We start from the raw sequence: 287,109 nt of genomic DNA on the forward strand, positions 1-287,109 counted from the left end.
AAGAACAGAAGTGTTATAGGTGGTTCAGATGCAGCAAACCCAAGGGATGTGTCCATGTTCCTTTTACAGGGTAGAGGCAGCTTTTGCTAATAGCCAAACTTGTTTAGTCTTTTTATAATTTTATGGTCATGAATTTTTAAGTGTAACATGCTAACCGGGGCCTGCATAGTCTGAGATGTAGCTGTTTGGAATTGCATGGTCTGACCTTGGGGGGAATTTTCTGGGACATTCACTCCTGGGAAGATTGTGGCACATCTGAGTCCTCCAACCAGCAAACTACCAAAATTTACTTTTAGAAAAACTTTAGAGATGTGATCACAATTACTTATGATTAGTTACTTAAGTGTATTGAGGCAGTATGTGTTTTTGTTGTTTTTCACAGGAATGCAGAGTCCTGTGAAACAATTTATTTCCCTGTCATGTTGTCTCACACTTTCAGTCCCTCTGAACCAGAATGAATGAAATGAACTATAAGTCTAAAGCACCAAACTTCAAGAATGACCATAAAATACAAACGACTGACCTTTTAACAAACAATTTAAATTCTTCAAGCATAAGTATTGTTTTCTCTCTTGTCCAGTTTTGTGTTTGCTGGCATCTGGATGTGAATCAGGGTATAAAAACTTGACAGTTCTGTCTGATGTCTGACCAGTTATGTGTCGTTTGTTTGCTTCAGTGACACTTTTTTAATTATAATTTTTATCTCCGTAGACTTAAAAAGCAACAACGTGTTTCAACAACTTTCTGCACTGACCCAACCCTTGCATCACATCTTGAAATCTACATTTGTGATGCTGCCGCTGCCAAGCGCTAGCTGATAGGATCACTTGTTGCCACTAGGTGTCTCTGTAGCATTTCAGCTGCTCTGGGTGATGTTAAGGGCTGAGAATATTATTTCATAATTATTCATCATCAAGGAGAGTCGTATTATAGCCACGTCTAGTCTGAGGCACATACTTTAGCCTGTTTCAGAGGCATGTGGATGAATCATTTAATGTGAACTCTGTTCAAACTGCGGATACGGAGTTATCCTGTGAAATCATCTCTTCAAAAGCATCAAAAGCAGAAAAGAGAACTGGCTTGAGATTGCAATTTAACTCATGGCTGCGACTGCCTTGGATGTTTCCACGAAGGAGTTTTATTGGGTATCTGCCGGCAGGTAAGACATTTTAGATCAGAGAGAGGTGAGAGGAGAGAGCAGATGGCACACAGGAGGGGGGGGCCTGGCGCCCGACCTGGACACTGTGCTGGAAATCTGAAATTTGAATAACAGTTAACAAGATGAACAAAATGTTTGAAACAATATTATGCAGGTTACCAAAAAGAAAACATGATGATGTTTTGAGTATGTGTATTGATGTTTTTAAGTGCAGCAAACTACTTCTAATATAAACACAACAGACTTTTTTTCCTCTGAATATCTTTTATTGTTCAGTCTACATCAGTCTGTGCTTAGACAAACTGCCTCCAATCTTTTCATAGTTTGTAGGATACATTTATGACCAAAAACACATTTCACACTGCTACAGATTGACAGAACTGCCATATTGAATGTTAAGATATCTATTTACTGTCATGCTGAGTGTTTTTATCAGAAGTAATGACTTACTGATGCTGTTACTGCTGCTAGTGTGGCATCTGGCATTATAATGGCATCTATGAGTCCTGATGGATGGACGGCATTCCATAGCATTGTCCTTCTATGGTAGGAATTTGCACTGTAATTTACAGTTCAATGAAACTGGACCTTACATCCTCAGCCCAGCGTAAAACAAATAGACAAACAATGTAATATGTTAATCCTTTGTCGTAAAAATCATATGCATTGATACTTTCACCAGTCCTTGAGCACAATGTCTTACGCTTATGCTTATTACTTGTGCAGTATTTGAAGATAGTAAAGAGCTATGATCGTATAGAGATCTTAAAGTATCTACAGCTTTGTATATCCTTTTGGTTATGAGGATTAGCATAGTCATCCTGTACCTAATAGTATTTCATGATTACAATGTATATAAAAAACCTCCGCAGAGTGACACTTTTGTACATGTTGTGTGTCTCTTTTTTGTTTTGTACATAGCTGTAATGGTTAGCTTTTATTTTCACATTGTCTTATTCTGTCTCTCACCATAATTTATGGCAACTTCTTTGTAGCTTCACTTTGGCAGTCAAATCCAGTGGTGCAGATGGAGGACCGTGGCCTCCCCTGGTCAAACAACGAGAGTCGTTTCATCCCAAGACCCGCGTTCCTGCCAAGCCCTACGACGGGCCGTCTTGTGCAGCATAGTTCCTTGTAGAGTCTTTGAGTTTGTGGTTAGTGCTTTCGCACTAACCAGTGTTGTGCTAGTTGGTAGAAACCCCCTTATCTTGCTGGTCTGTTTAAAGGCCATTTCACAGTTAAGTCCCAAGCAGCAGTCTTGTTCAGGGGCAGGGTGAGAGATGCCAGAGGCTCTGAAGGGCCAGTAGTGTTGGCACATTCACTCCAGTCACTCCGATGCTAGACCAGTGGTTCCTGAAATTTCCCTCTGCTTACCAGTCCACAGCTTTTCAAGCTCCTTCTACTTCATGCCATATCTGATTATTTTAAGCTGCAACTTAAGCCAGCCTCTCTGTAATCCTCATTATTAGGAAACACTGCACTAGCCAAAGTAGACTTTTCAGCATGTAGCTAATACGGCTATCTCTGCTGTAAAACTGGCTCTTTGAAGTATTTCCTACAGCAATGTCAGAGAAAGTTTTGTCGTAAAAGCTTGTCGGCCATGTAGTACATACATTTATACATCTGATGTTAGCTGTATTAGCTACAGCTGGTAGGCTGATAAGGTGTTTAATAGCTGACTGGGGTAAAGAACTGTATACACTGTTGCCCTTCAGGGCCCCGGGACAGACCTTGACCTTTGACATCAGGGTCATGAGCCATCTCTGGGAGAGGCTTGAACATCCACAGGCTTCGTTCAAAATATGGACGCCGAGACGCAGGTCAATGAGGAAAGATGAAAAAGTATCCCACCACGGTCTACATTTACTTAAAGCAGTTAAGACTTGGAAGGTTTTCATATGAACAGGCAAAGTTGTCATTTTGTTAAACAAATATTCAGTGGAGGATACTTTTTCGATCTTGTAGTCCCTTGTGCTCCCCGCAGCCTTGCTTCTCAGCTTTCTCTCCCTCTCTCCCCTGCCATCTTCTGGCTCTTCGCTTTCCTTCACAGACTGTTTTTGTCTGGCAACTCTGCCTCTGGACTGCGGGGGAAGTAGACTGTGGCTTTGTGCTCCTCGTAGCGGTCGATGTGCTTAAGGTGTACCACCATATGCAGGGCATAGGCTAAGACGAGGAGCAGAATCAAAGATGTCACCAAGCCCATGAGGATGGCTGGTGTCAGGAAAGTAGCGCAGTCACTGGCCGATGCAAACTTGTCTGACTGAACATTGAAGGCCTGGATCTGGAAGAGCAAAGAGAAGCCAGAAAGATGAGATTAGGCTGAACTAAAGAGGACAACTGGCTCTTACTGGGCTTACCAAGCATCGAGAAACTGGGCAGATGGACAGGTTGAGACAGCCTAAGCAGATGGCTGAGCAGACAGAGTGGAAACAGACTGACAGTCTGCCAAACAGGCAGGAAAAGGACAGACTGACTGACCTATGGCCGAACAGGTGTAGCACGAAGGCAAAAAGCTGGCAAACATGCACACGTATAGAGACCAGGACAGACAAATGTGCAGACATTATTAGAAGAGTTACACAACAAAGGCTGTGCCCTTTGTGCGACAGTATACCTGGAAATCAGTGAACGTGATGTGCCAGTTAGCAGATGTGTCAGTGTGGGAGCTGGGCACTAGCAGGGTGTCGTATTTGTGCAGGCTGCTGACGTGCTGGCAATGGTAGGAGGAAGTGGCAGGAGCGTAGACCTCGCTGGCATTGAATGTAGCCTCTTGGGTCCAGTTGTAGTGGATGTGGACGCTGTCTAGTGTGAACCAGTTTTGACCAGCTGCCTCGTAAAAAGTATTGGACATCTGTAGTCTGGTGGAGGCACAGTTCAGTTTGTTAGATGCACAGTCCGCACACGACCACTTACGCTGTAAACTGTACGTTCGAATACAACAATAATGTTGAATGTGATAAATAAAATGTAGGAAGTTAGTCAGTGTGTTTTTACCTTATTACAAGACCTCGCAAATCCTCCACGTCACCAAACTTTAAAGAAAGCCTTCGGCAGAAAAAGAAACGTAAACATTTAACACAGAAACCCAGAGGAACCGTCAGTGCAAGATCAACTTCCTTCTACTGCCTTGTCTGATAACAAGGTTGTGAAATATAATGCATCATGCACAATGTTAAAGCAACTGCGCAGTAAGGGGTCCTCAGTGACTTACGTAGCTTTCTCTTTGGTGCAGATGGAGCCTTTAGTGTCCACAGGTGAGTTTGGGTTAAAGACCCTTTCAGTTAGATCGATGAAGGTGTGGTTCCTGTAGCGGATAGCGAGTCGCTTTGCCTTAAACAGAATGCAAGTCTTCCCGTTGTAAGACACGCTCAGCGGGCCATAAGGCCCCATCAGAGACTGGAGCAGCTTCCTCTTACTGTGAGAAATCCCAGGATGGTGCCAGTTAAAAGGCTGCCAACATATGAAGAAAGTCATTAAGCACAGGAGCAATTTCAAAAATGACAGTAAATCTGCAGAAAAAGCACGAGTAGCTGCACTTTTGCATTCCCAGCTTCATCCTTCTACGCTTTCTATATGTGCTTCTCCCTGTTTCAAAGGCTGGAAGTGGCTGTGACAGTGTGTTCAATAAATAAGTTAATCTAGAAATCAAAAGAATTTCTATTTGTTGAAGCCAATCAAATTAACCTCTTAAGCCCCAACGCCCCCTGATACGGGGGCAAAAGGCAGGAGATCAGTTAGGCTCGGGGCTTATGAGGATAATAAAATATTCTGTAACCTGTGATTACTTTATATAATTATATAACGTGAGCCAAACAATTCGACAGTGTAATCCACTTATTCATTGTAAAATCATCTAAATGAAACAGTATAAAGTTTTGCTTCCCCCCCCCCCCCCCATAAAAGCAGACCCTGGTGGATCCAGCTGCTCAACAAGGAAACAGCTTCAGAGACCATAAATCCAACTTATCCTATTCCTTCATCTGTGCAGCCGTTTCTGTCACCGTTGCTCTTCCACAGCATATGTCAGCGTGACACGTGCATACAATCGCCAACCAGCTCCTGATTTATTTCCACACCAAGCGAGCTTGACTTAGTGCACAAGCTACCGTGCCTCCTTTTTATGCATGCAGTGATATTTGATTTCAAAAGGGCAATTTAAAAATCACCTTTCTGTCAAGCTTGTCATCATGATTATAATTTCACTCGTTTCACTCGGTTCAGTGGACCAACCGCCACTTGAATGCTAAATGAGGAAGGAGCTGTGCGTGGAAAACAGGATCTTTCTGAATTTGCAGACATTTGTGTGGCAGCTGTTCTGCTGGTTGTGAAAATAGTAACTGCCTCTCTGTCTGGCTTTTTAATCTCTGTGCTCAAAGGCTACATGTCACTGGAGGCTGTTTGACTAAAGCCAGCACTAATTTACAATATATATATAAAGACGTAGTCACACTGTGATATTACTCTTAAATAACTGGGTATGTGTGGCAATTTTCCAAAACATTTTAAAACTAGTCGTTACTATAACAGTAATGATATAAAAATCTTTATAAAAGAATCAGTTCACCAGTATTAACTGATACAACTGGATGCAACAGCGTATGCAGCATGTTTATTGCAGAATTTTCAGTGGCAGCAGTCCTGTGTGTGGGTGGCAAAGATGTTTTACCTCTGGTGAATATGAGACTACAATATTCCCACATTCAAGGTCATACAGTATGGCTGAGTGAGCATGCTCTGTTTTGTTTGCGAGCATCCTAGTGTGTGTTTCGGTGTGTATCTGTATGTGCGAGCGAATGGCTGATGGTGGAGAGAGCCAGGCAAGAACAGAGAGACTGTACCTGCAGTATTCTCCTGAGTGGGTTTTCCTCTTCGGGCGTCAAATAAACCTCTTCACTTTCTAAGCCGTACTCACCATCTTGACCTGAAAACACGCACACGTTACCGCATCGTTGAAGATGTTGGTACACAAAAAAGGCTGCTTGCAATACTGCGTTACAGATTGCAACATAATCGTGGAAGTTCGCACGATATTAAACGCACACAGTCACAAAGAGGCTTTGTGTGCACCTCATTGCTCAGGCTCGTATCTATTTCCAGCTGTTTTGCGTCATCACACTGACTCATCGGCAGTTTATTTCACAGTTACGGTGCTAAGTGTTTACAAATACTGTTTATCTGGATCCAGAAACATACGTTTATGTAACGGAAAAGAATGTTTTCATCGATTTTCCACCTTTGTGTCAGAGAGCATAAAAACAGCAGCACGTCTTCCCACTGTGTGCACGGATCGTATGTGCTCCACACTTCATAACGCTGAATGTCTCCAGTGTTGGAAAGAAATGCATTTGTCACGTCTATCCAACACATCAGTGTCAAAGTTACCATGGCAGGTTTGATTGAATCAGGCCTCGTGTCACACCAGATCTGTTACTTACTTGATGTGACTCTTGTTGCTTGTTTGGGGTTCTCTTTGCTGTGGGAAAGACAGAACACACAATCAGGTCCTGCAACTGCAACACAAAGGATCATTTTTAAGACTTTTCTTTCGTTAATAATGCTTCAATCTGTAACAGCTGCAAAAATCCATTTTCTACAAACACAACAAACACACAACAACAACAATAAAAAAGGTCGGTTTACATAAAATTGAGTATTATGCAAAAACATGTGCATTTTAATGTACTGCGTGCAACTAAATGTTCCATGAAATACAACAAAACGAGCTGTTTTATATATCTAACTGATATGTTTTATGTTTTAGCATTTAGACCAAAATGCCACCAAATGCAAGGTTCATGCCACAGCTGCTCTAAAGTAACATTAATGGTAACTAACAAAATCACATTTTAAGTCTCTGTAACAGCTGATTCAGCAGTATGTAAAAGCTTATTAGCTAAAGTGATGTTTTTAATGCTAAAATCTAATTATTACTAATTATAATCTATTATTACTGCTATCAAAGAATTTTGAAATTTACTGTTATACAAATAACAGCTGAAAAAAATAGTGAAACAAACTTTATGCAGTTATTTACTTGCATGGCTGAACAGACAATGTTGTTTTTTAGTTGTTGCATTTTATGCTGAGTAATTCCAAACTTCTCTGAACGGTTTAGTGTGCCGGTTCAAATGTGGGTGTAAAAACACGAGTTCAGCTTGTTTTTGTCTAATGAATAACAAAATCTTTCTGGTTAGACTTCTAAAATAGTCTTTAAACAGGCGAAGTCATTTCCAAACAGGTAATTATGCTTCTGTAGTCTGTTTATACGTGTATATGTGCCATATTTAAAAGACTTCTTTCCATGTGGGAGCACAGAGCACAACGACACATTTACTCATTGTATTGTTGTTTGTCTGGTGTGTGGCTTTTTCTATAAATGTGTCTTTGATTTGGGACTGACCCACACTGTGTACTGGGAACAGATTTTTCCACACCTTTGTCCTTGCCCTGCTGCTCTTGGTCTATTTAAACTCCACACAGCCTGGACTTCTTAAGCTCATCCTGATCCTTTTAACTGTCTAATCAAAGACGTGATACAACAATTGGCTTACGAAGTGGCGCTAGCTACTTCTGTTTATTGCAGCGGTCCAGCTAGAAGCCTGATCGTGACCTGCCCTCATCCATTATTTGGACTGGCTTCCTAAGCTAGAGAGTTATAATGGGCTTATAAAAGTTAAATCCCAAGATCTGTTGGAGTGAGTATTACAATTAACATCTGTCTTTTGGGTCATCACCTGTTACTTTAGTCACTTTCTCAGCTTTGTTTGGCAGCATTTCAAGTCATTTTATGAACTGCAGTACAACAAAAACAATGCATGGAGGGAACTTCTGTCATTATCTTTGTTATTTAGTTGAATATCAACGCTGCAAATTTCTTCTTAAAAGACAGAAAGAGGATGACCTGAATATTTATACAACGTTTAAATGCACAAAAGCCAACTGAAACATCTGCTGTGAAGGACTGCTCACAATTATGTTTCAGACAAAAGTGCAACAACCTCCCTTAAATCCTGTGATAAAAAGGGGACATGAGAATTTATTTTCTTACAGTTTATTTATTATTATTATTTACTTATTTTGGAGTTAAAAAATGCAGATTTATTTCACACAATTTTAATTAGGAGCCCAAGGTGAAGGTGGGATACTGAGCAGGTAAGCAGACAGCTGACAAATGAAAAGGAATCAGACGGTTAGTCTGGGAGGAAGCTGCCAGACATATCAGTGCCAGGAGACTGGAGCAGTTATTTGGCCGTATGGTGCCGTTTCCACCTGGGCAATATGGTGTAGTGAAGTGTCAGATGGATTAGGATTAGTGGTAAGAACAGGCCAGGTCCACTGGGGCCCAAGTTATGAGCGACGAGGCCCAGAACAAGATGAAGAGATTAAGGACTGATGTCAGAGGCTGCAGCGTTTAGAACTGGAGACTGCATCAGACCTGACCTCTGAAATCGTGACTTCTGTACAGAGGTCCAAGCGATTTGAACTTTGGCCATGACGACCAATTCAATTCAAAACATGGCAGGAAAATGTGTGTGAAATAAATATCTCCTTTCATTTTTATATAAAACTATATCAAATCATTATTAGAGATATATGACCTCACTGTTACTTATACAACAGGTTGTGTTTTGTTCCATGAAATAACTTTATAATTTCAGGTATATGGATAAAAAAAATATTAAAAAACAAAACATGAAATTCTGCAATAAGCTTGTGGGATGAAATACGTGGACAGAGACTCGGGCTTTCTGTGCACAGCAACAGCACTGTTGACGTTTCAGCTTTCTTGCTACAATCCTGCAGTTATCAGGTGAGCAGATGCAGGAATAATAATAATAATCATCAGTTCAGCCGCATCGGCATGATGATTTCTGCTGAATTGTAATGAGTACACGCTCTCGTGTCAGTCTCATTTATAACACACGTGTGCCAACTTTTACATCAAGTCCAAGTCGTCCTGTATTCTTATGTATACATTCCAAAGGACTCGCTCCCACGTACTGGCTCCCTAAGCTATTGTATGAAAAACAATAACAGGGTTTATGTATATGGTAAATCCAAATATTTATATTTGCCTCGGTGAATGCTGGGTAAGCATGACTGTATGAAACAGCTGCCAAAAGCACTACATTTGGCAGCAGGCAGCTGCAACTGAAACCTCACTACGTGGTAGACACTTGGCTGCTGCTCACTGACTGCCTGCACTAATATTGGGGACATATATGATATTATAGCTACAAAAAGACTTCAAAAAGCCTTTAATATCTGATATATATTTATCTCTCTGATATTCATTACGAGTTAATGAAAACATTTCAGTTACAGAAACACTCAGATGAACTAAATCAACCACAAGCAAATAAGGACGTCTTCCTGCACATCTTCCCGGGCCTCAGCTGGCTGATAGGTGCCAGAGGAGGCTGCGCAAGTGTGCAAGTGCTAACTAAAGCCCAGCCGACTGTTCCTGTGCCAGTTTCACGATATCAGCAGACCTGGACTTCTGCAGCCCCATCATTGGCTCAGCCGGTCACACGGTGCCTGAGTGCTGAACAAACCCTTTATATAATCAAAGCCAAGCCTGAGCCACTCCTTGGGTCCCTGCAGTCCCCTCACATATAACAAAATAAATAAACCCCCTGCAAATGTTCAAACGTGCTCCCATGCATTATTCGTGTCCACTTTAACAGTATGATGATAGCCTCAATACATAATGATGACAATCTTAAAATTACAGATATTTTCAGCACTTCAATCTATCAAGCCTACACGTGGGATCTCAGTCGGTACATGTTTACTGGACATTCTTGCTCAAGCGTGCAGATAGCTGATTATCTCGGCTCGTCTGGGCTTCTGCTGTGAGCTGCTGAGCAGAGAAAAGGTGTGGTGCCTGAACCCAAACTTGTAAACAAGTCCCATTAGCTTCTGCTAACACAGAGCGCTGCACTGTGATGCTCTGTAAACCACGATCAGTCCACCCAACCCTTTACATTCGACAGCCTTAGTACAATGAGTTTTAAATACTGTGGTTCATTCATCTCACAAACTGAATTTTTTTATTCAAAATGCAACAAAATGATGAGAGGTAACATTTCTTTAACAAATATATATGTATCCACTAATTTTAGATCTCTCAGCCTACAATCACTGTCATTGTGTAGCTCAGCTGTGCATCCAGTGATGTGTTCTAACTGCTCATATTTCCTTGTATTATACCTACATGAAACTTCAAACCCAGATATGGCAGCATTTCACAATGTACAGGAAGAACTTCTATTGCTGGCTAACATTAATGTCAGAGCCATAATATTTTTTTAGGCATGCAAAACATACTCTACTTTCAATTGTTTAAAATTATTTAATCAGACAATAAACGATTATCCCTGGCAAGGCAGGAAAACATGTCTTAATCCCAGACTGTGCAGGTGTTGGCCTATTGATAGATTTATTAGTACAGATTAAGATTTGGGAGTTGGTTGGAGTCTGGCTGCTATTTCTGTGGAGCTCTGGTTGTGCTAGAGTTGTGCAAATCTTCCTACTCCTTTGAGATCAAAGGGTTAAGGGTCAGGGCAGCAGTGCTGAAACGTTATGAGTGCATTCAAACAGGGACTAGAACACACGATTGTTCACTTTTGACCTGATTTTTTTTCATTTTGTAAACACAGTACACATTTTTATGATTTTAAATAGTTAGTGAAATATTCTACAATTAGCTGCTGGTCTTTTTAACCCTTTAATCTTTCTCCAAATAGGATCACTCAACAGTCGTCTACTGGAAATCTAGCACTTTGACCTCTAATCTCTATGTTAAAGTCAGGTCAAGATACATTTCAGCACATGCTGACTACAGAACGTGATGGATACACTTTTTACAGTTACAGCCACATGACTGACAAACAGACTGAAGCAAGCATGCGTGGGACAGTGGGTGCAACTTGGAGCCTTGATGAGCTGTATATCGTATACTTGCTCTCTGTTCTTTGCAAAAAACACCGTTTTATACAAAACAATTTATATTGACAGGTTTTTGTAACTTGAGAATAAATTTACCTTAATATGGAAAAGCATGCAAGACATCTTGTGCTATTCTAGACACCACTGGGAATTATAAACACTCGGAGGCTATTTTTCACTGTACAGTGGGAGTGATAAAATGCAAGTGTGATGTCACAGACTCAAGATACTGTGTTACGGAAATGTTTGAGAAATGTATCGGGACGTTACTAATTTAAAACTGGATTCCATGGATAACTGAACTAACTGAAGTTTGATTAAAACATAAAACATTAAAACATGATCTTCTGATGTTATGTTCACAACGTCAGAGGAGCATGTTGTGAAGGTCTCCAAGACTTCTTAGTCTTGCAGCATAAAAAGGTCCAAATAGAAACAACATTTTAAACACTTCATATGAACTTTAAACTGCAGCTACAGAACCTCCTGCGTTTGCTCTCTCAGTGTGTGATTTCCAAAATTACAACTTCATTTGAATCCTATTAGAAATTTATAGTATATATGCAAATATATATATTTAAATTGCCAAAGGTTTACTGGAAAATTTTGAATATTATTTAAAATGTATTTAATTATAACATGCTTAAAAGTTTAGATATTTAGCTATAGACAGATTATGATTTACACTAAATATGTCTATGGCTAAGAGCTTTATAATGCTGCGAAGCTCTAGGCTATTAAACTTTGCCACTTCCATATTGCATCTGCTACAGTACCAGACATCACTTCACTCACAATGTCTCGTTTCCTGCCTTTTGTCTTGTCATTACTTTCCTGCAAAACCTTCTGTCTCACTGTACCTTTCCTTCTACGGTTCCAGTGTTATGCTCCACTACAAGGCTGCTTTTATGTAACAGCATTTCGGAGTGTGTCAGCGCTGAGACCGAGGCTGCGTCTGGGGACCAGAGCTGTTACGTTGCAGAGTTACATACAAAGTTTGATCCAGGCAATAGGCTCACAAACCCCTGGAGATGTTTGCGCAGCCTTTCTCTGTCAGAGGCTATCTGTCTGGGTTTTACGACTCCAAATTGAGCTGGAATGAAAGAAATCCCGCGAGAATTCTTATATTAGGCTCTAAATCCAAGTTATTTGTGCCCCTGACTTGCAAACATGTGTACAGATAAGATTGTTCGTGCAACAAATGAAAGCATCGCAGTAATAATCTCCCACCCCTCCACAGTGTATTACCACACTCAAAGTGCAATAACAAGGGAAATCATTTGAACTATGATTAAAGAGCACTGAATGAGAAACTGTGGCTCTGAAGCATTTGTGCTATAGAGGATTGTGTGAACCATCGTGCATGGCATAGTTTCAAGAGCCTTACATGGATTTGGCACCGTATTATAGGTCTTTGCTGTGATGTCTCTGTAAGCAGGCAGGAACTGGCGCTAGCAAAAGCCCTGGCTGCTTGCTCGCTGCTGTCCCTGTCACACTGTTGTGAATGCCTGTACATCTGAGCCCTGAATATTTTATCCAGATTTGACCTGCAGGACTGCATGTGCATTATGCAGACATAGCTGGCTAAAATTCTCCTCTCCACTCTTCCTCTCTCTCTCCCCCTCCTCTCTCACTGACTGCATCAGTAAACAGACCCCAACAGACCATCCCTGATGCATCCTCTCCACCCTGTCCCATCCTTGTTTACCTTTCCTTCCTGCTTCCTTGTCTTCTCTTCTTTCTCCTCTCCTTCCTTCCTCTACCTCTCCTGCGGGCCCACTGCCCCAACCTTATATAGCTTCCTCTTGCCAGACCAGCACTACTGTACAGAGACAACAGCCCCATCCGTGATCGATGAGCAGCGTCTGATGCAGTCCCCAACACTGAGGCAAACAAAGCCTCGCACCTCGGCTCTTTCTGGCACACCAACACTGCCCGAACCAATAATTTGAGGCATACCCAAGGTGAAATGTCCAAAAGCGTTGCAAAGGAGAAAGAGAGGGGCGACAAAAACGACCCTAAGAGAACACATCAGCATCTCAGCATCCCTGCATGCATCTCCGTGTACCCCTCCCCCTCCCCTACACCCCTCCTCTGTTCACAGCCTTAGAGATGGATTTACCTCCTGTCCAAGATCTCAGGCACTTCGTCATAGGTAAGTCCTGGCTGTGCTTCTTCGTCGTGGAACGAGAGCCCAGGCCGGCTGAGAGCGGACAGCAAGGCGAGGGAGCAGAGGAGGAATGCGTGTGCAGCCATTGAGACAATAAGAGGAGACTGCCGCTGGTTGCGCTCCGCTTCATAATCTGCTCTTCAAGCAGCGCCCGAGACCCAGCTCCTCTGACTGGCAGGCACCGCGGCCAATCAGCTGCGAGCAGAGTCGATCGGTGTGCGTCACAGTCCCCCACTCCTCGCTGCACCTTCTCTCCTCTCGCCCTACTCCCTTCTCTGTCATCCTCCCTCTGCTGCCTCTCACTTTGCTCACCCTCCCGCATCCATTCCTGCGCTCTCGGTCTTCTTTCCCCTCTTTCATGCTCACATGGCTGCAGGCACGCCACAGAGGCTCAGTTCTTTTTTCATTTCTTCAAAAACATTTCATCATACCTATGCTACCAACAAACAAACAAACAAATAAATAAATAAATAAGCACAGTGGGCACAGACGTACTCACACGTTCGGCCACACACGTTGACACGCGCGCCTGCGCACACGAACACACGCGCAGACTAAACGGCCACACTCGTATCTCTGTGGAAAATCACCTGAGAATGACAAGGTCAGGTTGTGTAGGAGGACAGCAGGATGTGGACATGTCTTTAGGTGGCCGAAGGGAGGGGGGGAGACACAGAGCCAGAGCTGCATGACCTAGATCGCCAGTGCGCTGCCACAGTAGCAGAATTAATTCATTTGATGTGTTGTTGTGAGCACTGAAGAAGGCCCGAGGCTGAGGAAATTGTCCACTGAGGCTGCAAATATGGATGACAGAAGCAGCTGAGCAGCCGTGGGTAAGACGAGAGCGAGGGTCCAGCACTGAAGACCCCCACGGCTGATTCCGTTTCCTCCTCATTATCTAGCCCGCATGCGTGAGACGCCGCGGGATCTCGATACGTCTTCTCAAAGGCCTATCTTTCATTTCCATATCCCATGATGGGATGATTTTCGTTAAGAGTGGTTATATAACTGCATGTGGTGACCTAGTATCGTGGTAGATTTTCACATCGATGCGTGGTAATGATTCATAAGAACGACTGCCAAGCGAAATTGTGGATACCCCGTCGCTTTCTTTCATAAAGCAAACATCACTCTGGTTCTCTAGAATAATAGTAGTGTTCAGTAGCTCACCCTCCTTTGCAGATAAAGTCTGCACACAGATAGATAGATAGATAGATAGATAGATAGATATGTGGCTGTGCATGGTTTTGTGAGTGACGTGTGTGTTTGTGCTAAGGCTAAAATATTGCTGAATGTGTGAGAGGTCAGCTATGAGACAGACTTTTGCCCATACAGTAACAGGAGTTGACCGAAGGCTGCCTCAGCCCTCTACAGTGCGTCAGCCTGCCTCGGTCACTTCAGCAGGCCACTGTGTCAGTCTACTGCAGGGAAAGTGCAAACTAGACTGTCACTGCTGCCATCAGAGCATGACAGCATCACAAAAGACAATCAGGTGTGATGACTTCAGAAGACAGTATTACCCAGTGATGTCTCGTGACATTAGCCTCAATGCCATTCCGCTCTCGAGGATGGTCAATACAGATAGTTTAGCTTGGAAAATGGAGAAATCGCAGCAGCGATTCATTGAAACATTTGCAAAAATAAATGAAAATGCAGTATATAAGGCAAAAATTGAGTTTCTACCATTTAATGAGCTTGGAAGTCAATATTTGTTATGACCATCTTTATTCTTCAGCACAGCCTGATCTCTCCTAGGCAAGCTTTTTTGTAATTTCCTGAAGCAGTCTTCAGTGATAGATCTCCAGGCTTCTTGGAGGACATTCAAAGCTTTTCTTTGGGTGTTGGCTGCCTTTTATTTTCTTCTCTGTCAAGATGATCCCACACTGCTTCATAATGTTGAGATCCAGATTCTGGGGAGCCCAGTCCATGATTGTTAGTGTTCCACTGTGTTTTTCTGCACCGGCAGTGCGTTTGGGATCATTGTCATGGTGAAAATAAAGCCACTATCAGTCCAAATGGTTTTGCATTGTGGATTAAAATCTGATGGTACATTTCTGTGTTCACAGTTCCATCCATTTTGAGAGACCCCCAACACATTTGACTAAAATGCAGCCCAAAACCATGACCGAGCCTCCACTGTGTTATTCAAATGGCTGTAGGCACTCACTGTTGTCTCTGCTGACCTCCTATGAACATACTGACCAGGACTGAACCCAACATTTCAGAACTGGATTCATCAGTCTATATGTCTCATTGGTACTGATTCTGAGTCCAGTTCTTGTGTACTCTGGCATACCTCAGCCTTTTTCTTCAATGTTGCCCATTCTTACTAATTGCTCAGCCGCTCTTTCACTGTTACCTTTTTGATGAGCCTTCAGTGAACAACAGATGGATCAACTGAATAAATCTCTCAGTCCCGTGTCGGGACTTTGTTTTACCACTTCTTTTGTTCTCCACTAGTCTAGTTTCCTTAAATTGTTTAAGGACATACTGCACACCAAGATTCCAGCTGATAGCTCTTTAGAAATGACCTTGATGAAGCAACAATATTATTATGTACACATCCAACTATGTTATCTTTGGCATTTTTCATAGACTCAAATAAAGAAATGCAAACTTTTTAGTTTTGGACAAACTGTTAGTACCAAGTGCCTAAAAGTGCAGTTTAAAATTGGCTAAAATTATAGGAACTGACTGAAGCAAAATATACACAAATGTAAAGCTAAAGACTGTTTCACAGCACAAAAAGCACATAACATACAAAAGAATGATCTAACCACAAAAATATTTAGTACAGTTATGCAGTCGACACAATCCAAAACATTTTCTTTAGCACATGAAAAGCTGAGCTCTTGAGGGGGTTCAGGGTTTTGCTATGTTGCAGTATTACTTACATTACTGAGTCTGCTCAGTCAGACTTTAAGCAGGAATGTTGCTAATAAATTCTGATTGGTTAAAAACACACAAAAGCCTGTTAGGGCATGGTTACTGCATTTGATTACTATCAGCAGAAGTTGTACAGTAAGGAATCATTGACAATATCAGGCTGTTGATTCAGCCCCACAGTCCTCTTCGAGGCTTTGCTGCTGCTGCAGTGGGATTGGCTGTAAGGGGATGTTTTTGTCCAGCCCTGCTCATGATTTTGTGTTTTCGCCCGTTCTTGGTGAGTCACACAGCTTTTTAGATTATGAAACAGATCGAACATACAGAGCTGGGGGTTACTGTCTATTTATAGGTATGATCTCATATCCAACTTTTTAATCCTGCTTTTGATGCTTACATGGAACATTGAGGCCTGCAATACACTGGGTGATGTAACAGGTTAGTGAGGGGTTTTTAAACCACTCCACAGCATGAGTGGATGGTGATATATGACTTATAATCTATCAGCCATGCATGAGCATCTGATGTCTGCAGTCTTTGAGCTGTAGCACCATCAATCAGAGTGGTAAAGGCGGTATTCATTAAGAGGCTTTGAGTGTTCGACGAGGGTAAGTGCTTCACCATAAGCACTGCAGTGTATTGATAGTGTGGCATGCACGCTGCATAAGTGTGTGTGTATACCTGTTATCAAATGTGTGCAGCGATCATAATCATAGACAACATCGAAATGAGGCCTTATTTGATTTCGTTTTTATTGGAATACATATTTGCTCGCTATCACAACACTGTCCATCATATGCTTGCGTTGCCTTTTTTGCTGACTGTGCTCTACACTGACACACGGCGTGCACACATACACACATACACACTTTCATCTTCAAGATAACGTCGGTAAATAAGGCAGCCTCGATTGCAGACGGGCATCAGCGTCCCTCTCGGTGACGTCACTGTACGATCCGCGTGCCGTTTGTCACGAGAGCGCAAGCATCTCGTCTCTCCAGCCAAGTGAGTCTCATCATTTAAACGTCAACAACTTCATGAATAACAAATAAACAGAAACTGTTGCTATGAAATCTAGATGCTGTTTACTGACTTTGCTTTCCAACAATATATATTTCCAACACGTATGCGAAAATGTTTATAAAAACTAGCCTATTTATTAAATATAGAACAGTCTCCAGGTAAGCACATAGTTTGCTGATTAATCCAGCTGAGATTATGCCATATAATGTCCTTAAAAGCTTCCAGTGTGTCAGTGTTACATGTCATACAGGATTTTCTCCCAGATAATATGATATATGGAGGATAATATTATGATATATAACCATGTTTATAAAGCTAAGAAATGAGATCCTATTTATTCTAAGTGTTCTCTCAATGCGGCCTTTATATAACATTCTTTGCTTAAAACATTATTTCAAAATAAACAAAGATTCTTTGATTATGGTCCACAAAGCTGTCTGTTACTTTACCCTTTGAAACCAGCAGGATCAGTCACGTGATACGACGTAACCGAGAAGCCGTCCACCCAGAGCAATGCAAAGATTTGATTGGTTTAAAACGGTGAATGGCGACCGCGAATGATTAACATTCATGTCACAACTCTGCAGTTTCATTCAGTCCTTGCTCCCCTCTTGGCTGGCGCTATGCCCGACTTTGCCACTTGAGGGTGCTCACATAAAATCCAGCAGCATACCTTTAATAGTTCAGTGGCTCATCTCACGAGGCACAATGTATATGCGAGAAATGTGGAGATGTGATGTAAAGGAATGATAATCTGATCTGCAGTGGAGAAGAGTGTTTCACACATCTGCACCACAAGATCCCTTCAGAGGTCTGCACATTACTATCAGTGACTCAGTACTTACACAATAAATTAAATACATTCAAATTCGCTTCAGTAATACATTACCCGTTTGTGTCACAACACAAACGTAGTGTTACAGTATGTCATCTTAAGCTATTTGTAATTGTACAGTTTTCCTAGTCAATTAGCAGCAAGAAATCCTGTCGCCCATGAATGAATCAGACTCTAGTCCCTCACCAGTAAACTATGCTCCCCTCATGAACTCTGCCCTCGCGTAAGGTAAAGAGAGACGAGCACTGGAAATAATACATCACAAATTAACAGAGAAAAAAATACTTGATGCTTTCAGATTATACGTGATCAACAGAAAATGACCTACATGCATGTCCTGATTTGGCAGCCCTCCGACCGTGTTTACATGAAGCACATTGTCCTGCTGGCTTGTCTCATCCCCTTCAAGACACAGAAGCTTCATTTCAGGGAATCAATACAGCAAAGAAACATCCATTTATATTGCCTACGAATACGTCAGGGCTTCTAATCAAAAGCTGACCTAAATCTATCCACAGTGCTGCAGTGTAACCACGACCACTTTAGATATTAAACACCATCTGAAAGTCACACGCTTTAAGTGTCGTCTGCGAGTTTGTTTGTTATTTTTAACCATACTTGACTAATCTAAAAGAAAATAATCAATCACAGGTAATATCAGAAGCACAGGTCTATCCATGTGTTGAGAGTATAGTCAAACTAGACAACGAATACCATGACCAGTCTGTTTATCTGACAGGCGTGGACACGGGCATGATAGTACTTCCTCATTTTGTTATGTGGTTGAATGCAGAGTTCTCTTCTATGTAATTTGATTGTCTATGAACTAAATGTCAGAGAGAGAGAGAGAGAGAGGCACCAGACTGTAAGGTAGGACATGTAAAACAAAACGGTAAACAAATAAAGAAGTCTCTCTATATAAATATAAACTCTAGAATTGTCCCATATCTATCGAGTTGGTCTGCGTTTGATCAATGCACAGAAATATAAAATGGCAGTTCTGAACAAATTTCCTCTAATCCCGGGTCAGCTTCGTCATCCCTGCCTTCTAAGTCTTCCCGTGTGGCAGAAGAGGTCAAACTAACCTTGTGTGGGCATCTAAAAGCAGCTATACCAGTCTATAAAACGCGCATAAAAGAGAGAAGGCACAGAAACACAAACCCACTGCAGAGTGGCGTAGACAGACAGCAGCAGTTTCCTTTGTTTTTGGGAGCAGACTGGACGAAGCCAGAGGTCTGCCTGCAACAGACGAGTCTGTGTGCAGAGGTTTTTATATATGCTGTCTCATTTTCACCGTTTGTTTTGAACCTCCGCGTGGACATGACTGAATCGCCCATCGTTCACCTTCTGGTTCTGCTGAGCACGGCCACAGACGTGTCAGCCACCACAGCCGGCATCACATTTAGCAGATGATGAGCCAAGACGAGGTGACTCAGAAGTGTTCTTCACCCCGTTGACAAAACTGGCTTCTTCATTTGAGCCGTGGTGTAATTACCCCGAACCTACACCGAGCACAAAAAGCTGCTGTACTTAAAAGTCCCACGACAGAACAGATCTATGCTGCTTTTCTCCATTTTGTCTTTCAGATCAAACTGAAAAGGGAAGCTACAGGTTCATATGCACCTAGTCTCATTTCATCTTCTTCTTCTGCTGTGTTATTTGATTGGCTGTCTTTGACTGACCAGGTTCTGTCTTGGCCACGGTCATATTTGCTGGCACTTCTTGCCTCTTTCCCTGTTTGAATGGGTCTCCTGTCTTGCTGGTGCTACGTCGGTGGGCAGGGGTTGTTGCTTTCACAGGAATGGGGGCCCTGCCCAGGGCCAGATGGGGGTCTTCTCCAATGTTGACGGTCAGGTTGGTGTACAGCGGCTCAAGCTCTTTGGAAAGCAGCTCATAGGTCAAAGAGTTAAGGCCGTCAGAGCGCCAATTGAGCCTGGTCCTTTTCAAAAGGTCAAACCTAGAATGACAAAAGCCATATTTAAGATTGTGTGAAGGTTTCACCCAGCATAAAGCTTTTCATCTGGCTCTCTGCAAGGAGGCAAAGATGTATATACTGCAAAGTGATTGCTTTTAATGACAAAGACTTTCCATAAAAGTTAATAAAAGGCTGATGACATGGAGAATGAGATAAGACCTAATTACGTTTTAGATACAATCAGTCTGAAGATACAAGCACACGCCCTGAGGGAAAGTAAGCAGAGGACAAACTGTACAAATCACTGAGTCAACAGACAAAAAGCAACAACTATAACAGTAAAAACTCAACATGGGAACAGCTGGAGACAAGAAAAGTTCATGACGTGATCAGGTCGTTTGAATATCTTCCCCTTTTACTGAGGCAGATATTCCATTAGATCAGATGAAGAAAGAGAAGTCTTTACAAATATTTTACATGCCTGTGAGTGTGCCAGTACGTACCTGCGTGGATTTTGCTCATTGCCTCTGTCTCCTTTATGCTTGATCATCTTGTAATGGCCAATGGCCACTGGAGGGCGCACAATCTTCATGCCAGACAGACGCACTCTGGATCAGCAGCACACAACAGTAAGCCAAAAACAGACTCTTAAACATGTGCTGCATAAAACTGCAAAGCTAATCTCACAAAAACTAACTTTACATAAACATCTAGCCCCCTGCGGGCTACATTTAAAGAAGGAAAAATCAGGATTACGAACAGAAGAGGGTGAAAACAAACTGCCATGTCTTATGGGTGGAAGAATATACTGCGCTTCCCTTTTTCTTTTCCATCTGTTGCTTTTGTACCACTCCAGTTATCTAAATCAACCAAAACAGGGTGTAACTAATGCTGCGAATGTTCTCTGCATGATATAATTTGCAAAGATCATGCACAAAAGGCAGTGTTTCCAAAGGTTGTGAAACATTCTTGGATGTGTTGTCCTAATTAAATTTTATTGTTGCACTCAGTTGTTACAGATTGGCAAATGTTGGAAAAGCCACAGAGTGGAAAGAGGGGAGCACAGTAAAGAAATGAGAAGAGTTTGAAAACTCTTAAGCACACAGCCTAGTCCAAGTCTGCAAGCTAGTGCATGTGAACATACCCATTGTGCCCACTGCAAGACATACAAAGAGCAAAGCCACAGCAATGGGAGGAGACATGAAGATGAAAGATGATGTTAGGACATAAAATATAAGTCAAAGCAAAAGAAAACATGCGGTACTGAAGCTGTAAACATGAGAAAATGATGACTGACGAGAGCAAGAGTGAAAAAGTACAAGAAGAGGCAAACTGAAATGGTTATGCATGGAGTTCTGATCCCAGCACGCACAGTTTACAGTTTACATCATGCAGGGTGTCTGCCTCATTTATCCTCTTTACCTGGCAGCAATGTCATCATCCTCCCCGCCCCAACCCCAGTACTGGTTAGGGAAGCCGTTCATCTTCATGTACTGGTCTGGGGTCACCGCAGATACCCCACCAAAATACTGTGAGTATGGCAACCTGGGAGGGTCACAGCACACACAATCTTGAAAATAATGTCTCAGGGCAATGCAAATGTATGAAAGACCAGCCCCACCCTCGTTTATTCTGTGCTTCTACCTGTATCGGAACTTATCCATGGCCACCGACAGGTGTGTGGGAAACTGTTTGTGGCAGGTGTAGGTGTTGTGGTCGTTTTCAGGCAGCAGGTCAACATCATGCAGGAAGATGCAGCTCCAGTCTTCATCTCTGAGTGCCTCCCGCACCCCAACGTTTAACAGCTTGGCTCGATTAAAAGTGCTGTTTCCCCACTGAAACATCAAATGAGGCAGATTAATGTATTTACACATTAATACGTGAAGACTTAAATAAATGCAGCAGTTTTTAGAAATTCTGAACAACAGGGATATTTGAGGTAGCAGAGCACAGGGGAATTTGTTGACACTGATTAATAGCACATCATTTTAAAGATTTGCTTATTACCTGAAGGAAAAAATGAATCTCCAACTACACCACTATGGTTAAATTCAGCTGTAGCATGGGAATGTAATGTTTAATACACAGAAAGTATGACGTCCCATCTACCACGGAAATATCTGAGGTATGATTTGCTTAGATCGAGAGCTGTAACCTAAAAAACAATTCACCTCTATTGCACTGGTCCAGGCAGATAAAGCTAACAAACACATATCTCACAACCATTTTAAATGAAACCACACTATAATAATAATGACTATAATTTGCAATAAAACTAGTTAGAAGTCCTACAAGAGCTGTAAAAACAGCAACATTCAAATGTGTTCACTGGACACTTTTTTAATTAGGTACACCTCCTTTCTTTGATTCTTCAATGCACAGATTCAACAAGGCGCTAAAAACAACATCTTTGTCTGTACTGAAAGGACAGTATCACACAGTTGCTGTAGAGTTATTGGAATAGCTTCCATTCCAGCACAAAACAAAGGTGCTCTACTGAATTGAGACCTGGTGACTGTGGAGGCCATTTGAGCACACTGAACTCAATATCATGTTCAAGAATCTAGATTGAGATTATTATAGCTTTGTCACATGGTGTGTTATCCTATTCGAATCAGCCATGAGAAAATGGGTACACTGCAATTGCAAAAAGGATGGATATGGATAGGTATGGTCAGCAATAATGACCATGACCAATGGGGCAGGGGCACAGCCAAGGGGGGCGGCAAGGCCTTTTCACCCAAAGAGCTGCTGAACTGCTGATTTCTGCTGTTCTCTGTAAACCCCAGAGATGGTTGTGTGTGACAATCCCGATGGATCAGCGGTCTCTCAGACAAGCCCAGCCATGATGCCACGTTTTAAGTCACTGAAATCACCTTTCTTCCCCATTGTGATGCTTAGCTGGGTTGGTTGTCATGACAACGTCTACATGTCTAAACGCATCGAGCTGCTGCACAGTGATTGGTTCATTAGATGTTTACATTTACAAGCAGTTGAACAAGTGCCCCTAATAAAGTGGTATATATTAGATACAGTCAAACCATAGCCCAATACTCCAATATCACAAGACCAATACTTTGTAGCAGCACATACAACACCATTACTGTTACACCCTTAACATCAGCAGGCAAACGTTTTACTCAGTAGCACCTCTGATCCACTAGAACAACAATCCCACTGCATAATGCTTTGCTTTTGCTCATGGAAGGCAAACATGCAGCTGCTGACAATCACGCTGAACAAGACACAGGAGGAATCACTATAAAACAGCTAGCACACTCACTTATACATAACCTGACCTGCTGCACTATGTAGATGCTGTAGTGTATCTGCTGTCTCTGCAAGAAGGGGTGGAGGTGGTAGAGGAGGGCACGGAGGTGGCTCTGGCGGTTTCGGTACGGCACCACTATTGCTGTGTGGTGGCGTGGTTCACAGTCTGGAGGCCGGTAGCGTCCACCTGGCAACACTAATGGGTTTCTTTGTCTGATCTCCTCCAGAGACAGAGGAGACGAAAGATGGACAGACACGGGTCCAACTGGCCAAAGGAAAGGAGACAGAATGTTTCTGGCTTCGTTTCTATCAGCTCAAGAATACAAAGGAAATAGCAACAGTCATTTTGCGTTTCACTGTGTGCTACACTCACAAACATTTATTTGTCACCCTTCTCTCTCTCACCCAGCAATGGAGAAGGGATCTGGCAGTCTCTTAGTGGTGGGCCAGTGGCAGGGGGTCCAGTGCCAGAGTTGCGAGGCGGGGGAGGCGGTACTCCCAGATGACTGAGGTTGGTGTATACATCATGTGGTCGAGAGTAATCAAACTCGGGCTCTGTGGTGTGCACCAGGACAGACACCAGGCCTCTGAAGCCCCCAAGGGAGAAATAGAGCACAAAGGCAAACTGGAAGCCTATCAGCAAGGCTAACGTGCATGGAGAGTCCAGAGAGCGCCCACAGTACGCCATTATTCTAGGGAAACAGAGTGGAGAGATGGGAGGAGATGAGGGGAAGTATTGCAGTTAAGTGAGGTGGGGGTTGTGGAAGAGGTGGAGAATGAGCAAGGAAAGGCAGAAGGAGAGGGAGGGGAAGAAAGGAGCACTAAATGTGGGCTCAGGTGCACTGGAGGTGGGCTTCCATTTTTAGGAATGGGTGGTAGTAGTGGTGAAGCTCAGTCAGCACTGCCATCACCTTCTGACCACAAAGCGTCAGCTGAAAGAAAAAGAACAGCTGTTACCTTATGGTGACCGTTGTTGTTTGTATCATTATTACATTACAACAGTCTAGATGTCAGGCACCTGTTTTTGTACGGGTCTAATTAAAACCTGTCAGGGACCAGTAAAGCCTCGCTCCACTTCTCTCCTTCTCCTCCTCCTGTCATCATCAGGCTCTCTGCGAGGTAAAGAAAAGAACTGAATGCATAACAATGCAGCACCAGTCCTGTCCCAGCTAAAATAGGCCAGGGAATGACAAGCAGCTACAAACAAATGTCATTCATGTTTGCTTCTTTATTTAGAATGGCTTCGTTTCAGCTGACATTTTTCATGATGCACGTATGGAAGCGAGTCTGATCAAACAAATGAACCCAACATCGCAGCCCCTTTAGTCCAAACAGTTAGATGCGACAGCTATCCAAGCGCGAGTGGCTTAATCACTTAATATGATGCTAAGTTTCCCAGGGAGACGACAGTTCATTCAATTAAAAACAAGAAGAAGAATAGGAAGTGGATGAACGCAAAGGCGCCGTGGTTATGACCGGGGACAACCTGCCATGCAGGTGATTAGCCTATGAGCATCCATCTTTAGGCCCATGCAGTGAGCATGTATTGCAGTATTTACATAACTAAAGGGAAAATATGTCAGTGACATGTATGCAGCAGCATTGCTGTGTACGCGACTTCTCCCGTTACCCGCAAAGGCTCTCGTTTACGTCAAAGATTTCTATTCCCAGGTTCGCGCAAGCTTCCCCGCACCCCGATGCACGAGCCGACTCACCAGCACATCCCTGCGACATGTCAAATCCAGCTCCTGGCTTCCTCTGAGAATCGACGGGCCGCTACGGTCGCTACAGCGGCGCGATGGACTATGCGATGCTGTTTTTCTCCTGCTGATGCCGGTCGATCGTCTTTGCCCTCCTCCTAGTCTCTCGTCCAACGCGAAATGTGTCCGTAGCTGCTCCGAAACCGCTGCAGACGTTTTCACACGCAAGATCATCGCCGCATACCCCTCTAGTGTCAACACAAAACACACAGACAAGTGCGCTCTGCCTCATCGGAACACGGAGGAGAGGCGCACCACGGTGACGCGCACAGCGGCACATTTGAAAATTAAAGGAGAGTGTGATTGTGCCAGCAGTGAAGATCTGACCAGTAAATGCTAATAATGATGACGAGAGGTTGACTGTGCCATCATAAGGAAAATTTAAATGTATCCAGTGACTTTATTTCACAGGTTTTTCCCTTCCACCCAGTACTGACTGATTAGGGCGAATTTCCTGCGTCACCGCCCTCTTTTCTCTGTGTGGGTGAGATCATCAGCTCTGAAAGAGCACTGTTATCAGTATATGTTGTGCATGAAACAGTTCTCACCTAGAATACACAGGAATACCACCTTTGTCTGTAGAATCATTTTCTGTCAGGCTGAACTAAAAGACTTCAACTCTCTTTAGCTTCTTTCTGTACAAAGTTCATGATTCATTCATCAAATGTTTTCCATTTTTTGGTATTTCTTCTTTATTTCTCACAGAGCATCAAACCCAGGGCGATCGGTTGTTCTTGCACTTAATGCAGCAGACTAAAAATGTCTTTATTCACATGCAGCAGTAGGTTGTCAGATTACAGAAGAGAGACAGGACGTAAGACATAATATTAAAGTATTTCCACATAGGTCTACAAATGCAAAACAAAACAAAAGGCTAGCCTCGTAGTAAACCTCCAAGCAGAAAAGGCAAAGCAGAAAAAACTGTGCAAAACGATGCAATGACACTACCACTGATTGTAGCACAGAGTGAACACACTACTTTCATTGTTTCAAAGCAAAGCGGACTGTGTGTTGTCTCCATCTTGGGCACATTCCCACTACTGTACTGCTCCCGTATGAAATACTGTATTAAGGTATTGCTCAGATGGTGTAATATGTAGTAATGGCACAGGGTGGTGGTTCAGTCAAATATGTTCAATAGGCACATTTATTTAGCAGAATTTAAACCTGTCACTTGTTGTTGTTGTTGAGTCCACTTGTTGTTATCTTGAACTGAAGTTTTTATTTTAGTGCAACCTTTTTGTCTGTAGATGGTGGGAAAAGCCCAAATTTTGGTTTATAAATACAGTATAATTTAATCACAGAGTGACAAGCCAAATGGCTTCAGACCAGTGAAACAGGGAGGACTTAATGTATTTACCAAATCAACACACAGAAAGTTATAAAAAGCACCTTTTATATATAAAAATCTATAATGCGCTGCCTTTTCTATTTCTTTTCTCATAATCGTAACCAGAATGTTAATATAAGAAGAACGACCTCAATTACAATAAGAACTATTGTGAAAAAATGGAGCGTTTCACAAGTTTTAAGCACTCGGTTTTCCTCAGAATGAAACATTCTTCTCATTTTTGACTTCATCAAACAGAAAAAACTTTCAGAACCTTGAATTCAAAACAAGCAAAATTCACATGCAGAACTGTAAGCCTTTTGCTTTCCACTCCCTTCAAGTTATGGGATTGTATTTTTCACTTCCTCTCTGCCTGTTTCATCAGTTTATTGCCCACCCTCTTCCTCACTTATCCTCTTTACAAAAACAATAATAATAAAATTAATAATCTCAGATATAAATTCACCTCACTCCATATCTCAAGTTTTATTTCATTATTTAAATTATCCGTTCTTCATCCCTTCATCAATCATCCTCCCTCTTTTCCAGCGTCTGCCTGGTTTTTATTTTTTGTAGTTGCCAAACTGAATGGCGAACCGGTCGCTCACGCAGCGAAATGCCGCTGGCTGCACCTCCCAGTAATTGACAGGGTTAGAGAACAGGCTGATGCCATTATAGAATGTCCTCTTCATCCCAAATCCACGAGGACAGAAGTCATTCACACCCACTTGGCTGATGTTGTTGGAATGGAGATAAACCACCTAAAAAAAGCCGCAGTGGCAAAGGAGGGACAGTAGAAGAGAGCACTGTGAGAATCAATACCAAATGGAAATCAAAATTGGTTGCACACATTAGATTCACCTGCAGGTATTTCATATCTGGAAGGCCTTGGGGAACACGAGTGAGGCGGTTGTTGTCCAGATGCAGCTCTCTCAGCATGGTCAGGTAGGAAAGGCTGCCGTTCTCTATGTTGCGGATATGGTTAAACCCAAGGCCCAACCTGGAAAATGCCAGGCGAAAGGAACATTTTAAACAGGCAGAAAATGGGCCAATGCATGGCACATTGCACTCAAATGTTTCATGTATTGTGAGCCGAAATAACAGGATAATTCCAGATTATTATCACTTTAAGAAAGTTATATTAAGCCAGGTGAGGAATAGGGCCACGTCAGCCTGTCTCTACTACTATAAATGCAGCACGATGCCACAGGAGCAGAGGAAGAAAGTCTTTGTTCTCATCTGTGTAGCAACTTAATGGGCTGAAAAATGAAGCATATGTGGCAAAAAATGAGGTACCTGCTGGGGCTATTCGAGGACGGAAAGTGTCTCAATCCCCACAGACGTTCATGTTAAAATGCCCACGCTAACAGCAATAAAAGCATGTTTGCAATGTGGCATAAAAACATAGTTTAACCCTTCATAACATCTTCATGGTGAACGTCTTTTAGCCCACTTCATTGTGATAGTGGCTGATAGTCAGGGCAGTGCTCTGCTGGCACAAGGAGCTTTAGCCAGTCACTGTCTGCCAGTCCTTACCTCCAATATTTAACCTTTACATGCACGAGTGACCTCACCCTCCACTCGTCCATAGGTGGGTCAAAAATGATGCGTGTTAAGATCGTTGTGTTTATACTTTTGTCATTTTGGTTAAAAATAATCATTTGTGTTACATTTTGTACTAAACTTTGTTCCACACAAGATGATGATTTCATGTTTAAACGTTTAGAAAATTAGAATAGAAAAAAATTACACAACAGAACAACGTTGAGATCAATTTGTTTGTGTGAAAGAGAATATATGCACATGTGTCCAGACAATTCCTCTCTCTTTATTGCCTTGTCCTTCACTGTAGTTGTGACAAACCAGCTGTTTCTGGCTGTAATCATTGCACACAGTGCATTTCCACACCGACTGCTGACTTTATGATCTTTGTTATATGGAATATTGTTGTCTTTGGTTGGCCCTGTCTGCTGTTTTCCTGTGGCCGAGTTTTAGCTTTTGGCACCCTACACCTTTGCTTCATTGATTGGAGTTTGCAGTTGGAGGCAACTTCCAGCCGACTTCTCTTATTGCCACACCAGGAAGACCCATCATGCGTTGGTGATACCATTCTTGAATTCAGGGTGCTTAGCTGTGAAGAAGGTGTCGGCATCAAGGGTGGCAATGTCAAGTTGTACCACAGCAGCATGGGCCACCTCTATGTTTTACACTTGCAGGTGCAGAGTGGGTGCCAACCATCTGGTCCATAGCATCTACATCTGCTTTGGTCTTGTTTTAGAATATGAAAAATTGTGGGGTTTTTTCACTTTTCTGGTACCAGCCACCATTTTGTTGTGATACATTGTGCTCAGGGGTACAACAGTCATTCATCTCTTGCTGACTTAGCTGAGCACTGTAAGGCTGCCATTGAATCCAAACTCAGTGCTGTAAACGCCCCAGGAGTCAGTAGCCTTCATCAGAGGAAGGATGTCTGCTTTGTCCTATTGTAGAGTCCCCACAATCGTGTCTCCAGCAGCAAAAGGCACACAGGGGGGAACGTTATCCGTGGTGATGCTGCATCTTGTCTTTCTGAACGGACTGCACAAAAGCTGGTCAGTGGTTTCCCCCAGATTCTTATGAACTTTGGCACAAGCTAGTCGCCTACAGTGGGGATGAATCGCTGCCTGAAGGCTGAATGAAGGCTGTCTGTTAGTTAAATAATCCTTGAGAGGTTGCACTCTTTGTGGTCCAAAAATATATATCGCTGACAGCCCCAGTTGATAAGAAGGGTCCCATGAAATTCCATAGAAAGAAGATGCAAGTCATTTTGTCAAATGTAGGAAAGGTCAGGTAAAAATTTCAATATATAAAACATGTTTTTTTGAGGAACTGGTCAAATATGAAATAATTACAACTTTCCATTACAAAGATACTACAAGACAACAACCTCACCAGGTCGTTTTGAGCCACTTATAAGGGTTAAAGTCGGTGAACAGGACCTCTCCACTGTATTATCTAAAAATGATAACCGCATCGTCCGAGAAAACAACATTACTGCAAAATGTGGATCACAGAAACCAATGGTTGATCTCACAGTGGCTACGTCTATTTGTTTTGTATTTCTTTTATAAGTAGCCTACAGTTTGAACTCCATACAGACTGCATTTGTGCTCTCTGTGATTACTTTTGGTTTCTAGACATTCTAATGCTTTTCCTTTAACACGAGAGAAATCCTGCAGGGGAGACGTATGCAGAAAAGAGATGGAAGAAACTTGGAACAGCCATTAAAAGACATGATGGCTCTTTCTGACAGAAGATATTTTCATATGTTGTCCAAACATGTGCAGCAAATAAATATTCAAATCATCTGACAAAAGTTGTCCTATAATGTTTTTAAACCTTTCATGGTTTTGCCCGTGATGTCTTCACACCACACATGCTGCACGGTGTGGGTCAGCTCCCTGCTACTTTCAGTGGCCTGTCAATGTAATTTGTATTATTACCCCTAAGGGGCACTGCTGACTGGGAATGTGATCAGGGTGCAAGAACTCAGCTGTGCTCAGAAATGAGTCTGGTGTTTGAGTGTGAAGGAGACCTGTAGAGGTTTTTGTAGCGGCTCAGGTCCTCCAGCTCCACAGCCTGGATCTGATTGTGGTCCAGATGAAGCTCATGGAGACTCTGTGGGAGATCTGAAGTGCAGATAACATAGATGTAAGACTTCACTTCAGCGAGACAACAGATTTGTGTCTTGCTGGACATTCCTTTTTTGTCATGTTGACCATTTGCTTTTTATTTAAATATCTAAAAGGGACAGATGCAGAAATCTGAGCATTCAAATGTTTTTGGGGTCTATCACAATGTGCTACAGGGCACATAAAAACACTGCTGTATATATTTACTAAAGAAAACACTCTACTGTAAATCTACCAAATACTAGAATGTTGAAAGATCTCTAGCATTTTAGCCACAAAGCTAAGTTTTTACCTTTTGGGACTCCGGTTAGTTTGGCCTCTGATATACGCAGAAAGTTCAGTTTCAGTCCCTTAAACGCTCCAGGTTCAAATCCACTGTTCTGGATGGGATTTGCTCCCATTTCTGTAAAAAACAAAAAAACATCATAGCATGAAATAAAATACCTTCCCTTTAATCTTTAAAATCCAATGCCAATGCAACGCAGTAGCAAAGCATCACAGAATGTCCTCTAGGATTCTGACCTATGCAGTTCATGTTATTCAGTCCTGCGAACGCTCCAGCTGGGACCTTCCTGATGCGGTTCTCATGGATCCTTATCTCTACCAGAGAGGCAGGCAGGTTTTTGGGGATAGTGGTCAGCAAATTCTTGGAGAAGTAGAGCTTCTGCATGTGCTTCAAAGGAACAAATGCTCTGGGGTGGACTTTGGAAATAAGATTATTCCTCAGAGACAGGCCCTAAAAAGAAGCAACAACCAAAGAGAGACCAAATTCAACACCCATTTGGTCTATGAGCTACCAGGAAGTCAGAAAATGAAAGGGAAAAAAGAAAAATGAAGCACAAAATGTGAAAATCATTATTTATGCCCTCTGCTCCTACTATAAGCGTGTTTCAGCTAGAAGACTCCCCACCTACACTGGCTGAAAGATGGAGACAGATGTAGTTGATGTAAGCAGAACTCAATAGAGATGGTATTGTGTTATTTCATGTCAGGGGTTTCCTAAACTGCCAGACTTAATATTTCTCTTGGTCAGAGCTCCAGAATGTGGGTCAGCAGTAAGCAAAGCCTTATTGCTGAGAGAGCTCGAATACTCCCATTTGGCTTCAGGCTCCAACTTTAATACAATTAAAGCTCTCATAGCGGAGGACGACAGAAAGCAAGGAAATTAACCTTTAAATCCCAGAGAAATGGGGGTCTTAATTATATTTCTCACTACCGAAGCCAACACAAGCTGAGATGACTGAGTTGCAGATCTTCGAGAAATGCTGAGCCGATTCTTAAGAATGTAACTGAACCAAATGCTGATGCCTTTAATGAAAAAAGGAGTAGATAGCAAGCTGCTTAACAGTCCCACAGGTTAAAAAATACATATAAACTCCTTACATATTTTAGTAACCTGAGAATTAATCATTAGAGTTGTAATCATTTCTACAATTGATTGTTGTGAATTCAGGTTGTGTGAGACAGAGGCGGCTGTTTGGCTGTGGGTCCCATTCAGGCAGTGAAAAATGTTAAGTACAGCCGTTCCTTTATTGTGAAGGGGAGTGGGGAACATGTTGTGCAGTGTTTCTGGCTCTTACATATAGGTTAGTAAGGCCTTTGAAGTCGTTCTCTTTAATCTCAGTGATACGGTTGTTCTGCAGGTCCAGGAACTTGGTGTCTCGAGGGATATTCTTTGGCACCTCGGTGAAACCTGAAGACAAAAGCAGTGAAAACACAGAAGGGCATCAACCTCTGGTAAACGCTCCCATGGGTGACTACAAACCAACACCCTATAAGCCAGTTTGTTTTAAACTGGGAACTTCTAAGACTACTTCAACCAGACACCGACTTTGGAAAATAAATAGACAGTGTGTGGTTTAAAGGCCTAAGAATTAACCCAATCACACTCCCACACTGTAGCAAATGAGTACCTTGGTGCTCCTTGTCTATTATTTTAATGAAAGGTGGACATAGACACGACCATGGAGGTCACACACGCACGTCAGCACGCCGTGTATAGCTACCATTATTGGTTTGTTGCTGACAAGGACAAGCATACACACTGTCGCACACAGAAACATAAATTCCCCTCCCACCAGATGGGGACACCAGATGTTTCCCATCTGGTTTCCAATTTGACAGAAGTCACAAAGGATGTGATTTAAATACTATAAAGTCACACATCAAATAGAAAGGAGACTGGCACAGCCCCGACATCTACAGACGAATAAAAGCTGTGTGTGTGTGTTAATGTGTGAGTGGTGGGTAAGTGTTGAATTGAGAAGAAGTCTTTGCATTTTAACCTGATTGTGACTTGAGTGGTCTGTTACAGTCAAGCACTTTCTCTCCTCACAGTATTGTTTTGAACTTCACTCATGAATCATTCGAGACTTCCCAGAATATTTGTGTTCTGTGAATCAATATTATACAAATATCTGTCAGAAGAAAGAGCTGAATGTTTGATTTTTAACACTATTTCATGATGTGAAAACACTGAATGTTTCATCACTGAAGGGCACAGTCTGTTATCTTTGGTTACCAAGCGATAAATTCAAACGGCCTAGAACAGACTGCGACACGTGAACACCAAAGTGGCGTTAGAAAATACACCTTTGCTATTTTGTTTAGGGAGCTCTGGAAAAATGACTCAGCGCACGGATAAACACAGCTACCAGTGATCATTAACAAGACCACATCAAAGAGCCACGTGGACGAGTGTATCAGATGTGGTAGCTTAATCCAGACAGGCCACGGTGGACGAATCCCAACCAGGGACGACCTCATCTGGACCGAGGACATGATGCAACTGGGCATGCTGGTGAGAGAGTGCCAGCTGTCCCACTGGGAGCGAGTTTGCCACCAACCACATCTGACCCACAGAGCTGTCCATCTAGAGGTAATTTTAGATATATGGCTTTGGTTGTGCTGTGCCACACCCTCCATGACACCACATAAGATCCAAGCCTTAGTCGCTCCCTCTGACATTCGGCTCCGACCGCGTCCTCACAGAGAGATCTAGTGCAGATTTTGCCTTTAGAGAGCAAATATACATTCGTGAAAGCTGTGTGGAAAATATCGAGTTTCTATCCTCAGTATATTCTTTAAATCATAAACCACGCTCTGCATTTATGATTTCTTTTTTTGTTTAAACATGCAATAAAGTTATTACAGCTGCTGTGAGACTCTAAGGGTGCAGGATGTTACCAGGATGATTCATGTGGTAGGAAATATTTACCTTGCAGTCAACGCCTGCAGCTTTTGGCAGGCCTCCTGCCAGTTGGAAACCTTCAAATCTGCATGCCAGGCATCAAAACTAACAAACTTGATGGGAATACCTAGGAAAAAGCTTTCACCGAGACCCTGATTAAATGAATCCTTAAACCCTCTAAACCTCAAACCACCGCTCTTCAACCACATCTGCCACAAATCTCAAAGCCTTTACCGCAAACTGACAAAACTAGCACCCTCTAAAACCCCAGTTCAACTCAACACAAATACTCAACATCATGCTGGGATCCACACTGAGAGGAGACAGACGCCAGCACCAAAATACATCTGTTCTAAATAAGCACTTGACATCTCGGAAATTATACGCTTCCACATTTACCCGCTGCTGAAAGACCAGGGACAGTAAGTATATAGAGGTTGTAAAATGATGATTCGACAAAACCATTATGTCTAAACCAAGGCGTCTTATTAGAGTTATATAGCTAGTATAATGTGAAAAATCTTTACATCCATAATTAAGACATAACTCAGTTTCTTTTAGTCTCTTTTAAAATGTCTGCAGTGACTAAATTGTACTGGATGCTTTTATGGAAACGACTTAACTCACAGACAGACAGTAAAAACATAATGCAAACTTTGGCACAGTTCTGCTTTTATTTTTATCTACTGGAAAAGCAAAAATATATTTTTAAACAAACCGCTAATACTAGCTCAACGTGGTTTATTCCTCATAGTGAATATAACTGCAAATAATCCTCACGAGGTGTTAAAATCATAAAAGAAAAACTCAATATTTAATTTAATTTCCTTCAATAAAGTTTTATTGAATTGAATTGTTAACATCTTGTTAAATGGTTTAATTCTCAAGCTTCCACCTCATTGTCTTTCACATCACCTAGCTAGCTAGCGAGCTAGCGAACTAACAAGGTGCATACAGCACTTAGCTGCTTATTTATGCTGTTTATTTGCCATTTTAGAGAATTTTAAATGTCTTTGGCCATATTTTAGAACTACTAGGAATTGAGACTTTTACTTCTTTACCTTCTAATAACTGCCTATTAATAACATACAGAAGTTGTACATTAATATGTCAAGATAGAAATACATTCTCACCTTTTCAGTACTTAATACTTATAAGGTTTTTTAATCTAAACCAGCAAAAACTAACAATTGTTAGAAGTGTCTAAATAGGCTTTCTAACTCTGAACATGTTTTCTATCTAAAGTGAAGTTCTACTCATATTTCCCCAGCAGTTTGATCTTCATGCTCGTGTGTGACTGTCTCCGAAGTACAAAGACAGTCACACAAGGTCACTCGTTCAAAGCTGGCTGCTTTTCACACACATGCATTTCCACACAAAATATGCAGATCTTTTATTTCCAAGAACTGAAAAAGCTCTTTCCTTAGACCATTTGGTTATCTGCATTTCCATAATAGTTTCCAAGAATAAGACTGCTTAAGTATAAAAAGAAACTCAACAGCTGTTTTTACACATCTTTTTAGCAAGTGACTATATCTCGCACTACTCCTCTTCAGCCCAGTTGGTTACAACAACGCAGAAGATTAAATAAGCGTAATGAGGTGACCAAGATGAAAAATTAAGCAATGTGGAAGTGCCAAAAACTGTGAGCCCATCAGAGCCGAAATAAACATGCTTATGTTTAAACGTTGTTATATTGTTCTTGGTATCTATAGCTACAATTTCCTGCTTGGCAACTATGAAGTGGATGATTTCTGTTTTTTACACCTTCTTATGAAGTCAGCATCCCAACTTCACATCACAGTGAATTACGAATGCATTTTGTTTCACAAAGCTTTAACTGACAAATTTCCAGGTTTGCCCTCTTGTCTGAATATTGTCATGTCTGGCTTCAACAAACCAACATGGCAATCCCCAAAATGACAAGTGTGCAACTTGCAATCTGCAAACCAAAAGTGTGACTCACTGTCACCACTCCATCTATTTTACAGTCTTTTTTTAGAGGCACTTCACCAACAGTGAGCATACGAGAGACTGAGGTAGTATTGTTTGAATAGTAATGTTAGTTGTAGCAAAATTAGTGTCAAATTGTCCAAATTGCTGCAACTACATCAGACAGAAATATTCCCTGGAACTAAATTTAGCTACTGCCTCCAGAAGGGGCCCAGGGTCACTAGTCTGTAGGGAAGTAAAACATGAATTTAACTCTAATTATTCTATTAAAGGGGTTTTGTATTATGTGTGTGTTAAATTTTTTTCAGCTGTTGCATTAAACCTTGAAAATACACATTCTGTAACAGAAGAACAAAATTGGGAAAAATAGAACTTTATCTTTTAGACTGGACCACATCTGAGTGGTCCACATCACGGACCACATCTGAGATCCAAAACTTGATGAATAGTTTCAGAATCTTTTTGTTGTATAAGAAAAACATACACTTCTTATTTACAAAGAGCAGTTGGCCTAATTAGGATGCTTTTAAGCAATAATTCCTAGTCCCAGTAACTTGCCTAGTGTTCATGAAATATGTGGTCATTTGTGCTTTTTTTCATATAGAAAAAGGCATAAATAAGTGTTTTATATTGGTTAATAAAGAACAAATGCAAAGAGCAAGTAGTTAGACGTTAAGTTGACATTAATACTAGATGTTACCAAGCATATGTGCAAAAACATTCACAAGACTCATTTACAAAGTTCCCTTTTTTGCCCACCGTAGGGTGGCTGTGGCTCAGGAGGTAGAGCGGGTCTCCTACATATCAGAAGTTAGCTGTTCGATTCCCTTCAGTGTGCATCTTGAAGTGCCCTTGGGCAAAATACTGAACCCTGAGTTTCCCTCAGTTCCCTGGAATGTGTAGATCAATATTAGACAGAAGTGCCGAGGCATAGATAAAAGTGAGTGTATGAATGCATGTTTTGGGGTAAATGAGGCCAAAAGTGAGCAGAAAGTGTTTCGAGTCAGTCTGAGGATAAAAACGTGTCGTGTAAGTATCAGTTATTTTTTAATTTTCTCTGCCGACCTCTAATTCTCTGACTTTATCACTTTTTTCTTTTATTCTCGGTTACTCCTGACATCTTTTGATATAATCTTTACTCTGTTCTGCTCACACAGTGTCTCCTCCTCTCCCACCCAGTAGCTTCCCTCAAAGTCTGGAACACCAAATCCCTCAAAGACATGCCTTTCCCTGTCAAAATATACCACCATTATCCCAGTGGAGAAATCCCCTCCCTCCCACTCTAAAGAAGGGCTCATAAATGTTATGCAAGGTTTGGACCAGTAAGACAACTATTTTGTTTCCCTTTCTGAACTTCCTGCCACACTCACACACTGTGAAATGAAGACAAAGCTTTACACAAATACATACTGATGCTCTATTTCCTTCCCACACACTCACTAACCGAGATCAGAACACTGGACGACCCTGAGATGGCACTGGCAGCCAAAGGGGCATGTGGGTATTTCGTGAGGGAACAGATCGTCAGCTGAACCCTCTTCAGGATCCCTCATCATTTCCATGGTCATCTCGGCGTCCATGCTGTCCAGGGCAAAATCCCAGAAGCCTTTCTGCTCAAAGGGCAAGGCAGAGGAAGGGGAGGGCAGCTGGACCGCGCATAGCAACAGCAGAAAGGAGCAATGTGGCAACATTTTTAATTGAAGCACCTGAAAAGACACAAAGGAACGAGAGTAGCCTTAGCGTTAATGCAACAAAGTAGAAATTTCATCCAGTGTAGAGACATTTTGTGTGTGTGTGTGTGTGTGTGTGTGTGTGTGTGTGTGTGTGTGTGTGTGTGTGTGTGTGAACAGGAATATGCACATCTAAGTGTTTCTGAAGTAAGCATGCAGGAGAAAGGAAAACTGCATGGGCAGGGCTGGATACCTGTTCTGTCACAGACAGCACATACTCGCTGGTGTATTTCATTTCACTCTAAAATAGCATGAAATGCTCTGCTCATTCATAATTACAGCCCTACTCTTTATTGCACACCTAGAAGGACGAGTGAAACTAAGGCTATGGAGGGCAAATGCACCGAGTCCCCTCCAGCACTTGCCAGCATTTGACTCTGGGAAGAAAAGTGACTTCAACCGCACCATGTCACTGTCTGCCTCGTGCACACCACAGGTCTCATAAGAGTAAGTCTCTTCTAACTAGCCAATCAGATAGCGCGAGGGACATCACCTACAGTAAATTGTGGAAAAGTTTATTCCTGCAAATGAGCATTGCAACAAAGCCACCATTCATTTACAGGAGAAAGTGGGTGTGCAAGGGCAAATGTGTGCATACAGGTTTGCATGGTTTCTCAGGAAACAGACGCCATGATGTCATAGTATGCGCGTGCACACGCACACACACTGCTTACATGTCATCAGACATGTAAGCAGTGTGTGTGCGTGTGCATTTTTGTTTGCCTACTTTACACAGGGTGCACTGACCTAACTAACACTTCAGCACAGTCATTCCTCCCCCTAAAAAGTCATTACTAGAAAAAAAAAGAGCGAGACTGTTAGCAGGTCACTTGAGCCGTGCAGCATACAGAGTCGTAAACATGACCCTAGAGGCTAATCCTATGAAGTGACCTTTTAAGCTCTCATTTTTTCGTGTTAATTCCTCCTCTGATCTCCAGCTCCGTAATCCTGCATAAGACTGAAAAGATGGTTAGTATGCAAATGGGCCTTGATAAACACAAGAGTTTTGTAGCAACATGATCTGTTTTTCACTGGAAACAAGAAGATGAAATGACTCAACTCCCAATATTATCAGAACTAAGGGGAGTACAAGGGGGAGCCGAGGGCGGAGCTAACAGATGGAAGCAAGTGAGCGTGTCTTTAGAGCATTCGAGCCTCTCGTGAGTAAATATTGAGTTGTGAGCTCTTATTTAAGAAAATAATGTATTAATTCTCTGACCACTGCAATTGCAAATGGAATTTTCTCTACTCAAAGAAATAATGGTATTATTTAAGGAAAGAAGAAAGACGTGGATGTGGACCTGGCCAGGAAGCACAAATATCTGGCCCCTGTAGTTTGCTCCCTGCAATAAAAATAGCTGCCAAATTATACCAGAAAAGAAAAAGCACCACTGGCCTTGGCTTGGTCAGAAGAATGCAGCCAAAAGGACACAGCTAGGGCATATAGTCAGCATCACACAATGACACGCAGCACACAAAAGAGCTGGAAGATATACAGAAGACACCACTAGACCTATTTATACACCTACAATTTCTGCAGTTTGTCCCTTTGCAACATTATGGGAGGTATAAGAAGTATACGTTGTAAATCCACAAAAAGTGTCACCCATGATCTAATTTGTGGAGCCTTTTTCTCTCAGTCAGACCAAAGAATTGAAGCGATGTGACAGACGATTTGCAGACAGAGGTGCTGAGCATCAAAGAGAAGAAAAAAAGGGAGACAGGAACAAGTCCGATACGGTTTATTATCACCCAGGAATTACATACAAGGCTACTATAAACACGTCATGAAGATAAGCCTTTACTATGTCCCACAATTAAGGAGTCGGTAATACCCACTTTTATCCAACCCTGGTGTTTGTACATATGAATTTCTTTCCCTCCAGCTGTGAGCTGTGAAACATCCGGGCTGAGACGGAAACAAACCAAAGCCTTCAGCCTTAATTGTTGTTGCCTTGGCTCTTCATCTCGCCTCCCATCCAAAGGGCGAGTGGTTTAATGGATGGATGGCTGGCTATTCCTGTCTCACTTTACTGTCTGCAGTGTGTGTGTGTAGCTGGAGGGAGTGCAGACGACACAAAAAAGGAAAAAGGAAAGAGCAGAACGATAATTATGAGACAGACAGAGAGAAGAAAGAAAAAGTGGGAGTTGTGTGTAAGCAGAAGGTTGTGGGCAACAAGGGAGCCGAAGGATCACAGGAACAAAAGGACTTTCCAAGTCGTAGCATCTCTCCTGCACTACTTGGCAAAAATTAAGTGAACACTCAGTCGATATCTTTGCCTTTTGGACTTTGCATCTATTTTTAGTGCTTTTAACTAAAACACTGAGCCTGAATTGACAGAAACTGCACCTGAATTTGCAGCTGCAACCAGGCTAATGTTTTTCGTTTGGGAAGAAATCCCCTTTAAATCTATGCGTATCCACATGCTTTTGAGAATACAGCGCTGCTACTGATCCCTCGGGCTCGGTGCTGAAACAGCACAAGCACAAACATCCCTCTACCTTCAAAAAAAAGTGAACAGACCAAAGACGGAAAATTAAGGAATTTCCCTGCAAGCTTAAAGATGCCTCACTCTCAGTTTGTCAGTCACGCCCACATACTCACACTTAATATGTCTGTGTAAACAACCACATGTGGTTGAAGCTGTCATAACAGGCAGGCGAAAACAGAAACTTCCAATTCTTCACTGTTGAATTCAAATGTGAAAATTGGACAAGAGGGAGAGGCAAGAGACGTAGATTCTGAGACAGAGCACAGTAAAGTCTGCTTTCGGCTGCTCCTTTATTCACATGGTGGGTATCTCTCCATGTTTCATTTGGCTGTTTTTTATGCCGGATGTTCTTCCTGACGCAACCCCAAAAGGATGTGAGGTTGCATCAGGACGTAGTTCTGGTAAAAAGCATCCATCAAGTCCTGGGTTATTCATCGCGCCTCACATCACTGCACTGTGTTACAGCCAGAGTTCATAAAAATGATAGCATTTGCCTTTTTCAAGCTAAACATACATATGTTTAAACTCAGTGCTCTCTGAGATGCCAGTAATGTCACTCTGTTCTGCAGATGAAAGAGAGGAAACATTCATCTTTTTCCTACTTTGACCCCTACAAGAGATGAGGTCTCACCCTGTGACATCGCTGTACAGTGAACCTGACGTAAAACGCACCTCGTTTTCATCCTCTGGAACAGTTCAGCTCTGCTTTGAGTTGAGTTGGCAGAATTAAGGTGGGGCAGAGAGCTCAGCAAGTGCCAGCTGGCTCTGCAACACCACTGTATTGGCAGCCGCCACGTCAACGCTTGGTGCCGATTAAGATCACACGGTGGCTCCAAGTGATCACAGTGCTGACTGTGCTGAAACGATCTGACATGGCTTAACATGGCGTTGCAGAGAATAAATAGAAATCTGGTCACTGAGTGAGAACGTTTTTTCCCCTTGACTTGGACAGAAGCTGCAGTAAACTCGGACACACGTCACCTGCTTTAATAACCTTGTGTCAGAGTTTATTAACTCACGAATACATGACATATGATCTTGCAAGCAGCGTGGGTAACACTGTACACCTGTTTCACATTTTTACACAAGTGTAAACCTACCACAATGTTTGCAAGTAGGATGTCAAACAAACACAAAGACTCTGACACACTCACACGCGTCCCCAATTCATGCACTCTTCAGACAGGCAGGCTGTTAGGCGGGTCTGGTACAAGCATTCGGGTGGAGTTAACTGCCCCAGCGGCTGTAATTTGGTGACTGCCGTCCCTAAAAAAAGGAACTGTTTGGCAGCTCCTCTGATGCCACCAAGCTTGGATGTGGTGGTGAGCAGCTCAGTGCTGCAGAGATGAGGCTTAACCAAATGCACAGCAGTGAGCAGAGCAAAGCTAAAAAGCAAAAAAAGAGCCTAATCAGTCAGCTGGAGAGGAGCGTAGGACCTGAGGATCCACGCCTGTGGGCAGATGAGCCTCAGAGCATGTGGACTATTCCAAAACTTGGGCCAGTTATAAGTGTGGTATGAAGAGAGACTATAAACAATGGTTGCTTTATGACAACCCAAAATGGAACAATTGGCATATTTTATTGTCAAAACATGGCCAAAAAAAGCACAACTTCTAACTGGAGAAAAGAAATGATAACTACCATCTGCAGAGAGAATGTGTAGCTGCATGGGACTGAGTATGCATTTAGGCAAGTGTATGATAGAAAAAATAAATGTAGGCAGCTTCAGGTTGTCTTGGAGATGACCAAAGGTGCACCATAATAAGTGCCCAGGCAGGCAGGTGGACGGATAGACAGAGAGATAGTGAGAATCACAGGACAGACAGAGCAGCAGGTGTAGAGCGGCAATAGGAAAGCAGCCTGTTTGTTCCTGAATCTGTTTGTTCCTGAAGCTTCAGACCATCATTTTGACGGGCTGAAGTCAGACTAACACAGTTTCCCTGTCTTTAAGGAGACAGTTCAGTGTCTCATACAGGGGAGTTAACCACTGGACATATAATGATCATTACAAGACAGAACTGGGTCACTGAGGGAGGAAAAAGGTTGTTCTTCAAAGAGCTTCATATTTTGTCTGCATAATATTATGTTAAAAAACAAAATACAGCTAAGAGGAGAGCGAGCTATAATAATCTTTTTGCCAAAGAAAGTACCTCCACACACAGTGTGTCGGCCTACCCAGAGCTGAATTTGAGGGTAAAGCAGGTCTGTATACAAGAAGGACTCGAAAGGCTGTTTCACTATAATTATTCTCCCAAAATGAGGATGCATGGATGGACCTAAAAGACCTGCTCTACACGATGTTACATTTAGAGCCTGATGATAGAATAAGAGCCCACTTATTTAGAGAACCAACTAAGTGGAAAGAGGTTTGCTTAATTATCTTCTTACCTTTAGAAGATTAGAGCTTGAATGAGCTTTGGAGATTCATTGCGCCATCTTGTGGGCGCCTGGGGTAAGAGCTAAAACTACAGGTCAACGCTATGGACCACAAGATGCAACAGGTTGAATCTCAAAGCCATCAAATACACATATTCATAATCAGATATTTGCAGGGAAATAAATGAATGATTAAAATGATTTCTATTCATTTCTATCAGTGTACTGTGTTTTCAGCTATAAATATAAACGCTGGCAGCTCCATCAAAACTTAAAAAATATTTGGGAAACTTTTTGTTAAAAAAAAAAGAAAAAAGAAAGAAAAAAGCGGAGGCAACTATCTCATTTGAAGTAATACACATTTATACTAAAGTTGCTTCCGAGTCAGCTGCCAAGTTAAAAAGTACATATATTAAAATAACCCAACTCCCCTACCTTTGGGAAAGAAATAAGATTTTTATTCCAAGTTCCAAAAAGTAGGTTGACGATTGCTTTTCTCCCTCTGTGCGTCAGTTTATCTTGGAGATGATAAAATATCCTATATTTTCATCACATTTAGGGATTATCGCGGTGTTTCCCTATGATCCGCTGACATCCAGCCGCAGCTCCGTGTGCAACTGCGTTCCGCGTCAGGCCACCGTGTGCGCGCCTTCCAGTCCAAGTCGAGGAAATGACTGCGTTCCGAGGGAGTTGAGCCCATAAAGTTAACAAGCCAGGCTCTGAGCTTCGGAGAAGAAGGAGGAGGAAGAGGAGGGAGTAGGTCTACTTCCTTGCTGTATTTCAGCAGCCTGCCAGTAACGGCTGAAAGTAGCAGAGCTGTGATATTACAAGCAATCGTTTCTGCAGTGAAACCGCAGCAGATAACATCCACAACTTTGAATAATTAGGGGTCTTTTTATTTACGGCCAGTTCTGTGGAAAGGTCTTGAGCCAACCCTTATTTCTTTATATTTTGCATCCAAGGAGGCAGTTTCTTGTATTTCTTTCAAGTGGCTTTGAGTAATATTTCTGCAGTTTCTCTACAAGACGTCCTAAGTGCATTTAAGTTCATTGGCGGATTTTTCACAAATTTTTAGTTAAGTTCTTGAAACTGACCATTATCAGAGGAATTGTTTTTGTTTGTTAGGCCACTTAACACCGACCTATAAATTATTTAAGCATATAAATGCACCTAACGTAAAGGATGAACCAGTTCGGTGCCTATAAAGAGCTAACATATCCTTTATCTTCTGACATTTTGTTATTAGCAGCCCGCTGCAGAACACATTTGTTTCATCTGTTTCCATTTCTTTAGTTGAATCTATGTCGATAACACAGACCAACAAGGTGGTTTTCAAAGTGCTATTAGCCAAGAACTTGGCATATCTTAGTGTGGTGCAGTGTGTTCTTAAAAATGATGAAACTACACAAGAACTGGACTGAAAATCTGTGACAATGGAGTGATGAATCCAAATTTGATTTTTTTTTGCTTCAAATCTAATTATAGGGGAGGAAAGAGATACAAAAGTGAATGTCTATAAAACATAGTATGTCACAGGCTGGATTTCAGCCAGCAGTGTTGGGATCTTGTCAAAATTGATGAAATTATGAAAGCAGAAAAGTAGATTGGATCCAAAATGGAAGCGCTTTCTCTGACTACCAACAGCTTCCTTTTTCAGCACGATAGTGATGCTAACACTGTGCCAGCACAGTAAAACCATACCTGGACAGAAACTCTCACACAGCAACACTATCAGCCATGGACTGACATCCCCGAGCCCGCACCTTACTGAAGCAGCGTGGAGTCATCTAGACCTACAATGAAGCAAAACGGAGCAAACATCCAAAGAAGCACCAAATCACAACAAGGGTTGTGTCAAGAATAAAGGCGGTCGTGCCAAAGATAATCTTGTTAGAACTGTACAAACTCTGCTTTTGCCTTATATGCTGTTTTGTCCATTCACATTTCCTCCTGTTTCAAGATGTCTGCGCATCTATCTCCACATTTACCTAGCACGATATAAATGGCTGCTCAAGACTTTGCACAGCGTTATATGTATACAGTTTTCAAGATGGCTATTAGGGCAGGATGGTGGAACAGTGTTGCTTCACAGCAAGAAGGTCCAGAGTTCAAATCCATCATGTGGCTGGGACTTTCTGTGTGGAGATTTCATGTCCTGTTCAGGTACTCTGGTTCCTCCCACACCCCAAAAACATGCAGTTAGTGGGGTTGGGCTAAAACTGTGACTCTAAATAGGCTGTAGGTGTGTTTATGTGCTCCTCAGTGTTAGCCCACAGACTGGAGTGATCCCCGGCTCTCACCCTGTGGTAGCTGTGATAGGCTCCAGCGCTCCTGCAGCCCTGAACTGGATAAGAATAAAATGAGTTGATGGACAGTGCCAATGATGTTATTCTAGAGGCTTGTCGTGACAAAACAGGTCAGGAAATTCCACTTTTGAATTGCTGTGGAAGAAAATTTGCACGTCGCTCTCTAACAGACTCACACACAGACTCACACATTTTCATTATAGTGCAACTGTAAATATACTGTAGCACCACAGGAGAAGAAGCCGGCCCTCTGAGTGGCCCAAACAGTGAGATAGCACCATTTTTAAGGGACACTGGAAGGTAACAATAAGAAAAATCATAGTTGATTTTTAAGACAATACTTATTTACTGACAATAGAAACGTTTGTGTACTGTATATCCTATGCTTTTTCAGATTACATAAATATCTGCTAAAGAAGGGGGAAACTCCCAGGACATTTAATCCTTCTCTGGGAGTACAGCAGCTACAGCTGTGCTTTATGCTTGCAGATGCTTTCCATGTAATTCTTTAAGCACTGGCAGTCAGCAGCTGGTGAAATAAACCCGTCTTTTATTGTGAAACATCCAGTGGCCCATTTCCGTCTGATTAGTGATAGCAGCTAGTCGCACCACAATAGTGGACAAAGTTTATATTTTAGTTCTGGGATTATAAAACATATGCTTTTGGGCCTTTTTCACAGTTTTCTATTAAGTTTCATTTTGGCAGGATGAAGTGTTGTTTCTAACCGATTTGCCAGCACCCGGACCGAGGGAGCAGTGAGTTTGGCGAGCCACACGATCTTGGAACTCTTATGACATTACACAAGGACTGCCACACAGACATTAATCCATGAGCTCTGCTGCTCCAGGCCTGTCAGCACAAAATCACTTTTGCCATCATATAAACTCAAGAAGAAGCTGACACTGCCTGTCTGACGTTTAGTTATCTACTCTTGTCACTAACAGTGTCGTATCCACAGTGGTGGAAAGGCATGCGGGCCGGATCAGTGCCCTGCAGGGGCTTTTGGCAGGGGACAGTGTTTTGATAAAGGACTTTGCAGATGACATTCCTTCTTTCCCTGCTTCCTCTCTTTCTCCCGTTTGTAAATGTGCTCTTTCCCTCTGCTTCACGCATTTTAATTTTCTGTGTGCCTGTGTGTCTCTCTCGCTGTGGTTCGGTTGATTATGGTGTTGGGCTGTAGCTACAGGGCTTGGCATCTAAATTAAACTTTTTCTGCTCTATACAAGTGTTCATCTAACGTGTCTCCAGAGATTAACACACCCACTAGCTCTTAGACAGCTACTGCCATGATCGAGGCTATGCACCATTGGATGATATTTACTCATATGTTGTTTAGTTCTTTTACACTGTGATTTAACTAAATGAAAAACAATTTCCTACTCAGTGATGCTTATACCTGCAGAGAATGCACAGTTTCAAGTTCTAGCAAAAACAGTGTCCTCACTTTTAGACCCTGCATCCATACTCTCTCTTCTTGCCTCGCGTTATCTGTTTCTCTGTTGTCACAGTCCGAGTCAGGAAGAGAATCTTTTAGCAGTTTTTCTCTGTAAGTGTTGGGCCTTTTTATTTTATCAACCAGCACTTCATCCGCCAACGCCCAATCAAAAAACAAACACAGGAAGCTGTCGTCTCAGGGTAGGATGGAGAGCTACATGGGAGACAAAAAGCTCGACCCCCCTCTAGGGCCGGTCAGACTGAGCTCGACGGGATGCAGACAGCTGCTGGCTATGACAGCGCGTCGATTTAACAGTTTAGTCACGTCACATGTGGCGTCATGCATGGAAGTGAAGTGGTGAGCCCGTGACATTTGCTAAAGACTCCATCTGACAGGCTGTGGAGGCATGTTTAAGGATTTCAATTCAAAACTGATGAATCCATCTGTGCAAAGATGGAAAGGTTAAAAAGAGGAAGAGACACAGCTCGCTCATTTTTGTGCAAAGCTTCGGCTTAGCCTGTAAGTACAGGAACTGCACTATAAATGTGAATGTGCAGTTTCTTAGACAGTAATATGCTGTTTACAAAATGACTGTACAATTATGGAGGTTGGAGGCTGCACCACATGCACAGGGCTGAGAGCACAAATCCAGCATGTGCTCACGCGCCCAGGGAGAAAGGATAGAGAAGGATATGTGGGTCTGTCTCATATTCAGAGGGTACGTCTACCGGATTTTATAACCTGCTTCGCTTTGTCATCAGCTCCATCGTTAATAACACAAATACACTCGCTGTGCTGTTAAGTGTCGATCGCTCCCCGCCTCCCTCCCTCGAGTGTGTTTGTACCGTCTGCAGGGGGCCTTCTGTTCTTCATTTAGAGCTGCAGGAACACCGCACTCTGGTGAAACCTTATACCTTAAGCCAGCTTGTCAACACAGCAAGCGCACTCTGCGTAAATTACGACTTCGTGCGCTAAACACAACTCAATGTTTTATCGTTTTAATTATACACATTACTCTGAGTGATATACTGTGAAATGTGTTTTGTCTGAGTATGAGTGGATTAACTAATTAAAGAGACTGCTGCAGCATTTGATTGCTCGCACTTGCATGCGTTCTTTTAAAACGCCCTGAAATGTCACGTTACGCTTTGACGATGGAGATATTAACGTGGGATTAGATGAATGAAAACACTCAGAGTGGCTGCTTTTCCTCTGCTTTGTTCTCTTTAGGAGTGCTTTTGCATGTCACGCTTACAGGATTGCATTATTCTGCGCAAAAGGTGGCACGAGCAAGTGATGTTAAGAGTGGGACAGAAACACAGTTTGTCAGTAAACAACAGAGCTCCAGATGGGAAAAGCACTCTGAACACGATCTGATCCCGGCTTCTGTATCTTCTCCCCGTGTTGTAAACCTCCTTTCTTCTCTCCCTTGTAGCCGAGTCTTATTGAACTCACTGCCATGAATATTCTCATGTTTCACTGATCACCTTAGAGGCTTCCTAAGTACAATGGATGTATTGTATCTTAAAAGCCAGCCTGTCGTTTATACCCGAGCTCCACTCAGCTTTAACATGTTCCTCAGCTTTTCCTCATCTCCTGCTGCTGCCTCATTCTTCTCACGCACACACATACATGTTTGCACTCCAACTATTGAAACACCGTGACTGACGTCATCATCTACATGTTTGGAGACCCCAAACGAGGCCCCGCTTTCACAGTCAGAGTGACCCTGAGCATTTCTGGAGTGGCTAGTGGATGTTTATTTTGGAGGGTTTCTAGTTGTAGGAAACTAGTATGATGTTTATATTTTTCTTCTTAATGGCCCCCTGAGGTTCACACTGTGTTGCCAGAGATCTCACTTTCTCTCAGGGAGCTAAAGTTTGATCATGAAGCGGTCAAACGCCATCTCTGCCCTTCCAAACATCCTGCTTTAGTTCCTCTTCCACTAATTAAATAGTTGAGCTCAGACTACTGTAAGTACCTCAGGCTAGAGACACAGGTTAATCCTTTTCTTTGCTTTAGTTTCCCAAAGTATCAAATCCCTTAATGAAAAGACAAAACTTGTGCTTTATGTGCATTCTGATTGCAATGCATCTGTTACAATATAAAAAGCAACTTTTACAACATTAGTTATTTTAAGCACAATGTCAAGAACATATTTGCTTTATTACATACTGAAATGATCAAAGAGAGGAAAATGGCTTTAGAGATGATATAATGAAAGCTGCAGCTTACTAAGCAACATACATGGTGAAAATGTTTTTTCTGCAAACACTGCATCATTACAGGGTGATGCAAACGTGGGAGAAGAAATGTTCCCGTATGTCTGTCCTATCAGTCAGACCACTGCTGTGGATGTAGAACAAGGCCCTGAGGGTCAGTGAGACAGGAGAAAGCGTTTGGGGGAATCTTCTCGACTTCCAGCAGATTGTTTTCGAGGTGGACTGAAGCCAAGGAGCCCGAATTGCGAGGGTGGCACACGCTCCACTGCCTCACCAGCCTATAATTGAAACATATGCACACTGAAATTTAGGCAGACAATTTTCACTATGAAATAACGCAGAAACCAAACATTCAAATGTTTATTATTTTAAAATTAAAGTCTAAAAGCCGTATATAATGTAAAGATAAGAAACACATTTACATAAGAAATTGAATGTGTTCTTTGTTAAGCTCCTTAGAATCATTTCAATGGAACCAGCAGAGCTAATGGTGTTAAGACAGGATTGGGTAACAAGCAAGCAGTAAGCTCATCCCAGCATTATAGAAATCACATTTGACTTCATGGAAAATCCAATTCTACCTGATCTGGTTGTTGCTCAGTCTCAGCACCTGCAGGTTTTTAAACTGCCGGATGCAGCGAGGAACTTCTCCGAGGCGATTGTGGTCCAATAGGAGCTCGCTCAGCGAGCGGTAAGATCCAACAAAAGAGAACTGTTCTATAGCGTCGTTGCTCAGGTCATTGTGGGACAGACACAGGGACCGCAGGCCGGGCCGCAGGTGACGGAACGTGAAGGCTGGGATGTGACTGATGCTGTTGTGCTGGAGGGTCAGATTACGAAGAGGGCGCGGCAGGTTTAGAGGAACGGAAGTGAACAGGTTGTGAGATAGATCCAAGGCTTCCAAGGACCTGAAGAAATACAGTGCATAGAATAATCTCAGTCATATTTGCAAAGAAACGTCCAATCAGTCTGAAATTGCTCAGAGACAACCTGGAGATCCATATTTCCAGTGATATCACAGCACTTATGGCATCATGCTGAAGATCTCAGTGATCTCCCAACCTTTCTACTAGTGATAATGCTGAGGTTAGCTGCTCAGCAGAAGCATGTGATGATGAAGTGTTTTAGGTTTTGCAGGTTTCCTGATTAAGCATGTCAATAGACCCACATCCACACTGACTCATAAACCTTTCATCTCAGCTTTCATCTCATGTTTTATCATTTCTGGCCTCCTGCATCGCGCTGTTGGGGAGAAAGGGAGGCGGGCCTGTGTGGTGGAATAGCAGGGTGCACCAGCCAATAAAACAGTGGGGCCTGAGGGGTACGATGGCTGTTTGGGGGAGAATTTGAGGCAGAATTGCTGATAGAGAAAATGTTTGGCTTATGGGAAACCTAAAGAATAGCCACAGAGCTGGGACCAGATTTCTGAGGTCTGAGACAAAGACAATAATAATAATTCTGACTTATCAAAGCAGTCCTCGGGGTGCACTGCAGCACTGTGATTCAGTGTTTATTAGAAGGTCTTACACAGCTGTTTTGAGTTTACAGCACAGCTCACAGCAGGAGACAAAACCTCATTTTCGGTTCTTCCTCCATTCACTGACATCACTGAACAAAAGGGCTCAGAAAACATTCAGGTGGCCAGTTAATGACTACAGAGTGATGGGAACTGGGGCCCAATCAGTGAAGGCTTGTGGATGCTGAACACATGTGGGCCAACGTATGTCTGACTGATGCTGTCTGCTTCACAGTTTCTGTTACTATCAGCTTACAATAGAAAGCTTACAGCAACTCTCCTTCTTTTGAACATTACACCTGTTTCAATAAACCACAGCACATATTTCCTCTTTTCCTATTAAATATAAAGAAACCAGGGTTTGCTCAAGACTGTGCACAGAATTCAAGATTATTACCAAGACATGTTTCCATAGATTTGTCCGGGCTGTGCAAAATATTCACATTTTGTGTGTACGGTGAAATGCTCTAGAATAAAATGCACACAATAAACACTATGACCCACTAACAGGTTCGGCTATTAAGGTGCGACTGTAAATATTCAGTAACAGAAGAACCAAAATAAACTCTTTCAGTATTTCATATGATGAAATACTGCATCAGCACATGTAAGGGTACTCGAAGGGTAACAATAACATAAAAGCAGATCTAATCATTATTTGTTAGTTTGTCTTTTCCAAGAGTTACTTTTATTTACTGGCAATAAAAACTTTTTATGGTATATATCCAGTCCCTGTTCACATCATTAGTTTGCAACACAAAAAGATGTTTTTTTGATTTTTTTTAAAAGGAGCATAGTTTATATTTGCCCAGACGTATTTCTGGGTCACACTACAGTGGTGCAACTGAAAGAAAAACACGGGATCTGTGGAGATGGTTGCAAAATGGATGTGGAAGTGCCAAAACCTGCAGTTCCTGTCCGGACCACCTAAGGCTGGCTCCAAAAGTGAATCAGACCTCACCAGTATTATATAACACATTACTCTTACTGGTGTCTTTGATTGGCACGTGTGCCAACACAGCTCACTGTTGACCTCTCTGTTGTCTTTGATCTCCTGCTGCCTGTCATCCTTAATGAAATGACCTGACAAACAATAAAGCCTGATGTGTGACACGGACTCTCCAACATGGTGAATAACAAACGTAGTCTGTGCACCAGTGCACTTCAGGGACACAGCTGGCCCAGCAGTAGGGTCGAGGCTTCAAAATGCAATTTGAAACCAATGAGTGACATCAATCTTTCATGTACAGCCTGTGTATCTAATCTGCATTAGAACGTCCTCCACCTCCATCATCTCTGAGAACAACTTTCAGAAACCTGGGGAAGCACAGCAGCACAGAGCACACAAAGAAACCAGCAGGCGCTAAATGCACGATTTTCTGTGAATTTCTATTAAATTAAATAAATAAAAAAAGAGTGATTTCTGTTCCCACTTGAAACCATAAAACACATCACTATGCTTGTTTCTGTGTACCAGTTTAGACCAGTTGTGTGCAGCTGATTTGTATTCAAAGACTTTGCCAGTAAGCTCAGCAGCAGTCCACCAGTGTTTAAATACCACATGGTATTAATGAGTGGAGAGACACACAGTCCTCTCTTCTCAGAGACCTCCACCCGTTGGCTTGGCACCTACACAAAAACACAACAACACTCTCATACGCACAACATGACATGAACTATGCGCATCCACAGAAAATAAATATGCTGGCAGACACAGATGGGCGTCAAGGAGGTGCAGCGAGGATGCAAATGCATGGATTTGAAATTGCTATTCACCCACCCAAAAAAGAAAAAGATGCACATACTATGATCAAATAGTCATGCACAAGCACACAACACACAAGCTACTCCAGGCAACACACACACACAATTCACACCAAAGCAAATGTTTTTGCTTTTCTTTTTTTCATTAAAAAAAATCAAGTCTGTCTCGGTTTTGTGCAAAGCGTAGTCCAGTCCTGCAGCTGCTCAGGGTGATGGTCTGCTTACAACAGGTACTGCACTTACAGATACACACGGCTCCATTTACGGTGAAACCACAGCGTCGGGATTACACAGAATAGTCGAAGTATTCAAGCCAGGCTCTGTGATTATGCCAAGCAGACTTGAACGCCTGCAGCTGGACTTGAAACTGCACCGATCGATGGATGACGGCACGTTCTGGACTTATTAAAGCTGCGTGTGCACTTTTGTGCGCACTGGATGTATTAACACTGGCTGATATCTGGAAGTATTTGTGAGATCTGTTGAAAACAGTCCCTCCAATCATTTTTTTTAATTCCAACTGGGGTCCTGAGGGGCTGGAGCCTCTGCCAGCTGCCACTGAAAGCACACAGAAGCATATTTGAAATCATTTACCCCATTACTCGAACAAATAACTGGACTTTTTTGCGTTCTATAAATCTAGTATTTTAGTATTTATTTATTGTCATTGTCAAGAACAATGAAATTGCGTTTGGGGCTTCCATACAACCCAAAAAAAAGAAGAAAATAATAAATACCCCTTAAAACCCAAGTGTACATATTTAACCCAGTGTGACTCCAATGCAATAAGACAATCCTTAGCAATAATGTTCGTAGAAATTCAGACAAAGACCTGAGAAACATGACAAAATACAACAATGCAACCCATTCAATATTATTGTACTGTGAGATATGATATCAGATATGATAGTTATCTATTTAAGAAAGAGGGGGGGGGGGGGGGCAGGAGGGGGAAGAGAATAAAGATATGATGCACCAATGCAGACCAGTTCATTGCTATTAAGAAGTTGGATATGGTTATTGTCCGTGAGAGGGGGGCAGAGAGTTCAGGAGCCTCACAGCCTGTGGATACAGGCTGTTGGCCAGTCTGGATGTTCTGGCCTGTATAGACCTGTACCTTCTCCCTGAGGGCAGCAGATGGAAAAGGTGGCGCGCAGGGTGATGTTGGTCCCGCAGGATACTGTGCACCCTCCTCAGACAGCGAGTGGGGAAGATATTACTGATCTCTGGCAGACTTGTTCCAATAATTCTGCCAGCTTCTTTCACCACCCGCTGGAGTGCTTGCTGATCGGCCTTGGTGCAGCTGGGGAACCACACTAGAAATCCATACGTCAGAACGCTGCTGATGGCACAGTTGTAGAAGTTCAACATCAGAGATCTGGGAATGTGTGCGCTCCGCAGTCTCCTCAGGTAGTAGAGGCGCTGTTGGGCCTTCCGTACAACTGAGGTGATATGGTTGCCCCAGGACAGGTCCTCGGTCACAGTTACCCCCAAGAATTTAAAACTGCTCACCCTCTCCACCGCCTCACTGCCAATGAAGAGAGGCAGATGGTTGTTATGACCCCTCTTCCGGAAATCTACAATGATCTCCTTGGTCTTTTTGGTGTTTAAGACCAAGTTATTGTCGTGGCACCATGACTCTAGTTGTTGCACCTCTGTCCTGTAGTTTGTCTCATCGTTGTTGGATATAAGTCCGAGCACTGTAGTGTCATCTGCAAACTTAACAATGAGATTGGACGCGCAGGAGGAAATACAGTCATGGGTGAAGAGAGTGTATAGCAGAGGGCTCAGAACACACCCCTGAGGAATCAGAATCAGAATCAGAATCAGAATGGGTTTATTGCCAGATGTTGAGGTTTACAACATTAGGAAATTGCTGCGGTGCTTCAGTGCAAACAATAAGAATTAAAGTGCTATGTAGAAAGAAAGATATGTGCATGCGATATACATGAGATATATACATGAGAATAAGAATTATGAGTGCTACGTAGAAAGATATATACATGAGTGCAGGTGGTGATCAGTGCCAAACATGAAATGATGCAGTGACACAGCGTAGGGTCATGTGTTAGTGGCGGGGACAGTCATGTGGTTATTGTTCATGTGTCCAACAGCAGAGGGGAAGAAACTGTTCTTGTGGCGAGAGGTTCTGGTGCGAATGGACCGGAGCCTCCTGCCTGAGGGGAGCAGGTCAAACAGACTGTGTCCAGGGTGAGAAGGGTCAGCTGAGATCCGAGCTGCACGCCGCAGTGTCCTGGAGGTGTACAGGTCCTGCAGAGATGGGAGTCTGCAGCCAATCACCTTCTCAGCAGAGCGCACAACACGCTGCAGTCTCTGTTTGTCCCTGATAGTGGCTCCAGCGTACCACACGGTGATGGAGGAGGTGAGGATGGACTCGATGATTGCAGTGTAGAACTGCATCATCGTCCGTGTTGGCAGGTTGAATTTCTTCAGCTGCCTCAGGAAGTACATCCTCTGCTGGGCTTTCTTAATGACGGAGGTGATGGTGGGCTCCCACTTCAGGTCCTGGGTGATGGTGGTACCCAGGAAGCGGAATGAGTCCACAGAGGTGATGGGGGTGTCAGTCAGGATGATGGGGGGGAGTGGGGCTGTGTGCTTCCTGAAGTCCACAATAATCTCCACTGTCTTCTGGGCATTCAGCACCAGGTTGTTGTGGCTGCACCAGGACACCAGACGTTCAACCTCCCTCCTGTAGGCAGACTCGTCCCCGTCAGAGATGAGCGCAATAACGGTGGTGTCATCTGCGAACTTGATTAGCTTGACAGACTGGTGGGTGGAGGTGCAGCAGTTGGTGTACAGGGAGAAGAGCAGAGGAGAAAGAACACAGCCCTGAGGGGAGCCGGTGCTGATGGTCCGGGAGTCCGAGACATTCTTTCCCAGCCTCACGTGCTGCTTCCTGTCCGTCAGGAAGTCAGTGATCCACCGGCAGATGGGATCAGGCACATTCATCTGGGAAAGCTTGCCTCGGAGATGGTCTGGAAGGATGGTGTTGAAGGCAGAGCTGAAGTCCACAAACAGGATCCTGGCGTAGGTTCCTGGGGAGTCCAGATGCTGCAGGATGAAGTGTAGGGCCATGTTGATGGCGTCGTCTACAGACCTGTTGGCTCTATATGCAAACTGCAGGGGGTCCAGGAGGGGGGCCGTGAGGGTCCTGAGATGGGAGAGAACTAGGCGCTCAAATGACTTCATGACCACAGATGTCAGAGCCACGGGTCTGTAGTCATTTAGTCCAGTGATCCTAGGTTTCTTGGGGACAGGGATTATGGTGGAGGACTTGAAGCAGGCGGGCACATGACATGCCTGCAGTGAGGAGTTGAAGATGCCAGAAAACACTGGGGCCAGCTCGTTTGCACAGTGTCTGAGGGTGGCAGGAGACACACCGTCTGGGCCGGGAGCTTTCCGAGCATTCAGACTCTTAAACTGCTTCCTCACACCTGCTTCATGAATATGAAGAGTTGTGGTGGGAGGAGGTGGTGTGAAATCCTCTTTTGTGTGGGGTGAGGGGGCGGGTGTTGCAGGTGAACAGTTTGAAGGTGGTGATGGCTCTATGGAGGGGGGAGAGGTGGGGGAATTAGTGTCCAAAGTGCCTCTATTGTTGGGGTCGTTGGAGGTGTGAAGGCTGCCTGATGGCTCGTCAAAACGGCAGTAGAAGTCGTTGAGGGTGTTGGCTAAGAGCAAGTCATCAGTGGAGTGGGGGGTTTTAGGCTTGTAGTTTGTAATATTCCTAAAACCTTTCCACACAGAGGCCGAGTCATTCTCTGAGATCTGCTGCTGCATCTTCTCAGAGTGCTGATGTTTAGCAATGTCCACTTCTTTAGTGAACCTGTACTTGGCCTCTCTGTAGCAGTCCCTGTCTCCGCTTCTGAACGCCTTTCTCTTTTCCAGCCACAGCTTTTTGAGTTTAGGAGTAAACCAGGGTTTGTCATTGTTATAACTCACCCTGGTGCGTGATGGCACAATGCTGTCCTCACAGAAGTGGATATAGGAGGTGACAGTGTCCGTAAACTCGTCCAAGCTGTTAGAAGCAGCCTTCATTGTGTCCCAGTCTGTAGACTCCAAACACCTGCGAAGCTCCTCCACAGCCTCCACAGGGGCACCGGTGTTGACCACAAGGGTGGAAGAGGTGTTCTTACCCACTCTGACACTCTGTCTACGGTTAGTGAGGAAGTCCACAATCCAGTTGCACAGAGAGGAGTTAAGTCCCAGTTGGTGGAGTTTGGGACGGAGTTTGTATGGCCGGATGGTATTAAAAACCGAGCTGTAGTCTACAAAGAGGAGCCGTGCATAGGTGTTCCTGTGTTCCAAGTGCTTCAGTAATGTGTGCAGCACTGTGGCGATCGCATCCTCGGTTGACCGGTTCTCCCTGTATGCAAACTGGTGCGAGTCCAGGGATGGTGGAGCTCTGATGTGTTTAATGACCAGTCTCTCCAGGCATTTGGCGGGAATGGGGGTGAGTGCCACAGGTCTGAAATCGTTCAGACATGTGACATTTGACTGTTTTGGGATGGGAACGATGGTTGCTGCTTTGAAACAGGATGGTACCAGTGAACAGGACAGCGAGGTGTTATATATAGAGGTGAAGACGTCCGCCAGGTCCGCAGCACAGTCTTTTATCTAAAGTGAGTTTTTACACTTGCTAAATGTTACGTGTTTGCAACCACGCAGGAAACCGTTAAATGTGAACTGAAGATCACTTAAATGAAACCCAGCGGTCTTCACTTGATGTTAGCGTCATATTTTAGCCGCTGTGTGCACGTACAGAGTGTGTGCACGTACAGAGTGTGTGCGCCGTGTTTGTTTCCCAGTTTATATAAGCTCGTTACGAAACCAATTTGCGCCGGGCCAAACAGGAAAAGGGCTTTTGATACAAGTCGTATCAGGCTGAGACACGTCACCATGCGACACACACATCTTTGGTGTGATGATCACTGAACCTGCACCTCCATGCGATCCGTCTAAGCCTGCAGCGACGATAAATATACACAGATCTCCCATGACAGCTTCTCTGTGCAAAATGACACAAATAATAAAAAAAATAATGGAGAAAAATAACATTTGATGTGCCGTAACAGCCATCTGTTTCAGCACAAACCAAATTAAAAAAATACTCGGCTCTTCTGTCAGTTATTATCTAACGGAGTTGGAGTGGCTGTTACTGGGTATTTTTAAGTCGATGATCCTTTTACAAGAGTGTTAAGTCAAACTGCAGAGCACGCAATAAAACAAAGCCATTATTACACAATCCGTCATTTTTCTGTAAATGTTTGACAGCATAAACTACAGTCTGCAACCGGAAAGACTTTATCAATGAAATATGATCATTTGGGCGTAGTGTCGCAAATGAGAAAATGCTCTGGTTTGAGATCAGGCACTGACACAGGCAGGTGTCAGGTGTGTGTGCATGTGTGTGTCTGTTTTAGTTGTGCAGCTGTGTTTTTGAACAGGCTGCTCATTGTGCCTGATAAGAGTCAAATCTAACTGCTTGTGCAACAGCATTAATTGTATGCCAGCGCAGCTTCGTTACATAACAAACAAAGGAAGGCACAGTTGTTGGAGTTGGAAGACGTATTCCGATGCATCGCTTAGCTAAAGGTTACATAACTCTAGCTACATCACCTCGTGAAAAACGAGTAATGCATTCATGTTCTTTTAACTGGAGCAATCATTTGATTTTCATCCTGAAACACACAAAGTAGATCCGATACACATCCTTTTTGTTTATGAGGACAACACCACTTTTGTACACTTCTGGTTTTTTACCAAGTTTTCCCAAAACAGCCTTCTCAGTGATGCTTTAGATTTCTGACTTATTGAATGTAATCCTTAGCCCAGTTTGAGAACCTGAGCTCTATTAAAATGGTTTTGTGCGTCCATCAGTGTCCATGTACCAGGAAATCCCACAACAGGATCGTGCCACCACTGCGTTGGACTGTAGCGATGGTGTTAATCGCTTCTTAGTGCCTGGTTTCAATCATGCACACGACCCCGGGAACTATGAACTGAATTATGAATCTTTGTTTCAGAGGATTTTGCATGTCATGCTCTAATACCTCTTCCACCGTGGCAATGACAGAACCCATTCAGACGTGGTAGCATTCCCACCAAAGAAAAAAAAGTGACAGAGAGACAGAATCACAAAATTGCTGGGCCCAAACCAGTATAGGAGAGGCCACCACAGCAACTTCAAAGCTGATCTGCTGACGCAGCCAGCACATTTGTTTCCCACAGAAAAGAAAGAAAATCTCAAACCTGCTGAAATGTAAGCTTGTTCTCAGAAAGCACTACAGCGCTGTCTCCAGAGAGGCACTGAGCCAAGAACGAATCAGTGGAAACCAGGTATCCAAGCCATTCAGGCGCTTTTTGGCAAACTGTGCAGCCATTTGTGTGGATACCTACATTAATGATTGTCCTTCTAAGAACTTGACCCATCTCTAAATCTTACAAATCTCCCCAAACTGAGTAATCCCTGTTTACTCCTGGACACCGAGACTGCTACAGATATGTTTCCGTATTCTCCCTCAGCTTATGCATTGACATAATCACGTCTTTGTCCTTAACAGGCAATTTTCTCAACATCTCACGCTGGTTTTTACTCTTACATACAACATCAAGTGTCAGAGCTTTTAGATTAAGTCCAGTGAATCCAATATGCAATGAAAGATTGTACTTGTAGAATCTGAAGGATCATTAAAAGAAGGATGTGTCTGAATACTTTAGTATACTGGATATTTCAGTTCTTTTAAAATAAGATTAACCGTTGCTATTATTGTGTAGACTGATGAGGGGGAAGTAATGCATATGGGGGGGGGGTTATCCCAAATGAGTCAGAGACATTTCACAGGCTCTGGAAATGTTCTGTTTTCATTACACGTTATTTAAATACATAATGAGGTAAGTGAGCCCAGTCTGCCTGAGAAAGATCCCAGCTCCCTGTTACCTCGTTCTCCCCACTCATACCTCGATCACCGAGCTAGAAGCAAAGCAACACTGTGACACGAAACAGAAGCACCCTGCGAACTAGACCCAGCCAACTGCAGTTCTTTTCACATTAAGCAATTCACTTTTGATCTTTGTTTTCTCAGCTTTTTCAGGCACTTTCTGTTTCTTAACGTGCCTCAGTAGGACCACATGATGATATGCTATTAAAGGTCTGTAGACAATCAGCTGGAAGGGAGGGTTCTGATCTTGTTAGCGACCTTACTTATTGTCTCCTGCTGTATAAGCGGAGTTTAGGTCAAGCTGAGTTTATTCACTGTCTGGTGTCTATGCAGAAGCCTTAAAATGAAGGCCCAGCTACTAAGCCTGCAGACTCGATGGGAAGTTGATGCTCTCACGACTAATGAGGTCAACGTGTCAGGCATCAGAAACAAGTCTCATGAAGACTCAGGACAGTCTGTTCGAATTTCCTCCAGTGAACTCCATCTTCCTGTCCTGGAGTCTGCTTTGCATCTAGAAGATTACAAGAGTTCATCACTTCCTAAAGTTTTCCCAGACTGCATCTTCTCAAGTTAATGCTTCTGCTTTGTGCCCTATATACAAAATCTCCACAGCTTCACTTTCCTGCAACTCTCTTTTGCATTCTCTATTTCCTCAGTTTTCCCTGAGGCTCCCACTTTGGTTCGCAAGGATCCTAAGGAGCAAAAAAAAAAAGAAAAACCCACTGGAATTCACTATATTTAAACAGCGCACACACAAACACAAATACACACATACAGATGCACACAGTTGCCTCAAGCCCTCGCTCACACGCCTGCTCATCCAAGTACACAAGGTCAGCTGTCAAAATGTGTGTGATATGTGAGCATACATGTGTTTGTCTGTGTGAGGAAGGCTGAGAGAGAAGCAGAAGAAGAAATGAGAAAACTGTCTGGCTTTGTGTAAATCAGTCTAAATGTCTGCTGAGAAAACACGTACTGAAGCTGATGTCCAACACTCCAAATGTGTTGTCATTTTAATTCAGTCATTTTTGAAAGAAGGCATCAGCTTTAAACATCGATGATTTACTTTACTGTGATACTAAATTACTGCCTGTTTAAAAAAATCTCATCGTTTAATGGAAATTTGTTGTTTCATATCTTTTAGTGGCCACAAGAATAAAGTGAAAAGTGTTTTGAACTTGAACAAATGACAGCTGCGTCTTCAGATTCCTAAGCAACACCAGGCTGCCCTCTGGTGGCTGATGAAGGAACTACATAACATTGGGTTGGATGGATGGATGGACATACTTAAGACGCGTCCATGCATGGGTAGCGATGTCTTGCTCATGCAGACGGTTGTGCCTGAGTTCGAGCACTCTCAAATGAATGCAGCCCCTCAGCGCTTCCTCTGTCAGCTCCTCAATTAGATTTTCATTCATTTGCAGCGTCTACAGAATGAGGAAGACAGAGACAGATGCTGAGGTGTGATACAGGAGACAGAAATGTGACAGTTTAAAATGAAAACAATCAGTGAATATGCAAACAGTGTCCGAGAGTGTCTAACTCCAAGCAGTGAGAGAAAGAGGAAAAAATGACTCGAAAATGTGGTACATGTGCACCTGAAGAGAGGGAGGAAGGTTCAGTGGTAGCGACCGGAAGTGATTGTTGCTCAGCTGGAGGTCAAGAAGTCTCTGTAGCGGCCTAAAAGCTGGAGGGGACACACTGGCTTTGTGAAGAGCATTTCCTCCCAGCTCTAGCTTCAGGAGATTCATCAAACCTATTAGGAAATAATACCTATGATGTTACACCTGTTATAATTTTTACACATGACTGTGTTCACACACACACACACACACACACACACACACACACACACACACACACACACACACACACGATGTGTACCTTTGAAGCAGTGCGGTGTGAGTCCACTCAGCTTATTGTTTTTGAGTTTGAGCTCCTCCAGAGATGAAGGCAGCGTCGGGATCACGGTGATGCGGTTGTCATCCAGATCCAGCTTCCTCAGAGAGGTCAGGTTCTGCATGAAATGAAATGCAGCACAAATAAATAGGTGTTGAGCAAAACTGGGATGATAAAATACACTAAATAGATACTTGTCTCCAAGTCCGTAATTTCCCATCCCTGCTTGCCAATTGGGATTTAATCACAGAGCTCACAGAAACACACCAAATGAAAGAATGTCACATTTGTGCATCTCTTCCATTCATGTGATCTGTCCTCTCATATTTTTAGCAAAGCCACTCCGGGTGGCTCTTCAGTGAAAGCTGCTGTGGTTTTGATGGGTGAATAAAAGCAGTGGACAGGACTTCGCAGCATCCCTCCAGCCAGTCCATCAATCCCCTGTCATTACAGGGATGTGAGCAGAAACTGAAGAAGAATATTCCTCTAAAAATAATTTCCTCATATTCCCCACATCATTGGCTGCAGCTTTTTTCCAGCAGGTTCTTTCAGCCAATACCGTGACAGTATAGCAGTGGCAGTGTGTAATGATTGGTCAGAGTGTGGTAGGCTCCATCGGTGTGGCCTGTGGTCAGAGGTTATTCTTAGACGGATTAGTTAATGCATTTTCAGTGCTCTTTTATTACCGTAATGATACAGGACATAGCCTGCTTTTTATTTTAACTAGATGCAAAGTGACCCATAAAATGTGCTTGTAAGTCAGAAAAGTACTGACAGGCGGAGGACTCTCTGTAAGAGTGAAGACGGAGCTACTAAGGATAATGTCAGAGCAGTTCAACACGTCCACGTCAAAGGAAAGTCAAACAGGGTTCAGTTTCAGGCCTCGAGGCGTAAAGTTTTTTGGGTTTTTTGTTGATATGTGTGTTTGTCTCTGCTGGTGCTGTTTAAACACACCAAATAGTTCTTCCCAGAATATTATTTGTGGCTCGAACTGACAGTGAATACAAACTTTCTGTCTCATTACGAAGGTAAACTACAGTCTGGCGGTATATTAAATGTTGTTGTTGTTGTCTGCTGTAAATTATTTTATCACTTCTTTCTTTGGCCAGCAGACAATGAGAGAAGCAACACTGACTTTTCTAACAGAGTTCAGTCACTGTCAGTGACACTTGTTTGTTTTTTCCATTCCCAGTCTGGATAAATAATACTTGATATTTCATGACAGTAAATATTTTCTAGAAAACACCCAACAGACATAAAGTGCAGTTAAAAATATATAGTTAGAAAACTCATTGAGTGCAGGCAGAACTGGAAGTGCAAGTCTCCAACTGCAGTTGTAAGACGAGTGGGAGAAACTCTGCAGTCAAACGGTGTTGGACAGCCTTGGTTTGTGGTGGATTTTCACACTGGTATTACACACATATTACTATATATTACTCACTGGGACACAAACCTCAGTACAAGAGCAGTAGATTTAAGTCAGAGTAACCACCACCCTTTACTGGTTTTACTTTACTTTTTCACTCTTTATATAAATAGATAAATAAAGGGATAAAAATATGTCACTTGTGAGTAATTTTAAAAGATGCAGCGAGAGCAGTGTTACTCACAGAAAGTGGGTTTTGGCTGAACGATTCATCATCCAGTATGTTTCGACTCAGGTCCAGCATGTCCAGGTTCAGGAGGCCTGAGAAAGCTCGTGCTGTGATGATCCTGATGTTGTTCTCTGAACATAAAGTCAGTCACATGACACTTCAATTTTCAATTTGATGATTCACTAGCTGGCAGCATAATAATCCACGTCGTAATGTATTCCAGTGGTAAATCCAGGATAACACTGTTTACAAAAATATGGGCATCGATGGCTCACTAATGATGGCTGGGCTTCCTGAGCTCTTGTGTTTGCTCTTTTTTCTTTTTTTAATCTGTGAAATTTCTGTTGGGTGCTTTCTTTGACTACAGCTGTAGATATACACATACCTGCTAAATCCACCTTCGTGGCTTCAAGGTTTTGGAAGCTTGGCAGGTGAGTAATGCCGATGCCCCTGCAGCTGATCTCTCTCTCAGTGCTCTGACACTTAATAGAATCAGAAAACTTTATTAATGCCCAAGGAAATTATGTAATATGTAACAGGCAACTCTATAAAGTTAGAAACCGTTTCTGTTTGATTGCTGGGCGACTCAGTCGGTTCTTCCTCTGCTTCTTCTTCTTCTTCTTCTTCCTCTGCTTCTTCTTCTTCTTCCTCCTCCTCCTCTTCCTCTTCTTCTTCTTCCTCCTTGGAAGAAAAGAACAACATTTAATTACCCAGCAAATCAGTAAGTAAATAAGACAAGTTAAAAAAGATAACTAATATTACAAACTATAACCTCTTCTTCTTCTTCTTCTTCTTCCTCCTCTTCATCATCATCGTCGTCGTCTTCATCGTCGTCTTCATCGTCATCGTCCTCCTCCTCATCATCCTCCTCCTCTCGTGCTTTCCTGAGATCCATCAGCCTTTTCTTCTCAGCGTGGAGTTCCCTGAGTGCAGCCATAAGAGCGTTGCTGTCCTCCCCTCCTTTTCCAGGCTTTCTCCAGCCGCCAACGGGTCGCCCCAAACCCGCCTACAGAAAGTAGCAGGAGACCATTACTGGAATTAATTACTGGAAACAGAGACAAGTCTCACATAAGGACTGTGTGTTACAGGTGCTGCATGTTTCTTCTTTTTGTTTTGTTTCTGACAGGTGCACCAGTTGCCAGTACACCGTGCTTTTCTGTTTGTGCTCTATCCTTTTGTTATATGTTCACTCCTATTTTCTACTGCCTTCCTTCCCCCCCGCCTGTCAGCTTAGACATTGTCGTACTACACATATACTCTGATAACTGAAACAACACGAATAGAAATGAATAAATAGGCAGATAAAAGAAACACATGAAGAAGAGGAGCCTTTAGGGAATTTTTAGAGCTTATCTTGGAAAAGCAAAATGTGTTCGGCACAACAATTCAGATCATAAAATCTGATTGCAAAAGCTGCCAGACAGGACGGCGACATGACCTAAAAGATGGTGTAATATGATTGTGTGTCTCATCATACTATTCTATATGCGATGGACTCCACTGTGGCTGCATGCTTCCTCTTCCCCCAGGCACTTCTCCTTCTTCTGATCGCCTCCAGGTTTCCAGAGCCATGTTTTTCCTGCTTGATCACTTTCTCAGCATTTGCTTGGAGATGCTCATCCTCACTCTCTTCTTCACCAGGGTAACAGAAAACATAAATCAAACCAAAAATGCAGTCATGAAGGAATACACTGTTCGATTTTTAATCCTCTGTGCGCAAAATAGGTTAAAATTCTCAGTTATTAAGTGTTTATTAACCAAGAGCGTGCAGACAAAAGTGGGCAGACTTTAAAAACTTACCAGCAGTGTGTGCACCCGACACTGTCACCCCTGCGTCGATCCTTGGCGAAGGAACGGGTGCTATTTCTAGTTCGGATATCTCAGCGGAGACTTCCATTAATGCATCCACGTCATGCCAAGAGTCCAAGTTTTGTTCTGAGGAAACTATTCCACTCAGACAGATGAACACAATCCACGTCCATGGCATTTGCATTGCTGTATATTTATACTCAAATCAAGCTTTTTTCAAATGCAGAGAAGCCCAAAGGGTTTAATTTCTAATCCTCAGAGCTGAAGCCAAGAAGAAGCATCAGAGCAGGAAGCGCAGATGGTTAGAAGTCTACTTACAGACAAGCAGACAGTTCTTCAGTAAACCCTGGAGCTTTATGAATGCAGAGTAAACGCTGTGGTTTCCCTTCTGTTCTGAGTCACCTTGAAGCAGTGGTCAAACATATTGCACGCGCTCGCTGCTCAGAGTAAATGTTAAAATGAAGAAAGAGAGAGAAAGCAGGAAGGGACATCCAGCAGGCGGAGAGGTAAAAAAAATAAATTCTCTCAGTGTTAATAAAGAGCCTCGATTGTTGTACCGTGAAATACAGACACACCCTGCTCCTCCTCGTCTCCACTTCATAACTGTCTGCGAACATTACGTGGAACAGCTTTTTTCTCTCTCCTGGAGGAGAGACGCTGACAGGACGGCGGGGGGTGATACTGGAGTGCAGTAAGTTTTGCACACTGGTGATAGATTTTAGTCGTACATTCTGTTGTGATTTGACAAATGTGTTTTTGTAAACCGCTGTCACTTTTGTGCTTTTTCTGGAGGGCATCAGAATGTTAGTATGAGTACAGCAGACCTTGTCCAAGAGCAGACGGTTGGTACACAGTCCCAGTCGGAGGCAACCTTGTTTGGCAAACCTCCGCCAGCATCTATGTCTGAAGTCAAACATGAACTCTGAGTAATAAAAAGTGAGGACGTCTTTACATTCTGCACATCGACGGCAGAGTGTGTACATCCTCACACTCGCCGTCTGCCCCTTACTGAGTGTGGAGCCAAACTGGGATGTTCACTGTGGGGTGAAACCTCTTTATTTGCTCAGCAGACACACACAGTCGTGTTTTCATATCTTCGTGTGGACATCTAATTGACATATTGCTTTCCCTAGCTGCTTACACTTATCCTAACCCTGTCTTCAAACTCATGGGGCATTTTGTCCCCATAAGTGACTGTTGGTCCCCACAAGTAGAGCAACTTTCCAATGTTTGGTCCCCGCATATACACATACACAAACATTACATTCAGTCGACTGTGCTTCAAAACATCTTCTTAAATGAACACTACTACTGTAATATGCAATCAAATCTGCAGATTATGCTTTTTTGGTGTTTTTCCACACCTGAAGAGTAACTGATGAGACAGCAGCAGAATCCAGACATATTCCAAATGGCACTCTGGACAAGTTGACACTAAACACTGAAACAGTCAGGCCCTCATGTGCTCCTCCAAAGTAAATAGCAACGTTTCCAAAGATGATTCATTTTTATATCTCGACAGGAGCACGCTGTCATCTACAGACCACATTCAACCCCTTCCTTGAGTGTGACAACACCCTGAATTTCCACAGCACACTTACATGACTACACTTACATGTTTAAGAAACAGCGCATGTTTTATTATCCTTCCTGCGGATGACCAAGTTAATCTTTGCTTTCTTTTCACTCTGAAGGAATATGTTAAAGTCAGCATGACCGCTTTCAGCTTTGTAACATCTCTGACACCAGTTTGCCAAATGCTAAATGTAATAAACTAAACATCTGCAGTCATGAAGCATCTGAGGTTACAGGCAGTTACTGAAATAACGAAGCTTTTATGCTCACAACTGAACGGCATTTCAAATCAGATGTGTTTATCAAGGCGATCGTGGCTCAAGAGTTGGCAGTTTGTCTTGTAATCGGAAGGTTGCCGGTTCGAGCCCCGGCTCCGACAGTCTCGGTCGTTGTGTCCTCGGGCAAGACACTTCACCTGATGCCTACTGGTGGTGGTCAGAGGGCCCGGTGGCGCCAGTGTCCGGCAGCCTCGCCTCTGTCAGTGCGCCCCAGGGCGGCTGTGGCTACAATGTAGCACCAGTGTATTAATGACTGGATGTGTAAAGCGCTTTACAAATACAGGCCATTTACCATTTCATAATCATTTATTTAAAAAAGTACCTAATGAGTTAGGAACAAAGAACGGCGCATTGTTTAGAGCAGTGGCTCCCAAACTTTTTTCGCTGGGCCCCCCTTTGTTTTATAGAAAAATGTTCGCGCGCACACGCACGCACACACTAACACACCCTCCAACCACACGCGCCCATATTTTGCTCAGTTGCGGTTTATTTCACACCTCAAACATTTAGTAAACAATTAAGCAAATACAAGTAACCTGCAGGTAGTACGAAAATAAACTATGTCCGCACCTACACGGGTGTTTCTGAACACGCAGCTGTTTCGTTCACACGTAAACGGCGTTTCGAATCACCGAGAACGGAGATTTTTTATAACTCATTTTTTGCGTTTATGTGTGGACGTGGAATACAGAGCTCATCACGCAAAGTCAAAGGTATGTGCCTTTTTCCGCGTCACGCTGTGCGCCACGTTATTGTTTACATGAGATGAAGAGCAGACAGTCAGATTAACAGTATTGTGTCTCTATCTGCAGGTTTTACACGCAGTTACTGTCCCTCCATTACAAAGGCAGAGGCGTCACGGTGTCATTATTTTACACGTGGTTGTTTTTCCTGTGTAATAATGTTCAACATTGCTATCGATATTTTTTTTTTAATGCTTCTCTGTGCAAAATGGGTTCAAAAACAAACAGCTGTGGGATCCTGTTTGTCCGTGATGTAAACAGCCCAGCGCTGCTCCCCACGCAGGGAAAAGCAACCCTGCAGGGAGACCTACCTCCGCACCTGTGCAGGTGAAGCCAAAGGGCAGATTTGCTTCACCAGATTTTCTAGTCTTTGGCTTAGAATGAAGTTGGTTTGGAAACATATTCAGCGATGCTTCATCTCCTGCTTTGCGTTTGTGTGGGAGCCCCAGGCTAGCCCCATTCCGCCCCCCCCCGCCCAGGGGGCGGGCCCCACACTTTGGGAAGGTCTTGTTTAGGGGAAATGAAAATGACACATGATATGCCAGATGTGTTCAGTTGGATTTAGGTGAGGCGAGTGTGGAGGCTTAGAGTATGAAGGAACCCAGGACCCACTGCACCAATAGGTTTAAGGATTTCATCTTGATAAGTAAAGGCAGTCAGGGTGCGGTTGCCGAGCCTGTAGGTGTGTGTGTGGAAATGCCTTCCTGGAAAACTACACCACAGAACTGGTCAAGCTTAAAATGATGTTACATGAACTTTGTCTCCTGGATTCTGCTCCATACTCTGTGGTAGAAAACACAGCAAACCTTCTAGCAATACCACATGTTGATGTGGCCTCCTGCAGGGGTCCAGATATCACTTCATGTGAGCCCTTCAGAATCCACTTCTGTAATTTATAGACTAACTTAAGTTTATTTAAAATGAAGCCATTCATATTTTCACCTTCACACTGAATAAATTATCATTTGATCCTTTATAACTTCATTACTACACCAATTCATTTTTCAGGAAGAGTGTGTGTGTGTGTGTGTGTGTGTGTGTGTGTGTGTGTGTGTGTGTGTGTGTGTGTGTGTGTGTGTAAGTAACCAGTGGAAACTTTCATTGTTGACATTTACTTTGCGACTGCTGGTCCACACTTTGGCCTCGGCTTATATAAATAAGCACAGACAAACAGCATTGGGAGAATTATTTTTAATTCACACTACAGCAGTAATAGCATCTCTGTGACCTTAAGCGCTGGAAATGTTGTGCGACACCCGTGTGGTCAGGAGACAGTGGGATGTTTAAAAACGGAATAGCCAAGCACTGAAGGCAGTTACTGAACACAATTACAAAAGTAATCTAGTAAATGATAATATGACGAGCAGTAACAGCGCTACCAGCTGAGAGGGAGGACAATAGGAATGCTTGCCAGGAATGTGTAAGCATTGATGGTCGGTGCCACAGATGTTGAAGCTCATCACTAGGACACATCGCTGTATGATGGGCTTTTCATCTATCAGCATAACACTTTAAGTACAGTATTCAGTGATGCTTTTAACTGTGCACCTTACAAGACTCTGAAAACATGTATAACAGCAAACGGCAGAACCCATCTGGAGGCAAGGATACTAAGAGGTGCACATAGGGGAGTACCATCAGCACTATAGGCTATGACCGCACTGCACTCATCTCCCTTCATCTCTGATATTAATACAGGGTTAGCACAACTCAAGTAGGAACTGAAAGTTAGGTTTTCCATGGTTGTGCCTGGCAGCTGCAAGTTTGTTGTGATTTAAAACAAAAACGAGAAGGGAAAATGAAGTGCAGTTCTTAGTTTGCGAAGGTCTGAGTCACAGCTTCGGCAATATACTTAGCACTGATGCCAAAGATGTCCAGAAGCTCTTGAGGCTTTCCACTGCGGGGAACACCAGCCACTGCCAGACGTGTCACAACAATACCAGGCTCACTTCCCACTGCTGACAGCACCGCTTCACCGAGACCACCTGGACAAAGGAGGACCGTCAAAAGGAATGAATGCATAAAAGTGATGTTGGCATTTCTTTTAAATTACAACACAGCAAATCATGATATGATGCTCCTTTATTCAAGTTGTGTTTTGTTTGTTAAAACCAAACCCATCTAACGTCTAGGAGCCATAATTGTTGCCTCCATAAGAAAATTCCTGCCCTTTCACAAACATGCTTTCTGTATGCACAGACTCAACCTACCCTCCTTGTAGTGGTCCTCCACAGTGATGATCTGTCCCCTTGTTGCTCGGGCACTGGCCAGAATAGTAGCAGCATCCAGGGGCTTGATGGTGAATGGGTCAATCACACGGATGTTCTTTCCTATAAGAATGCATAAGGAAATTTACAGGTTTATAGAGGCTATAGTGGTTCACTGGCCAGTTGAGGAGTCCCTGCATTAAGCCCTGTGTGTCCTCATAACAATACCAGCACGTGTCCACTAGAGGGCAGTGTGGGTTACCTTTAGCAGCCAGCGTATCAGCAGCAGCAAGGGCCTCGTGCAGAGTAACACCAGCTCCAATGACAGTCACCTGGTCATCATCAGACTGGCGAACCACCTGACCACAGAGATAGATGTATAAACATTTTTGGGGTGGGCATTTTGGTATGAAGACTGACTGCATTAGATTTATAATGAAAAGAGATTAAAAAAAGTTACCTTGGCTACACCCACTTCAAACTTCTCATCTGGGGAATAGATGACTGCAGTGGCTGGTCTACTTGTACGAATGAAACATATACCCTGAAAATGGAAAGTGCATTACAATATATTGAGTGCTCTCCAACAGGATGAAGACATCAAGCTACCACAAGGTGGCCACCAACCTTTGTGTTGGATGACAGTTCAACAGCTCTCTCTGTGGACACTGCGTCACTGGGGTAAAACACAGTGCATGTTGGGATGGCGCGGAACATGGCCAAGTCCTCAAGCGCCATCTGGGACGGACCGTCCTCACCTGAAGCCAGAATAAAATGAGTGGATGACAGACACTCACACCTGCACTGCTCACTAGAAATCCAGCAGATGAAAAGCTTACCGATGGAGACGCCGCAGTGAGACCCTACCAGGTTGACATTCGTCTGAGAGATGGCTCCCATACGAATCTGGTCGTAGGCCCTGGAGAAAAATGCTGCAAATGCGCTGGCAAATGCAACAGTGCGGTCACGGCTGGCACAGCCAATAGCCACTCCTACCTGCAGTAGTAAGGAGACATCAGCAACACTGTTTAGTTTAAAATGACAGTGGATGTGGTTAGTAAGGGTCTAAGCGCAAAGTCAGCTGGGCACAAATGAGAAGCAGCAGAGAGGACAGATTATCATGTGTGAATGTACAGTAACAGATTAGACCAAGTTGGAGCAGATTATAGTACTGAAGAGCAAACCAGGTACTAGTCTCTCATAACTGTGACAGGGTTCCAGGATCAATAGGTTGACTAATAGTTAGCATAAATCAGCCTGAGCACTGAAGGATCGTTTACCATATTCTGTTCAGCAATGAAACACTCGATGTAGCGATCAGGGAAGGCTTTCTTGAAGGTCTCTGAGAAAGTAGAGTTTTTGGTGTCTCCGTCGAGTGCCACCACTCTCTGGCTTGCCTGGCCCAGTTTTTTCAGTGCCACACCATATGCCTGCCTTGTTGCCATCTAACAGAAAATACAATGGGTTAAGCAACAAACAGCCTTGATTGCTATGCTTAGCTATATCCACTTTAACACATACATGTGAAAAAGAACCTTTACCAACATGAGCAGCACAATATTCTGCACAGTCACAATAATTCACACACATCAGTTTTGAAATCATGTTCATTTCAGACAGCGTCAGCCCCGCAGTTAGCAAAAGCTGCAAAAAGCAAACTACATCCGATGTTTCACAGGTTCATGTGTGGAAAGTCTGAGATTTACTTCCAGCTGAAGAAAGTTGTACTGCTGTAAAAACTGCTGCACCCTCTTTATATCATAGGAACAAAAACGTGAACGGTTTTCACAATCATTCAAAGACAAAATCATAATGACAGTTAAAATGTGCTTAATCTTCCAGCTCTGACAGGTATGGGGATATAAAACAGTGCAATAGAAAATAACACACTGGGATTCAGTCATGGAAGATTTTAAGCCCTGTACACACCGCCTGTACAAATACTGCATGTGTGCTTCAAAGGTATTTGAAGAGGTTAACATTGCACAATACTGCACATGATGCCATTACTAGATAACTGCAGAGTGGGGGTCATGTTAGCAGTGCTAGTAGCACCCGTCTTCTCGTATTCCAGGTTATTGTGGATATGCACGCTTTAGTTAAGCCATAATAATTTGACGCAGCCCAAATTCACCAGTTTCTTTCGAGGTTAAAATAGTGCCAAACTGTTCTAATTTCACAATTCTGGTTTACAACAGCTCAGTAACTCAGTCCCAAGGATTAAGCAAATTCTACATTAAATTGTGAAAAATTTGTTTAACCTTTTAGTTTCTGGTGTCCACTAACCAGGATGGCAAACTTTAAACTAGTTTTCTAATCAACTACATCCCTAGATAAGAAACATTTGCTAGTGAATACTGATGTCCGTGTCTCCGCTGTATCTACAGGTAAACACTGCAAAGTTTCTCGATATCTTTAACCTAGCAGGAGTCTGCATGTGGCTGAGCAGACAAAAAGCAAAGGAAAGTGGATATTTATATTTAATTTATTATATAAAGACCCTTAAGTGTGGACAAGTGTTCCAGGTGGTGTTTTTGTGCCATATTAGTAATGAAACAAAGCCACCACTCGTGCTAAATAAGATTCATGCTGACAACTGTATCGGTAAACTTTAAACTGCTGACCACTCAGTGTTGAGTGACTTTGGACCCATTACTCCAAAAGATCCAATACTCAAAAACTAAAACTAGACACAAACAAGCAACTCTGAAGGTACCTTGTCTCCCTTCTTGTATTCTGGAGGTGAAGGCAGTGAGATGGGGCTAAGGTCAGCTGGCGCTGTGTCCTCATTGGGCAGATCAGGGCAGAGAGTTTTGTTGGGCACCTGGATCTGTGACTGCAGATCTTTCAGGATTTCATCCACCCGGTCCTTGGGGATCGGCTTTCCATGCCAGTTCTCCAAATCCTCAATACCTACAGTTAAGTGGCAAATAAGTCATGTTTAAAATTCAGAGAACAGTTCTAACTAGATACAAAAAAGTCATTCACACCAACCTTTGAGGCCTCTGCCCTTGAATGTCTTGGCAACAATGCAGGTCGGTTTGCCTTTGACCTGCTGAGCCTGCCAGAAAGCTTTGCACAGCTCCTCCACATCATGTCCATCCACAACATACGTGTTCCACCTACACACATAGAATGTTATTAACATCTGAACATGTCTGTAGACCATCAAAAAGCAGATCGATACAGGGAAAGACAAATAATAAGGTCAAGTTTGGACAGTTTGTTTCTACAGGTTATGAGCTGAGATAAATGCACGTGCTGACCCAAAGGCTTCACAACGTTTGCGGTAGATCTCCATGTCGTGCTTCAGAGGCGCTGGCTCACTCTGACCAAGCCGATTAACATCCAGGATAGCCACCAGGTTGTCCAGCTGGTAGTGGGAACCAAAGGCCATGGCCTCCCAAACTGAGCCCTCTGAGCACTCGCCATCTCCCAGCATGCAGTACACACGATAACTACAACACAGTCAGTTAATAACAGACATGAGAATTTCCATAATATCTACTTTGAGAATTTTTCTGTTGCTGCAGTGCAACAGATTATAACAACAACAACAGTAACAGGATTTCACCACTGAAGAAGCTTCCTAGTTAGAGTAAATAAGACTACTTTTAAGTGGTCTTGAGCAAATGTGAGTATAAAGCATCCACTTTAGCTTAACACCACACACTGACAACTGGGCAAAAATATTTCAGGTAACCCTGTGCAAGTTTTAAAGAAATGTTTGGTAGTCTTATGATTTGACACTGATACATAAACACACTGACCTGGATTTGTCAAAGTATTTGCCGGTATAGGCCATCCCACATGCAGCCCCAAGACCCTGTCCCAGAGATCCAGTAGCTACATCAACAAAAGCCAATTTCTGTGTTTGAAAAGAAGAATTGGAAAGAAGGGAAGTTGTACACGATACAGAGAGTGGCTTGCACACAATTTTCTCTTTTTCTTCCAAAAAAATAAAAATAAAAAATAATAATGAACAGAATGGGTCTCAAGATTCCCGACTCACTGGTGTGGGGTGTCCCTCCAAGTCAGAATCAATCTTACGCAGGTTAACCAGCTCAGACTCTTTCAAAAAACCTGCCTCTGCCCAGGCAGCGTACAGGACAGGTGCAGCATGACCCTGGCAATAAGAAGGAGAGTGTTAACAGATCTCAGGTTTGCTGACCAAATACAGAGCAATTAATCTCAATTAAAGGATATGCACCTACCTTTGAGAGAACAAAGCGGTCGTTACACTGATTGCGAGGATCATCCGCTTTGTAGCGCATGGCGTGGAAAAAGAGCACGGACATGAGCTCAGCTGCACTGCAACATGATGTGGGATGACTGGAGAGAGAGAACAACAGAAAGGCTACTGTGACAGTATAAATGCCGACGGGTTAGAAAGAAAAGAAACTCCACCCAAAGTGCATAAACATGCATGTGTTGCTGCACTTAAAAAAAAAAAAAAAAAGAACAAAAAAAAAACAAAACACAAAAACAAACGCTCAGTTTTAGTTTTACAAGACACAGCAAACATTTAATATGCCAAACGATGATGCTCTTTAGCACAAGTCATATATTGTTAATTGTTATTTATTTTAGACCATCACTGCCTCAGGAAGGCAGCCAGGTTACCACACTTCAGAGGAAAAAAAAATCTTGTGAAACTGTTAGTTGCTACAGTCTCGAGTACTGTAACCATTTAGAAATTCCACATTGCCCAACACATCTCAGCTTCCCTATGCAGGTTAAATCGCATATCAACCATGCTTGGAACAAATTATCCAATCTGAACAAACATCAGCATAAACCTTTTAAAATAACTCAATGCTCCGTTTACCACGTGTTCTTCTGTTGAGAGACAACCTGCTGAGAAATGAAGGACAGTCAGAAAAACCACAAGGAAAAGAAAGAGGCACAAGTGTAACTTTGACTGTTGAGGAACAATGCTCCTCAAGAAGTCCTTTGTTTAAAAGGGATATAATCTTTATAAAGCCCTCATAGTACAGTTAGAATAAGCTCCTGCATTTCCTTGTCAAGAAACAAGAGGAAACAGGTTAGTCAACTGTACATTAAGGCTGCATTTGAGATTATGAAAAAGAAATAAAAATTGCACAATGCACACCAACTGGCTGAGGGATAATTGTAAGAATCAAGCACAAACTAAAGCATCTGGCCAGGTGGCTGACATATACTATAAATAAAGCTGAGGGTTTTTACTGCCTCTTTGATTCCAACATCCACTTTTCTGTCTCAGATGTGATGTTATGAAGCAGGATATGCGACTCTAAGCTTTAGTCTGCGTCACACAAGTCTAAACAAAGTGTTGTGTTGTATGCGAAATGTAGTAGGTGACTTGACTTGATTAGCGCCAACTCACAAACTACGGTTTCAGTTTTGGATATTGTAGCCCTTGTATAGATCCATTTGCTCTCCAAAGTGAATATTAACCGAGCAAAGGGCGCTCACACTAATCCCTATAAAGCTACACCCTCGTCAACTCCTACTTCCCGCTTGGACTCGAATCAACCTATTGGGTTACTTCCCGACAGCGACACGGAAGATATCAGCGATAGCTCAAAAAGAAAATTCTGGCATTCTGGGAACGCCAATATTTATGATGAAGTATTACCACAAACCCCTTCCCAATAGCCATTTCCCAGACTTACCATACTTAACGCAGATATCCTCAAGCTGGCGATTTAACAGACTAGGAGCCAGCAGCAAAACTCAGCCTCAACGCAACTAAGAGATCCATCCTTTCCTATCATGTAATTCCTGTTAGCTAGTAAACGCCTGTTGATGTTAATAACCACTTGACTTGAAGTGTTATACGCATGTATGCTAGGCTAGAGTGCCTAAGAGTCTAGCCACCAGTAAATAAGGCCGTCATTTACTTTGTAGAGAAAAAAACCAAACAAACACTGTTAGCATGTGGTAGCCTTAGCAATAGCTGTGGGCTCGGCTACCCTCAAGTCACAGCGTAACTTATTAAAACGTTTCGCAGAGCAGTCGCACAACATCAGGTAGCAAACCTGCTGCTAGCGGCTTGCCGTGGCTCGGTAACCGCGTGAATTTAATCTGCAGCACGTGCACCCAGGCCCAGAGGTAGTGCACGCCTTCGCCCCAGTAACCTTATAGCACATACTATATATATATGTGTGTGTTTTTAATTGTATACAGGATTTATTTAATATTCCAGCTAATGTTTGCAACTCTGAACAACTTACCCTGAGTTAGAGGCGCATGTTGCCTTGATGGAGTTGATCCTGAGCTTGTTAGCGACGTCCTTCAGTCCTTGCAGAGTCTTTTCATCGGGTTTGTGGTAGCTAGTCATGGTTTACGGACGTATGGTCGCCTGCTTCAGGTAGTAGTCGTGGTTAATTCAGTGCGAAGGCTGCTTCCCCGGTGTCGTCGTGTCAACGCTGGGCCACTGAGCTGCTAGCTGCCCGGTGTTAAGTGCAGGAGAGGAGGGGCAGACGTCGCACAGGACGGGTTTTGTTTCCTCAAACAGCCACGCCCACCAAATCAAACCATTGGAGGGAGAGTGGTGGTTCAAGCCGCCCTCGTCAGTCCCTCTCAGCGTGTTCAAGATACAAATGTTGCTTCATGCCGATCTCGTTTCATTAAAATCAGTAAATTTCCAAAATAACAGTAACAAAAGCGTGGACCCCTATTCTACTACCCTTATGGAAAATACAGGTATCCACAAGTGGAGCTGCACTGCACTGATGTGCGAACAACTACCGCTTTCTTAACTTACTATAATATGAATGTTTTCTTCAAGTGGGACGTTAACGTCCTGGTTATATTTATGCAATGATGATGGTGTGTTTAAATGCCAGTCAAACAAACGCAGGATCTGATTCCGAAATCTGCTGATTAGCCACACAGGCCCATAATGTCACTGTCCCCTTAAAACTGTAGCTGGATGGCTGCCAACAAGGAAGCCGACGGCAGATTTTGCTCTCTCATCCTTACTCAGGGAAACACATGGAGTCTGTCTAACACCACCGTCTATGAACAATACAGGGTACTAAGGCACAAGGTACTAGCCAGAGTCACTTCAGCTTGCATCAGTTGTCATTTTTGCATTTAGACACATCAGAAATAAACATTTTCTAAAACTTTATTGTTAAATAGCTCAGCTGTAACAATGAGTGTATGGAAATGAAAAACACTTTTTGTGCAAAGTCATGGATGATTGAGCTACTCTATCAAACATAGAGTACTTCATACAGAGGTGTATGTGGTCATTCATCAACAGACAACAGGTCTGCCATTTAAAAAGAAAAAATGAAGTCAGTCCAACACTTCCCCATTCTGGCAAAATTACACATCTTATTGTGCATACATTTCCTCTTCTTGAAGTTCCTGAAATTACACAATGTCACTAAATCAAAAGGGTAAAAAATAAAACCAAAAATAAAAAAATATTTTGTTTTTTTGTTACCCTGATTCTTTCCCAGGCTTCAGCTCTCTCCTCAGGGAAGACAGGATTTTTGTCGAGTCTTTCCAGCTGTGGCACTACTATCAGCACATTTATCCGGTATTCGGAATTTTCCGCGACTGGGTTCCCAGAGAGAACCAACACGCGAAGGCTTTGTGACAGAAAGCCGATGTATCGTAGATCAGTCTCATCTATGATTGCATTGCCTCTAAGGGAGAAAGAAGACAAATTATGGGATTAATACCATGTTTTGTTTTTTACTGACTGGATTATTGGAAGCGTTATTATGACTGATCTTTATTGTTACATCACATTGCAGTCATGTGAAAAATAAAGTTATCCATAGGACTTTCTGCAGGGCTGTGAAAAACTAAGTACAACATAACTGTTTCCATTGGAATTAAGAAGGTAAGTAGCAGCCAAGAGCTACTACTCAAATTGCACTTGATTCACTGAGTTGATTAATTTGTGACAAAAAAGAATGATCAAGTACAGCTTAATTGGAAGAGTTGGCAAGAAAAAGTCTGTTCCTTCTAAAAAACAAAACAAAACTTGGCAACACAGCTTAGATTTGCAAAGCTGCATTGAACAAACCGGAAGACTTGTGAAACAATGTCCTTTGGAAAGACATGACAAAAGTGAAAATGTTTGCCTGTAATGCACAGCACTATTTGTGGTGAAAACCAAACATAACTTATTAGGACAAACACCTCGGGTCAACTGTCAATCATGGTGGTGGAGAATGATGATTTGGGCCTGTTTTGTAGCCATAGGACCTGGGCACCTTGCAATCATTGAGTGAAACACAAACTTTTTAGGACAACAGTCCCAAGCACAGCAGCAAATCTACAACAGAATGTCTGGAAAAGAAAATGTTTTGCCACAGTGTTGCAATGTCCCAGTCAAAGTCAAGACTTCAGTCTCAGTGAAATGTTTTGACAGAACCTTAAGAGAGATGTTCATAAACAAATGCCCCCAAACCCCAACGAACTGAAGCAATGTTGTAAAGAACCAAAATTCCTCCACAATGTAAGAGACTGATTAAGTCATACACAATTACTTCAAGTTACATCTAGTTAATTATGGTGTCTACTTAGTCTCTCACAGGACTGAAGTTTTCCATGTGACTGCATGCACCTGGCATTGAGGTACTGAAGACACTTCATGCTGGGACTGAGGCCGTCGAGCGACTCTAGCTGATTGTCTCGAAGGTGAAGTGTGGTGAGGCGCTCTAACTTCTCCAAACCCTCAAGACGTTTGATAGCATTTTGGGCCTAGACAGAAAGCAAGACTAGTCACAAGCAACCAGGTACCTGGTTTATTACATGGGGATTAGTGTAGTGGTGAAGGATTAACTTAATCAATCATGTCTGTGTTAATAACCAAACCAAGACACTTTGTGTACCAGATACAATTGCTGGAGATGTGGAAGGTTGATGCCATCAGTGGTTTCCAAGTGATTTCCCCTCAACTCTAGAGTTACCAGATTTGCAAAACTGCCGTACTGGAAACCATTAAGCCTCTGAATATGGTTACCTGCAAACAAGGTTTGTTGGCATCTTTAGTTAAGTCAAATATTGCTTTTAACAGTGATAACATGTGGAATAGTAAATTCCCATCTTTTTGCAGGAACAACTATTTATATCAAATAACAGTGACAATATCTTTCGCTTTACGTATTTTATTATACTTGCAAGAACTTCTGCGGCTTGGATAAGGGACCCAACTATTAACGGTTTCTTACTTGACTGACTTTGCCGTAGAGATCGCCAGATTAGCTGAATAAATTCATTCCACTTTACCTGACGTAAAACCAATAAACCAACCTGTAAGATTGAGGCTTTCCAAGGCAGGCCCAACTAGGCCATCTACATCAGTTAGCTGATTCATTGCTATACTCAGCCACTGCAGGTAGGTCAGTTGAGCAAACGGTTGCTCTTTGAAGCACATCACAGAATTATTGTCGACCTACAAAAGACGAATTACATTCAATAAACGTAATTAAAGAGATTCTTACTGCCACAAAGATGTCCTTAACTAAATGCATAAGGAATTTCTTCTTGCCTTGAGCCAAAGAAGCTGGGTCAGAGATGACAAAGGAGAAAGATCAGTAAGGTGGTTGTTGGATAAATCCAGAAAACGTATGTGAATATAACTGTTGATTGCAGCTATATCCTCCAGTCCTCTAAGGGTGAAGAAAACTGGTTTGAATCAGAAGAAACTTGTTCAAGTTAACAGAACAGTTTTGCTCTGCGGGCATCTTTCTCTAATTACCTTTTCTGAAGGTTCAGCTTGACAAATGCGTGTGCTAATCCATTTCCTGTTCGGCAAAGCAATGACAGCCCTTCACTTATGATTTCTTGAGTTAAATGTTGAACTTCAACCTGTACAAAAATGAGATATAAATGAAAGGCTAGTGGCTTCAACACAGAAACGACAAACGCACTACAACTTTATTTTATTCAAAACACAAAATGAATGACAGCTTAAATTGCACAATGATAAACCAATGACAGCAAGTTATCATGTAAGGTGAAGGTCAGGCTAGCCACTTTGTTCGGTACACCTGTTCAACTGCTCATTAGGGTAAGTATCTAATCAGCCAATCAAATGGCACCAACTCAATGTATTTAGGCATACATACAGAGTTAAGACAACCCAGTCAGTGGCTGAAACGACCCAGTGAAACTGAAACTGGGCAAAGGATTGGGGAAGAAAACTGACATTGAATGTGGCACAGTTCTTGGTGCCAGGCAGGCTGGTTTGAGTATTTTAGAAACTGCTGATCTACCAGGATTTTCCCACACAAATATTTCTAGGGTTTACAGAGAGTAGTCCAAAAAAGAGAAAATATCCAGTGAGCAAAAATTTCTTGTTGATCTCAGAGGTCAGAGAAGAATGGCCAGACTGCTTTGAGTTGGCAACGGTAACCCAAATAATCCCACATGACAACCAAAATATACAAAAGAGCATTTTTGAATGCATCACATGTTGAACCTTGAAGAGGATGGGCAACAGCAGCAGAAGACCACACTGAGCTCCACTCCTGTCACCTGCGAGTAAGAAACTGAATCTGAATTTAGATTCACAAAATTGGACAACAAAATATTGGAAAATGTTGAGTCTTGATTTCTGCAACAGCATTGAATGACAGGGTCAGAAACTGGTGTAACCAACATGAAAGCATGGATTCAGTCTCTCCTATCAACAGTCATTGCTGACAATGGCTCTTTATGTACTCATCTTCTACTGGGTAGATGGCGTGCAATGTCACAAAGCTCATATAATTTGATAGTGGTCCCTTGAAGATGAATCCAATAAAGCACCTTGGCGTGTATAATCATGGATGTGCAGCTGACAAATTTGCAACTGTGTGATGCTGTCACGTCAATATATCAACCAAAATCTGTGAGGAATGTTTCCGTGTTGAACCTATGCCACATAGAATTAACATTCAAAAGTCTTCTCTTACCCAAGATATATCTGGATAGTAATGGACCAACAAATTACTAGCCACTGATTTGACCGTTTTGCCAAGACAGTTTCCCGGACAAGCCTACCGTCAGAAAAAAATAAAGATCTTCATTGATAAATGTTTTTATTCTAAGACTAGGCTTAATCCATGTTAGTAAAACCGCCAGCAGAGCAGGGCCACTCCCAAGGCTCAAACTGTCACTAATTAGTCAACAACTAGAATTTAAGCATGGAAGAGCTTCAAAACCACTTGTAGGAGCACTTTACAATAAGCGGCCTCTTTTGGAAACTAGTGACCTATTACTAATATGCCCAGAAAATGCCCTGTGGAGGGGGTTGAATGGTGCACACACGAGTAAACAGACAAGCTCCAACTTTATCAAAGACATTACCTTGAGTCTGTTTGGGTAATCAGGGCGAGGCACGTGATTCATACCAAATTAACAGCAGAGATATCCGCTAACATGTACGAGTCAGCTGCAAATATGCTCGGCACATGCCCCCCATTTACTTTCATACCTTCTCATCTTCGGCTTCTTTAAGGTGTTCTTCTCCTCCTTCAACATCCGATAATACTGGGTCTTCGTCAAAGTCAGACATCCCGATTAGTAAACCTTATAATTTGACTAGTTACAGACCAGCTGAAGAGCGGATTAGAGAACTGCAACAGGATTTCCAACCAGCTAACTTGCTTATTTTGTGACTGCTGCCCGACCAAGCTAGCTATCTGTTTACAGGGTTTAGCCTTGTACATTTATGTTAGAACTGCCAACACATGCAGACACTGTGAATGACATACTATGAATGTTACCTCCCAACGTAATATGAAGGAAAGACAGCTAAGTTTATTGGTTATTACAGGTAATCCAAGTGTTTTTTCCCCGATGGCTCTCAGCAAACCGACGACTGGATTTGTTGCTGATCACCATAGAAACCATTCCGCAGTAACCGGAGCACAATTAATTTAAGGAACACAAACGTAGTTTGCAACAGCGATACAGTTTCACCATTTCAGTGTTGCTTGACAAACCCGATGCCAACAGTCACATTACATTCCTCTTTTTGTGCGGATAAACAGCTTTGGAAATTTCAATGCAAAATGTTGCCATATTAGCTACAGTTTACTGACTAGCCCACACAATACACGAGTCAATATTGGTGAAAATGTATTATTTTGAATTCATTTACATGAGCTTGATGAAACACGGTCACATTACTGAACAAATACAGAAATAAAAAATACTTCTCTGAAAAGTTAGCGAATGTGAATCTACACCTGCTATATGATAAACTGAGACACTTTAACCCTATACACTAGTGTTAGCACGATCCTGTCCAATTCATGAGGCCACGAGTTTGTTAGCTTTCACTGTTGTATAAAAATGCTCTTTTTAAAATGTACACAGTTCAAGCCCAGATTAGTCATTCACTGAATGACAAGGCATATAGCATTAATTTAAAAAAAAAATCTATGGTGCATAGACAGTAATATTAAAAATCCCAATTTGCTGACATAAAGACCGCAAATGTTTTCCCGTCCACAAAACTTGTTTATCACACACACAGGCTCTGAAGCAAGTGAGAACTCAAAACTGCATCATTCAGGAAGCAAGCAAAAAGGTGCAATCTGTGCAATATCCTGACATCTACTGCTACAGGATCAGTTCATAAGATTATTACCACTGAGCACTGCCATTGTTGAGGTAACTAATGTCAAATCAAAATAAGTTTTTTAAATATATTTATCTATATGATGTTAATGGTGAAGTGTTGCGTGCTGGGCTTCGTCTTTGTCCTTTGTGGGTCAGGAAGATTAATGGTCACTCCACTTGCATATTGCGCAACAGCAGTCCTCTTTTCACACCTCCCTGTAGCATTCTTGCACCGAGACTAGTGTCTGTGACCCCATCACTACAGGAAGAAAACAAAAAGTGTAAGGGGACACACAAGTACAAATAAGTTGTGTCACATACATCATAGTTAAGTTATACAGTTGCACCAACATCACCGCCACACAAAGCTGTAACTAGAATAAAACTAAAGCAAAAAAGGAACCAGTCCATGGCAGTGTCAATAGCAAGCTGTAACCCTGAATAAGTTGCAAAAAAACATACAGCGTCTAGTTAGTGGCATCACTGCTGCTTCCTTACATGGGGTTAAACTTCCTCTTCTTAAGTTCAGGACCGTCAAGTCCACCTGCTAGTCTCTGCAAAAAGACAAGATAAAATTATTTTAAAAGAAACACGAATTTCAACATTATTCTGCAGATGTGGAGGACTGACCAACCTCTTTGCTTGCAGCTTCCTGCTGGGCTCGTCTCTGCTCCAGGTTTTGCTGAGGGCACAAAGAAGTGAAATTCAAGTCACAGCTGCAACAGGAATGCCAAACTGGTCTTATATGCAACGTTCAGTTTACACACCCTGTAAAACTGAATCTGAATGGACGGCTGTTAACAAGTAGATTAAGGTGACCTTGCTTCACTGGACCGATTAAAATAAATAAGATCTTCATTTATAGGCTCTGCTTTCAGGCTTTAGAAGCCAGAAACCAAATTCAACTTGCTTTAGTGCATAATAAGCACATGTATGCACCTGCATCTGCCCACTTTCAAATTCTCCAATTTCACAATTGTGCCTTTAATCACCAATAACAGCAGCTGGTGGTGTGCCTCAGTACTTGTGCACACGAGTGCAGAATGTATGGTGTTGCTCCTCAACAGAGCACTGATGCTACTTATCATTTGTAGAGTTTTTATGATGAAGTAAAACTTGATTTAAACCACCTTATGTAGTTCAGAAAGCTGCTGGTGCCTGATGAGGGCCTCCTTGCTTGGGAACTGCCTCCTACACAGCAGACAGGCCAGTTTAACCCAGTCTGTCAATCTTCCTTCCTTTTCATCCTTCTCGCCTCCTTCTTCTTCACTGTCAGTTTCTCCACTGTAGGCTGGGACCAGACCCTGCTGCCGAGGAGGCGACTGGGAACAATAAAAAGAAGAAAATAAAGAAAATGTACACCTCTAACACCTACAAAATCTCTCTCTCCCACTTCCTTACTTCTGCACTTTGGCGGATCTGATCCAAAAAAATCGGAGGCCGTTCAGACAGTGCCCCCTGGAAGACAGAAAAACATTGATTCAGTGATCTGTTCATATCTGCGTCTATGATTCAGAGACAGCCACTATCACAACCTCGTGCCCTGAGGGTTCAGACATTTACAGATAAAACACACCTTTTTCTCTAGAACAGCATAGCCTGCATCAGCACTCGCAGACTCTCTGTGATCATCTAGGCGACTGTGTCCAGGTGCCCGAGTATAACCAGGAGGTGCTGCTGAGCCGGTGGCAGGGGATGAAGACACAGAACGCATGTTCTCCTTTTGTCTGTTGAGACTTTTAGCCCAACGCTCCATGTCTTTGGCAATCTATTATAACAAACCTCAAGAAACTCAGTTAAAAATTACTTAACTACATATTTTAAGTGTCAAACTGAATGGGTGGCAAATTATGAAATCTAACTTCAATTAGCCATTAGCAGATATATTTGTTAAACCAGAAATGATAATGTCCAAAAGCTGACTTCTGTGTATCAGCACCTGTTGAGCTGTTTTATTCTTGGGTTTGTCTTTTTTCTCCTTGCTGCCAGAGGTAGCAAACAGTGATTCTGAAGGAGCTGCACCATCACTTGGAGGAGCACCTTCTGTGTTTGACTGACTGGCAGCAGGAATGTACGTATGTTTCTCTCCATCCCAGTACATGTACTGCTGAGTGTGAGAGTTGTAGTAGTACTGCAAAGACAAAGGGAAATGCAAAAACAGATTGAAATACCAAGGGGCATAAGCGAAACACACACACACACAAATGTCCTACGAAACATATAGATTGCTTTGGGCTGTTTACCTGTGAATTAGGGTCATAATAGAGACCTGTAAATGGGTCATAATAGTAGCCAGAGCTTTCGTCATAGTGGTAAGTGGAGACATCTGGCACAGCTGTAGTATGAGACACATGGTATTTGCATCAGGGTCAGATTTTCAATATTTTTTCCTGAATGAAAGGTAAGCTTGCCAGTAGTCAGCAGCAATTATTTGCAATTATTAGCGAAGATGTAAATTCCCCAGAGGGAACACTAAATACATGAAGCCTTACGATACTGCTGGAGCTCATGTTCAGTGCCTGGGATTGCAGGCTGGCTGGGTGCAGCTGGTTGTGGTTTTCCCACTATTTCAACCTGTGAAGTGACAGAGATTTTAAAAACAGGAAAAACACAAGGAACAAATGGAAGAAGGAAAAGGCATCAAGTTCTACCTGTGTCCCCGGTGTGGTGGCAGCTGTGGTGATGAGAGGAGTCTGTGTATGAATGAGCGGCTGCTGCACAACCACTGATGCAGGTTTGGCTGCCTCAGATGAAATGACAGCTGCACATGGGCAAACAAGTGCAAATAAGTGGCTTCAGAGGAAGCTTAATGTAATTGTATGCAACTACATGATATACAGATATGTGTGTGTTATAAACTTATTGGCATGTCATACAAACCTGGGGCTGCTCCTCCTGCGTAGGCTCCATTCAGGGAAGCTACTCCACTTGTCAAAGCAGTAACCCTGTTATCTGCTTGGGGTTTGAAAGTTGTGCCATCTTGCCCTGCATACTCAAGCCCTTCCTGACTGTATGTCACTGCTGCCCCCTGCTGATACACACTTGTATCAACACTCTGGCCTCCACCTGGTCCATTTTGAGAGGTCTGAGAATTTAAAAGAATAAATACAGTGATCATGCAATCTGTATTAAGGATGTGGTATATATGCTGTAATACGTCAAACTTTACCTGAGTGACAGCCCACTGTGCAGCAGCTATAGCGGTGCTGGCCACTGTAGCAGCACTCACTCTGCTACCATCCGTTACAAACACATCCCTAACATAGACAAGAGACAGAGTGAGGGCTCTAATCAAAAAGCTTTTGGAGGGTTGTTACATTGAATAGCTTAATTTCAACCATCATTGCTCTTCTAATACATTCACAAAATGCTTTACAATTTTAATAATCACATGATCAACCTGCATTTCTTTGTAATGTGATCAGTCCATTTACTAGTCTAATTTCACACTCCAGTAAAATGCCTGACTCTTACATAGTACCTTGCTCTAGCACACAAAGCACGTTATACACCATGTCGTCGAAGGCCTCGAGGAAACGGTTGTTGTGATTTGGTGCTATATAAATAAATCAATTTAATTCATTCACCCATTCATGCAAACACCTTTTTCTAAGCTTTCTATCTTTCTAACCTTTACACACATTCACACCTCAACTGATGTATCAGGAGAGCAACTTAAAGTTCAGTATTTAACTAAGGATATTTTGGCATGCAGACTTGAGCAGCCAGGACCAACCCACCTATCTTCCGACTGGTAGCTGACCTGCTCTACCTGCTGAGCTACAGCCACCCACATCCACTGTGCAATTATAATATAGTAAAGCGTGGAGTCCCCGTATGTTCTTTGCAATTAAGTTTGGGTGTGTGAGCATTTACCGTTTGGAGCCTTTGGCAAATTCAACTACAATGACCTTCCCATCAATAGATAGAGGTGGCTGGAGAGCCTGCAAAATCTGGAGCAACTGAGATGCCTCCTGTTAAACACACACAGACCACTGGGTGGGTGAACGCATATTTAAGACAAAGCTCATTAAAAAAATAAAATAAGTAAGCTAAAACTAAAAAGGTTTTGCTTAGTTTACTTCAGATACAAGTCAGTAAAACAAAAACAACCCTGGCTTATGTGTGTATGTGTGTGTGAGCTTGTGTCTCACCACTATGGTAGATAGTTGTAGAAAGGCAAAGCCCCTGTTGAGGTGTGTGTGTTTGTCCTTGATTAGACGAACGTTGGAAGGGGAGAGGGTAGCAAACGGAGCCAAAGCAGACAAAATAGCTTCTACTGATGTATGTGGGCCAAGGTTCCTTAGTATCAAAGCTGTTGAGAGAGTGGATGAGGTATATTTAAGATGCATTATCGTTTAAATAAATAACAAATACTGGCAGCTGTCAGTGCTACCCCTTAGCTCCCAAGTAGATGCACATATGGTATAAATTTGAAACCTCCTACTTGAGTTACTGCATTCACCCTAACCCTCTGACTTTGAGGTTAAGGTCAGTGAAATTCAAACTAGTCGAGAGATTTTTAGTAGATGCAGCTATGGCATGAATTTCAAATCCATCACCTTGTTCGTGACTCATCGCATTTACAAACTTGGGTGTCCACACAACCCACCCAACCACATCTCAGGGTGACAAAAAGACAAAAACAGTCTTTTACAGCTAAAAATGAAACAATTTGTGACCCAAGTACACTGATGCACACAAAGCCTACAAGCTTTAGCTAAGTAAAGTGGCAAAAAAGAAATCATTAAAAACAATTTTTAGACATAAGGTTATCCCCCAAGTCTCTTAAAAGAAAATATTGCTATGATGAGGAACACGAGTATTTCCATTTATATGTTTCACAACAAACCTTCTTGGTCACTGTGGGTGTACCACAGGGTTCTATTTTAGGTCCTAATTATTTGCTTCCACTTGGTGACGTTTTATGACTTCATATCCCCTCTCACTGCTATACTGATGACAAAGATTTCCCAGGAGATCTCCTGACCCCTCTTAAACTGTTTCAGTGATGCCAGTTGTTGGATGGCACAAAATCTTCTACTTTATTGCTCAGTCCTACAAACAACCTTAACCAAACACCATTTACAGTTCCTTGGGTCCTGTATCTTTTGTGTGTGTGTGTGCGTGCGTGCGTGCGTGCGCGCGTAAAGCTTGTTGTCAGAAAATTGGGGCTGCAACTTCAGTCTTTTCTCGTGGGTTTTAAAAAGTCCAGTCTTGCTTCCTATAAATGAGAATTGCTGTACAAGTGGAAATGGAAAGTTACTCTCTCACCTCCAACTGGTTCAGAATACAGCAGTCTGGCTTTTTACTGAGCAGATGGCATCACATCACCCAAAAGCTGGCTTCTCTCCATTGGCTCCCTGCACTTTTTAGAACTGATTTTAAAGTGTATTCATCATGTCAAAGCATGTGGCGGTCTGGCACCAAGCTATATAGCAGAAATTTTAACCACTGAGGAACTAGTTTGCAGCCTGAGAGTCCTTCAGGCAGTTGTAGGTGCTTTTGGCATTAAAACCCTTCACTTTTTGAAGAATTACTTGGGAAGACCAGGGTCAGAATTTGTGACCATCTATGAACCAGCTTTTATCTGATGTCATTTGTGATGACTTTATACAATTATATTTGTTGTGTTTTTAATATGAGGTTTTCAGTTTTTAAGTAAAGTCCACATATTTTCTTTAATGTTTTAAAGTTTTCCCTCCCAGTACTCCACTTTGGTCTGTCAAAGCAATTTGTAAGCCTTAAATTAAAAGACGCTTTATTAACAGAGATGATTATCATCATCACCAATATTAGCATTATTATTTTCATTGTTATTAGAGGAGATGACTTACTGTCATTAGCAACATCTGCCTGTTGTGGAGCTTGGCCCGGTGTGACAGGAGGACCAGAAGAGTGGTAAGGTGCTGGCAAGGGCAACAAACCTTGGGCTCCCTCCTTTTGAAGACCAACAGGCAAGTCCTTCTGTACCTGGGGCAACTTCAGCTCAGCCTCTGGCAAAATACAACATGTTAGTATTACTGTTCAATAAGCAAGACCTCATGTTATAAAGGAGAGAAGAGGTGAAACATTCAGTGAAACCTTACCAGATTTAGGAACGTTGCATTTAAAGCACTTCTCTCTCCTCTTGAAGTTTTGTACACCACACTGTTGAATTGTTATACAACCTTGTTAACAATCTTCATAAATTAGCCAAATGAATGACTGGCTTTATATTATATAACACGCATTCAAATTGTACATCGTGGTAATTCATAGCAAGCACCGGACCTTGTTGCAGAGCCAGTCCTCATTGGCACGCGGTTTGGGGTCGCTGAAGTGCATCGACACTCTCTGCCCTAGAATCGACAGCACTCCCTGAAGGAAAAAGAAAGAGAGGGGGGGATAACAAAGAATGATTATCAGTGATAATTAGGCCACACATGCCATAGAAAGGCCTCATCTCACAAGAGATGAGAGAGAGTGAAAGGGAAAAGAGAGAGGGAGAGGAATAGAGAGAAAGAGTACAACTGAGGCTGAAAGGAAGAGGACACCAGAGAATTGACCTTCAGCTTTAGGAAATTCGGACGGACGGTGAGATGGTATATATGTAGTCTGTGAGTGCCCATTTTTAAAGGACACAATGTGCTTTGTTCAATTGTGTCATCCCTCCCCCCTTAAGGGGAAACCTTTCCAAAGTTGTCCACACAACCCATCCCATTGTCACCACCTTTGTCCCCCAAAGAGACAATAGCTCTGTCCTAAAGATGTAATCATGGCAGATGTGAAAAGCTCAAAAACAAGAAAATGAAGCAATATATTGGTTCTGATTCAACATACAACAGACCATGTGAGACATTATATTCACACTGTCATACTATCCCAAAGGTGGTACTGTGAACTCAGGAAAGAAAGCGAGACAAGTCACTGAATAAAAGAGGAGAATATGATGGACGAATGATGATCAGTTTGACTGGGAGGTCTCGTCTATGAGAACTATCAAGTTGCCCCTTGGTTGTCAGAATTATGCAACATGAATTGGTTTGAATTGTCTAATTGTAATTGTGGAAAGAAAAGAGGAATCTTCCTTCAAGCACTACCTACCTGAGGACCGATGTTATTTAATCATTCTTAATTTTTATTGTTATGCTAGAATGCATTTTAAGCACAGGATGGTATGACGTGACTGTATGAGATTAGCTTTTGTGTCTCACTGAATACATTTATATATGTGTATTTGTGTCTGTGTAGGAGAGAGTGACCTGGTTGGTCTCCATCCAGCGGGTGGCCTCCTGTATGAGATTAAACTCGACGAAGGCGAATCCTCGGCTCTGACCTGGACACCGCCCAGCGCCATGGCAACCGAACAACAACAACAACATAACAACAACAACGCAGTGAGGGGTTAGTGCTGCATATACAGAGGAGAGAGAGACCCTGTATCAGCACCAGTCAAAAAAAAAAATCATTGCTTCCTCTCTCCTTTAAAAATACCACACATGATAGTCAGTTGGAGAGGCACTGTCAAATTCTCTGCATGGGCAGGAGGATGTAATGTCAAGTAACTCAGTAGAGTCAAGGTAAGAGGGAGGGATAGAGAGAGAGAGAGAGAGAGAGAGAGAGAGAGAGAGAGCTACCCACTCATCAGTTTGAAACTGAGCTCTTTGGTTTTTAATGATGAAGCACACAGGCAGCAAGAGAACACACACACGTGCACACCAATGTCTCTCCTACTCTGCGAGTCAGAGTCTGAACAATCTAGCTCTGTGATGGCAGGTCGCCTCTTAAATGCTCCATATCCTGTCCAGACATTGCAATAAATGATAATATAGATATGCAACTATTGAAATTACAAATTGATCAGCATTTAAACATTTATTACATGAGTACTTTTCCTAACACGCACACACACAGACAGACAGACCAAAAACAGTAAAACGGTGATGTATGAAAGAGAGCAGTGTGGGGGAATGTAAGTGTGCCGGTGTAAGATAAGCACACCTTACAGACAACCAGAGAGTTAGCAAAGTGGGAGGCCAGTGAGACAATGACCTTAATGGAAAAGAAAAATGACACAAAAAGAACCACAAGCTTTTCTGAGTGGTATGGTTGAAACATATGTAGCTGAGAAGTAGCAGCAACGCTTGCATCTAAAATAGCGACAATAGCAAAATCTGCTTCAGATGCTGATTCCTCTTTGACGCTGTTAGTTTGTGAACAACACCTACTCAGACACACCCCGCTTCAATAAGGCAGAAGTTAAAGGATAAAGACAATAAGGGCGCCAAGATGGAAAGGAAAAACAAAGTCATGAACTAAAAAACTACAACTTATGATGGTATGAATGCTTTCTTAAAAAAAAAGAAAAGGAAAAAATAGTCAGGGCTGTGAAGCGTGCATTAATTTTCTTTTTCCTGTGTAAACGCTAGCAAGACTTCAGACATCTGTAGACCAAAGTATCAAAGCAGGAAGCTATGCAAAACTTCGACCTGTATGAGTTGATAAATATGATTGGGTATTTTGCAACAGTTATCTACCATACAGCAGAAGAAAGCCACCAAGGATAGAGGAAAAGACACTTATTAATAAAAGAAAAGACAAAGCAGGTATGGAAAAGTCACCTGAAAAAGCAATGAAATGGAAGTGTTGGCAGTGCATGAGTTTGAGAAACAAAAGAAAGAAAAAAAGAGCATCATAAGAAACACAAAAGAAAAGAGGGGCAATGGACAACTTCTCACCTGAAGATTTATTCCTCATCAGGCGAACTTCTCTCGGCTGGATCCCCTGCTCTTGAAGTTGTGCACGAATCTATGGACAAAGGAGAATTCTAGCTTCAAACTTTTCACAAACAACCTGCGCATCAACTGGCCATTGTTGAGACAAATACGCACCTCGTTGGCAGTGGCACTGGGTGGCAACATACGAAGCATTATGATGTTGCTGGGCCGCTGATTATGGTCTAGCTCTGCACGGTAATCCTGGTCTCTCTGATCCAACTCTTTGTGGGACAGGTCTGGGCCAGCATGCTCCTCCATTCTCATTGGAAATGCCTACACACATCCGCCACAAATTAATAACCAAAACCAAACAACAATTAAATGTGTATTGTAGTAATTATAAAGATGGACTGATATTGACTTACCCTTCTCTTTCCTGCTCCAGGACGAGAAAACCTGTCATCCTCTCGCTGTCTGCCTGTACCGAATTCCACCTGTTCGGAATGGGAACCACCACGACCCCAGCTGCTTTCCCTGCTTCCTGAATGTGGGCCACTGTTCTCCGGAAAGCCTGTTCCACCTTTCCCCCGTCCCCTTTCCTGAAGGCCAGGCCGTAACTGCTCAAATTCCTGCCTGGATCCCTCCTCCTCTCGCTGGAGTATAGGATGGGCTAGATCAGGTTGTGAGGTGTGAGGGGACCACAGTAGCCCTTTCCCCTCACGCCCTACTTCTCCTCTACCATCTACTCTCTGATGAAACCCCGGATGCTCCTGCAGACAACCCGGTGAGAAGTCATGGATACCCAGTGACTGCTCATCACTGCCATACTGTCTATCACCCTCCACTCTGACATCAAATCCCGTGCCTGCCTCCTCATCCTCTTGGCCATAGCCACGATAGTCCATGTCCCGGAAATTGTGATCATTGTGAGTGCCACCATAGCGACCCAGGCGATCACCTCGCCCACCCCTGCTGACCACAAAAAACTGCGTGAGAGACTTGTGTGATAAAATGCGCGAAAAAGATGTGAAAATCACATTAAACTCACCTTCTCTCATAGTCCATGCTGATCCACTTACTCTGCCCCTAGTGAGTCGTTCTTCTGTTTACAGAAATGCAGCACACAAATCACACATCACTTCAGATGAAACACGTTATAGAGCCACGCTGAAATTGTACAACCTCGTGAGCAGGTACCTTAAAGTCATAGGCTGTGCAAAGTGTGAATAATTAATTAGATTGATTTTAATTTTTAAAACCTTGCACAATCCAATGACTTCTCCAACTTTGACATATCAAAATGACTTCTCTCAGTGCTACACAGACTACTAACTAAAAGCCACAAATAAACAAACAGCAAAATAACCCTGCACCATTAATAAAAAAAATAAATAAATAAACTGAGTGCGCAACGCACAGGATCAACCCGCAATCCAAAAAGGAGTAATCAACAACAATGACGTGTGACGGTCAACTGCGTTAGCGGCCAAGCTAACTATGTTAGCTTGAGGTTGGTTAGCTAGTCCAAGAGGCTACATTCTCTCTAAACGACTGTCAGCAGCTAGAAATACAAGTGCAGTCTTGTGTGAAATTTGAGGGAAAACTCACCGGTAACTCATGTAACCTACAATTGTTCTGTAAATATCACGCTGAAGCCCAGGTAAATGGGGTGTTTTATTTTCAGGCAAGCAAGTGTAAAATGGCCACAGCGAGACATTTCAGAGAGGGAGGGACAAATCCCTTACTCTGGAATTTGATTGGTTGCTGGAAAGAGAATGCATTAACGTCGACGCTGATTGGACGAGACGAACGGGTCAGTCCTAAACTTGCAGCCCATGATTGATTTAAAAGGGGGTAAAAATGCACTGCGTTGTTACAAATGTATTTATATATTAGAGTTGATATGAACAAAAAACAAAACAATCAAACAATCAGATATATAGACATGTTATGTGCAATTTTATTTTAGGAAAAAAAACAACAACAGGAAAGTAATTTAAAAAGACAGGGAAATGGTAAATATTAATAAATGAATAAATCAAAGAACACATAAATACCTTAAAACAGATAACCCTAATACCAGCTTTATGAAAAAAAAATAATCCAGAAATACCCATACATATCACAGTAAAGAAAAAAAAAACGAAAAAAAACAACAACAACAAACAAAAAACCCTCTAGCAACCCACCCTCAAAATACTCTGGCCCAGCCCCTTGACCTTGACTTTCTATTAATTAAATGAGACAGCGGTTACAATTCATCATTTAACTGACATAAGCTGACCATAACAACAGGATCGAGTAAAATGATTAAAATATATGAAGTAAATTAGGCATCAACAATAAAAAGTTATATAGTACAATAATGACAATATCAGTAAAGAGGGGAATGGGGAGAATGGAGTAAAAGGCAAACTCGAAGTACACAACATTACCATGTCCTTACAAGGCCTTGTAAGACATACAGTACATAACAGATAATATAGTGATAAGATAAGCCTACCATCTATCTGAAAGAATATTGAACTTATCAGCTACACCACTTATGATTTGACCCACTGATTAACACAATCAAAAAAGGTCCTAAAAACTCATGTGTTTAACCTGATTGTGCCTCTGGCTATATAGTATGATGTCTTCCAGTAAAGTGAAGGTTTCTATGTCACTCTGAGTAGCTGTTAATTTCATTACCCACCTGAGCCATGAAATGTGGCCATTGGGGGGGAGGGTAACTTTGGCATGGAAAACAGGGGTTAAGGTCAGTGACACAGACGGCCTTTCCATGCATACAGTACGTAGACACATGTTAATACACAACCACACAAATATACACACATTCACTGCATGCAGAGCTGCACTGGAGAAAAACAAACTACCATACAAATGCATACACACACTCTAAAGTACAGGTAAGTAATTCTGTATGGGAAAATATCTCATACAATCTAACTTTAGGCATACCCCTGCATATCGCCTGAGTCAGAAAATGGGCCTGAAGTACCCAAGCCAGTGACAGGGAGAAAGCCTTCAAATGTGAGGTGTGGACTCTTACAAATGACAAATAATACCCTAAGTTATGAATCCCCACCCCTCAACAACCATCACTCTCAAGGCACTACATGTAGGCGATACTGTGTAAAATTTACTTAGAGATGGCCTAAATTCAAACCTAATCATGTCCTTTTCTGACTTCTCTTGTGTTCTCAGTGTCTTTGGCCTTCTATCGACCTTTTCTCTCCTAATTTCCATCATGGCACATTTGCTCCCCTGTTTTGAACTAGTCAACTTCAAATTATACCCATAACCTGCCCTGCAAACTTCTAGATTAGATTTCTTTTCTTTTGTATTTAAATTGATGCAAGAAAAGTGGCACACAACTTAAGAGTCCAAAAACCATGGTGTGTGTGGTCTTTTGAATCATTTCAGATCTGCTCCACTTTGCTAGGGGTAACTGGGTGATCGGAAATTGAGCATCTGCATAACTTTTCTTTCCCATTCCCCCACCCCAAATATCCCCCCCTGTCAAATTTCAGTGGAGCCTGTCCTCTCTATCTGTGCTTAAGGACAGCCCCCTCTGCTCCCAGTGCCTATAACAGTAGGCAGGTGGACTTCCTGTTACGCTTCTTGGCCTGCAGCGCAGCTCTAGTTGCCATCTCAAAGACTTCCCTCACACCATCTTTGGTTTTGGCAGAACACTCTTGGTAGCCGTAGGCACTGATGCGGTTTGCCATCTCTTTGCCATCTTCATATTTGACTGGTTCCTGGGGACACATGTCACAAAGAAAGTTTACATTTGAATATTATTTTATTGATTTAACTTGTTTGTTTAGCTGAATTTTCTGAAGCCACCACATTTACCTGTTTCATTTTGGCTAGCTCTCGTCTGGTGTGGTCATCATTGCGCAGATCTTTTTTATTTCCTACCAGGATGATGGGAACATTTGGACAAAAGTGCTTCACCTCAGGAGTCCACTTTTCTGGAATATTCTCTACAGTGAGGAGAATGAAAAAGCAATTAATTACATACATCAAGGGGTTCAATACTTACTAGTATGGATGGTGCTCAGATGGTACCTAAACTGTCAGGACTGTCCACAGAGAAGCACATGAGGATAACATCTGTGTCTGGGTAGGACAGGGGCCTCAGCCTGTCATAATCTTCCTGACCCGCTGTGTCCCAAAGTGCTAGCTCTACCTGAAAAGACAGAGAGTAACAGAGTTAAATGACTGGATAAATCTACGGAAGAAGAAAAGCAAAGGCAGAAATGACAATAATATAATTTGATTAGTTAGACAGACTAGATATGGTATAGCAGCAGCTAGTCTGATGACCACGATGCAACATAATAAAAATTCACTGGTTGTGTTGAAGCATCCTGAGACAAGATATTGAAGAATGAGTTGCCCCTGATGCACCCATTGAAGTGTGATAACGAATGTTAGATAAATATGTATGATTGAGTAAATGTCACTAGACTGGCAGAAATCACTTCAAATGCTCAAATTGAGTAGAAAGGTGCCAAGTACCGGTCCATTAGCAACTAATTAAAGAGGGCAATTGCTTTTATTTAAATGCCATACAAGCACCCACAGCATTACAATCAAAATTATTTGCAAACCATCATTCCCTCTCACCTGTTTCGCGTCCACTTCAATGTCTGCCACATAGTTTTCAAACACAGTGGGTACGTAGACCTCTGGGAACTGGTCCTTACTGAACACGATGAGGAGACAGGTTTTCCCACACGCACCATCACCGACGATCACCAACTTCTTTCTGATAGCAGCCATCTATGGAAGAGTTGAAAACATTGTTGCGCATCCTAAGACAATACTCCCCAGTTAAAAGGAAACACTTTGAGGTGCATTAATAAATAAGCAGTCTAAATAGGACTAAAATTTTCCGATGCTTCGCTTACAGTTTCCCTTTGCTGACATCTAGCACAAAAATACATCAGAAATCGCTAGTAACGCACAGAGGTCTCGTTAACCGTACAGTTTGGCAAATAGTTCCTAGCTTACGTTACTATGTACATTTAAAGCCGGAACCGATGGCAAACAGGCGGAGGTGCCACTGAGGTGTAGAAACAATTACTCAAACGTTTCCGTGCTACATTCCTATTCCTACTAAAAGCCCGACTACTCCAGTCTGGGGCCTGTCAAACCAGCCTTTGCTAGCAGGAAAGCTAGCGGTGTTTCCTATGAGTTTTATTATTGTCATTCAAAATCCTCCCTCTTAAATTATAACTACAGTATTCATCCCATCACAGCCATATTTATGCGCCTGAAACAAGAATCGGCTTAAAGTTTATACGTTATATGGAGAATTTGATTACCTTGGTGTTTCTCTGTACGCCTTTCTCCTCTTCCTGACCGACTGGAAAACTCCGCCCACCGCTAGTACACATGCGCACTATTACGTCATTCGCAAGTAAAAACCGGTGTGACGGGGAATAATACATAGGTGGCCGTTTGTTTATCTGTTTGTTAGCGAGATAACGCAAAAACAACCCAGCTGAATTTTATGAAAGTTGACGGGGAGGTGGCGCATGAGCAAAAGAAGGATCTGTTGAAATCTGGGGCAAATCCATATTACTTTCAGCAAAATTGGGTATTTTGTCTGAAGGACATTGCTCTCTCCGAACTGTGCGAATTCATTAATTAAGTTAAGGTACTGGACTACTAATTTGTATAGGAATGTCAACCTATGGTGACCATAATCACCATAGGTGAACAGTATGTTTATAGTTTGAATACACACAAAATGGGTGTGTATATATGAATGCATTTGTACATATGCACCATTCCAGTCTGGTTAGTCTCCCCAGCTGACTAACCATGCTCATCCTATTTGAACTTGGGTTTTAAATCCTATTTCTCCAGCAGCACTCAGTTTATTAATAAAAAAATGTATAAATCCCATTTACTACTGGTGTCCCCCAAGAATCTGTCCTGGGACCCCTTCATAAATTTAATATCAGCTTCCATTGTTATGCTGATTGTATGCAACTCTACCTGTCTAACAAACCTACCATTACTCTCCCACCCACAGCCTTCTGCATTTGACTCAAATCAAATGCAGCTTTTTTCAAACTGAACATTAATAAAACTGAGGTTCTCCTCATTGGCAACAAATCCATCATGTCTAAATGTAATTTTTTACCCTCCCTATTGACAACTCCTCAGTTTCTCCCTCCCTCTTGACTCAGGCATCCTCATACTTTCATCTTTGTAACATCAATCACCTTGGTCCATTTCTCACACCTAATAACACTGCGGTACTTGTTCACACCTTGGTTACGTCCCACATTAACTGCTGTAACGATTTTCTTTTTGTTTTTCCTTGCAAGTCTAGAACTCTGCTGCTCACACCATCACCAGAACTCCTTCCATTAATCACATCACACCTGCTCTTCAGCAGCTCCACTTAAAAATCGTACTGATTTCAAGATTCTTTACTTCTCTGAACTTTTGCACATCAGCAAAACAATTCACACTCTTCTTCTTCCCTCCTTCTTACTGTCCATTCCCCGCCATTTGACTACCATGGGGTCTAGAGGCCTCAGTACTCTGCTCACCACCTTTGGAATTCCATCCCACCAGACACGCTTCTTTAAAAGTGGCATATTCACTCTGATGGTCTTCTAATATGAATCCTCTGATCTCAACAATTTTGCATATTGTAGATTTTGTTTATTAGCTTGATGGGTATTTGTCAGTTTATTACTCTAGTTTTAACTCTTCTGTGTGAGATGACCTCGAGTGTTTTGACAGGCACCTGAAATAAAATGCGTAATTATTCACTGAACATTTTCATGATCGCTGCATAACTTTTTACATTTAACAAAAAGTAGATTGACATTTGAAAAAGGTTCATTTTATTTAGAGATTTCTGCAGGGCTTTTATTTATGTATTTTCACTTACAAAAATCCACAAACTGTAATTTCACCCAAGGGAACAAGTCTTTTGCATATATTTGTATGTCCCAACTCAAAAAATTTTTTGCACAATATCATAACAAGCATGAGTCATGATTGTATTACATTAAGAGCTCTGCATCATTCTAAGCACGTCACTCGCTCATGCCTGAGAACTAGGGCACAGAGACTCTTAAGGCTATGGTCTGTCTGAGCTGTCTTAGTGAGACACTTGAAAAGCATCTCTACGGTTTTTAGGGGGAGGACCATGTCTTCAAGCCCTGTTAGACTGAGCATGGCTGCTCTCCTCCTCCTCAGTTCATTTGAGGGTAAGCTCATCGAGTATGAGAAGTTTGCCGATGTCAGAGCACAATACTGCTGTCTATTTGTTTCTATGGACACTGGAGGTAAAGTTGCTCTGATTGGCTGCTTGGCAGCCAGTCTATTTCCTGACGGTGGCGGTGCTGTTGCTGCGCTGGTAGAACAGCACATAGGCTTGATTGGTCTGAAGCTGGTTCTCTGTGAGTGGAGTCACACTGTCAATGGGCAGACGAAGGGAAAGTTTCAGGTTTATGCAAACATATCTTAATACAGAATAAGCAGGGTTTCTCAAATATATAGACCACCTTTGATGTACAGTTGTCAAAATATGTATATATTGTGTGTAAAACGAAATGATATCTCACCTGGAATCATTGTAGAAGCACCAGCCATTTTCATCTAAGCAGCAGGCTGTGTAATGTCCCATGTTTACTGTCCCAGCATGGTTACATATTGCATATAAATCATACAGAACTGAGCCTGTGGGGACAAACATAGATCCAGAATTATATAGTAACATAAATACAATGAGTTACTTAATCCAGGGTTCAGAACTGTATTGTGTCAGAATTCCAGATGTGCAGTTTATGGAATAATCTCTGTTGCAAGCGATTAAATTAGGATATGATTGCGTATATCCCAATATTCCTTTATTTTCTATTACAATGCATGGTTTGAGTCAGTGAATCATCATGTTAACCTCCCTATGCTTAAAACAACAGATTCATAGTTCACAGCTAAAAACCTTTTTTGCAGCTGATTTATGCCTTTTCTTCTAACTCTCTTTTTCCTCTCTCTCACCAGCCATTTGTCAAAATAAAATCATGTAAAGCAAGCTCTTAAAACGGTTTTGTAGTGCGCTCTACCCACTTGTGTCAAAAAGTTAAAAGCCCAGGTTTTCTTCCACATTTTATTGCTTCAACCTTTAGCTGCACTCCTTTTGTTGAAAATACAGCATAGAGGAACACAGCATGAATGGATCAGACAGGCTCGGTTCTCTTACCACAGTCGACAGGTCCGTATGGTCCAAGGTCCAGGTTGGTGAGTGGGAAGGACACATATATAGTGCTTTTACTGATGGACCACCTTGACGTCGTGAAACGGTTCAGATCTTATCGAGACCGTTAAGTATTATTAGCGTCACACATCTGTGCAGATAAAAATCACACGCCTAAAAGCATCACAAGTGGAAGAGTTGTTGCCAAGGATACGGATCACTATAACCTGGGGAAACCTCTGGATAGACAGCCGCTTGGTGCACTCTGTACGCCTGTTACACCTCTCGCACATCTGAAGAATGTATAAACACACATATACACACCTCAACACAACATACCTTACATATGCACACAGGGTCCGGCGTATATATCAAGTACAAATGAGCAATGTTGTTTAGTGAGCCACTAATAACTAAGATGCACTTAAGTTGGACACTCTTATGACAGAAAGAAATTCGAGAATTCTCATCATCTGCCTCACTGTTTATGAAATTAAATGTTTTTTTGTGCCAGATGATTGCATTTCTTTGAAATGTTTTCATATTGATGAGATCACTGTATTAGTCGTTTGGAGTCTAGCAGTTTACCCAACTCCCCGGTTTGATCCCGGGAGGGGACACAAATTCCTTTGGGCTTGTGACAGGAAGTGTAAAAACATCTGCCACATCTGGAGCTACCTGCTGTTATTACCCCCCATGTAAATAAGAGAGCAGCTGAAAGTAGCTTTACTGTTCAAGCCATTTGACTTCTTTCACACATCTATATGTTATGATCTTTATATGGAATAAAGACAAAAACGTAATGATATGTGTAGGTCATAAATGGATCAAAACTGTGTTAAATCATCTCCTTGCTTACAGTGTCTGTGTCGATATGTTTTAATCACACTATTGCTGATCCAGACAGTTGCTGAGATTCGACAATCATCGCTTTAACTTACTGGTGAATTCTCCTTGTCCAGTTTCTCCTCCTGAGAGAAGAGGTCCAGACACTCCCTGAGCGTGACCTCCCCAGTAGAACTCCTCTTGGGGATGGGCAGTGACAAATCGCAGAACACATCAAACGTGTTGGAGTAGTGAGAGCAGACTGAGCAATGCAGTGAGCTCCGCAGCTGGCCTGAGAACAGATCTGTAGGGACCAGAATGATCAGCGGTCTGCTTTAACGGGGATAAAAATAATGGATGAATTTGACTGGAGTGGCTCTCCTCACCAACAATTATGCTGTCATCTCTCTCCAAGTGCTTCTTCCACATGACAGCCGCCTCCTCAGATATTCTAAGGGAGGATAAGAAAAATGATCAGAACGTGCTCACATGCAGGTAATCACTGTTTTAAGGACAGATTTATTCATTTTAGCATACACACCGAAACCTAGCAAATTTTTGTTCGGGCTCCTTCCCGGCTCGTCTAACGTATGGTCTGCGATTTATTTCGGTATGCAGCTTGTCGAGTAGGAACCTGAGGAACTCCTGAGCATCCTGTTGACTGTGGTGAACGCAGAAAAATTAGCAACTAGTTCTTCACAAGAATCAAAAGTCTGTACAAGTGGAACAAGAGAAGGAGTTTAACAGTTTACACATAAGTGGTAAAAAAGTTGTTAACCTCGAGGAAAGGCGAAACAGAACCCCCCCACAAAACAAATCCATATCCTCACCTGTAACCATTGAAGTAAGGCACTGCTTCTGTGAATACATTGTAAAACTGTCTAGGATTTACAACTTTGTCTCCTTCATTTACATCCCAAAGGCCCGACAGCACCTTAGAGAAAGCTGGCATGGCAAGAAAAACAGAAACAAGAAGAAAACATGAAACTCTGACGCAGGAGAGACAGTCAAGACAGAACAGGAAGGAGAGGAAATGCACCTTCCATCAGTTTAGCTTCCTCTTTGGAGAACTTCTCGTGCTTGTAAGATCTGAGCAGGCAGTAGCCCCGCAGGCCACATGTGTGAGACAAACACTGGACAACTGCATTTAGAAAACACTGGGTCCAAAACAAAAGAAAAAAGGGAGAGTGATGTCAAATAATGTTCATTTCAGAGGCCCTTTAAGAGTTTCATCTGTGATCTTTACTTACGGTGTTTCCTACGTTTCTAAGGCCAGTCCTGCCTCTTCCTAAGGTGAGCTGCTCCTTCTGAAATGTAAAAAACAAAAGGAAGTCGATGAACACAGATCTGTCGGATCTGCGAGTACCATACAGAGCACTGTTCATTTATTTCAAAACACACAGTGTGTGTCCTACTACGTGACCTCTGGATGTGCTGGTACTCCATGTGACTGTCTGCCTTGACCCCGCCATGTCAGTGTGTGTTTAACTTTGGCAGGACAGATTTAGCTTTCTTATCTCATTAGCATAGCAGAAGAGACTAAAAGGAGGTCAGCCTCGAGAGTTCATCCTATTAGAGACCAACGAGGGCTGACAGGTGTTTAAACATGTGTGTTGATGTGTATTCTCCCTTAACAACTTCACACCTTTCTTTGTCTGTGCTTGTGTTTTTCTCAGGTAAAATTTCACTTTAAGAGCTTTTAAAAGTTTGAGGATATATTAACGCCATATTTTTCCTGTGTTGTCCACACCTCATTGTCAGCGACCAGAAGCAGGCCCATCAGCGATGTGTAGAGGACAGACTGGGAGATGTCGGTCGTCTCTCTCTGGAGGCCGTTCTGAGACACCAGGGTCCGACACAGAGCTTCACAAGAGCCCTCCCCACTGACACTGCTGGCTCCAGGCATCCTTTTATACTAGTAACCGGCTAAAGTCGCTAACAGAATGGGTCCTGAGATAGAAAGGTGGCCTTCCCAAAGAAATCCTAGCCAGATGGTTTGCGCCTGAGATGGGGAAAGCTGTTCTTCCTAATTTATTTGACATTCAGACTCAGAGGTGAGCAGGACGCGGTGGTCTCACACAGGCCTAATCTGTCTCACAAGACATGTAATCCAGCTCTTTGGTGAATGAAGTATGATGAAGAACTTTTTCCTTTTCAGAAAAATGACATTTACAGCTGAAGGGAATAAAAAAAGAACAAGTACTCTGTGAATGACCGTCTCTGACGCTAAACCCGTCTCATAAGTAGATGAAGCTGATCCATTACACAACTGTCTCGTTACTGCGGCACGCACGAGAGCACAGAAAGTTTGCATCCACACATGAACATGTCACGTTTAAAACAAATTTTAAAAGCATTTTTGGAAATATCACTCGAGCTGGATTCAGCTCAACAGAACACATTAAAACACTCGGTTATGTAATCAATAACACACCAGTCACACACACGAGGCGTCTCCTGAGATCTAAGCAATGCCAAACGTTACTGACTTTTGGAGGTAACTCGTAAACACTTTATTTGCAAACAAAGTAACTTTGCAAATAAAGCCGGTCAAATGTAGCAGGACTAACAAACACACAGAGCGGTCCGGACTCACCTGGTCACTCTATCTGTGGACAAACTGTCCCAACCAAACTGTTCCCATCATCTGCTGAGCTGTTAAAAATGCATAAGGGGCCGTCTACTGTTTCACTGTGTGCCTGTTGGCCAGAGCTGAAAGTCTACCTCTCCCCTGTCCTGTCACCGGTGTCAATGAGAGAAGGAGGGAGATGGAGAGTGCGAGAGGGAGGGGTGGAGGATAATCAGCTCTAATCCTTTCTCTGTAGATCTTGTTGGCTATACTTAGACCTGTCTTTGTGTACTTTCCCACGAGTGCCTCAACAATCTTTTACGTGTCAGTTTATTAATTATACAAACTCAAAAACACATTTTTTTCTTTGGTCAATTCACATTCAGTACTGTTCTCACTTTATACAGCAATCACTGCAATTGCAGACAGGAAAAAATAATAAAAAGAACATTAATATCGCTGAAAATATCTAAACACATTCATCATTCGCAGACAGTCAATGTACACGTGCCGCTCAGTCTGACAGTCAGCGACTGGTGTGGTCTGCCATTTCTGTGTCCGAGCTGAGGCTGAGCTCGGCTATGTGATACAGGGCGGGATCGTGGTGAGGAGACAACTGTGACTGGCTGGTGTGGGCTGTCCTGTCGCGTGACTGGACGATGGCTTGGCGCAGACAGGTGATCCACTGCTGCTTGCTGAAGGAGTCGTTGGCCTGCAGGCTGTACGAGTGAGCTTTGGCGCGCCCTCTGCTGCTCACGCGGAAACAATTCTTCACTAGAAGATGGAAAGAAGAGAAGGGAGAAGGAAGGTGAGCGGAAAGTTTCACTTCAGCTAAAACAGAGCACAGGGGATGGCTTACTGACATTTGTTTGTGTCACAGAATTCACCAGCAAATACGAAACAAATAAAGTATGCAGATTATGCGATCATATTACCTTTATCGTTTCCCCCTGTGAAGGCTCCTCTGAAGGTGCCCCCTCCAGCAGCCTCGCCGTCTGGGATCTCCTCCAGATTGATCAAGGCATTGGGCAGAGGCTGCCGGTACACGTTAAACACCTGACCACCGTCCTTGTCCTCTCCTGGTCTCGTCAGCACCAACACCAGCTCAAATAGGAACACATGCAGCCGCTGACGGGGGACAAGTGATCAAGAGAAATGTGCTGACACAGTTTCTAAGGCAGAGAAGCCAACTTTCTAGCACTCAAATCTGAACAGCCAACATCTTCTGCCCTCCTTAAATGACTTTAGCCTCTTCATTTGGATTCTGAAAGTGTGAAGACCAGTAAACAACATCTACCTGGCCCTTATTGTTCTTGAGTTCTCCATGGCAGTAGATGAAGCGGGACTGCTGGATCTCTGGCACTCTCTGGCCCTCTTCGAGGTAGGACAGGCCCCGCCTGTAGAACTGACACTCTGCTTCCCCCGTCTTTTTATTCACCTCTGCCACGATGCTCTGGATCAACTCCAACTGAACAGAACCAAGACTTTTTAATATGTCATCAACACAGGGCCCTTTTCCTCCTGTTGCTTCTTGTAGGGCTAAAATTCTGGGCTGGAGCCAAGAGAGTATGACTATGAATATTTAGAACATATTTAAATGAGTGGTTTGGTGTGATAATTTGTTTAGTCAACAGTATCCTCTTTCAAACACCATCAAAGGAAACTTTAAAGAGACTGCAGGCATCTTAAATGCAGCACTAACTGCGGAGTCATGTTTTTATTTGCTTTTGCAAACTGTAAATGTAAAAGTGATGAGCCAGATTAGTGAATATACTGGTAAGAATTAATAACTGGCCTTGTTGCCATCTGGAGGCACTGTTGTGCAACGCAGGAAAGGAAATACTGTATTTTAACGTACTTGAAGACTGATGGATAGAAATGTGTGAATATTAATAATTTGGATTTACAGCATCTGATGCAACAAAAGAGAGGATGCTTTGCTAGACTGTAAAAATAAAACTAATCAGTGTTATAATTATAGGCTTTATATTTAAAAGCAACACCTTGCAACCATCTTGATAAGTGTGGATTTCAGTATTTTGCAGCTGCTGCAGACCTGGCACTGATTAAACTGTGAATTCTCTCACATGCTTGCAGATGTAAATGATTGTGTAGGAGCCCGACTCACAGCATCCGGCAGCGTGTCTTCATCTGGGTGGTCTGGCGGAGTGCACTTCTGTATCTCTTTCAACAGCAGAGGGTACTTGACCAAACGGCTCCGAGGGAGATCCAGGAAGTTCCACAGGTCCAGTTTCCTGCTGAACGAGGACTCCTGACACAGACGCAGAAAGTGCTCCACTCTTTTCTCGTGCTTTTTCTGGTCCAGCAAAGCTTTGGCTCCCACCTGGTTACAGCAATATGTAACATACGCCTCCAGGCAAGGAAACTGCAGAGAGAAGCATGGGAAGAGTGCGCAGCAGTGAGATAAGAAGGTGAAGTCAGCGGGAAAAGAAAGATGGAAACATGCATAAAGACAGAAGTTAGATTACGTTAAGATTAAGAAGGAAAATCAGAGAGAAGCTGAAGGCTGACTTTTCTTCTCTCACTCACCCAGTGCATTAAAGTTGGCCCCACCTCTCCAACCGTTTTCTCTGATCCTCTCAGTCGCTCGAGACGAGTCAGCAGATCTGATATGAATTAAAAGAAAACAGGATACTCCAAGTTGTGCTGACCTTATTTCACTACAGCTCAAAAACAAGTAGTGTGCATAAAAATACGGCACTTCTAAAAAAACTAATTAAAAAAATACAACTTCCCATTTTATGAAGTTTGTTTTCAGGGCTGGGCAGTGTAGAAGCTTTTATTTCTTTTTTAATGAGCCTTTAATTCAAATGATACCTAGATAACATTTAGTACATGGTATGAGCTGTAAAACTACTTTACCTGCTCCTGTTTACTTGTAACTATTTCAGATTGTGATGTAATTACACTGAACTGCAACAACCTATACTTTATCAAGACTTCACCTCATTGCCTGAATTTCATATTCAGGAAATGAGCTGGTGTGTTGATGCATAAGTGGAGCTCGAGATAGCAGCACAAGCTGCACAAAAACAAAGTTACCTTGATGGAGGGGGATGAGTGAGTCCAGAGTACCGAAGATCTGTCCAAGCTCACTCTCTGTCATTATGTCCAACTTCAACATGGGCTCATAGTACACCTGGGAACAGACCCGGGCAGTTAGCACATAAAAGCCTGCATGTGAGTGGATTAAATGTGTTGTTCAGGTTGAGCAGCTACCTTCTTAACCAAACTGAGGTCCTCTATGAGCTGTCTCTCTCCTTGGGTTAGCTCGTATATGACCTGCAGGGCATTTAAAATAGTTAACGAATGCGCACGTTATTGCCAGTGTGATAACAAAGATATCGGCGCGCGCACACACACACACACACACACACACACACACACACACACACACACACACAGTGTTGAGTTGCATAAGAAGTCAGTTAAATAGACAACACGAGCTCTCACAGCTGATTGTTCAATAAAGGAAGTTGAGCCTTCAGTGCCAGCTCACATCCTCTTTCATAATACCCATGAAGAGCAGCTTCACAGAAATGAAGAGTAGGTACAAGTTACTCCGCCTACACGGCAACCACAGCCACACAACTTGACCCATATACAGGCCCCCAAACACATTCTGCTATAGTAACAAGGTATTTTAATAACGAGGTTTTTGTTTAGCGCACCTCTTGCCGTTTGATTTCCTTTGCAGTCAGATCGTGACTTTCCACAGTGTCACTCCAACACTGGCTGTTGCGGCGACGTGGAAACGAGGAGGCCTTTGTCCGTGAACGCAGGGGGGCTGTGGGCAAAGGTCGAGCTTCTGTACGAAAACTGATAGACCGCTGAGAACAGAGAGGAGCAGCTGACTGTTATACAAAACCCCAAAACTCATTCACTGGTCACTTTGTATGACTGGACTGCGAGTGTGTTTGTTACCGAAATAGACTGGCCGATGCGCTTCAGAGCAGGGGTCTTCACAGGGTTTAAGACGCCTGTCAGGCTATTGGACTTTGCCACAGGTTTAACCCTCTTATTGCTGGGCTCCTGAAGTGAACCAAAAAAACATTTTTAAGATCTGCACAAAATAGTCCACAAGCTGTGGTTCATTCATTCAAACCTAACTGTGCACAAGAGGATTTTAAAACAACTGAACACAAATCTGGCATCTGCAGAACACCTCACCTCCGATTCCTTCAGGTCGGACGTCATTTCACACTCATCCTCTCCCTCCTCGTCCTGAAACATGTTAAAAAGTTAAAAATCAACTCGAGGTACACGCGAGTTCAAGAAAGTGGAAAGACAAAGATGGTGAGAGGCGAGATGTTGCATGGTGCAGATCTCTCATTTCCTGTGTGTCTTTCAAAGAGGAAGAAGGTTGAAAGTGTGCCTCTATAGTGAAATTGCAAGATGTCTGCCTATTTCTTTTTGCCACACTAACCACATCAGCTGTGTCTTAATTGCAAGCAACACTTTAATAGCATCAATAAAAAGCCTCGGATTATATGGATGATGTAATGTACAGCTGGCAAAAAAAAAAGAATATCTGAAAGGTGAAAATAAACCGAGATAAGCTGGAATTTAAGAAAATGAGACAAACTCCATTTATAGACTTGCAAAAACTTCCATGGCTGCAAACACAGCGCTCACATCTCCCGTCAGTTCTGCACTCAGCATTGTGGTCACAAAGGTAAGGTTGACTAACTTCCGTTCGTTACAGAGAAACAGAGAAATGAACATGAAGCAGCAGCAGCATCGATGCGTCTCAGTCTCTTACTCACCTCTGAGATTCTGATCACAGGTTCAGGGGCCGGGTCTTGTTTTCTCTTCTTCTAAAGACAGCAGTGTATGAAAGTGAGTTTCTTGGACAATAATTAATTTTTTTTTAAACGTTAGTTTTTAATGCAGGAAAAAGATGGTGCAAGAACCAAAGCCGATGTGGCAGCTTACCCCTGCATGATCACAGAGGACTGAGTGTCCCTCTGCTGGCACACCGGACCTGAAAAGAAGAAAAGCTCTTACTGGGCACAAATTAAACATTCATACAGGGAACGTATCTTATTGTGTGATACATTCAAAATAACACTTAAGTAGACAGTGTACATTCAAATGACTTGTTTATGTGCCGTGCTCTAGAAAAGTGCATTAAAATGAGTTTTTGTTCCACATGTCGTACAAATATGTAAGTTTTGTAATCATGCTGGTGACAAACACAGAAAATTCACTTAGAACACGAAGTACGATTAATCAACAGGAATATTTTTCAGCACCAATTTGTAACAGAGCAGCCCAAGGTGGAAGCATAATAAATGCAAAAGGTACCGTACCAGGAAGTCCTTTTTTCACCAGTCTCCTCCACTTCCATCGTTTCTCTCTTCAGTGCATCTTTACCAAATCATGACACATTCTCAAAATCACAAATGGTCAAATAATCCAAATTTACACCCGTCTTCTTTGTTTGGGTCCTTTACAGCGAGTTGTTTGCAGGAAGCGTGTTGAGAGTTCAGTGTACTCCTTCCTCCTCACTTTCTTCCTCATCTCACAGTCGACCACATCCTTTAGAGTTGCACACATTCATGTATCCGCTCTCGTCAGGGAGGAGCGTTCAAAGCCTTACACAAAACATATCAAACGTGTCTTTAAACTAAGAGCACTTCACACACTAAAGTACCTAACGACATACTTGCTCCTGTGTGGCACAGATTAGCTACAGCCATTTGCCTTTTAAAAAAAATAAACAAAAAAATTATCCTTTGCCTACATTTATAAATTCAAAACGCCATCACAGACGATTTACTTTAACGCTGGAGTAAAAGGGGAAGAAAAAAGAAATCTGATTACTCTCGTCACTGTCATTTGGTATCTTGGTATTCAGGCAGCATTTCCCGGATGTGTTTAATAATGAAACTTCTCATTAACACGAAACAGGTCAGACAGGAAAAACAAACCTCTGACACTTTAACATTGCTGAATGACACTGACACGGTCGGTGTGTGTGTGTGTGAGACACAAAAATAACCACACAGTCTTCTTCAGTATGTTTTTACATCTTTATTCACTATCACACTAAGTGCTCCCGTTTCAAGATACATCTCGTTGCCCTGTTCTTACAGTTAAGTCATTTGGAGTTAACAAAGTAGAAAGACAGTTTAGGATCTACCACGTGTGTGCGCCAAAACTCTGTCCAACCACCCAAAAAATAAAATGGAAAATAACAAAACACATAAAATATAATGAGAAAGAGAAAACCAATGTCATGTGCACGAACCCCTCCCAAAGCCACAGAGTGGGTTTAATGAGGGTGTAGGGGTACCTCACACTGGCAGGGGTATTCAGGTGGTGTGAGATAGTCAGATATCCAGTCAGGAAAGGCTTGGGCTTATTGGTGTCTCCTGGGCTGACCTTTTACATATTAATTAGGTGCATATGTTAAGAAAAAACAAAACAAAAGAAACTAATGTGGGACTGTGTCTATGAGACAGAGGTTGGAAGAGGGAGAGAGCAAGTATAGTGGAGGGAAGAAGGTGGATTAGATTAAAAATCAAACAAAAACCTCCATTACTGCTGAAGGCCAATAAGAGTGATGGTTTTTAGGGACACTGGTTGGGATATGGAGTACCAAGAGACCACTAAGGCTTATCAATTCACTCAAGAGGTTGGTGCTTTTGAGAAACATCAGGATGTCCAGTGTACATGCTCCCTTCCTCCAGTGACACCCCTGTTCCCACAGCCAAGAACCAACTGGATTCTTAACATATACAGTTATTCTTAATTCAGCTTACTGGGGCTATGTACACTCAGGCACAGGTTTACACAAACCACAGGCCTAAAAAAATACTGATTGATCCAATACAGCTGACCTGGATCAACCCACGCACCCCCAATCCCCATTTTAGCTCCTCACTCAGAACACCCCCATCCCCATCTCCCCCCTGTAACTCCCACCCTCCTGCGGGTGGGCTCAGTGCGGAGCTCAGCGGATGGTGTATCTGACATAGGGCACTTCCACGTCTTCGTCTGAAAGGTCGTTACAGCATAGCTCAAACACCAGGGCTTTCACGTGTTTGCCCAGCTTCTTTTTGGACACCTTCGTCACAATCTCCGTCATACTGCAGGACACAGAAAGAAAACCAGTGAATACAAACTTTAAAATTCCAGCATGCAAATGAGGAAGCAGGTGTATGCACGTGCACTCACGGTAGGTCCAGTCTCTCTTTAAGTTTGGCAGCAGGCATGAAAAACGAATACAACATGGACACTCCCTGAGAAAGCATGGTGATCTCCAACTTATGCTCATTCTAATACAGAACAGAAACAGATCGTGGTTAATTGTATGCCAAGAACATGTCAGTGTGGAGAAAAGCAACCAAAAACCAAACCATGAGCTCAACATACTTTAAAGTAATCCAGAAACTGTCGGAGTGTCATTTCTTCCCCATTGGGCTGCAGTCCTGTGACCTCAAAGCGATCCCACAGCGTCCAGTCGATTTCATAGTACTGCGAAAAAATGTATTTTAAGTATATACATATTAATTATAAGAGATCTTAATTATAAGCTCAATAAGAAAACCAGTTATTACATTAAAATTTCTCCTCAGCACACACTGATGCCATCAGTGTGAGAAGACAAGTTGAACTCACTTACACCCAGGCAGTGCAAAATGCATCTGACTAGTGCATCAGTATTAGCATGGCTTAATCATCACAGGAGTTTATTATACTGGAGTCAAACATTTCTCTACAGCGCAGACATCGTGCGCATCTTTTTAAAATCTCAGCAAATGGTAACGCATTTGCTTACCTTGTGTTTTGGAGCAGCAATGGGTTCAGAGAAGGCAAAGAAAGGCAGGGCCAAGTTCATGAAGCCATTTTTGTAGGACTCCAGCTTCTTGTGTCCTTTGATAATCTTGAAGAGCTCCAAGCACACTAGGCCGACAACTGCTGCTGTGGTAGTGGCGATAGCAGGGATGATCTTACCAGCTATCAGTTTGCTCTGTTTGGTGATTAAAAGGACAGTGATGAAGGGAAAAAACCAAACAAACAAACAACAACAAAAACACCCCCCAAACTTTATAGTGCACATAGAGAAAAAGCAAAATGTAAATTTCTGAGGTTGAGTTTAAGTTGTTTGCTTTCACAGAGTGCACTCTCAAATGTTTTTTCATTACTATTACAAAACGAATACTATTAGCAGGCACATTTCCCAATTAACACCAGTGTGAGAGCAGCTGGGTCTGTTTTCTTACCTTGTGCCTGTCTGTGGGGGGGATGTCATAGTTCTCTGCTCTCAGGTTGGAGGCTGCCACAATGAAGTCCATGTGAAAGTTGGTGTCATCATCCTGTTAACATATAGGCCACAGCCATTACAAACCAGAAGTACCAGTAGTGTTGATTCAAGTTATATTAAAAGGTTGAAATTCTAGCGTGAGAGTTACAATGTTCTGGCAGTGCACCACTTAAAGGCATCTAAGCAGAGTTAGCCTTGAAAGCTATGGAAACAATACTTTCTTACTCTCATTATTATTAACAGACTAGGTTTCCAATTGGCCTCACTGCAAAGCCAGATGCTGTGTTTTATTGTTCTTTTTATCTGAAAGATTCAAAGTCCTCAATGCCACTGACTAGCTTTGCTACCGGCAACTGTAATAAATTAAACAAATGTTATTTATCTTCATTAAAGCTGACAAAAGGAGACGCCTTACCTTTTCAAAGTCAATGGAGGTGAGTTTGAACTGGAAGGACTCTGGTGAAGGCAACATGGCTTTCAGCTCTTCCAGTTTGGTATCATCTGCATAATCACAAGATCAATGGTTGCATTACTGTCAAAGCATCCACAATGACACATGACTCCGTACAAGATTCACAAACAACTCTTAGCTGATGTAACATCCCCCCCAAAATATGCTTTATTACACAACCACATGTGAACATACCAATAGAGGAATTGTTATTTTGCAGTTCCTGATCAGAGACGTGGATTTTAACTCCTGAACGTGGGGTGAAAGGGGGCACCTTGACATCCTGCAAGATCTTGATCACACCTGCACGATCGGTGCTGCCTTGCAGGCCGTATGTTTGAGCGAACAGGTTGGCTGCTGCCACAACATAGTCCATATGCAGCTCCTGAAAACAACATTCATTAGTTTGAGCCTGGCTGGACTAGACTCCGGTAATATTAAGCTTATAAATGACAGCGGCACACTTACATTGGTAGTGCTGAATTCTAACGGGTGAGGACATCGCTTTGGGCCAGACCAGAAGGGAGCACCGGAACTAGTGAGCTAAAAGACAGATGATAAATGTATAAGTGCTATAATGGAAACCTTTCATGTCCATTTTGTAATTTTTGTGTCAATTGCATATTTATTAAACAGGAAACCGTGGATAAATGACAGGAAAGGGGGTGAGAAACTACAGATGCAAACTAGGGTTTTGTGGTTCAGCGTCAGTACTGCTGACTGAGCCACTAGGCAGCCTTTCGTGCAATAGATACGCAGCAACTCAAACTGCCGTTTGACTCAGCTGAAGTTTAACAATGTAATTTCTGCTGTTTCTAATGTATGCCCACCATCTATAAATGGCTTTTCAGGGGAAATGAGATGTACAAACTGGCATGAATAAGTACACAGGAAGCCCCAAACTGTCTTTTTATATAAAAGTCTCTTAATCATGACAATGTTTTTGTGACTTACTAAAATAATTTATCTGCCATCAAACGATTTTAGAAATGTTCAAAACCAATATCACGGTCCGAGTATGGTTTACCATGTTTGTGACAACTTTCATGCTATAAGCTAAAATCAGATTATCAGCTGCTATGCTACTCTGTGCTAACACGTGCTGTAACACACAGCAGCACCTCTCACTAAATTTGGTGTCACTGAGCCGACCTGCACAGAGCTCAAAAACAGAAGACAAGACATAACGTGTGGCCATTGCAGAAGTTACATCTTCATATAATCTGTTGAATAAGTTAATATTCCAATACTGTATGAAAAATGACAACACTTTTCTTGTTGCTGAAATGAATACCACCAATGCAACTATAGCTGCAAACAGCTGATAAGACGCGTAAAACCAAGATCAGACAATAACGGTTAGAAACTGATATTCATCTCGTAGCACCTTCACTTTGTACCTGATCTGGTGGGAAGTTGTGCAGTAGCTGGCGGATGTTGTTGCTGTATTGACACTGCCAGTGGTTGCGAGCCCAAGCTACGCAGTCAGCCCAGTTTTGGGGGCAATCTGTGACAAGACTCTTATAAAGAGCCTCCAGCACCTCCGCAGGCTGAGCTCCTGGAAGCTTCAGAGTACGCTCCATGAACTTAGGATCTCTGCAAGAACGGAAATTATAAACCTCATTGACTAGTTTCGACGATGTGAAGAGCTGTCATCTTTTTTTAAACCATTTACTCTGCAGGCTGATTTTATGAATTATTTCGAGCATGAGGTTTGGGTTAGATTTTACAAGAAGACAGCTCAATGGCGCCACGAGAACCAAGAGGGGGCTGTGACATTTACAAGATTGATTCTTAGTTGAAAGGCAAGTTATACAAGTTTATAAGTACTGAATTACCAACAATCCACAAACACTTATGAGACTTAATGAGGAAATTTGTCCACTAATGAAAAGTCATTTTATCAGTGAAGAATTTCTACGATGAAAGTAAAATGCTGACAGGTGATTGCATTAGAATGACAAGGAAAAGCGACATACGTGAGGTACTGCATGGCATTTTCTGGGGGTTGTTTGAATAGTCCCTCAAACTCATCGCGGGCCCACTGCACAGAAAGAACCACAAGGACAGCAGTTCAATAATAGAAGTACGAAATATTTGGTAAACCTACAATAGTTCCATTCACACTGTGACACACTAACCACACACAGTGCTATTAAAAAAACAAAACCCTATATGAAGATATCAAGCATATGAAGAAACAGGTAATGCAATAAAATTCTCTGAAGCATATAGTGCTGAAGTGATTAACTCCTCTATTACATGTGTGCATTGTGTAGTTGGTACACCAGGTGGAGTCTTTTAAAGTAAAGATTAACACAAAGGTTTCTGTATGGCTGTTCTCAATACTACTTTGTGGGCCACGCTGACTCCAAGCGTCAGATTTGATCCTGCCTGGCCAGTCTCACACTCTGAGACTCTCCGGCTCTGCATATACTAACCTGCAACGTGTGTTCAATGGCATTTGGGAAGTTTTTGAGGGTGCAGATGGGGATGGACTTCTCAGGTGGATCTTGACTGGAGCTGTAGGACTCGGTGAGGAAAGGGATCACAACCTGGACATTGCCTTTGGTACCCAGAGTGCCTGATTCCAGTAAGGGTTTACGATAGTACACACACCTCCGATCCATATACATCCCTGAACATTAGAGGAAAACGCACGTTTTTTTTTTTTTTTTACTGAATCCATTTCCCCCTAGTTATTAAGCAGTTATTCTTAATGTCTCATCATCTCTTACGTGCATCAACGTTGTCCAGTGCATTGGCAACTCCATCAAGGCTTTCAAAGAAGTCGTCATCGTAGATCCTTTCTGTGTCAGGGCCCACTCTGTTCTGGTGACCTGTGATCTTGATTGCCGGGTTCATCAGTTTCACTGCAGCAGCAGCCGTGTCACTCTTCATTTTCTGTTAACACACACACACACACACACACAATAAACAGTCAACTCACTAATAACATTATCATAGGTGACCAAAAGAACAAAGATCAGAGGAGACATTCTGTACAGAGGTCACTGCTGTCCACATTAATGCTTTCTTTTCCAGGGACACAACAAAATGTGCACTCCTTTAAAAATATTGGTGTCCAACAGCTTACGTCATGTGAGGGTTCCTCCCATCAGTTTCTTTTGGGCATCAGATAACCTCAGATTAACTGATAGAGCATACTAGCATTTAGTAGTCTAGTGATACTAAAGGTACAAAGCTGCTCTCAAGTCTCAGTTTGTTAGGAGCTGGTAAATTTGCTTTGACTTTTTAAACTTTAAGAAAACACACACACACACGCACGCACACGCGTACACGCACACTGAAGTTTAAATTGCCTCTATCAACATACAAACATAATCTATAAGTGCACTTCGGTGTTACAGGATAAAGAGTGCTGTGCGGAAACATCGATCAATAGAGTTCATCAAACAAGTCGAGTTAAGATGATACAGACCGTAACGTCCCAAGGTCTGAAGAGGAACTGCCTGTTGAGGTTGGATTTCTCTATGGTGTCCATGTCAGTCACAATGACCTCTCCCTCCCCAGCAGCCAGTCCAATCATGGCAAAGTTTTTCAGCAGCTCACAACCAATGGCACCAGCCCCAACCTGGAAGGATTAGAAATTTGTGAATAAAGCTATAATGGGTCGTCATACAGTTGAACCTTCCATTTACACGTGTCACTCACTGTCAGAGAAATGCTTATGGTTAGTGGGTAAAGCTGACAGTCTTTTTGCCGGATTCCCACCAGAAAGGTTAAACCCAACAGCTCTGACATGCACTGGGACATGGTGGGTGGCACTCAATTAACATGGCAGTGTCGATACACTATTGTGCCAATTATGAGACAAAGAACTAACAGCTGATATATTTTGGCTTAGATGCAGCTGCCACCATCTCACTCACGATCTCAAATAGTAAATAACTGCCCATGAATATCCCAAGAACTGACAGCGTTCTTTGTCACTGTGCAATTAAATCAAATTATAAATAAACAAAAACAAAAAAACCTCAACCGAGCATTCAAACAAGAATGAACTTTCTGTTGGACAATTTTAGGCACAAGAGCAAAAAGATAAACACTACCACTAAAGATCTCATAAGATCCATTTCCCCTAGCATCCTGAGAACAGCACCAAGAAATATTCTTCATCAGACTTTAGCTCATAGTATTTTATAGTGGAATAAAGGTATTTCTAAGTTTTTGTCTTTTGCACAACATTTTTCTGGCAACCTTATTTTTTAAAACTTCCTAGTAACAGGAAATTGAAGAAGGCAACAGAACTTTTACACTGACACTCACCAAGAAGTAACGCTGTTTGGCAAGCAAATCCTGCATTTTGGTGCCAAACACTGCAACCTGTCCATCATATCGACAGTTTTTCTTGGAGAAAAAGACATAACAAATTTAGCACCATCATTTATTGCAACTACATTCAGTACTTGCATTTTGAATATGCTTTGAACACCTACAGGGGCACACTCTTCCTCTGTGAGCATGAATCCCTCCTCTTCAGCCAAGCACTCCAGGGCATCAAAGTACAGCCATTGCATTATGGGCATGAATTTTCCTGTGCATGCCTAAAACATCAAACAGCACATGAAATACAGGAAACCCTTCTCCATTTCAAAACACGTCTAATCATACTCAATGTAAAATGACTCTTCATAAGCATTGATAAGAACGGGCTTATCAGTGCCTGTTGATTAAAATAGATTTTTCTTTAATATAACGAACAACTACACTTAATATTGTAGGGACAAAGCTTTCATCTTCAATTTGCATACAGCTTTCCACTGACCTTCATCACTTCCTGTGCAGCCAGCCCTCCAAAGAAGGCATTGACAGGGGCCAGGTCACCAGCAGCAACATATGACATCTTTTTGATAAGAGATTCATTCAGCTGTTCCACTTTGGCCGACCCAGTCTGAGCAGAGTTCACGTCTTTGGCCAATGCCAATAGCTCTTCACCATCCGCCTGGAATGCACACAGTTCACGGTAAATTACAAAATATTAACTATAAACAGACTTTATTTTTGCTGTGTTGTGCTGCACTTTTTTATGCGGAACTATTTTATTTTAGCACAAGCATTTAATCAAAGTGGTTCCCCCTTTCCAAGAAGATCCCACCATCATGAGTGATATGTACCTGGCTCCAAGGTGCTGGAAGATGGCCATGTTTTTTCTGGAAGGCATGGATAGCCTGGAAGCCTAGGTGCATCTGTCCTGGAAACTCCATCTTGGCAAAGTCTGTCATCAGGAACTCAGGCTGGGCCAGCGATGAGGAGAGAGATTTCTGAACAGGGAAAGAAACGCAAGGTAGTGAAGCTGGGCTTTTCCACTGGTGACAGCAATGCCAGATGGTAAGGTTATATTGGTATTACCATGAGAATTCACACTACACCATCTGTGGAAATGAGATCATGCTAGTAATGCCATGTGCAAAACGGCAGCTACTTACAAAACTGATCTTCTTGGGCATTTTAACCTGGGAAACTATTCCTCCTCTTATGTAATCTGTGAAGCCACTCGTGTCACAGATGCTGAAGGTGTATGGACCTAGTAAAATACAGGACATTGCATGAACTTGTAAACTCATAACAGAGTGACCAAAATGTATTCAATGGTGGAACAAAAAAAAAAAAAAAAAAGAAAAAGAGTGTGTTCTTACCAAGAACTTTAATTTCGACCGGCTTGCAACCATTGAGCTCAGTCATACCCTGAATCTCAGTAAACGTAACATAATCTCCACTCTCGAAGCCATGACGAGCTTCATCCAGACATGTCACGACCCCTGCACTGTCCTGGGGAAACCAAAATGTGCAACTTTTCAGGCACTGCTGCCATGAAGCTTTAATTTACTCCTAAAAAGCAGGTAGCAGTTAAAAAGAAAAATCAGCATTGTCAGGGGGGATAAAAGAACCAAGACTAACCTTTGTGATCATGGAAATCATAGCACTTAATGGCTGCTCTCCATTGGTGTCATACACAATCATCTCTTCTCCAAAGTCACAGAAAAGTTGACTACAAAAGAGAAATTAGAGCACAAAAACATTAGATGCTGACGGATGCACTGCATGTGAACACTAAACAGAGTCTTAATCTTACCCAAACAGACCACGAGTGTCTGCAACAATCAGCTTGATTCCCTTGCTGTGGCAGAACTCTCCTAGAGTCTGCTGCTCATCCAGAGTTGAGTTAGTCAGCACTACCACCTAGATTTCAAAATAAGACAAAATTAAAAACTCTTTCCGAAATGGTAAAATGACTCGGGAGTTTTCTTATGCTAAATTTATACCTGGAACTTGGTCAAGTAGTCTTCAGTCAGTGGTCCAGTGTAACCAGTCACAGGAACATAGCTGTTCAGTTCAGCCAGGCGGGCCTGACTCACTTCTGCCCTGTTCTTGCCCAGGTCCTCCTCCCGAAGGTAAAACTAGCCATACAGAAATACTGATGCTGTCATTAAGCAATAACTGCCAATACTATAGCCAAACATGACATTAAGGAATATTCTAGTGAATAACATTGACTCAGTGTGAACTTTACTTCATTTGTGTGTTTAGCCATATTCTTCTGTGGGTCCGCCTTTTCTTTTGAAAGGACTTCAGAATGTGTCAACGAGGATAAAAACAACAGACTACCACTTAAACGGCTTGACTGACCACAGTGTACTCCCTGCATTCTCACGCTTAAGTCCATAACATTAAAATGGTTATCAAGAGCAGATGAGTTTTATTTGTAGTTATGCTGTTATATTTATGAAAGCTAAGCAGTGATTAGATGAAAAGAGAAGAAATCCCACCCAACTCAGTTTGGAAGTGGACTAACATTGTATTGTTAAGTGGTCTTGGCTGGTTCATTTGCCCTAAACCAGTTTGGACTGTCAGCCCAGAGAAAACCAAGCAAAGAAACCCAAGTTTAAGGTAAAATGAAATATAGACTAAATGTAAAATTTGGTCTCAAAACTTCAAAGCATTATTTGAGCTCCTGAAGCACATCAACAATAAGTGCTTTCTTAAACTACAGGTTAACCATTTCTTTTTCCATATTTCTGTTATTAGGACCGAATCACATAATTGAAAACACAAATGTACAATGCAAATGCAATACACTTAAGCTGCCCTGTAAATAAATTAGGGGTGTGTCTTATAATAGAAGCCACAATACCAGTGTATCTTTTTAAATGAAAAAATGTCATATCCCAACATCATTCGTATAAAATGACTATGTTCCCAAGCGAGTCTTAAAATCTGTGTCTAACCACGATGACACTTCTGTAGCAACAACACCAGAAAACTGCCTCAAGTTAACACCCAAGGAATCTGTTCATACATGTTTGCAGTTTGATGAGACATAACAGGATTTCACAGACAAATAAACGCAATCTACTCTGCTGAAATTATGTCCTTTAACAGACTGGCTGTACTACGATTATGAAACTGGGAAGAGGCCACCCACTGGTAAATCTGGGTCAGCTCATGGGTGGGGGTGGCTTTAGTACCCTTTCTGGATGTTAGCAATACACAACACATAACTCAATAGATAAAGCCACAGTGCACTTTGGAATCGTTCTCAGACAACAGGCGAGTCCACAAACTGCAATTCCCTTGTGTACCGTATTTTCGCAACTATAAGGCGCACATAAAAGCCTTAGATTTTCTTTAAAAAGTGCGGCGCGCCCTATAGTGCAGTGCGCCCTGTGTGTTGTAAGGAGGACGTAGTAGAGAACACCATGAGAACGCTAAAGGGTGAAGTGTGGGCGTTGATCGTATATACCGGGACAATCGCACATACCTGTATAAAAGGACAGGTATGTGCATTATGTGGAACATCGTTGTTTTAACAACCCTGAAAATGGCAAAGAGACACGCTTATGAAGCACAGTTTAAACTGAAGGCCATCAGCTACGCGGAGGAACATGGAAATCGAGCAGCCGCGAGAGAATTTAAGATTAATGAATCGATGGTTCGCAAGTGGAGGAAGCTAGAAAACGAGCTCCGACAGGTCAAGAAGACGCAGCTGAGTTTCCGCAGACATAAGGCGAGGTGGCCCGAGTTGGAGGAAAGACTCGAGCGGTGGATCATCGAGCAAAGAACGAGTGGGAGAAGCGTTTCGACTTCACCATTCAACTAAAAGCAGTTTCGCTAGCAGAAGAAATGAAAATTGAACATTTCCGAGGAGGTCCGTCTTGGTGCTTTCGTTTTATGAAACGGTGCCATTTTTCCATCCGGACCAGGACTACGGTAGCGCAGCAACTTCCAGCGGATTATAAGGAAAAGCTGGCCATCTTCCGCTCCTACTGCAGCAAACACATCGCCGACAAACACATCCAGCCCAGCCACATCACTAACATGGACGAGGTGCCGCTCACTTTCGACATCCCGGTGAGTCACACTGTGGAGAAGAAGGGGACCAGCACGCTAGCGATACGCACAACGGGGTATGAAAAGTCTTCTTTTACTGTTGTGCTTGGCTGCCATGCTAATGGACAGAAACTGCCGCCTATGGTGATTTTTAAGAGAAAGACTTTGCCTAAAGAGAAGTTTCCAGTAGGAATCATCATTAAGGCAAATGAGAAGGGCTGGATGGATGAGGAAATGATGAAAGAGTGGCTGAGGGAGGTGTATGTAAGGAGACCAGGTGGTTTTTTCCACGCATCACCATCGCTGTTGATCTGTGACTCTATGCGTGCCCATCTCACAGCCGATGTGAAAAAACAAGTGCAGCAAATGAACTGTGAGCTTGCTGTCATTCAGGAGGCCTGACAAAGGAACTCCAACCGCTGGACATCGGTGTGAACCGGCCGTTCAAAGTAAGGCTGCGAGCGGCGTGGGAGCGATGGATGACCGATGGAGACCACAGTTTCACTAAGAGTAGAAGGCAGCGCCGGGCGAGTTACGCCACAATTTGCGAATGGATTGTAGATGCTTGGGCTAACATGTCTGCTGGCACTGTTGTTCGAGCTTTCGCAAAAGCCGGCATCATTTCTGAGGAGCCGCACGGCACGGAAAGTGACTCTGACAGTGAAGAAAGTGAACCTGGCATGTTTGATGGAGATTTAGCGCAGCTGTTCAGACACAGAGGATGAGGACTTCGATGGGTTTGATTGATGACAATTACCGGTAATAAAAAATGTGAGTACCAAACTCAGTTTTGCTCCCGCTTTATTTTTAAACACGCATACTTGTATGCGCCCTATAATCAGGTGCGCCTTATGTGTGTGTTAAATGCAGTAATGGCACACATAACGGAGACTGGGCCTTTTAGTACGGTGCGTCTTATGGTCGTGAAAATACGGTAACTTAATCGGGAAAAATAAACTACTGCAAAAATTTTTAATTTAAATATCTGTGCTTTCACACACCTGGGAAGAGAGGTCTCTCCATTCTGCAACTCCTTCGTCATGTATAGTGACACTTCTAACTCCTCCCAGGATCACGTTCTTGGCAATCTCAACTCCAAGGCCTCTCATACCAGAGATGAGGACATTGGAGTTCTGCATGCGCTTCATAGCTTCATGGCCCAGCACGTAACTAAATAATGACATAAAGAACCATTGGCATCATTATGCATTGGTAGATTTCAAGCCCAATAACCATCAAGTCCAACATCACAAAAAGGAAAAAAAAGCTTACAGCTGTCTTGAGTACAGGCCTTCATCGATCTCAGCATCATTGCCATTCTTAGCCATGCCCTGGGAAAACAACACGAAGTGCAATCAGTTTACGTTACAAGTTCTACTCACTCTATAGAGTAGATGTGTTTGCACTCACGTTGGCAGGTGTGTGGGACAGATCAGTTCTGACAGAGTTAGAGGAGGAGCAGTGGGATCCCGTCTTCGTCTCTGTTCCTGACAAGCGACGCTTCTTGGACAGCGGCGAGCTGGACATCTGTGCATTAACCACCATCATAAATTAAGTTGTCATTCAAGCACATGAATGTTACCAGTTAACAACTGCCCTATAACATTTTGGTAGTTTGCAATAAATCTAGAATAAAAGAAAGACATTTTACATCATTAAGAAAAAAAAAGAAAGACAGCACACTGTCAACAAGCCTGGGTTTCCTGAAGGTTCTCAGAAGCCAACTGATTCCAATTCATATAAACTTCAGTAATTTTATAATTCGTTGCTATGGTTCCATTATAATAAATACCTAAACTAAAGGCTAACCAGTCCCCCTCATTTTGAAGAGAGGATTTTTAGCCTAGAGAGCAGCTGGGCTGGCTTCAGGCCAAACACAAATCTGCTAGAAAACGAACTGAGGCTGGGAAGAGACATGAATAGCATTACGGTTCTTTCATACACACAGAAAGCACAGGTTTGTTTACATACTTCTATTGTTTTTTCCTGGTATTTATCGACACCCAACATGTTTCAAGGAAAAGAGCTGAATCATTAAAAGTTCACTGCGGTAAACTGAGCAATACCACACAATGGCTGGCAGGTGCGGACACAAGGACCACACTGTGCTGCAACTAAGTTGTAGATGGCGACGTTACAAGAAAGCTCTAAACGGCAACATTTAATAGCAATGCATTTACTTATGTATTTAGATTTCTGATTAACGCAGTAGTCGCGATAAACCTCTGCACTCGGAGGGCCGCAGCGTTTTTCAAATACAATCTGGGTGCACAAAAAAAAAAAAAAAAAAAAAAAAAGGTCGGGCACAATTTCCGCATCCAATGCGGCGCCAACTTCCGTGCATTTCCCAAGGCACACGTATCAGTTTATAACCCTCTCTACGACTTTAAATTATGACGAGGCCTGGGCAAATTTTCATACGACTGCAACCAGCCTAAAATAGCCTTCATATCACCGTTAACTGAACGGTCGCGCTTGTCAAAACCGAAAATGAAGGCGTCCGGCATGATACAGCAAAGCCGCCCGGCTGTTACTGTAGTTTGCCAATCCTACTAGAAAACGTTAGCGGGTAGCAGTCGATTTAAAGATCTCAACGTGTGGAAAAATATTAATTAACTGTCAGACAACAGCACCAATAGAAAACTAAGTAGGTTCCGAGCAACTAATCGGTTAAGTGATTTGGCAAGTGGACAGAGTCTAAACATTAATAACTTAGAGGGAAGAAAACACCAGCTTGTCAGCTTATCCATTAGCAGCTCGGCCTAGGCCCGCATTACCCTCAGTGCGGAACACAATTTTACAAGCTAGCAGCTGTGGCTACACTCCAACCGACCTCGCACTGGAGAGCAGCGGATTTGACAGTCTACCACAGCTCCTATGTGGATATGGGTAAATGTCTAGGCATCTAACAAACAGACAATTTAACTTTGTCACTTAACATAAACACCGCGAATACAAGCCAAGCCACTACACTCGTGCTCCATTGATTTCCTTTTCCTTACCAATAATCCTTCTCGGTCCCTTCCCAATGCGAACCCGCTCCTCTCCTGCTGTGTGTAGCTGTCAGTAAAAACGCTGATTGTATATTCGACGATTTGTACAGAGAAAAGAAACGCGATGCGGGATTGGGGTGGTCTGCACTATATTGTCGAGTCACTATGTCGTTGTGCCGATAGTCTCTCCTATGTAATTGCGCTGCTGGCTTTGCGACTGCAGACAGGAACAAAACCAAAATGGCAGATGGGGAGAAAGGGGCGGAGGAGCTGTGACGCAGGGGCTGAAATATTCAACAGGAAAGGGTGGCTGCAAGCACGCTGCTCATCCAGGTCCTCGGCTCATTGGCTCTTCAAGCCCAAGCTAAAGCGCGTTGATCCCGCCCTCGCTACGAGAGGATGCATGCCAAATATCTTACTGTACAATGAACAGTAGGATCTCCAATAATCTAATGAAAAAACCCAACACTTAATGAGAAAAATAATTGCGGGTATGTCTGAGACCATTGCATGAAAGGATTCTCCCTTAACGGAGCTGAATGTAACTCATCAGTAACAACACCTTTGTTTCAGAGGCAGATTAGCAAGGACCAGTCATCTTCATGTGAACTCCATAAACAAAGCTGAACACCAAACTTGCAACAATGCACCATCAGAAAGAACACATTTCACAGTTAAACGCCATTAGATATACTCTCACTGGAGCACAATTTGCTACATTCCACTTAACACACCGATTGTTTTGACTATTTTATGAATTCAGCAATTATCACTACTCAAGTCGGATAGTGTACGATCCTTATTAGCTAGTGATGCTGAGCGTCTGGGCGTTTTAGTCACACTGAGGTTAGGGGTGAGCATTCCTTGCAGAAGAGTATTGGGGGAGGGGGTGCCTAGTAAATGACAAAGGCCCAGAAAAAAAAGAGTGGGCCGCATATACTCGGGTACACATGTCGAGGTGATCCCCTATTTTCATCTTCCAACTAGAAAATGTTTTGAACTGAAGCATACGAATATCAATGATGTCCGAATAATAGGCTGCCTAACTTGACAAGCTAAACACAGACTAGCCAGTGTTAGGTTACTGTGATAACGCCGATAAACGTGCTATCGAAACGGGAACCCTACATATACAAACGGATATACGAGGAAAAAAAATAGTGCCAGCATGTACGCTCGTGATGCCAGTTAGCTCGTGTCTGTCTTTCAACGTAGTATCCATCAAATGTTTGAAGCAACTAGCCTTCTAGATACCATTAACGTTATTTATCGCCTAACATTAATTAAAACAGCAACCCCGTGCACATAAAAATGTACAAATGCTAATTTGCCGTTAACAGTTACGTGTCAGTGTCTTGTTAGCTACCGTTAGCGGAGCAAGGAGCTTAAATGGTTCGCTCAGCCGCCTGCAACTAATATTAACGACTATCGATAACGCACATCAAAAGACTGCGTAGTTGTTAGCTTGTGTGCGGCTAGCTTTCGAGCTATCTAGCCACCCAGCGACTTTTTCCCCGTCTTGTGCCGCTATGTTAGCTAACTAGCTAACATTAGCAAACTAGCTGCGGCTAACATAACCAGGACGAGAGCTTACACAAGTGTGCAGAACTTACCACATCCGATATTTACTCGGCCTGATCTGGAGTATTAAAAATCGCCTTCTGCTTAAGCAAAGAAAAACAACAACCAAGGTGACAATTCAACACCGCCACTGACTGCAAAGTGAAAAGTGTGTCACGGTGGCGGGCTCTGTGTGAGTTTTTTCCGCTGGACGGCTGCCTGTCCGGCTGTTCCCAAACCGTTTCCCCTCACTCTATTTCAGTTGAAAGCAAAGCAAAGCAGCAACATGTGCACGTTACAGGCACAACCATCATTCTGGGTCTTGGGGTTAATTGAAAATGAATATGATTGGTTTGTGTCTGCTCTGTCTTTTAATTAATCGTTAACGCTCACACATCCCATCTAGAAGATAAAGCGTACTGAATATTACACTGCTTTGTGGTTTAGTTGTTTATTTAGAAACAAGACTACTTTTTCCACCCCCGTACCCTTACAAGCATGGACTAAACCGAAGTTCACGCAGTGCCTTATGGGACTTGTAGGCACATAGGATAACATAATAGAACGCCTGTCAGAAATGTGCCTTTTGGATAAATGTTGATTAAGCACGTAAAAAACAAAACAAAACTCGGCTGTAATTCTAAAATGTTTTTTTTGAAGAGTGATCAAATGATTTTAAACAACTCAATATATATGCATGTATTTACTGACTTACTTTTATTGAAAGACTTGCAAACAGTGCACATTTTACATAGGGACAGAATAGTGGAGATCTAGACTTGTTCAGGAGAAAAGCACAGAATCTGGTATTACATACACCCAATAGCAGAACAAAAGTCAGAACAGTTTTATGATGAAAAGGATAAAATAGGCAGGACTGTCCAGTTAACGGTACCAAATGAATGTGCTGACAAAACTGGAGCAAATGAAAACAAACTATCTGGAAATGTTTGGGGAAAAAAGGAGAGAAAATGTAAGTGTTACTGTTATTGCAAAGCCTTTATACAGTATATTTCCCCCAGCTCTCCGGCAGATGTGGAACAACTCATAAGTCTAAGTGACAGTTTAAGTTTAAATATACCGTTTAATAAAACAAATTATAATTTCCTGCAACCAGGGGAATGGCTTTATCAGATCAGTTTCACATATTTCTGTACAACTTTGTGACACCAACCATCACAACAGAATAACTAGCCACATAAATACATAGTAACTGAAAAAAAATCATGGGACAATCTGCTTTGAGCAAAAAGGAAAAAAAGTAAATGTCACTTTGGATATGAGGAAGTTCACACCATGGAAGAAAACTATGACTTAGGAACCTAGTTTGATTCTGTTTATTTACAGTTTTTAGGGGACAATACTTTATTTAGAGCTTTTCTTTCACTGTTAGTTGAGGATTTTGCCATTCTTATTTGTGCAGCTTCATAATTTGCAAATTTGTTGAGTGCTTGGATTTCCATATGAGGTGGTTGTGTGGTAAACATTTAGGCACACAATCTGGATTTAGCATAACCAACTTTTAAGATCTTGATCTGTGAAGCTGTCGTACAGAGATATATTGTACTCTAATCCCTCTAGACTCCAGTGACGAAAGTGTTTGGAATGTCAGAGGGGGGTAGGATCATCTGGTATATGCAGCCAAACCAAACAACAGTGTAATAACTTCTCTTTTTGAGCACAATTAGGCAGTCCTTCTGGGTGAGACAGTCATTAAATCCTTAAGTTTAACTATGAATACAGTGTTCCAGGTATTTTTCCCTTTGTGTATTGCATCATGCACACCTGCCTCATAGTCCCCTGCCTATCCCAGGTCTTGGTGACTGGCTGGAATGAGCAGGAGCCGCCTGTCCATCTCTGTCTTCCTGCTCTCCCAGCGCCTGGGGCGAGGCTTCTGTGGGTGGAGATGGTGGGGGATAGGCAGGAGGAGGAATGCTAATGTGAGGAAGAGATGGCAGCACAGGTCTGGGAGAGGTAGGAAGTGGTGGTGGGGTGCCGGTGGTTGCAGATGTGGACCGCTGTGAGGGGCGTGCACGAGAGGTGGCGGGAGAAGCGTGTGTGCTCCGAGCTCGAGGTTGCTCAGCAGGACAGTCACTGATTTGCTCTAGGAGCGATGGCATGTCTCCCTCGATCTTCTCCAGCACAGCAGCCATTTGCTTTTCTATCTGCTCGATCACACTGTCCATTTGCCAATCGCTTGAAGTCCCCCCACTGTGCTGTAGCCCAGTTCCATACCTCCCTACACCTCCTCCACTCGTATACAGGGAACTGAATGGACTCCCATAGCTCCCAGCCATCCCCATAGCCCCAACCTCTGGATTGTATGGTGTGGCATGACGGCCCAAGCTAGCAGAGCTTCCAACTGCATAGCAAGCCTGTCCCGGTGTAGCACCTGCTCTTGGTATACTAAACTCAGCGCTGTATCTATCTGTTCTTCTGGCATTCCCGTCCTGCCTATCTACTGGACTCTCATTGCCCCTGAGCCTAACTTCTAGTCCTCCATCCACCCCTGTACCTGGCCCCACTGCTGGAGTAACTGGCGCCACCACAGACTTCTCAGCCACCGCTTCAGGTACTTGTGTCTGACACCAACTTCCGTCAGTCTCATCCTTTTGCTCGCTTTGTGTGACTGGTCTCTTCAGCGGTGAGGCTGATGCAGCAGCGGATGCTGTGTGTGAAGGTGCATGAAGTGTTGCAGCCATTTTACGTTTGCTGCTGGGGTCGGGGGAGGACGATATGTGTTTTTTGTCAAGATTAATGCCCGAAGTGCTGTCTAATAGCTTTGAAGCCTCAGGGCTCACCGCAGGCGTCTGTTTGAATTCTGGGACAGCTTTATTTTGGCCCAAATTTGCAGCCATTTTCCTGGTTCCGTCACCTGCGCCTTTCTTTGCACCAACCTTGTCAGGCTGTTCCTGGGTACAGTTGGGGACTGCATTTGGTTGACAGAAAAGGTCCTCTACACCTGATGGCGAAGTTCCTACAGATGGGCCTATATGCATCTTTACCTCCTCTTGTTTTTCTCCAGCCTTAACTGTCTCTTTACTCTGGTCCATCCCAGAGGGCATACTCTCAATAGTAACTTCTAAAGACACACTACTTGATGTTACCCCACCATCACTCATCCCTTTCTCTCCCTCATCACTTGTTCCCTGCGAAGCACCCCCTTCACCATCCCCTGCCTCCTCACTGCCCTGAACCTCAGCAGAGCTATCAATCAATGCTTCTGAATTCTTCAGGCGTTGCATGAAGGTGGTGACACGGATTGCTTTCTGCGAAACAGACAGAAGTAGAAGAAAAACAAGAGAAGGATGGTTAGGATGTAAAGAATTAGATTTGCAGTACATTTCATTTTCGTTAAAATATACTTCCTCTTCCCCCCCTGCTAATAAAAAAATACTTTGATAACATAGTCATGGAAAAGCTTAAAAAATAAGCTTCAAGTACAAGCATTTGAGAAAAAAGCCTGTCAACACACCATGATTTTTGCAACTTCGTACTAAGAGCTGAGATATGATTTGTGTGACATGAAGGAAGATTAGTGCCGGTTGTTTACTTCCAGAAGGCTATGACATATTGTGCCCTGGTTTAAATCAATCTCAAGTCTCACCCTCCCCAAGAAACTCCTTGAGTGCTTGCTGACTGGAAAAAGTAATCAAGCAAATGTGTATAAATCCCCTTCTTATAAATGTTACACCGATCTGATTCCTTCTGCTCTACAAACACTGAAGGAGTCAGGGGGGAACGTGTGAGCTTAATAACTGCTAATAAACCAGGGAAACGAATTCCCTTGAATTCTCTGGAAGTGAAAAGCCACTAGGACACAAAAATGCTACTGAGAACAATATCTCTTAACTGAGATTTCTTTGTATTGCTTCAAAAATGATTTAAATGTAACAACAGTATGGGACAATGGGCCAGGATTCACGTAAGAGGAATGCCAGAGGGCCTTACAGTATAAATCACGGCAGTTCATAAGTTCACAGTGGCTAAGAACCCTTATGTCCTTTCCATTTGACCCTCTCCTTATCTACACTAATTTAAATACTACAAACGTAGTAAAGAAAAAAAAACCTTGCTTCTCTGCTGCTTATCTCACATTTATAGATCTGGATTCATAAACCAGTGCAGATGAGGAGAAGGAAAGGAGTAGAGCAGGCCACTTTGAACATCTGGGTGTAATCCAATGACAAAAGTGGGGCAGAGTGGATGGATCTCTTCTGGGACAGGCAGAGTGACAGTGGGCAGGAACAGAGCTTGGGAAGAGTTTCAACGGCCCCTGACATGATCAATACATCTCAAAGCTGACTTGGGTTTAACATTTAATATAACCTTTTTTCCAAACTGATTTTTATAGAGATAGCTTCTGATAAAAACCTCTTTTTAATTTAAAAGCATATTTGGCTATCAGAGAGACGTGTTATCGAGTCATTCTGGACTAAATGTGAGCTTCTCCCCATGCTCTGCCCTTCCACTGTCCTTCAGAATGAAAAACAATACCTTTAATTCCTGGGAACCACATGGAGAAAGAGAGAAGAGGATTGTTGCTGTTACTTAAGCTGTTAGGTTAGCATTGCCACCATTTTCCTTCTTTGTCTTCACCAGTCTCATCCCTGGATCGCCTTATCAGTTCCACCATGTCATTCACAGACTTTAAACATACCTCTGCTGAGTTGTGTTAGGAGCTAAAAGCACATTAACACCCTGGTCTTCACCTGGTTTCTCCTCCAATATGCCTCTGCTGCTATTATTTCCAACTTCATTTAATCTCACATTTACAGAGCAGGAGTGAATACATACCCGCCATTTGGCCTTTGCAAAGTTCTTTTCAAACTGGGCACACACGCCATCCTTCAGGTTCTTTTCTGATGCACCGTTCCCTGCAATCCTGAGACACAACATACAAGTAAATGTAGCTGTGTGCCAAGATTCCTGTTGCTATTGTCAGCATGTACACATGATTACCACTCATGGAAAAGCGCATCTTGCGCTGTGATTCTCAACATCTGGTCCACTTCCATCAGGCGACAGACAAGCTCCTTAGCTGAAAGAGCAATGAAAAGGCAAACGAGGCATCTTAAGAAATCATATATGCAGTCTTTAAAAAGCGAAAACGTTAAAACATTCTGTGCTGTTTTCAGTTTTGCTCTGCAAAATATTTCATGACCATGGCAATTTTGATAAAAAAGTGCCACAAAATGTTTTACCTACTGATGCTCTAAATGAAGTTTACTGATAAACTGTCGTATTAAGAAAGAAAGTGAAGTATCCACTGCCACCATGTGGTGGAGTTGTATACCTGCAGGTGAAATGTCATCCCAGTAAGGAGAATCAAACTCAAAATCCCCAGCAACAATCCGGCAGAAAATGATGCGATTATGCAGATCGGTGTTTTCTTCCTCGGTTTCATCGTAAAAGGGAGGGTTACCCGACAAGCTGCAAAAAAACAAAAAACCAACCAAAAAAACACAGAAAGAGACAGAAGAAGCGTAACTATCCCATGGACAGACCTTATATATATATATATATATATATATATATATATACATATATATATTAGGGGTGCAACGATACACAAAATTCACGGTTCGGTTCGGTACTTTGGTGTCACGGTTCGATATTTTTTCGATACAAAAAAAATGTTCATGCCTTTTTAATTTGTCATTTATTAAAATTATAAATATATATTTTAACACAAAAGTACAGTTTTTAAATTTAACCCTAACCCTTGTGCGTGTTGTTTTTTAGCTCGTCATATCGCAGCCACAGAAATTCTTTTGTCCATGAAACCATAAAGCTGCACTTTCTTTTTGCCTTATAGTCTGATTTGTCATAACTTCTCCGTTTTGTGGTAAGCTTTTCTTTGGCTGTCACTTCTTCACCCTGACCTGTCTTATTTGGCTCAGCAGAACTAAAATATATATCTGTCTGTGAAGGTTCTCAATCATCCAGGTCATCGTAGTGAAATATATATCCTGCCGCACTCACATAAGCTCAGCGATTCTCTGCGCGATCAACCTCTCACATGTTTAAGCTGCGGGAGATTTCACTTGTCATGTTTGCATAGTAAGCTAACAATTAATAAGACAATGTCAGAGGAATTGGTGCACAAATTATCATCACTCACAGATCAGTGCTGTCGCTCTCTATACACAGTTCGCGCGATTGCAAAGTGAAAGCAAAAAAACAAGCGCAAATTCAAACACGATTTCAATATGTCACATATTGACAGTGGCTCACCCAATGACATAATTACCCAGCTACATTTCTGAAAGAATGCAAAAGCATTGACATATATTTTTCCTTCCTACAATAGCCCGACAGGCAGGGCAGAGATAGCCCCGGGACATCGGGCTAGCCATATTGCGAGCCCTGTATCTGATTGAGGAATCACTCATCTTTGGAAAAAGAGAGTTTATTACAGAGAAATGTCTCTTTCCAAAATAAAAGCTATACTATCCGCTTCTTCTGGGCTATATTCTCAGCAGCATAAGGAGAATCATGTGCTAACAGCTGTCTAAATGACTCGGCTAAAGTTTGTAGCATGCATGCTTGTTGTTTTTGTCTTTGCACTAGGATGATGTCGGTGTAAATGTGCAGTCATATTCGTTGTGTTCCCACTAGTGCTTTCAGGTTAATCTCGTTGAAATAACCTTAACGCCACAACACGGCAAATCTCCGTTAACGAGCTACCCTATACAGAGGGGCTAGACGGCCAACACGTTAAAGAGCTAACTGCGCTAACACACTAGCTCCCACCCATGTAATTGAGCATTGCGTGGCACATCCAACATACTGTTTTACTTTAGTCCATGACTCGCTTACCTTCAGGGTCATACGTCACATGAAAACCAAAATAATTCCAAACGCCAGATCTGAATGAGGGTGGGGAGGTCCACTTCTGTCTCGCTAGCTTGCCCTGCGCTCTTCCTTCTGACCATGCTGTCTGTGTTGAGCGCTCAGTGAATCTGCGTTCGACTACTCCGCCTAGGCTGCACTCTCGAGCCTAGGCGGAGTAGTCAAATGCAGATTCACTGAGCGCTCAACACAGACAGCATCGTCAGAAGGAAAGTTGATAAAATAAATTACAAATTTTGTATTGTTTTTTTTTCTCCCCTTTGGTTTTCTTTCTTTCTCTCCCCCTCTTTCTTTCATTCTTTCCCCCTGTCCTATCCCACAGTCATGTCTGTCCCGTTTGCAACTGAAAATAAAATAAATTCATAATTATAATAAAGGTCAATCAAATGGACCAATATGATGATCCACTTAAAATAAATCCTCTTGGCATCTTTCTTGGCCTCAAGACAACAATTCTGATGGCTATAGATCCAAACGGGACACAAAAAAAAAAAAAAAAAAAAAAATTGAAAAAAATTGTATTGTTCGATACATATGCGTACCGAACCGAAAGCACTGTATCGAACGGTTCAATATCGATACGAATATCGTTGCACCCCTAATATATATATATATATATATATATATATATATATATATATATATATATATATATATCAAACAAAGTAATCCTGTTAAAGCCTAGTGAGTGTTACATCACAGTGTTTGTAACTAGCAGTGAGACTCACAGTATGAACATGATGACACCCACAGCCCAGCAGTCCACAGGACGGCCATATCGGTGACGAGCCACCACTTCAGGAGCTGAGAAACAGCAATGAATGAAGCAGATACAGAATGTGTGTAAGAGGCAGAGAAATGTCCGAGGATTTTATTTACAAGCCTTCACACCATATTTATGCCTCTAAGCTGCACGGGCAACTTACCTCCGAAGGCTATCTCCAGTTTTAATTCCCTCTTTTTATTTGTTTGCATCATTTCCCCACCAGGGCCACTATTCGCGTCCCTTATTTATTAGTGTAATTACTCAGTTCAGCATCATGAATAACTGTCCTGGCATTTCGGTGAGAGAATCAGGCCAAGGCCCAGTCGTGTACTTCAAGTTGCCCTCACATAAATCTCAGTGACACAGAGAGGAGAGACAGCGCACATGAAATGAGATGAATAGAATAGAAGAGTTTGATTGTTTGCAGTTCTGCTTATGTTTTCTGTCGGTGTACTGGCTGGTTGTTGGGGTTGAACTCTGAATGCTCAGTAGCACAAGTCCTCAGTCACCTGGGGGTGGGCGTCCAGGTACACACCGGCTCACTCCTTGGTGGCCGCTTATCGGGGCCTGGAGCCTGGGGCTCGCTCGGGCCCCTTCGGGGGTGGGGTGCCCCCGGCCTCTCGGCCTGGGGCTCGGTCACTCAGGCACAACTGGCGGCCGGCGGAGCTCACGGGCGCGTCACTGCAACTCCCCCTGGCTTCTGCTCCGCGGCTGCTGAGTGAGCCCTCATCTGGGACTCTCCTCAGCTCTTACTGGAACAGTGGCGCGGCTGCCCCTCTGTTGGTCTTCCATGGTTTCTTGTGTTCTGGGGGCCTCTGGATGTCTGGAGTTTTGATCTCCTCCATACCTGCTTCACACCCTGCAGGACGGGGCTGTGGCCCCCCCACACTCCCTAGCAGATCGTTACATGGAGAAACCTTTGGAATACAAGCGCGCTGATCCACACAGGTATGCACACGGGTGTTCACTGCTCGTAGACCCAAATTACACCTTTCTTGGCTGCTACTTCGAAGCACATCTGTCCTGCGTGCTGCACAACAACATTGAATATTTAGTATTTACTGCTGTTTACACTTAGCTAGATTAATGCGATGGTGTTGTGTTTAGTATGTTGCTTTGTTTTTTTTTTTTGTCTTTTTTTGGCTTGTTTTCTATTCTTCTCTCAACGGGTGATCCAGGAGATTTTTATTTTTTTTCTCCCCCCCTTTCTCACTGTCCCTCTCCCCTTCTGTTTTTCCTTTCCTTCCTCTTTCTTTCTCCCTTTCCTATCTCTCACTCATGTCTGTCCCGTCTGTAACATCTGAAAATAAAATATAATAAATAATAAAAACAAAGATCGACCAAATGGACCAATACGGCAATGCCACGATGATCCATTTGGCAAAGTAAATCCATTGGGTATCCTTGTTGGTCTTCAGACAACAATTCTGACGGCTAAAGAACCAAATGGGACAGGCGAGAAAAAAAAAAAACAAGTCCTCAGTCACATTTACACAACAGAAGAAAACAAAGATGGGAAAAAACAAAACAGGATAATAGATGGAGAAAAACTGAAAAGAAAATTTGGTTCCAAAACAAAGCCACACACTGTAAAGTGATGTCTGGAGTTACTTACCCAGGTATTCCGGTGTTCCACACGGCTCCGTGATTGGTCCGTTCTCAAATCTGGACAGGTAGAAATCTCGCAAAACTACTTTGTTATGGTTGTTTTCTGTGTAGTACATCAGGTTTTCCAGCTACAGAGAATGAGAAACGAAATAGCATTCCTACACAATTTCACACGTACTAAATGACACCATGGAGTCAAAGAAACGGGCCACTGGTTTAAATATCTGATGGTGGGTATTTTAACAGATCAGGACCAAGTGAATGTCCATCAAATTTGCCAAAACAACTCTTGTACAAATCCAAAGAACTGTCAGTCTTTATGCTCTGTACTATTGGACTTAACAGGAACAATAACTTACAATGAACGATGGTAAATGTACATTTATGTACTTTTTGCACAAAGAGGTCATAAATTTAGTGAGTCTCATGAAAACTGTTGGCTTACACATTTCTGCGAAAATGGATCTCCAAATAATTTAACAGCTGCATAAACTCCAGTATATTCAAGTTCAAAGAGGTGAGACTACAAAACTTCATGCGTGCAAGAAACTATGACTGCAGGTAACTCTTGTATGTAATCAGCAGCTCAGGAAACAAATCTCTCCTGTCGAAAATGAGTACTGGAGCAAAACTAGTTTGCCAGTGAAGATAGATGCCTTTAGGAGCAGTGTGTTTGTGTAGACCAAAGAAAGCTTTTCAGGAGAAAAATCTATTCAGATGGGAGGGATGTGAAACATGCAGTGCATGCAAGAGAGCCCTCAAACATCTCACAACTAAAAGACCTTCAGACAAAACAGTGGTGAAAATTCTTAACAATCCAAAAGGTGATGATTTTAATCGACTTAACTTCTATTTTGTAGGAACTGTAGCATTAAATGTTATCCTGATATGTCGAAAACAGTTCCAGTAAGGTAATAATAACACACAAGGGGTTAATAAGTCCTTGATATCATATAGCTCAAGGCCATTTACTTAAAAGTCATTAGTGGGCTAATCGAGGCAAAACTGACAGCCTTCCAGTGCAAATCATCAGTACAAGAGTAATCATCATTTGATGTCACTTATAGAGGTGTGTAGACCTTTGATTGCAAAGAGACAAATAACTGTGTGTGATCTAAATAGCTGTGATGGGGCATGTGGCTGTGAGGGATCTGTCTCAGAGGCAGCATGCATATAGAAGACAAAAGTGGTCCTAGTACTGAGCCACGAGGGACACTAATTCAAATGGTCTGCACAGGATCAAGTACTAGCTTTGGCCACAGAGAAGATTTTGTTAAATAAGTAAGAATGAAAACAATGTAAAGACGATCCCTTAATCCCAATCTAGGTTTCAAGATGGTCCAGCAAAATAAAGTAGTTGACTCTGCCAAATGTAGCTAACAGCACTAGCAGTGAGCAGTCATCACAAAGATATTCACTAAGATGAAAAGACTTTCTCTAGAACCTTAGATAAAAGAAAAGTTCACAGCAACGCTGCTCTATTCACCTGAATGTTTGTGTTATGATCACAATAGAGGGATTAGGCCAGATTAAGAGGCAATTTAGTTTTTTTCACATCAGGCATGCTTAAGTCAGAACAATAACACTGATAAGTCAACCTGTTAGCAAGACAAGCAAAATTAAGATGTAATGAACCAGCAGATTTAGCAATGTAGCTGGAATATGTGCAACAAATTATCATGTTGTTTCTGGACCACGACGAAGCCAAACCCAAACACACTAACACAAGTATTGGTTTCCCTGTAAGAAGTCATTTCTAGTCCTGCATTTATTTCAATTTCACTTTTATTCGATTTTGATTTGGTTTGATTGGTTTATAATCTGATTTCTGCCCCTAGGTTTAAGCAAAATAAAATTTCATCTTTTACCAGTAGAGGGAGTCTGAAGCCCACGAGATGTTGTAGCTCATTCCTAATGGTTTGATGATGTCCGCTAAAGATATGAATCTCTCTGCATGCGTGTCTGTCACTAGAGATTGTTTCAAGCCATAAAGACAGTGTTTACTCCCGTGGTAACAATGTTATCAAACGTTCAGTCATTACCGGGATGGCAGAAGTATGCTTTTATGTGTCTCCAAAGATTTTGTGCTGACTAAATACTTAATATTGCTTTCTGGAGTGTGACGGCGCTCACTCGACAAAGTTAGTTAGTCACTAATCTATTTTTATCTTTTTATGGTAGTGGCACTCACTACACACACACACACACACACACACACACACGCCATAAGACACAGAAAGGCAGTCAGCATGTACCTTCAGGTTCCTGTGAACTATGTTGAGGGAGTGTAAGTATGCCACAGCCTCCAGGACTTGTCTGATGACATTGGAAGCGTCTCTCTCTGTGTAGTTCCCTTGGTCCAGAATCCAGTCAAAAACATCTCCTCCTGTGGCACTGCGTGCAGTCGCACACACACACACACACACACACACACACACACACACACACACACACACATGCACACACACACACACATGCGTGCACACACACACAAGTACACGTATTACTAAAAATCCCATGACATGTAAAAGGCTATTTTGAAACACTGTAAACCACTTTCAGTCTTTTTGCAGCACAGTTTCCTTTTATTTCCGAAGGATAAACAACCTTCTCTGCTAGGCTGGAGCCAGCACTGCTGAGCAATTAAGAACGATACTATTAGTCATTACCAGTGTTGGTCAAGTTACTTGAAAAAAGTAATCAGTAACTAATTACTGATTACTTTCCCAAAAAAGTAATCCCGTTACTTTACTGATTACTTATTTTCAAAAGTAATTAATTACTTAGTTACTTAGTTACTTTTTAAAAACACGATTTACAACCTGAAGAGGTGATAAAGCGATAGATATTTCAGCCCAATTCTACTTTTTCTACATAATCCATCATACGAAATATAATCAAATGGAAAAGTCTCTTTTTTTAACTTGTTTTATTAGTTTTAATCTTTTAACTTTATGCATCAAGCAAAAATTTAATTATATTCAACATTCTCTGACTGGAAGAAATTAGTTTAATATTTAAACCTATTTTCTGCAGATTCCAGCTCATAAAATAAAATAGTTTTTGTGTTTACACTCAGTCTTTCAAATAGATGCAAGTAAAACACAGCAGAAAATAAATAAAGTCAAAGACTCAGCGGTCCTGTTGCTCTATTTTCACCTGTAAAGCAGGACTGTGGTAGGCGGAGGTTTACCCTGGTGCAGGTGTACAGCGGTCAGTGGAAGGATACGGCAGTTTCTCTGTGAGTTTCCCATTACGTCATAGCTACTCGGTGCTTGTTGGAAGTTTAGGGGTTTTTTTCGCTGTAAAAAGAAGTTTTCTTCCCACGCACAGCAGACGCTAATGTTTTTGTCACTTTTTATGGAATCAAACTCAAAGTAAGGTCAGTACTTCCACGCTTTAAACGCTGCACGCTCATACTCTCTCCCACAATCGATATGTGATCCATTGTTGATCTGCACACAGCTGTTGTCACGAACGTCGCACTCGCTTACGTCACTGTCATGGCAAAAAATAACGGTTTTAGTAACGCAGTAACGCAGCGTTCCTACGGGAAAGTAACGGTAATCTAATTACCGTTTTTGCAATAGTAATCCCTTACTTTACTCGTTACTTGAAAAAAGTTATCAGATTACAGTAACACGTTACTTGTAACGCGTTACTGCCCATCTCTGGTCATTACTCTAACATACTTAGTTACATTTTGAGATGAACGATGACAATGATTATCATGTAATGCTTCCAGCAGGAGGTCTGGTGCCTGGGCTAATGTGTGAGCTACACATAAATAGCCCGATGTACACACAAATGACTGCAAGTGCAGTTTGTCTTTCTCTGTTTCAGTAACACGGCATAAATAATGTGTCCACTCTGCTCCAGTCATTATTATTGCTTTCAAATAAAGCTGCAAATATCAAAATGCGCAAGTCACAAGTGATGTGGATTAGGTGAGTTCTAGTGTATCGATCCCAAGCTCTCCACAGAGACTCTCTTGTAGCAGAGCAGTGCTTCAGGAGCACTGAGTAATGTTGAGTGTTACTAAGAGCAAATATCTCATCAAATCTAACACCTTCCCCTGTGTCTGAGGGGAACAACAGAGCACACAGTAATAAGAGGATAGACTCAACTCCTACCCTCGAGCTGCTGGATTTGTGTTACGGCACATGCACAAAAACGACACTCAAACAGATACTGACAATGATGTTAACGCGAGAAAGACAATCGGTGGAAAAGTTCAAAGAAATGCTCACAGCTCCTGGATGATGAAATATTCCTTCCGAGTCTCAAACGTATCTATCAGCTGAAGGATGTTTGGATGGATTACCCTGGAAGAGGCAAAAGAAGTCACAGGCTGTAGGACGCTACGTGCAAACGTAAGGTGCTAAGGAGTCTGTCAGGTGACTAAATAAAGCAAAAAGCACAATTCACATCTCAGCTTACAATATCAACAAGAATTATTGCACAATTCATTTCACTTGAAAATTAGTATATCCAAACATTCTCTCCTTCTCCTCCTCTCCGCCTTTCTCCATTGCTCAATCATACATCCATCTGTTCACAAACTGATTGCGTACAGTTTCAGAATCATGATTTCGTTCTTGGCAGCCTTGCGGACTTTCCTGCCATCTTTCTTGAGGAATTTCTTGCAGACAAACACCTTGTCTGTTTGTCTGTCCTTTGCCAGGCACAGCTCGCAGAACTCCTTCCTACGCGATAAGAAAAAGAAATGGACAGAAAGACAGACAGACTGAGAACAGCAGAAAGAGTAAATGCTGGAAGAAGGATGAAAGTTTCTGATATTTTTTGTATGAGAGCGCGGTCCAGGAGAGACAGAATAATATTCAAATTAGGGGCACAAAGAGTACACTGGCTGCTTTGGAGAAACTCAGTGAAATAATTTAATTAGGAGGTGAAGCTTTGGATAGAAGGGTTGAAATGGGTCTTACAGCTCCCATCAGCTGGGCGGCATTAGGTTTTGAGCCTTTGGGGCATTCAGTACTTCACCCAAATGGATTCAGGGAAGCTTCGTGATGGAAAATTAAACTGCAATGTTTCACAATGAGAATGAAAAAGAAAAAGCGATAAACACAATTTTAAGAAGCACATGTACAGGCCTACAGCAAAAGCTTTGCACTTAATTCTGACTTAATGTGTTTTTAAGTTTGTGTGTGTGTACATGCACGCGTGTGTGTGTTATATAAAAGATGAGCAGAAATCTCTGAGGCCAGATGCTGATGTTGCCATATGGCCTTTTACACTGATTGGTATTTGTGTGTATGGTTTGCATGCCTGCCTGTGTGTGTGTGAGTTTGTGTTTCTCGAAGGGGTGCGCAGAAGAAAATGGTTCGTTTTCAGCCAGTTGAGCAGCAAACTGATTTTCAGAGGTTTTACGCAATATGTCTAAATATTTTTTGAATAAATAATAGATCCAGTGAATAAACAATAGCCTTCGAACAATGTGTTTCCTGAACTTTTACAATCAAAAATATTGAGACAATTGGCTAAAACGGACAAATTTGTCACATTTGTCTGTTACACACCAGCATCGCGCTGTTACCTTCTGTCATTCCTGCAGTGAAACCTTCTAATATGCCAAACCAAAGCTGTGGTGAGAACTGTCCAGTTCAGAAAATAACTCATGAGGTGAATGAAAACCTTGTGCCTGTGAAATGTTTACAATGGAGAGGAGGGAAAAGAAATCCGTGCATAAAGCTTTATAGCACTCACGCTCGCAGGACTTGTCCGAACTCATACTTGTCTGTGACATCAGATATGGTGTCATACGTTCGCCCATCTCGCAGGGCAAGGCACCCAAATGGCATGACGGCATTCACCTAAAAAGAAACAAAAATGAGAAACGAAGAGAAAGGTCTTTGAGTCACTTCACTATTGGGGTCAAATAAATTATTCTGAAGATGCCTTCAGGTGACAGACAGATAAAAGGAAACGGAGAGGCAAAAACCAGCGTATTAAAGAGGAACAGAGTTACTGATGAAACACTGTGAAAGCTTCCCAGTTGTTGAAGTCAGAAGAAACTGAAGGAGCGTCATTACTATTAGTCTTTAAAATATACAGTACGATGGAGCGCCACAGATACAACCGTGTCAGTTTCAGAACAAATGTGAATGCCGATGCTTCTGGCAGCCTGGTTTATGCCAGCCTTGTCAACAGACCCTAAGCTACCCACTAAGCTTCTCTTTACTCTGCTAAAGTCTGCAGATTCAGTGCAACGTCTGTCAAGTTCAAGTTAAACTTTATTTCTAAAGGGCAGTGTCCCTGCATCCCTGAAGCAGCTGGTTTCTTCACCAATCGCTGGACTGACACCGCTAGATTTTAATGACATAATTTCTTTTGTTCACAGTCTGTCAGTGTTGATATGACACAGAATGACTTTTAATGCTTCCCTTTTATCTCATCGTAACTCCTGCTGCTAGCCTCGCATATACTGTATATAATACTGCACTGGTCTTTTCACCTGATAGTAACTCATACTGTTAACACTGCACATACTGTATGTAATACTGTATATTTATATATAAAATCTTCTTATCATGTCTACCTTAAAATAGCTTGTGACCCCACAGGAGGTTCCAAACGCCCAGGTAGAATATGAAGGATCTAGCAATCGATATACCATCTCACCACAGTCCTCAGGCAATCCTCACCCACACCTTTTAAGCACACCATCTACTGTAGGAGACAGATTCCCTGGAAACTTCACTCATGCATCCTCAAGGTCCTTCTCCTCCATCACGTACTGTTACCTGAGCCTTAATATCGAACCTATTCCCATTCGTCGTATAATTTCTATTGTTTCTATCTCCGAGTCTCTTCAATTGAGTTAGGAAATGACGCAGTAGGGAGGGAATGGGACATTTGAGAAGGAGCTTTGATTAATGTGAGTAATTGCATTGAGAGAGCCAGTAATGTAAAGATGACTTCATTGTTTATTGTGTAACAGCGAGAGAGAGAGAGAGAGAGAGAGAGGAATAGCCAGATATATATAACAGGAGAGAAGACAATCCTTAGCAGAAATGGCATTTTGTGGGTGCTAATTTAGGATTAAGGAATCAATATCAGTGACATAAAATCCTCTCTCTTCTCTTTGTGTGCATGACATCACCAGTGTAGATGATAGGGCCAGAGGTGGGTCTGTCCTGTGATGGAGGAGGGGCAGGAAAGTACTGTGTAATCCCAGTGCTGGCCGTAATCTTTAATCTGTACCCCTAATCCAGAGTGCTGGGATACAATGTGTGTATGTGCAGGCGTATAAAAGTGTGTGCCTGAGCAAGTATAAAGGCTGATGCGGGTAAGTCGCAAGTACAGATAGAGGTTTGAGCAGGAGGGTGCGTGCCTGTGTGTACGTATGCATCCATATGTCCATCCTTGTGTGAGTGTAATGCCCCGGTGAGATGGGAGGTATTTAGTGGTGAAAATGCACAGTACTGCCAGAAGATTATGTAAGCGCAACAACAATCCCATGACAAGGTCCAGGACGGTGAAGGTGAAGCTGGCATGAATGGAGCACATCCATCCCTCTGGGAACAAAGTGTACCCGCTGAAATAAAGTAAAGGCTGCCAAGCCCCAAGTATTATTCTTCAGAAGGGTCAGGAAATGGGTTTGCCAAGAACTTTGAGATGCTACGTTTTCAGCCCATCCCTTTCTTGCTCCGTCCCCATCTGCAGACACTATACACACTATTAAAATAAATCTGTTTCTGCCTTTACACTGGCATTAACGTTTTTAAAAACTTTTCCTCCAGTTTGTTTAACAGTTGGTGTCGGTTTAGTTGAAACTTAAAATGAAGCACTTCACTTCTTTGTGTGAAGTACAAATTCCCAGAGGGTTTGAAATGTGGATGGCCTTAAAAAGAACACTAAATAACTGTCTGTGCTTTCCATTTGGAGGGATGTAATCAGTCCAGGGTACTTTCTTTCAGTTACAGTGTATCTCACCTTTTCTCTCCTTGTGCCAACAGAGAATGTTTCTCAGACTGCCATAAAAACACCGTACCTGCAGAATACTGAGTCAGTGCGAGCCTCGAAGTTGACGAGGAGTAGGAGGAGATATATGGAGGATATGAGGAGAATGGAGATGAGAGGGAAGGACTGGAAAAGATGGAAGACGAGGGAAAAGGTGAGAAATAATGGGAACAGAAAAGCAAAGTGAAAAGTGCACTGTGACTAAGTGGAAAGGTGGATAGAGAAAATAGTGTACATGAGAACAGAACAAAGTGTGAAACACAGAACTGCAGAGGCAGACTGAGAGTACCTATCAACCTCACAGCTTCACAGCTATCTGTGTGCAAATGCTTGCACAGGTGAGTGTGTTTCTTTGCGAGTGTAAGTGTGGGCACATGTGGCTGTATGTGTGTATATGTTAACAGGCTTTGTCAGACTCACTGTGTTTGGTAAGGGTATGAAAGGATGTCCCCGGAGTCAGAAAGCACTTGAAGGCATGACAGGGCAACCTCTCTGTAAGAAACATTTACAGCCACCAGCCTGAATATGTGCCACAGATTTGCAGGTAGCACGATATCAGGGATAAAATGAAAGCATTGAAGTGCAGTGCAACATTCCAGCCTTTCTAAGCGATGCCGTCACTGATCTCTCAGTGGCAGGTTCGCCTTTGAATCAGCAGGTCTGACTGCTGTGTGATGTGGGAGTCTCAGCATCACAAGAAATGTTTCCTTTTAACATTTCCAGATTTTTTCAGTCATGCCTTTTTTTTTTGTTGCTAATGGTCAATCTGTGATTCAAACTCGCTATGTGGAGGCCAGTGTTGGTCAAGTTACTTGAAAACAGTAATCAGTAACTAATTACTGATTACTTCCCCCCAAAAGTAATCCCATTACTTTACTGATTACTTATTTTCAAAAGTAATTAATTACTTAGTTACTTAGTTACTTTTTAAAAACACGATTTACAACCTGAATAGGTGATAAAGCGATAGATCTTTCAGCCCAATTCTACTTTTTCTACATAATCCATCATACAAAATGTAATCAAATGGAAAAGTCTCTTTTTTTTTAACTTGTTTTATTAGTTTTAATCTTTTAACTTTATGCATCAAGCAAAAATTTAATTATATGCAACATTCTCTGACTGGAAGAAATTAGTTTAACATTTAAACCTATTTTCTGCACATTCCAGCTCATAAAATAAAATATTTTTGTTTTTCAATTCAATTCAATTCAATTTTATTTATATAGCGCCAAATCACAACATAAGTTGCCTCAAGGCGCATCATAGATACAGAGAAAAACCCAACAATCATATGACCCCCTGTGAGCAAGCACTTTGGCAACAGTGGGAAGGAAAAACTCCCTTTTAACAGGAAGAAACCTCCAGCAGAACCAGGCTCAGGGAGGGGCGGGGCCATCTGCTGTGATTGGTTGGGTGAGAGAAGGAAGACAGGATAAAAGAAATGCTGTGGAAGAGAGACAGAGGTTAATAACAGATATTAACCTCTGTTTTTACACTCAGTCTTTCAAATAGATGCAAGTAAAACACAGCAGAAAATAAATAAAGTCAAAGACTCAGCGGTCCTGTTGCTCTATTTTCACCTGTAAAGCAGGAGTGAGGCAGGCGGAGGTTTACCCTGGTGCAGGTGTGCCGCAGCGGTCAGTGGAAGAATCCGCGAGTTTCTCTGTGAGTTTCCCATTACGTCGTAGCTACTCGGTGCTTGCTCGGAAGTTTAGGGGGTTTTTTTGCTGTAAAAAGAAGTTTTCTTCCCACGCACAGCGGACACTAATGTTTTTGTCACTTTTTATGGAATCAAACTCAAAGTAAGGTCAGTACTTCCACGCTTTAAACGCTGCACGCTCATACTCTCTCTGCACTCGATATATGATCCACTGTTGATCTGCACACAGCTGTTGTCACGAACGTCGCACTCGCTTACGTCACTGTCATGAGACATTCTCGCAATAAATCACGGTTTTAGTAACGCAGTAACGCAGCGTTCCTACGGGAAAGTAACGGTAATCTAATTACCGTTTTGCAATAGTAATCCCTTACTTTACTCGTTACTTGAAAAAAGTAATCGGATTACAGTAACGCGTTACTGCCCATCTCTGGTGGAGACATGACTGAGCACCTACAGGTGCATTTTGGGAAAATGTATTTTTATATTTTTCATTTTAATAAGAAGGGAGTAACTAATGTATGATTTCAGTACTTACAAAATAAGTCAGTGTTTCTGAGGGATGAGGAACTAACTGTCCCTTCATACTGCCTCTAATTAGACCACAAAACGTAACAAGCGCAGAGCTCAGGAGACTCAATTCAGCTCACACTGTCAAACGTGGTCAAAATAAGCACTGAGTCTCCTATAATTAAACAAAACTGTAACACAAATGGGAATAACATGATTTACATGGATCTTAACTCACTTCAGCTGAACTTTTGAAATTTTAAATAAGAGTCCATCGACATTACTTAATAATGTAGAATTCAGGAAACGCTGGCAGGGAACAAAAAAGGCAGCCTTGTAACAACTGCAGAGTTTGCTGCGTACTTTCCTTATATTCTTATAAAATGCACACCCATTAACACACACAGGCACACGCACACTTCGGTGTGAAGCCGCACCGAGCTATCCGAGACATCACACTTCATCTTCGGCACCCCTAAATCAAATTGCCGGTGCACAGCTCTGCGTTTGTGGGTGTCTGTGTGGCTGTTCACAAGTGCTGTGTTTAGGCTAAAATGGAACAGAACAGCTTTTTATCGGCTCATACAGGAAGTGTTTCAGAGGTTCTTGGCGTCAAGGTTATGATTCTGCTATTTAACGCCACTCATGTCTTTAGCCATTCTGTCCCACTTGGCACAGGCTCAGTCGGCCTCTCTGGAGAAAAAGCAAACGGTCTCTTTCTTATCGGCAAATCGACGCTGTCTCAGGGCTAAACACAAACAGAATAACAGACACGAAGAAACGCAGTAGGCATGCGCTGTGTGTGACAAGGCGCTATGTCTACTTTCCCTTTGGATGTGCTGCCAGTTTTAGAAAGCTGAGAATAATTGCAAATGGATGTTATGTAAATATTTCACCCACTGCTGTGTGAAGCTGCTTTTTGTGTTGTCAGTCAAGTGCTTAGTTGTGTCAGTGTGTCCTTGTCACTGTCAGACTGATGCTGCTTGCAAATCGACAACATTGTCATTATCTTCATCACCACAATGCAAATCCTGATATCCACACAATTCGATTAAGTCATGCTGCACTGCCTTTGTTAAGAGGTGACTGGAGATGCACAGTATAATAAGATAAACGGCACCAAAGTGTACGTGTCTGCATGTGTGTGTGTTTGTGAAGGAAAATATGAACAAGTATGTCGATGTTTGCCTCCGGAGAAGCATGAGAGCAGCAGATTTGCTTGAACGAAACATGACAGGCCTCGCATGTCAGGTTGCATATGCCTCCATACGCAGAGACAGTATATTTTTCAGAGCTTCGCTACAACTGTCCTTGGCAGAGCAGCATGCTGAATATATCGGCCCCTCGTTAGTGTTAGACATGCACTCTGCCTACCTCACAGCATCAACACAGGCGCCCAGGAATAGCATGTTTTCACTTTAACCATTTCATCTGTGTGAATGTGTGTGTGAATGGGTGGATGACTGGATATGTAAAGCGCTTTGGGGTCCTTAGGGACTAGTAAAGCGCTATATAAATACAGGCCATTTACCATCTCTTTCCCTGCCTCTCCAGCTTTCTTCTCTCAGTCTTTCACTTGTCCTGAAAGCTTTTGTGTCATTATTGTTTCCAAATCCTTGACTTAGTCAACCTGTAAAGGTGATCATTTCAAACCCAGGCTGAGAAATGGAGGAGCCGGGATAGGGAGAGGCGACATCGGAGGTTAATACTGATACAGCAGCCACTGATATGCAGGAAGAATTTGGAGAAAGAAAAGAAATCTATCCTGTTGTGACCCCCCCCCCTCCCTTTTTCACAAGGGGTCACCGCTGAAGGTAGCTCCGCATGTTTGATTTGACAGATTTTTGCACCAGGTGCCCCCAAAAGGATTCATGTCTCCCTCAGGACCAAACTGGGATCTTTTGCTTTGTAGATGAACGTGTGACCACAACACCACGGAGCAAACTGGTGTGTGTGAGAGTAAGACGATTAAATATATTTAAAATGTACAAACAAACCTATTATGTGACAGGAGGTCATTTTCTGAGTCCCTAAAAGGCCTTGAGAGGGTTATTAAGCAAATCATTACCTCCGTGTTTCATACTTTTAATACGATTAAAAATAATAACCATATCTTTGTTTTTTTTCTGCCCTCGCCTTGATATTCATGTGCTTGTTTTTGTGTGTGCAAATCAGCGTGTGCCTCTTCATCCATGTATAACGAGACATGACAGCTGCAGCCTGTTCCTTATTGATCAGTCAGGAGCTCCTGTTATTTACTTGACTTAACACAGAGAAAAGAAAACAAGGCTGAAATTGACTTTTCATCATGGAACGCTTGGGGGTTTAAAAATCCTTCACATCAAGTCCACAACATTATGTAAGAATTGCATCAGGTGCAATTAGGAAATAAGCCCTTTCATATTGCCATTTATGTCATTTTGGTCCACAAAGCACATCCCCAGTAAGAATATAATGCCATTAAGCAGAAATTAGTCCACCAATTCCTACTAGGCTCATTGCCTGAGTAGACAAGTGTGTGCCCCATATTGAGCAGAGCACACAGCAGAGGTTGGTCCCAGACCTTATCAGGATGCTGCCACATGAAAGTGGGACAAATAAAAGAGTTGTGAGGACATGACAGCGTACACAGGAGAGAAGGATGAGAGGTATGAGAAAGAGAAGCAGATGAAGGGCCAATTATCAGCGCTTGATAAAAACAAATGTAGTACATTTACTTGTAGCACACAAGCATGAACAACAGACGGTGAATGGAGTATCATCTGAAATATACACACACACACACACACACACACACACACACACACACACACACACACACACACACACACATTTGGACAGTAAACTTATAATATGAAGAGTTATGTGTGTCTAAATGTCACATAATGGCTGTTATGCATGGATATGATTCCTGTGTTGCATCAACATCTATTACATTTGTTTCTTCCACTGCGCTCCCAGTAAGGGGTCTTCTTCGAGCTTGTTATAAGCACTAATTCCTTCATTTCTCATAGAGTGGCTCTCATCTAAGGCCTGTCTATGTGTGTGTGCGTGTGTGTATCGATGCCTGTGTGTGAGGGAGAGAGACAGTTAATGTGTTTGTGTGACTGCGAGGCATGGCAGAAACAGGCTTAATAAGGAAACACACTGATGAAAATTCATCACATCGGCCCAGAGAGACGGAGACAGGAACCTCTTTCCAAATGCAGACATAGGAAATTTAGCCAAATTCATCTTGCTGCACACGGTCGCTTTTACTGCTATTTCTGTAAAGACATTTGCTGACATAATGCATGTGTTGGGCTCTTGCCCTTAAGTTTTACTATCACACTCAAACCTAAACCTGATTCTAACCTGACACTTGTTCCTTCTTTCCTAAATATCTTCACTCTGATAGTGTTAAAGTACAATCCAAATAAAACGCGTGCACACACACACACACACACACACACACACACACACACACACACACACACACACACACACACACACACACACATATATATCTATACATATATGTGTGTTTCTAAACGTTTTACGACTCTGTCAGTAATAGTAATACTGTCAGCTTCAACCCCCACCCCACTGTCTGCCCTCTGTTTTCTGTCCCCTCATTAAGAGAGTGGATGAGTGCATCTGTGCAGGTCTTGCACAGTAAGTGCATCCTCAGGGAGAGGGGCCACAGAGTACCTTTTGACAAAAGTGTGTCTGTGTGTTTGCCTGTAGCTTACGCAGAATGATGCAATACCTGGCTGACAGGCTTGTTCTTTCTGACACCAGAGCAGCCTGAGGCAGGACCTGCAGGCATACACGCACAGACACACACACACACACACACACACACACACACACACACACACACACACACACACACACACACACACACACACACACACACTGTGCCTATACAACTATACAACTGTCAGACCGAATGATGGTTAGTGATAGCTTTTTCCAAGTGTGTTTGTGTAAGTAACTTTCTGACAAAAACTGACTTCATCCATGAGTCGGACACATACTGTGGCATACAAAATCACACACAGACGAGGAGCGAGCACTTCCTCCAGAGCGGAATGGAAAATCACAACAGAGCTCCACATGACAGTAAGTGAGAGCGAGACAGAGTAAAAGGGAGGTGAGTAGAGGATCATAAGCAAGTGAAAAAGTAGACTTCATGAATATATTATGCAAATCTATTGCATAAAACATGTTGGTGCATTTACACGTTTATAGTTTCTTCTCTCTCATAAAAGAGGAACTGTAAAAAATACATTTATACCAACAAAAGCCTGAGCCCCCACCTCCCCCGTTCGCTCTCCCTCGCCCTCTATTCATTCACTCCAAATTGTGGTTTTATTCATGTTGTGTTGCCTTGTCTGTTTTAATGCCTTCCTCTTTATATAAATACAAGTATTACGATGCAAAAACGTTGCTAATCTTGTTAAAGAAAACCCGAAGGCCTGATGGTAACGGGAAAATTGGGAGCTGGAGTTAATAAAATCACTGCTGTTCAGAAATACGGTAAACAAAGTTTAAAGGTAACGTGTCTAGATTTGAGCTGAATGCATAAACGCTGCCGTGACGTGTTTTCTATGGATTTTAACATTATAACATTTACATTATGTGCATGAGTCAGTTTTTCTGAACTGCAAATGTCTGTAAAAGATCTCATGGACATCGATAGCTGTTGAAACATTTCAGTGTAGATCAAGTCGGAGGACCAGCTGACAGACCAACTGTTAGTTTAGCTGGCAAACAACTTGGTGGTGCATCTTGTACTTTGCTTGACATTTGGTTACCCTAATCGATTGCTCAGCTGTTTGCTGTGACCAAGGTCAAAACAAATGCTACATTCAAAAAATCCTACGTGTTTAATCTTTGGATACTGTTTCGCAAAGATGCAGATATGACAAATTCATCTGTGGTTTTCAATATTAAAGCAAGGTGGGCAACTCCAGACCTCCAGGGCCGGTGTCCTGCAGGTTTTAGATGTGTCCTTGATCCAACACAGCTGATTCAAATGGCTAAATGACCTCCTCACCATGTCTTGTAGTTCTCCAGAGGCCTGGTAATGAACTAATCATGTGATTCAGGTGTGCTGACCCAGGGTAAATGGTAAATGGCTTGTATTTAGCGCTTTACTAGTCCCTAAGGACCCCAAAGCGCTTTACACATCCAGTCATCCACACATTCACACACTGGTGATGGCAGCTACATTGTAGCCACCCTGGGGCGCACTGACAGAGGCGAGGCTGCCAGGCACTGGCACCACTGGGCCCTCTGACCACCACCAGTAGGCAACGGGTGAAGTGTCTTGCCCAAGGACACAACAACCAAGACTGTCGGAGCCGGGGCTCGAACCGGCAACCTTCCGATTACAAGACAAACGCCTGACTCTTGAGCCACGATCGGCCTCAAGATCTAAAACCTGCAGGACACCGGCCCTCGAGGCCTGGAGTTGCCCACCCCTGTATTAAAGGGTTCACCTAAGGTTTTGTGTCATTGATAAGGATGTCGAGTATAAGTTATATGTGAACCTTAAACTGTGTGTTGTAATAGGTGTACATTATAGTACCATTTTATCCATCCATCCATCTTTTTCTGCTAAAGCAGAATTACCTCCACCAGCCATTCCAGGGAAACACTGAGGTGAGGTGTTCCCAAGCAAACTGAAAGAATTAACCTCTCCAGTGTCTACTGGTTCTGCCATGAACCTCCTGCCCATGGGAACGACTCACATATCAGGCATCCAGGAGGCATCCTAGTCATATGCCTGAGCCACCTCAATGTAGATCTGTTTCTTGGCTGCTTAAACCGGCGTATATTTAACCGGTATTATAATGGACTGAAATTCTTGACTTTCCCAAATAATCAGTAACTATCTGACTCATCACCAGAAGTGAAATGCAATAGCCTTCTTTCCAGGGGCAGGTGTTGGTTGTATGAAATCAAGTCAAATGTTTAATTATTTTTCTGAGAATTCTGGCCTTGTTTTCCCACTAATCTCGTATTTCTTTCCCAGGAAGTCGAGATGTCTAAAAATGCTCACCCATGTGGGGATTAGTGCTTGGAAACTGCCAGCCTTACACTATAATGAACACAGGGAAAAGGACCTTTCAGACAACACTGATTTGTAATTGTAATTCTGTCAGCCTGACATTAACACAAGAGCATTACAAGCAATGTTTAGAAGCTGTGGGCTCCATTTGTCTGCTCTTATTTTGTCAGTAAATTTTCTGATTCTACAATAGGACATCTGCACAAATGAAAAACATCAACCATTACCAAGCATTTTATCATCAGTTTATTACATTTGTGCACTCACTAAAACGCATCGACACAAAAACCAAATCAGAGTCAGAGTCTCTGTTGGGACCAAGTGGCTTGTTGAACTTCACTTCTGTGTTTTCCAGCATTAATCAGAGCTTACAACATAACAATAAAAGTGTGTGACACATTCTTCAAGTGTGTTATTAATTGGAGCTACTATACAACGCTTCCTCTTGATTGTGCTGTGTCTGTATCTTTGTCAGAGCAATAACCTCAGAACAGCAATTACAGAAATGAAAAATCAACAACAAGCCAAAATGTTTTATTAAGGGTTTCAGTAATGGATGCCAGTGTGGAATCACACGCTTAATGTTCACGCTTCCCTGCTAGGAAACATTTGCAAAATGCTCCAGTGCCAAACACAGAACCAAGAATTAAACGTCGCCTGTCAGCTCCTCACCCCGTCACACCGTGTCGACATGAAATGCTCGATCAAGCCAAAAGGACAGAGAGAGGATATGTTTCATGAGTTTGGGATCATGAAGGGATGCCGTAATACTCATAGGAAGACATGCAGGAAGCTTACGTGACGATCTTTTAGGCAGTGTGCAAGTGTGTACTGTACATGTGTGTTTGTGACTGGGTCACCAGGGAGGAGCAACAACCTCTGTCAAGTGGTTTTCCTCTAAAAAATACACAATGTGTCAAAACGCAGCTCCCTCTAGGGCCATGAGCTGATGCAACTTTTATCAACCAACGTGAATTCTCTGCGTGTGTTTGGGGCACTTTTGGTTACACTTAATCCACTTTCAGATGCTCAAGAGATGCTTATGTGGAGAGAGAGCTGTCATACACACACACACACACACACACACACACACACACAAATCCCTCTTCAGTCTTTGACAACACATACAGAACCACAAATGTACCTACCCAAACACCACCTACACGCACTCAGACACACAAAAGAAACACACATGCACACGTACTTTGCCACTGGACTTGTTATTATTCTCAGGTGAATAAATTAAACTGCAAAACCTTCTTTCCCAGCATCCATCGGTGTATGTGTCAGTGCGGACGTTAATGTTTTTGTGGGTATCTCCATTGATCACGACTGCATTAATTCATTCCTTTTGTGACCAAACATGGCCTTTGGACACACCGCACAGAGTGCCTCTCCAAAAACCTGGACTTCAAATGAGAGGCTCAATCCACACCTCGCTTTGCAGGCACACACGCGCACATACACACCCACACACAATGCACACATACAGTAAACAAACTAAGACACAGTAAAAGAGACACGTAAAGATGTGCACAAAATTGAATGAAAAAACAAACATTTCTTGCTGGTTTTCCCAACCCGGCTGTTCTGCTAATTTTCATCAAAGCAACTGACTCCTTTTGCTCACTCCCCTCGCTTTCTCCACCTCTGTTTACATCACGTGTTGCATGTCTACTGACTATGATGCCAGATAGTGATAGATTGAAGTAAATGTGCCTGTACGACCAAGAACAGAAGGTCACTTTGCTGCTGTGCATCAAAATAGCCCGTGTGTCTCATACAGTTATCCAAAGATTCTTCTTGACTGTTTTGAGCCAAACCTCGATCAATAAAAACTTCAGCAGGGAATATGAAATACAGCCTGTCGTGAGCTGTAACTCCTGGATCGACTGCAAGATGTTTTTAAAAAAAGGTTCCAAGCAGCGCTCTATTATGGTGACTTCATTTCATCAGTTATTAGACAGGAACAAAACATCTTGTGGCTGTAGATGGGCGCTTACTTTCATTACAGTAGCCTTTTATTTATTTATTTTTGCTAAATAATACAGTTGATGGTATGTTAAGCCTCACATTTCTGAATATTCCAGTGCATGTTAACCTGAAACAATCTGTTCAGCTTTTCCTCTCAGCCAAATTTGGCTTCTCATTATCTTCCCATGGGTTGTCTGTGAGTTTTCAGATTCTTAGTTTGTGCGAGGTGGCCGTAACATTTCTCCACTTCTGCAGTAATCTGCATCCCGAAGGCTTATCCCTCACACAAGCACGCATAGCTACATAATTCAATTCTAAACAAGGGGCATTTATAATTAAAAGGACAAAGGATGCAGCTGTTACATTTAAAATTTATTTATTATTTTTTGCAAATGGAAATGGTGGTAGCCGATTTGTGATGTGATGATATGAAAATATTATATCAGAAATGGGTTTAAGCAGAAAGAGAACCAAACACCATACCTTTGCTATAATAGAGGCACCTATTATGTACCATCTGAATGCAAATGCACAACCACTTGCACGCGTGCATGTCTGTGTGTGACTTGGACAAGCACAAGACTTGCGGTTGCTTGGTCTCAAGGTTTAAGTGGGTGAGACAGGGGTTAAGCGATGAGATAAAAAAAAGATAATCAAGATGGGAAAAAAAGAGAAATAAGAGGCAGCAAGGGAGAGGATGATGAGGATGATATATAGCTGCTAGCATGATCCAGTTTGGGCATATATTCAGGACAGATACGTAACTGCACACAGATGGCTCCTCCCCACACACACAGACACAGGTCAGAGAACCAGCACTTTTGTACTTGTATTGCACTCATAGTTAGACCGCATCAGCCATATATATATATATATATATATATATATATATATATGTATATATACACACACACACACATAGTAAAAAAGTTCTACAGAATTTGTCTGTAAATTTATTACATTCATTTTATTTTGTATTGTGTTGCTGCCTGGCACATTTTTTCTTCTGTTACTGCATATCTTCCCAAGTCATGTAAGGATTTAATAGACTGAAATAGATTTTTTAAAAAGCAGTGTCTCTCAGGCTGGCAGACTTTTATTGTACCTTTTAAGCTTCAACTTGTTCATAGGATTCACAGTAAGTGATGACTGATAGAATTAGCTTGAGGCTAATGCAGGCTCATGTACATTCTTAGCTTTGTGCATCTGTATGAAATATTAACCACATCCTCTAATGGGATTTCATTTGAAAATCTGGATATACATTGTATTCAACATAATGTCTGACTTGTACGCTTGTCACCACAATCAGGAGCGGATGACGATGAATGGGAAAGAAAAGATAGAGAGGGAAATGGGAGGCGGGCTATTGTGGTCAGAATGACAGCGATCCACTTGAGATGCCTCCAAATTAATTTTGGAAAATTTTGAGAAGTGATTGTACTCTGGTATTGGATAAGAGCCTTTACTGAAATTATTCACAAACTTTAATTTCTTATTTTCAAGACAGAAAAAGCACACAAAACAATGAGGCCTGAATTGATGAGACAAACAGACACAACTGGTGTAAAATAGACTAATTCTGCAGACCTGTCACAAGGCCGTCTTTTGTGGTTAGATTTACAGTGTAGATGAAGGCTGAGGATTCAGGGTCACCTGAATCCTCAGCCTTCACTTAGTTATGCTGCAATAGGTGTAGACTGGTGGGGGACTCCCATGATGCACTGAGTATTTCTTCTTCAGTCACCTTCCTCACTCACTATATGTTAGTACACCTCTCTGCATTGAGTCATACTTGTTATTAACCTCTGTCTCTCTTCCACAGCACATCTTCTATCCCGTCTTCCTTCTCTCACCCCAACCAATCACAGCAGATGGCCCCGCCCCTCCCTGAGCCTGGTTCTGTTCTGTTCTTCTTCCAAAGGGAGGTGAGTACCCTACTGGCCAACACCAGTAGGGTAAAGTGTCTTGCCCAAGGACACATCGACCAGGACAGAGAGCCCGGGGATTGAACCAGCAACCTTCCGGTTACAGATGCGCTTCCCAACACCCCTGAGCCACGGTCGCCCCAATTGAACTGAGGCAAGAGAGGGTTATTTGTCCACATATGACACAACTCCATGGACTATTAATGACAGCTCAAGCCTTCCAACAGCAGCACAAACCACACTCTGTCTAATGACAAATGGCAGCCAGCTATTAAAGGACGAAACCATTATTTACTCACAGGTGAGTTTACCAAATTCAAACATTGCACCATCTATATACAACAAGCACTCTCTTAAATAAACATATATATTTTACTACTATTTATTAACAATTACATATTTTTTTTCTTAACCTTACACCAAAAACACCAAAAACCCATGTACAGACGTTCCCCACACTCTCTTTACTCATGGCCTCTCTGCAACCTTGAAAAGGTTTAATTTGGTCAAACAGCCTGGACAGGACACCAAAAAGACAGGTGAGTAATCACATCTCAGCAAGAAACTTCTTTACACATAAATATTCCCCAGAGAGACAACAGCAGACTGTCTGACACCTCAGACACTTCACACCTCCTCTATTCACCCTGCTCACTCCTCCCCACCCCCAACAACAGCATCCAATACACACTCAACACAAGGCTCCAGCCTGTCTCTCTCAACCACCCAGGTTAGGAGGGAACTGAGGAGGATTAATGGCAAGAAGGCAGCGGGCCCAGATGGCATCAGCTCGAGGGTCGTCAGGTCCTGCGCGGACCAACTGTGTGGGGTGATGGAGCACCTCTTCAACCTGAGCCTGAGGTTGGGAAGAGTCCCACAGCTCTGGAAAACCTCCTGTGTTGTACCAGTGCCAAAGACTTCACGCCCCAAGGACCTCAACAGCTACAGGCCGGTGGCTCTGACATCCCACCTGATGAAGACCCTGGAGCGGTTGGTCCTGGCTCAGCTTCGGCGCCTAACAAGCTCATCACTGGACCCACTTCAGTTTGCCTACCAGCCTGGCATTGGAGCGGATGATGCCGTCATTCACCTCCTACATCGTTCCCTCGCTCACCTGGAGACCGCTGGAAGCACTGTGAGAATCATGTTCTTTGATTTCTCCAGTGCCTTCAACACTATTCTTCCCTCGGTTCTAAAGGACAAGCTGGAGAACTCTGGAGTGGACCATCACCTCACTACCTGGATCCTGGACTACCTCACCGACCGACCACAGTATGTGAGGACTCAGGGCTGTGTGTCGGACAGGGTCGTCTGCAGTACGGGGGCCCCACAGGGAACGGTTCTGGCTCCGTTCCTCTTCACCATCTACACTGCAGACTTCTCCCACAATTCCACCCAGTGCTTCCTGCAGAAGTTCTCTGATGACTCTGCAATAGTCGGCCTCATCACTGATGGGGACGACAAGGAGTACAGAGGACTGACTCAAGACTTTGTGGACTGGTGCCAGCTGAACTACCTCCAGATCAACGCCAGTAAAACCAAGGAACTGGTGGTAGACTTCCGCAGGCACAAGCATTCTCCACTGCAACCACTGAACATCCAGGGTATGGACATTGAGGCTGTGGACAGCTACAGGTACCTTGGTGTTCATCTGAACAACAGACTGGACTGGACTCATAACTCAGACGCCCTCTACAGGAAAGGGCAGAGCAGGCTGTACCTGCTGCGGAGACTCAGGTCGTTTGGGGTGGAGGGCCCACTCCTGAAGACCTTCTATGACTCTGTGGTGGCTTCTGCTATCTTTTATGGTGTGGTCTGCTGGGGCGGCAGCATCTCTGCTGGGGACAGGAAGAGACTGAACAGGGTGATCCGAAGGGCCAGCTCTGTTCTAGGATGCCCTCTGGACCCAGTGGAGGTGGTGAGTGACAGGAGAATGGCGGCTAAGCTGTCATCCCTGTTGGACAACATCTCCCACCCCATGCAGCAGACTGTGACAGCACTGAGCAGCTCCTTCAGTGGGAGACTGCGGCACCCACGGTGTGGGACGGAGAGATTTCGCAGGTCTTTCCTCCCCACTGCTGTCAGACTCCACAACAAAGACTTTAACTGAACAAACACACACATCCACACATGTGCAATAACACTAAGTGCAATAATCCTTTCTGGCATCGTTGTATTTTTACTCAGTTGTATATAGCATTCGTATTCTATTTTTATCTTATTGTATATTTTTATTCTATTTTATTCTACTGTATATAGTATATTATTTTATTCTATTCTGTACAGCTGTGTACTGTATTTATTCTTATTGTATTCTAATTTTTGCGTCATAACTTTTGCACTGTCCACTTCCTGCTGTGACAAAACAAATTTCCCACGTGTGGGACTAATAAAGGTTATCTTATCTTATCTTATCTTATCTTATTTGCTCCTGGTAACGATTCTTTTCTCCTCACAGGGAACCGCCACACTTCTTAATGAGGAGCAGCTGTGCAGGTCCTGGAACAAAAGGCTACCTGCTAATGATTAAAATACTCAATACATATCCAATAAATAATTGAACTTCTTGTGTGCAAATGGTTGTAGGTGTGCAAATCTATGCTTAAAGTGCGGTGCCAATTAAAGTTCTAGTTAAAGTGCATTCAACAAAGTGCAAAGGTGCTCATAACGTGCTGTACAAGTTACCAGAGTAAAAATGGTACCGGTGTGGAGACCAAATGAAGCTGGCTGCTGGTTTCCTGTAGCAGTGACGTACGCAGCCAATCCTGTTTAAAAGGATTCTTTTGAACTAGGGAATTAATAATTCAAGTTTAGCCAAACATATTGCAACTCATTTCCAGCCGTAGAACTGAATTAACTCAACCAGATGCACTATTCGCTTTATCCATGTAAGCATACGTTATGAATAAATGAAGCAGGAAGCTGGTATAGATGCCAAACAGAAGAATGTATTGACCACAAGGTGCTAAATCCTTTTAAGGCCCATATATTCAAATGCATTCCTGGAATAGTCAGAAAAGATGTTATAAAGTACCTGAAGGAGATGTTTGTTGAAATGAGGGAGGAAGAAGCAAAGAGGGTTAATTGAGTGCGAAAGGAAGCGAGAAGGAAACAACTCTAGTGGGAAAAAAGAATAAACATTCGTGCTACACTAGCATTCGGGGGATAAAACACGATTGTGATAAAGATGACAAGAAAAAGGAAGAATGAAGGATGGAGGCAAACATGGAAGATGACAGATGTGAAAAGTGTGAGGGAGTCAAAGTGAGAACTCTTCCGTGAGAAAGTCAGGAATGTGCGTATGTGTGCAAGGAGGAGAAAAGAAAAACACTTTTGTGAAATATTCAGTGCGATAAAAGACTTATAGAAGCAAAATCCCCTCCCCCGAGAGAGAGAAAGGAGAGGAAGAAAGGGGAGGAGGAGCAGAGAAGAGGAGGAGAAGGGAGCAGTGATTGAAGTTTTGGATAAGAGTCATAAGGCTGGAGACCATTTCAACAGAGGTCTCGGCTGCGAAGCTTTGTGTAGGACTGTCAGGGCCTTCTCTATTTTTAAACAGTGAGTGGGTCCTGCTCACACCTTACAGCATCAGTATACCTGTCGAGCTTACTGGAGGTAACTTCATGTAGAAATTTGCTGCTAGATGATAGTTTTTGTGGAGAAAAGAAAACAACTTCCAGTTAAATAATCATGAGCTCTTTGTGTTTTCACTGGCACTATTTTCTCAGGGAGACAAAAGTGCAAATACAACCGCAGTTCACACACTGAGGTTCCCTGTCTCAACATACAGCTTTAGGAAACTGGGAATTATATATGTGTTTGGTCGAATATGTCAGAGGAATTGCTTTTCGGATCAGGTTTATTGGCAAGTCTCTGTGATTGCAGCAGCCATGGCTGAAAGCTGTGTAGTGTCAGTCCATCCATCTCTCAGAATGTAAGTGTCCTTCTCATGGATTCTTTAGGAATACCTTAAAGCATTTTGGACACAAATATTGACATGAACAGAATGATTTTTGGTGTTCAAAGGTCAAGGTCACTGCCATCCTTTTTTTGTGAAGATATTATATATGATTATAAAATATTATAAAAGCAACATGTCTTGTTTTGGGATTTGAGTAAGATACACTTGCAATGTACACTATATGGACAAAAACACACATACAGGAGCTGCTTAGCCATGAGAAACCAAGCTACCAAGCTCTCTGTGCACAGTCTTTGTGCTGATGTTAATGCCAGAGGAGGTTTGTAGCACTGCAGCTGGCAACCCCGCTCTACAACCTTACACAAACTGCCACTTGCTGAGCTGCTGTGGTTCCTAAACATTTCCAATTCTACCGCTTACAGATCACGAAATATCTAAAAGACATTTCACAAACTGACTGGCTGCAAAAGTGGGATCGTATTACAATACCATACTCAAACTCTGTGAGCTTTTCAGAGCAAGTCATTCTATAACAAAAATGTTTGTAAAAGCAGCCTGCGTGGCTCGGTGTTTAATTTCATACACATGTGGCAACGGGACTGAAAACAGCTGAATTCAAAGAATAATCTAACTCCTGGCATGGTAGAGTCAATAAATTGGTCTGTTGCCTTGTTCTGGACAAAAAAAAATGAATGTAATTGTCATCAGCCTGAGCTGTAACTTATGTTGTTTCAGAACAATAATAATTTCATGATCCATCTAAACGAAGTGCTTTAAGTTGCCAAAACTGAGCTTTGAAAGCGTCATACTTCGTTTGCCAGCTGTAGCGCAGCCAGAAACATTGTGGTGGCATAAAGACTTAGGTACTGTATTATTTTGCTGAAATTGGCAACGATTACCATTACATTAATTCACTCTTACAGGCAGCAGTACAAACAAACTGAAAATAAAATCATAACACCTCGTGAAGGCCACGGTGACAGCCTGGCACTCGCCAGCAAGCAAAACAGTTGGACCACAGAATGAAAATAGCCTACCTGTGATGACGACACTGCTAGTATTTGAATCATTTTACTACGATCCAGTTTTGTGAGTTGTCTTTCAGTGAGGGCTTTCGCTAGTACTGTGATAGCACCTTTATTCAGCTGATAGTTTGAGAAGAGGCTCAGTTTGGCATGTAAGGTGTCATGGCTTTAAAACTAGATGCTGTGTTGGGGGACAAATCTCCTTTAAAGTATACACATGATGGAAATAAAGCCATCAAGTCAAAGAGTATTCCTTCCCTCTTTACATATCCTTTTGTTTAAAGCTAACAGAAACAACGACATCTCTGGCTAACAGTGGTTATTATGGGAGCTAAAAGTTAAAGTGGAATTTGACAGGTGGGTGAATCCTATATTCTGCTCTAGGGAGGTACTGCATGGGAATAAGACACATAATAATAGCCTAACATGAATGTGCTATTTCCGTTTATTGAATAGCACTTGCTGCCCTGACCCCTGAATACTCTGGATCTCTTCCTCCTCGCCTGTACTTTCTTGCTTATAGCTAGAAAATGAACTTATACCAGACTGACTTCTTTTCCTGGGAAATACACCAAGTCTGTCTTTAGCTGGCACTCATGCATTGCCATATTTTACCACTTAAAACAAATACCCTTGATCCTCCTCATCAGAGCTAACTATATATATAAGCACCATGACTGCACCTTTATTGACATCTGCAACACAAACGTGTGACATGGATGAGAAGGAAAAAAGAACAAGTGCTGACTGAACCATCTCCTTGGCTCTAACTGGAAAGACCGTCAGGCTGCTTCAGGATCAAGTTCGATTGTTCCATCAAGTTCTACCTTTTTCTGAGAAAAGGATAACAAATAAGCTGTTGTATAAGAAGGCCCAGGAAGGGTCTTCAGCCAGTGTTAGTTTCTCACATTGCATTTGAACAGAAACTTTAATTCTGTTAATTAAAGAAATTTGTTGGAGGAGGTATTTAACAACTATAGAAACTCAGCATTAAGGAAGCAAGCAGTGACTACACGGTGGGTCTTTTTCCCCATCAGACCTGCTGCCCCAAAATTAAACAGACTTTCCATGAATGTAGAGTGAATTCATTTACTCTACAATCATGGACACACCTAGAACAAAAGAATCACATTCACATACCCACAGCTTAAACACACACACACACACACACACACACAGGCTCTATAAATACAGTGAGGAGGTAATGTTCATCTTGTAAAGTAGGCGGATTAACTGGAACCAGGTCAGAGCAAAGGCAGAGTATGCTCTAGCTTTTCTCCAATTTAGCTGCTTTCTCACCATTTTTCTTGCTATTGCTGTTTTTGATGAGCCAGACTGCAATAGTTATCTCCTGCTCCCCCGCAGCTACTTGTTTCTTCGCTCAGTGCCATGTCTCTTTAAAGGCAAGCAAGAGACCACTTGTCAATATTTGTGAGGGTTTTCAATTTTGTGAATGGATTATGCAGCATGCATACTGACATGTTCAATTATTCAGCCATTAGACTATATACACTTTTCTCTTTTTTTCCTTTTTACATAACAAGAGCACTAACAGTGCTTTCTCTCTGGATAAGGACAGAGTGGAGATAAATAGCTGGAAGCAGGATGTTGCCAATGTATCATTAATATAAACGACATTTTCTTTGATGAGCTCGGTTGTGTATCATTGGCACAAACAAAGCACCAATGTGCTCTATTTCACACTAACCTTTAAACTGGATTTTCCAACATAATAATTACAAAAACAACAATTCTATAAGTATTTTTCCATCCTGTCTAGGATAGAAAAATACTTCCAAGCTTGGATTGTAAATCATGTAGATGCACCTGCTTAAAGCGAGTGAATATGTGAAGTGAGTAGAAGATTTTAAGGCCAGGCATATCTGTTACCATCAATACCTTTCAAAATCTGAGTGTCTCTTACTGAAGGCTAGATGCATTAAAGTAATCACCGGGGAGCCTCTGTAATGGAGCAGAGTGAGAGAGCATAGCAGGAGCACAGACAACAAAGAGGGGAAGCCAAGAAAAAGTAAAAGCCAAAGGGTAAGGAAAGGAAGGAGATATGGTTGGGTGACAAGAGGATGAGGAGAAGGCTTGATTTTCATCCCATGAGTCATTCAGAATATAAAGAATGAACTTCACTGAGGAAATCTGCCTCTGTTTCTAACCACCTCAGTATTAAACTCATCCATCCTAAGAGAGGGCAATATAGAGAAAAGAGAGGAGGGAGGAGGAGCGAGATACTGGGAGAATCTGCGTCTGCCGAGCAGTCATCTTTCACCTGTAGCTAGCAGAGACTTTGGCTTGCATAATGCAATGTGAGGATAAACCCTCTTTTATGGCCAGCTGAGCCAATAAATCTGGATCAGTTCTGAACGCCCCCCACCATCCCACCGTGCCCGTAGTTGTCTGTCGGCTGCTGAACGATCCAAAAGCGATTCCTAATTTCTTTATTTGTAATTCTTCTTGAAGCTGCCTTGAAACTAAACACTATACATTACATGCATCCATGCATTCGGCCACAGTGCAGAAAGTGGAGACACTCAGTGTGTCCCCTCTGGTGTAATGAAATCAGCACTTCAAATTTACCTTATTTTCCCAGTATGCTTAATTGCCTGCATCTGTCTCCCTCTACGCCAACCGTTCCCTCTGGTTCAAAGTCCCTAACATAATTGTTTTCAATTAAAATGTGCTGTGCTGCTATAGTGCTATTCAGGGGGACAGTTACCAGGATGTGAGGGGTAGTAGCACTGGCAGCCATCATTACGATCAGATGGGGAGCAACAGTTGAAGGCCTGATGATGCAGTGGCTTGTTGGATCCATCGTTACGACAGCTTGGGGTGTTACATAAGGGGTGATGCAGACAGGGCTGGTGAAGGAAGAACAAGTGATGAATCCCAAATAGGGCAAGCAATAAATGAGTGTTCCTTATGATGACGAGGAAGTAGTAAATGACACTTATGGGCAAGTTTGATGGTACTTCTGGATTTTCTTTATAGTCTCATCTTTACAGCGGTGAAGGACTACAGTCGGTGAGGTGGGGAACTTTCTGTTTTCCATTTGCACCCTTTGTGTCATTTTCTGATCTGTGCCTGTTTGCTGGCCCAGATTCTAGCCCAGTTTTGACTCTTTTTTTGCTGAACTCAAAGAAAATGTTGGGCCCCGGTTTTAGCTCTGTTCAGTCTTCACTAGCACGAGTAAAACCCCGACGAACAGGTGAGTGGGCTCAGATAAGGCAAAATTGGGCCACATGATGTGTGTTAGAGATTGCTGCTTGGCCTCCAGAGGGCTATTTGGTGGAGGGAAAACGACACGAGTTTCATTGTCTCCCCACTTCGTCCCACAAGGCCGGTGCAGTTCTTCTCACAGCAGTGTAATGACATAGATAAATATGAAGAAGTGGAGAAAATATGAGACAGAGGAAAGTGAGAGCAGGCCTGAGGTTGAAGAGAAAGATGATCGAAGAGAAGCTGAGAAAGGAAATATTAGGAAAAGCGAAAAGAAAAAAAATGAGGGGAAGAGGAGATGGAAAAATGACAGATGAAGACGCAGAGGACAATATACACAGGATCTTGTAATGAAAGCCGCTCTAATGAAGTACTCTCTCTGTCTGTCTCCATTCTGTCTGTATTACCCTTCGCTCTAATCTATCTTTTTCTTTCCATGTCCCCCTTTTTCCCTGTCGCTTCAAATCCCTCTCTCTCTTTTCCCTCCAACACTGGAGAGCACCGGGGACTGGATAACTCATTACTAATTCATAGTTTCTCTCCATATATTACAAGGCCTTGAATACTGGTTAATTAAGTATCCCACAACAAAGTGAAGAAAAACCATCTTTTATCTGTATGATTAAGCTGCCTGCAAACATCCAGCCTTGAGAGGGTCTCTTGCTTGTCTTTTCAAGTTGGTATATTTTAGTGCAAAAGTCAGATATCTTTGAGAAAGGTCAGCAAACATGCTGTGTTTTCTTACTGAGGGTAATTCTTAGCGAACTTTTGAAACACTGAGAAGAAAGCAGTGTAGATTAGATGTGTTGCTATCGCCTTGGGTAAAATGAATAGACTTTATTAAAATGAAATGAAGTCATATATAAGCCATAAAACAACACCATGCATAAAACACCAGAGTAATGAGAAAGCATATTTACAGTGTTATTGTGTAACATTTCAGGAAGTATACACTTTCTCTGTTTGACCCTCTCTATACGTAAACCTTGGACTTAATTTCATCAGCGCAACACGGCTCATCTTACATTGCAGTAAATTGGTCACATTTACGAGAGCTTATCCATCTCGTTCTGTCCTGATGAGTCAGTGAGGATTTTGCAGGGTTACGCTGGCACAGGTTGACAGAAGGTATCAGACGCATTGGTAGAATTTTATTGATTCTTTTAGTCAGAGTTTTAAATGTTGTGTTTTCTCTGTTTTTCTGATGTTTTTTACCACTGCAGAGAGGAAAACACATCTATGTGTGTGTGTAGGTGCGTCTGTTTATGTGGGGAACACAGCTGTTCCTTCCTTGGAGTTTTGGATTGGTAAAATGTGGTGAAACTCTTTTATTATCTCTGAATCTACATTTTAGATATTTCCAGAGGAATTTGGCTCAGATTTGGCGAACACGTTGCTGGGCCAAGGATTTGGTTTTGGCATAAATATTTTGGCTGCAGTTTATCCACTTTTTTTTTTTTCCCAGGGTTTGATTTACAAATGCGCAGCATGACAATCTATACAGCAGGCACTTTAGTTTTTATTTTCTACAGTTAAGTAAGATCAAGCAGACTACTGAAAACTATTCAATGTGTTTCTTAGCTCCACTGGGAGTGAGGATGAAGGACAGCATTAAAAATGAGAATATCAGAGGGACAGCTCAGGTTGAGACAAAGTTTGAGAGGCAAGGCTGAGATGGTTTGGACATACACAGAGGGATAGAAGATACTGGACAGAGGATATTGAGTAATGCACTCGCAGGCAGGAAGGAAAAAGGGATACAACAGAAGAAAATGCAGAGAGTTGGTGTAACAGAAGAGGATGCCGGGGCGAGATGGAGGCATATGAGCCGCTCTGGTGAGCCCTAAAGGGAGCGGCCGAAAGAAGAGAAAGGAGAGAAAGTGCCTCAGCTTCTTCCATTTGCAGGTTAGCAGTTTGTTTGCTTGTTTCTTTTAGAATGACATCTCCCGGTTCTGCTGTTTATAACTGCCCCCTTTTATTGGCTAGGAAGGAATCAGATTTCAAGAAAAATATCTCATTGCCATTCAATGTGACGGACAGCAAGTTTGGGTGAAGCTGCTTCTCACTTCCCACTTCAAGCACTTCCCTTTCCAACCTGCAGCAGCCATATCGATTGACAGTCATAGATTACATATAAGATACAGACGTAACATCCATAAACTGTGTCACACAGGCTGAGATAGTCTAGCTGATAATTAAAGTTCTACAACTGTGGTTTGTTTTCCCCCTTGCTGAGGTTCATTTGTGCAGATATGAACACAGTAAGCACACTAGGATGTGGCCCGAAACAACTGCAAATAAACTCCAGAATTACTAAGTTTATGGTGTGAATGTGATCTGACCTCGATCCAAACTAACTGCACGGTGTATGCTGCAAGTCTGAGATAAAGAACATCCCATAGCCACGTATGCTTTGTATTCTGGGATGTCTACTATAGATGTGCAAAGGTGTGCACAGGCTGGCAACTAGCTGTAAAGTAAACTTCATTCTTCATTTTCTCCAGTAGTCCACAGCAGCTTTTTCCTGCATTTATGTTTGCTGCTCCCACCCAGACACATCTGTCCAATGAGCGGACTCAACATTCTCACATGGTTCGTAGTGGCAAACCCTTCTCCCTCTCTATGTGAAAAGAAACCAAATCACTGGGAAAAGCTATAAGTTTACAAACTTTAACTGATTTGGTCCAGAGTAAACAACCTATAGATGTGAAAACGCTTTAAGAAAATGCTAGAATCTCCCTCACAGACACTGGAGTCCAAATAAAAGCTTTCTTTATCTCATAGCAGACCATATTATTTATGAGATAATTCCTTTAAATAAAAATCCTCCATAGGGTGCCAGCAGCACAAACACAGCTGACAGGTCCAGTTCAGTGGCGGTGACAGCTCAGCTACAGCTGCCAGTGTCAGCACACCTGTCAATCAAAACCAAATTTTAAGTACTGCACAGGATAGGTTATAGAAAATATTAACAACAGAGAGTTGTTATTAAAGGGGAAATTAACTATAGAGATGAGTCTATTTTTTGCACCTGGCTGTAAAAATGCTGCATGGACATGCAGAAGTTTGGCATTACAACGACGTGGGTCATTGGAGTCACTCGAGTGGCCATTAAAATAACTGATTTTGGCACTTCTACAATGGCTTTATTTGTCAGCCTTGAGCTTACCACTTGTTAACAACAGGTTGGAATATTAATATTAAGCCTTTCTCTGTTAAGGACAAATATTCTGAGAAATGTTCAGCCATCCAATCCAGTTGACAGCAGCAGATCTCAGGTTGTAGATGACATCTGTGATTTTAGTATAGACAGTGCCCTATTATATCATATAATACTGTATATACTTTAGTACAGCATATACTACATACCTTTTTATGAACTGAACTTAAATTCAGATGAAATTTGTGGTCTGGTCTATTTGAGCATCAGTTTATTAATTGTCATGCACAATAACTAGAATATTAATCTCACAAGGGGAACTGCATCTGATGAAACATCAGGCATTTCATTTGGATCGCCTGCGTTAGCTGTACATTAACGAATGAATAGAATATGCAGTCACCGTGCAACCCAGTATCACGGCAAAAGAAACACCGGTCCACCATGTCCATTTCACACTTTGCCTCTCCAAAACATGGAGAAGATGTATTTCCAGCAAGGAGAGATAATATTTGTAAAGCCATGAAGCTGGTAGTGAGCTAAAAACATATTAAGTACAGTCCATGGTAATTGTGAGAAATGAATAAGCTAGTCGGCTAATATGTCCATATATGTAAATGTGTTAATAATGTCTGTTTAAACATTTTCCTGTGATTATTTTCATGTTGGCTTGAAATAAAGCGTCTCTTCTGCACGTGTGTACATTTCATGTTTGGGAGAGGCAAAGTGTGAAATGGACATGGTGGACTGGTGTGTCTATTAAATGCTTTGCTGTGATATCAGGTTGCACCATGGCATCAGACATTGGGCATTCTGAAGCTGCAGTGTTGGCTTAAGTTACCATATCTGGATAAAAAGGTGAGGTGCTAGGTTATTAGTTGAACCTGGCAAGCTTGGTTAGCAAACCACATCTATAGCATGGGCACATTGCACGGGCTAATTAGCATGAAGTAAACTAGATAACTGAAGAAAATTGTGCATAGGTTGTATTACACAGAAGTTCATGTTATATGCATATGTCAGCTAATCCCATTGAAACTGTTCTAAAAGGCGACAAATGCAGAAGAGAGGTCCAGCTTGGTGACCTGTTTGGGGCTAAAGTAAGCTAGGCTACTGGATACAACTGCTACTACCACTACTGATACCATGTTTCTGTATTATATTACACAGACCACTTTTTTAGTAGTTTTTTTTGCTGCTGCATATTTTATTAAATTGAAAATATTTAGCAAATTGACATCTTTTTCTTTGTTTTTACATATTTTGTGCCGTGTTCAGCCAAGTGCAACAAAACTTGTTCCTTGCAGAGTCTGTCTCTCTCTCCCTAGAACTCTGTGTGTCTGCAAACCCGTCAATCAAGGCAGCCTGCCCTCGAACTTCACGCTGACCAGTAAAACTCCAGGATAAGTTATAAAATTTTCAGAGGTAACTTTCCATAATGGCCAAAAGCTTTTTTCTGGTTCATTTTCCAGTCCTGTATTCTGCTGCATTAGCCATATATTATAATATGTACTTTTGACACGTTATCATATGTTAGTAATGCTATATATATAACTAGACAGACAGACATTTAGAGTTCAGCAAGGGACAGAAGGCTCAGCTGCAGACTCAGAGAGCAGATGACATGGGAGTATGAGAGAGCAGGATGGCAGAAGATGAGCAAGGATGGCAGGACATTAGAAACCTCTGGCACCAAACTCAGTAAAGGAGAAAAAACACAAGCATATGCTGTGTGTGCAGTTTATCCTGAAGCTCATGCTTATGTAACATAGGTAGCATGTGTGCAGGAAAAAAAACAAGTTTTTGATTTGACTATTTGCTGTCAAACTTTTTTCTATCTATTCAACTTTCCGGTAGCCCGGTGTTTGCCACAGACACTGCCAAACTCTTCATGACAACAAGTCCCGGGGGGCACGTAAGGATCATTACTGCCTACCAAATATAGTGACAGAGAGCGAACACGAAGGGTCCTTAAAGTCATGTTGATGGATCTCCTGCAACCACCATATATAATCTGTGAGGGCTGCCGTGATGGAAAAGCTCTGTGGTCATGGACATGGCCGTTACAGATTGCACCAAAGTCTGCGACTCTGTTCTGAGCAGCAGACTCAGAGGGAAACATTCAGAATCAACCAGAATCAGAGGGTGTTTACAGCATCCACAGTTATCAGCTACTATTATGGCATACCATTACTTTATAATGGGATATTGATGCCCACAATACACCAGCATCTACCTATTAGGTCAGCTATTGATGAAATCATAAATCTGTAAAATTGCCTGCAGGGGCAGATAAAACCGGATATGCGGCGCTCTCTCCCCAACATTCTCCACCCTTATTAATAAACAACATTTACTTTTTCTATATTTAAGGATTTTCCTTTTTAGTTGCACATTTCCTTTAACCTTTCGCTTCATAAAGAAATACTTGGGCTGATGTGTCGGTATTTCAAGCAATCCTTTCTTCTGGTTTAAGGTAAAGCAGAGGAAGCGAAACATACAGTATGTGTTGTGTAACACTGTTTATAACCCACCAGCAAAGTGCACCAATTTTAAACAATCAGTTTCTCATTGAAGAAATGCTAAAATATTTCAAAAACAACATAAAAATACTCGCTTTCATATATTCTGAAGATAAAAAAGAAGCTCACAGCCAAACAAACGTGATCAAATTATAAAAAGGCTCAGTGGAGGTAAAGCAGGTCAGCACTCAGATTTAAACTGTGTCCCCGACAGTTACGTGCCACATAAACTGCACATGACTAAATGTTATATCTCAGTTTTTATGTTACAGTAAGCTGATTTATACGCAACTCGTCGTCCTTGGTTCTGCAAACATTTCTGACTGCATGTCACAGGTCCGCCGGATGAAAAGCTTCAAAATGAAACCTGACTTTTAAAAGGCAGCGTTCGCTGTTGTCTGGATGCAGGGCACAACCTGAGCCGCAGCTTCCATTATCAAAAAAGCAGGTTGGTGACTGACAAAAAACAACAACGAAAAAAAGTAAATGCACACAGATACACCTGATTACACACATCCCGTGTATCAGTGAAACCACCTTTGTTTGGTTGGGAACGTGAAGTGTTGGCTTGTCAGCTTTTTGGCTTGTCCAGCTAAATCCGAGCACGGCTGCCTTTTCACGATGAACAATACAATGACAAAACTCACAAGCGATGTGAAAGCCTTTTGTGCTTTAGGCTGGAGCTTTTCTCTACAAACTCTAAACGAGGTCTCAGGAGATGCATTAAAAAATTTACAGGTTTAAGGGACAGTGGCCACAAATGAAAGAGCAGTGGGTGGTGAAATGAAGGCTTGGAAGGATGAATGAATAAAGAAATAACTATAACTATATATATAACTATACCGACAGTGCATATTGTGAAGCTGACAGCTCAGCATGCAGGTGTGAACTGTGTGAGATGTGATGCTTGAAGCGTTATTTTTTGCCTTGTTACATAAAATCAAAGCGCGCTAAATCTAGAGAGTAAAAGAAACTGTGTTGGGAAATACACAGCAGCCCTTACAAGTCAAATGAGATGAATATGTAAACATCCACATTTTTTTCCTTGGCCACTGTGTTTGCTTTCTCAGCTCAGCAACCTCTTTTACTCTGTCTCTCTCTGGGGTGCAGTAGTGTAGCAGCATATACATGGATTTCTCTCTCACATTAATGAAGTTAATGAGGCCAGCAGGGGGTGGCCTCATAAAAAATAAAATTAAATATGATGTACTATCCATTGTGTCTTTAATAAACTCTTTATCGGTTTCAATATATTTGAATAAAATTATTCAAACAGTACATTTGCATTTGCTGTCCCTTTTATGAAAAAGTGGTGCTCTGTGAAGGCTGTGACTGGCCACTACATTAAATGATTTCTGCAGTCACTCTCAAAGCATTTGAGCATAATCACTTATTTGAAAAGCCCACTTTAAACGTAATCAGCCGCCTTGATTCAGCATAAAACTCATAATGCTGACTTAGTAAGTGTAGAAATGCATGGTTAGAAAAAGAAAAAACCTGGTAAACCTAGAGCTGGATACGGTTTAGCAGAGAGAGAGAGAGAAAGGATGTGAGGATGAATATGTGAAGGTTTTAGGTTGTTTTTCTTCTAAGGGAGTCTCTTAATTTTACTCAAAACTAATACAGCTGCTGTGCTGGGAGCGTGAAAAGGATGAGCTGCACTTGTAAAACACCTCTCTGACGAAGAGCTTTGAACGCTCTCACTTTTCCTTAAGCGTATTTTCCAGACTTTTGTTGTAGAACTGTTTAAGGTTCAGTAGCATGAGGACGAAAACTTAATGCAGCAAGTTACAAACACCGTCGTTTGTTATTACTCTTTAAAAAAGTCGTTGTTACTTGTTAGATGTAATCTGTTCCTTCTGTTTTCATTATGGGACGAGAAGAAGCCAGTAACGCTGTATGAGTCCTGCTGGTTGCCACTTTGGAGATTATCGCTGCAGCTGCTTTACGCACGCTGGCTGCACCGCGCACGTCGGCAGTAACCGAAGAAGCAGCGCGCCAGGAGAAAAGGAAAGAAAGCGTCTCTTTTATCTAATCTTTTATTTAATTACTGCTTCCTAGCAGCCACGCAGGATACAATACGGAGACATGAAATGAATTCGCGTTTGTCATTTGAAGTTTGAAGCCTTACCTTGAGTTGTCGCGGCTCGGAAGAAGTGCGGGTGCGCGTGTTTGAAGCCCCCTGTCCAAAATGGAAAGTATCGTCCTACTTGTTACTTGGGAATAAATTAATGGTTGAATAACACTTAAAATGGCTTTTAAACCGACAGAGTCAGCGAGGTGAACTGCAGCTCCTGCTCTGGCACGACTGTCTGAGAATTAGTTTGCTTGCTTCTGACTGCCGCCCTCCCTCCCACTCGCTCGCTCGCTCACTCACTGTCTCCCACCCATGAGAAATAAATAATCTTTCATCTCTCTCTTTCTCTCTCCCTCTCTCTATGAGCACAGCAGGTGGGCATCTTTGAATAATGTGAGATCATTTTTAAAGGCTGCTCGAGGCCCAACTGTGTGTCCCGCACTCCTCTCCAAACACTGCGTGCTTTCACGGTTAAACAAAACTGTGCTGATCATAAGATTTTTCTCCGGCTGTCCGGTGTGTGCAGGCAGCGGATTGGGAGTGGCCGGGATTAAAACCGTGGGATTATATCTAACATTCATTTCATCTCACGCACTGGAAGTACGCTGGTGGACAATGACATCAGCCTTTGGCAGACTCAAACAAACAGACAGATTCACGTGGGTAGGGATGGAGAGAAAGACAAGGGAAAGGAGAAAAACAGAACAATGGATGAGAAAACTAGGGAAAGAAAGCCTTTCACCTCTCAGATTGAGCCAAGAATATGAATCTTTATAGAAAATCAATCAAAGCAACGGGGCGTGCGGGGCACAGAGGGTCACCAGGGTGAGATATTCCTGGGGTGAGTGTATTCCTCTGGCTAGTGTGCATGTGTGTGTGAGTGAGTAGTGGATGCATACACAGAGCCAAGTCCGTGTATGTGTGCCTGCATACTGACAGATGGCTACTGTAATGACGCAGGAACTAAATACTGGGTTTCTATGCGTCTGTGAGGTCGCCCGCCTGCTCGTATATGTGTGTTTGTGCATGTGTGTGTTTGAGGGGGAAAAAGAAAAAAAAGAACTGCATGTGTGTGTGCATGTGTGTGTCTGTGTGTGTGTGTGCCTGTGTGTGTGTGTGCATGTGTGTGTGTGTGTGTGTGTGTGTGTGTGTGTGCATGTGTGTGAAGGAGAAAGAGTTAGCAAGTTGAGCTTGATGCAGAGGCAACAGATATCTCCTTTTTTGTTCCTGCAGCCTTCACACACACACACACACACACACACACACACACACACACACACACACACACACACACACACACACACACACACACACACACACACACACACACACACACACACCTATGCAGTGTGTGGCATTATGCTTTTGGTTTTTTTGTCCAGGTGTTTGCAGTCTTTTCTTTCACAAGAGACCTTGAGTCTACTGCCGCTTCCATTTGCTGTGGATACAGACATACAAAGGAGTGTATAGGTGTGTTTGTGTAACACACACGTACACACAGAGAGATACAGTCAAATCTCAAGGAACAGGAGAAATGTAAGCATACAGTCACATCAGTGAGGATCATGCCAAGAGCTGCACAAACTGCAAAACAGTGGTGGGAATTTTGTGATTCTCGGTTTCTTCACTGCCTCAGGGGCAGCTTGCAGTCATTGACTCAACTATGAGTTCTACATCAAATCAAACAGTGCTTGAAGACAATGTGAGGACAACTGGCTTAAAATTGAAGTTGAATTGGACCTTACAAAAAGAAAAATGGTGGGAGTAATAGAATGACCATAGTCATGATAGCGATGCAGTGAAGGAATTTAAAGCAGGAGGTAGAAGCTACTTTCAGCCGCTCTCTTATGCACAAGGGGTGGCTACAGGAAGCCAGCCAGGTGATGTCAACGACTGATTATTATTTCCTCAAAATACAGAGCTGTGCAACATATTTGAGCCACCTCTCGTTTCTTTACAGTTTGCTTTGTGTATTTTTTAAAGTGGCCTTGAGCAACAGTTCTCCTGGTTTTCTGTAGCTGGATCTTCAGTTCAGAATCAGAATCAGAATCAGAAACTTTATTGTCATTGTCATGAGAACAACGAAATTAAGAATGGTCCCCGATCATTGCATCATCCCTAGCAATATCAAAATATAAATAAAACAATAAAATTCAATAAATAAAATAGATAGAATACTTAAAATACTAATAAGATATAACAGTAAAACATTCACATACATTCCCACACACATGCTTCAGGCCGTGCATAGATTAACACAAGAGTGGCGTGATGGACATTTTTTTGTAGTATTCAGATGTGTTATTGCAGTTGGATAACAGCTGTGTTTGAGTCTATTAGTCCTTGCTCTGATTGCCCTGTACCGTCTGCCTGAGGGCAACAGTTCGAACAGGGAGTGGCCAGGATGTGAGGTGTCTTTTATGATGTTTTGGGCCTTTTTAAAACAGTGGGCGTTGTGTAGAACTTCCAGTGTGGGGAGAGGGCAGCCAGTGATCTTTTGGGCGGTGTTAATGATCCCTTGGAGTGCTTTCCTCTGAGCCCCTGTGCAGCTAGTGTACCAGATGCATATGCAGTAAGTTAGAACACTCTCAATGGTGGCTCTGTAGAAGGACACCAGCAGTCTCTGTGTGATGTTATTCCTCCTGAGAATTCTCAGGAAGTACAGTCTCTGTTGGGCCTTTTTCAGCAGCTCGGAGGTGTTCACACTCCAGGAAAGGTTCTCCTCTATATTGACTCCCAGGAAGCGGAAGCTTGCCACCCTTTCTACACAGTCCCCATTTATGAATAGTGGTTGGATCTCTGCCTTTTTCCTTCTGAAGTCTATTATGAGTTCTTTGGTTTTTGAAGTGTTGAGGAGGAGGTTATTGGCCTTACACCATGACGTCAGCTGCTCCACCTCGTCTCTGTACGTAGACTCGTCTCCCTTGGAAATGAGCCCCACCACTGTGGTGTCATCTGCAAATTTCACAAAGATGTTGCTGTGGTGGCGAGGAGTGCAGTCGTGTGTGTAGAGAGAGTAGAGCAGTGGACTGAGCACACAGCCCTGGGGTGAGCCAGTGCTGAGACTCAGGGCTGAGGATGTGTGATGGCCAACTCTGACTCTCTGTCTACGGCCCGAGAGGAAGCTATTGATCCACATGCAGGTGCTGTATGGAAGCCCCAGGTCTTGTAGCTTGGCCACCAGTTTGTGTGGAAGGATGGTGTTAAAAGCTGAGCAGTAATCCACGAAGAGCATCCGCACATAGCTACCATGCTCTTCCAGGTGAGTTAATGCAGCATGGAGTGCTGTGGCTACAGCGTCTTCCGTGGATCGGTTTGCTCTGTAGGCAAACTGGTGTGGATCCAGGCTGCGGGGCAGGGCTGCTGTGATGTGTCTGCGGACCAGCTTCTCAAAGCATTTCATTACCACTGGGGTGAGTGCCACCGGTCTGTAGTCATTCAGGCCGGTGATGTGGGGCTTCTTAGGCAAGGGGACTATGGTGGAGGACTTCAGGCAGAGTGGGACAGTCGCCTGTGCGAGGGATTTGTTGAAAATCCTGGTGAAGATCCCAGCCAGCTGTCCTGCACAATCCCTCAATATTCGACCTGGCACACCATCAGGACCCGCCGCCTTCCTCGGGTTAACAGCCTGCAGCATGCGCCTCACCTCGTGCTCTTCCAGGGTGAGGGTGGTGCTGCTATGGGTGGCGTGTTGCTGCTGTGGCTCCAATACCTCCGGTACCCTGGTCTCAAAGCGGGCAAAGAAGATATTCAGCTCCTCTGCCAGCTCCAGGTCACCGTCCGCAGCTCCGAGATTGATCTTATAGTTGGTTAGGTGCTGGATGCCTTGCCACACCTGCCGGCTGGTATTACTCTTCAAATGGTCCTCGATCCTCCTCCTATAGTCCCCCTTTGCCTCTCTGATGCCTCTCTTCAGGTTGGATCGGGCTGTGGTGTAGTAATCCCTGTTGCCAGACCTGAACGCAATGTTCCTCTCCTTCAGCAGCTGCCTGACCTCCCGGGTCATCCAGGGCTTTTGGTTGGGATAAGCCCGGATCCGTTTGACTGCTGTAACAGTGTCTATGCAGTGTTTTATATAGCAGAGGACACCGTCTGTGAACATTTCCAAGTCCTGATGTTCAAAGATATCCCAGTTAGTCCTGTCAAAACAGTCCTGCAGCTGCTGAGAGGCACCCTCTGGCCATATGGTAATATTCTTTGTGATGGTAAGAGCAGTTTTCTTGAGGGGGGCATTGATCCATGCACTGTTACTGAAGCCTCATCAAATGGTGAAAGGGTCGCTTTTGAACCATTCTTAAGGAAGGAAAACAGGCAGAAAAGGTTGGGGTTATGCCAAATTACACAAGAACTGGGCTGAAACAGAGGGGCGATATCTCTTATGGAGTGATGAATCCATCCATCCAAATGTCTAATTTCTGGTTCAAATCACCGAGGTCAGGAGAGCTACAACAGTGAGTGTCTACAGCCGTCAGTAAAAGATGATGGAGGCTCTGTGATGGGCCATGCATTTCTGTTGGTTTTGGTTTAAGGAAAAGTACTGTCACATTTTGACCTATTGGAAAGCACCTGAGTGCCAAATGCTTCATTTGTCAGCACGGCATCCTCAAACACACTGCCACTGCAGGGAAATCCTCCCTGGATAGAAAAACACAGAAGACTTATCAGTCACCATCACAGGTACGAGCTCTGGGGACTGGCCTCCTCAGAGCCATGACCTCAACATCACTGGAGCAGTGTGGGATCATCTTGACAGACAACAGAACAAAAGGCAGCCAACATCCAAAGAAGAGCTTTGAATATCCTTCAAGAAGCCTGGAGAACGTTTTCTGAAGACTACTTCAAGAAATTACAAGAAAGTTTGTCTAAGAGAATTCAGTCTGTGTTTAAGAATAAAGGAGGTCATGTCAGATATTGCCTTTCAAATTTCAAATATCTTTTTTTGCTCTTTATACTGGATTTCCATGTATGTTTGCACATGTTTCAATAAAGTTATTGTTGCTAAAGGGGACACTGTAGCCTATGATGCCAACTTTCATATTATGTTTGTTCAATAGAATAAAATTACAGCTTGATATTTTGTTGAATAAATGAGTGACCTTGTGGTTTTTTTCAAGTATACCATCTATTAAGTAGGCTTCTTGCTGAGATATATGAATAAGTGAACATTTTCCACAAGTTCAAATAATATATACGATCAGAAAATAAGCAGGTCTGCTCAAAAAGATGCTGTTCAATGATACTGCTGTGCATTCTAATAAATATAGTATGGTTAAGAGGGCACAGGAGTAGGGTTTGTACTTGTTGGTACAGATGTGTGATGTGACCACTATGCTTTATTGCGAACCATCATTTTGAGTCATAGGATTTGTAATAATAAGCACTGACCTTCACCTCGATAAGTGCATCAACACTGAGCCAAACCCCCACTTTAAAGATCTGCCACTTTTGGACAAAAACATGTTTGAAAAGGGAGCTGAGCCAAATTGTGCAATCAAAGCAAACAATAAAACATACTTCCTTATATTTAGATTAAAATGCATCATAGCTCTGAGGACTCACAGTAAACACTCCTTTGCCAAACGTGCCATTCGGAGTCAGCAGGCTTCAAGGCCAGCAGCCATGGAGAAGGAGAGTCAGTGCTCTGGCCTTCCTTCACTCACTCTGTCACATTCTGCTTCCCCTTTGTTCCTCCACTCCTCACGCTTTAGCTGCACTCCAATCGTTTTTCAATGTGAATCTTTGCATGTGTGTGAGTTTGGAGGCTTAACAGCTGATATAAACTTCACAGGCTTGAATGAAAGGTTGAAAAATGTGCATTTAGCATCTTAGTAATTATTAGCCTTACCTGAGCACACATCCATATGTGTGCGCACATCTGACAGCTTTATGAGCCAAGCTCGGCATTCTCTTAGTTGTCTCAGTACTATAATTTCATGTTTCTAGCTGTTGTGTTCACACACAGAGTAATGGTTTGGTACATGGATTTACATGCAAACATTCTCCTTACAGGCTTAATTTAGAATTAAATCCCTAACAGCCTGCAATCTAGCCTTTCAGATTTGGCACCAAGTAATATAATGCTATTAGGGGCTGTGACCAGCTACTGCTTGCACTCCTTTACCATGTTGGTGCTCAAACATGTGTGAGAAACAAACAAACCAACGCGCGCACACACACACACACACACACACACACACACACACACACACACACACACACACACACACACACACACACACACACACCATGTGCCTTACTGGATTGTCTCCCACTTCCTTTTGTCGGAAGCTTACCCTCCCCTTCTCCCTCTGCCATTCTGCTCACCCTCCATCCTTTCATCTCGCCGGCCCTCTCTCCGCTCGTTCTCATCTTCATCAGCATTGTTCACTTGGTCACTCTCCTTTATATTTTCCATTTCTCGCTGTTATAGATTCTACATTGTCTACTCACCCCACCCTCCCCCTTCAGTTTATTTGTTAACGCATCTTTTTTTCCCACTTCTTTTCTTTTTGTGGCCCTCCTCTGGCTCTCTATGTTGGGCTGATGGCCAGTGTAGACCAGAGACAGGTTGCAATTACTTTACTCCTACTCTGACAGCTGTAGTGAAGCAAGGAAGGGAGATAAAGGGACTAAACAAAAAGATAAACAGAATAATTAGGGCTAAACTTAACACCCTGATCCATTTATTTTGCCCACTAATGAACGATTCTGAATCAGGAGCATTTCTGTCATCTCTACAGTCCTGTTCACAATAATGCAGAATCCAATTAAGCGTGCTGCTCCTCCCCAAAGTTATCCGTCTTTTTCATCCACTGACTTGCTGCACAATCAGACATCAAGAGAATTATAATACAGTAATGGAGAATGATTTCTTCCACATGCCCAGTGTAGCATACAAGAACTGGCCTTAATTGGTGTAGCTATATTTGAGTTGTGATGTAGGGCGGGCATTGCCTCCTTGACTTGAGCACTGTGTTGGGACAAATTTGCATATCTTTAAAAATCAATAATATGAGACAAGAAAAGAAAAAGGAAAACAAAGCATGATTTTTTCACTGAACGTGTCTCTGGGATCTGACCTGGGCCATGCTGCAGTTTTCAAATGTTTTCCTCAAAGTAGCAGCTCAAACAGAAGGAGAGCTCATTAGTTAAAGGTTGTAACAGGTATGAATGGGTATTGTTTGAAGATCGTCAGCTAGATTCATCTGTGTGAATGATTTTGTTAATTACCAGAACGAGTGAGGAGGAGAAAGTTTCATTGTTGGCTGGAAGCTGGGCTCCAGATGCTATTTTTGTCCCGGGTGATCGATGATATTTCTCTGGGGGTCAAAACTTACTGTGACAGGTGCCACCAATTAGGTGGAGCCGGCAACCTTTATCGCCCTTCTTTTTTCAGTAAATAGGCAGGTTTTCACACACGTGTACAGTAAGTGAGTCATCTTGCACCCACACATTTATGGTGTGAATTACTTAAATTCATACATGCGCGTACAGTTGTGGTCAGACGTTTACACCCACTCATCATGAGCATGAATGTCTTGGTCATTTGGGGCCGTTAGTTTCTTTAATCTGTTCTTTTTTGACTGTACAGCATTTATCTTTAATTACTTTCAAAAAGAACACTTGGGTGCACAATCTTGAATTCATTTAGGATTTCCAATCCACAGAGGCTATAATAACATATATACATACGGGCTCAAATACATACATGCAGTCACGTAATTATTTTAGTGGTGGTGCTGAAGGATTTACAGGTGCCTTTGAACTTGAAAATAATTAAAGGCTATTTAATTATCATTAGTGATACTGAGTGATGCAAATTGCGAGTTTCTCTTTGCAGCATAAAAAGGATTTGCATGACAGCACTCGTTGGACTGACCAAACAATCGTATATTAAGTATAAGTTTTTTTTTTAGATGCATCTCTACTTTGACAAGATCTGAAAGATGAGCGGTTGGTTAGGATGTTCAGTAACACCTCAGTGTTTGCCATGACATGGAAATTGCTGGAACACCAGTGTCAATGTCCACAGTGAGGTGAGTTTTACATTGTCACAGATTGAGACGGTGTTGACCAAGAAAGAAGCTTCAGCTCAACTCAAACTCAACTGAAATTTTGAGCTGCCCACGTGGACGAGACAAATGCCTCTGGAGATGGTTTTATGGTCAAATGGGCCAAAGAAAGCCCACAGCTGGATGGTTTGACATGATTGGGAGTCCCAACAGGAAATTTATGTCAAACATACATCAAAACTGCTTTTGCAACGGATAAAGCAGGGTAACATTAGGCTTTTCCCCAAAAATATCAGACAGACTATGACAGAAGCTTGTTGATGGTTACCAAAAATATTAGTGGGATGCATAAACTCAATATACTGTTTTAAGGTTGTGTATATCCTTTTGACCTCGTGTGGAAGAGAGAAAATCCAAACTAAATTCAAACTTGAGCACACAAGTAATATTCTTTTAGTCATTAAAGATGTATTGTGTACAATCATTCCAGAAAAATCAATCATTAAAAGCCCCAAATTACCACGACTTTCATGCCCATGATGAGTGCATGCAAACTGTTGACCGCAACTGTACATAGAGTAGATTTGCACGTTTTTACGAAAATATTTATTTAGATTATGATGAAAATTACAGCAGTGACATTACAAGATTAAAAAAAAAGAAAAAGAAAATAATTGGTACTCATGTGGAATCAGATCTAAATATAAGAATCCCTGCCCATACATGACTTCACCCATCCAGCCACCTATCTATCCATCCAGTCATCAGACCAGTGCTAATCCAGTTCTCGATGGTAAGGAGCAAGAGCCTTCCCCAGCTGTCACTCGACAAGAGATGTAGTACAGCTTACAATACAATCATTTATATGAACTATATGACAAAAAAAATTGAACTCCAAATGAAATGATGGCAGCCTGGGTAAATATTAAAATGAAAAGAAAGCAAAATAAATCCTGAGATGTCTGCCAGTCACTCACAATCAGGGAGGTGGGGTGGAGGTAAAAATAAGGAGTGAGGACGTGAGCTACTGTACATGTTACTGGTAAGCCCTCTGCCTCAACTAGGTTGATTATTTTAAGCACCGTGAGATTGATTTTGAGCCCCTGTGGGAGCCTTGTGGGTCTGTGTGAGTGAAAGTGAAGGTGCACACAGACAAAAAGAATCAGAATCAGAATCAGAATACTTTATTGATCCCTGGGGGAAATTATTTTTTGTTACAGTGCTCCATTTTAAACCAACATTAAGACAAGACAGACAATACACTAACTAAGAATAGTACAATATATACATATATATACATACATACATACATAAGTCACTTATAAATAAATATTTGGAAAAGAAACATGTGTAGCTGTAGCAGCAAACAGTGTGTTAAGTGGATGCGTTGTACAGGGAGATGGCCACAGGCAGGAATGATTTCCTGTGTCGTTCAGTGGTGCTTTTCGGTAATCTCAGTCTCTCACTGAACGAGCTCCTGTGACTGACCAACATGTCATGGAGTGGGTGGGAGGTGTTATCCAACATTGTCTTTAAAAAGGGAAAAAGGGAAGGTGGAATAAAAGTTAGGACAGGGAAGATCACAAAGGAGAGTAGAGGAGAAGTGGAGAAGAGCTGTCTAGAGGTGTTCTCCAGATTCCCGAGGTTCTTAATAAGTGTCTTCAAGGACACCAGAGATGATTTGGGTCAAAGTAGTTTCTCTTCTTCCTTCCAAAAATGGCCCTAGTACTAAAAATCTCTCTGTTACCCAACTTAAAATAGGCTGATTGTAGGGAGCAAAAGCCTCAGATGACAGAACATATTGAGCTGTTCGATATTCTCAGAAAACACAAATCGTTCTAAAATCAGCGTTATGGCACCTTTCTATGGCCCCAGAAAACAGATTATTACATGTTGTCCTTGGTGATGCTGTATTTTCTGATTTCATTCATTGGAAATCTGGACTGTCCCCCCCCATCAAGATGTACATCCACTCTTTATTTGTGGCTGTCTCGCTGTGTGAAGAGGACCTTGCCTTGACCATTTATTATATGACTGAGGAAGCAGGATGTTCACTGCCGCCTACGGAGCTTTCTCTGTGCACGTGTTTAGGAAAGCTATGCCGTTTAACAGCGACTCAGCCTCATTTCCTTCGTACGAAAACACAATAAATACCTTTTCTGTGGGCTCAGAACCAAATTTCCCTGCATGCCATCTGTGATCTGGCCATATTCATTTTACACCTGTTCCTCTGAGCATTGAGTTAATTATATCTCCTTGGGGTCTGGGAGCTTCATAAAACATTTCTGCTTGTGTGAATTATACTCTTCACCTTACAGCTGCCTGTGGGCGAGAGTTAAACAAGCTGATAAAATCACAAGATGCAGGAACACACGAGTTCCTCACAGCTGAGAAGACAAGTCTGATACTGTGCTTGCCTGCCATCTAGTGTTTGGATACAAGCACAGCTTTATATACACGTCTGGGTTTGGCTGCTCGTCTTCTATTGTAGCCGATTTCAGCGATGTAGTCGTAATGGAGCAAACATCAGTCTTTGATGTAGATCTTCTGAAAGCATGGGCTGAAATGTTATTTGTTAAATTCCTTATCTTGACAAAGGTTTCCTATAAAGTCACTAACAACACGAAAAGCAACCAACAGGTTGTACTCACACATTAGCTGAAGTTTTCCTGCTTATATTTTTTTCCCTCTGCGCTATAAAATACATTTTAAAAAGTCTTCTTGATCGAAATAACAATAATCGCAGTGAACGGCGTGTACTGAACGGCCCAGAATGCAACGGGGCGTTCAGTTCCTTCTTTTATTTAAATTAATTAAAAACAATCTAAACACATTTGTGAATTATGTTTCCCTCTGGGATAGCTCAAATTCTAACCCTCCCAAAATACTCGTTAAAGCAACAAACCGTGATAAGGATTCCACGCGTCTTTTTGACCCTAGTTATACCTGGTGTGCAGCGCGTGCTAATCCGTGGGAGGAAGCTCATTGAAGAGGTCACGTGCCGAGTGCTTGTCACTCCACCAATCACCTTGGGGAAGGTCTGAGAGAAGAGCCAATCGTTGCCCTTGCAGGGCATCACCTGAATCCGGGTGAGCGAGTGAACAGAAAGCATGGGTCAATGAGAGCAGGTGTAGCAGGAGAAGCCGGTTGGCAGGTGGATGCATCTCTCTGATGACTTGGAAGCGCTCGCGGCTGGCGATTGAGTGCGATGAATGAGTTGGGGCAGATCTCCACAACCCAATTCAGACTACTCTCCCCCCACGTTTTGCACAAATATTAAACCATCAAGGATCATGTGACTGGAGGGTCATTTATGTCCTCTTGATGACAGTAGACTTTTCTGGACTGTGGCACACGCATAAGACAACATTGTGAATGCAAATCATAAATCTGCATCTCACATGAAATGCTTGTAGGAAATATTCATATTCAAAATATTCACATCTCTCTGTGAGAGAGGGCAATGTAAACACAAGGTTAAAAGGAAATGCTTCTGGATTTAGACACTGAAAGCATCTGTTTCCTCATGTATGTTAATGATGAATGTTAATGTTTCTTAATACGCTTGTTTGGTCTTGCATTGGCCTATATTCACATGCAGTTTGTGCATATGACATTGGTGAGACACAAGAAGTGCCAAGAACCTGTTTTTTTTATGACATACTGCTTTACATGTGCAAGTTATCATACAAAAATAATGCATTTTCAGTGGAACACTTGAGGTGCACAGTGCACAACGCTGAAAAATACTGGCATTGTAATTTAGGTGTCTTTACGGATGATGCACCTGTATGTAAAGTGTTTACTGTGGATCTTTATTTAATACTGCTTTTTTGTTTAACATGTAACCACTTAACTAAACTTTCAGAAAACAACTCCGTGATCATATTGTGTCCTACTGTCCTTGGTGCACAGCTTCAGTTTGGCCCCCAAACAAAACCAGTTCATGTTTCTGCCCCACTTTTTAGCCTTATTGGAACACGAAGTGTTGCCCGCACGATCTTGAAACACAGAGCCACAGAGTTTAACCTCGAACATCATCTGATGATGCCACAGTGATAACACATTCACAGAGTGGGTTGAACAGGAGGCAAATGAAATGATGTCTATTGAGTTGGCCTACTCCAAGATGAGTTCTGGATCCTTCTATCTGTGTGACTGACTACAGCAGTTAAGCACAGAACAGCAAACCAGCCCAGCAGCATCTGCTAAATCTCAAAACATCTTTAAGATTCCCATTGTAACCTACAGGTTAACCTGTAAGTATCAAATATTTTAAATTGTTTAACATGCATACTTTCTGATTTTTCTGCGTGCTACTTGAAAGTGTGCAAACCTGTTTTGTTTCTAAATGAAATAGTAGCTTTGTGTGCCAGTTCCATATACTATGGAAGGATTATTGCAAGTAGTCAAAAAATGTAAATATTTATGTAATTAATATTGCTACTTAAGTAAGTTAACCCTGATCTTCACTAATCAGAATATGTACCGTGTAGTATTAAACTGACACAGTAATGTCTGGAGAGAGATATGAATCAGTTTGATTGTTCTCTTCTCTCATACCTCATACAAATAATATGGTCTCAAAAAAGCGGGATGTGTGTCGGCACAGATAATTGGTGAACTGTCCACGACCCAGTTTGCTGTAATTATCTGATGGCTGCAGTATATAACTGTGACCGTCATGTTAAATGTAGAGCGAAAACAGAGTGACAACATCAGGGACCAGGTCGCAAGAATAAAGAAGTTTTAATGTCAGACTGCATGGTGAGTATAAGATGAATAATTTAATAAAAGCGTAGTTAATGTATTTCAGGGTGGATTTTATATGGTTTATCATCAGAAAAATGGAAGCTTAATCTAATCAAAGTTAGAAATACATTTACTGTTGAGAGATTTAACCTGTAAGAAAAAGAAGCTGCATTTGGGGGTTTCTCAGATTTTTAGAATTATACACAAAATTGCATATTTTTCATTTAAATTTTATATCTCGGTTATTGTGTAAAGTTGAGTCTTGAATAAAATTAATGAAGTTTGAATTTTTAAATTTATACATGTGCAGTTCTTTAAAATGCCTGCAGATTTAAAGGCCTCTCCTACATGTGTTGGCTGAACGTGTTTATTTACAACATTTAGTGAGGAAAAATCTGAGGGCACATGGCCACCTCTGTTAAGAACAGATGGGAATTATGGGAGCATTAATGGCTTAGCTAAAGAGGCTATACCCTTTTTACCTTACTTGTAGGACACGGGCTGACCCAGCATCAGCCAGGCCAAACCAATATGAGCAGTTACACTTACAGCAGAATTCATAAGTAAAATGAGATTATTTCTGATTTTGTCTCCATTTGATTCTATTCGGAACTTTTATACTTTTCTTTAATTGTTTTTAACATAAAGACAGAGGAATCTGTTTCTCTAGTTCCACATTTTATAAACGATTTGTTTGCTCAAACATCATCATCATTAAGTACAACGAGTGAGCGTTCACTCTGCTAAATGAGGAGCTTACAATGTGTTTTACTGACACAAGTTTGAATGCACTTTTAAACGGAGACTGAGTTTGAGGAATATTCTTTGACTCTTTCGCGTCTCACGACCTAAAACGTGTGGAATCAGTCACATGGATCAGTTTTGCCCAGCCATACACGTTTGAGGGTCGGGGCTGGAGTTGCATAACTTGTTGTTTGTGGTTTGCACAGATGTTGTGGCAGCATTTTCAACCTGCAGTGATATTGACACGATTATTGGAATAATGATGTATACCAAAGTCTACTGGGGCACTCAGGGTGGATTAAGGTTTCCATAAAAGCGGATGGGCATCCTTTATAGTTTCAGATACTTCCAGGGGAACAGGAGGGAACCAAACTCGTCTCATCATAACAGATTCTGCAATGAACTGACACTTCTGTAGTTCCAAGATATCACTAAGGTCATATGTCACAGTTTGTTTTTTTCTCTTCAGTTTAGGTTTGCGTGAAACTAAGCAAACGTTGCATTGATAGTGTTCTGATTGCATCTGTTTATTCTGTTTTCTTGCATGTATCTTTAATTGTCCGTACATTCGTGTGTGTTTACAGATTTAGCATGCCTCTGTTTGCATTGAAATCCTTGCTGTTGTGTGTGCTGATGGTTGGTGCGGTGTATACCTGTATGCTGAAGAATTACACTTTATGGATTGAGAAGCAAGACTGCACCCAGTGCGTGGCCATCAACACTACCATCTGCAGTGGCTATTGTTACACCCAGGTGACAACTTCTGCACACAGTTACACTTTTCATGGAAACTCAATGATGTAAAGGTTAAGCAAACTGTATGATGGACATTTTGAGAATATTTGAGACAACAATAAATGTGATGAAGGTAATGATGACATATCAAACTGTAACACATTCTGCGGATTTTTCACATATTAATCATATAAAAATCTTAATGGCACCTTGTTCCGTTCTCATTGAATATTGTCGTCATCAGCCTTGTTTCCTCATTTCCAGGACACTAATTTGAGGGGACGATTTGGGAGGACTTTCTTGATCCAGCGTAGCTGTGTTCCTCTTTCCTTGGTGTACCGGGCTGCCCATATTCCTGGTTGTCCCAAGGATGTCAACCCACAGCTGTATTATCCCGCAGCCCACTGCTGCAGCTGTAGGCGCTGTGACACACGCACACACCGTTGCGTCCGGACCAGCCGTATCCCTTATGATCAGTGCTTCACGACACTTGACAGTGTGAAGAAACAGAACCAGTCTGCTGTGGAGATCTCACAATACTCCAATACAAGCAGCAGCGCGCTTGCACGGAAGTGATTCAGCTATTAATGAAAATGACTACGTGTTTGCGTGTGTTGATGTTATTGTAGTGCATCTCATGTTCTGTTCTCTAGTTTATTATGATATTGCAATAAAACAGTCTGTTCATGCAATACAGTTGTGATTTTTTTTGTCTTTTATGACTAAAAGTGTGAAATTACAATAAAAACATTGAAATAAACAAATAAAAAATAAATTAAATAAAAAAAAAAAGGCTAATTTGGTTACTGCTTAGCTTAGGGGGTTGGGTGGCGATAATAATAAACTGGACCATGAACAGACCCAGTACAATACCTAACAATAGCAAGAATGATGGTTCCAGGAAATGGGTTCCTGCTGTGAGCCAGCACGAACCATATCAGAGATATCAGGATTACTCGGCTGATGTCTGAGAGAAACGCTTATAAATGTTGCGTCATGGTCTGTTTGTCCCGCCCAGTTTTTAGAGAATCAATTTTTATTGGTTCCCAAGTCAGGTCTGAGGCGCACCTAGCTGTAGCTTGTCTCCTTCCTCTTTCTACTCATTCATTAATTTATTAACCAAGACGATGGTGGATATGAAGCAGCGTTAAAGTCTTTATTTTAAGGCGTGCTGTCCCAGCTCTTTTCCGTAAGTAACCACGATTCTTTCGAATACAGCTCCGATGTTTTACTATGTCTTTCACATCTAAATAAATTTAACAACCCGGGAAAAAGTTGCAGGACGGGTTAAAAAAACAACCAAAAAGCAAAAAACTGTAAAGCTTTTGTAATTAGGCAGAGCAGATGTAGTTAACTTTCTAACTCAGATCACAGGTTATTATGAGGCGCAGTAGCTGTTTGTTTTTTAATTTATGATTTTAACCATTGTATGAGTGTATGTTTGCAATCAAGACGCCTCGAGACAAGAGCTGGATTCATCTGAAATGACACACTGCAGATGGGTGTATGCCTGCCTTGATTTGGATATTAGGATTGTGCTTTGATGTTGGTGGGTAACTGACCCTGATTTTAACTTGGCTGGTAATGCAGTGGGTGGAGAGTCAAATTTATCCTTGTCTCTGCAGGGCCGGACTTTCCTCTATATATATCACCTTGAGCTTATTTCTGCTCTTGCCTTGCTCAGTGTCTCTCAGGGACTCTCAGCCTGCTCTCCCTCTGTGCTAAAACAACTTCTGCACTCACCAAATTCAAGAACCATGGCCCAGCAACAACAGATAAGGTACGGACCTGTGCACCAAGTTAGATGAGATAATAGGAACGAGGCATGTTCTAATTGTTTTTTTGTCAATCCAATAGTTTTATACAATAAACACAGAATTTGCCACCTGTCTTTTGCTCTTGTGCCGATGTGTAGCACTTTATTACAGTTATATGTGAGTTGTTTGCTTTACTTTGTCAACAAGTTATTTTCTATAGCTTCTACAAAGAGATACACTAGTATGGGTCACACACCAAGAAGCATAATGAGTTGCTTTCATATTACTTCAGCTTAGTTTGAGCAGGTTTTCTCGCCTCGCCTGTCAACGCCCTTCTTTGTGTAACTGCAGAAATGGTGGGAAAAAGAATGATTGTTATGTCCTTGTCTGTTGCGACTTGCCTTTGTACAGTCTACCAGCCAAACTGATCAATGGAGGGATTGCAGGCATGGTAGGAGTCACCTGTGTGTTCCCAATCGACTTGGCCAAGACGCGCTTGCAGAACCAGCGCAGTGGGCAGCAAATCTACAAGAACATGTAAGACCGGCACCTGCAAATGAAAACTCACTGATAGTTTGCGACAACACTAGTATAGTTTGTATCTTCATAATCCAGTGCTTCTTCTTCTTAAAAATGCGTGTGAATACATTATTGTTTCTACTTTGCAAGTTCCTGTTCTTGTTGCTGTGTCATCATTATGTTTCAGTGACACTTATGTTGTAATGACACCATTCTGCTACATTGAATGATAACAACCTTCACTGTGAATCTCATGTTTCTCACCAGGATGGACTGCCTAGTGAAGACAGTTAAATCTGAGGGCTACTTTGGCATGTACAGAGGTAATACTTGCCCATACTTGCAGTTTTTACAAGTGATTGTTTGCCCCAAAGTCCTTTATCTAGTTTTGCAAGAACTGCCATCACCTACATTGGCAGATATATGTAAAAGCAAAGAGATCTATGACACATTTTAATTGCCTGACCTTATTTGAAATTGGTGGAACCAATACAACCAGACTGGGTAATTTAATAAGACGCACAGATGCTGAGTCACATTCAGTGTTGGATCAAAGCCTGAGTAAACTGGCCCATTAATGGTTTGGTGCAAGGCAGCGAAAAATGCAGTCAGTTGTGTCACAGTAGCTTAGTGGCAGGCTATTTTGTTCTGTTGCTAAACATTTCCGTTTTGCTTTGCACATTCCTACAGTCAGGATAGTTTCTATACTCTTGTTTTCCTGCACTGGAAATGTGCTGTCAGACTGATGAGTTAATATGTTTCAGCAAGTCTGCACCTTTGCTTCATTAGGAGGAAGTTTGTCACAAGCAGGTTTGTTGTTGCAGGTGCTGCAGTAAATCTAACCCTGGTAACCCCAGAGAAAGCCATCAAACTAGCTGCTAATGATTTCTTTCGCCACATGTTGAGCAAAGATGGGTGAGTAGCACTTAAGAACATATTAACATCCAGTGTCATTCTTATTTATTTATTTTTTATCTAATCGACGTGTTTGGGTCCTTAGTGGTAAGTTGACAGTGTTCAAGGAGATGTTGGCGGGATGCTGTGCGGGGATGTGCCAGGTCATTGTCACCACACCCATGGAGATGCTCAAGATCCAGCTGCAGGATGCAGGCAGGATAGGTAAAACCATCTACATCTGCAAATCATTTGCAAAAACCCCCAAACAAAACTGGTGTTTGGGGGTGTTTCAGCTCTAAAATACTTAGATTTCCTGTTTCTGCCAGCTGCCCAGCAGAGAGTGATGCCCGCTGTTGTAACAACTCTGAAGATGGGCAGGGCCAGCGCAGTTCTTAGCCGTTCCTATAACACCGTCCCTGGGCCTCAAGCCATGCGAACTTCTGCCATACAGATCACCAGAGAGCTGCTGAGGACCAAGGGTGTTACAGGACTATACAGGGGTCTTGGGGCCACATTGATGAGGTGAGATGTGCAAATGTATTGCCATATCACATGTTTAATCAACCAGTTTTACATCTTTCTGTCTATCAATCCAAACATGTTTGTATTTTATCTTTTCAGGGACATCCCGTTCTCTGTTGTGTACTTTCCTCTTTTTGCACATGTGCACCAGCTTGGCCAGCATTCATCTGACGACCCATCCGTCCCTTTCTATTGGTCCTTTTTGTCTGGCTGCTTGGCTGGATCCATCGCCGCTGTGGCTGTCAGTCCTTGTGATGGTGAGAGACTCATTTGGTGCACTACGAAGTAAAGTGACATTTTAAAGAAGAACATCATTTTATTATTTGCATAATTTATAATTTTCTGTCTCATGCAGTTGTCAAAACAAGGCTCCAGTCACTCAGAAAAGGAACTAATGAAGAAACGTACAGTGGCGTGGTGGACTGTATCAGGTGAACATAGCTTAAATCATAGCTTTGGATTCTCAGCATCACCAACAAACATTCTGCTTGGCTTGGCCTCGATAGCATAAATCAAAGACTAATTCTGGGCTTGTCTTGTTAATTGCAGGAAGATCCTGAGAAAAGAGGGTCCTGGAGCTTTCCTCAAGGGAGCTACTTGCCGGGCCCTTGTCATAGCCCCGCTCTTTGGCATTGCACAGGTTGTGTACTTTGTGGGTGTTGGAGAGTTCCTGCTGGGGTACACACCCTACAACATCTGCTCTGCATAAAAAAAAAAAGCTGTTTCCAACCTTTGCTGGTTTATTAAATTACAGCAGCTATGCCCCGAGTGTAGCAATGGATCCAGCTCTTTGTGTACCTTCTTTATTGTTGGAGGTTTCGAGTAAAATGCTAAATGGATCATAGATATGCCATTCATTTTAAAATGGTCTAAAAATATGACTTTAGCATGAAGATCTCTTTTTTTAAGAGACTGAGGTTGAAGTTTACCAGTCTATGTGCTTCACTGGATCTTTCTGGGAGAGAGAGCTTTCCTCACCTGCCCAGAGCTCTGCTTCAGGGGCACCAGACTATTCACTGCTTTCTCAGCTTTACTCCATCACCTGCCTTTCATTGCAACCCTAATCTGGTTTTCCATCTAACTGCTCTATCTTGGCAACTATGAGGTGATGGTATTTAATGTTATGAAGAGACATAACTGTGCCAATTAGCATAAAACAATAGTGGTAGAACATTTTTACTTCACTTCCGTCCTGTTTTAAGAGGATAAATAAAAAAGGGGCATAACCTCATCCCAAATTCTGTCAGCTAGGGATGATGGTTTAGAAAAGATGAAGAAGAAACGTTTGGTTAAGAGGTCTCCTGTTCCCCATTCTCGCACCACATACACAACTGTGATTGATCTAAAGTGAATTTTAGTTTTGAGCGCGCACTGTGAGTCTCTTCTACACAACTCTGTGTATTTTTTGTTTGTGTTTTTTAACTCTGCAAATAAAGCCCAACAAGGCCACCTGCAGCTGACTTTCGAGAACCACATTTTTGTGGTAAAGGAAATGTTGTTTAATGGTAAAGACTTTATTGATGGATTCATTTGGCATTTGGGACCAAACGTGGAAGAAAAAAGGTGCTACATGACCTACATGTAGCCATGTTCTCTTAGTCTGTTGTGGTTGTCTGTCTGATTTCTAGCTGTCAGAGATGCAGGAGCACACACACAATGACATGTTAGGCATTCAGAGGCAGTAAACAGTGTAATGATAGATTCTCTGCCTGCTCGACCTTTTCATGGGTTAAAGTCATTTAAACTGTCCTACCAATGTAAATATGCAGGTTTTTCTTCAGTTTTCTCAAACTGTGCAAAGTGGAGCCAAATTAGAGCAGTTTTTTGTAAATACATAAATGCTGAATAAATGTCTGTAAATGCAGCGTTTATTTCTGTTGTTTGTGTTGAGTGTGTGTGGCTTGAAGTGTTGAATGTTATAGTCTGTAATCACTCGCTGATGGGAAACAGGCAGCAAATTAACGTCAGATGATTTAATATTTTGTTTTTATGTAGGCCTGAAAGGTGTTACCCTGCTCCTTTACACATGCACCACAAGCGTGGTTCAGATTTTGGCAGTAAAAGTGCTCGTGCTGCAGTGCTGAGGTAATTTCACCCCGGGCAGTCCTTGAGCCAGCTGGATTGCACACATAACTATACCTTTAACTTAATATCCAGCTGTCCTTACAGATCAAGTGCAGAAATGTGAACCTCTGACATGAAACTCATGCAACTAAATCTGGAAACCTACTTAATCACTGGAGATTTCACTGGTTTTCCTGGGGATCACCATTGCTTCTAAATTGTGCAGTGCTGCATTTAGAAACTACTAAATTATTTGCATTTTATTTTCTAAAGGAGCTTTGCTGTGTCAGCACTTCTCATGATGTGAGGTAAAAATATCGCTACATTTAGAGCGCATCCAGGAAAATGCTGCAGATGGATTTCATTAATGGAAATTGCTAGAAGTGTGCCGTGAGCGTGTCACTGACATCCTGCGTGAACGTGTGGACCGATCCCAAGATATTAAACAACAATCTCACACACTTTAAATCTGTGTATGTGCAAAAAGAAACGTCAATGCTTTCAGAGTTTATATATAAACTTGTATCTGCTTTAATCATCCACATACAATTGTAAATCTACTACCACTGAACACTTTTCCAAAAGGAAATGGCCAATAAAGACCAGCATGTCCTCCCTGTGTGCACTTGTGCAAATGTCTGTGATGCAATAATGGAAGGACAGACACGTGAAGCTCTACAAAACCTTCAAAAAGCTTTATTAAACTTCAAACACCTATATTCCTGAGAGGCCTGGAATGGTATCAAAATAAATTAACACACAATCATCTATGAAAGGCTTGACTGTGTACAGAGTTTTTGAGGTGCACAGTGTGTTACATCTCCAGATTTGCTCTAACAAATAGAAATGAGGAAGACAGCAACAGATTGGTGGCTTTGGTAGCAGTAAACTGTGCCTCTGAAGTGACAGTCTGGTGATAGTCCTGTGTTGCTTCAGTCTTCAGAGTAAACACTGCCTCCTGGCACCCTGAAGTGGTTATCAAGTCTCACTTGTTGTCATCGCTTGTGCCACATTACAATGCAATGGAAAAAACAAAGAATAGTAATATTGACCAGCATGTCTGACGCAGCTTGATTGTTGGAACTTAATCAGCATTAAAATGATTGTTTTGAGTCCTCGTTACAGGATTCCTTGGTACCAAAAGCCTTTTGAAATATTTGGCAGGAAAGTCGTTGCTCGCACCACGTCAGCTTCCTTGGCTGAGCTCGAGTTGAACGCAGCACTGTGAAACACGCCATAAAATGGCGAGTCGAGCCCCGTCTGCTACTCGTCGAATACATTTGACAGCTAACTGCAGTCCAAGTCTACAAACGTGCACGCTGTTGCTACATTTATTCACTACGTTCAGCTCACCGACCAGCTTCAAGAAAGGCACATCAATCAGACGCTGTTCGAGCTGTGTGGATACAAACAATCTCGCCACTATTACACTGTACAGCTACTGCCAACATCTGTCTAAACACAGCATGTTAAATAGTAACTATCACATTTAGCACAAACAATGTACAATAGAAAAGAAACATATTTACATCCTACTGTCCTGCCTGCTGGAAAACGTCCTATAGAATAAGCAATGGCCTGATTTAAGCTGGATAGGTGGAAACAACCCAGGCTGAGTCGTCTATCCTTCCCTCCTACACGCTGAGGTTAATGAACTGAGTCAAATATAGAGACTATTCTACTGCTTCTTTTTGAGGGTGGTGTAATTTTAAGGCACCGAGAGAAAACTGACGCAAGTGAGAAGACATCAGAGGCCTGGCTTAGATGAGCACATTTAACCACCACCTGTGCCTGTTCTCAGCTGACTGGATAGTTTAGCCTGTAAACATGACCGCTGGGTCTGGGTCTTCTATACAGTGTCTGATGGGACGCTTTATTACATAACAGATTATTTTCATTGGACCACACAAGATGCTTTTAAATGAAGTTAATATATATTCTTTTGGATTTGCAAAAGCACATTTGTGTAACTCTTCAGGTAGCCTTCATGCTCATTCCTGCTCAATAGAGGAATTTGGAGTTTGGTGATCTGCCTAACTCATCAGCACACACCAGCTTGGGAATGTAGTACTTAAATTAGACAACATATTATGCTCGTATATGAACATTATCATGCAAAGTAACCTAGTTCTGCAAAGATATGAGAGTTCTGAGAAATACACTCACTTTCTGTCCATGAGCCACATGACAGGATGAATGCTGCTTTCATATTTGTTAAATAGGAAGTTACATCCAAACTTAATTGTTTGAGAGTAAATACTGAACACATGGGAAAAAAAACTGAATCCTTCCAAAGGTAACAAAAAAAGTGCGAATACATTTTTCCTTCTTCTACGAGACGACATGTTGACTGTCTTAAGTTAAGCTAACTGGCTGTAATGTATGTTTACTGGGCCTCAATCTGTTCACTTAACTCTAAAAATAAACCAAATAGGTGGATTTCCCTAAATATGAACGAGTTCTTTAATAAGATCATTGGATTTTGGTCATTTAGTGTAACCTGTGTGGTTTGAGTGGTTCACGGAGTGTCCGCTCACACTGTGATGGGGCATCCCGATGGATGCCTGCCGGATCGAAATACAGCGCGCATGAGTAACGCTCCACACCGATCCAACCAATCAAAACGGTCTCTGAGATGCAGAAATCTTTTTTAAGATCGTGGGCTCACGTAGCACAACATAGCTGTATTTGCGTGTCTGTGTGTGTGTTTCTGTGCGCACAGATAAGCAAACTCAGCAGCTTTCACCTCAGATTGCTTTCTCAGGCTTAAGTTTCCCACAGCCCAGGGGTCAGCGTCAAGGCTGTGTGAAAAAGCTTTCACACTGTTGTGATAGTATGTGGGTTCAAAATTTGTGGCCATTAGGAAAAGCTATTTGACAGGTTGTCTGCTCCGCAATAGAATTTGTACTGTTCCCATTTGATATGTGAAAGTCTTCCCAGAATGCTGTGAAAGGTCGACTGTGGTTGTTTGCTTTGGACTGGAAATAAATAAGCAACAAAACAAACCAAAAGATCATTGCACAAGGGAGGGGATGAGCACTGCAGTGGAAAGGGATTGTTTCGAACATGTTCTACTTCCTGGCTCCCCAGGTGGTTGACAGACAGGAGATGACATTTAATACGAATTGCTGTACAGTCTTTACGGGCTGGATACAGAAGCAGGTCAGAGCAGAGGCCAAGGATCCGTCTTAGATGACCTCCCTGCTGTTGCGAATGGCACAGCAGAGCACCATGCTGAAAATCATCCCAATGATCTGTAGAGCAGCAAACACAAATCATCTTATTATCCGCCATCACGTACGTATGTGCATTCCTGACTTTTCTCTTCTCCCTGCTCACCATGACACCAGCAATTCCTATGCCCACGTATCCGACGATGAAGAGTTTACTGTTGAAGAAGTCTTTGATGCCCGTCTCGCAGTCCTGCAGAGGAGATGTTTTGTAAGGCACCAGACTCATTCATTTGATATCAACCAATTTAATTTCTGCTGATTGTATAGAGCTGCTCGAGGTCTTACCCGGGTGTCTTTTTCAGCATCGGGGCATCGGTTTTCTATAGTTCCACAACAGCTCAGCTTAAAATGGGAGGAAAAATATGAGAAGACAAGGCCTATTATAGGGAGCATTAAAAAAAAGCAATGATTCCTCATATATGTAGTTGATCATAATTGTTTTCTTCTATATGTACCACTTTCTGGTAAGAGAGGATCAAAGTGCCGTTGCTGTTTTCATTGTAGGTTTTTGCGTAGAAGTTCTGGACATCTTCAATTATCTGTGTAAGACAAGAAAAGTGAATTTGGACTATTGGTACTGCTTGCAGTTTTCAAAAACAGTGAAACAATGAACGTACCTTGTCTTTGTTTAAGAATCCAAACACTCCTGCTGCCACCTCAGACCCAAAGATGATCAGCAGACAGGCAAAGAACTGCAAAAAGGGATTAAGCGTTTACTACTCGGAAGTATAAAATGTCAAAAGTGCATTCCAGTTGGAGTTTTGCTTATGATGTGTGTGCATTTTTACTCACTGAACCCAGCAGGCACTGTGATTCTCTAACGGCTCCACAGCAGCCAAAGAAACCGACCAGCATCACCAGACCGCCGGCACCAATAAGTATGTACACACCTGGAGGAACATAAAAGGTTCTTGTTAATATGAACAGGAATGGTATACAAAAGATTTCTTGTGTTCATGTCAACACGCTCAGCTTTCCCCCGCATCTTGTTCCTTTGGTGATTAGGTTATGTTACAGAGTCACCACAAGGGGGCAGCATAGGACTAGGATTGTAATCTGAGTTAGTCGTAGTGCCAAGGAAAACAAACAGAGGCATTATAATTTCTGATTGTACTGTTTGCTGTGTAAATTGGTGCTTGGCCACATCCCTTTTTAAGAGTAGCCCTTCTTGTTGTGCCCTTTAATGGCGTCCTCAGTAAATACCCTTAATAGCAAAAGCCTGACTTAGAGGGAGGTCTGAGTGGATGCTTCATGCCATGCCCCTTGGCTAACCATTCAGTGTCTCATTAGGAAACACACAGTGCATCATGGGCTGGTCTGTAGGGAGGAACTCAACAGATCCGCTCCATGTAATCTCATGCAAGTGGGGTCTGTTGTGAGGCAACAGCTCCACAGAGGGTAGTTTAAGGCAGGGTGCTCTCATGTTATATGGGGTCAGGTCAGAGTGAGACAGAGAGGTCTGGTTTCTCAAAGTGCAATACAGTAACCCTGCAGGTTTTTCTTTAGTTGCCTGTAAAGAGTTTTGACAGCAGGAGGTGTTAAATGTGCTGTCAGTTAAGGATGGCTAATTAGCTTTTAACTTCTTCCATCTGGTGACAAGGGATGTTGCTGCTCGCACTGCGCCACAAGCTAAACAAAACTGTTGTTTGGGAAAGAAAGAAAGAAAGAAAATACTGGAAATCAGATTTTCCTTTTTTCCTCTGTGTCCCAACTTATTTTATCTTCCATCTTAAAAATAATTTTCAACTAAAAAGAAAGTTTTGTGTGGGTTTGATGCTATGGAAACAAGCCCTAGCAACTGTTGAGGGTGCTCAGCTGTGGGTACAGCGCTCGCTGTCAAACCCATGTGTAGCACTAGACGCTCAGAGGACCCGACAGGGGCCACCCACTCCGTCAATTCCAATGGACGTCTGACTTCAGTTCACAGGCACTCTCGCAGAAGTGTTGAAATGCCTTAACAGTGTTACAGGATTCTGTAAGCAAATATTTCTCCCAGAGGTAGTCTACCATTACACCATGTTATCCCCCAAAGCAGTTTAGCTGGACTGGAGTCAAGAGTAGAAGCATCTCTTTTCCTAAAAAGAAACCACAAATATCTTCAGTATGACACAAACTGTGTTCAGCTCATGAAAACCCTTGTAAATCCACTCCTCTCCCCCCCTTCAACATTCAGCACTTTATTATTATGCTATGTCCAATTTTTGCTTCAAAGGTTTGCCATTTGCATGATGTAACTCTCTTTAATTGTCCATATATTTCTCCCCTCCTCCTCTTTCTTTCCATCTGGGCAGATTAAAAGGTGGTGCACACCCGTGCGAGTCCACTAATGTATTCACACTGCACCACAGTCACTTCCTGTTATTCCCACTCATCGCCAGCATGAAAGTTTGCTAATTTAAAAAGTGTGAGAGAACATTTGATGCTTTAATAAGTTAATGCACATTTATCAAACAAGCCACTCAACTGGCACAATTCCTGCCTTACTTCTCCACTTCTATTCCTAATATTCAGCTTAATTGTTAACAGAAACAGCAGACCTTCCCTTGACCCATTTAAAGTGATTTCCCAGCTGCGTTTCTTTAAAACCCAAACCCAAACCGGACTTTACTAGAAAAACAACTCCCAGTGGTGACGAAAACACAATTCATCACATTCAGTTGACAACAAGCGTTTTACAGAGCTTTTACCAAAACCTGCGGTGAATTAACCCACACATGTGTTAAATCAACAGCATTGTGCTGGATGTGGTTCGGCGTATTGTTACACAATTATAACGTGCCAGACTTGGCTGTAAAGATGAGCGAAGGTGCGCTGTGGTGCTCACCAATGAAGAAGGTATCTGGTGCCTTATCGCCGCTGAGCAGAGAAACAGTTTCTGGGTCGAAACGGAGCCACAGTCCCACCGCCAGAACGAAGGAGCCCATCAGCTGGGTGGAGAAAGAACGAGAGGAGACATACTCTCTATATAAATAAATGATAAAAAATAGCTGACAATGATGTGCTGCTTTAATAGTAACCAAACCCTCAAAAATACCAGATGCATTTAATGCACTGAGTTGCAAAAATAAGCAGACTCCTGGATATATTTTACACTGAACTATGTTTTTCATACAAATACTATCTTTTCTCTTGATCTCGGTCACTGTTTTAAGCCAGGATCACAAAAGCGCTGCTTTTTCCCAGCACTTTTTTTTTCCATTTGCAAACCGGCTCTCTCCTTCCTCCTGCTGGTGTTCCTGAAAGACACAACAATCCCTTCACCCTCTTTATAGATTCAGTTTAAAGGAGCAGACAGGCGAACGTGTCACACTTTTGTGTGAAAATGTCTGTCCACATTAAGGGTGGATCATCTGAGCATTTTAGCCCTGGAGCAGAGCAAAGCCATCTTACGTAACACGGAAACACCCTTTAACGACCACTGGCTTCCCAGTGGGGAGAAAATGACCAGCTTGGCTGTGTGCAGCACTGTGGCACCTTGAGCTTAAACAGGCTCTCCTGTTTGTTTGGAAATGTGGTTACATGTCGCTCATATTTTCCTTCATCTAAACCTCTGTTACTATGCATTAAACAAAATCATACTCAAGCCTCTTACTTTCAGGGAGCGTTACACAGCAAGAACGTGTTCCATAAGTGCTGCAAAGACCTTCAACTGTATGTATTTTCCCCTTTTTACAGAGATGTGAGTAGCAGGGGTCACTGTGGATGCTCCACTTACAGATCAGTATAGAGAGGTTTTAATGATCGCTCGGCCCCCTGAGGATAATCCAGTCTAAAAACCTTCATGTTGAGCTTCAAAACAACAGCACCGATACGTGTGTGTGTGTTTGTGTGCACGGAGAAATAAAACGACTTGTCTAAATTGTGAGTATTTAGGAGTCACATGGTTTCTTGGCATCCTAGTTCTAGAATTTAGGTAGACCGATGTTTGTGTGTCTGTTTATGTGTCCTCAAGCTCTGTTAGGTGAATTTATTTGGAGAAAGAAGCTCTGCTGCCAAATTCAGACAAAAACAAACTTTTCCATCTTAATGCTGCTTTTGTTTACTTTGCTCTCTCTTTTTTCCATTTCTTTGCTTTGTATATCTAATCTTCCCCCTTATTCTGCTGACTCCTGTGCCTCTTTCTTTCCACAGGTTGTATTTTACAGTGTTGGTTTAAAGTGAAGCCAGCAGCTCAGCTGTAAAGCATCGGAATGGGACAGGTGCTGGGAAGCCGGTTTCCCCCCGAATCGAGGATTTAGTGTGATGCGTGGTGATGTATGGGACAGCTGAGCTCTTGGGGTTTCAGGATTAGCAGGTCCAAAGTGATAAAGCACAGCGAAGTAAAGGATCTGCAGACTTCCTGAACCAGGCTGGATTAGCGTGGAGAGGGGCTCTGGATCTATTTAACGGTGGTATTTGTCAGAACACCTGGTGCGATGGTGTTGGTGCAAAATGTGAAGCGGTTACTGCTTCCTACTGGATTTTGTGGATATGCACACAGTGCTGTTGGAAGAGCAAGGCCGTCTCGGGCTGCTGTAGATCGTGCTGCGGCTGTTTTGAAGAGCAGGTGGTTCTGAGGTTGAACGAGGTTTGTGCTCATTACTGCTGTGATTGCATTTAAAAGCCTTTTTCCAAATCACATTTCAAAACACTGCAGTCAGTAGCTGCCACGCTAAATGCATTCCCATCATGAGCCGGAATATCCCAAAGGTCCCATTAATACCCTCTCTGCTTTCATATCCCCCTGGTTTACCCCCCCCCCTCCCCCCAACTCCCCTGCCACACCCCTCCCTTGTTTTCTGCTACCACCCCCTGATTATCCCCATGTAGCCCCCCTTCTTTAACCCCACCTCATCGCAGCCTCGCCCTCCCAATCTCACCAAAGGACAAAGACCCACTGTCTCCCTGTGACTATATGCATTAGTGCACAATAGGATGGAAACTGACAGACACAATGAAAGAGAGACTGGAATAGGGATGGGAGAGAGAAAAGGAGGGAGTAAGTCATTAGAAGACTCCTCTGCTTGCATGCACAGACTACGGACACATTTTGTTCAGAGTATTAAAATCTCTCGGGTGTGTTCTGTATAGCCTAAGTCTCCAAAACACCAGTTTTTCCCTGTGTCCCCCCTTCAGTACCAATGCCTTTTATGTCTGGATATTTGCAGGAATGGATGGAAATCTTGGTATTGGAGCTTTATTGAGGTTCTTTTACAGTTTAAGGCCTGCTTTTTAAAAGTGCCGTTACATAGTGTTTTTGTGAGGGGAATTTCCATGAAAACAGGGGCTGAGCTGACACAGGGCTGTGGTCTTGGTCAGACAGTCTGTGGCATTATCCACTTTCTAGTTCAGACAAAAAAAGAGCTTTACTGTATATTAAACCAAAAATAGTTTATAAAAGTAACAAGAAAAATCCCTTTCAAACAATTCAAATCCAGCAGTAATTGGTTAAGCTTTTTTTAAAATAGTCTTTTGTCTGGTACATGTTCAGGAAAAAACAGAAGCAAGGGCACATTAAAAATGATGGGCAGCAGCAAAGTGTAAATAGGAGCGACATAATTATGGGTGGAGTAAATGCTATTGTACTCAGCCACAGGCGGGGCTGGTGGAGTGAAACACATCTACAAAAAGTGTTTTTTTAGGCTTTTTACCAGAAATCTTCAAAACAATGTCTTCTAAATGTATCCAGACAGCGGTCAAAGTATGAGTAACCTGCTCCAGCTGAAGTGGCAGCAGGAAAGCAAACAAAAAATGTCAAATAACATGATGCCATACAAGAATTATGTGAGCTGGAGCCAGTGGAGTCTGACATTTACAAGGGAATTAATTACTCAACGTGTCAACATGGGATACCAGTTTTTCTTGATCTCGTGTCCTTTAGGTTCATAAGCCACTTACTTTCCATCCATCCATCAATTTTCTTAATTCAGCAGTTTGAGAATAGGGTGGCTTGAAGAGTTGCAAACTATCCCAGCTGACATTTGAATGTTTCCTGAAGTGATGTCCCTTTAGCGTACTCTTACCCTGTTCTGCTGCATGCGTGTTAAAAGTCCTACATGACCCCAGTGCTCTGTTTTGTTTGTCTTTTAGTTGGTTGGTTTGGTTGCATTAAATACTGTATTCATGCAGGGTTTTTCAGTTCTGTTTCAGTTCTCTTTGTACTGTTACATCTTGACTTTATGAGTCTTGTGGCTTTCATTTGCTTTGGATAAGGTCATTTCATTTCTGTGAAAGACTTGGTACTCTCCCCAGCAGGCGCTTTCATTTTCAATTAGAAAGAAAGTAAATCTTCCTTTCTAATTGATTGTGGGAAAAATATGTTTTTGTATTAATTTATACCACGATTTACAGAATGCAGATTAAAATGTTTGATATGTTTGATCCGTGAAAAAGCAGCTGGCGCATACTTAGATCCTACTCTATTTAGAAATTGCATCGGATGCTCTTTAGATGTAAAAACAGGAGAACAAAACTTTCCCTCAATGTGATACCCAGTGTCACTATAGCTGACTCATAAGTAACAACGTTGCAGTTTGACTGCATCAGATAAATGGTATCATTTGTAACAAATTGAGAAACTGTGGAAGAAAAGATTACAAGCACATGTGTGACCTTTTTAAGATGATAATCTCTGCACAAGAACAAGGACATTATTTTCTGTTGGACTGATAACCGGTAAACTAAAGTTTCCTACTGCACCTTTTGTGCACAACACTCTGAGACAGTGTTTGCCTTGTAGCCTTCTGTTTACCTTGCTGGCTTAATTTTTTACTAAATAGGGCAAAGAACACAGAGCAGACAAGGCAGCGAGGTACTGATGGTCTGTTTACAGAAGAAATATGGTGAAATATACACAATAGCTTGGCCTGCGTTTAATCAGTGGCCTTTTCTTTAACAGGGTTCTGCGGGAATCTCATCTCACCCGAATGGTGGGAGCTGGAGTGTGTGTCTGTGTGTGTTTCATGTGTATAACTACAGTAATATCACTCTTTATATACTTGAGGTAAAAAAACAATTTATTTTCTGTTTAACGGTCTACAGTCAGAGTATTAGTGTTCAACCGTCAACTGGGGCTCAGGAGGGGATTTCAAAGAAATCCTATTTGCTTTCATCATTCCCTTCTCTTCATCACTCACTCCATAAACAACAGAGAGGACTGCGGCCCAGCGGGAATTGGCGTGCAACGATTATGAGTGGTGGGTAATCAAGCAGACTAAAAACTGCAAATGAAGAATAGTTTCTGTTTTCATTTTTTCATTTGTAACACAAGCAGTCGGCATTCATCCACAGAGCACTCCAACACGCTCATACTGATCTGTTTTCTGTCTTTATCTGGGTCAAATTCAAGCCAACTGTCCCTCTTACACCATGTGAGCACGCACACACTATCCCTCGCAATCTCCCAGTGACCCTTTTCTCTTCTGTCACATTCACTGTCTGCCTAACTGTACATCCTCCATCTCTAAATCTTTAACTCTTGCCTATCGGATGGCTAACTCTTTCTCACCCTGTCATATCTCTCATTTTTACCCCTCGGCATGCAAGTGTCCACTCACAGGTGCCATCAAGCCAGGGATAGTGGAGTTTGCCAATGGTGGGACCAGTCAATCGTAGGAGAAGTGGGACTCATGCAAGCTTTGCTGCTTAGCCGAGCAGGAGCAGCCAGGGCTCGAGCAGCAGCCTGAAATTATGCCATTGTCCCACTGTCACAATAGATCCTTTCACAGGGCGCTGATCCACTCCACAGATGCTTGTTGGAAAAGTCTCTTTCACACACGCAAAGATACACACACACAAAGAAACTTGTCCATGAGTGGTGAGTGTGAACAGCGGCATAAATAAAGGCAAAGTGCAGCCCAACACTCACGGTCACACAAAGAATCTGTAAGGAATGAATAGCCAAACCTGTGAGGTTTATTCACGTGTGGAAAGCATGTGCACAAGACAAAATAACACACCGACGTATATTCATCGTTGGCAGCCACCTGACTGTCTGGAGTAGCATTAGTTTATCTCTGAGTGCTGCTTGTAAAGAAAACAGAAGTGCGAGCAGAGCTTTTCTTGATTACAAGTCAGTTGACAGTTTGTGTTAATGAGGAAATACAGCACAGAGCGCAAAGAGCTCAGCTTGTTTTCCACGCTGCTGTGTCTCAATCTGTGTCCCTCTCTGCCTTTTCATTCAGTCTTCCTTTCAAAAACACGCTTCCCCGGGAAGAAGAAGGGGGGCGGGATTTTCCTCTGTGGAAAATCTGATTTGAGACCGGAGAGCCAAAACTAAAAAACCTCTAGCTGTCACCCTTTCAGCGCCACGCAGAACAGCCCAAACCCGTGCTGGAAAGCAACTAAACAAAGCAGATATTCGTGGGTGAAAACCGCAAAGCGCCTTTGCATCACCGCTAAAACACCACGTGGACGCGAAAGTCTGCCGCGCGGAGTGAGAGTTGCTATTCCGCACTGCTGCACTTGCTCGTCGTTTATTTACGCGCAACTTGCATCTCATCAGCACCGGAACCGAAAACATCCACTTACCCAGAATGTGAAGTTGAACACGAACAGCAGGTACTTCACGCATTTCATTCCTCCCTCCACCTTCCCCATTGCGACTGAATGACACTTTCTTCTGTTTATCTCCGTAAAATACTCAGATGGTTACCCTGACGGAACAAAGAAGAAACAGCGGTTCAGCCCACTGCGACAGCGCTTCAGCATCAAGAGACGCTGTCACGGTAGCCTCTCTCTCTCTCTACCACACACACACACACACACACACACACACACACACACACACACACACACTGCAGGATCCGCTTAGACTCTTTCCAGACCGCCCCTTTCAATAATGCAGAGGGTGGCAGAAGGGGGGGTTGAGACTGCTCAATGGGGACGTTTTTTTTTATTATTTGCCTGTAAACGGAGACATCAGTTTCCCACAAACGGAATTAGGCTACTATTTTTTAATAAAATTGTAATGTTTTTAAGTTTATTTTGGCTTTGTATATTTATTTGCTGTTTTTTGTTTGAAATGTATCGCATTCTGCATAACGGCAGCCTACCTTCAATGTGGAAAGTGAAATATACAATAAAGTCCCAGATAAAGATAAAAAAACTTAACTGGTTGGTGATTAGAAATGGGTATTAATTACATTACTCAAAATGTATGTTCAGCGCAAACTTTCAATTCAGTCTTAAATCAAATCGGGAGTTGCCTCAAGGCACTTTATATTGTAAGGTAAAGACACTACAATGACAGAGACAAAACCCCAACATTCAAATGATCCCCTTTGATGGAACACTTGGTGACAGTGGGAAGGAAAAACTCCTTTCTAACAGGAAGAACCACCAGAATCATGTTCGGGGAGGGTCAGCCATCTGCCAAGACCGTTGGGAGTGATGGGAGGAAGACAAGAGGAAGAATGCACTGTGGAAGAGAGCCAGAGGTGAATAATAACTAATGATAAAGAGTGGTGTGTAAGCACATTCCTTCCTCTCTTTCAGCTCGCTGTGCTTTCAAAAAATAATTTTGAAAAAGATGAAAAAAAACTTGCTGAAACTCATAAATTCAACAGTTCTTAAAACATGTTTGTGATGACATGAATTTTGTGTTGTTTGCATTAATTCCTATTCTTAACACCTTAGGCTGATCAAAAGCTTTGTTATGCACACATGAAGTATGGGGAAAAGCAAGTAAACAAAGGAAGTATGTCTCCGCAGCCATTAAGTTTAAAAGCATGTTTCATCAGTTTATTGTTGTAATCACAACAGATAACAAGATTTACTCAAGATTTCAGCAACAGCCACGATAGTGTTGGGCCATTTCCTATCAGCAATCACTGAGGCAAACACTTCCTGTAAACCCAGAAAGAGTATGTACCAGTTTAGGCCTGGTGTAGAAAGAGATGGGTAAAAAACATAAAATAAAAATAATTGTCTGATAATATATTGACACGTTTATTATTTATTCGTTGCTAAGTTACTACTTCTAAATTTCAGTGAATGGCCTGGGGGCTAACAGACAGTTTCTATCCTTAGCTGCCTGTGGTGCTTAATCTAATCCTGGTGGGATGAGTTCATACAAGTTCATTTTCTTCCTACTCACATAAAATATGTCAACATATTGATGTCACTAAAATCTGTTTAAATAATTAAGTGAAGACACTTTTCAAACAATGTATTACGTACGATATAATTCATAGCAAAATAATATATAATAATGGAAATTACTAAGTTAGGTAACCAGTTCAGGTTGTTAGTGTTCTTATTTTTATATTGCAGCTGGATCACTGGGTGAAAAGAACCATTACTGTATAATTAACAGACTTATATGTGCAGGTAATGAAATGGAAAGAGCAGCTCGTCTGTCGGATGTTTGTCATCGATGACATGTAATAACTGCAGAGCACCATATTCAACATATTTTCCATACAGCTATTGGAAGCAGGGAGAACAGCCAAAGAAAATTATTTATGTCTTTTTTTATCAGTGGCAGTCAGACACTGGTCAAAAAATGTCCTCATATTGGAAACAAAGTGGTCTGCCAAGCTGAAGGGGAGGCAGAATCAGATAGAACTGACATGGTAGAGATTTTAGAGAAAACATGCAACTGTTTCCAGTCATTCGCCTGTGCATCTGTCTCAAAACTGAATCAGTTAAAAACCCCTATTTGTGTTCTGAGACCCATTAGAGGAACTGTGGAAGATGAAGAAACCACAACAAAGCTTACACTGGACACTTTTCAGAGCAGCTCCAAAAGTGGAAAGGCTGATAAGACCACTCAGCTTGTTCGCTGTTGTTGGCTGTTAGTGGCTCAGTTGCTATGCAGTTCCAAACATGTGAACATGAAAAGTATGTGCAGGTCTTAGCCTCCACTAAAATAGATAACAAATGACCAGCTGGATCATTTATAGCTCAACAAGATACTTAATGGGTCAATCATTGAGTTGATCTATTATGCCTCTGGTATTTCAAGGCGACTGATAGGTTTGACTTTACTTGGAAGGCGACGTGTATAAGTCGAGTCTTTTTGGAAGCATGTTGTCATCACTGTTATTGGCGTTCTGTTGTAAGCAGATCATACTTTTGTTTCTTGTTTCTTGAATGTGTGGGATCATCAAGAGCAGATGTTTGCCCATTGTTTCATCCTGGTCTGGAGGAAGGCCTTCGCCCTTTCCGTGAGACCTGCCAGCTGTAAAATCAATGCAGCCTCACGCAAAATTGTAATTTATTTTATATTTCATATTAATGAAGAGATGTTCAACACTCTCATAGCACCAAACTTGTAGGCACGTTTAAACAGACTGTCTAACCCTGGCAGCGTAGCGCCATCTGCTGGTCACACCAAGAATGAATTTTCTGTGGCTTCACTCAGTTTGCACCCTGCCGAATGCATGCTACAATGGGCTTCGTTCAAAGACTCTTTGATTGCATGTGTGCAGTGATGGAAATGTAATGGAGTCACTGTTTTGAGTCGTGCTCACCTCTATGACGTCAATCTATTTCAGAAAAGTGCACATAAAGAAGATTCATCAAAGAAAAGCGATTTTTTGCTTCTCCTTTGAGACACTGATTTAAGCTTCAAGTGTCTTGTATAACTTCACAGCAACTGCAGCAAAATCAAAGGAAAATATGTCAGGGTTAGCAGACCGCCTGTTAGCAGCTCTTTCCAAAGTGAAAGGTATTTTGAGGCCACAATTTTAACATAAAAAACCCCCTTTGATCAGACAGCCTTGCTGTGATGAGGTTTCCTGGCAACACGATCAGAGCTCAAAAGCACCTGTGAACCCGCAGGGTTAGTGCAGGTGAGAGTGCAGCCAGGTATCTGGCAAGGATGTGAAAAGAGGTGCAGAATTCAACTGCTGTTTGGAAGAAATAGAGTTATGTGAGAGAAGTTCTCTGCTATTCATCTGAGTGTTAAGTACAGTTCTCTATGTGACCACAAGAGGGTAGCAGATTCTCACCTAAATAGAGGCTTTAGCCATGAATGCGCGAGTGCATGGGCCAAGTCCGGGACTTTACGGAGCCCCGCAAGGGACATGGGAGAAAAAAATTACGATGAACTTTTGCGAGATCTCGCAAAAGTGCGTCTTAATTTTTTTTCTCCCATGTCCCTTGCGGGGCTCCGTAGGACTTTGCCCTCAGTAAGACCTCATATTTCAGTGATAGGTGGTGTGTTGTGGTTAGTGTATTTAATTAGCATGTCACAGATCTTATCAAAACACAACATCAAGTCAAATGACAAAGTCTCACTGTTGCCCATGAATTATTGTTATGATTACATGTCTTGTAGAGAGGGAATGTGATAAATATATTTTCCTAAATAAAAAAGAAACAACACAGGAATATGCAAAATGGTGACTGGAGTTCATGCATCACAAGGGGCCTTTAGCTCAAATATAATCAATACTTCGTATCCCTTAGTCAACAGCTTCAGTCAAGACTAATTGTGCCCCATAGAAAACTGAAAATGCAGCCGGACAGTCATTGTTGTGTGGGAGAGAACGGTGAGGACAACCTATAGTGGATTCTTGGCTGCTTGAAACATTGATCTGTTGTATCAGCACCTATGTCACATAATCAAAAGCACATTTCTAGTCTATGTTTAACCATCAAATGCATCTCATCTCTTTGACCAAACATTCCTCCAAAGCTGAATTGTTTTATCAATAGATTTCGAGTTGAACTTTTGATGAGGTTGGAGGGTTACACCTTTGCTGTAAACAAGTCAAGGCTACTTCCTTAAGCTACTTTCTTTATAGTCACAATGAGGTTTTTGTGCAACCTTCCAGCCTAGCAGACATGTTTCACATTAGTTCTTTTTCCCCTCAGTTCCCCTTGATTGCCATTTCCTGACATTTCAGATGATTGATATTTTACCTCGGAGGTGTTCATGTTTGACTTGATATGATTACAGAGTCTTTCATGGCTTTGTAAGCTTCACATTTCCACAGCCACACTTGCTGAGTATCAAAACGTTTGAAATTGATCATGCTATAGAAGCATTAGTTGACTTGCAGCACAAGTCCTAATAATCTGATTAAGGCCAAACAAGGTATTGAAAAATAATGTATTAGATGTTGCATTTACATGTGAAAAAAATGCTTGCATTTAGCTTATCTCATGAAAAAATGTGCATGTTTTCCCACCAGTGTCCAAACTTTCTAAGATCAGAAACATTAAAGCTGTTGTAGTGACTCATTGTGGCCCTAGTACCTTGCTAAGATACAGTTTGCTATTCTTTCTTTAGTTGTGAACCTGTCTCTATGCAATATTCATTCCTTCCAAGTACAAATGCACAGAGACTTCCCGTAGTGTTTACACCGGTATGCCAAGCTGGCGAGAAGTCACCACTACTGCTGGGAACACTGGGAACATCACAGCTAATAAATCTGTGTGTATAAAATGCAAAGCACGTCTCTCGTGCCTGCATGGAATGAATCACATTCCTTCAGGCATCGATGTTCACGTACAAGTCTTTCTACTGCCTCCTCTGCTTTTGGGTGCTGGAATATCTTAATGCAGAGACATGAGTCACCAGAAATTTGGGAATTAAAAAAAAAGAACAAAAAAGAAAATAGAATAATAATAATAATTATGTGGTAACAATATTTGGAAAATATTTAAGGTGACTCAGTGTCTGGGCTTGTGACTTTTAGCTTTTGCACGTGGGAATCATTTAAAGAAGACAATGACTGTTAGAAACCCCGTGTTACTGCACATGTTGAGATTTCTCGTCCCCACTTTAACTGGTACTGTATATGTGAATATGCTTACAATATTTAATATAAGCAAAGATTATAAAGAAAGAAAACACAAGTACATCAAATAAAGTTTAGTGTCTTGTTTGTTTCCCCGAAGGTTACTGCTTTTGGATTTATCATGAGCTAAACGCTAAAGTTTATCGAACCTGTTTATAACGGCTGGTTGGATTTTGTAATGGTTTACAGAAGACAATGAAACTAAAGTTGTAAAGCAAAGAGCTAAAAGACGTTAAAACAACCAGAGTTGATCAGACCTGCAGATGTGTGACGGTCAGCATGATCTCAAACAGACACAACAAACCGGGCAAGTACTGAGGTGTTTAATAAATAACAGCATGAACAACACAAAAACAACAATAACATCAACATTAAAAGCTTGAATTCATTTTGTATATATACACATACGGTATATAATTTTATATTTGACTGTATAAACCATAAATATGACATGCAGTCCTCATAATTTAAAACAACCAGGACTTCTTTGACTGAGGTAGGGTCGGGGGGCCGAGGGGCTGGACAGATGTTCGAGTGTGTGGATGTGTGTGTTTGCATTAAGTACGTGTGTTGTTTGGATGCTTTGGTCAGTGGGGGTGTTTGTCTGGATGTGTGGGAAAGGATTACAGTATTGGCAATAAAGCTGCAGTGGCTGTTAATGAGAAATGTTTGTGCTCGGTTCATAGTCTGGTGGTCGGGCGTCCGCCTCAGTCAGTGCCCCCGTCTTCCTCCCCAAGACTTCCGGCTGAGGACGCACACACAGGCGGCATTGATGCGGATGTAACGCCAGGCTGTCTGTTCATTGAAGGTGGTGAGGGCACTTACAAAAATATGTGAGTTGGTGCAGTAGGAGTTCCAGTGGCGACTGTCGATGCCGAGACAGCCCGAGTTGCCTGATTTGGAACCTTGTTTTCCACCCCAACCCCCCGGCTTCCCTCCATTTGCGTTTCCAGAACCCCTTTGAGTAGGGGATCGACAGGTGGTCTCATAGAAGTACTGTTTCTTCACCACATTGTTGATTGTAACATTGGGCAGCACTTCCACTTCATTTCCGTACATGTCTGTGGCTTTTGTCAGGTTGCTCACCCAGGTATTCATGCTGTCACATACCGAGTACTCTCCTCGGTGCATGGTGCGTGATCCTGCTCGGCGCCTTACCCTCACCCCTCTAACTCCATCAATTTCATAGCCCTCACCTTCTAGGGCATCATGTGATGGTGGAACCTCACTGAAGACGACACGAGGTGAGAAACGGTAACGTCTCTTGGAGAAGAGCTTGGGATCCACCACTGGGATGGAGGGGTCAGGGAGGGAATCCAACGTAGAGTGCCCAACAAGAGGGCTCCTATCCTTTGCATTTAAAGCTGCCCGATGAGGCCTCTTGGTCCTGTGGTGGCTGGTCCTATGATGCTGCTTTGAAGTGTGTTCTTCAGTAAGATGGTCCCTGGCTACTGTGTGCTGTTGTCTTGCTCTGTGATTGGCTGCCGTCTGCTGTCCTACTTTGTGGTTGGGTGCCCCGGCACTCCGGGCCAATCCACCTCCCATGTTCAGTACAGCCTGGACGCCGATCAGGAGGAGCAGGACCAGTGATGACGACCTCATGGGCACACGTCCTAAACCAAACACAAACACGCAATTGAGATAATGTCACATGAATGTCTAAAGTGAAAAGTTTCACACATTTTCTAATTGAAATGCACTGAAAAATGTATGAAAGGATTGATAAATAGTTTCTAAGTGAGCAATCCACTTGGAAAATGTAACACTTTACCTTTACTGTGCATTTGTGACATCTAAGATTCAGAATCATTGACGTTGTCATTAAGGGGGCATTAGTTCTGTTCTTAGTTTGACTCTTTTGCTCTGATTCACTGAGCACTTCTTTGGTCCTGCTCAAGTATGTCTTGCTTTTTACGTGTTACTCTTGGTGAGTGTTTAAGGGTACCTGTGGAATGTGTCCAGTTGAAGTGTGAGCCCCTGTGGACTCTAGAGCCAGACTCCAATGCAGGTCGGGCCCCTCATGCCTGCCATCTGGACTCCGTGAACTACAGCTCTGCAAAAGACACACAAAAAACACACTAAATACTTGTGCAAATGTTATTTTAGTCAGATATAATACGCGTTGACATTTTCATAAATACATCTGGAGCTATCGTTTTTCAGATCAAACCAAATCAAAGGAAAAGTAATCTTAAAGGCAAACCTCCGACTCAAAAGGAGTATGTGTTTAAGTGCCCTGCAAAGGGACAAGATGGGCATAAAAGCCATTCAGAGCAATCAGGAATGTAAACATGCTTAACAAGCGGTTTCGTTTATTTAGACAGCCCCGCAAACCTGCCACCCTTTTTTTACCGACATACACAATTTATCATTACCTAACCTTATCTCATGCCGTGTACACACACTCACCATGTTTAACTTTAAGAGCTTGCGTTTTCCGTACACTGGAATGTGAGGCATTTAACACCTCATCCAGTGTTACTCGTTACATAGTGAACCTATGCACTGAAAATAGTGCCATGCATCTGTATGTGTACATGCACATAATGCTGTTTTCATGGATCGTTTGCACAGCGTCGCGTTGTGTGTGAATACACCCACTTCCTTCCAGACAAACACCCAGCAGGTCACAGAGGTCAGTGGAAGCTGGTGTGACAGCATTACTGTTATTTTTTAAACTTGTGTCGGTGTTTCACTTTGCTTGCTTAGTGCTGGAACACAAGTTTATTAGTGTTATAAATATTTAACTTAACATGTTTTACTGCTTTGGTGTGGGAGGCGGAGCCTTTTGAAAGGAGATTAAAGAAACGAGGAAGTTAGAAAAAGCAATTAGTGATATATGATAATCTTCACAAAACAACAACAACAAAAAAGAAACCTGATTTTTTTCCGTGATATTTTACAGTTTTCTTGCAAAAACCAGTTTTGCTGTAATCCTTGCAGTGTAGCACTTATAACCAGCAGAGGTCAGTGTTGCGTCTGAACAGACCAGCGTCCACCTTTCAAACAGCTGAAAAATATCAAAATGTCACTGGCTCTGTTCCCATTAGGAATATCAGCTCAGCTAAAAGAGTTTAAATCACTCTTCAGGTATTTTCCCACAAGCTAAGAATGTTAAAGTCCTTGACTTTTAATGTTCTTTAAACATGTTTCTGCTGTTGGCTTTGTAAAAGGTAATGATGCAGTACTCGAGTACTGTATTCGGTGCAGTTTTGCTCTTTACTCAAATATTAACGCTACAGCTTTCCTGCGGTTAGACAAAGCTTTTCATATACTCTTGTTTTTGTGATTGTTAGCTTTTGAAAGTAGATCCACGCCCTTTACTTGTGTAAATCTTTTAATGCAGCGTTTAACAAGCATCCAATACTTTTACGCTGTGCTATTGTTACGACGTCTTCTGTTAATACTTATTCAAACACTGCCAAAAAGTCAGTTTGGCAGCTGATCAGTAAAACAATCAAGTAATCACGGATGATGGAAACAGCTATAGTTTTATAAAACATACCTACTGGTTTTGTATTGTATTTTAGCTTCAATAAACACAACCATACACACACTTAAACACCCACACCCTGCACACATGGAGCCGGACCAAACAGGCAGTGAGCTGATTGATCCAGGCTGATGTGCCGCTCACTATTTGCAAGGCCTATGGTGAAGGATCCTCATGTTAAAAATATGTGGCTTATGTTTAATGCTGGTGGAGCGTAAACACTGCAGAGCATGAGCACACAGGTCAGAGCAGAACACCTCTGACTTACAGAATTACTTCGGCACTGCATCAGAATCGGCCTGACTATCCTTCTGACCTTCTCGCACAAATACACAGAAAAACAAACACACAAGCTGGTGTTTCTCCTGAACGTTGAGCAGGATTTACATCTCCTCCCTAAACTGTTTGTTTTACGATTCTGTGTAAGCACTACTGCGTTTTACACTGGAGTTTAAAAACATCGCCCACATTGAGCCTGGAAAAAAGAATCCTAGATTTAGGATTTAGGTGCTAACACCCTACATCAAACACTAGAGAAGGAAGATCATTGCAGCAGTGATAAAAAGTAAAATGTTGTACCTTGAAGAGCAGCAAAGCTAGAAGGAGACAGTCCTGTGGCCAAGTAATGACAGAGGCATTCCAAAACCGTTAAACCACAAACCAGAGAAAGGACAGACCCTGTATGGTTCATATTTCCAGACACTACACATGCTGTATTAATACACTGGTGGGTAAACAAAACCGTAGTTCAATATTCTTTTATGATTCATCCATCAATATAAGGAGCTTCCCTTTTTTCACAATAAGCTGATTGGCCAGCTTTGTAAATCAAGACCATTTTCTCTTGAGTCATCCATCACTTTCACATGCTGGGGTTCCACGCACCACATGGCACTACCTGGTCAAACCAGACTGCCAAAGTTGATGAAAGCAAGTGGAAAAGATGACATTAGTCACACAGCTGCCGGGTTGTGACCTAGAAAACTAATCATTGGGCAACAGGAAGGGAAAAAGACTTTAGAGACCACATATGTAGCCAAAGACAGTGGAAACCAGCCACGCAGTTACTGGTACTGACTTTGTAACACTTCTTTTTTTTGCTAGTCCACAAGATGATCTAATGATCAGACTACAGTTTACAGCATTACACACTCGTGTGAAACAAGAAGGCACGAGAGCATCGCCTGCCATCACTCCGGGGTTAGTTTACAGTTAGCGAGGGTGTCTTCCTGTCTGTGTGATACATTAGTTATTAGTGACATGTCCTTGTTAAAAGATATGCAGGAGCAGCGTGTCAAACAAACACACGCCGCTCTCTCAGAGCGATGACAGCGGCCATAGATTATGAGGGGGTGAGAAAGAGAGACTGACAGCGGCAGAGATAGAGGGAGGAGGAGAGAAAAGAGGCCGAGAGCAAAACAGAGAAAGGTAAACAGCTTTTCTGTGTCTTTCATCAACCCAGTGGAGCACAGTTCCTCCTGCTGTCAACCACTGGAAATAATTATCAGGCAGGATGACCGCCAGGTCAACGTGCTCTCTCCTTTAACACACATCCAAATGTTGAAGATATATTTATTTCCTCTAAAAATGTTATCAGTGTTTAAAAAATTGGACTAGTTCGTGTTCAGTCTAAACGAGTTTTGCTTTTTGGAGAAAGTTTGAAATGAAAGTCTTTTTGTCACAACTCACTGTTGTAAGAGAGTTTGAACTTTTCTCCTCACAGCGACACACTCGCCGATAACATAACGCTTCGAAATAATCCTTACACTGCTTCCATTCACGATGTTTCAGCTACAGAAGGAAAATCACGTGTCACAGTTTCGATTAGCTGCCATGTGAAACCGATACAACAACCTGCCACGAGTTGTTGTCACGTAAAATGATGTCATGCAGCGTTAAAATAACAATTAAATTACACTCCCCAAAGGTTCTTGGAAGGCTGAGTCTTTTCTTGGAAGCACGTTAAAACTCCTATTTTTTGGCACAGCAAACGTGCAGCAGTCACCAAAATTAAAAGAATGTTTGGACTCTCTTACGCATTAAAAGTGTGGATTTCTTCCATATTTCAGCCGAAGCATTGTTATGAGTTATTTCACCCTCGATCAGCTGACTTCTTCTTTCTGTTTTCTCTGTGGCATTTGTGCTTTTCCTGATTTCAGTTGCTGCCAATTTAAGATTATCATCATGCTAAAAGCTTTCTCTTAAAACTGCTGTCTCACACTTATCTTACCAGTGTAACCATATTATCTTATTTATTAATTGTTTATTACTTGTTCCCAGTTTGTCACACTTTTTTCTGTCACTCTCCTGGTTTGTCAGGTTGTATCTGGTGATTCTTGATACCAGATGTGACCTTTACCTTTTAAGTTGTCTTAACTAAGCATTAGTTTTGCCAATTTGTAATTCAAATTGTCTGCATAAAGCCATTTAACCTTAGAGCCATCATTTTCTCAAGTGAATTTAATTGTTTAACTTAAAATATATATTTTAACCGCCACCACCAACAGAAACAAAAACCAAACTATATTAGAGGAGTTTAATGATAGTTCAGTTTTCCATTTACTATGATGCTGCCATTTTTTAAGCCTGTGTGGCGTACTGTTCTGCACCCTTGTTCCTCACCGCCCCCTGGTCTTTATGTTAAAAAGACATTTACATGGACAACAATAGCACCTGCTGTAAATCAGACATACTTCAACCACCAAACTTTGCTGCTTTAGCCACAGGACACGGGGGGAACGAGACAGGTAGTGTCACACATGCAGGCACACATAACCTGCTAAAGTACTTTACTCGTCGCAGGGATGACAAACGATGCGAGATATGGAGAACAAAATAACATTTGGTGTGCAAAATGTGGAGCTGGCAAATGCTACAGCGTGGAAAAACAAAGTATGAGGTCTCGACATGAACTTGAATTCACTCGATCGGTTTACTATGTCCAACAATAAAATATGTAAGGGTTTAACTATGCACAGGTAACAGCACATACAACTTTAAAATGTATTCCTCTGCAAGTGAGTAGCTATCAAAAGACCGAGCGTTCATTTAAATGGTACTGGCAGCCATAGAGAGGCATGCTGGCAATCAGCTGAACATTTGGCTCAGTAGTTCAAAAAACATCTTAAATAAACCACAGCTTTGGGCTTTCTGCAAACATTTCAGTTACATTTGCCTGCAGTGTTAGAGGACTGTAAATGACAACGGCAGTAGGGGATGGTAATTGATAAGCAACCATCCAAAGGACAGCACCTAAATGATTCTTTATGAATATACTCTATTTTGCACAGCTGTTTTTGCCATCAGCTGTTGTAAAATAAAAGCTTCTGTATGTCTGCCGAGGGCATCTTGAGAATATCAGGGAAGGGGGGAGCCATGGTGTTGGAACTAAAGGGAACAAACTGGCAAAGAGCCAGCATCTTCATCCTGCTGTTTCGTGCTTTCTGGGTTTCTGTTTCTCTCCGTCTGTCTCTCATTTATCTGTCTCTCCATTTTTTTTATTTTTTTGCTCCTGGAATTTGACCCAGTGTTCATCTTTACTCTCACAGTTAAAAGCCAGAGGTAACTTCCTGAGTACATGACTGTTTCTGTGCCTAACAGCAAGCAGATCTGAGCACTATAGTGCATCTTTGCAGGTGCAAAGCACAGGGTCAGACCATTATCTTCTCGTCTTTGGGGAAAATTACGCAACCATTTTCTGATAAAATCCATAGACTCTAACTGGAGAGGGTCTTTCTTCTTTCCAACTCTTGCTGAAGTCAGAGCATACATAAATGTTTTGTTATGGGATAAAATAATATATATACTGGTTCTGCTTCAGAAGCCTTAAAGTGATTGACTTTTTTATATTCACCAAACACAAGGACAACAGGATTTCTATTAGCATTTCCTGTGGAATGAATTTTTCTTGGAACTGGAATAACTGGGCTTTGTGTCCGCATATGGCTTCACTTTTACACTTTTATTAAACTACTCAAGAGAAGTAGATGTCAAAGTGTTGTGTCAAGAGGATACAAATACAAATACATACAAATAAAAGCTGACAGTGTATCCGGCAGAATATAGGCGCAATAACATACTTATGTTGACTTTAAGTCACAGCTTCCCACAATGCAACAAAGCCCCGGGGCATTTAAGGGCGACCAAAATACTGAACAACAGTTCCAAGAATCCCAGGGCTCTTCCTATACTGTTGGACCTGAAAGTCTTTGTTGCCGAAACTTCGTGCAGCAACACATTCAATTTCATCTCTTGACAACATTTGTTCCACAGTCATGTTTTATTTACGGGTAAACCTGAGACAAAGCAAAGACGTGGCTGCAGTGCGACGTCAACCGCTCCACTGTTGTCACATGATGTCTTACAGTAAGTCGAACACTGATTCATCATAATAGAAAGACTGAATCATTGTGGCGTTCGTGAAAGGAACCTAAAATATAAACAATACTTTCATTCCAGCAGTAATTTGGAAGCAAAAGCAGCAAATCGAAGCTTGTTTGTACAAACAGGGCTAAAATTTATTCCACTGTCAATGAAAATATCAGATTAATGTCAGCATGCAACAAAACTGTTTATTAATGAACAACGTGAGTGATTCGCCTGTGATACAAAGCATGAACACCAGCACCCCTCCTCCACTTATACCTTCTAGGCTGGCTTGACTCCACTCGGTTTCCATTAGGTGAAACTTTTTCAGTACCTGCTCCTAGTAAGCTGAGTTGATATGAAAATATGACATCACCAGACGTCATGAGATGCAGATGTTTTTGTGTTTAGTGGCTGATGGTAGTATTGGTAGCAGCCCGAAACGAGAAGTTTGCCAGGAGGTCTTTGAGCTGATGGCCGATCACGGGTACCAGCACACAGTGCCAAAAACCCCTGAGAAACATGAAGTGATTGCTGGGACGAACTAAAAGGAGTGGAAGTGGTTTAATCAAATGGATGATGGCGTATATGGGCACCGACCAGCGATCAATGGGAGGGAGAGTGGCCTCGACTCTGTCACTTAAGTTCATTTAGCAATTAGTAATATGTGATCATCTAAGCAAACACTTAAGTCACAGTGGCGCCAGTGTAGAGTCAACTCTCTCTTAATGTACAATCGCCAAACTCTGCTGGACCTTCTTCTGAGAGCAAAATATGAAGCCGAAGTGTTCTCAGACCACAGCCGCTGAGGAGACAAGTACCAGACAGCTTTGAATTTGTTCAATAAGATTTAAAATCTTGGCTCACTCACTCTCTCAGCTGTCGGTGAGATGTATTAAGCAAGTTTTATAACTTTGTTTCTGACCAAACTGCTCAACTACTTTCTATAATCTTACTAAAAATGTTGGTTGTTCGATTCCAGCCGAGTTCAAGACATGACAGTTTTTTGGAAGTCACTGAAAACCTCAGTCAGAGCATCACAGTTTTGTTAGTGAAAGCCATTCTCTCCATTTTTCACCCCCTTTCTTTCTCTCCACATAATGGGCCCATCCCCAATCAACCCACCCTCTCCCTGCACTGGACCAGTGGACGTGGGAGGCTGATCCTCCAAGCCTTGAAGTCAGGATGAACACAATGATTAACATGTTTTCCAGAACCCTAGTTTTTATGACCTTGACATTCAACAATCTTCTCGTGACAAGTGTTTAATCTTTTGGCTCGGCTCTGGTAATAACTCCCCCTTCCTGGTGAGCATCTAAAAATCCCACAGCAGCACAGAGACATGAGGAGGGCCAGAGGCAAGAATGCCTGTCTGGCCACAGACAGCGATGAAGACAGAAGGATGGAGAGGAAGGAATCAGATACATCAAGGGATAGGGAGAGGCAGCAATATTGGAGGGCGGGATGCATATGGGCAATAAGATATCTAGAGAATTACACACATAAAGGAGCATGTGAGAAGCAAAGTAAGGAAGGGCAAGTTTATAGTGGAACAGACACTGAGACAAAGAAGAGTTCAAGGACAGGGTCAGAGGGAGGAAATAAAGGCAATGGGGAGTTACAAAGCATTCAAAAGAAAGGAAAACGTGGAGTTTCATCACTTTGTGTCTTCTCTCAATAGCTTTAACAGAAAACCAGCAGTTTCAGGCTTGAGTTAGATCATATTGTAGCTTTATTGTTAGAGTAAAACTCAAACACCATTTATGCAGAGTTTCACTCATGCTGTTACTCGTCCAGTTGGGGAACGTGTATTATCTAATCAAAATGGCAAAGAGTGGTTTAGGATTAAAAAATTCTCTGACTTGATCCATCTTCCAATATGAATATTTGTAATATCAATACAAACACATGCACCGTTGGGAAGATGTATTTGTCCCTTTTCTGATTTTTGCTTTGTTACATATGTGTTCACTATATTTGAGTTAACTAGACTAAAATCCAGTGATCTAAAGAAACTCAAGAACAGCTGAGAAAAGGTTACAAAGTCATTTCGAAGGCTTTGGAACTCCAGTGAAACGCGGTGAGCGCCATTATCTATAAATGGAGAAAACGTGGAACAGTGGTGAACAGCACTCACAGTTAGTGTTAATGATTTATGGATAAGAAGAACAAAGAAAAAGGCACAAAAATTTGGGTAAATATTTGGAGGTCCGTCTTGTCTGTGGACTGGCAAACTCAAAATTTGAACTTTTCGCACTATTTCGGTCTGGTGTGAAACTAACACAGCATTTCATAAAAAGAACATCATACCCACCGTCAGACATGGACCTGAATGACTTGCCATTAATGATGGAACTATGAACTCTTCCAGTAAATCTTGAAGGAGAATATCCATCAGTTTATGCTCTAAAGTTTAAGTGCACTTTGCTTATGCTGCAGGATAATGATTCGAAACACACCAATAAATTCACGTCTGTATAGTTGAAAACCCTCTAATGTGATGGAATTAAAACAACTGTGCAAAGAAGTGGGCCAAAATTCCCCCACCGTGATGCAAAAGACTTATTGCCACTTATCACATATGCTTAAATGCTGTTCTTGCTGCCAAGGGTGGCACAACTAGTTATTAGCTTTATGGGGAAATTACTTTTTCACATAGGGCCATGTAGGTGTGGACAGCTTTTTTTCCTTCAATAAATGAAATCATCATTTATCTTTACTTTTAATGAATTGAAACATTTAAATGTGACAAATATGAAAAAGAGTAAGAAATCAAGAAGGGGAAAAAAAACTTAGTCAGTATACTTCAAAGAAACTGAAGTATACTGACTTGTTATTATTCAAAGGCTGCATAGGGAGAGAGCAGGCTAAACTGGTTAGTTTTCAGGATTGCGGTGAAGTTTACAGTAATATATTATTGTGGCACTTACAATATAAAGCGCCTTGAGACAACTGTTGTTGTAATTTGGCGCTGCATGAATAAAATTGAACTGAACTGAATCGAATGTGCGGAGCAGCTGTGATGTTCATGGACAGTGTTATGTTACATCAAGGTTGCACAAATCAAATTAAATTTAAGGTGATGTTTTTGATTAGATTAACTCACTGAATTCTGCCTTTATACTAGATCTATGCTGTCAAAGCTGGAGAATCAGCGACGATGGCTCTTATAAGATCTGCTTATATCTTAATAATTCATTTGGCCGATCACAACATAAAACACCAGCACAGGTCAGCTGATCACAAAATGTACACAAAATGTATTTCTAAGTTTTTCATTTTCCCACGCTCTACCACTTCAACCAATGTCACCTGCCAAATCCCACTTTAACCCCTGGCTATACTTACTTGAAGAAGCAAAATCATCCATCTACAATAAATGCAACAGCAAGTAGAGTCATTTATTCGATTTCCTTTGGTTGCCTTTACTTGTGTCCTTCATAACATTATGTTCAAGGTGAGTATATTCATTAGAATTGGTATTTAAGTTTAAATAAATTGTGTATTCCCTTATGTTAATATTATTTTTGTATGATACTATTATGGCATTAGATTCAGTGAGCTGGTAGCAATGTCCTCCAAAGCTTGATTACACTCCAGAGCCTGTACTTCAACACTTCTACTTGAGTAAAGAAGTTGAATCTTAGTGCTCAAACCTTTAGCAGAGTATTTTTAACAGCAGTATCTGAGGAGACAAATGTGTGTAATTTTGCCACCTCATGGTATTGTAAACAAATCAGCAGCTGAGCAACCCCCGAGTGAGTCATCCAGGTAGATTTCAGCGCAACGTAAAGTGAAACATGGGCGTAAATAGACAGATGTGCTTGCTAAGAGACTAAAACTTTCCATTACGCACCGTTTATGTTGCGGTCTGTCTGTCGCCATGAGCACGGGTGTGGTCACGCAAGACTGAGTATATGCTATGTCAAACATTAAGATATGCACGCAAGATTTTCTCTAAATATTCTTAATTGAATTTGGTAATGGTAGCATATACGACACAGGAAACACAACTAGTTCTCACGTTTGACAGACAGCTAAAAGGAAACTTTAATACATGGAAAGTAGTTCTGGTTGCATCCCTTCATGACGCTTCAAATTAATTCAAATTAATTTTAAAACATAGTCAACAAATACAGAGGAAACAGTCTGAAAGGCTGGCTGAATAGTTTTACCTTCCACTTCTTTCTCATAATACTTTTTAGATTTAACTGATTAATTGCTTTTGTTTTTGGGGTCTAGGGCGAAGTGTTAACCAATATTGCTCCATGACGCTAAAGAAGCAAAATATGCAAAAATTACCCTAATGGTTGTGTTATATTTTATAGATTTTAATAAAAAGGCAATATTGAAACAATTTAGGTGTCACGGTTTGCCGGGGCAAGCCGTGTGGAGTTGGAGAAAGGACCCAAAAGGCGGCAGCTCTGGTGCAGGTGAGTATTTATTTACAGGAGTGGGTACAAACAGCAATGGTGGGTGAACATGAAACCGGAAACCTAAACTGGGGAAACTAACAACACAAACCAGAAACGAAGATGCAGGGAGGTCCGAGGAAATACATACGGGGAGACGAGGGGAAACAACACAGACGAACCAGCAACTAAGACAGAAAACACAACTTAAATACACTCAGAGAACACAGAGAGATTACACACAGGTGGGAAACACAGCTGGGAGTGATTAACATGACGAGACTAGGGAGGCAAACTGAAAACACTCACATAAGACGCAGACCTTCACAATAAAACAGGAACTTACACATGAAAGGACACAAACTAAGAAACGCGGACTAGATACAGGAACACACGGGCAGAACAGAGTAAACACTAACCAGAGGAAGAACAGAACCAAAATCGAAGAGAAAACACAAAAGGACCCAGGATCATGACATTAGGTCCCAGTCACACAGGCCTAGAGACTGGTTGGCAAGTGCTTGGCAACCACCAGTTGCTAGGGAAATTCCCTGATCATTTGTGAATGGTTCCTGTCACTGTGAAATCAACTGCTAAGCCCCATATACACACACCTAAATTTATATTTTCTGACTCATTGGAGAGCGTTTGTGGGAGGTTGCTTGTAGTCTGCAGGTGAAATTGTTCCCAAAGTTGTATATGGAACAAAAACCTCCATGTGAAACTGTTAGCAAAGCAGTCAAAAGCACTCTCTTTGAGACTAATTTCACCCAGCAACCCCCAGCAACCACTAGGGATGGGTACCGGTATCGGTTCTGTCATAAACTGTAGTAACCAGACCGAAAAGCAGCGCACATTTCGGTGCTTTATTTCGGTGCTTTTTTTCCCTGAGCTGTGATACACTTTAGATTCTAGCCAATCATTTTACGTTTCCGAGCGTAGTAGGCGGGTCCAGGTACGTACGTTCTTTTAGAGCAGAGCTACAGATTAAAAATGCCCAAAGCGAAGCAGTCAAAGTCTGGCTGTACTTCACAGCAAAAGAGCAAACTCAGCAGCAACAAGTGCTTTAAGCTGATACTGTGATACTGTCAAAGGAGGTAACACCTCGAATCTGATGAAACACCTGGCGACGCATAGCGTTTTTTTAAAAGCCGAGAAATGCGCCGTATTTGATAGCTTGCTGCGAGACCTCACACCGAGTGCATCTACTGCGGGTGTGGTGCCTGTTATCAGACCCGGAGTTAGCAACATCCCCCAAAAACCCGAAGAGGAGAGTCCTGGCCCCTAGCCCTGCCAGTGTAGCAGAAATGATGAGGATGATGATGCAGCAGCAGCCGTTCTTCTCTGCGTGAGTAGCTTAATGTTGTTCGTGTGTAATTTACGTTGAGTAGGCTAACCACGTTATTACATTAATGCATGTAAGGTGAACTAGCAAACATCATCATAGCTACATGCGGCTGTCTTCTTGTTTGATGGCAGATGCTCCCTTCACCCTGGACAAAAAGGCTAAAATGACCAAAGAAAAAGTGGAAAACAGTTAAACATGAGAGGTTTTTAGACAAAATTGGTGTTTTTTCCATTGTTTAAGCACTGCTTCCAGCCAAGAGTGATACCATATATGCCCCATAGCTGCAGAAAAGGCTAACATTGTTATCTTTTTACAAAAAAACAGCTGAACATGAGAGGTTTTAGGACCAATTTTGTGTTCTCCATTCTTTAAGCACTGGTTTGAGCACCGTTTAAGCACCGGCACCGTTTCAAAAGTACCGGTTTGGCACCGGTATCGGATAAAACCTAAACGATACCCATCCCTAGCAACCACACGCCAAACAGTAAAGAAATACAGGTTATTCTCAAGAAGTTGCCAGAGGGTTGTTGACTGGTGACTCTTAATCAAAAACTTTGTGGTAACAATGGCAGAAAGTTCACAACCCAACTCACCTCAAAAGACAGCAATAATATAATAATAAGGAAAAAACTGGCCCCACTTTTTTGAAAGCAGCGCTCACTCTGGGTTTGGTAAATATGCATTAGGTTGGGGTTTGTTTTTTTTAAATTTGGGAGCTATGGTTTTATTCTTAACCGATAACTGCTATACGCCTGGTCCAGTGGAACAGACAGCCAGTGAACAGCAGCTTATAAAGGTTCACTCACTGCATGAAAAACACAGTGCTGTTAGTTTCTGATTCAATCTTTAATAATCTTATTAACATCTCAGTCTGTGATATATGTAACATTGTGGGGCAATTAGGGAAACTAGGTGATTTTTGGAAGCCTGTCTGCAAGGCATGAGAACTACCATCCATCTGTGCTCTAGTGTTTGTGCTAAAATGCTAAAATTGTTAAAAAGCACATTCCTGTCTGTTGTAATGGCAGGCACTCAGACTGGGCCGGTTTTAAAAGAAATCTGTGGCTATTTCTAATGTTTCTTATTCTTATCTAGTAAGGCTGCAGCATTAACTTTTAAACGTGTTTATGACGCACAATCATACATGAAACAGATACTTTCACATTAAGTCAGACTGAAAGACATTAGTGGATGTCTGAAGGAGGCATAAGTGCTGTATATTGTTAATGCATCCAAAAAAAGTCAAATTTGAGGCTGAACTTTGCCAGCTTTATGAAAACCAGGATACCCAGCTTCGTCTCTAGTTAACCAAACAACACTGATTACTGCAGTCCATGTTGTTGCACTCTTATAGACAGGCTTGTCAGAAGTGCACTGAATCTGCTCAAGATTGTACAAAGAATCTTGTTTTTGTCCCTCCCAGTGTTTGTTTGATTGTACCATGATACCTCTTACTAAAGATTTGACCGAACCAGTTTCTATTCTGTGTGGTCTCCACATCGTGCTGTCATCACTCTCTCTCTCTGCTTCTATGTCTCTCACTCTCCCTATCTCCCTTTTCATATCTCCCTCCTTTCCTGACTCTCCCACACTTTTCCCCTCTGGCTGATGTCTAACACCTGTCTGCATGGGACCTCCCAGGCCCATCCTCTGTCTGTTAGCAGCATGCCATGTTCACTGTGTGAGCAGAGCTCTGGTGAAAGAGTAAGTGGCTACTTTCCAGCACAGCTCTATGTGTGTGTATGTTTTTTTTGCATGTAAGTGACTTGGAACAGGAGTTTAGATAAATGAATATTTACTATGGAGCTTAATACAAGGCTTAAAAGAGAATCTAGCAGAGAGAAATTGCTGCCTGCAGCGTCATACTCCCCAAAAGTCCTGAGGACTCACCATTAATCCGTGAGTTTTAACTGCAACAAAACTCGATGACAGATAAAACGGATAGTTTGGAGGAGAGAAAATTGCTTGTAAAGTCCTTGATGTATTGGTATTTTGCAGGATCCTGTCTGGCTGAAACAACTATATGTAGAACAACACCTTGTTAACTCCTGCTGGCTGTGCAGGAGGCTAATCTGTTACGACTAGCCAGTGGCTCATCCTCATGCATTCTGTGCATTCTGAAATCGGCAGAATCAAAATGAGTGCATAATGAGAGGCTTCGCTTGTATCCTTGGGGCTAAGGCGTGTTTATGTGTTTGAAGGGTATCCAACACAAACATGTATACATGCACATGTACACACATGCGCTTTGTGAATACTCATTGACAAACCCCATTCTCCCACTGCTGGGCTTGGTGTCCATTACTATTACACTCTGTATTGTGATAGCTTCTGATAGCCAGGTGAGAAAATTGTATCACTTTAAAATTTATAAGAAGAGATGTTTGTGTAGAGTAAAAAAAAGAACATTGTTACAAAAAAAGGTCTATTGTGAACTATCAGGCTATTTTCACGAGGCTTTTGTACTGAATCTAAATATTTGAGGAGACCAAGTATTTTGTTCTGTTGATGGCAACAAGAGCAAGTTTCATGTCCAGACAAGCTATAGTTAAACTACCAATTGGGTTAAAGGCAAAGGAAAGTGAGAGTGAGACAGTGTCATCACGTTAATCCAAATGTACACACACATCTAACGAGGAGTTGCAGTGAAACAATTCACAACATCAGACAAACACAAAGTCAACAGATTAAGACCACAACACTGTTATTATAGCTGTAAGAAAGGCCATTTTTCAGCTACTGTGTTTGTGCTGCGTGCACATGCATGAAACCAGAGTAAGCCATAGCTAAAAGTCACAGAGGCATTTATGTGGAATGAGCAGGCATGTCAGTACATTTAGATGTATTTTTTGTAGGCATATATAGTACTATGCACACAATAGAGATAGAAATAAGATCAGAGCACACAGACATAACCCTTTGATGCAGCACCTGTCAAAATCAGATCTTCAACACAGAATTGCAACTGGATTCAGTTTTCATCTGTGGAAAAGTCCGGAAGCGTGTTTGTGTGCAGCGCAAAGGGGCAGAAAACCAGGTCCATATAAAGAATCCTGCACATGTTTGACAAGAGCCCTGTTCAAATCCAGTAAGTTACAAATGTCAAACAATGTTAGCTGAGATTTCTGTTGAACACGTTTCCTTCCAAACATTGTGAGAAGATGTTTGTAAAAGAGATGTCAACAAGAATTACAGCAGAAAGCTGATGTTACATTTCCGATATTTTATATATATATTTTTTGTCTGTTCTGCTCAGAGCTCCTTCGGGATTCTGACCTGCAGTGGCCTCCAGATCCCGCTTTTCCTACACAAGCACAGAGGTATAACCTCCAACTCTGACCTTTTACCTTTCCCACTGATTTCAGACAGACCCTTCGACTAGTTTACTTTACGCCAGATGTTCTCACCCGACTTTGTGTATTGACCCAAAAGATAACCAACGCCCTGGGTTTACATTCTGACCCATGAACTATCGAGAAAGAGGGATGCTTCCTTCTGCTTTATCGAGCATAACCATCACTCATAGAGAAAGAAACGAGATTCCTTCACCTAATAAATTTTAGTTATTAGATTCATTTTTTAAAGTCAAAGTTTGACTTAAACAGTTTTAACAAAACCTACACCTTAAAACTACTAGTTTACTAAATTGTAAAATTATGGTAAAATAATCAAATAAGCCTTTATATCAAGAAATCTCATCTTCACATCACCAATGATATATTTTCACCACACTGTAGCACATAAGGATTTAGAATACGCACAATATTACTAATTTTACTACCTGTTGTGTAATGCTACGAAAAGTGTTACTCTGAAGGATGCATGAAGAATCATGAAGCATGGAAAAGGCTTGCAAAGCAATTCAGAGGCTGATCAGGTGTGCAGATAATGCTTGTGGGCAGGTGTAAATGCAAATGATTATTCTGCCTCCAGCTTTTGTGGTCTGATAAGACATTATCATCCAGTGTGAAGAAACCTTTAAATATTCTGTTGCCAACTGGCACCGCCCCGTTTTTTCTAGTTCTGCAAGTAGTACTTGAGTGTAATCTGGTGATACGGTATTTTTACTGAAGTAGCATGAAGCTGTGGGTTTTAAAACGTCACCTAAATTGCGTCACATGACTCCCATCCTATATTAGCCTGCAGATTACTGCATGAATAATCCTAATGCTTGGCACACAGTTTAGTCACATTAATAATCAAAGTGCAACTGATAATTTAAATAAAGATGTCCATCAAAAGAGATATAATAAAAATTTTCATTGTTCATTGAAAACCCAACTAAAATTATGTTTATTTTATGGTGTTTGCAAATCTAGAGTCACTTTAAGAGCTGTTTGTCGCTGGCCTCGGGTTAAAGAATCAAAGATAAACTGACAGTACAGGTGTGCTGTCACAGCCTCTCCCTTGCCCAGGTGTCCTATACAACCATTCAGTCTAGACAGCCCACATCATCTCCTCCTTTATGTGTTTCAGGGGTGGATCCTGTTCTTGTCAAAATCCGAGTGACTGCAGATTCAGATTATGTCACTTGTCCAGATAGCAAGCAGAGCAACAAGCTGTCAGTGGTGTTTGAGTCTTAAACTGACAAAATGATAAAAATGCAGCATGTAGAACAAGAAGGGATAAATGTATTACGCTGGTCTGTAACTTTAAAAAGGTCAACACGGTTTTTTTTTTTTCTGGGTAAATAGCTGTGACATAAAAACACTCTACAGTATGTTTCCTTATGGCCATTCTTTGCTGCACATGAATATGTTCCTCTTCACTGTTTAAGTAGTTTAATACTTGTTCATTTGTAAAGAGTTACTCTGTTACGCTCTCCCTCCACACACACACACACACACACACACACACACACACACACACACACACACACACACACACACACACACACACACACACACACTAATGCACACATACACAACTGCACACACTGGTGCTAACATAGGGAAAGCTGTAACTCAGCTTCAAAGGGAAACCTGAGAGGGTCATGAATAATCACAGACATCTTTGTCTGCGGGGGAAAACAGCACTGTCCATCTGCCCTCTATACATATACGAACGGTAGTTCATATGGCTTAAGTTGTTTTTAGCATTGGCATTGGATGCATTGCTAGGTTTGAAAGATTTACAGGCTAAAACCATTTCTGTTTCAATTGCAAACACAGTTACACACAGGAAAACCTTTTGTTTTCTAATTATTAGAGAAAAAAAAGGTAAAAGCAAAAAGAGAGATATGTCATAAATTGGACTTTTACAAATTTAGCAAGTGTCCAGGTCGGTCTGCATAGATGGCAGACCGGCAGCTAGGTCAACAAGGCGTACTCTAGATATAATCAGTAATAACAGTTACTGTGATTTCCCTTTCAGAAAAAGAACCTGTTTTGCTTGAGAAAACGCATTTCAGACCTGAAGTTTGACTACGGCCTATCTTATTTTTATTTTTAACTTACAAAACATTCATTTTAACTAAGCCTTGGCTGACTCCTCCTGCGTTAACCATAAAGAAGAGCATGTCATGTAGGATATATAGTCAGGTTGCTGCAGCACTTTGCCAACAGAGGGCCAACAGAGAGGAGATGAAGGCAATCACATCCCCTCCAGTAACATCAGCCATTTACTTATAACTTCACTGTTTTTAAAGAAACTTTACTTCTTTACTCGTTCCAATCTGCAGTAACCTCAGCTGTTTTTATTTTATTATGTAACACAAAGGTGCATAAATACAGTACACTGCTGCTGAAGCAGATAATACAGGTACGTTGGTGGGTGACAAAACATAACACCTATCTATATGATACCTATATTGATATATCAATGTTGATATTTGGTGATTTTATGGACCACAACCAAACAGCATCCTCGGCACATTATATTAGAACCAATGAATGTGTTTTTCACAGAGAGCCACACGTATATGACAAAGGTGAAGCCTTTAGTGACACTGTTGATTTGCTTCATGTTTGTTTGTGTGTGTAATCTTTGGCTCACTGTGACATTCCTCTCCTGTCAAACCCCGAAAGGAATTCCCTCGTAGGAGTGGCAGGCGTGAGGTCTGTGTTTAGCACCCACGCTTGCTTGCATATACACACACACACGCACGCATACACAACACAATTTTAAAAATTTAGTTTAAAGAGTTGAAAAAATGATTAGTAGCACACCTTATAAACAACAAGCCCCACCCAGGTGTGAGGACACCCTCAACATGCTTCATATTGGACACTGGAGCTCATCAGAATCTGCAAGTCTTTTGAGAATTGTGTAACATGAGTGGAGAGAACGACAGATAGAAAAAAGAGAAAGAGACAGAGAGAGAGGGAGAAAAAGAAAAGGTAACCTGATGTCCCAGGAGTTTTCTGAACAGTAAACGGGTTCCCATTGAAGTTTGAAGAACCCCCTTTTTTTCTACTCCTCACCTCTATTCTCTCCTTCTTTCTACACCCTGTCCTCCTCCGTTTGATCTTTGCATCTGCAAATACCTGAAAAACCTCTGTACCCGGCTCACAACATTAAAATGACATAGAAATGCAATCATCAGCAACATTATCTCAGTAAACTTTTAATAGTGCCTCATGTATGTTGCAGTCAGCTGAAATCCCCCCTCTCTATAGAAAAGTGGCTGCTGCTGTTCTCAATCTCAATTTAGAGGCTCAACTTACATTTAACAACATGCTCTCAGAGTTTCTGTAATAGATTCTGCTTCTGTGCCATGTGTGGATACACGCCCCGCATATTTACAGTGTTTAATAAAAAGAAAAACAAAGCAAAAAAAAAAAAAAAGCAAGGTAGGACTCACCACCCTTTAATGCTCCTTTTTCTTTCTCCCCACTGAGTAAAAACTTCCACAGAAAGTCTGCTATATTCCACCTCACTCTCTCCAGGCCTGGGGAAGAATTGCCCCAAACTCAAAATCCCGCTCCTACTTTTAAAGCTGTGAATCCAGGTCTTGGGCCATCCACTTCTGTCTGTCTCCCTCCCACACTCTTTGGGAAATGGACTGCTCTAAAAGTTTACAGTCCCAAAGCTTCTCCTCCCTGCTGTTTGGCTCACAGCAGGTCCTAGTGCCTACCCTATCCACGTGCGTCTGTGACAGAAAAAAGTGGCACTTTTAATAAATGTTCAATAGTGACATTCATTTTTTCTTTTCTCCGTTCATCCATGTGTGTATAAAACAGTGGAAAAAGCCTCCATTTGATTCAGACAGGTCATGTGACAGTTGAAGTCATATGTAAGGTCAGGAGGGCCATTGATTGCCGTTATTGTTCCACTATATGAGTCATTTCTTGCTACTTCTAGCCGCACAGACTCTAAAATATATCATTAGTAGTGCAGCATAGTTATGGAGGCCAGCTAGGGTAAATAACTCATTAACTCTTTTAGGGATGTTGTAAAATCCCTGTCTTTAAAAGCTGACTGCGCAAATAGTCGCAGGCTTCTGCTGTCCAACCCTAGAAAATGTGCACAGTTCAGTGAAATTCATGGACTAATACTAATAAAACTTTGATGGTCTGTTGCAACAAGGAATTCATGTCTGTTACTTTTCAGTCGAAGAAAAGACGGGAAATACGGCAGCGTAAAACTAAACACCAAACGCACAGGTCCCATCAACCACGCCCTGCATTCATCAGGCCCCTCCAGGCTCCTGTATCACAACAGTCTCTTTGATATTTCTGTTCTTTCCTGGTTTATCCATATTTGTTTTCCCATTTTATGGTTTTCCCTTCTCAGCCTCTATCTGGTTGTACGTAATTTTTCTTTTTCACAGCTTCTCTCTGACCTGAACCATATCATTGTCAGAGCCCCTGGCACTGAGCAGAAAGACATCCTACCCATCTCCTGACAGACCTAGAGAGGAAAAATGAGGGAACTGAAGGATTGTGTGTCAGTGTTATTTCTTTTTCTTCCTCTTGGGAAAATGAAATTCCTTTAGTTTCAGAAGAAAAGCTGGTGCTATTTTAGTGTTAATGAGAAATCTATATTGGTTGCAAATGGGGCCTAGAAGAAAAAACACAGGTGAAAATTTGAGAAGGGTCTCTCTCTGCTCAAGAATTTTGACCCCCTACTGTTGAGTTCAGGCCCAAGTGGGCATTTCCCCAAAGGTGGCAAAGCTCTTTTTGAGCTTTTTGTAAGTTGTGTATGTGTGAAGGTTTTTGTAACTGTCAAAACTGCCTGAGCCGTGGTTATCGAGACTCTAAAGGGGGAGACTCCAGACAGCAAACTATTGAACTACGCCCCACTCTGGGGTTGGTTAGGTGTGAAAAATGCTAAGGAGGGGTGACTATGGCTGCTATGGTGGAGCGGCGGTCAACAGTGCCTCCATATAAGAGTTTAAACCTTAGGTTTACATGATTTAAACTATTTAAAGTATACCTATTATGCTTTCATACAATTTAAAAGTCCAATAACAAGGCACGCAGCTGTTGTTTTTCTTCTTCATCATAGGTAAGCCTTATTGAGATTCTTTTTTTACTCTTGGACTCATATATCATAGAGAGGGGAAGCCCTTAAAATGGTCATCAGCTGTAACAGTGAGTACATCAGTGCTATCTCCTGTGTTATCCGACTTGGAAAATTTGCCCATTGTTAGATTTGTTTGTCTTTCCTAAAGAAGACAGCATGAGTTTATTTGTTCATACTTTCACCTGCTGAAATGGATCCAGCATTTGTTTGTGCGTAGCAAATCCTTGAAGGGTTTTTCTTAACAGAACCCATGCAAAGCTCGGCTGATGGTAAAAGACCTTGCTGTTCCATGAAGGGAAATATAAACTTTGCAATGTAAGCAGTGAAATGATTCTTTTGTGTTGCTGTTTGGACCAAACCACTTGTGTGTCTGGTTTTGATAAAGACAGCGGGCCTAATGTAGGTGAGCTACCTCAAGACTGGAAGCACTTTGGTGAGTGGAGATCGCAGAAAGTGAAGAAAGTGAATGGTGTAAAGGCATAACTGCTGGTAACACGACATGGATGATAAACCTTTCTCATCTTTCAGGTGAACAACTGAAGTGACTACCAATGAGAGTGAACAATCCAGCTGATTTATGTATGAACTGGTATTAAATATATTACGGTCACCTAGGCAACCAGAGCCTGAAACATCCACAGGTGACTTCAAAGTGATGCGGAACGAGCAAATCCCTTACAGCGTCTACACAGCTTTGCTATAAAACCCAAATTCTCTGCCAATGTGCTTGTATACTTATTAAAGGGGACATACATATATAGACATTGTTTTATAAAGCTTTATAAAGCTTAAAGACTAAAATCCACCATTATTTCCAACAATAAGGTGGTAATAATCATAGGCTTAAACGAAGCTTATACTAGGCTTAATAACAATAATAAAAAGCTTAATGAGATGGAAATGGGTGGAGATGGACAATCTGCATGCAGTGACAGAAAAGTGGATGTTGTCAAACCTCCTCTATTACGAATAACCTGCCCCACCTTCTGTTGTTGGCTAGAGAAGCACATTTAGCCTCGACTAACACTGTCGCGTGTTGCTTGACAGAACGTCAAAAAAGTTATTTCATCCTCCATCTGGCTTTATGAATATTCTTTCCCCTATTTTTTCTATTTTAATTTCTTAATTTTTATTCACTTGCCACAAAAGAAAAACAAAATAAAACAACAAAACAAAACAAAACAAAAGAAAAACAAAAGAAAAACAAAAAAAAAAACACAAAACAAAACAAAACAAAACAAAACAAAAGAAAAACAACTAAACAGAAAAAACACAAAACAAAACATGAGTACATTTCTTTCTGATATGCTACAACATCAAACTAGTGCAGCGAACCCACAATAAATCCATGTATAAACCCAAATTTCTCACCGTTTTCATCCAAGCACTTAATGACAAGCTGATCAACATGCTCCCAGTAATACCGGAAGGAAGCGGTCGGGCAGGTTTCTCCACTCTCAAAGATACCGTTGAGTTACAGACAGAGGTGTGGACTTGAGTCACATGACTTGGACTCGAGTCAGACTCGAGTCATTAATTTTATGACTTTAGACTTGACTTGAAAAAATGTTCTAAGACTTTTGACTTGACTTGGACTTTTACACCAATGACCTGGGACTTGAATTGGACTTGAACCGGTTTACTTGAAAAGACTTGATATTTTACCCCAAATATAAAATTTAACATGCATATTATATAGAGATTGAAAATGTGACGTCATTCACGGGTAGAACCGCAAAGGATTCTGGGAACTCGTGGCAAGCGGTACTAGCGCACGCAGGCTTTCAATTAAAATCAGTTATACAGCGATAAAAAGAAACACAAAAATGTCAAGAAGCTGTTGTATTATTAACTGCAATAGCCGGTCGCATGACAGCCACGGGAAGCCGACGGGTAAAGAGATCGGTTGTTATCGGATTACGTCGTTGAGGAGAAATTGTTCAAGCCATGTTTCCGAAGTAACAAAGATGCGACGGATGGCCTGGATTGCAGCCATTCAAAGATCAAATATAACGTCCCAGAACACTCCAGCTCACAGGTTAGTCTGCTCCAAGCATTTACACGAAGGTCAGTGTTTTTTAGTAGTTAATACGTCATTTTCATAACATAATTGGTGATATAGGTTACAAGCAAGTCTGGCGCTGAACAGAAATTGTCGCGCTATGCTCCTTTATTTATTGTGCATAAATAGTGAATTGTCCTGACACAATATTGTGTTTCGCTTCTGTTATTATGGTACATTGACAAAAACATATACTTTTATTCACAGGATAAAACAGGTTTTTTGTATCACTAATTGTCCAGTACGATTACAGCATACAGTATTATTGTCACTGCTACATTTCTGTGATGCTACCAGAAATTATTTCCACTACTAATTAATTACCGTTGAGCTCAAAGGTCCTATTAATAAACGGTTAAGGAATGTGTATTTATGACGACGATTTGTGAGACTGGTAAACTTATGATATGTACGATGGTCTTTCGTTCTACACGGTGCATTTCAAGGTCCTGCACCCATCCGTCGGTAAACTGTACCTGGGCTTGTTGCAGTGACCTGAAGTTACTAAACTTCATGAGTGTATGCACTCACTCCAAGAACCGTATGATTATAAATATGCATATAAATATGCTAAGATGAGATAGCTGACTTCATCTAACTAGCAAATGTTGTCCAGGCTACGTTGGTGATGCAGTTTTTTTTAATGTGTATATTTTTGTCATGCGATTTTAAAGCTGGTCCTACAACCGCATCCAAGAATAACATGCAGCTTATCTCAGAACTGTCGGTGAAAATTATTCTTGGAGCTAGGTTTAATTGAGCTGCATTTTAAAGAGGTGCAATTTCACAATTTGTGTATATTTTCTAAGTTCACTATTTTGTCATGTGTTGAGAAAAACACAGATTTAAAAATTACATGGTCTAATATTTACATTTAGCATAACTGCAACATTATTTTTTCGTTTTTTTTTTTTTAAAGACTCGAAAGGACTTGAAATTCAAAATTTCAGACTTGTGACTTGACTCGGACTTTTACACCAGTGACTTGAGACTCGACTCTGACTTGCCTGACATTACTTGAGACTTGACTTGAGACTTGAGGATAAAGACTTGAGACTTACTTGAGACTTGCAAAACAATGACTTGGTCCCACCTCTGGTTACAGACATGTGTACGCCCACACAGGTAGGCGTAAACATCTTCATTCATGTCAGTTGTTGCAAGAATGATGTAATATACTTCTGACTTTGCCATACTGTTGTTAAGCATTTATTAGTCATCCACATAACACACCAGAACACGTTTGCCAGAGCAATGATTGTTGATGCTATTTTAATGGATTTTCACAAGATTACAATGATGATTTGTTTAAACAGCTGATTACTGTTTAATTACTGTTGGAATCTGTTCGGCTGTAAACTGATGTTAGGAAGTGGTTTGGCTCTCTGTGGTTGATTGGATTTATTTTATTTTATTTTTTACATAGTGTAACATTCACTAGTGGACACTTAGAAATGTCTGTGACTCTTCTATCCCAGGGCCAGAAAAATGGTGTTTAGTTACATTTAAACAGTCTCACGGTGTCTCTTTTTCACTTGGCCACAGAAACACTGGTAACAAACAAGCAATATCACTGAAAAGATTACAATCCTTGTTAATTAAGTATTTGAACTTTAACATTAACAGCTCCATGAGTGAAGTCACTGAGATTTTTCATGTCTGTTTTGAATATTGTTGTATTGATTTGTTATAAATAAGGCAGTGGCACTTGTAACATTTACTCAGATAAATTGCTGGTGTATGTAACTGTGTCAAACTTAACAGAAAAGGTAATAATAGATGTTATAATTGTGTGATTACTCTTTAAAAAGACGTCAACATTTAAAGTATCTCACTACATTACACTGCAGTATTTTATTTATAAATAAATCAACACTTTTCAATTAGCATAATATTGCATTTTAATGAAAAAAATAGAAGAATACTTAGTTTTGTGTTGTTGTGATTTGTGACCTACTCTTTTCATAACTAATGAAAATTTTCTTTGATTTGCCTTTTCAAAGAACATATATTAATTTTATTCTGATCACATAATTTATGTTTTAACTTTTGCACTATTGCAAAAACTGATGAGCTACACATCAAACTTGAAAAGATGTCATCTGAGCAAAATGTTCCCGGTGGATGCATAAACAATCATCTATCGTCTAACTATAATGAGATCCATCATTATCCTAATGCAAACGATCTCTGACATCAATTTTTATACCTGCTTTTTTTATACTTAAACAGACTGAGCAATGAGGACATTTCCCAGCAGCATTTTGATCTATTTCTTGATGACTAGTGGAAATCTACACAAAATAATCAGCCACTGACACTTTCTGTCCCAGTCATCCATATGTCAAAGAGATGGATGGCTTAATTTCACCTGCACCTTTGTTAGCAATGTGTACCCAATGTTATATTGCCTGCGTGTTGTCCTGTGAGGCAACTGAATGGATGTTCCTCGATGCATTGTTGCGTTAGAGGACCCGTCCTCCTACACCCTCATCATGGCCTTGTGCTGACGCATCCAGAAGCCTCTTCACTCATTGACTCTTCTGTCCCCTTCCTCCCACGGCTCCGCTATGCAGAATCCTGCCATTGTCCCCCCAAGGACAGTCTGCATAGAACACAGGCCCGCAAACAGCCAGGCTCAAACTAATGCATACTGTGCACCATACACACAATGTACCGATGGATGCAGAGTGACAGCAAAGCATACCTGAACATACAGAAAAAACTCCAAAATGTCCATCCTTTTGCATGAAAATATTATAATGTTTTTCCTGAACTGAATAGTTTTCCAGTTTTTCCCACAGTTTGCCCTCCAACCCTAATCTGCTCTCAATGGAAAGCAAGCACTTCATTAAACCCCAAGTCCCCGTGTGTGTTTATGTGTGCCTGTGTCTGTTACTGTGGTTCTGGATACTGGATAAGTAAGTGTATTAACCTTTAGCCTCTCTCACCATTGTTTTTGCAACATGGCTCACTGCTACTGAAACCCATTCCCAGAGATTTTGGCAAAATTACGTTACCAACATCTTGTGTTAATTTCACTTCTGGGTCTTTGCCAAAGTCAAAGGATGAGAGCCATCATCCCACTGTAGAGACACTGCTGCTCACGTCTTGTCACAGGACTCTTGCACTTTTTTAATGCTGTTAGCATTCATTTCTGAGAATTGATTTAATGGATTTACCAATCAAGGAAAACAAATATATATAAATTGATGTTCCAGATTAATTTTTAAAATGTGTAAATATAGTGTAAATAAAACACAAACATACTAACTAATTTCAGATATGACTGCATTGTCCATATTAGAAAATGAGCTATTTTTTGAATATGATATTTCTGTCACTATGTCTCTATAAACGTCTATACCGACTGCATGTCCCACGAACACAGAGGGCATAATGTCCTGTAAACGAGCTGCTATATCTGGGTCTCTTGCTTCACAGCTCACAAAGCATAAATATGTTTCTCTCTGCCTCAAAACACACTGTGGTTCTAAATCCTTTCCGTATGCATGTATATCACACACTTGAGCTGGCAATAGAAATGGCAGAGCAGACTTAAGATACAGTGTGCAGTGTGTCTGACATAGGAGATGTTATCAAAAGAAAAAAAAGAACCAGCTATGAACAGGAAATCACTTGGCTCAGGTTCACTCAGATATCAAAGTCTGTTTCGTGGTAACTTTCCACCAATTTTTCCACTTTAATACCCAAAATAGCACAAAGAAACTTAAACATTCTCTTTGACAGAATCCAGTTTTCACCACTTTCTGCTAAGAAAACTGTTCCCATCATCCCATCATCGACACACACACTCCTTTTTTTTTTTTAAAGCATTTCCAGGAAATATAGTCTGGAATATCTTTTACCAAACTGCCCTGGACCTGGATACGGAGGGTTGACGTAGCATGTTTTTTTTTAATGACTGGAATTTCCAGAGGTCCAGAAGTGCAGGGTTAACGTGCAAACTCCTCATTGACGTCGGGGTTTGAACTCAGGAGTCCTTTGCCCTGATGCAACGGTTGCAACCACTGAACCACTTTGTCCCCCTTTCAAATGAATTCCATAGATATGACACACAAGACCAAAAAATCCTCCCGGCATCCACCGGGAGTCAAACCAGCCGTGACTCACATCCTAGTCCAGCGCTCATCAGAAGGCATTCTCTGATTTCTACACGTCACACTTTTTTTTTTCTCAGAATTACTCAAAGAACTTTAGTCATTCACTTTCACTCCATAACTGTTGTGATCAACACTACGAAACCTAGAGGTGAGCAAGCTCGAGCAGGTATTCAGAATGCAAACGGCACTTGACATCATCATCCCATCCCATTTTCTATTCAGTGTCATAAATCAATGCTTGGCCTTACTTACTTAATCCATTCATCAAAAATATAGAAATTTTTACATTTGGTTTGAGTAATTCATAATTAATTCATTAAGTAATTAAATCCACAAACTCAAAACTTTTATTTGCCATAAAGTAAAGATGAATGATGAAGTATGAAGAGTGGAAAGAAATTAGGCAGAAAACATCACAAAACCTGCTTGAGATAAGTTTCAGTAGCTAAAGGTTAGTTGGCATAATGCAGAAACAACCTTTCCTTATGGAGAACACATTTATTCGCAGATTAGTTGGCGAGTGGTTCCTGAAGGTTGCTGTCTGACACTGGGTGAAACCAGTCGCACCAAAAACCTCCTTGTGATTGCTTTGCTCACTAGCAGATTGCTGCATGTTATTTGCATGGGTGTCACAGATCCGTCTGGCCAACCACTGAGCAGCAGTGAAACTTGAGAAAGTGGAAACTGGAAATGGAGTCTGTTCACCTTCAAAGTTGTGCCTTTCTACTTTTACTTTGAAGGTGAATATTCTCTCTTTCTGCTTTGTGTCACACTGTTCACAGTTTCACTAATGCTTGATGAGTAGTTAGCAATTCACTTTTAAATTCTAGCATATGTTCAACCCACGGGATAAGGAAACAAGCAGAAAACAAACAAACAAACAAAAAATTCCTTATTTACTTGAGCCCTGTTTTCCAGCAGTCCTGCAGCTTATATGTCTACATAGGACTTCCCTGCATGGGTCACAAAGCATTTGATTTTAATCATAAAGTCTGTTTGTTTGCTTCTCTGTGTCTGTTAGCAGGATTAAACTCCTAATTTTAATATAAATTTATGTAAAATATTTAAGAGAGATCCGGTTTCACCCATATGAGAACTGACTTCAGGGGTTGGATGTAGGATTTTTTCCCCATCGAACATTTTGTGTCATATCAAATAAAAATACATATAAAACTGAAATATGAAAAAATGTGAGACAAGCTGTCGATGCTTTTAAGAATCCAATGTGGATCCAGATATCCTGGATTCAGGGACAAAGTGTGCATCGTGTGGAAGGAATTTCAGCCTTGGCTGATGTAAGCAGTCTTGGAAAGATCTTGTTATGGAAGCACATGGTTATGGTCTTCCTGTCGCCAATCACAGATGTAAATGCAATGTTTGTATATGGAAATGGCTAGATCATGGTTCAGGGATTCGTGCTGAAACACTGAGGTGTCAAAGTGAATTTAAGACTTCACATAACAAGAGTAAAGGGGTTGGGTGAAAACTATAGGATGAGAGGAAACATTGGGCGGGGGGAATGAGGGGCAGAGTGGGTTGCAAGTAGACAAAGAACGCTGCTCGTCTTTCAAAAGTCCCACACAGAAAGCTTTTAAAAGGTTAAACATTGTTTACATGTACATAACTGCACACCTTCAGACACCGAATACACGGGGATTCATTCATACGCGCGCAAAACACAACACCTGTCTAGTGAGAAAATGTGTTTCCTTTTGTTAAAAATAAAAATAGTTTAAGTCTCCTGCCGTGTGTACGCCGAGACACTTCATTTTTACTGGGTTTTTCTGAGAAAAAATACCAAACCTCTCTTTCATATTGATGGGGGTCCATTGTATGATGCGGGCTTTGTGATAAGATTGCATCCCAATATTTAACTCTGCAGTGATAACATGTTACATAAAGATGTTGCAAGGAAGGAAAACAGATTAAGAAATCTGCTCATATCCAACAAATATAACTAACTTGTGACGTCCTTATGAGACTAACGTGATCCCCTGGTGATTCTAATATTAACTAAACTGTACAGTTTGGGTATGTAAAATGTATTTACAGACGCAATGTTTGTTTTGTTTTTTCAATGTGCTTTACAAGAGCAGGTAAAGGATGAAACCCATGTAAGAACCTGAGTAGGATTGCTTTACATAACTGGAATGCACAGGAGAGAGAGTGAAAACCAGCGGTGTACCTAGATTAAACTTCTCAGGAAAAGCTTGATTAACTACCCCCACAAAAATTTAGACGCAACCCTCATACCTCTAACATTCAATACAGTGCTGGTCTATGGGAGAGACACACCCTCTATAAACTCAGCGGGCTCGCATCGAAGCTTGCTAACTGTGAAGGTGCTGTTTTCCCATGTGTACAGACAGCAGCAGAACTGGAAAAGCTTCATATGTGTCAAGACATCGTTCCAGGCCAAAGCATTCAACACGACATGCAGTAAGGGCTTTCGGTAACCACAAAGGTGTTAGCTGAGAAAGTATTTTATGATGTTAGAACTTCAATAAAAACAGCAGTGATTTGTCAATCACAAGGGCTGCTCTAAACAACACCCCACTCTGTGAAACTGTGAAACCCACTGATCATAAACTCACTTCTGATGACAATGAACTCATCAAGAAAGTATTACTGAGTTCATAGATCAAAGAAGTAGACGGGTTATTTTCCCATAGAGTTGTAGTCAATCAGACATCTATTGAGGTTTTGCAAACATTTGAATATGTGCTAACCACGTGACATTAACTCATTGGACATTTTGGACTTGTGACATTGTAGGATTAGTGAAAAAGTCCCCAGTAGGCTTAGATACTGGTCAGTGGCCATCTGGCAACCACCCATCGTGAGGGAAAATGAGTGGTTGTTGGAGGCTGATTGCAGTCCCTGGGAAAATAATTACTAAAGCCCCAGTCACACAGGCCCAGAGACCGGTCACTGACCCCCATTTTCTTCTAGAGAAAATTTTATCTTCTTCAGCTATTTAGCAAAAGCCTCTTTGTTATTGCTACAGTCACCCACAGTTTGCATGAAAATGAAGAACTTAACTCCAAATACAACTTATCTAAGAAACTCTGCGCTGAAACACAGCTTCAGACTAAAAGTTGTGGCTTTTGAAACGTGTTGTCTTCAGCTCTGAGGTCCAAGTTTAAAGGTGAGCCTTCTCCATTTCCAACGTGCTTTGGCCTTTCTCAACTTATACTTCCATTTTTGAGTAGTTAAGTGTTTTCAGACAAACACGATAAACTACAGGCCACTGTGGGAATCTGCTAACAACCAAAGCAGTCACCAAGTAGTCATTGTTGCAGCACCTTCTTTGAAACTGATTTCACCTAACATGTGAGCAATATCAAGGAACATATAGCTTGTCAGTTTTCCCTAGCAACATCTTGCATCACGTTCAATTTTGCAGACAAATCTCAAGCAGTAAGATGTCATGTGACGTCATATTAGAAACAACTGATAAAGTTAGCCCCTGCTGGTCAATAAAAGCAGTGCAGGTTTAACATACGTCTAGGATGACGACATATAGATGTAAAGGTCAGCAGTGGTTTGTTGCATTAACTGATGAGACTTTGCAGCCTTTGAACCAGAGCTGCATATGAAGACCAAGAAAGGCTTTCAGCACTCGCTCAAAAACAGAAAAAATGTTTGTTCATTCTTAAGGTTTATGAGCTTTTAGGGTCATTCCTTTGTCCTGAGCTGTTCTTCATGTACTTAGGCAAATAAAAGATCATGTCAATATGAGTCGGTGCAGGGAGCAGAAAGCTAAATACCACAATATCACACAGCATTTAATACAGAGGAATTTACACCAAGGGTCAGAGATGAACTGTGGCATGTACACAACATACAAAGATATATGCTACTTAGAGGGCCACACCAGATCGAATGTACTGACGTTTGTGTGAGTCTTCGAGACCATTTTTGTCGTGTGTTTAGATCTGACTAAAGCTAAGAGTTTACTGGAAAGGCCCTGGATGTAGTGAATTACTGATATAAACAACAGCATCAGTGTTATTAAGAATTTACTTCCACGTGATGCTTCTGCTTTAGAAACATGTACTTCAAATATCTCTTAAATGTTTCAGAGTAATGAGCAGAATAAAGTTTAGGGTCGTAACCTGAGAAATCAGTACAAACCCTTCAGAATCAGCTGTTTTGTTTGAACAAAAGCTTTAGCATATCCACCAAAGCTCAGGACTCCTCCTACTCATATCAATCAATCAATCAATAAAAAGCATTTTCTTGATAAGTGTGTATCTTTGTAGTTACTTTCTTTAATTTCCTTGGGGTAACACGCTGATAGAAAGGTTTGACATATCACCCATTTTATAGTATTGATCACAATATGAATGCACTTCATTAGGTGCCTATTTCACCGTGAAAGGTAAATATCTAATCAGCCAGTCACGTGGCAGCAACTCTTCTGCATTTAGGCATGCAGACATAATGGAGAAGAAAGGTGGTATAAGTGTCTTTGAATGTGGCACGGTTCTTGGCACCAGATTTGTTGGTCTGAGTATTTCAGAAATTGCTGATCTACTGGGATTTTCCCACACAATCATTTAGGGTTTATAGAAAATAGAATGATAGTTCCCTGGGCGAAATGCTTTGTTGATGCAAGAAGTCAGCAAAGAATTTGGCAGACTGCTTTGAGCTAAAATGAAAGCAACAGTAACTCAAATAGTGACTCATTACAACTGAGATATGTAACAGAACATCTATAAAAGCCTTAAAGCAGACACAGCAGCAGAAGAGCTCACCTGGTGTCACTCCTGTCCGCTACAATTAGAAAGAGCTTCCCACAGTTTGACAATAGAAGATCTGAAAAACGTTGTCTGGTCTGATGAGTATGAATTTGTTGTAAACAACATGAAAGCATGGATCCATCCTACTTTTTATTAACAGTTCAGGATGCTTCTGTTGTAGTGATGTGTGATATGTTCTTGGCACACTTTGGGCCTCTTAGAGCCAACTGAGCATCAACACCACAGTCTACCAGAGTATTGTTGGTGACCATATTCATCCCTTTATGACCACAGTGTACCTGTCTTTTGACAAGTGCTTCCAGCAGGATAATGTGCCGTACCAAAAAGCTCAAATCATCTCAAACTAGTTTCTTGAACATGACAGTGAGTTCACTAATGTTCTCCACAGTCACAGGATCTCAATCCAGAGGACCTTTGGGATGGGATGGACCAGGAGAGTCTGGTCAGCTGACATATCTGCACCAACTGTGTGATGCTATGCTGTCAATATGGACCTTGAGGAATGTTTCCAGTACTTTGCCCAATCTCTGCCAGAAAGAATTAAGGTCGTTCTGAAGTCCACAAATACACAATTTCATTTTTATCTATTTTGTAGAGCTTCACGTTGAAGTGGGCAGATATTCAGTTATTTTAAAACATCAGGTTTATATGCAAATACTGGGTGTCTGCATGAATATCCCAAACTGAATGAATGGGAAGGTGAGAAAATGCATTTAAATTTGACACGGGCACTTTCATGATTTCAAAAAGCAAGGTCACTAATACACAACAGGCACCCAGGATCAGCTTGGCTGATGGTGCACAAATACTCCTATTGTCCTTTAAACTCGTCACCTCCTCTGTGTGTGGTGGCTTGCTGCTGCTGTCTGACAGACAGCAGGGCTGGTACTGGCTTGCAGAGCTTAGTTATAGTTATAAACATCCCAGAATACGGGGCACATCTGCTGCCACACAGTAGCCACTATCTGCAATTTTAAGCTAGCATCTGCTAAAGCAATTAGGGTGTCCAGAATGAGAAGAAGTGGAGCAGGAAAAGAAATAGTAAGGAGTAAGTAAGAGAGGGATGGGGAAGGCTTTTCACAAAGGGACACAGGAATCTCCAAACCATAAAACATCAGCTGCTGAAAATGTAGCGTGTATTGGATCAGACTGAAGGCAGATGTAATTTGTCTGGTGCTGTGGAGCATCATGACAGAAGTTTTGTAGAGTTCAGGGTCTTTTCCTTCACAACTCCACAGCTGGCTTTGACAGAAGTTAAAGCTTGGAGAAAATCTTGGATCGTAAAGGCTTGAACACAAATCGTGACGCAGCCAAAACTGTTGCTGATGAATTAATTAGTTGAATTAATAAACCACATCGAGTGGCCTTGAAGCCAAAAACAATCTAAAACATTCTTACAGAATATTATTGCAGCCATTGTGCCAGTCAAGCAAAACAGAAAAGTTCTCGTGCTCCTGTTTGAAGATATTAACGACTTAGACTACTGTGGTTCTTACAGGCTCCGACCCTCCATCTCTGCCACTGAATTAATATGATGAGCAATTTTCAGTCTATTAATTTCTCATATTTGGACCTTGCACTGAATAAGATATAGTGGAATGGTTCCTGATTACATTTTTCTACTTTGCTTACCAAATTGCATTTCATAAAATTGATGGTTCACTGAACTTTTTTTTGTAAGCAATTCAATAATTTGCTGGTTAACAATATCAGGCTGGACTCTAAAGCTGCCTCTTTTAGGTTATGCACACCACTTTATGTTTTAGAAGCACTGTCCTGTTCTCTCATGCTCCTCCTGCAGTCTAAAGACATGCATGTTATTAAACAGATTAAGTTATGATTCTAGGTGTAGCTGTGCATGTGAGCATTAAAGGTTTTTTCTAGCTTTTAATGGCTGAACTGTGATGGGTTGATGACCTGTCCTGTACTCCACCTCATACCCAGTGACTTGGGATTAAGCTTCAGTCCTACCACGACCCTTGTTAACCACATTATTAAGAAAACTGATGTTGGAAGTTAATTGCTGAGAATGTAACACATTGTAGGTTTGACAGGGCAAGAAGAAGTGGCAATCTGCAAGTGATATAGGGTAATGATACACAAATCCTGGAATATTGTCTGCAATCTCTCTGTTTGGCTTGTTTGCAAAATCTCTGATCATCTGGCCACTTGCCTTTTTTGGCCTGCTGGACTTCATTGTTGCAACATCTGAACATGTTCCCAGTTTTCATCAGTTACCACAGTGAGTTAGAAAACAATTAAATAAGAGCTAAGAAGTAATAATTGGACATCAGCCTTTAAACACCAGCTGTGCTCAAGTGTGATGTTTTCAGGACATAACAATTTCTAAATACTAATCTTTGAAGAAAATGTTGAAACGTTGTCCCCTGAGCCATCACTCAAAATCCAAACTGCTGCTCAAATCTCTGAAATGATGGCTTTGGGATCATGTTTGCACTTCCAGCCAAAAGTTAAACAGCATCCAAAGGTGTTTTTTTCTGTTGTTAGATTAGGCCAAAAACCAAGAAACCGAGTCTTTCGAGTGGAAATGGAGTTTTAATTTTCTAGTGAGACACCTCCTCATGTAAACAAAGCCAAATGATAACAAAACGTTTTGGGGGGTTTTCTGCTCCTTTCTTTCCAATTCTTTATGAAAAAACCTGTTTTGAGTTTCATAGTTCTTGATACCTCATTTGACATGAGGATAGGTCCGGACAGATGTTCCCTTTAAGCGCACATCTGTCTGCTTTTCATTTGAGCTCTTTAATGTGGCTCTCTTGGGTGCAAAAGGCACGGTCAAACACTCGCAATGTTTCTGTGCGCTAAATACTATTGAGGGCGGGGTGGCAGAGAAAACCACGGTGAAACGAGTGACACAAGAAATGGAAAAGATGAAGGATTATGAGTGAGATATCCTTCAGCAATTATCCCGGCTTTGTGGTTTGGGATCATGTCTGATTTGAATATATTTTAGATATAACTATCGTCCAAGCAGAAGCTCAGTTGGATTGACTGGTGGAATATTTCACACAGCCTGTGTAACTCTGCAGACAATACTGATTAACTCCCAAGTCATTCCCATTACAGTATTCCACAAGACAGTTCTCACCCCATTGAATCCCATGAAGAGCAAAGGAAGCATCAGCGGAATGGAATGAAGCAACTAATTGATCCTAAATGACTGGAAATGATGAGGAACCCAGACTCACTCTGACCCACAGCTGACATTTTGGGTATGAATTCCCAAAATTGAGTAGTTATGTTTTTCGGAAGCCAGCTACAACTTATATATTATATTAATTATATTATATATATTAAAAAATAATTATAATAATAAAATAAATTCTCATTTCATTGTGTCTACGTATGTGTGATTATGGGAAAGTGTGGATGTGAGAAGGAGCACGTGTGTGTGCAGTGCTGCTCTTGGGTGGTTAGAGCTTGGCAAACACAGCCTGCCTCTGTGCCAGACACTTCTCTAATCAACGCAGGTCACTGGAGCAAGATGGCTGCTCTCTAAGCCGCCTTAACTGGTAAAAGATGTGGTGGCTTCACCCTCGATTCAGCACGGGGTTCCAACATTTCACTCAAACATGGGGGCTGTTTCATAATCATTTCATTATGGACCCCAAAGAGATTTCAATATCCTGTGTCTATGCGATGAAGGTGGAGCTGCTTACCGTGTTACACAAAATGTTTCAGTAAGCATTTCCAGCCTGTGTTTATGGCCAAATTTAACTTTCACTGTAATTGGTGCCGTGTTTCTCCATTGATTTTCCCATAGAAAACATGCTCGACTGTGTGATATGTTTTTATCTATGCACTCTCACTTTATCCCACAGAGTTCATAGAGCAGGATGGAGAGCCTAGCTCCCCCCCCAGAAGCACCGGCTTCCTTTTCAAAAAGTATTCGTGTCAAATTCTGAGGAGCTGCATGTGGAAACTAGGTAAGAGACAGCATGGGTGCACGCACACACACACACACACACACACACACACACACACACACACACACACACACACACACACACATTTAAATCCATACACGTCATGTTCTTGGCTCCCAGCGGTCTGCTGAACCTAGATATCCTTGTGTTTAGGGTTGTCTAACAGTGAGGGAGGGCCTCAGAGCCATAAAGATGTCTCCTGCTCTCCATTCATAGACCTGCGTCTAACTCGCTGCTAACCTACTGGGACTGCACAAGACCAATTTTTCAATTATCCTTTGACCACGCCATGCCAAACCTTACTTCTCGCTGTCACCAATCCTACACCTACTTTAAAGCTTTAACACTTGGCTATACCTACTTTGACAGATGTGCTAAAGAAGCTATTGCCTGACTGGCTTTTACCAGAACAAAGAAAAACTAAACTGTGATGAACATAGAAAGGCACTTTTGTTTAGTGCTTATTCAGCAATCCTAAGATCATTGGGTTACACTTCTCAAACCATTAACAAACTAAAAATGACGCCATTATAATCACGCCTTTGGTATGAACCATGACTCCCCCCAAAGACAAGAGATCCCAGAAGATATCTTAACGAATGTGGCATTTTTCCAATAAAGTGGGTGGATATGTAAGACACGATGCCTCAGAATCACACATTAAGCCTTAGAGTAACTGTAGCTGCTTAACATTTCCCTTCATGGATTTACACTATCCAAGTCATCCTGCACGGTGCATACACAGCAAATTCAAAAGTGTTAAATTTTTTGGTGTTAATAGTCTCCTTGCAAAAGTAGAGTTAATTTTACTCTAAGCAGAGTCACATTCTTTTAATGTAACTCTGAGGTGTAAAATGATAGTAGTTAAAATCGAGTGTTAAAAATGAGTGTTTCTATGTCAAATCTGGAGGTGTTACAATGGAAACATTAACTCTTGACCTCTTAACTCTGAACTCCTACAGGGGCTATGACACCAACAGAGTAAATTCACAGACTCCGCCCCCAGCACGGCTCCAATCGAAGCTGAAGCCGTTTCAGAACATTTTGCTCTACATATTTGAGTTGTTTGCCATGCTTGGTAAGTCATTTTTTCAAAGATTGTTTCAATTATTATTATTAGCTTTTACTTCTGTGGCTCTTTGGAGTTGAGACAAAGCTGTGTGGAAGGCATTAGTCATGTTGCTCGCTGATAGCATAATATTCTGTTTTAGCTAGCTGAAAGGTATTGTTTGCCGGCAAATACCACAGCCTTGAAAAAAGCTTGCATGTGAATTTTCAGTCAAACTTTTGGTCAAATACGCCTAAAACAATGTGTAGAATGTGAAATGTTGGTATAATGGTGCTACTTGAAGCCTGAAAACGATCGCCCATAAAAAAAAAACGAGCAAACAGCAGTAGCAGACGTCCTGACTGGGTTCTACGTTAGCATAGATCCCTCCAGAGTTTTGTGCACACGGTTTAGGTAAAAGTGAAAAAGGTTGAGGTTTTACATTTAGTTCAGTATTACCTGTTGCCTGTGTCCTTGTCTTTTGGGAAAATACTTTACACAAGTAATGACTCAAAGAGGATTCCTTTTTTTTTTACTGTGCTGCAATTGTTTACTGGATTATTTGTGCCATTAATTAGTGTCAACTAATTTTTATTCAATCTCCGCACAGGATATGCTTGTGAAGATGGAATATGGGGGAGAGCAGAAGTGCGCTGAAGTTCCACAAAGGGATGAATGAAGGACATGCATATTGTATTGAAGAAATAAATGATGAGAATGCTGTTATTTGCATTTACCATGTCAGACCTTTTGATAAACACAATTCTAATGAAAGTGAGAACATGTACACTGTTACATCTTTCAGAAAATGTTTTGAAATTGTGGTGCACAGTTCAGAATAAATGTTTTTCAAAAACCATTGCATCTTTTTAGCAAATGTTTATTTCCAAAAGAAATTTCTAGAAGTTCAGAACAGTAAAATTCCCACTTTTTAGAATGAATTAGAAGATAACTCTTACGTAGTTAAACTAAAATACTCTTTGAGAGTTAATATATAAACTCTTAACACCAAGTGTTAAATTATCAACTCCAGACAGATTTGGTGTTTAACACTAAATCAGAGTTAACGTACCAACTCTCCAAAAAGAGTTAAATTAACACTCTCTGGTGTGGACCCATATAGACACTTTAATAGTGTTGAAATCAAATCTGACAGTGTTAATTTGGACATGCTGGATTTGCTGTGTAGGGTCTGTTGCAGGACATCATGGGGGAAGTAGCTGTTATCTAAAAACAAAAACAATCAAACAAACAAAAATCTCCACTGTGAACACAAAGTCTTTCGAATACCAGCTTCACAACAATACAGGGAAAATGGGATGAAACTGCCTGAATGGTTTTGGGATATATATGCACCATGATTTTCATCATTGTAGGCAGCGGCTGTTTGAGGTTGGCTGAAGAGCAGAGAATAAAAGAGAACCTGGGAAACACTTCATGGTTATTTGTGTAATCTTAGAATGAAGCCGTTGTGTATGTGCACAAGATTTACAGCTTGGGACCAGTTATGCTTTTATCTCCATATGCAAGACTGTGTTTGGAAAAAAACATAACAATAACAGTAAACCAAACCACATGTAAGGCACGGACCTCACGCCTAACACTCCTACAAGGGAATGTGTTTCTGCCTTTGACAGCAGAGGAATTTCACTGTAAACAAACATTTATTCATACAAATACCAAAGTCTCCAACACTGTCGTACTGGTATGGTGAGCCATGTTAGACCTGCTTTGTTACTGTGATTTAAAGATGCCCATGTCCAAGTCCGTATGCATGTGTATAGACTAAAAAAGTAGGGCTGTAACTAGGAAGTAACTTGATACATAATGTATGGGTGGTAGGAGTGTTTATATGATACCCCACTGAGCCTTTTTTGGAGCATAAATATAGACAAATGATATAGAACTGATAATATTGTTTACCTGACCAAAACCTTGAGGAACCCAAAAGGTATAAGGAGGAAATTAGAAGAGAGGGGAAAAAAAGTACGATAAAATATGTCACTTCTGTGACATTGTTGGGGACAGTTAACATTTTTACCTCGTGCAAGCTAGCTTTGATTTGTCTAATCCCTAATCTCTTTCAGAAAACAGATGGATTTAAAACCCTCAGCATGTACTCTAAATACAAACAAACATGTTTTAAGACATAATTTCCCTTGGTACACTATTTTCAAGAGCTCACTGAATTTGAGCATGGTCCTGTAAAATGATGCAACAATTGCAACCAGTCAGTTTGTGAAAGTTCTTACCTCCTACGTACTCCACAATGAAGAGTAAGTAACATTATTGCAAAGTAGATTTGTTTAGTAACCATAGTAACTCAACCTCAACATCGGCACAGAAGTTACGTGCTTCATGGGATAGTCATTCACGTTTAAGTGGTTCCTGTAAGTAATAAACACGAGTGCACAAAGGGAATTACTGAAGTATTTCTTATATTGTTTTGAAAAAGGGTCGCATGTTTGGCTATAAGTCCTACAGAACCAACATCAGTTGTAAAGAGATGGACAAATTTAGTAGCAGCGAGATATTAAGTAACAGCTGTGTATTAGAATCAAGCAGTTCAAATGGGATTGTCTATTTTAACTAAAAACAAACACAGCCCAAAATGTGTGTGTGTGTGTGTGTGTGTGTGTGTGTGTGTGTGTGTATATATGGAGAAGGCAATGTATCATTCCCAACAGAAAGAAAATAGTGAATGTACTTCATCCCATATCCAACTGGCACTTTGTCCTGTTCGCATTGTCTCCGCTGACTTTAACAGTGTCAGATGTTCCTGCTGCAACACGGAAGGCCTGCAGAGTGTCGAACGCTTGTTGAAGGGCTACAGCGAACAGCCTCTGCCTTCACACATTTATTTCTTTGTTTGTTATGAGATGCTTATTGTAGCAACAACTTTTGTGTGTGTGTTGCCATCGGGGCCATCTCTGGTTTACATCTTGCCTGAAAAAAGGAGTTAGAAGAGAAAGAAAAAGAAATATAGACAGAGAGAGAGTGAGCTAGAAGACAGAGAAAAAAGAGAAACACTTCTGGAAAGAATGATATGGCACAGAGACAAGGCAGCCATTAAAACCAGCTGACTGATTTCTACACAACAGAGATGACGCTGAGTCCCTGACTTGCACAGAGGAGTATGTAAGTGCAGGATGAAACACAAGGGCTGATTGCATCTTATTTTAAGCCAACAACTTCCAGCTACATTTGAAAAAATACTTAATGCTGAAGGGAAGTGGGAAAACCAAAACAAAGTGATGACTCTAAACTTTCAAACTCTTTAAAAAACATTATATTATTTGAGTACCTGAGACAAGAAAGTTGCCATACTGGATGATAGTGGTGAGGTACACACACTGTCTGAAGCATAGGACGCTCCTCACAGTAGAGTATGGACTTCCACAGCATTTGTTCGACCTTACAAGCAAAGTATCACATTGCAGCAAAAAGGAAAACACGTTACTCAGGACCTTCTTTGTTTTTCTTTGTCTTTGACTTGCCCCAGATTTTACCTGGGGACTGATACAATGTAGTGTGGGCAGATGCTGAGTTTCAGTAATGGGTCAGAGTCGGCAGGAAATTGCTTGCCTGTTTTGATCAAACCCACGGTTGCCATCTTTTGCTTCTCCGTCAGCTCCTGTCAGTGTTAATCTGTTGGTGCACGCTCAAAATCGTTGGGTAAAAACGATTCTTAAAGAACCCCAAATCTCTGTGTGAGTTTGTGGACATCTGTGGATGATTACTTTGACTTAACGGTATGTAATGTCAGCAGATAGCCCAGTCTTTGACATTAGCATTACTTCCTGCACTAAAGTTCTGATGTAATAAGTCAGAGGTTTGAAAAGTAGGCATCAAACGGCATGGGGCCCAGTTAACCTTTGCTCATGGCTCAATACCTCTCACAGGAAGGATTTAGTTCTTTGACATGTGCGGTCTATCAGACTCTGAGCCATTAAATTACCTTTGTAACACATCAGAGCTGTGTAATTGGAACTATGCCTCTGAAAATGCTTAAATGTGTGGCTTTAGAGCATTTGCAGAAATTTTTTGCACTGAAGTCTGTATGACACAGTAACCACATCTGTCACGGTTGAGGGCCTGGAAATTTTCAGAGGTAGATCTGACAGACAGATGAATGAATTTTGAAGGTGTTCAGGCTTGGGAAGTGTGGTTACATCACACTTTGCCAAATCCAACTCAGTCCTGCCTCCAGCTTTGTCAATCTCCCCATGACGCTTTTCCACCACACTAAAGACACTATGATTTTAACCCCTGGCCCTGACTGATTGTGACCAGGTGGTCTCAATTGCTAGTCTGCAGGAGGGATTCTGCATGTGTGTGAGCCTGCACACATATGGAGATGACTCACAGAGAATAAAAAGAATAAAACATGGAAAACCAGGAACTTTCACTACATACACCCACTGACAGATGCAGACGTGATTTGGGAAGCTTGCAGGAAAGACACATCAATGTGTGTGTGTCTGTGTGAGTGTGCGTTTGAGAAGAATAGCGAAAGAGAGCCAAGGGGGCCTAGAGTGAAGTATTCACAGGTGTCCGTGGCCATTAACATGTGTTTATAGCTCCGTCTCGCACTCACACAAGAATGGAGGCCTATTCTTGAGTCTGCGGCGGTGTGGACAGCCATGGAAAATCAATCGCAATGTTCTCAGAGGCTATCAATTAAACAGCCTAATACACGCTGTCATACATCTTGAGTGGGTAACAATACTGCAATCAGGACTGTTAGCATTTAACCAGACAGATGAAATGAAATAATCTATCACTGCCAACACAGATTTAGCAGGGGTGTTCCCTGACTGACTGTATTGTTAGAGCTGTTTGAAGAAACTCAAGAGGGCAAAACACAAACTGTATAAAACTGGAAAAATCACAACAAGGTATGGGATGCGTGCGGGCTCGACGGCTCTGCAGTGGGTGATTAGAATCACCAAGTATGTTGCTGTCACCCATCTGTAGCATGATTAACATTGGTGAGCCCAAAGATAATACTCACCCCAGACACAGCCTGTTCACCTTCCTGCCATCTGGCAGGCGATACAGAAGTATCCCTCTGTACCACCAGACTGTGAGACTAATTGGTTTCAACGTAGCAGTTGTCACGGCCACCTATGTCAGAATACCAGGCAAGTCTTGTAAAAGAACTCAGCATATAAAGAATTAGTCCATTAAGTGGAATTCAACTGAACTAACACACCATTAACATAAAACCTCGCATGGCTCCTTTTGATTACAGTCCATCTCTAAGGACAGTTTCTTTGGAAGTGAGCTGTTAGCAATTCTGCCTGGACCAAAGTTTACGTGCTGTCAAACAGTACTACCGTTAGGAAATAAACATGGAGCAATTTAAAGTGCTTACATGTGAAAAAGACTCTTAGGGAGGCTGCGTTGAATGGATTCCCAGTAGCAATTTCATAATCTGACTGCAAAAATCACAAGCTTGCTCAAAGAAATTGGACTGTGAAAGTTAAAGTTAAGGCAACCAAAACAAAGGAAGTGGATATTTGAGTGAAGGGTTTTTGTTCAAAAAGAGCAACCAAAAGAAAAAGAAGTAAAGATAAAGTAAAAGACTAAAAAGCTTAGCCAAAAGAGAGCAAAACTGAACGTTACAGACATTTCACATACGTGGGGAAAGACATCCATTAGAGCTAGTTTAGAAGCTGACGGAGAGATAAATAATGATGGGAGCTAATGTAACCCACATATTCTTTTCTAAGTATCGTTTTGGCTAGAGATCACTACTTTGCACAAATGATTTCCTCTCTCCTCTCAAACTGGCTCGTTGGAGGGCTGCTGCTGTGATTATGGTAGTTAACATGCTGGTAAAGAATATGCTTGTAAAAGCCTTTTACGGGAGGGCTACAGCTTGAATTAATTTCATTTATGTCTTTGTGAGGAGCTGCAATCAGTTTTAAAAGCTTTTAAGTAATCAAAACGATTTTGATATTTACTCATTTGTCGTAAATACACATTATAATATAGAAAAACAGGTATAGACATTATTTTTAACTTAACTATTTACCTACTGAACAAAAAATTCATGCGAGAAGAACCACATGTCATGGGTACGCTGTGTGCAGCTGAGCAAGGCAGACTCTAATAGGTGGTAATTGTCATGTCCCCCCTTTATTTTTAATGTTTTCAGGGTTATTACAAGCCTGTAGTTTCAGGTTGCATCTGAGTGTCTTCATGTTCAGATGAGTGTGACCAGGGGCAGTGACATCTGCTGAATAAAATATTATCCACATATGGAGACATGTGCTTGCACAGGCACACACACACACACACACACACACACACACACACACACACACACACACACACACACACACACACACACGCACACGCACACACACACACACACACACACACACACACACACACACACACACACAGAAGCGATGCAAGATGCTGTCTGCCAAAATGCATCAATCACATTTGTAATAGACTGTTGATTAGTATTCCCTGACGCTCCTTTAAACATGGGGTACATGCCCTAATGACAAGCGCACACACACACACACACACACACACACACACACACACACACACACACACACACACACACACACACACACACACACACACACACACACAACCACTTTGACACATGCTAAATAAAACATTGGACCTTAGTAAACCAATCCTGCCCACATATGCTGAGCACAGCATGGGCAGCACACTGCATTGTACTGCTGTATGACATTCTGTGGGCTTGAGTTTCAATTTGGAAACCATAACACAGGTCAGAGCTGAGGGGTGGTGTGTGTGTGTGTGTGTGTTTCGTGGGGGTGGTTGCAGTTTTCCCAGCTAATCTAAATCACATGAAATTTTGTCACTGCAGATTTTTTTTCTAACCAGGGACTTTATAATTTATCCAGATAGGCCGTTTGACTCAAGTGCACAATAACATGAAAAAACAAATCTTGGCTTTTGATATGCCAGGTGATGTGCTCAAGTTGCACAAGAGCTTGGAGACCAGACTCAACACACCCCGTCCCATCTGGAGGAATGTGGCTGGAGACGAAGGGGAGACGGTGAGGGCTCGTGAGGCGAAAGTGAACATAAACATTGTCCATGAAGACAAATTATGGAGTTAGTTTTGGAAACGCTGCCCCACCTTGCTCTTTGTTCAGCGTGGATCATTAGCTTTAATTGGATGAATAAACTGTTTACAACGCTTAAATATGCAGGACCATAAAACCCCACGGAGAGACAGGTCTCTTTGTCCTACAGATGATCATACCTTTGTAAACTTTCGCTTCAAATAGTTCAAATAGGTCCAGCACTGTTGTAATTAATGTGCAAGCTGCCACACTCCTACTATAACACTTTCAGGCTTGACTGATAGTGATGCACTACAGTATACTGCAATGCTAATGGCATGGAAGAGAATCTCATAAAGTTAAGGCATTTGGCTGCTTAGTCATAATAAGAAGTCTTTATTTATCTAAACCAGTGAAACGGCATAAAACTTCATGAGTTTGTGGGAACTCCATACAGGAATTCTGCAGTGGAGACTTACCACTAAAACCACAGCGCCTGAGCACATTGGAAATGACTGTGATGCTAATGTAATTAGTCGAAATGGAAATGCTGTAATTGCTGGGTGGGAGTCCAGGTTAATTGATGCAGTGTGAAATTTCTCACTACTTAATCACATATAATTATCCAACCTTTCACTGAGACATGCAATAATGTGTGTGTGTCTGTGTGTGTGGGTGTGCGCATAGTGGGATGACTGCAAGTCTTCAAGCATGTAAAAGAGCAATAATGCACAATACAAGGTTCCCATTACAAAGTGTATGTTTCATTAAATCACCTCATTAGAAAAAAAAGGAAAGATCAGCACAGATCCAAAGCTGCTGCTATATGAATAAACCCCTCCAATAACTTTTGGTCTGTGTCATTAGTTAGTAACTGCTCTTGAAAAACTACAAGTATGCAATTATTCCTGTGCCACACAAGAATATCGATAAAATTAGCTGCTAAACATTTCTTTCACTATTTTCAGCACTGGACATATTTCTCAGCACTCTCCTAACGCGACAGCTGGGGTCAAATTACAGACACTCTTCCAGACACAGGTGTATGTTTGGCATCTCTGACTCTGTGACATCGTGGTGCAACTTGCCCCAGAGACACCTCTGGGTCTGACATTGCATGAATCACATTTTGCACATGCATGCACTCACACCAGCACATGTGTACGCACAATCTTGCATCAGAGGTTTCAGCTTGATTTCTCTTGACATGTATTGACGCATGGGTGATTTAAGGGTCTAGAGAAGTCATTGCACATCAGATCCCTTGAATCCCTTTGCACATCAACAAGAATAATTCAGCTGTGGTGTGTAAGTTGTTTAATGATGTGGGGGTTCCTGTAATCATTTGAGGAGTTGCTTCAGTCTTTAACAGACCATTTGTGATGCAATGTATGGCCCTGTAAGTTCGGGTCTTCAGTGTTGCACTGTGTGACCAGGTTTCTGCACTGCTGTATAAGCCTTGGTTATGATTTAGGGGTTTGGTGGAGCTACAGATGTATTTAATGGTGTTTTTAACATAAATAATTTGTCCTTGTCCAGCGGAAACATCTTGATTTGAATTTCACCATTTCCTTTTAGTTTTGAAGCTATGATTCTGTTTCTCCGTTCTGTGACTCAAACCTTTCTAAACAGTGTAAGAACGTCTCTGATGTGTATAGTAAAGGATAACATACTGTGTATTCTGTATGATTGCACATACTGTTTGTTTGTGTCTGAACAAACAAGTAATCATCTGTTTACATGTTTGATAGATGATGTGAACATCTGCCTGCCTTTGGTCAACAATCAGCTCCAAGGTTGTCTTTTAAGAATCATAAACTTTAAGTTCAAAACATCCGCATCCACTGGCAGGAAATCCACCTGCTTGGAAGGTGATTGTTTAAACAGTGAAGATTCCTGTTATGGCTCCAGAACACACTAGGCCCCTTAGGTCCAGGTTTATAACATGCCCAATCAGACTTTGCACTAACTCAAGACTTTCATTAAAAACACTTCATACACGCAATGAAAAATAACTTAAAAAAGAGCCTTTTTAACACAAAAATAAAAAAGTGTTTTTGCAGGACCGAAAAAGCAAACGTCTCACTAGAAAAAACAAAACAAAAAAACAAGTTCCCTTCCAGACTTAATATTTATAGAAGCTTAATGGCCAGGACATTAAGTGTGTGTAGTTCATTCTTACACAGAATTTGTGCATATGCCAAAAAGCTGTGTGAGCAGTTTCTATTAAGACTGTACACATTTTACATTGAACTGCTTGTATATGCACAGAGAAAGGCTATTAAATAGCTGCAGTATTTTATATGCAAGTCTCATTTTACACTAAATGTTCAAAATGTAGAACAAAACAAGTGTCAACCTTTCATTGTCATAAAAAGTAAACCAATGTGTAGCTGGTGTTCCTGGACACATTATTACTGCTTTAAGGTATCATTACCTTCTTTAAGACAATTCAAATCACTGAATCGAACCTCTTGGCTGTGTCTGTGGTACTGGTGCCTTTTGGAGTGTTTTAATCCAATTATCTGACAGCTGCTACTTGATTATCCGATTATACGTTTGCAGTTTTCTGTTTGCGATTCTGGAATCACTTTACACAAAATTACATTTGTCTTTCACAAACTGTGTAGTGGTTGTTTATAATCTACATTTTCAAGTACAAGTGGCAATTGATGAGGATTTGTCATATGAGATGATCCCTGGCTCCACCCCAGCCTCCCTACCTGTCCATCTTTACCTGTCTATTGAAACAGAATCCGTGGTAAAGAGAGGCAGACAAGGGGAAAGGCAGAAAGAGGGGACCGGGCCTAGACCAATCTTTTGCAAACACTGAACTCACTGCCCATGATCCTTCCCCACACCCATCCCCTTCTACCCCACCAACCTCACCCAGGGCGGGGATCAGGTGTCCCTCTTTGAAATCTAGAATGAGATCAAACAGGGCTCAGGCGTTTGATAGGGCAGCCCCACTGCCACCACCAGGACCCTTAATGGAGGAGTAGCATGAATGAAACCGAGGCCAAATTGTGTGTGTGTGAAGAAGAGAGTGAATCACAGAATGAAAGAGCAGAAGAGAAGTTGCAATGTGGTGCTTTGCAGTGGCCTGCTGCTCTGTGCTTTCAGCTGTGGGATAAACCTTGGTACTTATTGGCTGACAGAGGTATGATAGGGCTACTTGTGTACTCTTTTTAGCGAGCTGTGACAAATCTAATCTTGCAGACACACATTTTGAGTGTATTGCTAATGATACATTTTAAAGTTAAGAGGAATACTAAAAAAAAAAAAAGCCCAAACCAATGAATTCTGAGAGTTTTCCTAAAATAAATACACGCATTTCTTCAGCTCAAATTATCGCTTCTATCACAAACCCAACAAAAGCCTTTGTCTAGCTAGCAGACTAATAGCTCAAACCACACTGGTTTATTTTGGGTTGGAGTTACATAAATGCAATCCATCAGAGGAATATGGGTGGTATGGATACTGGCCAAAGAGCTAAATAACCATATATTGGAATGCATGTTTCTGTTGTTGTCTCTTGGCTGGCCTTAGTAATTGTTTTCAGGTTTTAGTGTTCTGGACTTTTTCAATTTCTGCTGAACTGACTGTTCTGCTTGTCTACGATGCAACTCAGTTATTGTTTTGTGGTCAATCATAAGTGGCATGTTGCATTGTAGGTTACAGCAATGGAAAGATGAAGAGATACAAACAGATCTTATTTTGGTTGTATTTTGTTGTTGTGAAATAAAGGTTGTCCTGTGTTGTCCTAGCAGCCTTATTTAATAAAAAAACATCAGACTTTCTTCTTTTGTGTTATGGCTGACTATGTGAAAACAAGGTTTGCAGGTAACATGTGTTATCCATTCATTCATGAAAGTTGTTTGTGGGAAATAATGAGAAAATTTGACTACTTTGTCTATTCTGCAGACATCGGGAAGGAGAACAAAGAAAATAAATTGAAGAATTTTAAAGCCTCTAAAATATTCAACAAGTGCTCATCGGACATCACTAATATAAAACATGTGCAGTTCGATGAGCTTCTCTCCAAGTCGTTTAAAATTCATTCGAATTGGTACTTTTCGTGTCCTCATATGGTAAGCAAGTGTCCACACGTGTTGAGCAGAACAGCTTCTGAGCCCATGGTGTAATGACTTGCACAGGTTTCTTAGAAGTATAATGGCAAATAAGCTAAAGGTGTTACCTTTTACACACACTCGTCTCTCATGCTGCTCACATTTGTGTTGTTTCCTTCCTGTGTGGTTGCTTTTCCTTCGTTCTGCATAACAGACCATACTTTCCTTTAAATTGGTACCTCCAAAGTCACTCTTTGCTTTTATTTTTATGTGTAGTGAGCTGATAATTTCTGTGACCTCTGTTGTCTTAAATTCACTTGATCAACAAGAGAGACAAACAAACAAACAAAAACTAAACCTTGAGGTCTGAGACCACTCACATGCACGTCCACACAACCACAGAGCATAATAGTGCTTTGGATTGCACACAGAGTGCAAGTCGCAGACAAGTTCTCACATTTCCCAAATGCTTACATTCCACTTGTGAGCTTGCCTTGCCCCAGTACCGTGTCAGTCTCCTGAGTTTACACAGTCAGACAGCCCTGCAGGAGGATGGCAAGGTGACATCCACGGCTTTACAGCTCTGATGCATACACAAAGCACACAGATCACACAGATGCGCCATGTTTCTAAAGAAACACTTGTAAAGCTGGAGCAGTAAAGCTCTCACACAGAGAAGAACAGAGATGAGGGAGGCTATAATAAAAAGAGTCCGTCCAGAGTTCACATGTCTGGGCTGATTTCGCTAAAGATCAATTTAACCTCTTTAAGCAACCTGTGTTTGTTGCTGTTGAATCTTTTATTATTTCCGAGGTAGCAGGGCCCGCTGCTTACACACGTGCTTCATAAAGATGACAGATCTATAACTTACTGTGTATACATACAGAAAGTACACATGTACAGTAAATCGCTCCTCACCTAGCTATTAATGTGACCGTTTTTTCCATTGCTGCCTTTCAGTCTGTCACATAACAGGAAAAATGTCGTGTTTGCATTATGGGGGCTTGTTTAGCTATTAAATTGGGAGAGGAAGTTACAGCTTTGTCTTACAGTATGTATGCATGTGTTTGTATTACTTATTCACCAGTTACAACCTTTCATCTTTTTCCGTTTAATCAGGGCAAGACATATGTATCACAGTGAAAATGCTTCTTTCTCTGGACACGTGTCAATTTCAGACTGTTCGAGGTTCAGACATAGTTAAACTGAGAACTGGAGAAGGGATTAATTCAAGTTCAGATAGAAATATTTGCTCAAATGCATGTTCCACAAGGCAATTTGTGTGCTAATTCTTCAGCTGAGTGCTTTATACATCTGTGAAAATACATTTCAGGAAGAAATTATGTTCTGCATTTAGTTTATTTTTGTATATAAGAAGATCACTTCCAAAACTTCTCTGTTGTTAAGGCTACATTTTATAAAATGTGTAGTATGGTCAAAATCTAAATCAGCTGCAATAGAAGGCTACAAACACATAGAATCCACATTAATGAAAGTCTTAATAACATATATTAATAGATAGATAGCATGAACAAGAGTTATATAAAAGCATAGCTAATTTTGCCACTTTATTATGAGTCCATTTTCCTAGTTTAACAGTATTAAAATATTTAAAAAACTGAAAAGTAAAGTACTAAGACTGTTGTTAGGGCTCGGGGTTCAGCAGCCAGTACTGCTAGTACAGAAGGATGTGTCTATCTTTAATGGTAGTTTTTTTTAACCTGATAATTCTGACGACATTGTTACAGTGTAGCACTGGTGTTCTTTGCTGCCCCCACATGGTCAGTAATAATTCTACAGGGACAATAAAAATATTAGCCTGCTGTTTGTCCCTAGAGGGGCCATCAAATATCAGTAATGTAAGTAAAGTAATAATAAGCAATAATTAATAACTTCAGATGTAGATTTTGAATCTGAAGTTGACTCTCTGATCTCTGTGTGGTAGTTTCACACTGACAGCCATTCACTGCTATCTTGATTGAGCTCCCCTATCTTCATTGATACCCACCACCCCTTTCTCCTCTCTCAGTCCCCTGCTTCCCTTGGGCCCAGACACGGTGCACTTGTAATGGGCAGCTCTGGAAACCCAAACCCTCATTACCTCCCTCATTACTCCCTGCTGCACAATGGGGACCTGTTTGCAGGCTTTCACTCCCTCCCCAGATAACACACACACATTTGCACAGACACACACATGTTCCCAAATGCACCTCATGCCCTCGTCCGTCTCTTTTTCCTCCTGCAGACTGCCTCTCTGGTCCAAGGCTCTGGTGATCAGGTGTCCACGGTTCTTTGTCTGCTCTTTTGTTGTGGGGGACAAAAGGCGGGCTGTCTCTCTCTCTACATCTCTTTTCGTTTGTTGTTGTTTTTCTTTAGATCTACTTACTTTGCTCTCCTTACATTTTTTCACACCGATAGCGATGTCACAATTTGTTACGTTAAACAATATGTTATTTAACATATTTTACTTTTGGGATTCTGAATTTGTACAACATTATACTCCTGATAACTTTGCTTTTGGTGAACTATGCCTTCTTCAATTCCCCGTACACACCACTGGAGAGCAGCAGTGGTTGTCATGTTGATCTCTGTGGAAAGTGGTGGAACAAAAAAGTGTCAGTCTGAGATATATTTTTTATAAACCCCCTGATCCAACTTCATAAACCACAAGGATCACAATTACTTTGCTGGGTCAGCAAATTATTTTCGAGCCTGAGTCTGTTTTGAACCGTGCTGTAATTGCTCAAATGGTTTTATATGATCTGTTTGGATGTACAATTTTACAAACAATTTTTCATTATATGTTTAGGAATTACAGCCACTTTTATACAACACCACCTAAACGCACGATGTGAGTGGCTAAATAACAATCCAAAGAACAATCTGATCTTTTGGGAAACCACCCACAGGTCATGTACATGACTATGCCATGTACAAGGTTGTGGTTTATTTGGATCCTATTCCAACTGTCTTCGGGCTGGGGGCACACCCTGGACAGTTCACCAATCTATCACAGAGAGACAGAAAACTATTTGCGCTCACATTCACGCCTACGACCAATTTCGAACCACCATGTTAACTTAACATGCATGTCTTTAGATGGTGGGACCAACCACAGTGCCCAGAAAAAAACTATGGGGAGAACAATAATATCTGTCTTTGTTATTAATCTCCGTCTCTTCCTTCTCTCACCCCAACGGGTCGCAGTTTCGTCCCTGAGCCTGGTTCTGCTGGAGGTTTCTTCCTCTTAAAAGGGAGTTTTTCCTTCCCACTGTTGCCAAAGTGCTGCTCATAGGGGATCATTTGATTGTTGGGTTTTTCTCTGTATGTATTATTGTAGGGTCTACCTTACAATATAAAGCACCCTGAGGTGACTGTTGTTGTGATTTGGTGCCGTATAAATAAAAGTGAATTGAATTGAACATTTAAACTCGAGCCAGAAAGGCCCCAACTGGCAGAATCCAGAGCTGCACTGCTGTGATGTAACCAGTGTATCAACATACTAAAGTAGTTACTGAAACAGTAACTAAAACAATCAGTAAGTAAAGTCATGATATTGGGTTGGGCAGAGAGCAGCAGCCAACTCAACACAAATGTTTTTTGCAGAGTGCATGCTGCTTCCTAGTGTGTGAAAAGAGCAAAGGCCTTTAAGTGTGCAATGTTGCATCTGAACCACACACTTCTGAAACACTCTCCTTTGGACAGATGAGACCAATGTTTAGCCATAATGTACTACGCCACATGTGATCTGCCAGATATATTTATTAGAATTCCTGTTGATAACTTGCAGATGGTTTGCACTTGTATTTATTTACCCTCGTATGTGTTATGGTTTAAAGAGTTCTATATCGTTATAGATTATACTTCACTAGTAGCTCAGTTAGAGTCTCTCTTTATGTCTTGCTTACTAACTGTGCAAGAGTTGGGACATGTATCTCGTCTGTATACACTTAAATTGTTGGCATTCAGTTAAAGATGTTTTGTAACTTTTCTTCATCAAAAACTCATTATTTTGTTTATATCTGAATTTAAACTCTCAGCTCAGCTGTTCTTAGTTATGAAGGTTTTATTGTGAAGTTGATGTTATACCTTAAACTGTCCACACAACTTTGCTGAGTATACTTCTCAAATGCGGAGCAGTTATTGGAGGTCTTACCTCAGTATTGTTTTGTGGACTATATTTCTGGTGACTTTTAAAAAAGCTTTGTTGCTGGTGTTGCTTCTAACAGTGCAATAAGAGCAACTTCCCATAACCAAGTTTACATATTCAAGATAAAAATAATTAGTAAATACTGTAAAAAGCATTCTTGAAATGTAACACAATCACACTGAGGTTATGGCTCGAGGCATATTTTGCATTTACATTAATAAATATATGAAAGCACAATGTGGTATTTCATCGGGTCACTAGCATAAACTAAACTATTTTTGTCTACCTATTCATCGAATTTTAGGGTCAAAATTTTCATGCATTCTGTTTAATAAGACTACTTGTTAAGAGAACACTGCTTAATCACCTTCACTGCAGTATGTTGAACCTTACATAGTGGATAAGTGGTGAAGTGGAAAGATGAATTTGATTATCTCTCTCACAGAGAGACTCCATCTGGTCGCCTGAAGCGTTATTCCACCATGTGTAATCATGACAAAAACAAAAGTCAGCAACGTCTTTCCACTCTCAACAAACACACATACATGTGCAAAACACACACAGTCCTGTTTCCATGACTTCAGAGAACTTTGCATTGATTTAGATTCATTTCCTGGGGACATATGCTTATTGCAAGTGTTTATCAAACTCTAATCCTAACCTTAACCTAAACTTAAATGTACATTGACATTCATCCAAGTCTTCATCCACAAATGTTATGATTAATAAGGAACTGTTTTTTGTCCCCAAAAGGAAAGAATCTATGCAATGTCCTCATAACATAAGTAATACAAGTATACACACACACACACACACACACACACACACACACACACACACACACACACACACACACACACACAACTGGTGAATGGAAAGATTGTTTCATCCAAGTGCGCTCCATCATGGAGGGTTACCCACAGTCCTGGAAAAACTAAACTGGGTCATGAAGGGAAGACTGGTGTTGGTTAACCACTGCAACATATGTAGATGCTGCTGTTAGATATACAGTTTGGGTCTAACAAGAAAATTTTAAACATGACAGCTAACAAGAATGGACAAGGTAGCTGGCTGGCTTCTATTAAACAAGTGATAAAAATGAATGAAAGCAAACTGAATTACATCTGAAGTAAATAAGCATAAACACAAAACCCTGTAAATAAGCCCAAGTAAACAGATTTTAAATGTTAAAGACCTGATTTTGACAGCAAAAGAACCTGATGAGAATAAATCAACCCCTGCCTATGGAAATGTTGCGAGTATTTGTGTGTACCTGGACATCAATCTTGCACGCATGCATGTGTAAAGAGTATGTGGCACATTTCCCGTCACAAGCTTCTAATTCAGAAGCATCTTTCCATGCCTGTATTGCTTTTGTTAGCATGAAGTGCTCATATAAAGGCTAAATTTATACATGAGCTCAACGTGTTTAGGTAACTAATTGCTTGCTAATGACTAAATGTTTGCCAGGAAGCGGTATGCTTCTAGCACTGCAAATTAAAAAGACAGGAAGTGATGTTATGTCTAAAGGAGGAACACAAATAGAGACGTGAACAGGAAGGAAAGTCTCATGGAATCTGTGACTGAATCAAATAGCGGTGGATCATCTTTTAGATTTCTTTGTGAATGAAATTCTTTAAGAACACACATACACACAACGGTTAAAAGATAAAACATGTTTCCAAATGCTCCTGTTTTGTGAATGTGCATGACTTCTTTTTTCTGAACATAAAACACATCAGAAACAAAAGGAAATCTGATCTACAGATGGGAGTAGCTCCTCAGTTTACAAAATGAAGGCATCTTTAGCAGACAAATACACACAGAGACATCAAAGGTCAGTGCACCATGTTGATGCAGAATTGTAAAATGAGGTTGTAATTATTAAGAAGACATTTAACTTGACCTGTTTGATATATACCATAACAACTATGCTTTCAACGTTTTTGATTGCATACCAAGTTAATGCCTTCATTTCTTCTCTTATGTGTTTCCTTTCATTCTCTCATTCCCGTTATATCACCTTTGTCACACTCACTACACTTCTGTCAGTCTCGTTCTCTCAGTGCTGTGGGGACTGAAGCTCTTTGATTGGCAGCTTTATTTTCTCGTCTGTTACATTATTAACGTAGCTCTATTGGGCATTGTTGCTATGGGAAAGGCCATTACAGGCCAGAGAAGTGTCAGCAGTTTAATGGAATGACCATCCCCCAGAAGCACACATTTAATCTCTTTCTGCTCTCATTTCTCCGCCTCTTATTCTTTCCTTCTTTGGTTTGGTTTGCCCTTTTTGAGATCATCATTTGAAGGTGTCACAGATGTGTGAGTCTTTGATTAGTTTGAGGGTTACATTAATAGAGACAATAGTATTTCTGTTGTGCCTTTGGTGGCCAGTCTGGTCAAGTAAGCCTGTGAGAAAAAATTATATTTGATCTTTTCAATTTTAAGTTAGGCTAAGCTAAGATAAAATATCTGGAGTCAATTGTACATGTTAAAAATACATTTGTGCTTAAAAACTGTTAATACAATGAACTAAGAGATGTTTCACTTGTAGGAGGCCATCATTATGCTGTAAAACCCAAATTAGCCTATGACAAAACTTCAGGAGTAGCCAAATCAATAATCTGCTGCATTCTTAAAAAAACAGAGAATGCATTGGCTTGCTCAAAAAAAAAAAAAAGATCTGAAAGACCACAAAGTCAGCTAAAGTGCATGATGACGGAAGTATTTCCATGGCTAAGAAAAATAATTTCACATGTGATCAAGTCGAGAACTTTTTAGGAACGAGGCTTGTCTCTGCCTAGGGTACGATCAAGAGATACCTTCACAAATGGACAAACAAAGGGTTTAAAACAAGGCAGATGACTGTTAAAAACATCTTACAAGAGCTTGCACATTGGTGAAAAAACAAGAAAAGAAATGAAACCAAGATTAACTTCTACCAGAATGATGGCGAGATAGATCTTATGGGGTGACGCGTACCAAATTTCCATACCAAATCTGTCAAACATAGTAAAGTTATGGCACTGGCATGTATGGTTGCTAGTAGAACTGGATCACGGATGTTTATTGATAATGTGCCTGCCAAAAGCAGGATGAATTCTGAAGTGTACAGGTCTATACGATCTTCTCAGATTCAGCTAAATGCAAAACTGAAGAGACAACATAACTCAGGGCAAATGGATTACCAAAACCTTCTGCAAAAGCAACTTAAAGTGGGATATTCATCAGTCACCATGTCTGAATGCACCCAACAGGTGACCTTGCACTGCATCTTCGGGGAGGAAGTACAAAGTTGGGCGATGTCCGTGGATTCTGGACCCATTTATTTTCTTCTATCATCCCTGTAATGCCGAGGGTTCCCATACATATAGGCTCATAAAGGCTTTTGTCAGTTTTTCCAGAAAACATCTTGAGGACCCCCAAAACTTTTGGTAAACTACTCCATGGACTGACGAGACAAAAGCTGAACATTTTGGAAGGTGTCTGTAACATTACATCTGGCATAAAAGTAACACAGCGCTACAGAAAAGGATCATCATGCCAACAGTAAAATATGGTTGTGGTAATGTGTTGGTCTGAAACCGTTTTGCTGCCTCAGAACCATGAATTCTGCTCTCCACCAGAACACCCTGAAGGAGAATGCCTGGTCATCTGTTTATGACCTCAAACTGAAGCACACGTGTGTTTTGCTGCAGGACAATGCGCCAAAACACACGAGCAATTTCACTGAATGGCTTAACGGTGGCCCAACCAGCTATTAGGTTTAAGGGGTGATCACTGTTTCATAGAGGACCATGCAGGCTGGATTTTTGTCAACTCAATAATAAACACCTGCATTTTTTTTTACTTGTGTTATCTTTGTGTAATATTTTAATTTGTTTGGAGCACTCAAGTGTGACAAACACACAAAAATAGGGAATCATGAAGGGGGCAAACACTTTTTGACACTACTGTAGACTGTCTTATGTAGATTTGTTTCTGTTGGCATGAAAAATGATGTTGCAAATCTCATGGGCATTTTTCTTACAGGTATACGTCCCTACCTTATAACCCATGTGTTCAGCACTGCAGCCCTTTAGCCATGGCAGAGTTATGTAAATGAAATCAGGCAACAATAAGTCTTAGCCCCTGTTCCACCACATGCGTCTGAAATTACTTCCTCAAGAACAATCACGACTCCTGCAGCTTCAGTTCGCCGTGCCTCAGATTTTTTCTCTTAAAAACAAAAATTCAAATCCTAGTCTTCTCTCTGGATAAATATCTATTTGAAGATTTATGAATGCAAACAAAACAAAGAACATGTTGGAAAAAAACATGCACACGGTTACTGAATGAACTGAGTGAATCCAGACTAAGAATCGGTGAACTTGTGAGTAAATTGAAAGACAAAGAGTTAAAAATAGAGAGAGGTTGGCGAGGGACAATGGAGGACAAAATGATGCTGGGTCTTATAGAGATTGAGGCCACCATACCTGCAATGTAATTGAGATTTAACGGTGCCAATGTCATTCTGTTTATGGGCCTCGTGGTGACGTGCGCTAAAGTAGTGTGTCTGTGTGTGTGTGTCTGTGTGTGTGTGTCTGTGTGTGTGTTTGTGTGGGTTTCTTTTTTTCCTCAAATTCAATTCACACTCTCTCACATCTCCTCGATGCCAGAGGAAGTCATCTGTCAAAGTGTAGCTGGGGACGTTTGCAGAGAGTGGGTGTGTCTGTATAGTGTGAATGTCTATGTGTGCCTCTATGTTGCTTTTTGGGGGCATTTTTTATTTGCTCTGATTCCTTCAGTTGCTCAGGCCTTTCAGAGTCTCAGTGCCATTAGCCCTTTGCCCTGCTCTGAAGAGAAAGACCGAACAAAACACCTCATGTACCTAATATAGCACCTCCAACAGCTTCTCTTCTCTTCTCTTCTGTAGAAATAGCAATGAGTCCCAGTACAGAATCCACCAGAGGTGACTGAGAAACACAGATGTAGTGACTTTGTAATCTCTAAATGATGCCACTTACTAAATTTGAATCCTAAACTCATTGTCATTCGGCACCATTCAAGACAGTTTCGAAACTTTTTAGTTTTACAGAAGTGTTCAACCCTCGATTATTCAAAGTTGCCATTATTATGCTTTGGCTCCAGATTTTGTAGCCATACTTTGTGTCATGTGTGCATCTGTGTGTATATGTGGTTGAGAAATTCATATCAGAAGCTTATTATGGAAGTAAGAAACTGGGTTACTTCTTTCATCACATTGTGCTCTCACAACAGGGAACAGAAAGACGTGTGCGTCTAATTAACGAGGACAGAATCAAAGGAACACAATGTACCAAATGAAAATGTTTTTTTAAGAGAGCAGTGACAAGAGAATTTAAAGATCTCTTCTTATTTTATTTCTTTTCCTAGAAGCTTTATTTGTCTTTGAAAATAACAGGTAGGAAATCTGTTGATATGCCTGTTGTAACACAGCAGGGAGAAAAAAGCAATAAAAATTAGGCATCATTACTTCCCCCTTTTAATAGTTCAATTTGATAAACAATTCCCTTCAGTATTTCTCCTTTACTGTAATTAGTGCCAGACCTTTACTTTCCATTAAACTTAGAAGGAATCTTGGTGCAGATAACTTTAGATGTACCTCTGTTTTTACTGTGATTCGGTCTCTTGCTAAAAAAAGAAGAAGCTGATTTTATGTTCCTTTCTGGAAATTATTCGATATTTGGCAGGAAAACTCAGTTATTCCATATTAATTAAAATGCTCACAGATTGGGCTGCTGCAAGCTGGTAAATGGTTTTCCCTGTTTTAATATGCTTTCCTTCAGTGGTATCTCTGTACTGTTTTGTATATATATATATGCATTTGATATAATATAAAAGTGAAAGTTCTGTTAGTCATCTCTCAGTTTGTAGATAATTTTTGCACATATATATTTAGAAATCAAAGAACTGTAGCAGTGGGGAGACGGCGTCCCACATACTGAGGGCAGAGTTTATATGACACACATTTAAATGTGTGTGTTGTCTGTTCAAAAGGGCAGAGATTTCTAAATGCTAAAACTGAATAATTTATCAAGGCAACACCTTTCAGAGAGGCCAGTGGTGAAGCATGAAGATGGATGAAAACGAGACGAGTCTAATGAAAGAATGATCTGTGGCTACGGCATTTAACACTGTGCACACAAGAGGGAAAACATTTGTACATCTGCATTTGTGCAAATGTGTGTATGCGATTGCAAATGCATTGTGTGCAGTGCCCCAGAGAAGAGCTTGGATGTCTTTAGTGGCTTCTGAGTCAATCCTAAGATGCATGTTAATCATTTTGAAAGGCTACTGTATTTATTCAGGTTATTGTTCTAATTTGAAGACAGTAAATTGTGTAAGCAATAAATAAAAGGATTCGTGCGTCTTTGCAATTATTCATACTAGCTTAGTAATAAACCAACAACCTACAGAGAGTTTTAATTCATTTGAAAGCCTTACTCTTAGCCTTCACTAAGAGCCTGGTCTTTATGTTTACCCTGACTGGTAAACATAAAGACCAGTTTTATTTGTTGTTGTCTATTATCCAGCCGGCCCTTGTTAAGCGTTTCTATCCAATTGCTTAGAAGTTTTACTCAGTTTAAACACCATCACTGCAGTGGGCGATCGTACCCTTCATGTACAGAAGATGTTAAAAAATAACAGCCTGCATCAACTCAATGACTTTTTCTCATTTAAATGGCACCACAACCATTTTAATCATATCTTGTGTCTTGACATACAGCATAGAGACTGATTATTTAGCAACTGTCTGTCTGTTTTTTGACTACTTGTTAACAACATTTAATTTTCTAATAACTGACTACACAGCACTGGAAAAACTATTTGAATACAATGAAATGTATTTAAAGTGCTGTCTTCTTTGTTATGTAACTCAACCACATGTTCTAACATAATGCAGAAAGTTGCCAAAACATTATTATCTTGTTAATAGTCCTAAATATTTGATTTGTACAATGCTGGATAATGTGGTGCCTCTGAAAAGAGCAATAAATATGAGCACTTTGACTTTCTGGTATAACTCATAAATGTGAACCCTAAAGCAGATGTAACTTGTAAGTTGGGGAGAAAATTGTGTTAGTGCTGTAAACGATCCAAGAGATCTTTTTTGGCATGGGAAATTATTTATTGCTCTATTTAAAAAAACTCCATAAAGCTAGAACATCTTACTATTCATTGCTGACCAACGAAAATAGGAACAGGCCCAGATTTCTTTTCACGACTGTAGCCCTTTAATTAGTAACAACTTCATGCATTTCTTCACAAATACAAGTTTAGTGGATTGGGTTTCGTTTTGTTTTTTTACTGTTGTCTTGGGCTCTCCTCCTGGGAGCTGGCATGGTTGCCCCTTTGGTGGTCTTCCTTGGGTCCTCGTACTCTGGGGCCTCTGGATGTCTGGGGCCTGGATCTCCTCCATACCTGCTTCATGCCCTGGGAGACGGGGCTATGGCTCCCCACACTCCCTAGCAGATCATTACATGATCTTTTTAATACAAGCGTGCTGATCCACACAGGTGTGCACACAGGTGTGCACAGACACAAATTACACCTTTCTTGGCTGCTACCTCAAAGCACATTGTGCGCTGTCATCTTGTGTGCTGCACAATAACATTTAATATTTAGTATCTACTGTTATCTACTGTGAGCTAGTTTATTGTGGTGGTGCTGTATTTATTATGTTGCTCTTTTTTGTTTGCTTTCTCTTTACGACGGGGTTTACGACACCAACTCTCTGCCAACTATAATCCAGTTTTGAGATCCCTTCCCAGACGCCTTAACGCCCACTCACATCCTGGGCCATCTGACCTCAGGAATTCACATGATAAGGTGGGGCCAGGTTTCACAAGGAGCTCACCCGAAACTCTGGCTGATTGGGACCCACACCCAGTTTCACACCTTGGCTCAGACGATTAGAGGATCATCAGGGGTCCTTTTGTCCCTCTGTGGGGGGAAACTCCCACTAGGTTTATATCTGGGACTCTCGACCATTTGACCTTAGAACTGAAGAAGCTTCTCGGATGAGAGGTGAAACATCTTCAAGCAACTTAAAGAAGTCCAGACGCTTTTCTTTGCAAGCTCCTTTGACTACGATGACCTGGATGACTGAGAACCTTCACAGACATATTTGCTTTCTCTTCTGTTTTTTTCTTTTCTCAACAGGTGATCCAGGTGGTTTTTTTTCTTTTTTGCTTGTTTGTTCGTTTGCTTTTCTTTTTTCTTTCCCTTCCCTCCTTTCTCACCATCTCTTCTCTCCTCTATTTTCACTTTCTCTCCCTCTCTTTCTTTCTTCCTGTCCTACCCCCTGTCTGTAACAACTAAAAATAAAATTAAATAAATACACAATTACAATAAAGGTCAATCACATGGACCCATATGGCAAGGCCATGATGATCCACTTAGTAAAGTAAATTCGTTTGGCATCTTTTTTGGCCTTCAGACAACAATTCTGATGGCTAAAGATCCAAACGGGGCAGGCCAAAAAAATAAATAAATTGTCTTTATGCTACAAGGGTTTGGATGCCCTGTAGTTTTCTTTGTCTCTAAATAAAAACAGAACTACTAAAGTAAAAGTCTTAGGAAGAGGGTGTTCAACAGAACATGGCAACCTTACCATGGCTTTCAGAAACACTGTGAGAAATCTTTGTGTGCGCACACACACACGCACGCACACACACACACACACACACACACACACACACACACACACACACACACACACACACACACACACACACACATCCTGAGTCCTGCAATCAACACAGTAACCAAACAAACCTCTTTTATTTATCTGGGTATATATCTAAAATTCAAAATATGCTGTCTCAAAGTAATGCTGAAAAACTTTATGAAGTAATTAGTCAACTATTGTAATTCATCAGGTTATTCTAAAATGGCAAATGGCCTGTATTTGTATAGCGCTTTACTTAGTCTGTAAGGACCCCAAAGCGCTTTACACTACATCCACCCATCCACCCATTCACCCATTCACCCACACATTCACACACTGGTGATGGCAGCTACACTGTAGCTACATTGTAGCCACAGCTGCCCTGGGGCGCACTCTGTCAGTTCAGATAAATCATATTTCTCTTATATTGGCTTCTCTTTATTGGTTCCCTGTTAAATCAATAATTTAACTGAAAGTCCTCCTCTCACATACAAAGTCTTGAATAATCATATCTTCATCACATCGTATTTTATCTCATAATGCCATATAATCCTAACAGAGCACATTTCTTTCAAACTGCAGGCTTAGTTATGGTTCCTAGAGTTTCTAAAAGTAGAAGTCGAGACTATCAGGCCCGTCTCCTGTGGAACAAATTCCAAGTTTGGATTCAGGAGACAGACACCCTCTCTATTTTTAAGATTACACTCAGAACTTTCCTTCTTGATAAAGCTTATAGTTAGGGCTGGATCAGGTGACCCTGAACCATCTCTTAATTGTGCTGCTATGAGCTCACACTCCTGCAAGACTTCATGTGATGCGCTTAGCTCAGCTTCTCCTCCTGATACTTTCCATGTGTTTATATGTCACTGCAGCATGTCATTACATTTTTGTCTTCTCTCTCTTTACTCTGTTTTCATCCAGTCTGCCTTTCTTTTCTTTTCATTTCTTTTCTTTTCCCCTCACCTGCAACCAGCTGTGGCAGATGAGTGTTCCTCCTTAGGTTCCTCCTGAGGTTTCTTCTTGTTAAAAGGGAATTTTCCTTCCAACCATTGCAAAGTGCTTGCTGGTATAAGCCAAATGATTTTAAGGGGATTCTCCTGAATATTATAGGATCTTTACCTTTACTAGGAGAAAACCCTTTATAACGTTACAAAGTTGGATGTTAATTGAATGTTTAATGTGGTTTTGAATGTTGAGGTATATTTATGCTAAAGTAATCCCTGTAAACATAAAGCTCAGGCATCACACTGCTCTGACTGCTAGCTTTCCAATGTTTTTGTTTTTACTTCTGTCATGTTGTCATAAGTTGCTTTTTATGGTCATCTGCTCCAGGCACAGCACGCCAACATCCAAAGCCTGTCAAACGATGGTCTTCTTGGAAAATGTATGAACACGCTCTCTCCAAAGCAGTGAGTGTTAGAGGAGGTAAATGGTCTTGAGCTGATTCCAAGTTTTGCATTTACATTTGGAAGCTGTTTCCCTGAATTTACAACATGTAGTCAAAGTAGATGTTAATGCAAGCAAGCCAGACTTTAGGCTGCAAATATAAACACATTACAGTGTAGTGGGAATATAAACAAAATTAACAGGTCTGTGTATTCTTAAAACCCCTCCAAAAGAATGGACTTGTGAGTTTGGCAATATACAATAAATGCATAAAGATGGCCAGAGGTTCACCAGTCTGTAACAGAACTGCTTCTACAAATTGTGGAACAGTTTCAAAATGATTTTTATAAATGCAAAGTTGCAAAAACTGGATGAAGAGGCCATATGTGAACATGATTTGTAAATGCTTCTAGAGTCAAAGCTCGTTTAAAATGGACTGAGGCAAAGTGGAAAACTTCAGTCAGATGAATCTAAATGTGGAATTCTTTTTTTGGAAAAAAAAATGTATTCCAGGCCTAAAGCAGGAACATTAAGTCCAGCAGCTGTCTCCTCAGCTTACAGACGTTTATGGACTGTTGTTAACAGAAGAGAGGATGCTACACGGCAGGTAACATGGCCCTGTCTCAACTTCTGTTACTGTCAGCACATTCAAAATTATCTTCTTTTTATTAAAATGATACATTTTTGACCATTTAGAACATCCACTCTTACCTCCACACCACTCTGCAAACATTTTTAAACAAGCAAGAAGCAGTGTGTCCTTAGTTTTTATTCATGGTGTAACAGATGCAGCTGGAAAAACTCTGAGGTAAAGCTTCAGCGTAATACAGTTAAGGTGAGTGGATGAAAAATCATAGGGAATATGGGCACAGATGTGACGAGCTGATCTTTAAGATTCAGATTTTAAACTGTGGCTCTAAACCAGAATTAGAGAAACTTTATTAACCTCAAAGGGAAATTGAGTTGCCATAGCAGCAAATGTAGAACAAACATAGTGTAGAAACAGAGATAAATATTAAGATAAATAGATAAACATAGAGATATAGGTATAAATATAAATCTACATATAAATATAAAAGGACAAGTATGTGTGCAAATATATGTCACGGTGTACAAAAGTGACAGGGTGCACTGAGGTGTGATTAATCAACATCTACATCTTTGGGGGTAAATATAGCGAGTTTCAGATGTTTGAAGCAGCCATGTATTATTTTCACCAGCAGCAGTTAGAACATGGGAGCGTGCACTTCTAAAGACAGGGGACCCACAACTTTGCGTGACTAACAAGGGGCCCTGAATGCCGTCCACAACAGAAACGGGGACATCCGAAGAGACTCCACTATTTCCACTCCACTATCCGAAGAGACTCTGCAAGTTGTTATTAAAATGTTCTCCTCAAAATCATTTACATCTTTTCAACATTACATTACAGTTTTAATATGACCTTTTATAACAGGTTTTGCAGCAGGCGGGGCTGTACATCTTGCTGTAAATGAGCCTCGCTTTTCTCATATCCTGTCAGAGGTGTTTCCACTCTGGTAGGCTCACACATTCAGTAATTTTCATTTCTGTGTTTTCCAAGTTCTTTTTTTCAACATAGATCTTTTTAACATACTAGTTTTCTTAAGAAAGCACAAATGGTTCTGTTTGCACACAATAACAAATTCATTTTAGAAATTCTGAACATATAATTGAACATATATGAACCGAGGTGAATTTCTCCATCGCTTTGTTTTTGTCATTAAGCTCGGTGATCTTGGCGTCTGTGTTGACCTCCTCAGACCCAGGGAAGAAGATTCACTCCTTCTTAGCCATACCAAGTCGTTCACGAGATGAGGTAGGCTCCACAGCATCCCTCTACATGATAACGCCAACATAGGTAATGGATATATATTAAATTGATTTATGTATTTGGTACTGCAGTATTTTAAACTATTATTTAATATCACTACATAGTTGAATAAAGCAATAAGAGAAAAATGGGGAAAAAAACTAAACTAAATTTAAAAAAACAAGGGAATAGAAAAATAAATACAGAAATAAGAAAGTAATAAGAGATAAAAGGATATTAAATTAATGGTGCTGAACATAAACAATCATAACCAAAAAAGGCACATGAGGCACAATGAGCTATCAGACAGACTCAGATGCCAGTGAGTAAAAATAAGCTTTAAGTCTAGTTTTAAAAGACTCAACGGTGAGATATGAAGGAGATATGAATAAGATATACTGGAGGTTAGAGCAGCCAGCCAGTGACTTGCAGCTTCTTGTATTGAGTCTCTGTTCAGGTGGTGGGATGTCCTCCCTCTGAGATGTTTGCAAACAGACCAACATGAAAGAAGAACAATAAACAAATACAGAAGCTCATATTTTCCATGTGTGACAGGACGCCTTCTACAGCTGTCGCTGCAGCACTCAAAATCAGTACACTTACTTTTCTTTTTAATTACTCTTTGGGTTAACGGGTGGGGGTGCAGAGAATGGGAGATGCAAGGAGGGAGGGTTAAAGGTGGAAGAATAGTTGTAGAGAGATTCTTTTCTTGCTTTTGCAGCTACTTGAGTGCGTTTTACAGTCTTTCTTTGTCATTTCTGTGTAATTCCATCCTTTTGACTTTCTCCTCTTCAAGTGATTTCTGGATTTTAAGCAACTCCTTCCTCACATTTTCAGATTTTCCCCTCTTCTCCTTGTCCAGTGCTTCATGGACTTTGAGTAATTTCTTCTTCATGTTTACAGATTCGTTCTTTACATTTCACTTCCTTCTTTGCTTTGTGCATTTTTTTTCCTCTCCCAGTGTTTTCTGAGCTTCTAACAATTCCTTCTTTACATTTTCAGTCACTATCTGCCTCACTTCCTGCCTCCTGTTTTCCCCTTTTTTCCTGGTGAAGTACCTGCTAAACTTCCAGTAATGCCAGATAGTTGCTGTGCTATTGGATGCAGCAATTGAGATTTATTTACAGCAGCCAGAAGGGCATAGAGTATTGCACCAACATGTGAACACACCTCTCCTAACCCTGCCTTACAGGCCAAATTGCACCAAATTGCCCATAAGGGTAGTGAGTCAGCCATGTGATGCCTTTATAAAACAGTACTGTTAAGTTCCACATTGCCTAGCAACATGAGGTGTCATTGACAAATGGACACTACCAGAAATATTACTTTTTGGGGTCTGTTTCATTGTTTAGTAAAGAAAATATATCTTGGTATACCATGTTGAGATAACCAAAGAGAAGTAACCCTGCAGAGGCTTGGGGCCTGTTCCCGCATGATGTTTGGGTGATGGTCAACTTGAGTGAAGAGAAAACTGGAGGTCACTGGTTTGAATCTGTGTAAGCATGCTGGCATCTCTGGCATCTCCTCTCTCTGAGATGCTTGCAAACAGTCTCGGACAAAGAAAAATAACATTTGTGAGACTATTGTGTTTCGATCCATGTGTAGCAGGATGCCCTCTACAGTTGCTGCAGCACGCTGTTGTTAGAGCTCAGATGAGTTTTGGCATGTTCAAAACTTTCTGTATTTTCCTGTCGCAAATCTGTGTTTTAGACTCAGATTCAGATTCAGACTCTCTCACTTGAGAAAATGTTACTTTGAAAAAGTACTGGATCTCCCATGGTACCAGAACTACACACACACACACACACACACACACACACACACACTCACACACACACACACACACACACACACATCCTGAGGCTCAGCACCTTCCTGAAACCTTTCCGTCCATCTGTAAAACTTAATGGGAAAAAGCCACAGAATAGAAATATGGAAACAGCCTGATGGGTGGCCCAGTTCTCCATTTTCCTGTCATCGATTAATAAAAATAAACACAAATAATTTGTTCCACACTGAATTATTAGGAAAGTTGGTACAGACATACTTGTACGCTATCAGTCAAAATGCAATGAATTGTAGTAATTTCCTCTATTGCCTATGTCTGTTTAATGTTGGTCTAGGTCTACATATATACAGAACCAGTACCATTTTCACAGTGTTATCAGATTTTAAATGCAATGATAATTAGAATTAGAATCAACATTATACATTTTTTAGATTTTGAGTTTTGTGCAGGTCAGCAGCAGTGCTTAATTGGCCTTAAGTGGCCAGTTGAGGTGGTTCAGGAATCTGACTAGGATGCCTCATGGATGCCTCCTAGGTGAGGTATTTTGGGCATGTCCTAGTGGGAGGAAGCCCCTGGGCAGACCCAGGACTCCCTGGGGGAGAGAACAACTCGGTCTGCCCCTGGAAGAGATGGTTGATAGTTAATGAAGGAAGTCTGGTCTTTTCTGCTCAGACTGCTGCTCCCTTGACAGGAAGTAGAAAATGGACGGATGGGAAAGCTTGTCATGGTCCTGGGCCATGTGGGCCCAGTATTCTTAGTTTTCATGTATTTTTGTATTTTGTTCTTTATTTAGGCCATGCTTCCTGGGTTGATCTGTTACGTTGTTCCTTATGTGTTTTCCCTTCGTGACTCTTACCCCCTGTGTGCCCCTCTGTGTATTTATGAGCCCTCGTCTCTTTGTGCTTTATTCTATGTTTTCCCCAGCCCGTTATGTCTGCGTTCTCCCCGTGCTCTCTCTCCTCCTGTTTGAACCTCTGTGTACTTCCTGCTTTACTTTGCCCGTCTCCCATCAGTGTTACGTTCACTCCTGCCGTGTCTTGTTATGATTATCAGTGTCACCTGTGTTCCCCGTGTGCATCCACTTCCCCTGATCTTCCCTCATGTGTATTTAGTCTCTGTGTTTCGTACAGTCTGTGTCGCGTCGTCTGTGTTCTCACCTCCATGTTTTCCCGGTCAGTCCTTGCAGTGATCATCATAGTCTGAGTTTTCTTAGTTTGTCGCAGTATTAGTTTTCCCAGTTTAGTTATAGTCTAGTCACGCCATCCCTGCTTTGTTTGTGCACTTTGTCTTCAGCCATAATAAAGGCTCGCTTTCTGTTAAGTCCACTCCCGTCTACTCACTTGTGTATGCACCTGGGTCCATCACACACACCACCGCACGGCCTGTCTGCAGACCGTGACAAAGCTATTGTAAGACCACAATAAAAAATAGACTGATGGGAGTGGACAGTTCTGCAAGTTATCTACTAACAATTTACTTGTTTAAGAGCACACACAGAACCCGTTCATTCTACCAGGGGTTGCTCCAAATTAGTGGATCTGAAAGAAGTAGACGCACAGAGTAATCTATTAATCCCAATAACACAGTACAGTGGATTTTATCCATGTTTCTTCTCAGAAGTAGCACTGGAATTCAGATCAGTGGGAAGCAGCTGAAGAAGATCAACATATTCTGACAGAAGATATTGATGGAGACAGTGTGGGGTCTTGGAGGTTAGCAGAGCCATCCATCAGATGGTCTGCATGGTTTGTTCAGATAAATACTGCTTTGTTACAGTCCCCATTGATCATTTTAATTTACCATTAGAGTCTGACTGGTCCATGTGTTAATGTAGATACTGCTACATAGCTGTATGTGACATTCAGTTAAGTAGCAGTACCGCCAAAACAATAAGAAATTTAATAAATAAAGTCCTTTTATTGAAAAACAAATGTTAGCCCTGTCTGATGCTCCGTCTTGCAGTATGTTCAATCTTTTGATGTGACATAACTTTAAGCTCTCGCTAAATGTTTCAGTTGCTCTTCACAGTGCTAACCCAAGATTTCTCTCACTGGGTAAAGGCTAAAGTAAATTTCTTAAATAAATATGTACATTTTTCTGTTTTATCACATAACCAGACGACTGCACATTGTAAATGCACTCCACTTTACTCGCAAAGACAACATCCACTGTTGATAATCAAAATATTTTCAAGCAATGTTTTATTAATTTGTCTAAAAATATTTCACGTGCTGACAGAGGGCCTTTACTCTGTAAAGTGGAAGACAGCAGGTTTCTCTGGATGCACAAGCATGTTTCACTGTATGTACCAGACACCATCTGGACCAAGTAGGGACACTGTGGCTTTCCTGAGCAGTGGAAAGAAAGAGCCAGACCTCAGCACAGAGAGCAATATGTTAAACAGAGATAAAGTGTAAACACAAGTGGCCACAAGTATATATCTGAAATATAAAATATAAAAGAAAGTATAAAAACCAGAACCAGTAAATGAAAATAATACAAATAACTTGCTTGGTAAACACAAAATATTGTAAAACGTGAAATCAAAGAGAATGCAAAAATGTACCACATCCAGACTGTAGTGGGGAAATAATGAAGCTGAAAGGGGAGGAGATGATTATATCTGAGAAGAGACAGGCATGTGACATGGACACAGATGATGTGAAAAGTTTAATGTGAGAAGTGTCAACATGTGGATGAGGAGGAGGGCGGGAGTGACATTTCTCACATTTCTTACATTTTTCCTTGTTAATCTGGGACTGCTGTCAACACGGTCTTTGCTACCACAGCTGACTGGCAGAACAGAATATGTGTCCCGGTTTACGTTTCATGGATTAATATATGAAATAAACGGCACATGTTACAACTGTTTATCTATTCTTAAGAGCCAGGCTAACAAAAACGTGTTTCCTAACCATGGCTTGAATACTTGTTGTAAAGGCTCACCTTTCAGCACATTCACTTCACATTGTTTCTTTTCCTCACCTTTTATTGGGTGTGGTGCTTTCCCTTAATTGCACTCACCTGTCACTGGTTATATAAGGACTGCACTCACCTACAGCTCACTCCATCTTCGCTCCCACATGGGGCGGCAGCTGAGGCGAGTTTCTGGTTGAGTCTCCTTCATGTATTATTTTGAGTTACTGAGTTACTTTATTTCTTTTCAGAGATAGCAGTCCATGTGTGTCTTTCCTTTTGCTCATTATTCAATAAAACGAAAAACCCTGCAAGTGATTACTGACTGTTCATTCTCATCCTGACCGGATGAGCCCATGATGGTAACAATCTCCAACCTCCTCTGAACCTTCCTACAAAACAGTACTACAAAAAGACAAACACTAATTAATAGATAATTACAAGGTTTTATAATTCATCAAAGTCCTGTGTGATCGCTTTAAGTGGGTAACACACCAGAGCCCTCGGTTTAGTCAACTTCATTCTTGCTGTACTTTTTCCTACAACGTTTTTTTTTGTCATTTTCTGTCCTCATTTTGTGTCGAAATAGGACTGACGGTTGATGTGTGAAGCAGGGAACCCCTTCTCTCTTAGTGGTACAGCTGATATGCTCTGGTAGGACTGCATCTATTATGCATACATATCGCCTGCCGCTACATCTTCATATTTATGATGCTCCAGTCATGTTTGAACTCTCAAAAAAAGCAGATTCATTTAGCAGGAAAGTCAGTTTTCGGATGGAACCAAAGTGTGTTTAAACGTGTGTGTTTCCCTTTCCTTTTTAAAAAAATGAGTGCAGTCATGTGTGGTAGTCCACATCCATCCTTTATCCCAATGCCCATGTTTGTTTATCTCTTTGTTTCTGCCTGCTGAGAGAAGGCAATCATCAGGTTTAAAAAAACACAAAGTGTCACAGCCAGCCGAGATTCAGCTGTGTTCCTCCCTCTGTGCCGACCCTTTCCCCCCACATCCCTCTCTCCGTTGCTGGGGTTACAGCAGGACCTGATGTGGCTCCTTTCCAGTCAGCCTTTGTTCTACAGATGGCCCTGGCCTTGTCGTTTCTCCTCCTGTCGACCTCCTCTTGGTCTTTGTCATGTGCAGCTGCACTTCAGCCCCGATATCTGTCGTTATGCAAATATGAACAGTTGATTAATTAGTGCACACATAAAAGTTCTTTTTCCATATGGGCCTCGTCTTCATTAGCAAACATCTATTTACAGTGCCCCGAAGTGCTTTTACAGTTTATGCGCATGTGTATAGGAAAAGGATGTGGGATTGTGGTGGACATGTCACTGGGTGAGTAACGGGAAGGCACTGCTTGTAAAAGTGGAGTCCACAGAATCTGTTTCTCATTTATAATACAGATACTAGTAGATTCAAAGGGTTAAAAACACTCGGGCTCAAGACAATGGTTGCTTTAATTAGGATATTCAAGGCTGATTTAAAAATGTAGTAATCTGAAAAATGTTTACAGGAGAAAAATAGTAAAGGTCATAAAAATGTATAATTTGTACATAAATCCTGCGTAGCTTGACTAACTAAGGCCTCTCCTGAGATTTATATCTAAAAACCAAACTTTTTCTACAGTTCCAGGGAGATAACACTGCAGCAACAATGGCACTGGTGTTGTTGGTGGTAATCAGACAAATAAAAACATTTCCTGAGGATAAGAGAAAACACAAGATGAGATCATGATTATGAGATCAGAGATGGAAATCTTGGGATGGCGTGCCAGATATGAGATGTGTCACAGTTTTTTATTTAATTTTAAGTAAAATATTAAATTCACTATTTTCCCCAGAAGCTGCATGAAAGGTGGCTGCTATGCATCCCTTGTAGAAGAACCAAATAGAGCAATTACTCAAATGTAACCAGATTTCCACGACCTCAAGCAGCAAACCTGTTCCTCATGCAAACCAACCCAGTTCTCTCTCACTTGCTCTTTGCTCTTGTTTCCTCGCCTTTCAGTCCAGTTCGAAGAATTCGAGTGCAATTCGCAAGGTAGCCTAATTTCGTAGGTTGATATGGGAGTTGGGGTGGTCCTATATTTAACATGGGGAGTGGAAACCACATTAGAAAGCCCTTCGGCGGTCCCTGAGCTTTTTCTCTGTGGACTGACTGGCCTTTTTAATACAAGACAGCTTCAATGTGGCCTCAATAAGAAGACAGAGTCTACATCCTATTCAATAGGTTTGCATTACGCTCATTAAACACATTTCAGTTATTGTCATACACAGACGTGCCAAAATATAACATTTACCAAATATAACTTTTAACATTTGCAGAAATCCCCTGTCTGTACTGCTTATATTAAATCAGTCAATTTAAAGTTGAGCTTCTAGAAAATAATAATGAAAAATAAATAAAAACAACATCTTCTGTTCAGCAGTCAGATCCTTTACTACATGAATCTATACTACCAAAACTAAACTGCCGAAACATTCTTCTATTAAAAATATTACTTTTAACTTTAAGAATATAATCAACCAAACAGACGTCGTTGTATTTATAGTGAAGCAATGGCCCCAGTCAGAAATACGTTATGGTTCATTATAATGTATTTATTGGACTATAATTGCATAAAAATAAATAAATGTCACCTGACTCAAGGAGCTATCAGTTGTTAGGCAGCTTAATCTGCAAAAATGTGTTTTTTCCTTAATTTATTAACTTTAAATTTATTAACTTTAAATTTATTAACTTTAAATTTATTAACTTTAAATGCTTAATTGATTAAATATCTACACTAAGAAAAGTGTCTGTTACAGTAATTTCCTCTTCTAATGTATAGGTCTAAATTATATTCAGTTGTATTTATATAATCACAAATCAGTCACCTCAAGGTGCCTTACACTGAAGGTAAAGACTTTACTATAATGCAGAGAAAACAATCAGATGAAAAAAACTCCCTTTTAACAGGTAGAAACCTCCGACTGAGCTAAGGCCAGTGAGGGACAGCCATCCATGACTGTGGAAGAGAGCCAAAGATGAATGACACCTAATGATTAAATGCAGAGTCGTGAGCACAAAGTGAATAAGAAGCACTCAGTGCATCATGGGAAACCCCAGGCAGCCTAAGCCTATTGCAAAGTAACTAAGGGAGGATTCAGGGTCACCTGATCCGGCCCTATAAGTGTATGCTTTGTCAAAAAGGAAAGTTTAAACGTAATCTTAAGAGTAGAGCGGGGTTTGTCTCCCCAATCCAAACTGAGAGCTGGTTCCACAGAAGAGGAACCTGAAAGCTGAAGGTTTCTGCCTCTGAGAGAAGGGAGGGGATGTTATGAGCATCAGGTTTTACTGCCGTGCTCTCTGTCGCTCTCCCTGCTAACTCACTTCTTCTATGGAAAGGTTAGTCTCTGCAAGTTTCACAGTTTATTTATTTGAAATCCACTTAGGCCCTCAGAGTGGTAATAAAAAAAGACACCATTGGTTGGTTTTACTATATGATTAGTCGTTATATTTAAGGTAGGTCTGTTTCAAATAAGTGTTATGTAAATGGATGTAAAAATACTCTATGCTTCCAGAAAAGCTCAGTGCAAATAGTGTGTGAGGATCTGGGTGGGTGTTTCTACAGATTGTTGATGGGGGAATTTCAGATTAGTCCACATATCTAATGCTCATTTAATTTAATCTGGAGGAAGCAGGTGTTCATGAGCACCAAGCACTGCCATCTTTCACAGTTGCATAGCTTACAATTAGGTCTCTTTCCTCCCTTTGGTTTCTTTCTTCCTTCCACTTGTTGAAATGTTGTCTGAGGCTAAGATGTTCAGGGAGTGAGGGCACAAAAAGAGCTTTAGCATTCCCAAGGTGTTAAAAGAGAGCTCTTAAAATCTTAATGACACTATGTGTATCTGGTGTTTCTTCTGTTCTCACATACAGTTTGCTAAAGCAGGCAGCTTTCATTCTTTCATGCATTCATCTCATTTTATTTTCAGCTCACATCCACCAACACCCACCCACACCCACATAACAAAGACGAACGTACACAAGTATACAGGCACATACGTGCACAGTGATGTTTGCACAAGTGTTCTCTTATTTCTACATTTATCCCCAAATCCAGAGCAGCTCTTTATAGAAGTGTGAAACAGCACAATGTCCTGCCCTTCAGGGACTGTCCTCATTTCTTGTAACCTTTTCACGGTCTTTGATCTTTCCAATGACAAAGTGAAATTCTCTCCAATCCCAAGCCTTTCTCTGCTGTACCTGCACCTTATAGATGGTCAAGCAAATATTTGGTAACAGCTATAAATATATAAGCAGGCCACGTGTAACCTAAGTGGACATCCATCTTCATGACCCTTATTTAAAAATGGACAGCAAAAAGCAGCTTGACAAATCTCCAAATAATGAAGGGCAAAATGTGTTTTTGAAGCTTTCTGAGTTTATTTAGCTCGGGCAAGCTTTGGAAACTCTCACATCTACTCCACTGAATGAGAGCCAAGGTATGGAATGTGAAAGGAAGCAGGAGTACAGGGAGAGGGAAAGTCTGCAAATCCAAAAGAGAAACACCCGAGCCATGAGATGAAAGTGATAACCATCGCATCATCACGTTGCCCTGCTGTGAAACTGCTTGGAAAATCTACAATTTCTTAATGGTTAGGTATTTATTTTTGATGGTTAGGGTTAGGGTAAGTGGCTAGGGAAAGCAATATGTCAATTAGATGTCTTCACTAAGATATGAAAACGAGTTGCTTGCCAAAGAAAAATCTGGGCTAAGTAAGTTGATACAGCAGAATATCTGATAACCTGGGATTGAATGTTTTCTGCACGTCAGGAGAAACATGAAGTAAATATTGATTCATTTACTTCTGAGACTTATTGAGACCATATGTAGAATAAAACTGATACTTATGTATTGTTGTGTATGGCATGGTTGAGCCTAATTGCTGTATGTGTCCTTTAGATTGTGTTTTCACATAATAATAATAATAATAATAATAATAATAATAATAATAATGGTGTTTTTTGTTTGGTTTTTTGCTTTGTTAGATATGACAGTTATTTTATGGTAATTTTGTGTCTTTTCAAAGCTTTTGTAGTGAAATTGTCTGTAAGGTATTTTGGGTGTAGTCACTTTATTTGAGGTGAGTGCTATACAGTGGCCCAAACTATGATGCAACCTTTGTTGTTTATTTAGTTAATTTATTGGTTTAGTTTAGCATTTAAAGGTACTTATAACGGTGTGTTTGCGTGGTAACGTGAAGGTTGACATATCTGACTCAGTAGTTGGCTGTACCCCTTTAAATGTTAAACATTAAGAAATGAAGCCAATGTAAATGTTTATCTCAACGTAGTTCAAAATGACAACATGAAAAAATAGATAAGAGAAGCTGCACTGAGTCTTTGAGTAATTCATGATCAGTTTTAGCAGCTGTGTCAAAGGACTGTTTGATGCAAGTGCTGATTCAAGCAAAGAGTGGGTTTAAACCTGTGTTTAAGGTTCTGCCTCAGACATACTTGACTTAAAAACAAACACACAATAATATAAATGAATAGTTTGAATAGTCACCCCCCCCCCCCCCCCTCCCTTTCAGTACCTCGGACAGCAACCACTCAAGTGACACCTGGAAACTGTACGCTGAAATTATACAACACTGTCTGAAGCAATAAAAAATGTTAGAATTTCTATTTGCTTGTCGTTTTCCTGCCATACTGGATAATGATAACATGAGCTTGCTTGTCAGTCACACACATCCCCTTACTAGAAGTTTCCCATATGTGGTCAGTTTTAGCAGTGGGGGGAAAAGTCACGTTTCAGATTGCCTTTTGACAATAAATAATGATGAATGTCAAAAGGGCAGGTACAGTACACAGCACTGTCCTGGGATAGGTCTGATTATAAAGGTCACCTGACCTTGTATCATATGAGCTGAGGTAGGATCTGCGTGTCTCTTAATGTCTTATTAATAATGATTTCTTCGGCACTTGCTTCTTTTTAAGCTTTTCACCAAACATTGAATTTAATTTTATGCTGCTGCTGTTATGTATTCATCACACATCGACCTGACCGAACTACCTCCTGTCTTTCTCATCCCCGCGCTCGCTGATCATCACTTTAACACGTACCATTGGGACTCGGCATTAATTATCTCTCAGATTTCAGACGGGATATCAATCGTTAACCATTTTCCTTGAGCCTAATTTAAATAATATTATCGCCTGCAGAATTAGGTGCAGTACTTTACCAGGACACACCCTAATTTATTTCTGGTGCTGGTGCATCTTTTATGATACTTTCGAGTGGAAATGAAGCTGTGATATATTCATGAGCAGCCTATTTGAAAATATCCCATCTATGGGCAATGACCTTGTTTAAAAGGAGACTGTTTGTACTCGCCAAGTGTGTGAGAGAGTCTGTGTGTGTCAGCGCGCGTCTAGAAGACGGGAGAGGGGTAGAAGAAGGTGGGCACGCCCAAACGATGTGCTGAGTGACGCCCGTCTGTTGCTTTTTCTGTATAAAGGAGCGTCCAACGATTGGAGGAGGAGGGTGAAGTTACCCAGCGCTGGCGCGTCGTGGGCGGGTGGAAGGGCTGTTTATAAACCCAGATCTTTCCTCGTGGGCGGGAAGAGCAACAGTGGGGAGTGAAAGTGAAGCGAGAGAAGAAAGTGAGAGAGACGTAGAGGAGACAAGGCTGTGGTGGCGACGGCTGTGGTTGACCGGGGTCCGCGGAGGGGGCGAGGCGGCCGCCCCTGTATGCGTCTTCAACCGCGCATGGACGACCACCTCAGCCTCCTTCAATCACCCCCGCCAAGCGCAACCAAAACCCGGGGCGACAACCTGGTGAACCACGGATACACCGAGACAGAAGCCGACGTGATGACTGTTGTGGCTTGTGACAACATGCTAGAAGAGTCAGCGGCTCTCCCGGGCCACCACTCTCTGGACCGTTATGAACCGGATCACGAATGCTGCGAGAGGGTGGTCATCAACATCTCAGGGTTACGATTTGAAACGCAGCTAAAGACTCTCTCGCAGTTTCCAGAGACGCTGCTGGGTGACCCCAAGAAGAGGATGAGGTACTTTGATCCCCTCAGGAATGAATACTTTTTCGATCGGAACAGACCCAGCTTTGATGCCATCCTCTATTACTACCAGTCTGGCGGACGCATAAGAAGACCTGTGAATGTGCCCATTGACATTTTTTCTGAGGAGATACGCTTCTACGAGCTGGGCGAGGAGGCTATGGAGAAGTTCAGGGAGGATGAGGGTTTCATAAAGGAGGAGGAGCGACCGTTGCCTGAGAATGAATTTCAAAGACAGGTGTGGCTGCTTTTTGAGTACCCAGAGAGCTCTGGTCCCGCCCGGGGAATCGCAATAGTCTCAGTCTTGGTCATTCTCATCTCCATTGTCATTTTCTGCTTAGAGACATTGCCGGAGTTCAGGGATGAGAACAGGGATCCAATCACCATTGCGCCTGTGATAAATGGCACACTCCCCTATTTCATCAGCCCGTTCTCGGACCCCTTCTTTGTCGTGGAGACGTTGTGTATAATCTGGTTCTCATTCGAGCTGCTAGTGCGCTTCTTTGCATGCCCGAGTAAGGCCACGTTCTCCAAAAATATTATGAACATTATAGACATTGTGGCCATTGTTCCCTATTTCATCACACTGGGCACAGAGCTGGCAGAAAGACAAGGGAACGGACAGCAGGCCATGTCTTTAGCCATTCTGCGCGTAATTAGGCTTGTTCGGGTGTTCCGTATCTTCAAACTGTCGCGTCACTCTAAGGGGCTTCAGATTTTAGGACAGACTCTAAAGGCCAGTATGCGTGAGCTGGGCCTGCTCATCTTCTTCTTATTCATCGGTGTCATCCTCTTCTCCAGTGCTGTCTACTTTGCTGAGGCAGACGACCCAGAATCGGGTTTCAACAGCATCCCGGACGCATTCTGGTGGGCTGTTGTCACCATGACCACAGTGGGCTACGGAGACATGCACCCCGTGACAATTGGGGGAAAGATTGTGGGGTCTTTGTGCGCAATTGCTGGCGTGCTGACTATTGCCCTGCCTGTACCTGTCATCGTCTCCAATTTTAATTATTTCTACCACAGAGAAACGGAGGGCGAGGAGCAGGCACAGTACTTGCACGTGGGCAGCTGTCAGCCTTTAGCAGACACCGAGGAGCTGAGGAAGACTCGCTCTTCTTCTTCACTCAGCAAGAGCGAGTACATGGTGATAGAAGAGCACGGGATAAACAGCACGTTCAAACAGCAGCCCAACTTCCCCACTACCGCTCAGAACAACTCGCAGAATTGTGTGAATATAAACAAAAAGATTTTCACCGACGTGTAGCCATTATTTTAGAGCCATAACATTGAACACAGGACGTGGTGACGAATCAACACACAGCTGGTTCTGCCGTTGCGCACCAGCGTGTGGAAGCAGCTGTAGATCAGAAAGAAAGAAGAAGAAAAAAAAAAACAGAAAAAAGAAGCGAAAGAACGAAACCTGTACGTTCAGAGATGCTGCTTTGCTGTCCATTCAAAGAATCGGGATTTTTCATTTCAGTGGTATGAATTCATAATTCTGTGTGGTTCCATTCGCGCTTGTAAGAAGATGAAGAGCTCCTTATAAAGTTTTAGGCCTACCATTCTTCTCTGAGTGAGGGGGGTTGACCTGTTGTGAGTCGGGCAATAGTGAGTATATGTTTCACAACAGGTAGACATAGAAGCTGTATAACTGTGACAGATGTGCACAAATGTATAATACTTGAAGGGCACTCACATTGTATTAACATGCGTTATGGGTCGTGATCCGTCCATCATCGGCTATGTATAATATCCAGAATCATTTAAATATGTTTGTGTGTGCGTGTTTAAACACATGTGAAGTCTGAAAAACACAGTTCAGCATATAATATCTCAATTAGAGCGTTTTGTGCTATGCCTTTATTGTGCGTTAAAGTCTAGTCCAAATGCTATTCTCTTTAAAAAAAAACATATATATAAGAATTCCCAACAATTTCTTTGTATGCATTCTCCTGGTTGGCTATTTTAATGGTTAAACGGCGACATGTAAACACAGGGGCCAGCCGACTCCAGCTCTCATTATCGATGCAAGACACACGTGCAGCGAAGAAACACTGAGCTTTTTTTTTTGCGCACACAAACAGTGATCAAAGATGGAGCGTGTCTCTTTTCGGATGCCTCGAATATAGCCCACTGTGATGCAGTCTCCATGGCGACGGTCGTTACCTCGGTAACCCACCCAGTCACCGTTACCATGGCACCTTTGTTTCCACAGTAACCTCCCAGATTGCTTGGAAGCAATATTGAAGATTTTCATCTTAATGGGTTGTCTTCGGTGTGTAAGAAGGATGTTGGGGCACCGTGCTTCGCTGCATAAAAAATAGACGCCCAAACACGCCCACTAACGCTAATCTGCAAGCCCCCCCAGTGACCAGAACAACGACACGAAACAAATCCCACCAAGGAGGTTGTTAATCACAACAGTCCTACAAAACAGCACAGGCTCGACACAGATAGCTCCAAAGCTGTCTGTCAAGAGAGGCCGAAGAAGAGACATGTGAGGAAATTGTGAATGGACTGGGAGCACATTGTCTGGCTGCCCTGAGTGCGCTGCTGTCGGCGTTCAGCAGAGGCTGCTGTTCTCCCACTAAAACAGCTGGTAAGTTCTAAGCACTGTGGTGCTCGTCTCATTCTGAACGATCACTGTGGCGTAAGTCATAACATAAGACCCGCGGCTTTTGTTGTTTGGAGATTTACAATTTACTGAATGGAAAGTTCAGGCAGGTCATTTCAATCTAACAAGTTATCATCACGAGACGCACTGACGCTAAATTAACCTGCACTCAGGTTAAAGGCCAGTCAGTTATCTACAAATCCATTTTATATCGTTATTGTGACGTAAGAAGGTTTTTTGGCTTTCGTCCTTCATCGAACAGTGTAGTGATGTCATGCATGCATGTATGTGTTTTAATGTTTAGACCCTCGTCAGTCTTTGTGCAGGATTTGTGATCCTCGTGTCTTTCACCTTCGGCTGACGCTGTCTAAGAAATGAGTAAGAACACCGAAGGCGTGCTCACACAGGTTGTGTACTGTGCTGCCCCCTGGTGGCCGTAATCTCCTAATTGAACAGGTGCTTTGTGACCTTTGTCATTTCTCATGGATATGAAGGGGATGTGATATTAGAAAGCAAGAGAAAAAAAGAAGGCTTGTACTTGTAATAACTGAATACATTGTAATTATTTAAAAAGTAAGAAATGGAATCTGTAATGGGGGTTTTCTGTTGTTTGCTTGGTCTTAAAAGTCTTAAAATACTCGTGCGTTTTCATGTAACACAGTCCTATCTTTGATACCGTTGCACTGATGATCCTCCAGATTTATGTCTGTTTATGCCCAGTGTCCGCCCTGACTCTGGTCACTTAACTGAAAGCAGAGACGAGAGTGAGGCAGAGATAAAACTTTCGAAAGCCAGGACAAGGGAAATATAATTATTCTTAAACTATTGACTACGCAATTAAATGATTACACAAAATTACATCTTTTGTGTACCTTTCCAGTTAGTGATAATCATGGTAGCTTCATTTGGAGGGACACCCTAAAAGGCAAAGTGGGAGGTGCCTCAGATTAAACCTTTTCGTTGATTGATTATAAGTTTTCAATTTGATCCCTGGCATTTTTATATTTTTTCAGTGGTGAGCTCCATATTGATCATCAGTTGGAAGCCTGCTCATTTCTCATGTTACATAAAATCTCTAGCAGAGGAAAACACTAATAGATCAGAAAGTGAATAAGCAGAAATGGGAGCCACTTGTTTTTCACCTAACTGGATTGGCCAGTCTGGAAGCCTTTATTTCCCGGGCCTCTAATAATCCACACGATTGTTAGAGACATTGCACACTGCAGTGCACTCATCCTTTCAATTTTTGTTCACTTCTGCTAATTTCAAGTCGACACAGGTCACTTGAGAGTTACAATCATGTCTGTCAGACTTTAATTTCCTGTCCTTAACGCTCTCCTCACTAAGACGTTATTCAGAGTTACACAGTTCTTGCCCGACTGTTAATGAGACAAAAGAAGGAAGAGAAGTAGCTTTGCTTTTGCAGAGACCACAAAACTAATAGTTTTGCTTTTCCTTCCCCATTTTGTCTTTTTCTCTCTTAGGTGAACTCTTTCTCTGCTCAGACCTCCTGGAACCCCCAACGAAACCAGTTAGACTGCCTCCCATTTAGGTAAACAAACTAAATTGATTTGATACAGGTGCTAATTACTTAGAAAAGCTGAGTCATTTTGAAGGCATTTAGATTAGCCATTAGCCTGCAGTGACCTTATTTTTCCATTTAGGGGCGATGCGACTCCGGTCTTCCTGTTGGGCCAGATTGGCCAAGTTAGCAATTGAGACAGAAATCTCTCTGGACTAATTCTTCCCGCCCTGCCTTCTTGCTCATGCTGGTGCCCTTGAACCTGAATTAACAAGTTGTGCCTATTAATCACCCTGCCACGCCCCTCCAGCGAACCACAGCTCATTCCAAAATGCAACAACATGCAGTTTTGAAAAGCTTATAATGGACACTCAACATCCAGTTTTGTAGCTGCAGTTTTGTAGCTGCTTCCGCGCTGAGGCTAAAGCACTGTGAATGGAACCATCGCAGGGTCAGAAGTTGTTGAGACAGTGACAGGATTCAGCTGCAACGGACTTTTTCACCACATGCTTTCTATATAAAATTCAAAAGGATAGATGCAGAAAACAAGACAGCAATTTTGCAAAGCACTTTCGCATTACTGGAATATCAAGGATTTTTGCATTCTGTATTCACCTTTCCGGGAGGAGATGTTCATCATGGACAACAGCTGACCAACATTAAGACAGAAGTGGCAAAAACCAAGGCCATCCACAAGTTACTGCTATAAAACTGTGATACAAATTCAACGACTGTTAGTCATTTGCCTTTGTTAGTTCTATGTGTTGTGTATTTGTAATATGTGAGACAAACGCATATGTACATGTGCTGGTCGCTGCTATTCCATTGACATATACTGTACGTGGAGGAAAATACAAAGGCGTTTATGCAGACACAAACACAGACACATGCCTTTGGACGGCTTTCTCCTTCCCAGAGTGCACTCTTGATTTATGGGAAAGGGCAACATGTTGTCATGGGGCGGCTTGTTTGTTCTGTGTTATTTTTGTGCTGTCTTAAACATGACCCATGTAGAGAGTCTGAAAGTAGCCAAATTGTAAAGGAAAATGCACTCATTTACAGTTGCAAGGCAAAGTTTTAGTGCCACTTACTGATATATAATGTTGGATCATTTTCCTCAATAAATCAGTGAACAAGTTTTATACTTTTTGTTGGTCTGTTTAACTAGCTTTTAGG

General features: G+C 41.7%; 17 protein-coding genes across 26 annotated transcripts; 3 read left to right on the forward strand and 14 right to left on the reverse strand.

The window, feature by feature from the left end:
- Positions 1–1,413: 1,413 nt before the first annotated feature.
- Positions 1,414–13,830, reverse strand: atp6ap1lb (ATPase H+ transporting accessory protein 1 like b). Its single transcript, XM_082519438.1, has 7 exons — positions 13,233–13,830; positions 6,595–6,632; positions 5,998–6,080; positions 4,371–4,609; positions 4,154–4,204; positions 3,774–4,017; positions 1,414–3,440 (listed from the first exon to the last, which is right to left on the reverse strand). The coding sequence occupies exons 1-7, from the start codon at positions 13,364–13,366 to the stop codon at positions 3,204–3,206; spliced, it is 1,026 nt and encodes a 341-aa protein (XP_082375564.1). The 5' UTR covers positions 13,367–13,830; the 3' UTR covers positions 1,414–3,203.
- Positions 13,831–16,891: 3,061 nt separating this feature from the next.
- On the reverse strand, positions 16,892–25,415 carry b4galt3 (UDP-Gal:betaGlcNAc beta 1,4- galactosyltransferase, polypeptide 3). Its single transcript, XM_082518788.1, has 8 exons — positions 24,922–25,415; positions 24,225–24,318; positions 23,612–24,138; positions 23,236–23,471; positions 21,581–21,771; positions 21,359–21,481; positions 20,440–20,544; positions 16,892–19,978 (listed from the first exon to the last, which is right to left on the reverse strand). The coding sequence occupies exons 3-8, from the start codon at positions 23,892–23,894 to the stop codon at positions 19,651–19,653; spliced, it is 1,266 nt and encodes a 421-aa protein (XP_082374914.1). The 5' UTR covers positions 23,895–24,138; positions 24,225–24,318; positions 24,922–25,415; the 3' UTR covers positions 16,892–19,650.
- A 218-nt stretch (positions 25,416–25,633) lies between these two features.
- bgnb (biglycan b) lies at positions 25,634–42,406 on the reverse strand. Its single transcript, XM_082518789.1, has 8 exons — positions 42,144–42,406; positions 36,555–36,816; positions 31,548–31,660; positions 30,490–30,703; positions 30,260–30,370; positions 29,871–29,964; positions 27,158–27,296; positions 25,634–27,057 (listed from the first exon to the last, which is right to left on the reverse strand). Exons 2-8 carry the CDS (start codon positions 36,799–36,801, stop codon positions 26,860–26,862), a joined length of 1,116 nt encoding a protein of 371 aa, XP_082374915.1. The 5' UTR covers positions 36,802–36,816; positions 42,144–42,406; the 3' UTR covers positions 25,634–26,859.
- Positions 42,407–47,602: 5,196 nt separating this feature from the next.
- On the reverse strand, positions 47,603–63,924 carry LOC309696466 (extracellular matrix protein 2). 2 transcript variants are annotated; one of them, XM_082517713.1, is made up of 11 exons: positions 63,206–63,924; positions 62,883–63,034; positions 62,178–62,411; positions 61,967–62,086; positions 61,791–61,887; positions 61,421–61,536; positions 59,796–59,928; positions 59,510–59,667; positions 59,199–59,338; positions 48,254–48,580; positions 47,603–47,950 (listed from the first exon to the last, which is right to left on the reverse strand). In XM_082517713.1, the coding sequence occupies exons 1-11, from the start codon at positions 63,396–63,398 to the stop codon at positions 47,785–47,787; spliced, it is 1,836 nt and encodes a 611-aa protein (XP_082373839.1). In that variant the 5' UTR covers positions 63,399–63,924; the 3' UTR covers positions 47,603–47,784. The 2 variants fall into 2 exon arrangements, with proteins under 2 accessions (XP_082373839.1, XP_082373838.1); XM_082517712.1 differs by having other exon boundaries at positions 62,883–63,037.
- A 3,062-nt stretch (positions 63,925–66,986) lies between these two features.
- tktb (transketolase b) lies at positions 66,987–74,486 on the reverse strand. Its single transcript, XM_082518185.1, has 14 exons — positions 74,236–74,486; positions 72,232–72,349; positions 72,030–72,143; positions 71,788–71,885; positions 71,284–71,475; positions 71,012–71,139; positions 70,734–70,930; positions 69,298–69,462; positions 68,857–69,013; positions 68,645–68,775; positions 68,478–68,561; positions 68,280–68,376; positions 68,021–68,140; positions 66,987–67,795 (listed from the first exon to the last, which is right to left on the reverse strand). The coding sequence occupies exons 1-14, from the start codon at positions 74,340–74,342 to the stop codon at positions 67,623–67,625; spliced, it is 1,881 nt and encodes a 626-aa protein (XP_082374311.1). The 5' UTR covers positions 74,343–74,486; the 3' UTR covers positions 66,987–67,622.
- Positions 74,487–75,046: 560 nt separating this feature from the next.
- On the reverse strand, positions 75,047–79,646 carry lrrc23 (leucine rich repeat containing 23). The gene is given in 9 exon segments (XM_082518200.1): positions 75,047–75,379; positions 75,459–75,663; positions 76,561–76,583; positions 76,586–76,729; positions 76,861–76,991; positions 77,282–77,423; positions 77,520–77,640; positions 77,730–77,839; positions 79,449–79,646. Coding segments are annotated over 9 exon segments (990 nt in total). The 5' UTR covers positions 79,530–79,646; the 3' UTR covers positions 75,047–75,346.
- Positions 79,647–80,082: 436 nt separating this feature from the next.
- On the reverse strand, positions 80,083–91,026 carry rbm10 (RNA binding motif protein 10). 2 transcript variants are annotated; one of them, XM_082518177.1, is made up of 23 exons: positions 90,889–91,026; positions 90,329–90,382; positions 89,706–90,249; positions 89,455–89,613; positions 89,302–89,371; positions 87,826–87,899; positions 86,855–86,941; positions 86,671–86,731; positions 86,419–86,577; positions 84,736–84,896; positions 84,458–84,555; positions 83,751–83,838; positions 83,462–83,666; positions 83,233–83,342; positions 83,074–83,155; positions 82,825–82,916; positions 82,521–82,712; positions 82,158–82,349; positions 81,983–82,039; positions 81,712–81,903; positions 81,216–81,263; positions 81,080–81,135; positions 80,083–80,840 (listed from the first exon to the last, which is right to left on the reverse strand). In XM_082518177.1, the coding sequence occupies exons 2-23, from the start codon at positions 90,343–90,345 to the stop codon at positions 80,750–80,752; spliced, it is 2,835 nt and encodes a 944-aa protein (XP_082374303.1). In that variant the 5' UTR covers positions 90,346–90,382; positions 90,889–91,026; the 3' UTR covers positions 80,083–80,749. The 2 variants fall into 2 exon arrangements, with proteins under 2 accessions (XP_082374303.1, XP_082374304.1); XM_082518178.1 differs by having other exon boundaries at positions 80,743–80,840; positions 81,044–81,135.
- A 192-nt stretch (positions 91,027–91,218) lies between these two features.
- On the reverse strand, positions 91,219–94,712 carry LOC309696792 (rho-related GTP-binding protein RhoA-C-like). Its single transcript, XM_082518210.1, has 5 exons — positions 94,617–94,712; positions 93,916–94,071; positions 93,355–93,475; positions 93,139–93,269; positions 91,219–93,041 (listed from the first exon to the last, which is right to left on the reverse strand). Exons 1-5 carry the CDS (start codon positions 94,686–94,688, stop codon positions 92,868–92,870), a joined length of 654 nt encoding a protein of 217 aa, XP_082374336.1. The 5' UTR covers positions 94,689–94,712; the 3' UTR covers positions 91,219–92,867.
- Positions 94,713–95,616: 904 nt separating this feature from the next.
- Positions 95,617–101,106, reverse strand: usp21 (ubiquitin specific peptidase 21). The gene is made up of 12 exons (XM_082518197.1): positions 100,938–101,106; positions 100,092–100,516; positions 99,592–99,648; positions 99,381–99,498; positions 99,172–99,286; positions 98,883–99,002; positions 98,728–98,792; positions 98,458–98,645; positions 97,731–97,809; positions 97,523–97,630; positions 96,885–96,999; positions 95,617–96,734 (listed from the first exon to the last, which is right to left on the reverse strand). Exons 2-12 carry the CDS (start codon positions 100,245–100,247, stop codon positions 96,641–96,643), a joined length of 1,215 nt encoding a protein of 404 aa, XP_082374323.1. The 5' UTR covers positions 100,248–100,516; positions 100,938–101,106; the 3' UTR covers positions 95,617–96,640.
- A 116-nt stretch (positions 101,107–101,222) lies between these two features.
- On the reverse strand, positions 101,223–106,607 carry arhgef3l (Rho guanine nucleotide exchange factor (GEF) 3, like). Of its 2 annotated transcripts, none has more exons than XM_082518193.1 (13): positions 106,244–106,607; positions 105,867–105,915; positions 105,698–105,745; positions 105,102–105,155; positions 104,856–104,963; positions 104,603–104,761; positions 104,151–104,213; positions 103,974–104,070; positions 103,461–103,537; positions 103,039–103,296; positions 102,208–102,378; positions 101,846–102,038; positions 101,223–101,684 (listed from the first exon to the last, which is right to left on the reverse strand). In XM_082518193.1, exons 1-13 carry the CDS (start codon positions 106,279–106,281, stop codon positions 101,437–101,439), a joined length of 1,563 nt encoding a protein of 520 aa, XP_082374319.1. In that variant the 5' UTR covers positions 106,282–106,607; the 3' UTR covers positions 101,223–101,436. The 2 variants fall into 2 exon arrangements, with proteins under 2 accessions (XP_082374319.1, XP_082374318.1); XM_082518192.1 differs by having other exon boundaries at positions 105,698–105,748; positions 106,244–106,602.
- A 345-nt stretch (positions 106,608–106,952) lies between these two features.
- uba1 (ubiquitin-like modifier activating enzyme 1) lies at positions 106,953–122,883 on the reverse strand. Of its 2 annotated transcripts, none has more exons than XM_082518175.1 (26): positions 122,613–122,883; positions 119,417–119,533; positions 119,279–119,337; positions 119,008–119,176; positions 115,942–116,076; positions 115,752–115,858; positions 115,577–115,667; positions 115,315–115,447; positions 115,105–115,202; positions 114,793–114,939; positions 114,444–114,620; positions 114,115–114,222; positions 113,945–114,025; positions 113,097–113,249; positions 112,393–112,558; positions 112,096–112,292; positions 111,634–111,698; positions 111,055–111,250; positions 110,123–110,197; positions 109,850–110,039; positions 109,619–109,704; positions 109,163–109,255; positions 108,718–108,909; positions 108,312–108,413; positions 108,114–108,214; positions 106,953–108,025 (listed from the first exon to the last, which is right to left on the reverse strand). In XM_082518175.1, exons 2-26 carry the CDS (start codon positions 119,531–119,533, stop codon positions 107,890–107,892), a joined length of 3,174 nt encoding a protein of 1,057 aa, XP_082374301.1. In that variant the 5' UTR covers positions 122,613–122,883; the 3' UTR covers positions 106,953–107,889. The 2 variants fall into 2 exon arrangements, with proteins under 2 accessions (XP_082374301.1, XP_082374302.1); XM_082518176.1 differs by lacking the exon at positions 122,613–122,883 and adding an exon at positions 121,009–121,247.
- A 370-nt stretch (positions 122,884–123,253) lies between these two features.
- On the reverse strand, positions 123,254–168,304 carry camkvl (CaM kinase-like vesicle-associated, like). Of its 2 annotated transcripts, none has more exons than XM_082518180.1 (11): positions 167,890–168,304; positions 137,516–137,622; positions 136,363–136,494; positions 136,039–136,113; positions 134,044–134,182; positions 131,796–131,916; positions 130,143–130,218; positions 127,856–127,992; positions 127,522–127,600; positions 127,357–127,444; positions 123,254–125,828 (listed from the first exon to the last, which is right to left on the reverse strand). In XM_082518180.1, exons 2-11 carry the CDS (start codon positions 137,608–137,610, stop codon positions 124,350–124,352), a joined length of 2,421 nt encoding a protein of 806 aa, XP_082374306.1. In that variant the 5' UTR covers positions 137,611–137,622; positions 167,890–168,304; the 3' UTR covers positions 123,254–124,349. The 2 variants fall into 2 exon arrangements, with proteins under 2 accessions (XP_082374306.1, XP_082374307.1); XM_082518181.1 differs by lacking the exon at positions 167,890–168,304 and adding an exon at positions 167,595–167,651.
- Positions 168,305–180,522: 12,218 nt separating this feature from the next.
- LOC309697752 (follitropin subunit beta-like) lies at positions 180,523–182,766 on the forward strand. 3 transcript variants are annotated; one of them, XM_082519861.1, is made up of 3 exons: positions 180,523–180,614; positions 181,928–182,096; positions 182,343–182,766. In XM_082519861.1, exons 2-3 carry the CDS (start codon positions 181,935–181,937, stop codon positions 182,652–182,654), a joined length of 474 nt encoding a protein of 157 aa, XP_082375987.1. In that variant the 5' UTR covers positions 180,523–180,614; positions 181,928–181,934; the 3' UTR covers positions 182,655–182,766. The 3 variants fall into 3 exon arrangements, with proteins under 3 accessions (XP_082375987.1, XP_082375989.1, XP_082375988.1); XM_082519863.1 differs by lacking the exon at positions 180,523–180,614 and adding an exon at positions 181,363–181,779; XM_082519862.1 differs by lacking the exon at positions 180,523–180,614 and having other exon boundaries at positions 181,771–182,096.
- Positions 182,767–183,079: 313 nt separating this feature from the next.
- On the forward strand, positions 183,080–186,554 carry LOC309697571 (mitochondrial glutamate carrier 1-like). 3 transcript variants are annotated; one of them, XM_082519569.1, is made up of 10 exons: positions 183,080–183,267; positions 183,704–183,858; positions 184,247–184,372; positions 184,622–184,677; positions 185,179–185,269; positions 185,355–185,473; positions 185,578–185,773; positions 185,873–186,030; positions 186,129–186,204; positions 186,323–186,554. In XM_082519569.1, the coding sequence occupies exons 2-10, from the start codon at positions 183,836–183,838 to the stop codon at positions 186,480–186,482; spliced, it is 1,005 nt and encodes a 334-aa protein (XP_082375695.1). In that variant the 5' UTR covers positions 183,080–183,267; positions 183,704–183,835; the 3' UTR covers positions 186,483–186,554. The 3 variants fall into 3 exon arrangements, with proteins under 3 accessions (XP_082375695.1, XP_082375694.1, XP_082375693.1); XM_082519568.1 differs by having other exon boundaries at positions 183,081–183,267; positions 183,763–183,858; XM_082519567.1 differs by lacking the exon at positions 183,080–183,267 and adding an exon at positions 183,274–183,627.
- A 1,963-nt stretch (positions 186,555–188,517) lies between these two features.
- Positions 188,518–200,005, reverse strand: tspan2b (tetraspanin 2b). The gene is made up of 8 exons (XM_082519880.1): positions 199,579–200,005; positions 193,895–193,997; positions 191,863–191,960; positions 191,688–191,762; positions 191,526–191,609; positions 191,356–191,412; positions 191,177–191,260; positions 188,518–191,091 (listed from the first exon to the last, which is right to left on the reverse strand). Exons 1-8 carry the CDS (start codon positions 199,645–199,647, stop codon positions 191,026–191,028), a joined length of 636 nt encoding a protein of 211 aa, XP_082376006.1. The 5' UTR covers positions 199,648–200,005; the 3' UTR covers positions 188,518–191,025.
- A 5,103-nt stretch (positions 200,006–205,108) lies between these two features.
- Positions 205,109–225,405, reverse strand: ngfa (nerve growth factor a (beta polypeptide)). Its single transcript, XM_082517728.1, has 3 exons — positions 225,221–225,405; positions 206,746–206,853; positions 205,109–206,413 (listed from the first exon to the last, which is right to left on the reverse strand). The coding sequence occupies exon 3, from the start codon at positions 206,400–206,402 to the stop codon at positions 205,512–205,514; it is 891 nt and encodes a 296-aa protein (XP_082373854.1). The 5' UTR covers positions 206,403–206,413; positions 206,746–206,853; positions 225,221–225,405; the 3' UTR covers positions 205,109–205,511.
- Positions 225,406–281,313: 55,908 nt separating this feature from the next.
- Positions 281,314–283,756, forward strand: LOC309697417 (potassium voltage-gated channel subfamily A member 3). The gene has a single exon (XM_082519291.1). The coding sequence runs from the start codon at positions 281,466–281,468 to the stop codon at positions 283,059–283,061; it is 1,596 nt and encodes a 531-aa protein (XP_082375417.1). The 5' UTR covers positions 281,314–281,465; the 3' UTR covers positions 283,062–283,756.
- The last annotated feature ends 3,353 nt before the right edge of the window (positions 283,757–287,109 follow it).

The sequence above is a fragment of the Aulonocara stuartgranti genome, assembly GCF_965226115.1.
Source record: "Aulonocara stuartgranti genome assembly, chromosome: 20".
Classification (NCBI taxonomy): Eukaryota; Metazoa; Chordata; class Actinopteri; order Cichliformes; family Cichlidae; genus Aulonocara; species Aulonocara stuartgranti.

Bases quoted from the DNA above. Each gene is read 5' to 3' on its own strand.
- atp6ap1lb (XM_082519438.1), bottom strand. From the start codon at position 13,366: ATGGCTGCACACGCATTCCTCCTCTGCTCCCTCGCCTTGCTGTCCGCT. The intron at 4,610-5,997 runs GTACAGTCTCTC...ATATGTTGGCAG, and splicing joins CACTCAGGAGAATACTGCAG to CCTTTTAACTGGCACCATCC. The intron at 3,441-3,773 runs GTATACTGTCGC...TTGCTCTTCCAG, and splicing joins TCACGTTCACTGATTTCCAG to ATCCAGGCCTTCAATGTTCA.
- b4galt3 (XM_082518788.1), bottom strand. From the start codon at position 23,894: ATGGCGTACTGTGGGCGCTCTCTGGACTCTCCATGCACGTTAGCCTTG. The intron at 21,772-23,235 runs GTCAGGTTATGT...TTGATGTTTCAG, and splicing joins GCATCTACATAGTGCAGCAG to TGGGGAAACAGCACTTTTAA. The intron at 19,979-20,439 runs GTACGTACTGGC...TTGTCATTCTAG, and splicing joins AATGAGCAAAATCCACGCAG to GTTTGACCTTTTGAAAAGGA.
- bgnb (XM_082518789.1), bottom strand. From the start codon at position 36,801: ATGTTGCCACATTGCTCCTTTCTGCTGTTGCTATGCGCGGTCCAGCTG. The intron at 31,661-36,554 runs GTTAGTGAGTGT...TTTTGTCTTCAG, and splicing joins CGTCCAGTGTTCTGATCTCG to GTTTCACCGAGGTGCCAAAG. The intron at 30,704-31,547 runs GTAAGAGCCAGA...GCTTCTTTTTAG, and splicing joins AAGGCCTTACTAACCTATAT to GGCCTGTCTCTGAGGAATAA.
- LOC309696466 (XM_082517712.1), bottom strand. From the start codon at position 63,398: ATGCAAATGCCATGGACGTGGATTGTGTTCATCTGTCTGAGTGGAATA. The intron at 62,087-62,177 runs GTTATAGTTTGT...TTTTCTTCCAAG, and splicing joins AAGAAGAAGAAGAAGAAGAG to GAGGAAGAAGAAGAAGAGGA. The intron at 59,929-61,420 runs GTGAGTAACACT...CATTTCATGCAG, and splicing joins TCAGCCAAAACCCACTTTCT to AACCTGACCTCTCTGAGGAA.
- tktb (XM_082518185.1), bottom strand. From the start codon at position 74,342: ATGACTAGCTACCACAAACCCGATGAAAAGACTCTGCAAGGACTGAAG. The intron at 72,350-74,235 runs GTAAGTTGTTCA...CTCTCTCTCCAG, and splicing joins ACATGCGCCTCTAACTCAGG to TCATCCCACATCATGTTGCA. The intron at 71,476-71,787 runs GTCAGTGTGTTT...ACTGTGTTGTAG, and splicing joins AAATACTTTGACAAATCCAG to TTATCGTGTGTACTGCATGC.
- rbm10 (XM_082518177.1), bottom strand. The intron at 83,839-84,457 runs GTAAATGCTCAC...TGTCTATGTTAG, and splicing joins TTTGCCAAAGGCTCCAAACG to GGATGTGTTTGTAACGGATG. The intron at 82,350-82,520 runs GTGCTGATACAC...TTGTTATAATAG, and splicing joins AGAATAAAACAGCTCAACAG to ATTGCCAAAGACATGGAGCG.
- LOC309696792 (XM_082518210.1), bottom strand. From the start codon at position 94,688: ATGTGTACTAGCGGTGGGCGGAGTTTTCCAGTCGGTCAGGAAGAGGAG. The intron at 94,072-94,616 runs GTAATCAAATTC...ACTCTTCCATAG, and splicing joins GCGTACAGAGAAACACCAAG to ATGGCTGCTATCAGAAAGAA. The intron at 93,270-93,354 runs GTACCATCTGAG...TCCTCACTGTAG, and splicing joins GGACAGTCCTGACAGTTTAG to AGAATATTCCAGAAAAGTGG.
- usp21 (XM_082518197.1), bottom strand. From the start codon at position 100,247: ATGCCTGGAGCCAGCAGTGTCAGTGGGGAGGGCTCTTGTGAAGCTCTG. The intron at 99,499-99,591 runs GTAAGTAAAGAT...TTTTGGACCCAG, and splicing joins TTAGAAACGTAGGAAACACC to TGTTTTCTAAATGCAGTTGT. The intron at 97,810-98,457 runs GTAAGTTAAAGC...TACATTCTTCAG, and splicing joins TGGACAAGGAGAATTCACCA to ATGTGCGAGAGGTGTAACAG.
- arhgef3l (XM_082518192.1), bottom strand. From the start codon at position 106,281: ATGGAAGTGGAGGAGACTGGTGAAAAAAGGACTTCCTG. The intron at 105,156-105,697 runs GTGAGTAAGAGA...AACATGTTTCAG, and splicing joins CTGTGATCAGAATCTCAGAG to GACGAGGAGGGAGAGGATGA. The intron at 104,762-104,855 runs GTAACAAACACA...CTCTGTTCTCAG, and splicing joins GCATCGGCCAGTCTATTTCG to CGGTCTATCAGTTTTCGTAC.
- uba1 (XM_082518175.1), bottom strand. From the start codon at position 119,533: ATGTCCAGCTCGCCGCTGTCCAAGAAGCGTCGCTTGTCAGGAACAGAG. The intron at 108,910-109,162 runs GTAAGAAAACAG...ATCACCAAACAG, and splicing joins CCCCCACAGACAGGCACAAG to AGCAAACTGATAGCTGGTAA. The intron at 108,414-108,717 runs GTAAGCAAATGC...ATTTTTTCGCAG, and splicing joins TTGCTGCTCCAAAACACAAG to TACTATGAAATCGACTGGAC.
- camkvl (XM_082518180.1), bottom strand. From the start codon at position 137,610: ATGCCATTTGGGTGCCTTGCCCTGCGAGATGGGCGAACGTATGACACC. The intron at 136,114-136,362 runs GTACGCAATCAG...TGCCTCTTCCAG, and splicing joins GAAATCATGATTCTGAAACT to GGTAATCCATCCAAACATCC. The intron at 130,219-131,795 runs GTAAGTAACTCC...GCTGTTTCTCAG, and splicing joins TGGAACACCGGAATACCTGG to CTCCTGAAGTGGTGGCTCGT.
- LOC309697752 (XM_082519861.1), top strand. From the start codon at position 181,935: ATGCCTCTGTTTGCATTGAAATCCTTGCTGTTGTGTGTGCTGATGGTT. The intron at 182,097-182,342 runs GTGACAACTTCT...CCTCATTTCCAG, and splicing joins GTGGCTATTGTTACACCCAG to GACACTAATTTGAGGGGACG.
- LOC309697571 (XM_082519567.1), top strand. The intron at 184,678-185,178 runs GTAATACTTGCC...TTGTTGTTGCAG, and splicing joins CTACTTTGGCATGTACAGAG to GTGCTGCAGTAAATCTAACC. The intron at 185,774-185,872 runs GTGAGATGTGCA...TTATCTTTTCAG, and splicing joins CTTGGGGCCACATTGATGAG to GGACATCCCGTTCTCTGTTG.
- tspan2b (XM_082519880.1), bottom strand. From the start codon at position 199,647: ATGGGGAAGGTGGAGGGAGGAATGAAATGCGTGAAGTACCTGCTGTTC. The intron at 191,413-191,525 runs GTACATATAGAA...TCCCATTTTAAG, and splicing joins TCCTCTCTTACCAGAAAGTG to CTGAGCTGTTGTGGAACTAT. The intron at 191,092-191,176 runs GTGAGCAGGGAG...GCTGCTCTACAG, and splicing joins TAGGAATTGCTGGTGTCATG to ATCATTGGGATGATTTTCAG.
- ngfa (XM_082517728.1), bottom strand. From the start codon at position 206,402: ATGAGGTCGTCATCACTGGTCCTGCTCCTCCTGATCGGCGTCCAGGCT.
- LOC309697417 (XM_082519291.1), top strand. From the start codon at position 281,466: ATGCGTCTTCAACCGCGCATGGACGACCACCTCAGCCTCCTTCAATCA.